The sequence below is a fragment of the Oppia nitens genome, unplaced genomic scaffold, assembly GCF_028296485.1.
Source record: "Oppia nitens isolate AA-2021 unplaced genomic scaffold, nextdenovo-longstitch-racon4-pilon3 scaffold6_pilon_pilon_pilon, whole genome shotgun sequence".
Classification (NCBI taxonomy): Eukaryota; Metazoa; Arthropoda; class Arachnida; order Sarcoptiformes; family Oppiidae; genus Oppia; species Oppia nitens.
The window spans coordinates 3,731,006-4,008,920 of record NW_026533250.1 but is presented as its reverse complement, the minus strand read 5'-3'; the positions used below and the strand labels follow the sequence as shown (position 1 = coordinate 4,008,920).

The following is a 277,915-nucleotide window of genomic DNA, read 5'->3' as shown; positions in this document are numbered from 1 at the left end:
AGTAGTAGACTTCAAAATGAAACCACATTTTTATATAAATATAAGTTAAAAACATGTAGTTGTAATTGTGCTGAAATACAGTATAAAAATAATAATAATTATTATTATTGTTATAATAAACTAATTCATCGAATATTATGTGTGAAACTGTAAAAAGTAATGAATTTCTAATGCAAACATAAAAAACAGAGTTTTGAAATTATATTTATTATTAAAAAAATATAATACAACAAAATGTCTTTTTTGAAAATATTAAAAATATTTTTTGATTGTTTGATATGAGATATTAAAAAATAATATTCAAATACTTTGTAATGTATATACTGTATAATTATTAAAAATTGTTAGTTTCACTAATGATAACTATTGTTTGCCGATTTGTTTGAATTGAAAATACTGTTAAAAACATAGTTTGTTTAGATTGAATGAATTGAATAATAATATATTAATAATATATTTATTGTAATTTCTATAAATTAAATCATAGAATATATAATTATATAACAATCAAAGTTAATTATTAAAAAAGTATAAAATATTTATTATAAAAAATGTATTATATTTAAATATTAAATCGCTTTTTATACATAAAACTTGTTGATTGAATACAATTTTAAAATATTTGAATAAAATTATTTTAAAATATAACATTATATTAATAAATTATATTTATTTCATATATTATAATAAGTACATAAAAAATAAATAAATACATTCAGTGTAGCCTTGATTATTAATTTTTAATACAAATTACTGTAAATATATAAATATATATATAAATAATACAATTGTAAATAAATTGTAAATATGATTATTATATTATTTTAGTATAGTTTGTATTACAACAACAAAAATAACATAATACAACATAAAAATGAATATTTGTTAAAATTGTGTTAAAAAATTATTTAAAGATTTTTTTCAAAAATAAAATTCAATTAAACTAAATATTATGTTTTATGGTTTATTTGGTTCATAAAAATAAATATGGTACATTAATTTAATATGCAAAATGATGTCAACAAAAAAAATAATTTCTGGTATAAAATTATATCTATAAAAATTAATTGTAGTGTAATCCGAGCTGAACTGTTTGGGACATAAAATTTTGGAAAATTTGAGATTATTTTTATCCAAAATACTTTCAAATAAGTGGTCATTATTTTTTTCACTTATATTAATAGTAGTAAAAATTGATTTTTATTTGAATAAATCTTTTTTTATGGGATTTATTGAGACATATAAAATGTACGCTTAGATCACACATATATTCAAATCTAATGCTATGGATATGTTGGCAATCATTTAGTTTTATATTTAATGTCCATTCAATGCCTTTTCCTTTTTACATGAAATTTAGTGAGGATTTAGTGTCTATGATATATCAATATTATAAAAGTAGAGCTATTTATTAGTCATACAATTTATTCAGGCAATGAATTGCTTGACTTGTTTTGCATTGAAAAAGCGTTGCAACGATAAGGCTGTAAATACTGTGTATATATCGATGACAATAGACTTTAATAATAAAAATATCGATTGTCTCTCAAAATTGATATTTAATGTCTTCATTAGACTATAAAAACTAACTTTTTTTCTTTAATATAGAACTTAACTATTAATATCTATTATTTTTTATATTTATAATATGGAATCTCTCTAATAGTAAACATATTTACATAGATTAGTATTCAAATAGAGAGTAATATTCATAGACTATTGATTCATTTAATATTAAAATTTATATACATTATATACATTATATACATTATATACATTATATACAGTATTTATATAATGAAAGCTTAATTTTCTATTTAAATTAATGATATTAAATATTGTTTGCAATTTTTAGAAATGCTAGAAAATTAAATTAATAATAATAAACATTTTAAAATAGTTTAATAGTATATATTTTGTATATTAAATAAATAGTTTACGTAAAATAAAATTAATTTTAAACTCTGCAAGTCAATTTTATTATAAGCTTATTATTATTATTAATATTATTATTTATTATTAAAATGTTTAGTAAGGATTGTTATAAATATTTAATAAAAATAAATTATGATGACATTAAATGTTTATTAAAAATGTATGTTTAAAATATTTTTCTTAAACTAGTATTAATTTAGAAGATTTTAATTGCATTAATGTTTATATAAAACATATATAAATAACAAAATAAAACTAAAATACATGATATATGCGTATAATAACAAACAAAAATGCTTTTCTGTTTATTTTATTCATATTTATATTCTTTATATATTATATATTACCCAAACAGTTGATAAAAAATAAATCAATAGTTTTATAGCCCATAGCTCTATAAGAGTTAAGTCTGATAATAAATAATAAATAAGTTAAAACCGTTATAAATAGTATTAATAAAACAATAGTTTTATTATTTGTTAAAAAAATTATATATTTATTTATCTATTTGTAAAAACCCGAGAAAATAAATATATATATATTTTTTAAAAACCAATTTACAAAAATATGTATTCAAAACAACATTAATTTAATAATCAAAAAAAATTATTATTTTTATGTGTCTTAAGAGTAAATATTGTTTTTAGTGATAAGGCATTTGAGTGAAAACGCAACATAGGATTTGTTTGGCCAAAATGGGGCCATAAATTATATAACAAATTTATGTATATTTATATACACTATATTATATATATAACGACTATTTTTTTTATTTTCAAAAGAAATTTGCATAAAATTCAAATTTAAACACCAACTTCAGCAGATATTTATTATTATTATTATTATTATTATTATTATTATTATTATTATTATTATTATTAGTAGTAGTAGTAGTAGTAGTAGTAGTAGTAGTAGTAGTAGTAGTAGTAGTAGTAGTAGTAGTAGTAGTAGTAGTAGTTGTAGTAGTAATAGTATTCCTATTGAAGATTCATAAGAAGTATATATATATATATATATATAAACAAATGAAGTTATTGTTATTCAAAAATTTTATAAAAACATATTTGAAAGTTATTGGCAGAGTTTTCACAAACAAATAACCAAAAACAAAAAATCTTTAATTTAATTCAAACCAATAGTTTGTAAAACATTGAGAAATGCATGAATTTCGTGCTCTGAATGACTTTTAAAAAATAAAACATTCAATAAATCTATATAATGTATGTATTCTATGTTTGATTTATCAATAAACAAAAAATAACTATATTTTTATAAGAAAATCATTTTTTGACAATTAATAATTTAAACAGACATTTATGTTTAAAAGTGATTTATATAAAATATACTATTTATAAATAAAACTAGATTTATTTGTAAAATTTTGAACATATTGATTATACCTTATTATTAGTTTGATTATACTTAATATTAAATTTCATTAACAAAATATACAATTTTTAATTATTATACTCCAATTGTTTATAAAAATTAAGTAAATGAAAAAAATCATATAAAGTCAAATAATCAGATAAAATATTATAGATAGCAAATTAATAATAAATTAAACTTATTTTTGTTATAATAAATATTTTTTTCAGTTACATAAAAATAATTTAATTTGACTTAAAATAATATTTAATGAAAGTGAAATAAAAGGTTAATAACTATTCAATATATATATATATATATATATATATATATATGACATAAAATTTCTAGACACTCATAAAATTCGCAAAAATTGTGCACAAAATTCATTGGTAATTGCATTAAATGTATGGAAACAATATCAGAATATATTGTGTAGTAATTTGTTTTAGAGACTAATAAGAGAGGTATTCAAATTAAAACGAAAAACAAGTCTATTATTTGAACAAAAACAAGATATCCTAACAAATGTTTCGTATAAATTAAATACTTTTATTACATTTTACAAATTATAATATAAATTGAGTTTTTAGAGCTAAAGACAAAATTTGTGTGAATTTAATCCATGTGTGTGTCTATATGTTTGTATGTATGTGTAAAATGACTAAAATTAATGAAATGTAGGGTTGAGTTGACTAACTATATATTGTGTATATATATGGTGTGATTTTTTTTGTAGACAAATCAAGGGTTAACTTAATAAACTAAACCAAACAGACTTGTAATGGAAAGTCACATTCACTTTGGATCCAATTAAGTGACACAACTCTACATCGACTAAACAAATGGTAATATAAATGATATTTGAGAGCCAATCCAAAAATGTCTGATACGAGTAAATGCTTGTGATTTATGTTTGCGCTGACAGTCCCACAGTTTTTGGTGTAAAACATAGCTTTTCTATCACACAAACCAATGGTTTCGTTAATCTTTGCATTACATCCTCCAAAATATTGTTCAACTTATGTCACAATCAATTCATTTATAATTTTGTTTTCAGTCGACGACATTATTGACATCAAAATCTATATATAATTTTTATGTTTTTTGATTATATATATTTTATTTATAAATAAAGTTAATATTTATTTTTCAAACATATTTATTTAGCTAAAATTACTGGTCAAATATAAAGCTAATTAATTGTAAACAATGTGTGGGAAATCTACAAATAGGATTTAAATATTTTTAATGGATTTCTAGTGTATTTTTTTAGTTTTGTTTTGCGAAATATGATATTTATGTGTAGTTTATTAAAATTCTAAATTAAACTAATTTTAATTATTTGTTTTTTTTAGTTTAGAAAAATACAATAGAGACCCACAAAACATGATAAATCTAATTTGTAAAACATTTGATTTTTTTTATTTATATATATATATACAGTATTTTTCTATTATTTAATTCCCAAAACAATTGTAACGTTTGACGTCTAGAATACAAATCAAAGTGTTTAGAATTCAATAGTATTTCTCACAAGATTTAGGTTTTTAAAAAAATAAAATAAAAATTCAATAAATAAATAGTTTGAATATAAATTATTTTAGTTTAAAATTTTAAATTAAATAATAATTTTTTATTTATGATGATAAATGTTTAAATATGATTTTTTGCGCTATATTTGTATATTTAAAATGTTATATTTATGATATTTTTGAAAATAAAAATTGTATTATGTATTTTTATAAATTGTATAATAAATTGTTAATATTTTTTTCATTTACAATACTATTGAATTATAATTGTAATTTTTATTATATTCTATGACAATAAATTAGTAGTACACAAAATTAACTAATAAAACATTATTAAACAAATTGATACTCATATTTATAAAATATATTATAATTAATTTAATAAATTTATTATTAAGAAAATTTAAATTGAATTTTGAGTTATGTTTATTATCCTAATTTTATTTTACTATATTAATAATACTAATGATAATTTATTAGACATCGATTTCCAATAAAAAGTTAGTATACATTTATTTTTATATATGTACAGTATTTTAATAGAAATTTTTAAAGAAAAATATTTAATTTAATTAATATATAATAAACATTGTACATATCATTTACGCTAAGTTATTATTTTAGCATATATAATAATTCATAATTATGATACTATAAAGAAAATTAATTTTGTTTAATAATTATTCATGAAAAGTTAAATATCAGATAATTTATAATAATATAAAAAATTTGTTTAAAGTATTGATTTAAAAAAACTATTTTAATAAACTATTTTTCTGTTAAACTTAGTTAATAAATTTAATGCCAAAAATATGTTAATTTACAGATAATCATTGTGCGTAAAAAAATTTGCCAGAAAAAAACGTTATAAAATATACATAATATTAAGTTGTATTAGTCGTCATATTGTATATTGCATTCATCGATAAAATGCTTGACTTGATGTTATAAATGGATAAAAATGAAAATTTTTGGAAAAAATAAAAATTTTTGGAAAACTACTTATTAATTATATAAGAAATTTTTATTAATGTAATAGTGTTTTCTATACATAAGTTTTGTTTTAATATTATTTAGATATAGGTATCTCATAGTATATTTTATATAATTTTAATGAATCAAAAATCTTATACTAATTAATATTTTTTTATAAAAGTTTATTATCAATAAACTTTCCGCAAATCTTAGAGAAAATTTTATAGAAATTCATATTTTATATATTATGCTTAATATGCATCAAAGCTATCACTTATATTCATGAATATTGATAACAATAGAGACTATAATATGAAAAGATATCGATTATATCACAAAAAGGATATTTGATATTTTTTTATTATTATATGTGATTTAATTTCCAATATTTTTTCTAAGATTAGTTATAGTAATATATATATATATATATATATATATAATCGTATTGTATTATACAGTATAAATTATACATTTAGATTATATTTATTTTTTTTACTTTATTGATGTATTTTTTAATAAATTAAAAATACTAAATAATTAATTATTTTTTATTATTTTATTTTGTATATATTTATAATACAATATATTTATGTTTATAACAACATATAATAATAATAACAATTTATAAAATTAAAATTGGTTTTTTGCAAACATAGAATTATTTATTTATTTTTGTTAGTTGTTTACAACTATGTTAGCATAAAAATCCAATTAAAGTTATATTAACCATAAACTATTACATAAAATATGCAGTGTAATTTAATTAATATAATTACTAATATTAAATTAATACAGTAATAAATTTTTATTTTTAACAATAATGAGATTTACTGCAATTTCAACTAAATTATTGTAGTACTAAAAAATAAATGATTAAAATAAAATTTTTTATGCAATTTTTTAATGTATTATTTATATACAGATATTCTCACGATTACAGTTAAACTAAGATGATATTTATATATATATATGATATATATAAAAATTGTTATTCACCCATATAAATGCTAAAATATCATATAATTGTTTTTATAAAATTTTTATCATAGTAGATTATCAACAATAGAATTTTAAATTAAATATATATACTTATATAATAAAACATTAAGTACATATATTCACAATTTGATGGTGTCTTTAAAATATATTAATGGTTTTTAAAAGCCATCAAAAAACTTTATATATATTAGTATAAATATATATATATATATATMATATTAGTTCTTCAATATTTTTTTTGAATTCATTTAGTAAATTGACTTTTTATGAGACATCACACGAGTTATTCACTGTTTTGTTGATATTATATAATATAATATATATATATATACGAGTATTAATGTAAATATCGATCGATTTCTTTATAAACATCAAGTTTTGCAAATAAATTAATTTTTCTGTTGTTTTGTTGAATGCATTTTTAAAAAATACAAAACAGATTTTCATATAAATTCAAATAATTATTTTTTTTAATTCTTTTTATATAAAAATACAGAAAATATAATAGATGTGAACTGACTATGAACTGACATCTTATTTAATATAATTAATTATATGTAGATTTATTTTCAAATTAATAAATTGTAATTTTTAGACAAACATAATATAGAAAATTTTAAATTAATTGATTTCATAGAAAATGTTAATTTACTAAAAATAATAAATGATAATAATTAATAATTAATATGTCTATGAAATAATAATAATAATATTGATTACTATTAATTATAGCATTTACTATACAGTATATATGCATTTTGAAAAATTATTTAAGTCAAATAAATTTCAAAAAATAAAAATCATGTCAATTGGGAATTAATTTTGGAAATATTATTAAGCATTCATTAAATAGATTTATAAAAAAAACTGAACGTATTCTTCAAGAATTTAAATTATTACTAAAAAGAGAAATCACTAAACACTGTAACATTGCTATTCATGTCAGTAAAATGTCATTAAAATTTAATTAAATTTTTACGACAGGGAATCACAATTGGTTTGTACTGTACTGACACATACATGCAAAATGTTGGACAAAATGACAACAATAACTATATGATAACAACACACACACACACCACATAATAGTTTACTAAATGAAATGCAATGATATATTAGTTAATGTTTTATTAACTACAGGAAGCATAGGGAATGGCGATGTAATCGGTGGATGTGCTATACAACCGCATAGGTAAAGGTATATCTGTTTTGATGGCTTAATATTAAACGATATTATTTTTATTCACATTAATCATCAAATCATCAATTAATTTATGCAACTATTTTCCATTTTAATATACTGTACTAATACTTAATATTAATAGATTATGGGCTATAATTTATGGTATAGTTAATATCATAGTAAACTTTTTAGGCTTAATGCCAAAAAAATGATATTATTATTTATTGTGAACTATATATCATAGGTATCAATAACTGTAAAATTATCGTATATTGAGATAATATTGTGGCTTTTAAAAGCCAAAAATAAAATAAAAACATAACATAACATTATCTAGAAAAAAGCAATGGTCAGTTTTATTTTTGGCAATTTATATACTAAAGTTTTATTGTTTATTTGTAACCAAAAAAATTGTCAAATTTTATCAAATACACATACAGTACAGTATATAAGTATATAAATACAGTATAATATTTATTTTTATGTTTATACACATACATAACCCATAAATTGTGATAATAGGCTTTTATCTATGTCTTGTAAATGATAAATATTAATCATCATAAATTGAACACCATTTTTAATAGGCCATAAAAAGTGATGTCTCAAAAGCTAAATGTAATGCATCGGAAAATTTGCATCACTTATAGTTAAGTAATGCAAATGTTTTTTTAAATACAAACATCGGTATCATATTTGTCCAAAACTTTACATCAATTTATTTTTTTTGTTTATTTGCTGATGTATTTGCTATTTATTTTTTTTATTGACAATTCAATCAGTCATTTATTTATTTATTTATTAGACGACACTAGAAATCAATTAATGTGTGGATTGAATGCCAAAAATATGTCATAAAAAATTTATAGAGAAAGAGAGAGATAAAACTCTACGATATCTTTCATAATGTTTGGTATTATTTCGTCAAATTTTTTTGGGTAAATATTAGTGAAGTAATGTTGTCGTTGCTTAAAGTCTATCAATTACTTGTAAGTAACGTAATGGCTATAACCTCCCAGAAAATACAAGTTTATCAGTAATCTTTTTTGCCGCACATATTTATATATATATATATATATATAGATAACCCTTAAAGATATCAATGAATTGTATTTTTATGATCGTATCGATCGACAACTAAATTCTGGGACACAATTGATTGTCAATTTGGACTTCTCTCTCTCTCTCTCTCTCTCTCTCTCTCTATATATATATATATATATATATATATATATATTTATTTATTTATTTATTTACAGTATATGGATGAGCTATAAATCATTGAAACAATATTTGTCATTTTTATATACATTTATTTTCACACTCACCCCAAACACACACACACACACACACACACACACACACATCTATGAGTATTAAAATAATCCTTAAATATGACATTTATCATTATTACATTTTTTAATAACTACACAACTGATGCACTATTTAAACATTATTTATAATCCAGTCATTAGTTATATGTTGTTTGCATTTTTCATTATATTTTATAATTAACCAAAATATTAACAACAGATTATTATTATTATTATTAACAGTATTATTATAACTGAAATTATCTCAAAAGAGTTAAAAAAAAGTCAACAGTAGTATATAGCCAACAGAAATGAAAAAAACGAAAATTTAATATAAATTTTTTTCTAACACATGAATAATTGATAGCATTTGGTGCAATAATTATTTAACATTAAATAATATAATACTTTATTAAATATTAATTTAGTGTCAGAAATACTAGCTTATAGCCAAATACAGTATATATATATATATAATATTGTGATAAAACAAAGAAAAAATTGATGAAAATATTTTTTTTATGTTTTGCTTAATATTTAGTATAAAAGTCATGAGATATTTAGTCATATATATAGTGTATAATTGAATAAAACAAAAGAAATTGTTAATTATTTAACATTAGATTAGAATAGTTAGAGTTGTTAAACATTTTATTAATTATAATACTGTATTTTTTACATCATATTGTTAAGCAAATAAAAAAATCAAATTAATTAAATTTGTTTTTTATATTCAATAATTTTTATCTTTATGTACAATATGTGTATGATTTACTGATGTAATAAAATAAAACGAAAATCCAGATTATTGTAAAGATCCCACGTTTTGCAAATAAATTAAAAATATTTATTTATTGCTATTCATAATAATGTTTTCAGGAAATTTCGATTTACTAGACAATAGGAAATCAAACAAATAATAATTTTTGTTCAATAATAATAATAATAATCGTCATATAATAGTAATATAACTATCTTTGACTTTCATTTTGGGAGTCCTCTTGAAAACATTAATTATATGCTGAGATTATAGGCATAAATGACATACCAGTCCAAAATAGTTGAATAGGATGTGTAAATTACATTAAATTTGCATAAATCGATTTGTAAAAGTGAATTGAATTCATGCCATTTATATTAAAAATATAATATATATATACATATGAATTCAATTTGGCATACAATCACTTAATAATATTATTATTATTTACTAGAAATTGTCAAAGAAATGACATTTCAAATGTCAATTTTTTTTAATAAGTCGCTTAGCATTTGATCAGAAAAATAACTATTTCTCACAAAATATAAGGGAATGAAAATTAAATTTCTAGATATACAGTATATATATATCGTATATATTGAAAATTATTATAGATTTATCATTAGGTGTTTGAATCACATCAAGAATTTGATGGAAAAAAATCTATATATAAATGTTTAATTAAATTTGTTCTTGACTTTAATATATATACTTTAATAAAAAATACAGTATTTAATGAATTTTATACTTTTGATTTTAACAAAATTATTTTTTTAATACTGTATCATAAAAACAATTTTTGTCTAACACAATGAATTATTTTTATAGTACTGTATTTATTTAAAGTAATTTTCAGTTAGCTTTTATTCATTTATCAGTTTTATTGATTTTAACAATAAGTAATCAAAACGCTTTTAATGTCATTAATTTTTTTAACAGTATTTTTTCAATATTTTTTTCATATAGTCTTTTAGTTAAAGATAAATAATTATATTATTTTGTATATTAGTATTAGACATAATTTACAATTTTATAAATATATATATATTCAATAATATCAAATAATGCTTATGTAAATGTTTTTGATTTGTATATTCAAGCAAATCTAAACAAACAGTTTGTTTGACTCACGGCTAGAAATTTACAGCAAATATATTTAACCCACAGAATTGACATTTAATATATTGATAAATATTTTGATAGATAATTAGATATCCAATGGATTATTAAATAATATTGTTTATTGAATTTATTACAATATGTTACAACACTGTGAATAGTATATAATATTCTTATTAAATATAAATAATAAAAAGATTAATGTTTGCTAACTATTAGTTTATTTTAGTTTTATTTTTATACAGCAATCAAATAGCTTTCAACATTAATTTCAATGGTTAAACATTTTTCATACATATTTATTTATATTTTGGCACATAGTTATGTAATATAAGATTTTATAATATATATAATACTAATATTATTACTAATGATAATAATATACAGTATAAATAACATAAGTAATGATTGCTTCATTTATATTGTTGCAAATCATTTATTTTGATAAACATGTTATTTAAAGATATTAATAATAATGTACTTTATTTTAATACAAACTAAGTAGAGTACTGTATATTATTTAATATAATATGCATTTTTCTAATGATGCGATATTATCGTCAAACAACTAAAAAACAATAAAATTTAATAAATTAAGGTTATTTCATATACTCTATATATAGGGCTAATTTAGTTCATAAAATGTCAGTTTATTTGTGAATATCTGACAAAATGCTTAAAAATACTTTTACAAAATCAAACAAATATTTTATTTATTTTGTGTACTCAGCTTACTATAGAGTTTATTCAGTTAACAAATAGATATTTCTTGGAAATTTTCATCATAAAAAATTAAGATATAAATATTTTTTGATATAAATTATTATTTAACAAAAAAAGGAAATAATATGTAATTTTATTAGTATGATAATATTTATTGCAATTATATAGTATAATTTTTACTATTTTTTACTAAGCAATTTCTAACAAAATAGTTATAACTTAAGATTAAAAATATTAATAATCTTAATTAAGCCTAAATATAATTACTAATAAATATAAATTTTATTTCTAATTCTAATTATTTTCATTAATGTTTATTTATCCTTTATTATTGCAATTACAGTATTATTTTTATTTAATAAATAATATACTGTATATATAGTTTACTTTTATATTGACTTACAGTAATTATTAAATAATTCTGGTTTCGTTGTCGATATATTTTTAGAAATATCTGATTGATTTTAATAAGGTTTTTGTGAATTATTTTTGCCAATAAAATTTATAAAGAAATTTTCTTATATATAAACTGTAACGTATATTACCTTTTTTAGAAAATTTCTATTTATCCAACTCTAAAACTGTGAAAAATATATTGTATATACTGTAAAGATTTTAGAAATATTGAATTATAAAATTTTATCAATAACTCAACAACAAAAACGTATAACAAAAAAAATAAGTTGTGAAAAATTATATCAGATATGAGATCGTGTTTATGATTAAAGAGAGTACTTTCTCTCTCTCTCTTTCTCTCTTTCTCTCTCTTTCTCTCATTTACTCACTCACTCACCCACTGTCTCATTCAATCCCTTATTTCTTTCAAAGAAATCACTAACAAATTTACATCAAACAGTATCTGTTTATATGAAGTGATAGTAAAAATATGAAAAACATAAGTCATGTGTTGAGTATTAGATTTTGAAAACCAATTTCACCAGAAAAGAGATGATCAAAGCGAAAGGGCTTTTATTATACTGTATAACAAATGAATGAGAAAAAAGATAACTATGTTTTTATATAAATTATTTTTCCTCATAAATCATAAATCATTTTGCTGTTGGTTTTATTAATATCATTGTCATTGTCATCATTGTTGTCAAACATGACATTATAGTTGTATCCCAAAAAGTTATGGTGCAATCAAATCTTAAGATGAAATTACATATAAAAATTTGAGATAAATCATAGACATTGCTAACAATATTATGAAAGACCATGTAATCAATGAATTTATTGACCTTATATTTCTATAAAATAATATAAATTATATTTATATTTGTTTTTTATGCTAATTTATACATAGTGTAAGAACTTCAAATAATATTTTTTAAAATCATTATTCAATGTAAGTTAATTATGTAAATATAAATTGCTTACAAATAAAATGAAATTAATATATTTTAAAATAAATATAAAATATTTTTTAATTAAATGTATTTAATATTTAAATAAATGATATTTGTTATTCAAAAAGTTCAAATAATTATATACAAGCTATTATTAAAACTAAGTATTTTAGATAGTATTGTATTTAGATATTATGATTAACTGAAATATTTAATTAAAATTTTTTTAAAAACATTTTCAAATTAAGTCTTGTGTACAGCTTTTCTTAACATTGATTTACATTAATAATAAAAATTAATTATATTATTAGTTAAAAGTAACGTGTTTTTAATATACTTTGCAAATATTATATTAATTTTATAAAATTATTAAAAATTATATTTACTTTATATCTAAATTTTAACATTAATGCAATCTTCGATATTTACACAATATGTTACTAATACTAATAATAACTATTCATTATTAATATAATTATGAATAATAAAATTAATTATGTATTTAGAATTTTAATAATAATAATAATGTTTGTTAAAAAACAAAAGTTTAATAAAATGAATGACAAATTTTAATTTTATTCATACATTTAATATAAAATTTTTAGTGTTTTCATTATAAAATTATTATATTATGCTTTGAATAACTCAATTTTATTTTAAACAATACTAAACAATGTGAAAATATTAATTGTATAAATAACAAAATATTATTTTGTCAAAATTGTTTACAAATGTTATATATAAGTTTGCTTTTAAAAACATTTTAATATTTAATATATAATTGTTATTTTAAAAATTAATGACACACTTTAAATATATTAAAAATATATTATACAGTATCGTTAGAGTGGCACTTTTTTTGTTAAATAATATAAATATAATAAATGGATTGTATTTTTAAATGAAAAATACTTTTTGTATAATATAAGTGTTTTTGTAATATTTTATATATTAAAAATTTGACAAATACTTTAACTATTTTAATATTCTAATCACATTACAAAATAAATATGACAATCAATTTTGAATAATTATTAAAGTTTAATAATGCAAATACTTGAATATTAATATTTTTATTATAAAACTATTAATAATTGAATAAATGTAATAATGTATGTCATAAAAAAACATATTGAAACACTTCTCATTTATTTTATCATTATTAATCTCTCTCTCTCTCTCTCTCTCTCTCTCTCTCTCTATTTCTCTCTCTTTTATGATTTATATCAATTACAAGCTCTAGGAAAACATATGAGACATTAGATATATTTGGTAATAATATATTGGTTACAAAAGTTATAATATAAATAATGTTTGGTATTCGCGAATCCAAATGTGTTTAGACAACGAAAACATTGCATTTGTATTGCTTTAGAGATCGGTTTTTATCTCAATTGACATCATATGTACTGTACGTCAATAATTGGTTCAAAATACCAATGATTCCCTCAATTGCCATCAGTTATAAGTTTTGGGCTCTCAATCGGACATTCAATAGCCTATTGGGTATTGGCTAATCCTAAATAACAATAAATTCAACCGTGACCTGAAATGGTATGCTATATGTGTCTCAAACTTAATATCAAATGACTATCATTGAAATAAGATTGAAAAATGAGAGAAAAGGAGAAAAAGAAATAAAAATATTATATATTTATTTTTTTGATAAATTAATTTATTGATTTTTTTTTGGAAAAACAAAAATTAAAATCACGTATTAAATTAAAAATCTGATTAATAAACAAAAAATTTAAAAATCAATTTTTTTAAAGAAAAATAATGCTAATTTATACAAAATAATTTAATATAAACTGAATAAAATATATATGTAATGAATATATTTCTAGTTTTATTTTATTTTTTAACTTATACTTAAAATTTGTTATAAAAGTGAATATTTAGAATTGCATAAAAAATAGTTTAGTAATATACTGTACTTAGTTTAATAAATATATATTTATATAAGTTATAATAATATATTATAATAATAGAAAATCAAGGACAGTTAAAATTAAAAATACAGTTAAAGTAAAGTATAAATATTTAAATAAATATTATTGAAATTTTTAACAATGAAAAAAACTACTTATATGCAAATAATTTTGTATGAATGCAATTTTAAAAATAAAATAAACTAGAATTCATAAATATTTTGAATACAAAATAAGATAAATATATATATAATATATTTATTTAATGAATGCTATAAAATTTAGATAAAATGAAAAATTAATTTTCTATTTAAATATATTCTAAACAAAATTCACGTATAATATACAGTATTTAGAATAATATATAGACTATTATGTTATGTAATATTAATATTATGAAAACAATTTTATTTTATTAAAACACTTATTGTAATAAAATGTTGATATTTTAAAAATATAATTAATATTTCTATACAACAATGTGACACATTATTTATAAATTACTTTTAAAAACTTTGTATATTTTGTTATAACTAAACTAATAAACAGAACTAAATATTCACATTTGATTATTTATATTTGAAATAAATTTATAAAACATTAATTTTTATTACCATTTATACTACATTAAATACATGTATTGTTTGATATATAAATTTTTTATTAAAATAGATATATATATATATATATATATATATAGTATTAGCAACAATTATTCTACAGTTGTATAGCTAGTAGTGTAAATTTAAAGTAAACAAATCAATTATTATTGTATTACACATTTACGAAACAAATTTTATTATAAATATTTTCAGTTTAAAAAATATATACTAAAATATTATGTGTATTGAAATCTAAAAAACTCAACATTTGTTGTCAATAATATTGAATAAGTTATATATGATATATTAGATGAGAAAAATACTTTTAATTAATTTGATGCACTCTATAGACTATAGTATGAGTTCGTGTCTCTAATGGCTAAAATATTTTCTTTATTTTTGTTTTTGTTTGGGCGCGAAATCAATGGTTAACTCAATAGATAAAATAAAATAAAAAACTTAATGTAAAGTTACATTCATTCACTTTGAATGCAATTAAATGAGACACTCATTTGAAATGAACCAATAATATTATAAAATGATGTTTAAGAGAGAGAGAGAGAGAGARAGAGAGAGAGAGAGAGAGAGAGAGAGAGAGAGAGAGAGAGAGAGAGAGAGAGAGAGAGAAACTAAAAACCCAAATGTGTTTTTTGTAGGTTTGATATTATGATATAATATATATTAGCTTTCAGAGTTTAGTAGTTGACAATAAAAGCTAAGTTTTTAAGTATAGATTTTTTTGTATTTTGGACAAAAAACTCGGTTATTTAAGTAATCTTTTTTTAGTTTAGTTTATTTCCTTATAGAGAGAAAAATATAGTTCAATTTTGATGGTACACTCAATTTAAACATTACTTATTTCCTCTAAATTGCAAAAAATTTATATCTCTATTGATATAAATTTATCCTTTACTTTAGTTTAACTTACTTTGCATCATCTTTATAGTGTATTATGACTTTAATCTTGTTTTACAACAATTTATATATGCTTATATATATATAATAAATAATATGTGATCAAATATAACAATGCATTGTCATATCATTTATTGTTTGGACTAAAATTGTCGGACAAACGCAAAACACACAAAAAAAGATAAATATTAAATGATATGAATTATTTAGTTGCAAGACTTTTATTTGAAATTTATTTATAATTTACTTAAAGTATATAAAAAATTTATCTTTATATATATATAATGAATATTTTATTTCGTGTTTTATGTTATAAATAAATTTAGTTTACTTAAAATAAAACTGAATTAAAGGCAATATATAAATATCATTCAAATACCAAAGTATCACTAGTTTAAGATAAGACAATACTATTTAATTTTTTAAAAACTTATTATTATTTTAAACAATATCATTTTTTGTTTGTTTATTATAAACTATTTTTTAAATACAATATTGTAACAGTTTTAATTGGACACTTTTAGTGAAAATTTTTCTTTAATTAATTTATAGTATATAAATAATACAGTATATATACAATTGTATTTATTTATAATATAAGTAATATGTTGTGTTTTCAGTTAATGCAACAATTGATGAGATATAGTAGTAATATATATGAGACAAATAATCTAATGGTCTGCTAACTAAAATACTTGTATGTAATTAACGTATTGGGAAATTATTTGCAAAACTATTTTATACAGAATATTAAATGTATTGTAGAGTACAGTACAAATGTTTTTAAATGATTAACAAAATTATAGTTTAGGCACATAATTTTAAGTTACCGTAAATTTAATTTTATAAATTTCAAACAATTTCAAACAATTTCAAACATGACGTCAATTAGTTTCTATAAAACGTTTCTTTGTTTTATAATTAAATCTAATTGAAAACACTTTTATATATATATATATATATATATATATATATATATATATATATATATATATATATATATATATATATATATATACAATAAAATCAATATTAAATTTCACTATAAAACACATCATACTGTATATGATATAAAGTGTATACAATAGAATATATGCTTTACTGTATTGTATTGAAATAATAATACTTTAATTTAGTGTAAAAGTAATTGATTTTTAATGTTAAATATTGAAACAATTATCTAAGTTTTTATCAAAAAAAATATATTAACCAAAATTTAATCATAATATTTTCAAATATAATTTGAAATATTGTTAGGAAATTTCCCTAGGAAATTGCCATTACTCTAAACGTGTACACAATATAATTCTGTATTGTCACGCTTGACATGAAAAATATAACAAAAATCGCTTTATATTCAAGGATTTGATCACTCAATAGATTTACTCTGATTTCAACTATCTATTGATTGATATCAGATATATATATATATTTATTTCTTTTATATGCCATTACTTTATATCTTTGTTCAACAAATCTATTTGATATTCACACAAAGTATTTTGGCTTTAAATTAAATGAAATAAAAAAATTTAATAAAAAGTGTGTAACAGTTTTTTTCTCTCTTTCATCTAATGTTGTCTATAGACTAGAAACCAGATTTACAAATGAAAGTGAATTCAAACAAAATAATTGGATAAATGCATAACTTATTTCAATATTAATTTAAATGTCATGTTTTTCTGTGTTTTATATTTAGATTATTATAATACTGTTGTTAGTCAACTATAAGTATTTATATACGAAATAATATTGTAAATATATACAGTACTGAGCATATACTGTAAAGTCAAATAAGTAGGGTTTAGAAGCCTTTTTAAAAAAATCAATTGTTTTGCTGCTGTAATAAAGTTACAAACATTTTCCATATACTATATATAAATATTATATTTAATCTTTTAATAAATGTCGCCATTTATAAGTGCAACTAAAAAAAATTATTATAATATAATATAAATCGATGTGAATTGTGTGTTAAAGCAAAAACACGAACATATTTATAAATAAATTGAATCCAATATTACAATATTTTTGTGAATTGCTTTTTAAGTTGAATTTACTTTATTTTTTTCTATTTTATTTATTTTCAAGAATAACTAAAAACATTGATTTCCTATATATTATATAAAATTGAAGATATTTTGTGTGTGTTATTGTAATATTAATATCTATTATTTAATTTCAAACATATTGTATAATAAAAAATATATAAAAATAATATTGTATTCATGTTAGTAGAGATGGACAAATAGAAATTTTCTAATAAATTTCCCTAAGAAAATTTCTAGAAAGTTTTTCAGTAATAAATTTCTATAGAATTTCACTTTATTATTATACTATGGAATCTCCATATCTATATATATATTATAATATTATATTAATGATACATAATATATACTACACTACTATATTAATGAGATCTTATTTATAAAATTAATATAATTATCTAATGTTTTTGTAAAGTTTTATTTAAAATTCAATTATATTTTGTAATTAAATGAATTATTTTCTTACTTTGAATATTAATTAAAATATTAATAATAAAATTTAGTTAATATTTATAGTTATAATAAATTGTTTCAAAATTACAAATATCGAGAAAACAAAATTAATAAAATGGGGATTCCATAAACAGAAATTTATTTTAGAAATTTTCCAGAATTTTTTTTTATTATTTTACAAATTTCTCTTTTTTGCCAACTCTCATGTTAGGCACGATATATAAATATATTTTCATTTACTATTATTATAATCCAAAATAAATGTAATGGTAATTGATTTTTAATCAATCATTTTTTTCTATGTAAGCTCTTGTATGTTTGTCGATGTTTTTTCAGGTTTTTATTTACGCTAAAGTTATCAGATATGGGTCGACACCGCATCGGCAGTCAGACTACAAGTGCCACTATATAGTTGACTCTTGAATTGATGGCAATTCTCGTGAGATATTTTTAATAACATTTATTTACATTAAATTCAGATTTTTACACCAATACTATACTATATATAAGATACAATAGGATACAAACACATTATAAAAATGCTTCAATAATCTTTATATTTAACAAATTATTGTATAAACATAGTGTATAACATATATTATCATTTTAAATAATAAATTTAATAAAATATTAGTGATTTAATAAATATTAAAAATAAAACTTTAATAACTTGATATTCTTAAATTTATTTAATAATTTTTTAAGCATAAAAATTTGATATTTTAAATATAGCTAATTTTAAAACTTTGGTGAAATATAAAACGCTTTTTTTATAAATATAAATTTGAGACGATTTGTATGATTTTAAAAGCAAAGTTAAATTACATAAAATAAAAAATGCATGACTTGTTTTGCTCAAAAGTATTACAGTTTAAAGTCTTTAATATTGACGACAACACAAACTTTTAATAAAAAAATACTGATATTTTAAATATATAAATATAAATTCAAAACTAAATATTTATTTATTTAATAATAAAATTCAGAAATTTATAGACTAATAAATTATAAATCAGAACCTCAAAATTATTTAAATAAATATTTAAAATGTGTTATTTACTTATTATGAGATTTTTAACTTAATATTGAAAAATGAAACTTTTTTTTAATTAAATTTAAATATTTTAATTATCATATTATAAATTAATTAATAATATTCTGTATATACAGTAGATTCTGAATTCTCATTAAATATACAGTAATTCTATATTTAGTTTTTTTACATTATTATTCTTACGTAAAATGATACCATACAAACAGTTCAAGATTAAAAAATTGTGTGTATATTTGGCAACATTATACTGTACAATATATATATATACAGTATAGCTACTTATATCTAATATTTATTCAACTTTTTTCAGAAAATATTAAAATCTTTTTTGTTAGTATTGTATATAAATTTAACATTTAATATCAATAGAAAGTTACAAAAATATGGAGAAAAAATTTCTGTTCATATGTTATGCTAACTCTATGATTATGTTTTACGATAACAAAAACGATTTCAATAAATTCAATACACTTTTTCTGTTATTCATATACAATATAAAGTGTATTTTACATAATATTTTTATTTTTTAAAAAAGTTATCTCTTGTATAGAAAGACTGATTGAGCGAAAAAAAATAATCAGAGAAGCATTAGTCATGTCTTGAGTAATATATTTTCACCGAAAAAGTAAGATCAGAGCAAAAAGGCTTTTATGAATAAATGAAAAATAAATGTATTTTATTTTATCATTATTTTTATTATAAATCATAAATCATTTGTCTATTTATTTGGCTTTATTAATAATTTATTTATTTATTATTATTATTATTATTATTATTATTATTGTCATCTATGTAATTATATTGTCTAATACACAACAATATTAACAACATTATAGTATTGTTCAAAAAAAAATTAACAAACATTTTTAAAAATAATTTGTTATTAAAAATTAATGTTTTTATATGTTTTTATATAGTACTGTACTGTGTATATGTATTTATTATGTAAATTAACTATGTTTGAGATTATAAATCACATTATCAATGTTAGTTATCTTTAAAAAATAATAAATTTTATATAAAATAATAAATCGAAATATGTTTTTAAAAAACTATAATAATGAATAAAATGGATTTTTATTCTAAAAAATGCAAATACATTATTGTATCTAAAAATATGTTATTAAAATGAGTTGAAAAAAAACTTTAATATTAAAAGATTTTCTATCAATTTGTTTGACTTTTAAAAAAATAATAATAAAGTTGACTATGCATTGTATTAACAGTAAATATACTTTAATATTAAAATAAAGCAAATGAATATAAAGTTAAAAATAAAAATCTACTTAAAAATTGCTATACTTTTATAGATTTAAAAGTTAAAGTAAACGATAAATGATTTTTACATTAGTTGCTAAATATATTTGAATATTTAGGTGTCATAAAACACACACAAATTCTCTAATTTTATTTTCAAAAAAAACTTGAAATGTTTTGTTTTGTTTTCTGAAATCTATACGAGCCTTATATATCAGTATAATTTTTTTAAAATGGCGGCAAAAATATAAAAAATTTTAAGAATTTTTTTTAAGTATAGATTTGAATAAAGCATCAAAAACAAGGATAAAAATATGCATTAAAATTTTGATATCTACGGGAGCAAAAAGAAAAGTATAAGCGGCAAAAGTATAATTATTTTTATGATTATTTTGTTATACTAAATCATTTGATACCACAAATGAGTAGTTATTTTGTCAAACCGAGTCATTTGATACCCTACATGACTAAAGTTAAGTTTATTTTGTCATACTGAATCATTTGATACCATACATGACAATATTTATATTATGTATATTTGACCAGTTTTTAAATTTTTATATGTTACTATATAGACGCTATAAATATACAAACTAATGGTTTTCACTTCTATTCAAGTTTTTTTTCTGAAAATGCTTTCTAGCATTCTTAACTGGTTTTATTCTAGTTTTAAAACTAAAGATAGTTTTTACTTTTAGACTATGCAAATAAAAAAGTGTTAGTGCTTAAAAAATATAAATTATTTAAATAAATATTTTTAAAGTAATAACTAAAACAATAGTTTTTAAGGAATTTTAAATTCTAATATATTTTATCCAAAATTATTTGATTAATAAAATTATTGAATATTTGACATCTTATCATTATATCAAATAAATAAATAGTTTTTTTATAGATAAGAAACATTTATTGTGATTTTATTTTTTTTAGTTTAATTTATTGTAAAGTCATTTATGATAAATGGTTAAAAAAAACTTTATAATGATAACTATAGTATAGTATTTGATAATAAAATTGTAAATACAATATAAGTTTAATAGATGTAGAAATAGTGCACATGTTTTCTATTAGGAAATCAAATTCTCAGCAAACATTGAGTCCATAAATTTGTTTGGATTTTGGATTAAATTTGATATCATATACTGAATACCAATAAGCGATTGTAATACAAGTTTTTCTAAGAAAAATACCATCACTTTTACATTTGGCTGCCAATCGGATATTCACTACACTATTGGGCATTGTGTTAGCAAATAACAATAAATTCAATGATCATCGGCTCCGGTATTGTTGTGTTGGTTTCAGTAAAACCTTTTTGGACATCAAATGACGAGATTATAATAGAGAAGTACTTGAGTGTATAACAAACCTTTTTTTTTGGTTTACAATTTGACAATTTATTGATTTTATTATAATTCATATACGAATATTTTATGTATTTATTTTTACAATTTTATATACAGTATGTGTGTGTATACTGTATATATGCATGTACTGTGTGTTATTGTATGTATGTATGCATGTACATGTATACATATATATATATATATATATATGTGTGTGTGTGTGTGTGTGTGTGTGTGTGTATGTATGTATGTATGTATGTATGTATGTATGTATGTATGTATGTATGTATGTATGTATGTATGTATGTATGTATGTATGTATGTATGCATGTATGTATGTATGTATGCATGTATGTATGTATGTATGTATGTATGTATGTATGTATGTATGTATGTATGTATGTATGTATGTATGTATGTATGTATGTATGTATGTATGTATGTATGTATGTATGTATGTATGTATGTATGTATGTATGTATGTATGTGTTTAATGTTAAGAATATGCGTTATCTTAAGTTACTATTATATGATATAACATTTGGAGTACATATTTATATGATAATTAACATTAATTAGCGCACAATTACATATTAAGGTAAATAATCAATAATAATTAGATTACAGAATTTACATGGAAAATAGCTTATTAATATTATACAATCATGAAATATACTAATATTATTTCATGATTGCACAATATATCACTAAATATGTTATTTTTTCATTTAAAGTTTCTAATCTAATAGTAAACAAGTTTACTAATAATCAATCCAAAAACTAAAATTAAGTTTTAGTAATTAAGTTAAAATTAAGCAATATTTGTATAAAAAGTTTTATATTTAACAAACATTTGAAACTAATGTGCTCGAAAAATATCAATATTGTACTGTCACTTTTATATCAAAAAAGTAATTAAAATTTTTACCAATTAAACATTTGTATGATTGTATATAAACCATAATAAAATTAATTAATTTTAAAATCAAAATTCAAAACTTTAACCCAAAGTGATCATCTAATTGTTATATTGCCTTAAGGTTTGTCACCAATTGTCACAAAAATATATTACATATTAATAAACAAATGCTGAATATATTTTTAATTTGTTGTAAAAATCACTACAAAGTATTTATAATATTTTTTTTAATCTATATAATTGATTAATAATTTGATACAAAACTATTAAATAAGTTTATCGGTTAATGTAAATGATTTGACAAACACCGACATACTGTACATACAAACAGTGCTAATGACATCTTTTGGTTTATAATACATTGATTGCCTATTAATACAGTACTCTATAATAAAACAAATTAATTTAGTGCTATTACAGTAATATATTTAATAATAATAAATATTGTATTTTTATCATAATATAATTATTGTATAATATATAAATATTTATTTATTCAATAAATTTTAATATTAATAATATAACATTTTGAGCGTAACTATCGTTTATAGTGACCATTAATGGTATGATATTTAAAAATAAATATTATTGTATTGTAAATGATGTCATCATAAGTATGACACACACTGTATATCACAAATGTTTGAATCAAATTGTACTGTAATTATTGTATAGAGAATATTCTGAACGCCAACTGACAGCTAATTTTGGATTTGCAAAATAATAGCGGATTTTGTACGACAGCCGTAATGGCGACCAGTAGTGGCCAACTATTTTATTTTTGTTTCGGCTCTAATCTCTGGTCAAAGCGTATGCATATCAATGTGAAGAGTGCCGTCAAATATGGTAACGGTTTGCTAAAAGACTGGGAGTTCACGTTTGATGGATCGTCCAAACTATGGAAAGGATCGACAGCTAATATCGTACCACAAAAAGATGTATTGAATTAATTAATTATTATCATTAAAGTTTAATAATGACTATTAATAATTTTTATTATAAAATTTCATTTATATTTGAAAACTATGTCATTAGTTTTTTTATCCAAGGTTTTTCTAATACAGTATATTAGTAGATATTAGTATCAGTAGATTACAATTTATTTATTTAATTAAAAAAAACTTCAAATAAGTACATATCACCCAATAGTTGTATTTAAAACTATTATTAATTTTTGAATTATTATTTTCAAAGCAAAATGTTTGGGGAACTGTTTGGACGATCAGTGAAACTGAATTAAACGATTTAGATAAACAAGAAGTCGGTTACCGTAGAATTGAGATACCAGTGCTGGTCAACAACGACAAGACCATCAATTGTTATACTTATATACAGAAAGGCATTTCCAGTAATGACTTTGTATCGGGAACGGGACTCAAAACGCCTAGTCTGTCCTACAAGACTGTCATATTAAACGGCGCTTATGAACAAAATCTGCCGACAGATTACATCCAATTTCTTAAGTCATTCAAAGATAACGGAGTCCTTGATTGCGGTCCACCAGATCTTCAGCTCAAACCATATACTGAATGACAATACAATTATTGCTTTTTTCACAGTAATTAGAAAAACAAAAAACAAAAATATTTTTGATACCAACTTTGATGATTTGTTTAGCTAATTAAATTTTTATTTTTATTTTTTAATAAATAAATTGCATTATTTAAAATTATTATATTATATAAACATTACATAGAATGGATTTTAGAAATTATTATTAATAAATATAATAATAATATTTATTATAAAAATAAGTTAAATTATTATTATTATTTATTATTATTAACTTTGTTATAGATATTATACTTATATGCTTTGAGTGAACTTTTCGGGCGGACTTTCCTGATATCTAGGAGTTGTCTCTTGTTTTGCTTCAATTGACTGGAATTGTCGTTCAATTTCTAGTCTTTTATAAGCAATAATTTGATAACATTTGCATGGCATCTGTCGCTTATCTACCTGTCCATGAAAAGGTAACTGTTTGGGATAGACAGTCACATTTTTATTGACTTTGCTAATATTAGCCACTCTATTAAATTTGTAACTATTATGACGACACGAGTGGACATCGGTTACCAATTGTTTAGCTATGAGAATGGCCGCTAAGTCACAGTTGTCACCGACAGCTAGACTACCATAACTACCGGTTCTGTCTTTATATTCAACGGTTGCCGTAACCAAACATTGTTGAGATTCAAATTGGCTTTCAATTTCTTTCATGACTTGATTTTGTTTGACACCCATTTTCAGGTCAATATCAGTCAAATAATAGTTGACGGCCTGAAATGGTACGCATTCCGGACCCAAATAGGGTAACAGTTCTCTTAGTTCTGACTTTTTGCACGTCTTTTCGAAACCATAATCAGCGAAATATACGCCAAACAAGAAGTTCTTTTGATGACAATTGTCTCGTATGACACCTCTCATCCATTTTTTACCGGAATAATGTTTACTGTCTTCATAGGGATAGCCATAAACGGCCACAAATTGATGGACTTTAAACACTTGATTTCGGTTTGTGTGCCGACCCTTACCGTAGTTACTCTGCAACGTGTCGTCCAATTGGCGAAATCTGTTCGCCTCTTCAGAGTCCAGCTCTTTGACCACATATCTGTTAAATAGTTTTATACCAAGAATTTGCATTTTTATTGTTTGAGGAAATGGCTTGTAATTCATGTTTCAATATTTATTTAAATGACAACAGTTTTTAATGAATAATTTAAATATTAATATTATTTAATTGATATAAATTAATTAAAAATAAATAAAATTAGATTTAATGAATTGACAATAATTATTGAATAGTCCGGTTAAGTAGTCTTTAGCACTGCATATGACACAAGTTTTTCTCAATATTTGCTTTAAATTTAAATTTGTTACTAAAATTTTACTTAAAATAAAGTGTAGAGTATTCAGTACATTATAATAAGTGGAATACAGTGTATACTTTAAAACAAAATTTAAATAATATTATAACAAAAATACAGAAATATTTTTTCTAAGAGTATATAAAACTAATCTTTTTTTTATTAAACTCTATTTCATATTTATTTAAAAATTTTTGAATCATTTTGATTATTACTTAAAAAATATTTAAATTTTAGTTGACATATAAAAATTACTTATGCAGTTATGGAAATTTTCTTATATTTATTTTATTATACACTGTATATATATATATATATATATATATATAGATTAGTGGTGTAATATATAGATTGAGCTGAGTAAGTGCAAGTCCCGTCCTGTCCTGTACATGACCAAGATCCTGTTTTACACTTTTAATAATATACTGTATATATATATAAATGATACATGTTAAAAGTTTAAAATTAGCTATGTTATAATGTCTAGGGCCATATCACGCTGAAAGCACCGGTTCTCGTTCGATCACCGAAGTTAAGCAGCGTCGAGCCCGGTTAGTACTTGGGAGGGAGACCACCTGGGAATACCGGGTGTCCTAGACTTTTTTTGTGTCAATTTTTGTACTTTATTTTGTTTTTTTTTTTTTTGTTGAATTCATATATCCATATAATTTCTATTATCAATTAGATCTAAATTATTAATAATTATAATTTTTCTAATTTAATAATTAAATACTATATGTTAAACCTTGTAATCTACAATATTTATTACATACACATATTAAACAGTATATTAAACTATTTAATTTTTTTTAACACAAGAGTGCACTACAATAATAATTGGTTACTTTTAAAAAAAACAATATTAGTCCCATTTAATATAATACATTTATATATTAGGTATTTGTACTTTAAAAAAAACAATATTAGTCCCATTTAATATAATACAATTTATATTTAGTACATCACTGTATTTGTAAAATTAAAAGGTACTAAAAAATTTTATTTATCAGTGTAGGAAAAATCTGTTGCAAACTACAGTATATTTTTTAATGCATTAAATTCAATGTCAATAATACATGTATATTACAGACTGTATTGTAATAAAACTGAGTGAAGATTATCACCAAAAATATCGACAATTAGATAGACTTTTGTGGAAAATTACTGTAAATTTTTGACATAAATTAATAGCAAACAAAAAAAAGTTGATTCAATTGATTCATACATTTGTTTCCAACAAAAATAGGTTCAACCGATCGGTTCATAAAATCAATCAGTTTTTGAATCCACAGAATATTGCAATCAATTCAACGATTATCCATAAAAATGGTCCGAAAATTCTTTGTCGGCGGAAACTGGAAGATGAATGGAGGAAAAGCACTGAACAATGAAATTATTCAGACATTAGTCAACGGACCACTTGATGACGGAACCGGTCGGTCACTGATAAAACACATGATTTATCATTTCTTGGACATCAATATATAATTTATTTTTTATTATAATTTACAATTTCAGAGGTAGTGGTATCTGTTCCCAGTATTTACTTGTCTGAAGTTAGGCGACAATTGCCCGAAAAGATTGGTGTTTCGGCTCAGAATGCATACAAAGTATCGAAGGGCGCCTTCACCGGTGAGATCAGTCCAGCAATGCTTAAAGATATCGGAATCAATTGGGTTCTATTGGGACACTCAGAGAGACGCAATGTCTTCGGCGAAACTGATGAAGTAATTCACATTTGATTGATTGATATTAATTGTTTGGTTAATATTTTGACCAATAATTTCTTATAATGATTAATGTCTACCATTTATTTATGTCTATTCATTTACCAATGAATTAGTTGATTGCCGATAAAGTTGGTCACGCATTGGATGAAGGCTTAAAAGTAATCGCATGTATCGGTGAACTGTTGGATGAAAGAGAGGCGGGAAAGACAACAGATGTCGTGTTCAGACAAACTAAGGCCATCGCTGGTATGTATAAGTGAAGCACTTATTAATTGGTTATTATATAATACAGTAAATGACTGACAAAATTATTTGTCTAAACTAATAGCCAAAGTAAAAGACTGGAATCAAGTGGTGTTGGCCTACGAGCCCGTGTGGGCCATCGGAACGGGTAAAACGGCATCACCGGCTCAGGCACAAGAAGTTCATCTACAATTGCGCGAATGGCTTAAGACTAATGTATCGCCAGCAGTGGCTGAGTCCACCCGAATCATATACGGCGGTTCGGTAACCGGTGGAAACGCTAAAGAGTTGGCCCAAGAGAAAGATGTCGACGGATTTCTTGTTGGCGGCGCTTCACTGAAGCCAGAGTTCGTCCAAATAGTCAACGCTAAAGTCTAACTATATATATATATATATATATATTTGAATTTAATCAAATCTAACTATGCTTTTCAAACAAATTGTTAATTAGATTTATATAGGATTTTATTGAAATTATTTACAAATACAATAATTTTTTTTAAGAGTAATAATTATTTTTAGGTCTGATATTTAACTTTTAATGGCAATATTATATAATAAATATATCAAAACAATTTTTATTTTATAATAATTGATTTTATTATATAATCGTTATGTTAAGTGAATGTTATGTTTTTTAAAAAATGTATTTATTGAATATATATATAGTTAACTGTTGTGTGGTTTTTAAATTTCATGTTATTGGTTGTAAGGGATAGCAATTATTATGATTTATAATAATAAAAAAAAATAATTTTTTCTTCTACTTTTGTGTACGTGTTTTACATATTTATTGAATTATTAATTTAGGAAAATACTGATTTTTTTAAAACAAAAAATTCAATTTATTTATCAAGGTCTTCATTACGATGAGAAAATTTTATATACGTATATACAGTAAATTACATACAGTATATTGAAAGCACATGTAGTTAACAAAAAAAGTGACGGTAGAAATGCCAATGTTTGTCTCGTCAGTTATTAAAAACATTTTTTTCGCAATTTTTTTTTTAATTACCAGTTAAGCGAATTACATATTAATAAGTTATAAAATATTAAATTTTTCTAGTTTTTTGATTAAAAATGTAAATAATTTATTTCGATTCCAAACCATTTGAGCGATAATTAAATACAATATTTATTTTGTTGTAACTTTTCAGACAAAATAATTATTTTTTATTTCGAGACTTTTTTTTAAAAAAAAAAGTTTATACATTTTAGATGACATAATTTGATAATTTTATAGTAAATCTGATTTTGTTTTCTGTATAATTTTGTTTTATATAAATATAATTATATTATATTGTGATTGCATAATACAAATGTAAGTAACAGTAATAATAATATATGAATAAAGAATTTCATCAGAATTTTCATTAAATATGAATAATAATAAAAACCACAGAATCTAAAGCCATATCCTTATAGAGAATGCCATTGAATGTCAAACAACACATAATAATCAGTGAATTGACTTTTATATTGAATTCAGACAACAATGTAAAAGTCAATTCACTGATGAAAATAAAACTCATCTATAAATAGCATATATTTTCAAAACTAATCGATAATCAAAATCCTAACCACAAGTGTGTTGTGTCACTGAAAAAAAATCACTTGTATTTCAATCTGTTTTTCATTTTATTACTTATAATTAGTGTATTGATTAATAATTTTTTATACTCTATTAAATAGTTGTTATAATAGTTGCTAAAAAAAGTCAAATAGTTGTTAAAATAGTTATTTAAAATGTATTAAATAGTTGTATATAGTTGCCAAAAAAGCCAAATAGTTATTGAAATAGTTATTTATTTTCTTATAAATATTTCAACTGATATATAATTCACATGTTTTCAGCATATTTACAAAAATGATCTAAAAATAAACTAATTATTTCTATTGTTAAAAAATTAATATGAGTTAATAACAGTTTACACATTTTATATAATTTATATAACTATTACTTTTTGTTTTTACATATATTTGTGCAATATTTTACAATTTAATGCTTATATTTTTCAAAATCAATAAAATAATTATTTATAAGTTTTTATAGTTTCTAACCCAACAAATAGTTATTTATAGTTATAATAAAATTTCGGAAATAGCGTCCACTGGTCAACTTCGGTGGACATACTAAGTCCCAGTTATAAGCGTTGAACCGACAAAATAATTTTTTTTTAGTTGGAAATCAAGACACTACTTATAATAAACGGGAAAATCAATGCTCACTGACTAAAACTGCTGAGACCTCTATATCTCTATATGTTATGGCATTTCCAGTGGCAAAACATATGTCAATATATAGAGTATAATACAGTAAACATTGAATATCAATGAAAACTCAAAATTTTGTTTTTATATATAATTTTTAAATTCAATACATTTATTAAAAAAAAACATTTTTAAAAATTTAATTATTTTAATTAACATCTACTGTATATTGTGTCACTAATTGTTGTTAATGTCATTAATCAATGATTTCACAACAATTTTCCATAGTTAACAAACAATGACTAAAAAAATTTTTTTTATTGGTGAATGTGCTTGCTAATATATATACTAATATATATAAAAAACATACATCATCATTTTTATCAATCATAATTTATATATACATAGGATATATAAATTTTAATACAATCAATACATGTAATATTTATTACTATTATTATTATTATCATCATCATTTATATTTATTATACATAAATGTGAGTGTTATTTATTTATTTAATTAAAAACAATTTACAATCATTATAATTAATTAACATTAAAAACAATATACGATAATTTATCATGCTAGTTTATTACATATATCATTATATCATATATTGTTTTGTTAATATATGTTTTTTAAATAAATTTATTGGTACCATTTAAATGAGTTGGCTAAAATAATAATAATAATAATAAATTAGATAAAATAGATAAGAATTWTATATATATATATATATATATATATATACCTAAAAATATAACTAAACTATGATATACTAATGTATTACATGTTATTTAGTTATCATATATTGTAATAAATTTTAATTATATTTTCTTTAATATAAATTTATTTTTAAATATTTGAACAATACTTATATATATATATATTGCTTTTAGACCCCCTACTAAATGATGCCATCCCCTCTTTTTTCTATCAAACTTTGAAATTAAATAAATGATAAACATTATAAATGTTACTATTAATAATAATAATAATAAAGTTGTTATCAAAATTTTTAGGTGAATATTCTGTATAATATAAAATTCAAAAGTTCTTCAAATATATACTCTAAAGTATATAAAAAGACTATTAATTACATACAATATACAGTTTACCGTATATACAGTAGTATATAAAACAACTTTTATGTGATATCATAATTGAGTATAATTTTTATATTAAAATAACTACCTTAGAATAATAAAAAAAAGTAATGTATATTCAAATAATAATGTTTATTGAGAGCCACTTATACAATAGTATATAAAATAATATTATATTCAAAGAGTGCATACAATATAATAATTAATGAAATTATAAAAAGAAATTGACGTTTAATTTGATGATAAAGTAAATAATAAATAAAAATTTTGTGCTTTTATTAGGCCTTTGTTGGTGACAATCATTTCTGAAGTTTCTAAAAAAGATAATTGAATGACAAATAAAAGTCGATTACATTTAATGAATGTCTGCTTTTTATATATTATAAGCTAATACAAGAAGTTGTCCATCAATTGTCTCATTGAAAGCAGTGGGCGTTTAGGCAAACCATAAGCAAAGTCACAGTCACAGCCAACCAAACCATTCACTGCTAACATAAAAAACCTGATATTATTTAATCAAATTTATTATACATTTATATTATTTGATATTATTTCAAATTAATGGCTTAACTGGCATTGGAAACGGCTTATGGATTGCAATATTTGGACACTACTCTCATCATTAACAGACAGTTTAATTCCTAACATAAGGTGAGAGTCATTTAACTCTATATAACTTTTTTCTTATATCTATTTATTCATATTTAATATATACATACAAAACATGATTTATGAATGCCATTGACTTACCATTAATTCATTACTTTATTATATATATATTATTTGTATGTCTTATTCTTTGAAACACAAATTACTTATTAAGTGACGAATGATTTACTTTTGTGACCAACTTTTTCTGTTTTTTATTCTTCCTTTTGCTTGTTTTTTGTATGACTTTTAATATAAGATCTATATTTATATTCATTACATAATAATATAGTTTTAAATTCATTCAAGACATGCAAACATAAGAGGCTTGTTTTCCATTTAATTTTCTATATTATATATATTATATTACTGTATTACGAAGTGTAACCTTAAAATTAAGTTTTCCTTTAAACTCTATCTTAAATTAGATTTATGGTAATAGTTTAAAAATCGACGTTTCCCTTGTGTGTGTGTGTGTGTGTGTGTGTGCATATGTCTGTGTGTATATGTCTGTGTGTATGTGTGTGTGTGTGTGTGTGTGTATTTGTGTCTGTGTGTGTATGTCTATGTGTGTGTATATCTGTGTGTGTATGTCTGTTTGTGTGTTGCCTCCCCTTCCTATCCCACCCTTACCTTTGCCTCCTCCATACAACTCCCGCACAAGAATTACAAATATATATACTGTATATAATTGTTTTTAGTTTTTTTTGCTAAAATGTATAAAAATTATTCAAACATTTGCTTTTGTTTTTACAACACTTATTATATTTACTACAAGTTTTACATTTGGTAAGACAATAATTGAATGCTTATAATAAATAATACCATAAAAGTCTTATGTTTTATGTAAAAAATAAAATAAAAATAACATATATATTCAACTTTTTTTGTTGTATCCCAAAACTTGTTGATTCATTTAAGGAAATTACTTATCGATGATATGTTAAATAAATTTCATAAAAATATTCTTTTTTTTTGTTCAAAAAAAACTAATCAACAAAAATAAACTTTTATTATTTTATAATTTATCAATATTTTAAAGTAATTAACGTAATATTTTTTTGTGGGTCTACTAATTAAAATTGTTTTGTAAATAAAGCACACATGACTTGTTAGTAAATATTTATATTAACATTTTTGATAAATCAAGTCCTTGTGTTTGACCCCTTTTGATCTCAACATTTCAAGTATTATCAATAACTTTGATCTCACTTTCATGCCATTAATTACCAATTATTGGTAATATATTTCATTGAAATACTCGGCACAAGTATTGAAAGCATTTCTCCGATTGTTTTTTCTGGATATTTGCCAAAATTTACTGTATATGTAGTGTTAAATTTAAGTGTTTATGAAATTTAATTAATCAAACACACAATATTGAGTATATCTACTTAAATATTAAATAACAATTTTGTTTTAAAATAAAAATATATTTAATATATTCTTGTCTTCACAATATTATCAAATATTACTGAAAACACATAATAAGTAATTTGAGTTTTTATATATACAAAAACTACTTTTATTTCCAAATAAAGCGATTCTTTAATTAATTTGCATTTAAATTATTTTATTACCGGTTAATAATAATAATTATTATTATGATGATATGACATTAATTTTTTTACGTTGATTTCAATGCTATGTACAGTATTTATAATATAACTGTTACAGTACTATCACTGTTAATAAATACAATTTTCATCAATTATTTTAGTGACAAATACCATAAATCTTGTCATTTTTAAGTTACTATTTTTGTTTTGTTTTGAAAAATTCACTTTCAAAGCATATTGTATAAGTATGGTATCATATGAATAGTTTTCAAAAATAGATGTATTACTAATTAATAATTTTATTAAAATTTTAAATATACTTTATATATATATATATTTAATTGAATGAATTAAAAAACATGTTTTTCATTTATTTTTTGTTACATTCCTCATGAATACCCAAGCGTTAAAAAAACATGAATTTAAATAATTTTTTTTATTATTTTTTATTGTAATACAATTAATAAGCATAAAATTTTCAACAACAAAAAATAAAGTTTTTTCTATTGATTCCCAATGTTATCTGTATATATAATTCAAAGGTTTCACTGATATCATACAAAAAAAAAATAATAGTTTAAAGGACATGAATATACACATAGAGTATCTGTTTTTTTTAAACTTTTAAATAATTACTACCAGTACTGTCTGATAAAATAAAATTCATTAGTATTATTGTTATTATAAAAATCATGTTTTTTTGATAACATAGAATGCAATAATAATTTTTGTTGATATGTTTATATAAAACATAACAAAAAATATTTATATATTAATGTTACTACTATTATATCATTGTTGGCGATAATCCGTTGCACACATAGATAGAAATGTGTGTTTGTTTTGATGATATGTTTATATTTTTGTAGATCATATCATATGATTCATATACATTAAATAATAAAATAGTTTATACAGTAGACAAACCAATGACAAAAATGTGTCATAAATTAGATCCACTTTAATGTAATAGACGTTTTGGCTGACTATTTCATACACATGTTGTTTGTCTAATCTTTTGTTTTTTTAAATTTATTATTGTTGAATACAATTAAATAAAGTATTATTTCAAAATATTCAGAATATTTGTATTTTGCGCCCATTTATTGCACATTAATATAATATGTTATCATAAAATGTTTGCTTTTTTTATTTCTCCCCAATTCTTGCTGTGTATGTCTGTGTCTTTAAACAAGAACTTTGATCTGATATCTGAAGGCATATATTTGTCTGTACGTATAGAGAGAGAGAGAGAGAGAGAGAGAGAGAGAGAGAGAGAGAGAGAGAGAGAGAGAGAGAGAGAGAGAGAGAGAGAAGTTACATAATATTAGCATTTGATTTAACTGCTGCTAAAAACATATAAATAAAAAAAAAGGAGAGGAAAGTATACTAAAACGTGTTGAGTAAAGAAAATAATGTATGTGTTTTAGGTACTAGACTTACCAGTATTACACTAACACATAAGCTAACAGTGCTTTAGAGGAATCGGATCTCTCCTTATTTTAAGGTCTCATGACTTTTATGTTTGAGAGAATATATAGTATATTATCATTAGATTATTGTACTGTACTATACTTCACTGTTTTTTGCATAAGTATGGTATTCAATGATTTTTACTGATTTCTTATTTCATAATTATTTTATTGATAATCCATGCGATTTGTGTACCAAAAAAAAACCGTGAGTTTTGCTTTCATTATCTAAAACTATTATTTAAGGTTTTCTGTTTTTGCAATTTTGCTTAAATACTGTATTATTATTAACAATAATATTCTTAAATTAGATATTATTTTCTTACAGCCTAAACAGTAATATGAGCAGAAAATGCTATAATTGCTATATACTGTATATATATACTGTATAATCATAAGTACAGTATATATTTAGTAATACATGCTATAAGTGTAACAATTTTTATGGCTTATGTAATATTTACAGAATTTTTGCATATTATTAGTATTATTCTGAGAAACTTATAATGTTACAGTTTAATTAAGTTTTATTATATTTTGTTGTTAATTTAATATTTGCTTTTTTTTGTTGTGTCATTTTTGCTAATTAAACCATAAATTCTTTAACTTATTAGTACTTATTTTTTTAAAAATTATTAATATTCTAATAATAAAAATCCTATTAATATGATATATAACTATTCTGACTTTAATTTTAACTTAATAAGGTAATAGATAATTATTAAATTAAGTATATTTTTTATATATACATATATATCTGGTTTTTGTATATTAATAATCTCAATATCATTCACTAATTTATTTTATTGTTTTTTTTGTTATTTCAATATAATTTCAAATTAGTTCCAATAATACATGAGTCACATGTTTGCCATGAATTTTGTGTAATCATTGTCTAGTACTGTATAATAACAACTCTTTTATAAATTTATTATATTTCATCTTTTACTTTGTTTTATATTGGATATCGTGATAGAAAAAAGATACAGGTATATGTCTAAATTAATATATATATATATATTACATTTTAGTTTAAGTTATAAAATATTATTATTGTTTAAATTTTCAATAAATTATAAAATTATTATTTTATTTTGTATCTCATCTCTAATTACAATATTTGCTTGTATTCTGTAAAAAAATACTTGTATTGTTTATGAATTAAACGGTATATTTATATTGATATTGTTAATGAGATATTTGTTTTCATAATCAAATAATAATAATAATTTAGCTAATAATTTATTTACAAGATTTATTTGACTCTGAAAATAGCTTTACTTTATTTTCCTAATTAATTTATGGCCTCAAAAACGTTATGTGGCACTAACTTACTGTAAATGCAAAACAGTTTCCATGCATTTTATTAAATATCAATTTTATGTTATGATATTATTTTTGTTTATAGTTGTATTAATATTTGATTTTTTTTTCTTGAAACAACCAATTAATTGGTAAAACTGTGTCATATATGTTGAACAAAGTAATCAGTAATTTGTTATCTATTATTATAATCATATCATATATTAAACAAGAGAGACAACAACAACAAAATACTACTACACTTTATATAGACAGTTATAATAATAATAATAATAATAATAAGAGATTTAAATTTAACATTAACTATATTTATTATATTAACAATATATACTGTATATAATTTATATAATTTATATTATAAAATATGATAATATCTTTTTTGTGAGAAAATAAATTGTTTTAGATTTTTTGGTAAACATTTTTCCTATTGTTATATATTTTATCAAATAATTAACTAATTATTATTTATTGTGTGCACTATTATTACATGGATGTCCTCTAAATTTTAATTAAATTATCCACCATATAATGCTTTTAGCACTAATTTAATTATTTATTAGCTTTAATTGTGAATTATTTTTAATTATTATTTGATATTTAAAGGCCTTTTTCTATTATTCTTCATAGAATTTTTGGTAAAATTTTTAATTATAATTAAATTTTATTTTTATTCTTTTTGTCATAAAAAAGATTAAATGATATAATATTACTTTTTTGTATAAATTTGAGTTTGTATTTAAATTTAAATTAAAAAATTATAATTTTATTTCTTATTAGGAAACGACTGAATTTTCTTATTTATTTTGTCGTATTTAATGTGTTTTTCTCTTATTTTATCATCAAATTTATGGCACAGTTTTTTATTTGTTTATTAAAGTACCAGAATTGGTATAAAATGTTGTTATCTCTATCTTTTTTTCATGAAATATATGATTGATTTGTTTGATGTCTTTCTATCTAATCAATCGATTATTTGATTTAAAAGTAACAATCAGTTTGCTATTTAGCATACATTTGTAAAAAACTATATGTATATCAATTTGTTTGTTAGTTTTCTAGGCTACCCTTTTAGCTAATATGTATTTTTATTTATTTTTTATTTATACAGTTAAATAAATTTTAATTTTTTATTAATTTAATATTAAATAATAATTATTATTTTTGTTTATCTTTTTTAATAGATATTTTTCCACAATATTTGTGTTCATTTGATATCGAAATTTAGTATTCAACGGATATTAATAATATCATTGAAGATATCACCTGATTATTGAACTCAAAATTATCTATACATTAAACTCTGGATTATTTTGCCAATTGATAGACACCATTAAATTATATATATATTTATTGAAAACACAACAAAAAAAAATCTGGTAATCGATGCCATCATTGCTTTACTTTATTAAAGCCCTATTGAGGCGAAAACACATCGAACAGAACTCTCTGACCCAAACCAGACTCGATCGATGTCTTTCCACACTTGATCTGACGGCTCTCGGTATATATATTTTAATAATTGTTTTTAATTGACACACAATTATAACATTTCAAAATTGTTTATTATTATTATTATTATTAGGCATCGGCAGTACACTAGGACTTGGCATATATGTATTGGCCGGTGAGGTGGCCTCGAGAACTGCCGGACCCGCAGTTACTCTAAGTTTCTTTGTTGGTAAGCGACTGACAGTAATGTCTGTCTAATATTAAAAAATCAATTGCTTTGACACAAATATTTGAGTTAAACCATATACCATATAAACTTATTATGAGCTGACAATTGATTTCGTCAATTAAAATAGTTATCGTATTTTTCCACATTTTTTTTATTATTTGCTTATTTAATTACTATGTAGCCTTTAATTGATAAAGTAATTTATTGTTTATATTAAAAATACACTTATATTTTGTACACATATATTGTCACATTTTATCTTAAATCACATTTACCATTGACTTCGCCAACAGAATTGATTACAACAACAAAAATATTTTGACGTTATTTGACTTATTGTTTGTTGACTTTTATAGAAATATTTTAAAAATAAAATAAGACAATTTTTTTTGATAAAATATTTGTTTAGTACAAAAACTGATTACCGGTAATTGATTTAAAAATATTTTTTTAATCAGCTGCTGTCGCTTCAGTATTTGCCGGACTATGTTATGCAGAATTTGGAGCCCGAGTACCGAAAGCCGGGTCGGCCTATGTCTACTCATATGTTACCGTTGGTATGATTACTGATAAATATATTTATATATATATTATGAACGACTGAAATTTAAAATCTAATTTATCCACAAATATAGGAGAGTTAATGGCATTTATTATTGGCTGGAATCTAGTTCTTGAATATGTTATCGGTATTTAACATACTATACTGAATGTAATGTTTTAACTGATTTAAAACTTATAGTTTTTTTCCGTTTGTATAATAATATCAGGTACGGCATCAGTTGCCCGAGGATATAGTCTTTACATCGACGCACTGGTCAATGGAACCATTCAAAAGCATTTCAGAGAATGGATGCCAATGGATGTCAACGGATTGTCTGCATATCCAGATTTTCTTGCGTTTGGTATAACTTTACTTTTGACAGGTATTATAAACAATGGATGACAATAATTGTATAAATTTTATTTTTATTTTTTGGTTAAATTATATCTTAATTTGATTTTTTTGTGTGTATATAAAAAAGTGATGCTTTCGGTCGGTGTCAAAGAGTCGACTCGTTTTAATTCAATTTTTACATTCTTGAACCTATTGGTCGTACTGTTCATTGTCATCGCCGGCTCTTTTAAGGCAAGCGTAAGCAATTGGACAATTCCCGAGAAAGACATACCAGAAGGGTTGGCATCAATTAAAAAATAAAATGTATAATATTACTAATAATGTTGTTTTACTAATTGATTTAATTAGATATAACGGAGGCTCCGGTGGTTTTCTACCGTTTGGCTTCTCAGGCATGATGGCCGGTGCCGCCACATGTTTCTATGGTATTTGTTTGTTATGAATTTGATTGAGCTTTGAGGTTGACATACCTTTATCTCGTACCGGTAATTAGGTTTTATCGGTTTTGATGTGATCGCCACCACTGGAGAGGAGGCACGAAACCCGCAGCGATCAATTCCAATAGGAATTGTGATATCACTTTTGTTTGTCTTTTTGGCCTATTTTGGTGTGTCCGCAGTCCAGACCCTAATGATGCCATATTACTTGCAAACTGAAGATCTTACCGCTGGAGCACCGCTTCCTTATGTATTTGAACATGCTGGATGGCCAGTGGCCAAATGGATTATATCGATTGGTGCATTGACCGGACTGTCCACTAGTTTACTCGGAGCTATGTTTCCATTGCCGCGAGTTCTCTATTCAATGGCCAGCGATGGTGTTATCTTCAGATGGTTGGCTACAGTTCATCCAAAATTTAAGACTCCACTTCTCGCAACTTTCCTATCGGGTCTATTGGCCGGTGGAATGGCTGCTATGTTTGATGTCAAAGAGTTGGCTGATATGATGTCCATTGGTATTAATATTTTAATTATAATATATATTAATAATGAATTTAATTTTTAAAATAATTATATCTATATATTTTTAGGAACATTATTAGCTTATACATTGGTCGCCATATCTGTACTTATATTGAGGTATAAATTATATACAATATATTTATGTGAAAGAATTATTTGTGGAAAAGATTAACAAACATTTTATGTTTATTTTAATTTCTAAACTAATTATAATTGTATTAATGTTTATATATATATATATATATATCGTCCAAACTCTGATGTCTGACAATGTTTTTTGTTTGGATTGTTGTCCAAACAGATATAGATATAATGCAAATAAAATCGGTTTGTCTGATTCAGACGATATGGCCGGTGATGTTCATGAGGTAACACCACTTAAAGACAGTGTTGATAACGAGTGAGTTGTCTTTACAATCTGTTTATTATATTTCTTTTCATTTTGTTTTACTAACAAAATATCGTTCATTTATATCGTTTAAAAAAATGTTTTATAATTTGATATTAACTTTTACTTTTATTTTGTTAATTATTTATTATTTCTATTGGTATTTATCATTATTTGCACATTAAGTTATAAATAAAAATTTTAATATTAATTATCAAATGAAAAAATTTTAGGTACAAAGAGGATCGATTACAGCCGTTCCCAACATCGCCCGGTTCTGATAATTCAGTAAACACTAACCAATTTGTCGGCAGTTCTAACGATTCCAACGACAACAGAGTTTTCAGTTATAAAGACATATTGCGACAGACCTTTAATGTCGATCGACTAACATCTCCGACACCACTCTCATCCTTGACTTCAGTTATACTTATTATCAGTTCGTGTATGTAATCGTTAAAAAATATTTAATTAAATTTATAAATCAACTAAATATGTTTCACTTTATCTACTATTATTGCAGGTATTGTTTTAATTATATTGGATTCTCTATTGGTTGCACTGGAAGACCGTTTAGCCGACAGAGAGACAACAGCTATAGTTGTTGTTTCCGTTATGTTTGCATTACTGATCGTCAACATCGCAGCCTTAGGCACTCAGCCATCGTCGGCCAAAAGGATATCATTTCAGGTATTATTTTTTGTGTTTAATTTTTGCTGAAAATGATTTATAAATTAAGTTTTAAAAATTCAAATTTATAAAATTATGTTTATTAATTTTTTAGGTCCCATTAGTTCCATGGATTCCTTTCTTGAGGTAATTAACTGTCAATTCATAAGCAAATAATTAAAATTGCTAAAAAATAAAATAAATAATTATTACGGGGTTTTCTCAATATATTTCTAGTGTGTTTGTAAACTTTTATTTGATGCTCAAATTGTCACGGATGACCTGGATCAGATTTGCTGTTTGGATGTTTATTGGTAGGCATAACATTACATATAATAATACCAGTATATATATATATGTTATTGTTTTTTGATTTTATTTTATTATACACTTTTACTATCTTTTTTCTTTTCTCGTATATTTTTTATTATCATTTTTATTTATTATTTACTTTTACAACTTTCTGTTTTCACTAAAAAATTGTTTTTTTTTGTTTGACTTAAACTATTTGGTTATAAGATTGGACTAAACTATTGGACTATACTATACTATTATATATATATCTATAACTTTCTCTATACATTTCCCAAATAGGGCTAAGCATTTATTTTCTGTACGGCCTGTGGAACAGCAATGAAAGGGAAAGGGATGAGAAAAAAAAATGTCAGCCGAATGTCAAATATGAGACTAAAGACAATACTGAGTTGTGTGCCATAAAAGACTAGTCATATATTCACTTAATTTTAATACTGTATTTGACACAAATATATAAATATATATTACTTTATATTTGTATATATATTATGTTAAATCAAACATCCGGTGATTTTTATGAACAAAATTTTATCCTTTTTCTAATGAAACGGTGCGACAAAATTATATGTAATTTAAATACATATAATTGGTGGTCATTTTATTATTTAAATAAAACACACAGACATTTGACGACATATTATCATTTTTAATTGAAAATTACAACTTTTAATGTCATCGTAATATTGAAATTCAAATTAAAATAACAGATTATGACATAAACTATGTATATATGTGTTTATATACTGTAGCATTTTTGTATTTTGTATAACATATACATATAAAGCATTTTAAATACAACAAAAATTATGAGACAAATATCAATTATTTAAAATAAAAGTTGTGATTATATTTTGTTATATCAGAAAATACACCCATTGTATTATATAAAAGTCACAATACATTTGTTAGATAAAAAAAATATATATATATATGTTATATTATTTTAACAGTCAATTGCTTTTGCTTTTATTACAATTAATTTAAGATATTTGTTGAAAATTTTATGTATATTTTATATTTAAAGTAGTTTTATTTGTTTGTTTTTGTTATATAATTGATTTTATGAGATGATCTGAAATATTATTAATATTTATAAAATATTATTAATGTGTTGTTAGAGAGAAAGAGAGATTACTTTCCAGAGATTTTTGGTTCAATAGATTATTATAATTATTATAATATTTAATGCATTGTTTGTACAAAAGCTAAATATATTATACCATAAAATATTATATTGAATGTATTTATAGTATAAAGTTTATACACAAATACATTATATATACAGTATATATTATATTATATATTATACTGTGTATATACAAATTTATGTTGTATAAAAATTATGAGATAATGTTGAATATACACTAAAGATATTACAATACTTTAATTGTATTAATTTGACTTAACATTTACATTTAAATTTAATTGATTTTTTACTAAATTTATTTGTTATTTACTTATATTTAAATATTGTATTTACAATATTGATTTTGTTGTTTAATCGATTTGTTAATTTTTTCCATTTTATTACTTTTTATACTATTTTTAATTATAAACGGCTGTCTAATTGACTATTAAATCTGTTTTTTAAACAACTAATAGATTTCCAATTTTCTTATTAATGAAGTTTTTGATGTAATGTTTTTATTTCTCATATAAACTTGTTTTAAAATAAAATAAAAATAAATAAAAATACTATTAAAATTATAAATGACTTGATTTTTGTTTTGTTTTTTTATTTGCATATTTTTATAATAGGGTTTATAATATACTTTTCTTATGGTATAAATGAAAGCACCGGCTATTTATCAGACGAGGAACGGCAACGTAGAGAAGCCAATGATGGAGAAGCTATCGATGAAAATGCTATTATTGTCACTGAAGACAATCAGACAATCAATTCAAACGAAGATGAAATTGAACCTCTTTTGACATGACTTTGAAATATTTTAGTAGTTATTTCTAATTAACGCGCTGACAACAAACGTGTGCCATCGGCACAAATCGATGTTTTCCTTTGGTGACAAAACAGTGCCATCGGCACAGAGCCAATTGACCAATCAAAATGAATCGAACAAAAAATTAAATATTATTGAATTTTAATTTTATCTATAAGTTATTAAAAATTTAAGTTATGTATGTCTTATAATAAGTGACGCTAACATATAGTGGCTTTTTATCGTCTAAAGATAAAAATAGCTGAAGATAGTGATAATTAAATTCAATTATCATCTAATGGTAAAAATAGCTGAAGATAGTGATAATTAGATCCAATAATCATCTAAGGGTAAAAATAGCTGAAGATAGTGATAATTAAATTAAATTATCATCTAATGGTAAAAATAGCTGAAGATAGTGATAATTAGCTCCAATAATCATCTAATGGTAAAAATAGCTGAAGATAGTGATAATTAGATCCAATAATCATCTAATGGTAAAAATAGCTGAACATAGTGATAATTAAATTCAATAATCATCTAAGGGTAAAAATAGCTGAAGATAGTGATAATTAAATTCAATTATCATCTAATGGTAAAAATAGCTGAAGATAGTGATAATTAGATCCAATAATCATCTAAGGGTAAAAATAGCTGAAGATAGTGATAATTAAATTAAATTATCATCTAATGGTAAAAATAGCTGAAGATAGTGATAATTAGCTCCAATAATCATCTAATGGTAAAAATAGCTGAAGATAGTGATAATTAGATCCAATAATCATCTAATGGTAAAAATAGCTGAACATAGTGATAATTAAATTCAATAATCATCTAAGGGTAAAAATAGCTGAAGATAGTGATAATTAAATTCAATTATCATCTAATGGTAAAAATAGCTGAAGATAGTGATAATTAGATCCAATAATCATCTAAGGGTAAAAATAGCTGAAGATAGTGATAATTAAATTAAATTATCATCTAATGGTAAAAATAGCTGAAGATAGTGATAATTAGCTCCAATAATCATCTAATGGTAAAAATAGCTGAAGATAGTGATAATTAGATCCAATAATCATCTAATGGTAAAAATAGCTGAAGATAGTGATAATTAAATTCAATTATCATCTAATGGTAAAAATAGCTGAAAAATAATGAAATATTTGACCTATTCCTCAATTTCTTCAGTTTTATTACCATTATATGATAATATGACCTATTCCTCAACTTCTTCAATTATTATTACCATTATATGATAATATGACCTATTCCTCAACTTCTTCAGTTATTATTACCATTATATGATAATATGACCTATTCCTCAACTTCTTTAATTATTATTACCATTATATGATAATATGACCTATTCCTCAACTTCTTCAGTTATTATTACCATTATATGATAATATGACCTATTCCTCAACTTCTTCAATTATTATTACCATTATATGATAATATGACCTAATCCTCAACTTCTTCAATTATTATTACCATTATATGATAATATGACCTATTCCTCAACTTCTTCAATTATTATTACCATTATATGATAATATGACCTAATCCTCAACTTCTTCAATTATTATTACCATTATATGATAATATGACCTATTCCTCAACTTCTTCAGTTATTATTACCATTATATGATAATATGACCTATTCCTCAACTTCTTCTATTATTATTACCATTATATGATAATATGACCTATTCCTCAACTTCTTCAGTTATTATTACCATTATATGATAATATGACCTATTCCTCAACTTCTTCAGTTATTATTACCATTATATGATAATATGACCTATTCCTCAACTTCTTCAGTTATTATTACCATTATATGATAATATGACCTATTCCTCAACTTCTTCAGTTATTATTACCATTATATGATAATATGACCTATTCCTCAACTTCTTCAGTTATTATTACCATTATATGATAATATGACCTATTCCTCAACTTCTTCAATTATTATTACCATTATATGATAATATGACCTAATCCTCAACTTCTTTTTATATGATTATCATACATTTAATAGGTTTGGCTAGTATATTTTAAAATTTTTGTAATTATTCTAAAACCGTTGAAAACTTAATAATAGATTAAATTCTGATTGGTCTAAAATTAATTTAATAACACGCGCCATAACAATCTGGTCACTTAAGGTAAAAATAGCTAAATTTGAATGACTTCAGAGCGTTAATAATTATTTATTACATTTTTTAAATTTTATATTTAAATATTTTAATAGATAGAATAATTTTTTAAATTATTATTGAATGACATTTTTATCAGAGTTTTACCATATTTTTTATCGTATAGGGACACACATTATACTTATATACAATTTTATATTAATATTATTATTATTATTAGTATTAGTATAAACATCGTAAAAAATATGATAATCCGATAAATATATTCTTAATGATATTTAAGCTTTAAATGATACCAAATATTACAATTAAATTATGACTCTAAATGCGATATTTATGATTATATAAATTTATATATTTATATTATAATCTACAAAATTATTATCTCTCTATAATCTTATATTTCATTAGTTTCTGTGGTGAAATTTACTATTTTATCAATTATTTTTTTTATAATTTTATGTATAAACGTTATCAAATATAATAATGTATATTATAATAAATTATATTTTATATATATATATTTTAATGCATTGTAGTGACTGTACTGTCAATTTTTATAACCTTCATTAAGGAATATTCTGTATGTGTTTTTCATGTATTTAATGTTAAATTTAATGTTTTATTATTGTTTTTGTTTTTCTAAAAATATTTATAATGAGAAAACATCATTTTAATGTTTATTATTATTGTTATTGCTTGTATAGTATATTTATTAAAGGTACAGTATATATATATATGTATGTGTTGTTTGATTTAAATCTAAAATATTTTTTATATTATCATTTAACTTGTTTATTACTAACAAAATTCAATAGAAATAAGGCATTAAAAAGTGTATTTTATTGCTTATAATGATTAAATGTTTCACATTTAGTCTCAGAATATTATTATTAAAAAATAATATTAACATAAATATTATTTAAAACTAAAATTATTATTATTATTGTGTAATAATAATACAATGAACAGTAAATAAGCAAATATAACAATACATTTATTATGATTAAGCACTACTACTACTACATAATATTATCGATGATTTACTCTAATATATTGACCTTTACATACATACATATACAGTACAATAAAATACAATACAATACACGCACATACCTGTGCTCTAGAGCATCGAGAAAAAAATTATTTAACATTATAATAGTGTTTTATACAAGTTTGTCGGTACATAAATACACACAYAATTTATAGTGAATATACTATATATATATATATTATATACTATATATATATATTATATACTATATATATATATTATATACGGTATATATATATATATAAGTGAAAAGTGATGGGAAAACCTTTAATTTAATAAATATATCGACAAATAGGTAACGCCTGTTGTGTTTATATGAGAAGGAGTGGCACAACCTATAAGTTTTAGTCTTTTGGTGCGACAGATCTGCTGCCAGAGCGCAGAACAGTTATGTCTAGTACTGTATAGTTAGTTACTTGTAGTAGTAGTAGTGTTTGGTTGGTATTGGTATGGTTGGTATGGTTTGTGCCCATCCATCCAATCGATAACTACAACAATATATCTGACATTTTCTCATCTTTTAGTTGCTGTTTGGCGTCATTGGCGCTAACGCTGTGGTTAAGACAGTAGTTGCAAATGATTGCTGGCTTTACTCTATACACTAACTAACTAACAGGACATACATATAAAACAGTATAATAATAGTACAGTACATACATACCAGTGCTCATACCGTTTGACTTATCAATTGATAGCCCAGAGAGCGAGACATCAAATATATATATATTATATATAAAATATATATAAACCATATATAAAGTAATAATCAAATTGTAAACAAATCGTCTCATCAAATGTTATAATGGCTTATATTATCAACACGTTATCACTGCTTATATTTGTTATCACCACTACTTCACAAGCCATCAAAAAAGGTAAGATTTTTATTATTTTTTAAAAATAAAGTATATTATTATTGTTTAGGATTTTTATTATTAAATAACCAAAATATCACACAAAAATACTGCAATATATTCGTAAAAATATCAATATATATAATCATTATATTAATAGTAATAACTATAAATTACAATTTAATTTATTTAACTATATACATATAAATTGTATAACATGTGAATAGCTTGTATATATCATATAACTATTGTAGTATTTAATCTACTATTTAAAAAAATAATGTTTGGATAACATATTGCTTAGCATTTAATATATTTAATAAGTATATATACAGTACTGTATATTATAGATATGAAAATTTGTGTGTATATATTTATATATGATTTATAAATGTTGTGTTTGACTATAAATGTATATAATTTTCTTAACGCATAATTTTTTGATTATGACTACAAAAGTGTAAATTTAATTAAGTTAATAACAAATATACAAAATTATTTTGGCTTTAATATTAATATGTTTCAATCCAAAATGTGTGTGTTATTCAAGAATATATAAAAAAATAATTATATAAAAAAAATTTGTTAATAATAATAATAATAGTTGTGTTGATTGTCAACGAAATTCTTGTTTTAATTGGATTCTCACAGCAATGTTGTGATCGATTGCACAGAATTTTGCACTTAAATTGCAATCAAACACTCGTTTTTATACAATTATTATTATTATTATTGAACACAACTATTGATGTCTGCATTTCATTGTATTTTTTCGAGAGTCTATTGAGGACTTCAACTTTTATGGTACAATATATTACACTATATTTTTGAAACTCTATGGGCTTTGTGTGGGAGAAAGGAAAGATAGTTTTATAACACCAAACACATACACAATGTTGAGCCCAATGGTCGCACCTGCTATTTGGGCACTGATGTGTTGGACATAGCCTTTAAATGTGAGGCCATTTTTTTAAAAAAAAGGAAAAACTCTTTAAGATAGAAACACACAACCAATTCTAGACTACCAGTCCATCGACACATTGCCAATATAATCGATAGACTGCTAATACAGTAATACAATGTCTAAAATATCTATTATATATACCAGTAAATTGTATGTCTAACAGCTTAACATCAATTCTCTATTACAATCATTTATATATATAGATGTTATAGATGTGCACTTCACACACAATAATAATTACAGTTTTAGCCGTAATTTTGTCTCAAATATACCACTTATGGCCCGAAGGCATATTCAGACGGCACATATACACAGATCTAAGTCTTCAGTGAAAAATGAAGGAAACGGTGAACACCTGGAAGCGACACAACAGCAGAACAGATGCTCTCCTAATGTCAGCCAATACTTGAACAGGTCTTCAGTAAAAAAAAACTCCAAAACTTTGTGTTTCACCAAATGAACCGAAATTTGTTTGCTTTCAATACTAATACAGTGCCCAATACTATCTATATTTGAAAATGTTATGATAAAAGCATTGACTAATCAATTATTTGCAAAGAAAATCTCAATTTTAACGTTTAACTATTATCTCTATTGTTTGCTACAAAAGAGAAAAACACTACAAACCTCTTATAACAAAAAAAACTATTCAATACTTATTTTTTTTATCAATGATTACCTATTTTTATTTCATATTTTTCTCGACATTACATAGCAATATAGCAAAGTACATAAAAAATATTAGATTTATTTGATTTTCATGATTGATAATTATTTCAATCACATTTTCAGATTATATATAGCTTTTCATTTTGTGTACATGTATTGTATATATATTTATATATATATATATATAGATTTTCATGTGTGTGTGTGTGTGTGTGTGTGTGTGTGTAAAAATGACAAACCACACCATTAGATAATTATCAAACAAAAACAAAATTTAATTATTAAAAAAACATTTTCTTTTCAGCCCATAATATGTCATAAGAATTCATTATATATTTTTTTAAAATACAATATTTTTTACTTTAAATATACCTGTTTTTGGGGTCTCTCTCTCTCTCTCTCTCTCTCTCTATTTTTATGTTTATATAATAATCTGTGGGCGAATAGCTTTTCAAACAAAATATATTATAATACATGAAACTAATCATTTATTTATGCCTCACATAATCTCACATCACATTTAATGTAAAGACTACCCATATTTATTTATGTTTTTAAATTTAAATTTTATATTAATAGTTATTAATAATATGCGGTATATTTTTTTGTCTTGTTTTTAATTTTATAACTTTCTTGACTCTTAATTTATTTACTGAATATATATAGTATTAATAAATCCAAAAAAATAAGAGGAAATTCTATATAATTGAATGCAAAAGGAGGTTACAAATTATGTTCAGTAATGATATTTGTATTAAATAATAAATAATTTATAAGTTTTATATATTTATATATAAATTTATATAATGATATTCAATATAATGCTGTACTGTATGTATCAGTTTATATTTAAAGGCACTAAACATAATAAGTTGCGGAATTGATATAATCATAAATTTTATGAGATTTCTTAAGAAAAAATATTACAAATTTTTTTTATATCTTTACTTCTGTAAGATTGCCATTCAATCTAACTGTTCACTACTACTACTAATACAATAGACAAACAGGAAAAATCGCAAATCAAATAACTGACCAAAAAATATATTAAGTAATAAGTACTCGACTAGACTCTCGCGGAGCTTATAAATTTGTGATGTCCTCAATAGGTCGAGCACTGGGCACTAAAATCAGACATGACTTCTAGTTATATCAATTCGTGTCTAACAATTGGATTCACACTATTATCAGATCATATAATAATAATAATAATAATAATAATACAATAGCTTAGCGTTTATATATCAAATATCAGAGTCTAAAATATTTTGTATTTTTCCACATACAGAGCACAGGCAGAAACAACAAAAACTAAATTTATTATATATTTAATATTAATATCCAATATTTGTATAAATCATTTATTTTGTTTCGGCAATCTCTCTCTCTCTCTCTCTCTCTCTCTCTCTCTCTCTCTCTCTCTCTCTCTCTATTTTTCTTGTCTTACATTTATTCTCCTTTTGTGTCAAAACTTAGTTTTGTATTCATGAGATGAGTCGAGAGAAAGACATGTCATGTGAAATGAAGTTCCCATTTTGCTTATGCATACCATAGCCATGAAAAATAGCCGTACAATTGAATTAACAGACCTATGGATCTATGGATAGACGAAACGCAAACTATTTTTTCTTTAATATTAATTTTACGGCTCTTTTGTATGAAACCGTGTAATAGAATAGAAGCAAAACTAAAGAAAGAATATATATATATATATATATATATATAAAAATTTTTTGTTGTTGATATCATTTGTGTGTTTATCGTACGGATTATTAAATCATATTCACGGCATATATAATATTTTTTGCAACCAGTGCTTCACTGATACTGTCTTATTCTCTATAGTTATAATAATAATAATAATACTGTAATAATAATAGCATATAATACCGTATATATATATACCGTATTATATAATATATATATTTTATACATATAGTAAACATTGAGAAAAATGTCATTATATTGTACAGTAGTAGTTGTAGTAGTGTTGCTCATGAAAGCATATTATCTAATAAATCGCGTCAACACGTAATGTTTGCAAATGACATTTTAGCCGACAAAAAATTTTGGTCATATAATCGCTGGTGTCGTTAAGTCAACAATAAATTTTCTAATTTATTATAAATTGTTGTCTTCTCTCTCACTTTTCTCATTCACTTCACAATTGCTATACTAAAAGTACAGTACAGTTACGACACATACATAAAGCTTGTTGTATAACACATACTATTAGCCGACACCAGCAATCTCCAGGAGATCACTAATGTTTACAATCGTATATATATTATATAATATATATATATATATATTGTTGTTGTTGTAATAGTGGTAGCCGTGGCTCCCATTTTATACGACTACAATATATGTTAAGCTGACAAATGCAAATTTTTTGATTATTAATGTACCTGTATACTATTTTATTATTATAATAATAATTTATATATTATATAAATTACATAATACTGACTTTTACGATAATTATTAAAAACTAAGTCCAGTGTTAAGCAATTCACGCAGTTTTTGTATAAAAGTAAAAGTACTCCCATAATGTATATATACAGTATATATATTGTACACTGAATGTATCAACTTTAAGTTATTCCTGTGAAGCTACTGTTAATGATATAAAATGGTAGCAAATCAAATAAATTGACTGACTTAAAGACGATTATTAGTAAATAAGATGAGATAAATGTTAAGCGATGCCTTTACATAAATTGTGTATATAAAGAATATTCTGTATGTTTGTATAAAATAAGTTTAAAAAATTAAAAATATTATATATAAATTAAAATTTAGTGATGTTTTAATAAATAATCTTTTATCACAATATTATTTTAAAATGTGTTACTAAATGATTAAAAAAATATTTTGTAATATACTATATCCTTTAATTTTAATTATAAAAAAATGTCTAGTTTATTTAAAATAAATAATTTAAGGTTATGTCATATAATGTTCATTATTGACCATCTATTATATAAGTGTAAGGATAGAGATAGAGATAATATGAGAGAGAGAGAGAGAGAGAGAGAGAAATGCAATTATTTATTGAATACTGTTATTATTAGTGTTGTTTAAGCAAACACTTAGAGACTAAATAAGTTTCAATAATTTGCCGCATACTGTGAATTATACATTATTTGAGCCCTTTGTCTCAATTCTTTTATTAATACAGAATATTCTGGTGAATACACACACATTAAGTATACAAATTTAGTGACTGAACAAATCAAATGATATATATATATATATTCATTATAATATTACAAACATATAATATAACAAAAACATATATTCTGGTATATGCCGGTAAAATACAAATGTTTCTATAATTTATGTTAGAATTATTATTATTATTGTTTTAGATTTTTATTATATAAATTTAAGCTAACGAAATTTAATATTTTTAACAAATTTTTAAACCATAAAACCACTATTCTTTGTAAAAATATTTTATACATAAATTGTTATAAACATTGAACTACATTACATATTCAAATATATTCAAAAAATATTGCACTCAATATATATATAAAGATTAGTATTAAATTGGCTTTTGTTTAATAAATTTAAAATTCAATCAGTTTTCAGTATAGAAAAGAATTGAATATTAAGTTTTGAACTGATTTTTCAAACAAACTTTTGTTGTATTGTTGACACTTAATATAATGATAAATATATATTTCTTATATTTTCTGTATATACTGTAAATTTTATATTTAACTTATAATATATATAGTATTTGTGTGTGTGTGTGTGTGTGTGTGTGTGTGTGTGTGTGTGTGTGTGTGTGTGTATCTAACAAAATGTCTAAATTTTTATCTGACATTTTTTCAACTTAATTTTTTTTACAAAAAAATGACAAAAGCTTTAAGAATTGCTGTAATTATTTTTTTTAAAAAGTCTAGTATTTTTATTTATAAAATGTTATTATATAAATATATTTACAATTACACACAATTGTGGTTTATTTTTGTTAAATATTTTGACCAATTCTCTCAATATTATATTAATAATTCAACTCAATATTCAATAATGTTATATAAGGGATAGTATTTGTGTATATTATATAAAGATTTGTCAATTAATTTAATGTACCATAATCAGTTTTATATTTACAGTACAGTATATATTATATACATTAAGGCAAACTATAATATAATCTCAAACTCGTGTCTCATAATTATATGTCAAATAAGTCAGTCATAACTGCCGGATCCCAAAGCTATTTATATAAAAGATATTTTTAAGTTTTTTCTCCGATCTATTAATGCGTTGAAAAATGTTAGCACTTTTTAATAAAAAAAAGTTTTTTACATAATATAAATATATTTTTTTTTTGGAAATATCATGCTTTCAATGATTTGAAGTCAAATAATAAAAGTCGACAAATGTTATAATGATTTTGAATGAAAAAATGTTTAAAAAATGATTTTAGAAAATATTTTTTTTATAAGAAAAATTTAAGTCTAAAGAATATGATATATATATATATATATATATATATATATATATATATATATATATATATATAATAAGAAAATATTAAGAAAGAAAAATTTTGATGCAAAAAATCTCAAGTATATGATATTTAAAAATTTTTGTAACTGAAATATATTATTGTATATATATATACCAGTAATACTGTATGAATTGATATATGAATAGCAAAAGAAAAAAATAATACTATAATATCAAGTGATTGAAAAAAATTATAATAATTGGTTACATAAATATTAAACAAACCATCTGTTGTTTAGTATGTTTTTACAATGTATTTGGACTTACAATTGGTTTTCATTACACAATTGACATTATCTTATCCAACCATCACTTGTGGTGTCAACTTCTCTTATCGCATACTTTTGATTGAAACCACACAATGAAATGCATAAATATATTTATATAAATATATCCGTACAATGACTTGGAAATTGTTTTTAAATTTTTATGTTTTTTAAAATGACAACAATAACGACAACCAAAAATTTAATAATTAATAAATTATATTTTTTTTAAATCATATGACAGACTATATTATAAATTTACTACTAATTTAACAACAAATTTAACTAATACTCAATAAAATCAATGGTTGGAGGATTCTTGAAAATTAATTTAAATGCTAATTTCAACGAAAATTGTCGGCTAGTTTTGTGTTTAATTTAATTACTTTCTAAACTTCAAACTAACTAACTTATCAATTAATCAATAGATTGAGTAAAATCTTTATTTTCTCTCTTTCTAAATATATTTACCGTATATCTACAAGTCATTCAATTTGCTATAACATTAAATTAATTTTGTGTCACTTCAATATGCTGTTTGTATCTCTCATTTGAATATCTCAGTATGTAGTGTACAGTACTATATAATATTTATCATATATTTTTTATGTATGGTATTAATTATATGCTTTTGAATATATATAGATATATTGCATAGTTTATGAGATATTTTATGAATAAAAAATATATCTTGAGTTTATATTGATCTATAATTGATTTATTAACTAGATTTTTACATTTATGTTAACTATTATTATTATTATTATTATTACTGTTATTGTATAACTGTTGTCATTATTTTTGCTATTCAATAGTACAGTAGTAGTATTCATTGATATCAACATTTTGAGTATTAAAAAAAAAATTGAAAAATATTGTCGTCTTCTCTATTGATGGACAAAACTCCTGACACGAGTTAAATGATATATTGTTTTCTTCATTTGTTTAGTCCTTTTAAAGAGTTTTAGTATTTTCTTTTGGTTGGTTTGTATTTTATTATTTATTTTTTACATCAATATATAATGTTATCAAACAAATACCCTCTCAGATGCTATCATACCGTAAATATATATATATATTTCAAAATACACTATAATATATATACGGTTTATACAATATTTACTGTTATACTTGTAAGCATTGTATGAGTATTGTGTGTTCAATACATGAAAAACTGAAAACATATTTGTGATCAATATATTTGTGCTTTCATTGCATTGTTTTTATTGATTTACTTTATTTTGTCTCTCTTTTTCTTTTATAATTAATGATACAATGACTGTATTTTTTTCTGAAAAACCAACTCAGTTATTAAAATATTATTATTATTATTATTATTATTATTATTATTATTATTATTATTATTATTATTATTATTATTATTATTATTATTATTATTATTATTTTTGCTGTAATACAATAACTATTAACTACAAAAAAGGTTATTTTCACATGAACAAATAACATAAATAGTATCATGTTAAAACTAAATTATATATATAACTATTTTTTGTTACCATAAAATGTATATACAATAGTAAAGAATATTCTAACATATATTTTCATAGAAATTTGTTAAATCTGTTTTTTATTGCTTAAAAAAGTTAATTTAAAAGTCTAATTAAAAAAACTGTGACTTTATTTTTTTATTTTGAATTACTATTATCTCTATTAGTTTGGCTACGAATAAATGTCTCATAAAAATTGAGAATTAACTGTAAATAACATTATATACCGATATAAAAGCCAAACGACAGGAAATCTAAGTTTACTATTGAAAAAATATATACAGCTTTTGTTGTATTAAAAAAAACTAATCAATAATTTGCATGAATTTTACAACAAAAAAATATATAAAGTATTAATATATTTATAAAAATTTTTATATAAAATAAAAACGTTTTTCAATCATTTACGGCATTATTTATAAGTTTGAATTATATTATTTAAATTAAAATAAAGCCTTAGCAACAATATATATATATATATATATATTAAAAATAACTATTAATCTAAACAATTATATTAAATTACACGATAATATTAAGTTACTTTTACATTGAAATACTGTATACAGTACTACTGTATTATAATAAGCAGTCATTGATAAAATTAATATTGTCTTATGTCTATACAGTATTTAAATTACTTATTGAAATTTATTATTTAGTAATATATTATATAATAAAATTAAGTTTAAATTATATTTTATTTTTCCTATTTTTTACTTTTAGAGATATCATATTTTACGATAATAAAATACGTGCATAAAAATTAAAATTAAAATATTATATAATAATTATAAAGTAAATATCATTGCTAATTATTAACATGCACCCATTAGATTAGACTAATATGTTAGTTAATGTACATTTCAGACATTAATATTAACATTTTATATGTTACTATCACTTAGCATAACATTTATAATTGATATGAAAATTTAGTGCCCAAATAAACGAGTCATTTTTAGTCATTAATTTTGTCTCAAATGTGTATTTTACGCACAATTTTAAAGTCAAAAAGTTCAAAACTTAAACTTAAAAATGTGGCAATAATTGGTGTCTGAGCTAATAATTAGGGTTAAAAATATTGTTTTTCTTTCTATTATTATTATTATTATTACCAAATCTTATTTTTATGTTATGTATTGTTAAACGAAATGCTTAGTTTTTATTTGTCATAAATTGTTTGGGATTTAAAATTTTTGCTAAAATGACACTACTTTTTATTTATTTCTAACAATAATATTAAGCCGTATACTTATTTATTTTATATTTGAATTTATCAGATAAAACAGTTTTAGTTTCGTTTTTATAATTTCTCTCTCTCTCTCTCTCACACACACACACACACACACTATGATAATACTTTAATGTATGTCAATATTTAATAGTAATGTGTTTAATACTTAAGGTATAAAGTAATGTTTAATACAGAAATTGCATAATATTCAGTATATGTAAATTGTTGAGAATGTAATATACAGTTAGTTACAGTTATTTATATTTGTCAATTGACTAATGTAATCAAACTATACTATTTGTGTTTATACACTACTAAATTAAGGCCAACTATAATATCAAACTCATGTCTCATAATTATATGTCAAATAAGTCAGTCATAACCGCCGGATCCCGAGCTTAACCTAAAGACTATTCAATATATAATATAAATAAAAAGATATTTCAAGATTTTTTTTYTCTCTTTTTTTACTCAAAGTCTATTAATAGATTTTTGTTGAAAATGTTAGCACTTTTTTAATAAAAGTTTTTACATAATATAGAGTAAAAGTGTATTTTTTCAAATATCATACATTCAATGATTTGAAGGCAAATAAAAGTCGACAAATGCTTTAATGATTTTTGATTACGAAATGTTATAAAAACGATTTTTGAGAATATATTTTACTATAAAATGTAAGGTAAGACATGTGAATATGATATATATGTTTTCATAAAATATTAAGATAAATTTTTTTTACTAAAGTATATGAAATGTAAAAATATTTTTTAAAAATCATTATATGATATATATGATGACTGAGTGTCTGAATTGAAAATTTCAATCTTTTTTAATTTTTTTTCTCTGAAAAATATAAGTAAAATAGATTTTCTATTATAAATTTTTTTTTAAAAATTATCAACGCCTGAGAAATTGTCAAATATTTTTACTTTCATATATGTATTGAATATCACGTTAGCATTATATTGACAGACATAAAAAGTGTTCAGTTATTATATACATAATGCGAATCCCAAACATAATCTGTTAAATGATAGTCATTATTGGGTCTAATGATTATTGACAGTCAACCGTCCAATTCATTGCTAAACAACATTATTGATACAATTGGGAAATATTTTCATTTCACTGATAATAAACTATTCTAACTTCACAACAGATGTTTGCTTTCACTAATTTTTTTTAATAATAATAAAAAAGCACTCAAAATTAAATTAAATTGACTGATAAACAAATATATAATTTATATATATATTATTACAAAAATTATTATTATATACATTGTCTAAATATTTGATTTAGAAATAAACAAATATATATATATATGTATTTGTATACATATTATTTATAATATTTTACGAAACTAACATACTCTATATATTTATTATTATTGTTATTTTAATATTTGATAAATGTCTAATTTAATTTGGTCAAATTTAATTTTTATAATAATTATAATTTATGTTATTAAAAACTATATATTTATTATACTAAGTATATATATATATATATATTTAATTTTAAATTTATAATTAGATCACTTTAGGGCTTTTAGTAAGCTTCAAAAATTTAATAAAATCACGACATTATTTAATAATAAATTGGATTTTTTTTGGGAAAAAATATTTAACATGAAATGCTTGAATAGCTATAATGTAATGTTTTTTATTTTATTAATATAATAATGTATAATATTATTAAATTTTGACAATTCTTTAAGTTTGCAAAATATAGCTATAAAAATATTATTACAAATAAACTTTAAAAATATAATTGTATCGATTTTTTAAAAAACTACAAACTCTGCACAATTTTCTACAATATTTTTATATATTTATAAAAAATATAATTTTAATTGCTTTTTGTTGAAACCCCAATTGCTTAAAGGCCTTTAGTGATCATAAAATTATGAAAATATTTATGAAATAAAAGCATTTGCATAAAACTATAGTTACATTTACTTATTTATGTATAGTATATACTATTTACACTGAATATCAATATACAATATATTTTCATACATATTGTAAGTATATATATATGTGTGTTTTTATATGTTAAATTGTATAAAAAATAAAATATAATTTAACTCTAAGACTGATTATAAATAATGTAATATTCTTTAAAAGTAAAATGCAATATCTTTTATAACCAACATTTATATATATATTTTAAATATAAAAAATATATGTTTATTATACACAATATCTATACGTAGTAAAAGCTCGTTTGCGTAAAGTATACATAGAAAAGCTCAAAAATTGCATTTATTTTGTCAAAAAAAGATGATAGCATTATATAAAAAAAGGAGAGATGAGTTTTACATTATATTATATACAGTATTACAGTATTATTTATAATAGTATATAAAATAACCGGTGCTTTAAGTCATTGGTGTCATTGATAAAGTGCATACTCGTGTTAAATGAGTTACACTTCATTAAAATACATACTGATATAATATTAGAAATAATATTTATTATAATATAATATACAGTATAACACAATATATATGAAATTCATATAATTTTTGTTTGTGCATAAAATTTTATTTTAAAATCATATTTGATGGCAACACTTAAATTCACACAAAACACATACACTTTTTTTTATTGAAGTGCAATAAAACAAATTTTTCTTTTATACAAAAGTGTCTGCAAATGCTATTTGTATTGTTATTATAATGTTATTATTCATGAAATTACTGGTCAGGTGTTGATAAAACTTATGGTTTTTGTACTGTCGGACCCAACTGTCTGTCCAAACGCCAACAATAGTCTGTCATGTTTTGCATCATTGGCTTTAAATATTTGCTGTTTAAAACTGTCAGTACTGTAAACGGTGTGGTGTTAAGAGCACCAACTTTTTTTGGCTAACGGTTCGCCGACTATTTGACTATACCATCAAAAATATCATGTCTTAGGTCTTGCAGCTGTCATTTAAAGTAAATGACTTTTAATATATTGTTATACTTTATGCATATATATCTAAAGTTCATATATCTATTACTTTCACAATGTTTTCAGTCTATTTTAAAATCATTTACACACTTGTCGTAGAAAAGCTGAGAGAGAGAGAGAGAGAGAGAGAGAGAATTGAAATAAATTTTAGTCCAAAAATACATTTATATACATTACACTGTATTATATCATTACAAACTACCAGTGCTCTATAAGGGACTATAGTCTATATATTTTTGTGCAAATATCTTATTATTCATCCCTAAGTTGTCTGCAAAAAAACATTGAATATCTCATTCTGTAGTTTATTTCATGCGGAAAACCAATTACTCAACGAATTTTTTTTCCTCAATTCATATATATATTTTCCAATCAAATTTGATTTGTTTTTTGAATATAAAAACTTATATATATGTAAGTTATATATATATATGTATATATATAATATTCAAACAAACAAGTATTATATCTGTTACTAATAAATCATTTTACTTGAGACGGGTCGTTAGGTCAACGCCTTTACTTTGAACTTAATATTTAAAAAATAAATCAAATTTGTTTTATTTTAATTCATGATTTGAAGATTAAAAGTGTTAAAATATGTGTTATTGTAATTTCCAATTATACCATATTTGGTAATTATAAAATTATTTAGAAAACTAATATTTTTAAAAAAAAATTAATATCGTGGAAATATTTTTTGTTTGTTTGTAAATATCTTCAATATTGTAATTAATTTTATACTGTATTTTGTTTTGAAAGATAACGAGTTTACAGTTAAAGAGAAAATATCTAATTTATTATTTATAAAGAACTTTGAAATTTAAACAAAATTTAATTGTTTATTAAGAGTATACTTGAATATAGAAAACAATAATAAATTTGAAGAGCAATTATCAAACGGTTATTTTTAATAAAAATTTAATATTTTATATTAAAATTGTTTTTCAACTTTGATTGATTATGTAAAATACGATTATATTTATATATGATTCATATGAATCTCCAGAGCAGACATTTTGTGATAACTTAGGCCAACATCTAAATAGTGAAAGTTTAGTACTTTTATACGATAGTCTACTTAATGTAAATTTTGTATAATAAAAGTGCAAAAATTGTTTGCGATTTATGACACAACTGACTCTTACTTCATATTAAAACCATCTCTAGCTTAAGGCACTGGGATTTTGAAATTCCTCTCCAACTAAACAAATCCAACAAAAAAATAAGACTTTCTATACTTATGGATAAATTATGAGTTACATAAAGTCTTAAGTCATATATTATTTGAAAAAAACTACAACAGCAACAAAAAAAGTAAAATATAAAAGACAGTCTCATTGTATCTAATTTGTTGTCTGATTTTTAAAAAAAATTATTGACCAATAAATTTTTGAGTATCAAATAATATATAGTTAGTATAAATTTTGTTGTTAACAAAAAATTTCTGACCATTAAATTTGTTATTCATGTAAAGTATTGTGTTATTATTTGAATTATATTTTTATATATTATTATTATTATTACTGAGAATTTTAAATCAATAATTTGGATATTATTATAAATTATAATTAAATGCAAATAGTATTTGCATTACGGCATTAAAGCAAACAATTTTTATTTAAAATTTTTAAATTACTTATTTAATTTATTATTTGTTAGTTTATTTTAATATTAAAAAGTTATTTTAAGTTATTTTTATCCATTTATTATGAAAAATTTAAATATTTATATTTATACTTTTAAAAATTAATTTGCTATTAGTCATAAAATTAGAGATTATTTTAAAATATTTTCCATAATATGATAACAAATTTATTCATTCAATAATAAATAATAATTATTTTTGAACATTATATAGCAGATCCTATTTTGAGGGCTAAAATATAATGATTAGTTAAATAAAGAGTTAATACAATCCTATCATTTTATCGCATCATTTGTTGCCCCAAAAGATTTATACATTCAGAGTATTATAATACAGTATATAACTATAATTTGTGCACTCATTGTGTACTAACTGACTGACTGACTGGCAATCAATTGCAATGGAAATCATTATTTGAGTTATTTATTCGTTATATATAATCAATAGTGAAAAAAGAGATTTCAACTTAATTTATATCTTTTTTTAATAAAAAAAAATAAAAGTCAAAATAATAATATAATAATAGTAATCGTAGATGTAATAAAATTAATAATAAAAATAATAATAACACAAAATTAGTTTGGATCAATAAAGGTCATACGTAATCAAGAAAATTTTTAAATCTTTTTTTATATATAGTATTGTTATGAATAAAACTTTGTTTACATTTAACTGTTGTATTTGCATTAGATTTACATGTTTTCAAAAAAGATTATTATGTTTAAAGAATTTTTGAAAAAACATTATTTGCATTTTAACAAATTGTATGATATAATAGCATATCTATGTATTTATTTATTTAAATAATTAATAAATTTTAAAATTTCTATATTATAAATCTATAGAGTGTGTAAGCATTAAACCTTGTATTTTTGTTATGTGTATAAAAATGCCATAAAATTTATAAATTATTCATCATTATTTTAACACATTATTTGGTGAGTTATTACTTAAAAAGTATATTAATATACAGTACTGTACTACTAGTTATATGTGTTTAATAAATTAGTAATTATTATTTAAATCAATAAATCACTATTATTATACAATTATTATATATCTATAATCTTATATTCCCGGCTAATCTTCTAGTTTAATACCTAAATCCGATATTAACTATAATATATATATATATATATAATAGAAATAAAGAAATCTTATTTACAAAAAAAATAAATACAAAAAATGTAGAGAAAGAAATAGAGGCTTCAATAGTCTCATTATATTTTAACTATTATGTGCTAAGTTATACTAAACAACAATATAATAATATCAATAATAATACAGTATATACTGTATAAAATGTACAATACTATTATATATATTTATTTATATATATATATAATGATTTTCATAACTATTATTCTCACAGGAAAGTTATGAAACCTATTTTTATTGTATTATTTGTATTATTTTTTATATAAATACATTGCATATTATAAAAATATAATATATAATTTGATTTATCTCTAATGTTATTCTTGTAGTCATTATTTATAATTTTAATAATATATATATATATATATATTGTGTATATGAGTTGTTTAAATGTAAGGCAAAAATAATTTAATAAAAATTATAATTTATTAACATCATCTCTAAATGATTAACTTTATAGAGTATTTCGTGGATATTTTATTATTTATTATAATCATAATTATAAGAATCCATTAATGAATAGGTGAATAAATAAATAATTTACAACAATATATATATTTTTTATATAAAGGCTAATGTCTTTAAAACAAAAATAATATATATATATATATATATATACGGTATATATTCTTTAGTCAATTTGGTTAATCAAATAATTTGATATACCCACACACACACACATACACTGTATTTACTAATTGTTATTTATTAGCTTAAACATAAAATACGATGTATTTACACTAATAAAAGATTCATTAATAATATCAATTTAATATTTGGATAAAAATACATTACTATTTGATTTGATAAACAATAAATTATTTACATTTTTATGGCATAAGTTGTTAAAGTTTATCACTATTTGATGTTTCATTTGAAGCCATTATACGGTCACTTATATACAATATATACATCATATTTACACAATATATCAAATAGTTAGATGAAATAAATAACTATGAAATTTATGATTTCTATTATATTATATATTCTAAAATATTTTTAAATTTTGAATAATATATTGATATTTTTGTTGTTGTTATTGTTGAATATATTGCTGATGCAGTCAATGGTAATGTTATTGATTTAATGTCATAATATAATATTGTATTATAATATTATAAATCCCTGTTCTCTCTTAGTATACGAATAAGACAGGAATCCCTGGGTTTAATAGGGATACCGAATCACAAGACTATCTTACCATTTATTACTATAATAATAATAATAATAATATTTAACAAAATTTATTTATGTAAGAGACAGACAATCAATAAATTATTCAATAAAATATAGAGAGAAGAAAGTGATTGTTTTACAAAACTGATTGAAACAAACTCAGTCTTATAGCATATCATTCATCAAAAGATGATTTTCTTTACATTGTTTTATAATAAATGTATTATTTTTTATTATTTTTCTAACAAACAGAGGGTATCAACAAATATCCGCCTGTGTTTCGACAGGACAGCTATACTGTGACCGTCAATGAGGGCCGGATTGTTAACCCCATTGTTCAGGTGGAGGCGTATGACCATGATCATTCATCCAAATATGGGGGTATTTGCAAATATGAAATCATTGGTGGCGACAAACGGGAGGCGCCCTTTGTTATTGACGCCAACGGCAACATTAAGAACACTCGTCCCCTTTCATACAAAGAGTCACACAATCACATCCTCGAAGTGGTTGCCTATGACTGCGGGATGAAGAGGTCTAAACCAACTCTTGTCAATATAAAAGTCAATAAAGTCTGTCAACTCGGATGGAAAGGTATGACATCTCTTTTTATACATTTTATTATTTATTTATATTATTTAATAAATGTCTTTAAGGCGTAGGTGTGTGTGTGTGTGTGTGTATGTATGTATGTATAGATGTGTGCGTATGTATGTATACTATACATATACATTGTATAGATGTGTGTGTATATGTATGTATGTATAGATGTGTGTATATGTACGTATGTATAGATGTGTGTATATGTATGTACAGTATGTATAGATGTGTGTATATGTATGTATGTATAGATGTGTGTATATGTACGTATGTATAGATGTGTGTATATGTATGTACAGTATGTATAGATGTGTGTATATGTATGTATGTATGTATGTATAGATGTGTGCGTATGTATGTATACTATACATATACATTGTATAGATGTGTGTGTATGTATAGATGTGTGTATATGTATGTATGTATAGATGTGTGTATATGTATGTATGTATAGATGTGTGTATATGTATGTATGTATAGATGTGTGTATATGTATGTATGTATAGATGTGTGTATATGTATGTATGTATAGATGTGTGTATATGTATATATATGTATAGATGTGTGTGTATGTATAGATGTGTGTATATGTATGTATGTATGTATGTATGTATAGATGTGTGTGTGTGTGTGTGTGTGTTTATATTTATTTGTTCATATATGTAACCAAATTAGTTTTCATCACAAACAACAAAAAATACTGAAATGTTGTGCATAAAAATTTTGAGACATGTTTTCAAGTAATAAAAGGATTGCAAATGTTTTTACATATATTTTTCGACTCATTTATTGTCTGAATAAAATTTGAGACAAAGAGATACATTGGCCTTACAATACAATACTCTCAGTACTTGATTTTTTTGTTGCTATTTTACTATACTATAGCCTATACTTATACATATAAGTGCTTCAAATGTAACTAATTGGCGCACAATTAACAAATAAAACTCCTCATACTTAACAGTTAATCTACTTTTTACTTTTTTGAGTCTTTGAATTAATCTATGATATTAATTAGTAGTCAAATTAGTAGCACAGAAAAAAAGTTTATTATAAAACTAATAATACTTATGATAATAATTATTGCTGTCTTTTTAATTTTATACAACTGTATGTATGTGTGACATGAATTAATTAATTCTAGACATTTATTTAGCTCAAAATAATTAATAATTTGTGCATTTTATAATTTTTTACACTGTTTTGACTTTTACTATTTGCGAAATAACATTTATATATATATAATATATTTTTTATTTAGTTATTAATTGTGTAAATAATTATTTTCCGATATTAGGTATTTCCGAGAGGATAGAGTACAGTCCGGGTTCGGGTTCACGGGTGCTGTTTCCCGACGCTGAGCTTCAATTATGCGATGTCCCGTGCAGTGCCGATAATGTATCGGTTAGGGTCTCATTGGCCACACATCATATTGGAAAGGGATGCGATCGCGACACCTATTCAGTGGAATCTCAGAGAAAATTATGCGGTAATGTTTGGAAATTGATTTGAAAAATTAAAAAAATTATGTCACCATTTATTATGAAATAATTTATAGCCATTTAGTACATACAGTATATTATATATGATTTTATAATGGTTAACATTATATTATGAATAATAATGTTTAAAAATCAATATATTATAACCAATGCATAGACTAATGTAATGCATAGTCTTTTTTATATAACATATATTATATAATGAAGTTGTTGTACAAATGGCTAGTAATTTCTTGATTGATATTTGAGAGCAAAATTACTTTCATTTGATATATAAAGTCTTACAATACATTAAACAGAGATATATTGATTAATCTCTGTGTTATAAATCACTGCAAATAATGGCTATCATTGGTCTTAATTCAATGCAATCAAACAAATAGCAAAACAGAAAAAATATTTAATTTTTCTTATATCATATAAAAATAGTGTTATGACTTATATGGTATGTTATTTGTTACATACATTTATTTCTTGATGTCATAACAAAAATATATTAGAAAATATATATTTAGTGATCAAATATATATATATATATATATATATCAAGCTTATACAGTATTTAATATAGTTATATAAATAAATTCTAAAAACACAGTTTACATCAAAACATTACAAACATTTACCTATGTATTCAACTCCACCTCAAACTAAAGTCTTCAAAAAAAATTAATGTAAATGTTATCTATAAAACTGATGATAGCAATGATGATAGCATCGACTAAATCAATTGTCCCACTCCTTAATGGTTGAAATACACGAAAGGCTCATATCGTATATAAAAACTTTGTTTTTTTTGTTATTTCAAACGACTCTCATATGAGTCGTCAAAACAATAGTTATCTAACCATTCATTTTAAATACATTTATTCATACGATTACATGACGTGTACTACGATATAACCAGAATATTCTTGATATTCTTGTTTGGCAACGCTTTAGTTTGAAATACATTATAATATTTAGATTCTATAAGAAAATCTTATATACATTTTGGAGATTTTTTTTGTTAATAATAATAACCAAATAGACAACAATAGCAAAAGACAGAGAATAGTTAAATGCATTTTTCTAAAAGTAATGGCCGTTAATATCAATATTATCGATAAAAAATGATAGCAAAAAAAAAGTTTATTGCCTTTGGTTAAAGAGTTGGCGTAATAATATACATAACTCATTGCAGTGAGACATAAGAGACAAAATAAATATAAGACAATCTTTTTTATATGACTTCCTATTTCCGTTTTACTGACATTTAGGTGCGAGTGCCGAAAGTGTAGATTTATTGCCGTCTCCATCGACTGGTGCTGAGTGGACAAGAGATCTGCCCACTGATGACGGCAGAGAATCGGATCAGATTTACGAGTTCGACGGCGCCACCAATGCTGTGGTCATACCGGAGGCGACACTTAATCACAATCTAACCAATAAGTTTACAGTCTCTTTCTGGATGAAACACGAGCCACCTCTGGATCAGAACAACAAACATATTAAAGAGCACATCATTTGCAATGCTGATGATCACAGTAAGTGTCGATCAATGTGTCTCTGTTTGTGTGGCATTGTGTGAACAATACATACACACAGACACACAAACAGCAGTCAACTGTCCTCTTCATACAAACAGACAACCATTCATGTGTTGAATTCAATTCCCTATTCTCTTATGTTATTAATATTTCAAAGACAACAAATAAATGACTTAAACTCTATTCTTATTCTTATTTTTTCTTTTCTTTTTTCTGATAATCAGAGAAGAATAGACACCATTACTCTGTGTTTGTTCGCAATTGTCGTCTAATATTACTTCTTCGGCGCGAATTTAATGAGGAAAAGCATACAGTCTTCAAACCGGCCGAATATCGTTGGAAACTATCGGAAGTGTGCGATAATGAATGGCATCACTACTCCATTGGTCTAAACTTTCCCGAAGCTATAGTCTATGTGGACGGACAAAAGTTTCGCAACACGTCAACCAATCCGGAGATTGTCGACGATTGGCCGCTACATGCCGTTAAAGGGGTCAACACGACTATGGTGGTGGGCGCCTGTTGGGAGGGCAAGAACTCAAAAATGAATTTCCATTTCCGCGGATATTTAGCCGGACTATCGGTATTGCGCGGACAGAATGAAAATCCCGACGTTCTGTCGTGTCTTCATCGTTGCAAAGAAGGACTTCAATTGCCCTCTACTGATACGTTAGAGCCTGGAACTGATGTTTCGACTAATACGGACTCGACATCAGTCATAATCGATGGTAAAGACGCCATCGATGTTGAAGACATGTTATCTCAGGTTTCATACATTAATTCGCGAGAATTTCCAACTGCTGGTCGACGAAGTCTTAGGATTTCAACAAACATTATGTAATACTTTAATACCTTGTAATTGCTTTTCTCTTTCAAATCAATTATTCATTTTAATCCTTTGTTTGTTTGTTTGAACATCAGGTGCTCTAATGGAAAATCACTTAAAATACCGCAAGTAGACACCTATATAATGGTTATGCCTACCGATCAGCCCAGCATTATATTGAATGGCACACCAAACCTGGCCCGAGAGTATGAAGCCTTCATGCAAGGCATTGAGCCATTCTCGACAGTCTCCATACTCATCAATCAGGAAGCAGACAATGATGAAGATGACGACGATAATGACGATGAAGAAGCAAAACTGGACTCAACTGACGATGACTCGACCGCCGGCAACACCAATATCGACAAACTAATGTCCGAACACAAGTTGGACACCTGTAATGTTCAGGTGTATCCACCACTGAATCCCGATCACGAGTACTTCCGATTGCCCAACAATTTTATGTCACATTTGGGAATACATCATAAAGAGACTAAGGATGGGATTGTGATATATGGTATGATAGACAGCCCACTCATTATCGCTTTAATCGCCAATTCATTATAATTTTTATGCGGAATATTTATCTTACGTTAAAATATAGTAAATTAATTGCTTTTTATAGTGTATTTGACACACGATTTATTAGAAAATGCTTAAAACACATCACACAGTCTTAGTCTTACAAAACTAATCTTAAATATCATATATTATTATATATTATTAATTGTAAGCTATATTTCTTTTATGTAATGTTCCTATACTATAGGCGCCGATTCCGTTCATAACTATCAACTAATACTAAGACAACTGGTTTACTTTAACCGAAAACCGGCCTATTATTTGAATCGTGCCTTCAAATTGACCTGTTCTGAACTGAACGGCCGGTTTTCCAGCAATGACTACATTCAGACACTTACCGTAATTCATCCCAAAGTGGATCAACAGAAACAGCAGCCGTCGATACCGTCGGCATCGCAGCAGAAGACAGTTCTGCATCCGAACGACCACATCATGATTGAGACACAACCCGTAGCGCACGCACAGGTCAACGACCATAAGGTCGAGTTCAAAGACGCCAGCATTAAGAGCGCCAACGGTTTTCTAGAGGGCGGCGGTCTTATCGAAGCTTCCGACGCTTTTGGCCGGACAACAGCCAGTAAGTGATTATAATATATATAAATGCGTTGTTACAGTGGATCAGCTTATTTAGATTGTAATACTTGTGTATAATTTCCTATTAACTATAGACCGCTTATCACCCATCGTTGTAGGTCATGCCGTCACTATCATTATTGTTGTGTGCGTCGGCTTTCTAGTATTTATGATAGTCTTGGGAGTCATACGTATCCGAGCCGCACATCAACGCTCAGGTGATGCCAGAGATGACGACCAGGAGATGGCTTGGGATGACTCCTCGTTAACCATTACAGTCAATCCATTGGATGTAAGTTTTTTTAACACTTTTTCTAATATTTTATTTTATAGTTTTGCATAAAAATGCTATTAATTTAAATGAATTTTAAATATAAAAGGCAATAACGCTTTTGCTATTAATGACAGCTTTTTAAAATTTAAAACATTAGACTTTTTAAAAATAGACTCATTGTTTGAATCGATATATAAATATATACAGTATTTTTTGTATATTTATATAAATGATTGACAATCTTTTTAGTTATTAATAATTAAATTAGCATTAAGATCTAACAGCATTACATTAACTTTATTGGACAGATATGTCATTGCCTATAGATATAATATATAGTAAACCATAAGAATATTCTGTATACTATATATATTTATAGTCTATTATATAGTATACAGAATATTCTTATGATTTCTTTATAATTTTGTGGACTTTGTATTCTAATAGCATTAAAACTATTTTTTTTATTTCGTAAATTTATATATATATGTATAACAATGTTAATTAGACAACATGTAATAAATTTCTTATTTATATATATTTAGCAATAGCTATAAAAATGTTAGTTTATAGGAGAAGATTACCAATTAAAAGGAAAATTAACTGAAAAAATATTGATATAATTTGTTAGTGACAGAGACATAGACATAGAGTAATAATTGAGCGAACAGTTTGTTATTTTCTGTTTAATGAGATGTTAATTGGAAAGTAAACTCATTTGCAACAAAACATTAAATTATTTTTCATCATTTATTAAACAAAAAGCTAACAATTTATTATTTTGTTGATATAAAAAAAATAATAAATGTTTTTTTTGTTTTAGCAAATCGAGGAACAGGAGGCACAGCATATGCAGGATGACGATGACGATAGCGACAGCTCTGATGACGGCAGCAGTTATCACGAGGACGGCGACAGTACCGATGAGGAGACACACGAAACTAAGACTAAGACCAGGAGAGAGCTCGAGTGGGACGACTCGACGCTCAACTTTTAACCAAACATTTCTATCACTCAAAACAAAACAATTGATCATTCATTTCATTCAACACAACCACAAAACGCTTTTTATTATTATTATTATTATTTAATTATCACTCGAAAATCAAGACATCAAAAAAAAAACAGATCCCGTTTCCAGACTAAGATATTGAATCCATTTGTTTGGTTGGGAGGAGGAAAACAATTACTTTTTTCTTTGTTTGTACCGACAAAATGATTGAATTTCTTAGTCATTGTATTATATGATATTATATACATTACAGTATTAGTATTATACTGTATATATACACACAGTATATATATATTTATATATTTTTGGCCAATTTTTTTTTTAAAACAACTTATTTATACCACCACACAAAATTGCATTTAATTATATTATTATTAATTTAATATGATTAATCACTCAATTTTATTTGCGCTGCTAAAAACCGACTCTGCTTTATATCAAACAAATAATACTAAAATTAATTATAACAATAGTAAATATTTAATTTGATAATAAGACCTGGCATCTATTAAAAAAAGACATACAATAACAAATTGTATTTAACAAGATTATAATCAAATATATATACAGTATATATATATTAATATATGTGTGTGTATATACAGTATATGTATAAATATTTTTTATTTATTACAGTATTTATATAATATAATATGCTTATTGTATTTTTAAAGTGATAACATTATAGTTTGTTTTGTTAATTGATCTGTGACATTTCAAATGGCCATCGCATACACAATACACTCAATTTGTATATTATATATGTATTAATTTGCTTGACTTAACAATCACTATATCATATATATATTGCTAATAATAATGTGCGCTTTCATTAATTAAAATTATTATAATTATTATTAATGAAAAACATACCAAAAACTACCAGTGCATCTAATAGGAGTGATCAGCTATAAAAGTGATCAGCAAAAATGGGAAACTATCAAATGCATTAAATGATGCTAATTTAATATTACCAAAATTATTAATATTACATACAATATATATATAAATATAATTGCTAGCAAACAAAAATGCTAGTTATTTATATTATATATACTTTATTATATGTAAAAATAATGACACAATTGTTTTAATTATTTTTCTGTGAAACTCATACAATTGTTTTTGGCATTTAGCATTTTATTATATAAAAAAAACAATTTTCATCATTATTAAGCTAATCATAATCATAGCCATCAAATGATTTATGTGCTATGCTTTACATTTTTTAAAATAAAATTTTAAGAAAAAGATAGTCAAATTGATAAAAAATAAGTAAGTTGAATAACTGTTTATAATGATAATAATAAGTAATTGTCAAATATATTGAATTGAAAAGTCACAGTTTTGTCAAACAAAACGTTTTTATCATTTTTTATTTGTTTTTTAGTAATTTGTTGCTTAATATAAGTTCCTTATAATTTTAATATTTTAATTATTGCCAATTTGCCAATTAATTTGATAGCTAGTGTTTGAATAATAACTACTAATCAATGCTTTATTATGCTTATATTAGTGCCATATATTTTATTTGTTTTTTTAATTATTATTTATATATAATTAATTTGTATACTTTTAAGTCGACAAATATTTATGTTTTACTTTTTTAAAAAAATATATATTTGTTTATTTACACAAAAAATTATATTATTGGGACATAAATCAAAGATATGACATAAAAAATCAAGTTATTTGATTTGATTGACAGATTTGTTTAAGACATATCTCTTTTTTAAAAAAGGCAAACAATTTAATACGGTAAAAAATAATAGCTTTTATTTACTTATTAAATCGACCAAAAATATATATATATATATATATATTGAGATATAATTTTGGATGACTTGAAAAAACAAGATATTATTAGGAAATATACTATTAGTAGTATAGCCTACTATTTGTACTATATTTTAAGTGAACCACCACTTTATTGATTGATTATACAACTGATTAATTGAATGATTATATTTTTTTCAATTGATTGGAGCACTTGTTGTATCGAGCATTACGAGGAAACAACTTGTTTAACAATATTGTAAAACATTTTAGTTATTATTATATATTTAAAATAAACAAAAAAAGAAAATATATATAGTTTTTAAAAAAATAATAAGAATTATCGTTTTTGTTGAAAGTCTTTAAGCAAACGTAAAATTAAAAAGTTATCTTAAATTATTTCTATAATATAAATATTATATATAATTACAGGCAAATGAAATAATTTTTGAATATTATATAATAAATGTCATTATTATTATTATTAACATTCCAAGTGATCTCTTATAACTTGTGTTTATTATTATTATTACAATTATTATATAATAATATGATTAATATTAAATTTTGTTATATAATTTTTAATTGTATATTATGAAAATTACAATTGATTTTTTTCATTTTACTACTAAATATGAAAAATACATTTAATAGGTTTATTTCAACAACAAAAAAAATTAATACACAATATAAATATATTTAGATATATGTATATTAAATTTAATGAAAATCTGATTTTCTATTGTAATTATACATTAATCTCTATATTTATTCAAAAAATATTTAATAAAAAACAACAAAATTCATGTAAAAATTTTTGCAAATCTATTGTAGTCTATATATATTGTATATCTTTTTTTTCTTGTATTAATCAATTATAAAATTTTAAAGTCGAAATGTATTTCAAAAATCAAATTATTTATAAATTCAATTTCATGTCAAAAACATAAACACACAATAAACAAAAATTGAATGTAAGTTATTGAAATTATTAAAAAAATACTTAAATCTAAAACATAAAAATAAAATATTATTAAAAAACACTGAAAACTCATATAAATATTGTTATGGTCCTAAAAATTAAAATAGATTAAGAGCTAACAATTAAAAAATCAATTGTAAAATCTGTGTAATCATAAAAAACAATTAATTTATTGTATAAAAATTGAAAAATTTAAAAAATGCAGTCTATTTGTGATTCCTCTTTTAATTTGTATTTGATGTATAACTTGCAATAAATATATTTAAAAATTTTAAAAAATTCCCAAAAAAATACTTGACTAATCATTATTTATAAGCAATTAAAATGGTAATCAAAGTAATGTGATATAAAAATATATAACTTATACAGTAGTATGATATAGTCGTATCAATTATTTGTTGTAGACTATCATCGAGGATTAATTTGTTTTAATTGAGATCAAATTGAAATAAAAATTTATCCGAAAATAATTACCACAAGTTTAGTGACATTTCCAATAAATAAATAAATATATATACAATATATATATTTATGTGTACTGTATATACACATTGAAAGAAAAGTTTAATATTGAGATTAAAAGTCAAAGCAATAGTCATTTTTCATTATCAGTAAATCATTTGGTAAAATGTCGTAATTGGTCACAAAAACTTAAACCAGAGATACATATGGTCTTTGATCTGACTTTAGCTTTATATCATGTTTTATCACTATTTATATTAAAACTGTTTATTCACTGATTAAATAAAGTCAATGTAAAAAATTTTAAGAGCAGCACATCATCAACAATATATCATATCATATATAACTCGTTAAAATGTTTTTAGTTAGTCATCAATAAAAATAAATAAATAATATTAAAGACCATAAAATGTTTAATTACTTATTGATTGAGTGATGAGAGTGTAAATAATTTTACCCCCAAAATAATGGCAATACATTTATGCAAAATAATTCAGAGACGACTTTACGACCTCTTCTCCAGTAAACAATCACTACTCTTGTGTTTTGCCTTTTTCTGTATGACATTCATAGCAACACTTCATATAATTGAGGTAATAATGGCTCTCAATATTTATTTAATTTATTTATGAGAAACTTATTGAAAGTTATTATATTTTTCTGATAATATTAATGACACCACTCTTTCAAAATGATGATCACTAAAATTTAAGGCCTAATAAAAGTTTGTTTTATAACTAAATTTTTCATACTATGTGAGAGATTTCAAGTAGTGCTTAAATGACAAGACGCTTGTCTTATATTTAATTAACTTTTATGTATCTCTCTATCTATCTATCTATATATATATATATATAAACTGTTATATTTATATACACAGAGTTATATAAAGTTTAATTAAGTTTGCTCTCAATTTTTATATCTTATATCCACTAAATGATTATTCTTTTAGATATTTCTTGTATGGAATCATAAAACAGATTCATTGATTAGGGGAACGGGCGATGAATACCATCAATCGTGTTATGACTTTCCAATCGATTTGGTCTATACGTGGGTTAATGGCAGTGATCCTAAACTGTTAGCGCAACTCTTGAAAACAAAACAACAAATTCAAAGCACATTCCTAAGACATGGTAATTGTGGTAATAATGACTGTAAAGCTAGTAATAGTACAGACATTAATTGTATTGATGGACACTGTTTGGTGACACCAATAGTATACATAAGCGCTAAACTAACTAATCCATACCATCTTTTCGGTGATAACGTGACTAAAGTTGAAATAATCAATACATTGTCCGGAACTCTACTCTACTTTGCAACACTTGATAAAGGTATACATCACTTGCCATCACATCTAAGTGATTGTAAATCATTTAATAATATATGAGTCTAAAAACCAGTGGCTATACAACTGATATCATAAGTTTAGGTTATAGCTTAACTATATATATATATAATACTGTATATAAATATACATCAAGTCATACAATATTATATAATATTATACTCTATATATTGTACAATATGTATAATATGTAGTGATGGGTCATAAAATAGATTTTCAGTGGAGTCAGCAAATAATGTCTACATTTTTATCTCATTTTTATTATTATATGATATGTTCTCTATTTATAGCTTACGAGGTAACTGAGCGCTGCTTTATATCCGATAATATGACCACTTATTCAGTGAGAAAGAGTCTTATAATTCTTGACAAGAGTATCGTCAACAATGAAACTACTGGTGCACTAAATAATGACACGAATGGCAATAAAAATAGCAGTTTTAGCTTAAAAGTCAATTCATTGATTCTGGTGTCGGGAATACCGGTGAATGCGACGACCAATCGCTCACAACTTGTCTTTTATTTATCTCCGATCGCCAGAAAACAAGTCGATGTAATCAATATTTATAAAGACAAACACATGGCTTTGTTATCCCTTAAGTCGAGTGCAACTAATGTCACGAAAGTAATAAATGCTTTGCATATGAGTTTCCGTACGGCAACTAATGGTATCGACACATCCATCAAAGTTGAACACCCCATCCATCTTCGTGTAGTCGATACTACTGATAGGTACAACATATCAAATCAAACGACTGACAAAACATTGGTTGAGTTAAATGATAACCGATTCTCTGACAATCAGGAACTCCGGTATTCATTGCGATCGGTAGAGAAATACGCCAATTGGGTGAGGAATGTCTTCATTGTGACCAATGGGCAAATACCTAATTGGATTAATCTGAATAATCCTAGGATTAAGATTATTACACATGAGGTTAGACAACGTTTAGGGATTTATAGAATAAACAGTAAATATAACATATTTTAGGAGATATTCCCAAATATAAGTCATTTGCCGTCATTTAGTTCACCGGCCATTGAAACACATTTGCATCGAATACCAGGTCTTTCAAAAAGATTTTTATATTTAAACGACGACTTTTTCTTTGGTGGACACATATATCCCGAAGATTTTTATACAAATAGTAAGGGCTTTAAGATATATCTTTCGTGGCCGGTGCCTAACTGTGTTGATGGCTGCCCTCTAAACTGGCTTAAGGATGGCTATTGTGATCAGGCATGCAATAAAAGTGAATGTCTATGGGATGGCGGCGATTGTTTAAAAGACAGCTCAACCACACAAAGATCTGATGTTTATAGTTATACCGACTCATCAATGAGTTATTCAGATGTATATTGTAGTGCTAGTTGTGTAGACAGTTGGCTAAGCGATCGATTCTGTGATCAAATATGCAATAATATTAATTGTGGCTACGATTTGGGCGATTGTGGTACAGATATGTTTGAAAATATTTTTAATTTTTATTTTAAGCCCAAACAAAATGCTTATAATTTAAGTAATGATATTAATGTATTTTATTTTAATTTAAGTGATTTTCTTTTGTTAAACAATAAAAATAGTGACAGTTTTCAAATTAATGAATTGAGTTACGAAAACAATAGTTTTGTCAGATCGGCGGCACTTAATATGATTCACAAAGTATTAACGTTTGTATTGATACCAAACCGACAAAAACATGATCTCAACATTGCTTTAAAAGGACAGAAAAATAAGTCAGAATTTGTCATCAATTTTCAGCTTTTATTGACTAATGACTCAAAACTTCAAAATACAAGTGATTTCTCAATAGACAAGAACATCAACAACAGCGGTAGTGATGATAATGAAACAGAAATGCTAGTAATGGTTACTCATCTGAATGATTCATATTTGGGTGATAGACATACAATAAGTGATATACTAAGTGATAACAACAACAAAAATAACACCACAATCATCATCAACAACAACAACGAGAACACCACTGAATTTAAATTCAAGAATCGATTACCAGAATATCCGAAAATTTTGCCATTGAATGAAATGCTATACATTAATAACATATCACTTGAATGTGATTTCAATGTCAGTGAATTGCCCGATGATATCAAAGAAAAGTTCAACGACTTTGACATTAAATTCAAGAACGGAATTCTTACGGAAAATGGATTTAAAAATTTTAGGACACAATTAATACAGTTATATGTAAAACAAATTTGCAATTATAAGACAACAATCAAATTATATGACAGAACAATGAGTTTTCTTGATTGGGAAAGACAGTCGACATTTGCTGACATCGAGACTGGTCTAAGTCTTGAAGAAAATGTTGACAAAAATCGTGTCTTACGAAGACATTTGATGGACTCGTATGCAGACTCACTAAAACATGTCAATTATCTCTATAATAAAGTGTTTGGTATTGAAATGCGTAAAGTGCCGGCACATATGGCCCACTTCATTGATGTCGATATCATGGATAGACTACAAAATACATTTAGACATCACTTTGAAATCACATCATCGCATAAAATTCGCAGCAGTGATGACATGCAGTTTGCATTTGCATACAATTATTATTTAATGAGTGAGACCAGGGATGTCAATCTTACTCAAGTGTTCAACGATTTTGATGTCGACCACTCCGGGTATACTTATCTTTAACTTTAATTTTTCATTTAAATTACTAATTAATGTCATTTTTATATAAAAATGACATCTTTTTAAGAAATTTCTTAAAACTTTATTATTATTCATTTATATTAAAATTCATTTTGTTATTAAATTTTAATGTTATATATAAATTATACTACAGTATATAATCTATATAAATTTATAAATTGACTATACTAGTGATATATATATATATGCAGTATATATTGTATAATATTGTAGTTTCTATATAACATTAACCAACAAATATACTGCTACAGTAATGTTTATAAATTTATTAGTGAAAAATATTTATCACACTTCTAGGCAATTGTATAATAATATTATGCAAAAAAACACACAGTATTTTTCAATAATTATATTCATAACATAAGAGATTATATGCTGTAAAGGCATCAAAAAAAACTATATGACATTATTTGTCAATTAAATCATACAGAAGTTGGTCTATTAGTGAAATAAGGACCGTAATCATCAATATTTATGAGTTACCATTAAAATGGGAATCTATGGACCAATTTTATAAAATGCTATTTTCGTGCTGTAATTCAAGCGACTATTTGTGTAGTGAAGTGCAAAACAATGCGAATCTTTCACAATATTATTATTATAGAGAAGAATCACCACTTCTATTGCCAGTACATGAGCTACCAAAACAAGTAATTGCACGATAAGTATTGATTTTCTCTGCTTTTAATGTTATTATGTTATATATATATATATTATATAATAAATATAATATATTAACAAAATATTTTTGATGTGTTTTTTGAGGAAATAAAAAATTCTTAGTTTTGTTTTTACTAAAAAAAACGATTATTTTGTATCACTCTTTCACTATACTTTCAACAACTAATTTACTAACAAAAAAACCGATTTTGTTTTAATAATTTTTTATTATTATTTTTGTTTATTTCAGTCAATTGTATTTCCAATGTCTTTGGTGATGGACTGCGTTAATGTAACAAATAAATTAAGAAAACTTTATGAAAAAAAGCAAAAATATAACAAATTTGAGATATTAGGCGAAGAAGACGTTACTTTCAAAATGATTAGATCTAATGCAACAATTGTTGGACAAGAATTGGATGAATTGAGAAAACATGTGAAAAAATTCATGTGTTTGAATGATAACATTGATGATCACAATAGTGATGGCAAACACAACAATATCAGTCAAATAAAGCAAATGTTAGTCGACTTTTATGAATCAATATTTCCGATGAGATCGCAATTTGAGTTACCGTTGGGTCAAACAAATCGATTTACTTGTATTCATGACTATAGTCAGTGGAAACACAAACAAAACTCCAGTTCCCAATTCATGTCTTCAAACATATGGATTATTGTAATAGTATTTGCTTTAATTCTAACCATTATATCAAAGGTATTGCATAAACATTGTGACAACTTTTCTAGGAAATTGAAATTTTTTTAATCAAAATATATATATATACCGGTATATAATAGTATTATAAAGATTATATATTTATTTAAATATACTTTTTATTGATACTAACTTTTTGATTTTATTTACAAATAATATAGAAAATTTTATGGCTGTCAAAAAAGGCAATCAATTTTTTTGGCTCAAAATATTATAGAAAAGATTTAATTTAAATTTGACATTTTTCCACATACAGTAATGATTATTGATTATGTTTTTTGTATAATAAATTAAAATATATAATAAACGCAAAATTAGATTATTTTTTAATTCATATAATAAACACTATTCTCTCTCATGTAATTTTATAATTATATGTTTTAAAACTGCTTATTAAGTTTTTTATTACATTAACATAATACTGTATTTATATAACATTTGAAAGTAAAATAATAATAATAATGAAAATTAAATTTATATTTTCATAATAATTATTAAACTCTTCTATTAGTCAATCAATAGGTTTTTGAGTATATAATCAAAACGACTAACATATCATCAATCAAAAACTCATCTATTTTTAAACTCAAAATATTGATTATAATGGAAAAAAAGGAAATCACGTTTTTGTAACATATATTTTATTACATTATTAACTCACCTATTAGTGAATTATCTCAAACATCTAAACATACTATGTATGCGACATAAAAATTACTATATAAATAATATTACATAATTCAATCATATTATTAGAAATTATATTTATTATTATTATGAATTTATATTAAATTTTATCAAAAATTGATATTATTTTTATTTTTCTTTATTTTTGAACATTAAATTTTTATTATATTTCAAATATGATTAATTGATTTATTTCGAGTAGTTTATTAAATATTGTAAATATTCTCTAATTTGGTTTAAACGTTAAAATCTTTTTTAACAAAATAATACAATATATATTTGCATAAAAATACACAAAATTTAATTATAATAATCAAAATTATAAAAATTTTCCACTTATTAAATATTTAGGCAGAAAATAAATCTAAATTGTGTGACAATTGCATGACTCATACTATATACCATATATTTCATATTATATTGAAAATACGGTACAACTTATGTCCAAAAAAAATTTCACTAAATATTAATATATAGTTAGAATGAAATACAGTGAACGATCATTAGAGACATATATTCTTTAGAATAATAATAAAGAATATTCTGTGAGTTCACTAAATATTTTAATGTCTCGCATGGGATGTAAAAAACGCTAATTAATGACAATATAATCAAAATCTTTTCACACTTTTTTTAAGTTGCCATCAAATTTGCTTAATTTATAGAAATCATAGGAGAAAATGATTTTATATCAGAAAAATTCAATTTTAACGCTACATATTGTGTTCATAACTTGTATTCACTGTACAGTATTATATAGTATAGTGAAACACTTACACAGAATATTCTAATATATATTTTTTGTAAATGTTTTTTCTCTACAGAATATGTAATCAATTGTTTCAACGCTCAGACATAACAACATAACAGTGCGATATAAACTCTTCCCGTCTATATTTGGGGCTAACATTCCCTATAGTCATGATTTTTTTTGAGACAACTTTCAACTCCATATAACTGAACAGTAAATTAATGATTAGATTAAGGGGTAGAGTATTGTGTGTCAAAAGCAAATGCCTTTAATCTCAGCAGTCATTAGATAAGTTGTGTTTGTGTTATAACAGTATATACTGTATTATAGTGTTTGTGTTGTTAATTGCAAACACATAGCCATCGAGTGTTTTATACATTTATTACATGTTTTATTATATGCATTACATAACATATACAGTATAATACATACTGTATATATAGAGAGAGAGAGAGAGAGAGACACAAAACATTATAACAGACTATCATATATAAGAGAGATATATAGACTATATTTAATGTAATCAATTGTAGTGCCATTGAAATCAATAGGAAATATATATAGTTTTTAAACTTATAGATATTTTTAGTTCAATTAATAATCGCACAGTTATTTTGTACACCAGATGACAGTCCTATTGCTGTATAAACACATAATGTCAATGAAATGCATTGAATGAATGTGTGACTTATTATTATATAAAAAAAAGTAAAGTATTAATACCTGCAAACTTCAAACACAAGTATAATACAGTAAACACTAGTTATTTGATACATAAGCGCACTGGTGTTAGTCATCATTAAATAGTCCCTGGTTAATTTTGATTAATGATTTTTTAAAAATGATACATTAGTTGAAAATATTTGATTAATAAAATTGATGAGATAAACAAAATTGACATTGCACATTTTATACATTTTACACATTTTATACATTTTATACATTTTATACATTTATGTTATGTGTAACAGCAATCGGGTGTAGAGGTGTATGAGTAGAGGTGGGCGTAAATGGCGGACCGGTATCTCTGAGAGGTTTGAATGTATGACTGACTCTATTCCTCTATTTCTATCGAATATTATTTAGTAGTACTGTATTAGCGAAGCCTAACGTTGAACAGCAATACAACAACAAAATAGCATAACATTTGTATATAAAATATATTCATAATAGCAGTCATAGAGTGTAGGACTCACTCTATTTGCAAACTATTCACTAATTTATCGATTTGTCAAACAATATATACATTCATTCATTTCATTCATTCATTGGACTCATCATTGAATGTCATTAACTGTTTGCTTGATTTGCTATCAAATTGTACGGCCATTGAGTCCATTGAATATAATTATAATACCGAAACTACCGATCATTTTATAAAACCAGTGACCACTTTGTCGTACCGATAGTAATGTAAGTTCCTATTTGTTGATGTTGTGACCAAACAACCGGACTTTAAGTTTCGGTGTTTGTGTGTCTGAATGAGTGATTGTCACCCAAACAGATCTCTCATCCAAAATGTTTTTGTTTGTGATTGCAATTGATTTTCTGTCTTATTATTTATTATTCAATAGAGATATCCCAATGAATTAGTTGACCACAATATCTTCAGATCAAACGGTGATATTATTTGTTGTTGTTTTTTAGTGACAACACATTAGAAGAAAAGGCATATATATATAAAGATTAACAGCAATTGATACAGTGATAGTCAATAGATTTAGAGGACAGGTGGGTAAACACAAGAGAGAGGACACGAATCGCAAAATGCCTGCCGTCAGAGGGGATGGCATGAGAGGGTTAGCCGTATTTATATCGGACATCAGAAACTGTAAGTGATTTCAATTTAAAGACATTTATTAAAATTTATTTATCAACTCTTCTTCTGTCACATTCATTGTCTGTCCAAACAATGCTTTGGAGAGAAAACAACAAAAGTGTCGTCAAAACAGTGTCTCTCAGATAACAACACTTGTTATCATTATTTGAATGAATGAATCAATTAATTAATTGCACTGTATTTGAGTTCACAATTTTATATCTTATTGTTTTTTACTTTATCTTATATTATTTTTCAAATCATTTTTGAAATTTAAATTATGATTTATTTTTAAATAATTTGTTTTTTAAACATTTGATCCGACAGTCAAAGGGGGTGTTAATGTCACTCACAATGAATGTGTGAATAATGATGTAAAACACTATTTAGACAGAGAGTTGTTTCTAACTAATGGTTTTAAATTGAAACATAAAAATATTAATTTCTATTTTGTTTACGATTACAATCTCTACACTAATAATAGGCAAAAGCAAAGAAGCGGAGATCAAAAGGATCAACAAAGAGTTGGCAAACATACGGAACAAATTCAAAGGCGACAAAACACTTGATGGATACCAAAAGAAGAAGTATGTTTGCAAACTATTGTTTATCTTTCTGTTGGGTCACGACATCGACTTCGGACACATGGAGGCCGTCAATCTCTTGAGTTCTAATAAATATTCGGAAAAACAAATCGTTAGTATCCATTACAACATATTATTTGTTTGTTTGTTTGTATTTGAAATCTAATCTCTTGTAAATATGTTTTTTAGGGATATTTGTTTATATCAGTACTCATGAATGCAAACAATGATTTAATGAAATTAATAATCCAATCGATCAAAAACGACTTATCTTCACGTAACCCGATTCATGTTAATCTCGCTCTTCAATGCATTGCTAATATCGGTAGTCGGGAAATGGCCGAGACTTTTGGCAATGAAATACCGAAGCTTTTGGTTTCTGGCGAAACCATCGATGTTGTGAAACAAAGCGCTGCCCTCTGTTTGCTTCGCCTCTACAGAGCTCTTCCCGATCTAACACCGAGTGGCGAATGGACTTCAAGAATCATACATTTACTTAATGATCAGCATATGGTTGGCATTAGATTTTCAATTTAGTTCAACATATTTAATATTAAATATATTTATCTATAATTTAAAGGGTGTGGTGACAGCAGCTGTTAGCGTAATTAACTCATTAGTTAATCGAAGTCCCGATGAGTACAAGGGCTGTGTATCACTAGCCGTGTCGCGACTAAGTCGTATTGTTACCGCTTCGTATACAGATCTGCAGGATTACACCTATTATTTTGTACCGGCCCCGTGGCTATCGGTCAAATTATTGCGATTACTCCAGAACTATCCGCCACCCGACGATCCAGGTGTCAGGGGTCGACTCAATGAATGTTTGGAGACTATCCTGAATAAAGCACAGGAGCCGCCAAAGTCTAAAAAAGTTCAGCACTCGAACGCTAAGAATGCCATACTATTCGAGGCTATTAGTCTTATCATACATATGGATAGTGAACCAAATTTGTTAGTACGCGCCTGTAATCAATTAGGACAGTTCTTACAGCACAGGGAGACTAATCTAAGATATTTAGCACTTGAAAGTATGTGTTTGTTGGCCACATCGGAGTTTTCGCACGACGCCGTCAAGAAACATCAGGACACTGTCATCAATGCACTTAAGGTTAAATCTAGACTTTATTTTTGCTATTTTTTGTTTTAATATTTTGTTTGTTTGTTCTGTAGACTGAAAGAGATGTTAGTGTTAGACAACGAGCTGTCGATTTATTATACGCGATGTGCGATAAATCCAACTCCGAAGAGATTGTTAGCGAAATGTTGGCCTATTTAGAGACAGCGGACTATTCCATACGTGAAGAAATGGTTTGTTGTTTTGTTGATAATGATTAATATATGATTGATTTATGAAATTAAATTGTATTTTTTACTACAGGTGCTAAAAGTAGCCATTTTGGCCGAGAAATACGCGTCGGACTACACCTGGTATGTGGACGTCATATTAAATCTGATTCGAATCGCTGGTGACTACGTTAGTGAAGAGGTCTGGTATCGAGTCATTCAAATTGTGATAAATCGTGAGGACGTACAGGGATACGCTGCCAAAACTGTGTTTGAGGTTTGATTAACAATTGTTATCTTTAAGTTCATCAATACAGTAGTTAACATGAATGTTACTTTGGGAACAGGCTCTTCAAGCACCGGCATGTCATGAAAATATGGTTAAAGTTTCGGGTTATATATTAGGAGAGTTCGGCAATTTAATAGCAGGCGACTCGCGATCGAGTCCGCTCATTCAGTTCCAATTATTACATTCAAAATACCATTTATGTTCGGCAATGACGCGGGCATTGCTTTTGACAACTTACGTGAAATTCATAAACTTGTTTCCCGAAATCAAAGGAGACATTCAGACAGTACTCAAAAACGATAGCAATATCCGGAGCGCCGACGCAGAGCTCCAGCAGCGGACAGTTGAATATCTTCAGTTGTCGCAAATCGCTACGACCGACGTGTTGGCCACAGTTCTTGAAGAGATGCCTCCATTTCCCGAACGCGAGAGCTCTATATTAGCGTCGCTTAAGAAGAAGAAACCGGGAATGACTAGTGGTGTGGCCACTACTGGCAAAGAATATAAGGGAACGATGAATAATAATACTAATAATAATAATATTGCATTAAATGACTTAACAGCTCCACTGAACAACAATTCGAACGCATCGGCAGATCTTCTAGGATTGAATAGTTCGCCGCCGGTCACCGCAACATCCAATCAGTCGAATGCAAGTCTATTGGCCGATGTTTTCGGCGATGTTTCAGGCATATCATCGAATAGTCCTTCGACTATAAATAATAACAATATCGGCGGCACTTCCAATGCTGTTGTTGTTAGCAATGATGAGGGCATTAAAAAATTAGTGTCGAAACACAACGGCATTCTCTTCGAGAATGATATTCTCCAGATTGGAGTCAAATCGGAATTTCGTCAGAATCTCGGAAGGATTTCCCTCTTTTATGGCAATAAAACTAATTCTCAGTTCCAGTTGTTTTTGCCATCGATTTCATGTAGTGAACAACTTTCCAAATGTGAGATAACTAAATAAATTTAGTTTAAATATTCTATTAAAATCATAAAAATATTTTATTGTTATTTTTTGTTGTTGGTATCTCCAGCCCTAGGCCTTCAAGTGAAACCTGTAGAGCCAGTCATTGATGCCGGTGCTCAAGTGCAGCAGCAAATCAATGTGGAGTGCATTAGTGATTTCGATGATTTTCCCACCCTTTTAGTGCAATTCAATCACAACGGCCCGCAAAGGTTTCCATTAAAATTTCCGATAACTATAAACAAATTTCTGGAACAAACACAAATGGATTCCGAAACATTTTTTAGCCGCTGGAAGAACTTAAATAAGTAATTTTTTATTTAATTATTTTTATATTTATTAAAAAAAAATCTCTGAATTTGTTTTAGTCCATCACAAGAGGCGCAAAAGATATTCAAAAACAAGTTTGGAATGGATTCCGAAGTAAACAAAACCAAATTATTGGGATTTGGTTTTCAATTATTAGAAAATGTTGACCCGAATCCCGAAAATTTTGTTTGCTCTGGAATTGTCCACTCGAAGGCTGTTCAAGTGGGTGTTCTGCTTAGACTTGAGCCCAATATGCAGGCACTGGTATGTCAATTGTTTGTTACAATATATTGTCCGAATTACTATTTAGATAATTACAGGTTGATAGGGATATATAAATAATAAATAACTTATTATTAATTTATAAAAGTTTATTCTATTATTTCTTAATCGGCTATTAGTATTACATACCTGTCCTCACTTTACTACTTTTTTTTCACTGTAATCCTATTATAATAGTTTTAATGTCTAGTAAATCCTATTAAAACAATTAAAGATATCAATATAGAGCAACAATTTTATTTTGACATTTATTACATATATTAATAATTTAATTGTTTTTTTTGTTTGTTATTATACACAGATGTATCGATTGACTATAAGGTCGAGTAAAGACACGGTTTCCCAACGTATGTGCGAACTATTGTTTGATCAGTTCTAGTATTCATAATAATACCGTTAGTTAAATAACCACATAATATATATATATACAGTATATCGTGGGATATCTTTTTAAAAAAATTGAATGTATTGGTGATGATAGTGTATATTATATCCAATTATTACATAATAGTAATAATATATATATAAAATATCCGATAATTGAAAACAAGTTGTCAAATCATTTAAAATTATTTATTTTGAAATTATTTTTTATTGATTTTAATTTAATATAAATTAATTTTTTTGGCTGTTCAATTTAATCATTGACAAAAATAAATAATTAAATAATAAACATTACCTTTAATTATTGTAACACAAGTTTAAAAGTCTAGTTTAAAAAAACTATTTGTTATTTTTAGCCATATTTCTATAAATCTATAAAAATATTGACGGTTTTATGACATTATTAAAAAGTGCTGTTAAATTAAATCATTGAATTTTCATTAAATTGTTAGATCAATAAATACAATAACTCTTTAATTATATTTTGATTGTTAAGTCATTTATTTTGATTTTTTTTATATTTATATACAAACAACACTGTAATATGAGATCTATTATAAAGATTATTGATAAATATATTTTCATTTTATGATTTCATTTTTTAAATATATATATATATATATCATATATATACAGTATATATAAATAAAATTGTCTTTTTTTGTTATTATTTGAAAAATGCCTAATTATTACAGTATTATCGAAACATTTGAAATCATTTGAAAAAACAAAATGATTATCGAAAGGTGAGCTAGGTTGTTTCTTAAATATATATATATATACAGTACATAATAAATAATAAACTTATATATCATTAAAAATCTAAAAGTATATTGTTATTGATAATCCAATTTTGCTAATAATTAAAAGTGAAAATTATTTTTTTTATATAATAAAAAGCTAGTAATATGTGGTTTGATCTCAAATTTTATCTGACATTTATTGTTACAAATTATTTGTTTGTTTGTAATGTTTTAGCGAAACGTTGTTACTGTCAGTGCCTTTAAAATACAATACAATATAATGTGTGAAATGAATCACATTTTAGTCATTCAATCGATTCTTAGCTCTCGTGAAGCAATGCTTTCCGACTTCACAGACAAATGTGTGAATAAAACTAGTGTTGTATTAATACATTCGGCGATAGTATTAAATGTAATAATAATTATTATTTTAGAAAAAATGATTATTTATTAATTAATTAAAAAATTAATTAATTGATAATAATTTATCGCAATTCAACTTTTTTTTTAATATTAAATACACATATCATATCTTTTTTATTACTTATTGGCTATATTTTTAACACTGTATTAAAAACTTAATTGCACTAAAAAATAGTAAATTCATATCTATAGTACAGTAGTAATAATAATAATTATTATTATTATTTATCAAATAATAAAAATTGCATAATTTTCAATTTATAATAAAAATCATCATCATCATACATGTACTATTTTACCCACTACAGTATTATTATTAATAATAATTACATAGCTTAATATAGTCAAACAAGTGTCCTAGTACAGTTTATAATTATTATTAATACATTGGAAGCCATGCAATGAATCATATTTGTTGAATGTGTGTAAATACAACACTAGTTTGACTGTCTATTACAATATGTATAGTACTATAAACCCAAACCCATCTCACATGTGAACCATTGAATAGCAATAATGATAACTAAATCCAACATTAATTGCAATCAAATGTTTGGTTTTGTTTTAAATTAATTGTCATTTTGTTTGAATTCAATCGTTTGATTCAATATTTATCACATTATCTGTCAATTTGTTTACAAATTGTTTTTCGATAACATTTCTTAACCAAAGAAAAGCAGATTTTTTAATAATAAATATATTTTTCGTCAACTTTTTTCTGTGCCGAAGAAGTGGCCAAACATTTTGTCATATATTTAATAACCGATTAACTTCTTGTACACCAAAACGAAATGGACAACAATAAGTTGATTGAGTTGTTTAAGGGAACAATTGATCCCAATCTGAGAGCCGACGCCGAGAAACACTTGGAACAGGTTTTTTGGATTTATCTCTGAATCTATTTATCTGATCATTGATTATGTTGTTTGTCGTCAATTAGGTCCACAAAATCATCGGATTTGTACCGTCGATACTTCAGGTTGTGATGGACAGTAACGTAGAAATGCCTGTCCGTCAGGCATCGGCCATCTATATGAAGAATCAGGTGGTAACCAATTGGGCCGATAAGCCGACGCCACCACCCGGACAACCAACCGGCCAAATGGTGTACTCCATCCATGAACAGGACAGAGGCGTTATCAGAGAACAGATAGTCGAAGCCATAGTGTTGGCTCCCGATCTCTTACGCGTTCATTTGGCCACTTGTGTCAATCATATGATTAAACATGATTTTCCCGGTCGTTGGGTTACAATTGTCGAGAAGATTGCCATCAGTTTGCAGACACCCGAACCCAACAGATGGATGGGAGCGCTGGTGGCTCTCTATCAGTTGGTCAAGAATTTTGAGTACAAGAATAATGAAGATCGGACACCATTACTGGAAGCCATGAAACTGTTGGCTCCCGTTGTTTATCAACTATTTGTTAATCTGATGCCCGATCCAAGTGAACAATCAGTACTTCTTCAGAAACAAATGTTGAAGATATTCTACGCTTTGGTTCAGTATTCTTTACCATTGAGTTTATTGACAAATGAAATCTTCACTCAATGGATGGAAATTTTTAGACAAATTGTCGACAGAGATGTTCCTCAAGATTTAAGTAATATAGACATTGATGAGCGGCCAGAGTTGGCCTGGTTTAAGGCCAAAAAATGGGCGGTTAGGATAATGACACGAGTTTTTGAACGATACGGTTCACCGGGAAATGTCCACAAAGAGTATAAGGCATTTGCCGATTGGTATATTAAAACTTTCTCACACGGAATCATTCAAGTGATGCTTAAGATCTTAGAACAATACGGTCATAAAGTCTATGTCCCGCCAAGAGTTATGCAACAGTCACTTAATTATCTGAATACAGCGTAAGTAATGAAAAAATAAGATTTAAAAATCAATTACCGGTAATTTATTTTTTAAAATTTAGTGTCAATCACGCCTTTACCTGGAAATTAATTAAAGCTCATATGACTATAATTGTTCAAAACATACTGTTCCCACTCATGTGCTATTCCGATGAAGACGAAGAACTTTGGTCGACTGATCCACAAGAATATATTCGAATCAAATTTGATGTCTTCGAAGATTATGTCAGTCCCATAGTAGCCGCTCAAACACTTTTGCACACCTGCTGTAAAAAGCGTAAAGAAATGCTTCAAAAATCGATGGGATTTGCCGTTCAAGTATTGAGTAATACTAACTCTGATCCGCGTATGAAAGACGGTGCTCTTTATATGGTTGGTGCGGTGGCAGACATTCTGCTCAAAAAAGATTTATACAAAGATCAGATGGAAAACATGATAGTGGCCTACGTGTTCCCTCAATTTCAATCACCTCACGGTTATCTAAGAGCCCGTGCCTGTTGGACACTTCACTACTTTCATGAAATACAGTTTACCAATGATGCCAACCTATACCAAGCTTTGTCTTATTTGCAAAATTGTTTGCTTACCGATAAAGACTTGCCGGTCAAAGTACAGGCAGCCATTTCGATGCAGGAAATGATATCATTTCAGGACAAATCAAAACAAATGATTGAACCAAATATAACACAAATAGCACTGGAATTGTTGAAAGTGATTCGTGACACAGAAAGCGAAGAGATGACTAATGTTATACAGAAAGTGGTTTGCATTTTCAGCGAACAATTGACACCGATTTGCGTACAAATGACTGAACACTTGGCCCACACATTAAGTCATGTGATTAATCCGAGCGCTGACGATGACGGCGAAGACAAAGCATTGACTGCAATGGGAATTCTCAACACAATTGATTCGATTCTAATTATGATGGAAGAACAGAAAGACATTATGGAAAAATTAGAACCAATTGTTATACAAATTATTGTTTCCATCTTTAATCAAGAATTAATGGAGTTATATGAAGAAGCATTCTCTTTGATTGCAACCATTACCACAAACACGATCTCTCTAAACATGTGGAAGATATTTGAGATGATGTACCAGATATTCAACAAAGACGGCTTCGATTACTTCACTGATATGATGCCATCGTTGCATAACTTTATAACCGTAGATCCCGATGCTTTCATTGGCAATTCAAATAATATATTAGCCATTTTCGAAATGAGTAAATCGATAATGAATTCAGAATCGGGCGAAGAGGCCGAATGTCACGCAGCAAAGCTCTTGGAGTGTATTATATTGCAGTTCAAGGGAAGGATAGACACTTGCATTCCTTCGTTTGTCGAATTGGCTATAACTCGGATGACTAGAAATATAGAAGCAGAAGATTTGAGGACAATTTGTCTTCAAGTGGTTATCGCCGCTCTATTTTATAACTCAGACCTAACGTTCCAGATCTTAGAGAAACTTCAAATGCCTAACTCTAATCAATCTCTAATCAATCATTTTATTAACAAATGGATTGCAGACACTCACTGTTTTGTCGGTCTTCACGACCGCAAGATGTGTGTTCTCGGTCTCTGTACTCTAATGAGTCTTGAAGTTAACAAAAGGCCACAAGCGCTCAACGATTTGGCCAATCAATTGATGCCATCATTATTACTATTGTTTGACGGTCTCAAAGAAGCGTATAAATCTAAAGCTGAAAATGAATACGAATCGGACACTGATTCTGATGCCGTTACTGATGATGACGAAGAAGGAGACGATGTGGAAGATTTAGATGACGATGAAGATAATGTCAGAGGTAATGATGGAAAAATTCGAGTACTGGTTAAACAATTCAATAAAAACTGTCCCTTTCCTGTCACATCAGCACATGTTATGGATGACGATAGAGATGAATCAGACATAGATGACGATGACGACGAAGATGATGACGACGATTTCGAATTGACTGCTTTAGAATCATATAAGACATCCATTGATTCGGATGACACACCCGATGATGAGTACATAATATTTAAAGAATTGCTCGAATCTATACAACAAAAGGATCCCAATTGGTATAGTATATTAATGTCACCACTTAATGGAAATCAACAAAAATCAATTCAAGAGATATACACTTTGGCTCTCCAGAGGAAAGCCGCTGCAGGTATAGACAGGCGTTAATTATTACTAATATATATTGTTTGATAAATACCAGTGAAGGAAATGTTTGTTTTCATTGATTATACATTTTTTGTTTTGTGTGACCAGAGTCTCGAAAGATAGAGAAGAGCGGCGGTTATATGTTTGCCAACGCCAACGTTCCGACCAGTTTTAACTTCGGTGGTACTCCCCTATCGTAACCATAGCTGACACCGATTTAGTTTTTTAATTACAATTTTTATTATTAAATTTAATTCAAAGTTATCTGCTCTTAAAAAATAAGCTATAAATTAAATACTGTATACGGAATACAGTATATATATATATAAATAATTTTGAATTGATTTTAACTCTTTAGAAATTACTGTTATTATATATATATATATTGCTTTGATAAACAATTTAATGAAATATGATTTAAAAATTAGGAAAAATATTTATATATTTTTATTTGACATTTGAATGAAATCGATAAAAGTGAAAATTGCCATTAAGTGATGATTTTAAAATAAAAAGATTAATCAATAATAATATCAGTTCATTAAAAACAATAAATTATATCTATTTAAGCAAATTATTTTGTATAATCGTATAAATTTTCACATATATTACTAATTAAGATTTTATTAACTATATTGCAAAATAATTACCGGTACCGGTAAGCCTAAATTGTGTCAAATACATAACCTATAAAATGTTAAATATTAATAAAAAATACTATTGTACTATAAGTTTTTATTTTACCAAAATGTATTTTCAACTGCAAAATCATTTGCAAGTTTAATATTCAATATTACCGGTAATAATAATAAAATATCAAATACAAAAATCATTTGAAATATAATTGTTTATTGAAGATATATAAAGAAAAAAACGTTTTATGATTTTTATATACAAATCGATGATAAATCACAAATAAAAGATATTTTCTAATATATATAAAATTAATTAAATAATTATTTCTATAATAAGCCCATCAATTTTCAACTTTTTTACTTAACTCATTCATTTAAAATATTTATTCAAAAGCTTTTGGTGTAATAATAATAAATCAATAATAATAAGACATTGATAGCTGTTATTGTCTTAAACATCTATCAAAATAAGTGTTGGCTATCTGTCCGCCGCCCATAGCTTTGCGCACATTTGACTCAAACAGTCGTCTATTAGTTTGAAGCACTTCTGCGGCCTCTTTATTCAACGGGTCTTCAGGATTGGGCTCCTATTATGTGTTAAACGTATAATTAGTACATTATTTTTTGCGTATAAGTCTATCATTAAATTATTATAGAATAAGTCGTAACTATAAATAGTCTATTAAAAAAAGATAGCTTTGTTTTAATGTGTAAGTTATTATACAATCATTTTTCAATAAAATTATTTCTATTACTATAGTATTGCGTAAATAATATGTAATAATAATAAAAAAAATGTGGAGATTATTGAAAATGTCTGTTAACTTAAATAAATACAAACATTTCAATCAACGATATATACAGTATATAAATAATGAGTTCTAAGTATTTTATGAACTTATTAATGCTTTTTTAATGTTAAAAATGATTAATTAGATTAAAATCAATATAATAAAGAAATAGAGAGAAAAATCAATACTCACTAAAAACAGATACTGTAATCCATAAACAATTGAATTAATGGTAAGAACCGGTTTCCAGTCTTCGCGTAGAATATTAAGACATACATTGCCCTCGAGATCAATGTTTGGGTGATAGACACGGGTCTCGCACTTGACTTTTGGTGGTTCGTGCGGATAGTTTTGGGACACTTTAAAACTAAATGAAAATTTTCCGCCCTTATAGAAACCCTGTCCACATAACAAATACAAATTATTTATACTACTAATCTATAAATAAGTTTTTTAAAAACTAAATTTACATTAAAATTATAGACAATTTCATATAAACTTTAATTTAATATATACAGCAATTTCAATGTCAATGTCATCAAATTAATGGCAGCATTGAATTCAATGCAATAATAAGAGATAAACTATAAAATATAAAACTATTATTAAGATTGACTTAAATCAATGACACATGAATTGCAATATCATCTTTAAATATAAAATACTGTAAATCATATATAAATTTAGTGATAATCGATGGCAAACAACATTGTAAACCAACCTCATCGGGACAGATGATGATCTTGAAGTTTAAGAGATCTCCTTCTGGATCGGGAACCATAACACAGTTCTTCGGTAATGTTAACTCATTTATATCTGTATTGAAATTAAACAAAAAATACATTACATATGGATTAGAAATATAAAATACCAATCGATTGATTGGCTTAATAGTGTTGATGGCGATTGTCGTCGTCGTCATCGGTGGTTAAAAAAAATAAAAATAACAATACCTTTAGTGATGCGAATCTGTGCGGCAGTATTGCGACGGCTTTGCGACGACTGGTTCTGTTGATTAGCCGTCTGTCCCTTCAATGAAAACAATTTAATCATCGCTTAAATCTTCGGCTAATTTTTATAATCTTCTTCTTCTTGTTGTTGTTGTTGTTCTTCGTTGTTGTTGTGATCACAACTGCAATGAACTGCAAACGGATTGTCGACTCAATTGATGTCAACAACAACTACAACACTATTTGTTTAACTATAATATAATGTCAACAAATGTGACAACAATTCAATCGATTATTATTTTGTTATTGAATTGAATTTTTTAAAAATTCAATTAAGACTTAAATTTGTCGACAATTTTTTGTATTCAATTCAATGTCTTATAATATTAAACACCAAAAAATAGAGTTCAATACTAACAGTACAGTCAATGCTGTGACACAAAGCTTAACACAATATAACTAATTATTAATACATTGAAGTCATGTATTAATTCAATGAACACACTATGAATAGTATTCAAAATATAAATTACGTCTACAAATGATAAAGTGTTTTACAATTGATTTGTCTGTAAAAGGGATGAAATTTTTAAAAACATTATTTATTTTTCCTATTTTCTATCAAACATACGATTTACAGCTGTTTATTAAAACTATTTATTTAAATGTTATAACTTTAATAAAGTTAAAAATTATTAGTTATTTAACAAATTTTGTTAATTAAAATTAATAATTTCAATCAATTTTTTAATTTTTCTAATGCAATAAAAAAAACTTATTATTATTTATGTGAATCACAAATATATTTTTAATTAATTTTTTCTATTACTATACTTTTTTGTGTCACTAATTTCAGTCATCAATAGATGTCAGCAAAACAGTGTTGAGTCAAACAGTCAAACATATAGTTAATGATTATTACAAAAGTTATGGTATTTTTTTGGTAATTAATAGTATTATTATTATTGTATTATTACTATAAACTAAACAAAAGGGTTTAGAAAATAGCTGTAAATAGAGTAACAAAATGAATGATTGAATGAATTTTGTTTAGTATTTGTTGTTTTCATTGAAAGAAATTATTTTTTATTTGATTTTTTTTCATATAATTTTTGTTTCTATACTTTTAGTTAAATATTTTTATTATAAATAATTAAAATATTAATAATAAGAGATAACTAAATGTTTTTCAAATGATAACAACCATTGAGTGTGACATCAATTGTAAGACAACTCCTCACATGTCTTGTGATGTCTGAAGTGACGACACGATCGACGGACTAATAAAACAAATGATTAATTGAAACGCCGTTTCAACAGCTGATCCATACAATTCTTCAGTTGATTTTTTTGTTTGTTTTTAATTTAATATAATTTATTTGTTTTGTTTTATTTTGTTATTTATTATAAATGTTTTGTTTTATTGATGTATTGTTTTGTTGACAATTAAATTAATATTAATAATAAAGTTATTTGAAGAAAGTGTTTGACTGATTGATGTCTCGACAAGTGGTTAACATTAACGGAACGGACGAAGAAATGGCAACAACTGAGTCAATGGTGACGAAGATGTCGCTCAACTCGGAGATGATTCGCTACGAAGAGATTGATACAGAAATGCTCGACAAATCGGGTGATGAATCGGAACCTAACACTCGTCAGTGGCCACAGACGGCACACGACTGGGAGGGCTATAAGTTTGGTCAACTTGTCTACGACGACGGCACTCAAACCTACTTCTGGTTTGTTGTCTTTTACTTGACTTTGACTTAGTATTGATTGATTGGTTAATTGGTCTTAAAATTACTGATTGTTTAACAGGAGAGCTCATACCCTAACCGTACTATTTTTCATGTCTTGCGGACTCTTTTATGTTGCCTTTTTTGAACCCGTCTCTGAAGATACCAATTATAATATCAAACGGTAAATAATGACAAACAGTTTTATGGTGTGATTGGTTGTCAACCAATTGGTGTTTGATTTTTATTTGATTATTATTTGTAAATAATTATTTTTTAGTGGTATCATCGCATTTGTCTTAGTCTTCATCCTCATGGGTGTCACACAAATACCCGACGGACCGTTCCGTCGTCCACATCCAGGTGTGAATTAATTGATTTTTTGTTTTGTTTATTTAAGAGTGAATCCATTTACAAATGATAATTAGAGTTTGTTTACTAAATTGTGTTTATTTAAACAACTAATCTATTATTTAAGATATTTATTACATTTATTTTTTTGACATACATTTTTAATTTGTAAACATTTTTATTAGAAAAGTAGTGGTAATCATGAATTAAATAAATATTACTGTATTATGGTTTGTATCAAAACTTTATGAAACAATTTGCTATATCATTAAAAATAATATTAAAAAGTGATTAAAACTAATGAATATATTCTATACTATTTAGCTCTTTGGCGATTCGTGTTCAGCGTATCAATTGTCTATGAGTTGGCACTTATTTTTATATTATTCCAGGTATTATATAAAACTTATTAAAATTAAATTATTATTAATAAATTGTTGATAAAAAAATAATTATAATATAGACTCCAAATGATGCCCGAAAACTTTTGAAACATATCGATCCTAATCTTGGAGTGCCTTTAGAAGAGAGGGATTATGGGGGTAATTGTGCGCTCTATGATCCCAATGTAACCGATGATCCATTTCACAACATTTGGGTGCGTTTGATATACATTTTAGTTTAATGTATAATAATTTTTAATGTTTATTACTTTTATCTACAATTTCTCAATGAAACAAATATTTAATTATCCAATACTTTAATTGACAAACATATGTTTAGTATTGGCTAAATTTTTTTGTTTGAAAAATAATGACAAAAGTAAAAAACATGATTAAAAATTAAATATATATTAAACAAAAGTACACTTTTTAAATAATTAAATAATTTAATAAACAATTGAATATATAGGACAAATGTGATGTCTTTATTCCGGCACATTTCTTTGGCTGGTGGGTTAAGGCTAGTTATAATGAATTTATCGATTATATTATATATTTTTAATAACATATATTTTTGTATTATTATTATTATTATTATTTAGACATTAATAGTCCGCGATTGGTGGCTCTGTACGGTAATGAGTATAATGTTTGAATTACTTGAGTACTCATTAGAGCATCAGTTGCCCAACTTTTCCGAGTGCTGGTGGGATCACGTAAGTGACAATCAGTTTAATTTCAAATAGTAATAATTTGTTAATAATAAGTTATATTTGTTTTTACAAAAAGTGGATTTTAGATGCAATTCTCTGCAATGGATTTGGCATTTTTTGCGGAATGAAGACATTGACTTATTTGCAAATGAAACCATACAATTGGCGGGGACTGTGGGATATTCCGACCTACCGGGGCAAATTGAAACGTATTGTTGCACAGTTTGGTCCACACAGTTGGATACAATTTGATTGGAGGCCGACATCCAGTTTGGATCGTTGGATATCTGTATTGCTCATCACATTTGTTGTATGTATTTGTTTGACTCATTCATTGATTAATCAAAATATCCGTAAAATTCAAATACAAAAAGCTGACTGATTTTTCAGGCTTTGGTCGCAGAGCTTAACACATTTTATCTGAAATTTGTCTTATGGTTAGAACCGCCACATTATCTCAATTCATTGCGCTTATGGCTTCTAGTCTTTGTGGGCGCCGTTTCTTTAAGAGAATCATTTCAATATTTAGACGATCCGTAAGTTAATTACCGTATTTTTTTTAGTTTAAGTTAAACAATAGTATTATTTTTATTATATTGTCTATGGATTCAGTAATTGCAAGAAGTTTGGTCGTCAATCATGGGTTATATTATCGATAATTACGACCGAATTCCTAATTATAGCCAAATTTGATTGGAATGTCATTACAAAACCACTTCCTAAGCATGTCTTCTGGTTTTGGGTCGGCGGCGCTCTTCTGCTACTTTTGTGGACAATTTGGAACTTTTTCTTGAGAAGAGTTACCAAAATTTTGTATAAAAATAGTGATTTACAAGAATCACAGCAATCGTCGAAAAATAATGTAAAACCTAATCAATCAAAAAAAGTAACGATAACTACCGGTAAACTGACCAATGGATCGGTAGCTGACAAACAAAGTAATCAATTAAATCAAAAAAAGAGAAAATAACATAAAAATGTTATATATTTTTCTTATTACACTTAACTTTGAAGACTTACTTTTATATTTTATGATAAGACTACACATTCATATCGTATGTTTCCTTACGGTAATAATTTTTATAAACATTTTTGTATAAAATAAACAGCAATGGATTATATACTGTATATTTTAATAACAGTATTAGGCATACAATTAGTGCTCAATTTTATGATTTACCGGTCGGTACCTTAAATAGACTAAAATATTAGTAAAATAATTAATTTCCTATACATTTGTGACCAACTTTTTCATCAATAGTTTAGGTTTTTATACTTTTGATAAAAACATTTCTTAACTATTTTTCATACCATTAAAATTTGTGATTTTATAAAAACACTGTGAATTTAAAGATTAAAAACACAAAGAAAATGTTAATTATTTAAATCATTTATTCGATGGAAAAAACAAATATAAATCAATAGACAATTATGCGACCAAAGCGGAAGCAGTGGACGACTCATATCTCCAGGTGGCCGGCAATACACGTTTGGTCTTATAATATCTGGCCAATCGATGGATACGGCTTTCCACAAGAATTAGCCGAAACTTTGAATCCTTGTCTTTTCTGTTTCTCTCCAAGTGTTTCCTGATAGCGACGGCTTTCTTGATGAGATGATACAAGTCTTCGGGCAATTGTGGCGCCAATCCTTTCTTCTTGAGGATTCGCAAAATCTTGTTTCCGGTAACCCATCTGACCTGAGCCACTCCGTGCCAATCTCTCAACATAACACCGATCTGTGACGGTGTCATACCCTTCTTGGCCAACTTCATCATCTGTTCCACTACATCATCGGTTGTCAATTTCAACCACTATTTCAATCATTCAATTAAATCAATCAATCAATTAGTAATCAATGCAATTGAAAATTTTGTTAACAATAATAATAATTTTCAAATGACTACTTACTCCGGGAACCGATCGTCTGTACGGCAAAGCCGACTGAGAAATACCTTTTCTGTTGATTAAAACAAACGACAAAATTGTTAAATAAAATCAAATAATAATCAAATTTATGCCACAATTTGTATGACATGTTTATCGATGACATCCAATATATTATGAATACTATTGTTTGCCACAAAAAAAACATGATATTTGGCACTAATTTTATCATATTTACAACCAATCGGTCGACAAAAATGCAATTGAATTCAATTAAATACAATAGTATTGATAATATGTGATAAAATTAGTGTCCAAAATATCGGTAAAAGTGGCCACAATTGGTCACAATAGTTGACATACCCGGGAGCGTGCATACGACCCATGATTGCAATGTGTTTCAAAAGGAAGTGAACGTCTCTAATCAATAGATGGCTCAACCATCAACTCAATCAATACTATTTCCGTTAGAGATGTGCGCCGATACCTATATTTTTTAGTAAATTTTTTTTCTACTGCAATAAACGGGTAATTATTGTATTACTTATATATACAATGTATTAAATATATTGAAATGTATATATAAACTAATATTTAATATTACAATGTTTTCTATATATTAATAATTGCCTTATATTTGATTTAAACATATAAAAAATATACAATTAATACAATTTTGTCATTTAATATCAATTAACTATATACAGTATATATATTACAATTATTGTATAAATTATAATAACTTATTTTAATATTTATACTATAGTTATATTTGACATTATAAATAATACAATAGATATTTTTTGTTTCATTTTCATACATATTTAATTGTTTGAAAAATTATTATCATTTATAATAACTGAAACAAATTATTTAGACAAAATTTTTATTAAATAGTTGGCAAAATAAATACAATAAAATTTTAATAAATAATAAATTTAATTTTATAATAAATTATTTTTATTTAATTATTTTTAAATATTATTGTAAACATTTATAACTATCAACTAATATATATATATATATATATACAGTTTAATGTTACATAATTTAAATATTATATTTGTTTTATAAGTTATTTTTTTTATTTTTAAAAAATTACTTTATATAGTAATTGTGTGATAAATTACAATTAACATCCTGGATATTTTCTAAATTACTCATATCATTGCTTAATGTTATGCATATTCATTTTTGAACATTGCCCTATATATTATTATTATATAAATTTAATAATGATTTTTTTATTTGGTTTGATTATCTAATAGTTTCAAATTAATATTTGTTGCTAAGCTTTCAATTTATTCAATATTTTTTTTCGGTTTACTAATTTTGTAAATTGATAACAAGTTTTTAATAATTAGAAAAAAAATTATTTATAATTTTATCTTATAATCATTGTTATTATCATTAATATTGTGTGTAAGTATATATAATAATATATAAATATTTCAATAATTATATTATAAAACTTACATCAAATAAACCGTTACTAAATAATAATAATAATAATAATAATTTAAATTAGCAAAAGTCAACAATCATCACAATAATTATAAATTATTTTTAGTAATTTCTACATAAAAATAGACTTGATTTAAAAAAAACTATTAAAACTATCTACTATTTAAAAATAATAAAAAATTACACATTTATAATATAAATTTTATATTATTTAGATTATATCATAAAATTATTTCAGTATAATAGTTGATATGTAACAACAATATGTAAATATAAATATTATTTTCATTAGTAATATACAAATATATAATAATAATTATTATTTTGTTTTGAAACTAATTTTAGCCAATTCTTGAAAAAATAATAATTTAAAAAATAACTGAAAATCATATTATATTAGTGAGAGAGAGGGTTGACTTGAATTTAATATTTAGTATAACATTAATATAGTGTACGAGTAGTGAATTGGTTAAGAATCTCAATAACAAAAACAAATAACGTTTTGTTTTCTACACACATATGTTGTGTACAATTGTTTGGTAACAAAACAATGCATACATTAATGTTATGATTTTGAATGACTGGCAAAACTTCCCCTCAAAACATAATTGATGTCAACGTTTGGAATAACAGTACTCTTCTATACAGTGAATATCTATTGGGCTATACTTTACATTGCATTGAATCGACTGTTACTCTCAATGTATATAATATTATATACAAGTAATGTGTAATACATATAGCAGTGAAAGTAATCAGTGATTCACAGCATTAGTATATTTGTGTTAACATTGAACTGAACTCAATGTATAAGTGAATCACTATTTGAATGAAAATATTTTTTTTATTCATTCAAATTCATTAATAAAATATTAATAATAAATGTTTTTTTATTTGCTATTTAAATGATAAATAATTTTTCAAATTTATTCACTATTCATGTGATTCATGTGTTGTATTGAAGACAAAAAAAAATAAGAAGAAAGAAGTGCTCTTCAAATACATCCAAGTCTTTCATTGATTATTATTATTATTAGTCCATCGCTAACATCACCTCATCATTGAATGATCGTTTGATCCAAACATTTAGTAAAAGAAATATAAACCGAAAGCTATGTTCAGATAGTAATTAGTTTTTAAATACTCGGAAGACATCGCCAGTCAGTCAGTCGGTCGCTATCGCAGAGCACAAGTATCCGCACAAAACAGCCGTCGAGTGGACAACAAAAGACTGGCCATATCATCGGCAGCACAGGTATGCAATTACAATGTGCTGTGCATGTGATTAATGAGTGTATAATTAAATATTAGTTGTATTATTGTATATATCTATTGCAATATATTAATTGCTTATCTATTAATTATCAGTAATTATTTTTTTTCAAAATAATGCCTTAACAACCATACCGTCTAAAGTTATACCCAATGGTATTATTATTATTAATACAGTATTACTGTATTATTATTATTAATGATAAGTCCTCTCAATATCACCTCATTATTATTTGCTACCTTTTTTCCCCCAAAAACTATGCACACCTTTATGACAATCTGTATATACATTATATTATAGTTGTATATATCATATGTGTTTTAAAACGGCAAAAGTCTTCCGGTTTTTATTTACTTGAGATTCAGATATTTGCAGTTTTTTTCAGAGAGTGAGTGCATATTGAGAGCCAAAACACTAAGAAGTGGTGTTTATTATTCTTCCGTATTTTGTGTCAATTTAAATAATGTTTTGAACGCATCCAATGCACACAGCATTTGGCATATCATATGTTTTTTTCTGGTAAGTATTACCTGTTAGTGAAAGTAGGATTTGTTTGGCCCGAGGGGTTGAAAGGCGGCACCAATTATGTTGACCCACAATGTGTTATGTAATTCCTGTTACACTCCAGAGACGACCCACTCTTACTTTCGACCAAATTATTAATGTTTTTTTGTAAGTCATATGTGTTACACATTTTAGTCTAGATTCAGATACTGGTCCACACACTCTTGCAAACTATCCATCCATCACCTCTGGCTCCCTGTCCTCTCATAGGACTGTTTATGTTTGTTTGTGTGTGTGCTCTAAATGTTACAAAAATAAAATGTGATTTTCATTATAATTAGCCTAATATTGATGTCACTCTCACTTTCACTCTCTCTCCTAATTCTCAAGAAGACTGACCTCAACTTTGAACCAAAATTTTATTATTAGTTTCTGTGGTTTTTATGTAGTGTCCCATCAAATGTAAAAGTTTTTTATTTGTGTTACTGTTTTTTATGTGTGTAATTAATATATAAATATATGTTTGAAAAAATTTGTGAAATTTTATCAAATAATATCCAATGCAATCATATTTTAAGACTTGTATGACTTTATGTCAATTAAAAAGTTGAAAATATTTTGTATTTAATTATAATTTTAAAGTTATGGTTAACTTTTATTTTTGTCAATTAATATATAATATTTAATACTTATTTATTAGTTAAAATTAATTAACTGATTAACTACTTATGATTATATATCAATTGAGTCGATGAATTCATTGCAATATATTATTAAAGGGAATTCTTGGAGGCAATCATTTAGTGGCAATAAAGCAACGGTTCCAGAGTTGATCTCATCATCAGTGATGGAGAATAATGAAAATGAGTCCCAAATCGCTAACTTCTATAAGGGTCGTAGCGTTTTCATCACCGGTGCCACTGGTTTTATGGGAAAAGTTAAGATCATTTTAATTTTGTGCTAAATTTATTTTATTTTATTAAATGTAATTGAAATTATTTTTTAAAATTTTAATGATTGTTTTGTCAATTATCCAGGTATTAGTGGAAAAGTTATTAAGATCATGCAGTGAAGTGAAAAACATATATGTATTGCTCAGAACTAAAAAAGGTCTGAACGCCCGTTCCCGTCTCGACGAACTACTTAATGCTAAAGTAATGTTTTAATAATAAAAACAGTTATTTTACACATAAACTTAAACACATCAAACCATTTGCTTATGACTTAGTTTTATTTGTTAACCTAAACTCGTTTTTATCATAACTTTTACTTTTAATTTTCTCTCTCAAAGTTCTCTCACATCATGTTTTTGTTCTCCTTTTTTTGTTAACTTTGACTTTAATGTTAAACGAAAAAATTAAACGAAAAATGTGTTTTTTAAGCATACTTTCCTTATCACTAATGATTTTTCGTGTGTATATAATTAAAATCTTAAACTTTTCCAATAGATATTTGAGAAGATTCGTGACGAAAACCCGAAGGCATTAAATAAAATTATTGCCATTCAGGGAGATATCACTCTCAATGGTTTAGGGATATCTGAATCGGATTTAGATTTATTAACAAATGATGTCTCAATAGTATTTCATTCGGCAGCCACTGTCAAGTTTGACGAACCCTTGAAGTAAGTAATCATTAATCAAAAATCATCGACCAGTGCTTCTATGGTATCCATGAATTTATAATTTATTTATTTGTTGTTTTTTTTATAATACTTTAGGACATCCGTTGAGTTCAATGTAATCGGAACCCGAAGATTAGTCGAAATATGCCATAAAATGCCTAAACTTGTGGTATGTTTTTTAAAAATTATCCTTGACTATTGGTCTTGTGATTAACATTATAAATTATAAATTAATTTTTAATGATGAAAAATTATAGTATATATTATTTGAAATATATTTATTAAAAATTATGTTTATAAAAAATGTTAATGAAATTTTATAAATAGACAAAAAAGGAAAAATATTTTAAACTTACGGTAATTTAAAATATTTATTTTTAATAACTAATTGAATGATCTATTATTAAAGGCGTTAATACATGTGTCGACCGCTTACGCCAATTGCAATCGTTCAGAGATCGATGAACTTTTATATTCACCGCCTGTATCGCCACAAAAGATTGTGGACGCCGTCGACTGGATGGACGACGACTCGATCAATGCACTGACACCTAAATTATTAGGAGACAGACCTAACACTTATACGTATACTAAGGCATTGGCCGAATCGTTGTTAGTTGACGAGTGCGGTAGCTTACCGGTTGCTATTGTCAGACCATCTATTGTGACAGCTTCCTGGAGGGAACCACTTAGAGGATGGGTTGATAACATAAACGGACCGACTGGTCTGATTCTGGCCAGTGGTAAAGGTGTATTACGAACAATGTTGTTTAACTCAAAAGCGTGCGCTGACTTAATACCAGTGGACACAGTTATTAATTTAATGATATCAGTTGCCTGGTATACGGCCACTCAACAGCCAAATAGTATTATGGTTTACAATTGCACCTCAGGTCAGCACAATAAGATTACTTGGGGTGACATCGAGAGGATTGCCTTTCCATTGCTTTTACAATATCCGAGTACTCAAATTTTTCGATACCCGGGCGGAAATTTTAAGGAAAGTCGTATAATTAATGACATTTGCTGTTTCTTTGACCACATGGTTCCCGCTTACTTCTTTGACACACTCATGGCATTGACGGGACGCAAAAAAATGTATAAATATTAAAATTTTTCGGATTTTGTTTATTTTGATATTATAATAATTGTATAAAATTTAATATTGCGATAAATAGGATGGTTAGATTATATGAAAAGCTACATCGAGCTACCAGTGCACTGGAATGGTTTACTACTCGTGAATGGAAATTTAGTGCAAACAATGTATTAATGCTTATCGACCAGCTTAAGGGAGCAGACAAGGAGGTAATTATTGATTGAAATATAATTATTATTATCTTTGAAATATAAAATATATTTGTTCAAAAAACAGACATTCCATTTCGACATCCGTGACCTCCATTGGCCCACATATTGGGAAGATTATGTGTTGGGTTCCCGTAAATATATACTTAAAGAGGACAACTCTACACTACCAAAGGCTCGAAGCAATCTTCGACGGTATATATTTGGGATTATTTAAAAAATTGGTTAAATTTAATTTGATTTTTAATTTAATTGGATTGATTAGGATGTATATAATGCACAAATTGATTGGATTCTTAGTTATTTATGGCATTTGGCATCGATTCCTGTTGCGCACACATGTGGCCCGTCGTCTCTGGCTATTCATGACCTCATTAGTGATGAGATTGTTTAATATATTGCCCGCCATTCTTAACATTTAACGCTACAAAAAAAACGATTAATAATTAGTAATTTTTTTTATAATAAGTCACATTTTTTTGTTTTGTTTTGATTAGAAGTCATTTTTTAAAAAACAAATTATAGATTTAATAATACGTTTACCGATACAAAATAATTAATTTTTAAAAGTATAGAGAAAAAAGTTTTATCATTATATATATATATATATAATTTACAATCATTACAACTATTTGTCTGCCATTTGATAACATACCACACAATAATTTGCTCCATTAATATACTTGGGAAACAATTTTAACAAATTCAACACACAATTGACTGAATTGTAAAATGAATTTTTAAATCTATGCATGTTTTACATGATATTAATAATATTATAATTATAATTATTACTATCTATTAATGTTTGTGATTTTAAGTTATCATTTATATACAGTATTATTGTACAATAATATACGGAATCATTTTATATTTTATTCAAAGAAAAACTTAAGATAACTATTTATATTGAAATTAATTGATACGTTGTAATCGTGTAATAAGTAATATATATATATATATATATATAATAGAGATTTAGTGAAATATTGCGAACAAATTGATTGATTAATGTAATCCATTGAACACAAAATACAGACATTCATGATATAACTAAACAAAAAACAAATGCTTACAAAAAAGTAAAGAATTTATAACAATTTATATGTCGAGTTAATGAACTGATAATTTTTTAGTTTTAAAACATTGTTTTTATTTAGATATTATTTATAATTATAGTTTTTACGTATGCCATGTATTATTTAAAGATGAGTTACTCATCCTTTATATGTTTGGTTACAATTTTTATTTGAGATTTTTTTTAGTTGTAATATAAGTTCAGATATTTATTTAAATATTATATCAGAGCTCATATATTATTATTAAAACTATATATTTGATTAATGCCTTCCTTCTTATTTATATCATTAAATTGATTTTTTAAAATAATATTTCATTTTCTTATTTGTTATTTAATTCAAATCTATTGTTATGTGAAATGATTTTAATTGAAATAAAAAATATATAATAAATTTTGCGTTTTAACATTATGGTAATTGTTTTTTTATTTATTTATTTAATTTGTCATTTAATTAAAAATTAAAAAATATTTATGACAAACTAGCAAACAAACAAAATGAAAATTAATTACAATTTACATAACAAAAAATATTAAAACAGATTATTAACATAAAACAAATTATAAACAAAATTAAACTATTTTTAAAAATATATTTACCAAAAAATTTTAAATACAATTATTTGTTAATTAAAATAAATTTTATAATTACCGGTATATGCATTATATTTAAATATACAATAAAATTATCAGTCATAATTTTTTTAAATAAATAAATTCATAAAAAATAGACATATAGAAAATAGTGTTTAAAATATAAAATTAAAAAATTAGATATAGATTTATAAATTATATTTAATATTCAAGAAAAATGTTTATATTGATAATAAATTAAAATAATCCTTATAAACGTAAAATCTATTTAATAAACAAAATATATTTATTAATATATTAGACATTTTTTTATTTTATCAAAAATTGTCAAACTTTCCATTGACAAAAATCAAGTGCATAATTATTTTTTTTAAACTAAATAATAATGTACAGTAATGTAAATTATATTTAACTGTTATATATATTAATTGTACTGTCAATAGTAAGATATTGATGATCAATGTCAATAAGTTTATCATAAATGAGTAGAAAATAAAACACATTTAGATAAATCATTTTTCCTGTTTAGAGTTAAACTGATTAATTTATATTCAAAAATGTAAACATTTTTAAAAAACAATTTATCAAAGAAATGTTTTGTTTGTCAATTCAATTGATTGGCCGACAAACTCAAGGATCATCTCTAACTGTTGTAAATGTATTCATAATTTTTATTTTTTCTTTATTTTGACGTCAATTGACAACTAAATCAACAAAAAATTAATGACATTAATGATAATGATAAAAAAATATTGAATTAATTTAATTTACTATAAGTTTAAAAAAAATAATTTTATTCACAAATTCTGTTAAATTTTATTTTTTTATCAACGATTCTGTGAATTGTATATCAAATGAGGCGCCAAAAGCATTGATTGGTTGGGTTTTAACACACATTTGAATTGGTTGTCACAAAACACGTGTCTATCTATTGACTGTTTTTTTTGTAAACATTGAATTTGAATCAATTGTTTGGCAAATAAAATATTTTTTAAAAAATATTTTTTGGTTAATCATTGTTTATAAAAATATAATTAAATCAATTATGTTTCGCACTGTTTATTGTCGTTTAATTGGTTCATCGCTTTTGGTTAGTTATTGTTGATAAAAATTGTTTTAAATGATTACAAAATTAAATTTTAAAATAAATAAAATTTTAATTAATAGCGAAATGTTAATATCAGTCAACATGTGATGACAAACAATATGTCAAACAATAGTCGACCACTCATTGAAAAAGGTATATAAAGTCATTAACTTTTTATTGTTTTGTTTTGTTTATTAAATTTGGATATCATTTTATTTGTCAACAATTTAGGTCTAAATCAAGTGATACTAATGGGTCGCTGCGGTAACGATGCAGTCAAGAGAGGCACTGATACTCATCCAGTTATTGTCTTCTCTTTGGCCACTCATACACACTATAAGGCACAGGGAAGCGGTTGGTGATTATCATATGATAATAATATATCCATATATTTACAATTCATTGTCATTACAGATGTTTTTAAACAGAAGACTGATTGGCACAGAATATCAGTGTTTAGACACAGACTACAGGAAAAGTCACTCAATTATGTTAAGAAAGGGTTGGTTTAGTTTTTATTGTTTTACTAATACAGTATTAGCAATGATATCAAAATTATTAAATAATTTATTTAATATATGAAATTTAAAACACGACAGAAATCGTCTCTTAGTTCAGGGAAGACTGTCTTATGGAGAGATTACTGACACTAATGGTAATACTCATCAAACAACAAACATTGTCGCCGGTAATTGTTTTTGTCATTTAAGTTTAATTATTATAGTTTTAATTATATAATCAATATTGTGGTTCATATCAGTTATATCTTTATTTTGTTTTTTTGAAATTTATTTTTGATTTTATATTTTAGATGACATAATATTCTTGTCGACATCCAACCGAATTACTGAAGAAGTCGATGAAGATATTGACGAATCTATAGAGAACTAGTTATTATAATTATGATATCAAAGTCTTAATTCAAGTCAAAACGTTTAGTTAGATATTTTGTTTTTTCTTCTTTTTTTCATATATTTATTACTAAATTTAAGTCCAAATAATCATTACATTATAAGTGCATTTTCTAATCGTATCATTTTTGATATAAATCATGTTTTAATTGTTCAACAATTATTGTCACAAAAAATGAAATATTAAGACATTGAAAATGTTCTCGTATTTCACGCTATTTTTTATTATCTTAATTACTTTATAGACCCAAACAATTATAAAAACTAATTTATGATAAAAAAACTGCTATAAATACTAAATTTATTGCAGTAATTTCAAGTTATATAACTGATATAAAATATATATTTCTATTACCATAAATGCCAATATTAAGTTTCACTGAATATTATGTAAAAAAATATACATAAATATAATGAAAAAAAAAGTTTTGCCATAACATCAATGTTTGTTTGTTTTAATAGTTTACATAAACCGTAAATGAAATTTTTGTATGTGTTTTATAGGCGACGAAAAAAAAAATCTTTGTGTTTATAATATACACAAACATAATATATCAGTAAAATTGATATGAAAACTGTTGGGTGTTTTATATACAGTATATATATAACAGAGACCAGTGTTTGGCTACAGATTCAGATGAAAGATATGTTTACTGATGTCATGTCATGAGAAAGAGGGAGAAATGATTAGAGAAGTAGTGATAATACATTAGTTTGATATTTATTAGCTGTTTGTCTGACTGTCCATCCAATAGCTCCCTCGTGTGTCAGTCCATAGCAAGTGATGTAAAAGCAATTGTTTAGATTGGTATCCATAGTAACTATACTGACAGTCAGTGTGTGTATTGACTCGGAGTCAGTCGTCATTCGTTGTATTGCAAGGAAGCGATGCCTTCAATACAATACTGATAATACAAATAATAATAATAATAATAATATTTATTTATAATAATAATAATAATCTGTTCATTGAATGAGTGAATGATAGCATCGAAAGTGTTTTGCAATTATTTTGTATGGCTTTTGACTATTGAATTGCAAACGACAACAACAAACAAACAAAAACTTGTCGTATGTTTGGCCACTGAGCCCATACATTCCCGAAACACAACCACCCGAGCACTGTTGGGACAGCCGTTTGGCCCATCAATTGGTCGACAAACTGGAGAAACTACCGGAGTATCTGAGAGACACTTACGACTGGTTTATCGGGTAATGGTTTTTGTTGTTTTGTTTTCAATTTTCTCTTAAGTTATCATTAGTTTTATATATATATTGTAATCACAATCACAACAAAGCATTTCATTGTCGTCGCCAATGTTTTTTGTCTATCATTTTATATCATATGATATATCGATGATTGCAATCATTTTAATCAATTATTTTTATTTTATTTGTTTGTTTAGTCAATAATTTAATTACACAATTGTTTAGCAAAACAAATAAAAATCAATTGATTTTTCTGTGTTTTTTTTTCTCTCTCTCTCTCTCTCTCTCTCTCTCTCTCTCTCTCAAGAAAACTAACTTAACGTCTAATTGATTGCCAATTGACTGTTCAAATGAGTGCCGCGTTTTACATAATATTTATTTTTAAATTTTACATATTATTTATTTTTATAAACATTTATTTTTGGTTGTATTTGTATTACAATATAAAATTAGAGCAACGCTTTAATAATCAAATAGCAATACATTATATCATTGAATTATTTATTGAATATTTATATCATATATTTATTAATATACTGTATTATTAAAAATATTGTCGTCATTTTATAAATTATTTTTTTCATTTATTAATAATAATAGTAATATAGCATTAATTGATCGTTAAAGTTGACTGAAAACAATATTTTTAATATTTGCTATTTTAAAAAACAATATAATAGTTTTACTAAAGAATTATAGCAAACATTGATCAAACTTATAATAATAATATTGTAATAATAATCAATAATAATTTGGATGACATAACTAATGTCTATTTATGTTTCATAATATCATATCAGAAATAGTAATATCGTTTTGCGTGTATTGAAAACAATTGGGTTTTTGTTGCAGTAGTTGTTGAGGTTTTGAAACATACATACAATGCCATTGTATTGGCAAATATGGTGTGACCAGTTGTGTGACCCGTAGTGTATAGTCTTAATACTTTATATCATATATATATAAATAAAAATGATTCAAAAACATATTAATTTGATATGAAATAAAATTGATGTGAACCAGTCTATACCAGTTTGTTTGCTTGTTATTTGACGATAAGACTTGTAAAGGGAAATATCAATTAAAAATTAATGACAATCACTGTTTTATGCCCTGATAGTGATGATCACATAGTATTTAAGATTGCTATTTAATGGGTCTAATAATAATAAAGTTTTGTTGTGATGGTCAGGCCATACACGGTGTGTATGTGTTGATAGACACAAGTTTTATTTAATCTCCTAAACAATAGCTTCAATGGGTATAGTAAAGGGCAAAGTACGGGTATTGAATAGTCGATAACTAAAAACAATTTGCTAACTGTGTTATCCATAAGTTTGATATTATTTATATAATATTAGCCGAGACACTAATTCAGATCATATAATTGATTGACAAAATATATGTCAAATAATGTCAGTAATCTATTGAAAACAGTGGCGATTTAAAAAAATATATATAAGTTTCTAAATAATGAAGATAATGGACTTTAATATATTTTGTTTATTTATTGTTTATTTGTCTTTATTTATGTTTTTAATATTTTTATGAATTTTATAACATAAATATATATATATATATATATATATGCCTTATAATATATTAAAAATTATATAAAATTCAAATGCATTTAACTTGAAGATATTTAAAAAAAACATGATAAACATTTTTATAGGCAATTTACAAAACAAAATTGTTTATAAACTAAGTAACTGATGGCCCACAAGGGCTTTAGTTGTCAATCAATTTATAATTATCTTAAAATTATATATTTCTGAAGAATATATTTTCAACAAAAGATATTAAAATAGCAAATATTTAGTCATTGATTATCTCTTTTGTTTTATTTTACTTTACTTTTTTGTTGATAAACTTTTCAATCAAAATCTATACCGATTTTTGCATTTGATTTGTTTAGCATTGAATTTATTTTTTGATAATATTTCATCCATTTTTTAAACAAAAAATCAACTGTTTTTTATGTTTGAATAAATTTTATACAAAAAAGATTTGAATATATAGTGTATATTTATTATATAAATTTATGGTATTATGAATTTTTTGTATACCTTCTGGCACTAAATCGTTATATACGATACCAGATATACTACTGTATGTATATAATAATAATACTAATAATAACGAAAATGTTTTAATGGCATCTGAAATGCAATTTCATTTAAACGCCATTCACATATTGTTAATGTTATTTGAATTATACATAAATATCTATTCATATATATATATATTTTATTTTACGGTTAAAATATAATGTTTATTTTACACTTGCTTTTTAATATTTACATAGCATTCAACTAATACATGAAATTTATGAATCAATTGCTTGACATAATTACAAATTTAATAAGAATTTCCCCAAAGAATTCATAAAAAATTGTTGCAATAGATTACAGAATATTCTTGTTGTTAGGCATTATGTTTTTCAATTGCTTTTCAATTTAATCACACGATTATTGTATTGAAAATTAAGTCATTTTTTTCTCTAAGAAATAAACATAAAATAGTTGTCTGAGAAAAAAACTTTGATAATAATGATATATTAATTAAACAGTTGTCATACGGTTTCCGTGAAAAAATGTATTTTTATTGAAAAAATGAAAAATTACTAAAATAGCAAACAAAAGCACGGAATTAATTTTTTTAAATCATTATTTTTGTGTATTTTTAGGTTTATTTTATTTTATTTTACTTTTTTTCACTTGTTATCTCTTTTGATTGATCACAATATTGTTAGGATTTAGCTGTTTAGGTATATAATAATATATACACAACAGTTAGGAAATGATATACACTCGTCGTTTCAAACATAATCTCCAAAAACCTTTATCTAAAGCTAATATAAATGCTTTTTGTGTTATATATTATATATATTTATTTATTTTTCAAGTGAAGAATTTTTAGACCAAAAATGTTGTTTTTATTTATACATTATATAAATGTTTATATACTGTATAATAAATATATATTCAATTTTATTTGAAAACAATGGACACAATGTTTGTTTGTTTATTTATATTTTATTATTTGTGAAAGTAAGTGCTTTTAAAAATTTATTTATTTTTAGCAAATTAGTGGTAGTGTTGAAAATTATGTTTCTTTTCTATAATATCTTCATATACTGTATATTGATATATATATACTGTAGTTATATCATATAACTTATATGAGTGGTTAGTCAATGTTACCATTAAAAGCATGAAAGGCTTGTATTAAAAAGCAATTTATTGATTTTATTATTGATTGTTGTTTTCAATAATCAAATTTATGGACATTTTTCTAATTCCTTTCCGTTTAAATACACACATCAAAAGCTCATTCAAATTCAATATAAATCACATTTATATCACACAACACACACAACATAAAACTACTACCCCTTTCCTATTGCTAAACAAATAAGGTTTATATCAAATAAATGTGTTTTTGTTATGTTTTTTATATAATACACTTTAATACATAACAATTCTTATGAGAATAAAAGTCGAGAATATTAGTATAGCGCTGACAGAGAGTCTGAGTATTGTTTTGCAATTTTCACATATTTTTATTGGATATATAAAGCGTAAACCATTTCTCATCACTAAAGAAGTTGTAGTTATAATAATAATAATAAAGAGAAAGATATAAATCATTCAGTCGTCAGTTGTTGTATTCATTGTCATTAATCACACGTGTTTTTTATACAACTAATTCATATGAGTCTCTATTGGATTTATAGTATATATATATATATATATATATATATATATATATATATATATATATAATATTAGACGAAAAAAATGTTAGCAATAACTACTATTGTATACTATCCGTGGCATATAGTTAAGTGCTTTAATGTTGACTTGTCATTGGAGAGACTTTTTTAGGATTGACTGCCAATTCAGGTGATAATTTCAACTGTGTTTACCATTTCATCAAACTTAAAATAAACATTATATTTAATAGAAACTAAAATATAAAACTAAAGCTAATGTATATTTTAATACTTAATTTCAAATAGGGTTATCCAATGTCTGGAATAAAGAAAGATTTTTAGGATTTTTTAATATATTTTTTGGATATTATATAACATGATTTAATAATGTCAACTTTGAATTCATTATGTTTTGCATTTTTTCCTAAGTAATACATTATAGTGTAATTTAATACTCTATATCTTAATTTTATTTGTTGAAAAAATAAAGAGTTATTATTATTATTATTAAATTATCTTAAAACTCATCTGTTGTCTAATAAAAATATTCACATGAATTTGTTTACTATAAATATATATTTTGTGTCTATAAATGTATTTCTAATTTGATTTTCTCGAAATAATACATAGAATTGTATTCACACAAAAAAAACTTTGTTAAAGTAAAACAAAGTGATACCTAAAAAATTAGATGTGTGGGAGTAATGGATTCATTAGCATTGAACTTATTTTTATTAAATATCTTTTGTGTTGTCAACCAACCAATTTCTCTCATCACTAATGAATGTATTTGTGTGAATATATTTTTACATTTGCTTACACACACACACACACACACACATCATCCTAGTGTGCCAGTAGTTTTGATATATAATATAAATGTTATATAATGACAACCTATAGTCCTCTATTACATATTATGATTTAGTGCAATCATAATATTGGCACATATTTTTGCTTGTAATGATCATTATTTTTGTTTCACTCATACAATTGGATCAAATCCAATATTAAGCCACTGAACTAATCATAAATACCAATAGATATATTCAGTATATTCAGTATATATTCACAAATGATTTAAATAAGACGACCATTGGATGATGCAATCATTTTAATTCTTAACTATATGTTTACATAATTATTGATCGATATCGTGATATATAATACTTGTTTCAAAGATAATATTATTAATTTAATAAAATAATAATAAGTTGTTTGTATTTTATATAATAAAAATTGTATCACAAATTCACATCATTGACAGCTTTGTGGCATTAAGTATACAATGCAATTGATTGACAATGCATTCAATGTAATCAATGCGTGACTTATTATTGAATTAGTTTAAGAACAGAGAGGACAGCCATAACAGACACTAACCAAAGCATACCATCTAAAGGACCCTTTTGTTTGAAGATTCAAATGTTTGACAATAAAGTATTTGAGAGGAAAGACAAAAACATTATTGATATTTAGGTCAAAGTCGACTTCTTATATAAATATATAGAGAGAAAGTCCTTATTAAATAATGTTTTCATTTGCGCCACAATTATATGACTAAAACAGTCACATATATCACTGTATATCTCATTATTTTTTATCGACAAATGTTATCTCTTATTATAATTTACTACTATTTTTCAAAACTAATTCAACATTTCATTTGTCTTTTTTTGTGCTTAAAACTCACTTCTCTTCTCATGACTTCCTTTTGTCATATATATTGTAATCTTGTTTTTTGCTTTAGTTTTTACTAAAAGTATTTTTGTTGTTTTCAGCCATTAATGGCAATGCATTTTACTTCAGTTGATATATCTTTTTAATGTACTTTGAATTTTTTTTTTTTTTTTGATATGTAATCTTATTTTTATGAATAAGATTTGAATGATTTTGATGTCTCATTAAACCACCGGTGAACCTGTTTATTCTCTCCCAAACCACCAAAGAGATGATGTATTTATAGATTTTTAAAAATATTTAACTTATGAAATATATATTTCATGCGTTTTGTTTACATTTCCGTAAATTCAATGCAAATTTTTTAAATTGTCGCAAATAAAGCTTCTCTCTCTCTCTCTCTCTCTATTTCCTTGTATTTGCCAGTTTTGACATTATTTTATAAATATCACATATTTTTAGTTAAAAGTAATATTTATATCACATTTCTACACACATGTGTGCCCTCTCACGATGACTCCCTCCTTATGCTAACTATATTTGGTTTCTCTAAAAAAAAATTTAATAAAAATAAAATTTTTAGTTTAATTACAAAGATTTTTGTTGAGTTTTGAATAGAGCAGATATTTCTATAGCTTTATTGTTAGCATTTATTTTTTTTATGGTTTCATCCTTTTATTTGTCGTTAATTTTAATAAAAATAAAATTATAAAGTAATATAAATAATTTACTGTAATTATAAAAATAATTTTGTTTACTATATAGCCAACGATATTTTTAAAAATTTAATTTTAATTATTTTCAATTGCTTATATTCAATATGCTATAAGTTTATTGTTAATCAATAATTTAGTTAATAAATAAAAAGCAATTTTTAATGTATTTATCTAAATTAAAGGTTAACGCCTGAAATGGAAAAATTTAATTATTTAATTGTTTTCGTCCCAAATGACTATAAATTTTATTTAATATCGTTTTGTTATACAATCATATATCTATATATATTTATTTTTCCTTAGAGATATAGGATTTGGCAATATATTGTTTTTGCAATTATTTTATATAAATTATTATAGCACACAATTTTTATAACTTATATCAAAATAGATTAGACTAATTATATAATATTTGTCATAAATTTATATAAAAAGCAATTTATTTAGTGTATGGCTCAGAATATATGTTATGTTCAATATTATCTGTTACTAAAAAATTTGTAATAGATTTCATATACTGTACAATGATTGAAACATTACTAATGCGATATTCACATATCTTAATAATAAAATTAATGATTTTTATGTATAACTTATAAAAATATAAATAACTTATATATACTGTATATTAATACAGTATGTCCAATATGACCAAGCTTATTCATATTGTATGAAACATTTTCAATTAATATATTGCTATTAAATGACACTATAATTTAGTGATTAATAATTTAGCCACAAATAGTGACAGTATATAGATATTATAGTTTATTTGTCGACTATAATTGTTTACTATAAATATGTGAGTTATGGCACACAATCTTTTTTCTCCCCCCTTTGATACTCAAATGTTATTTCAATGTTATAGCAATTTATTTTTTTTATTAAAAGATTTTTGTTTGATATAATATAACTTCTTTTATTAGAGACATTATTAATAGAGACTTAAATTTAATTGTGATTTTCAAGCATATGACAAACGCTTGTCTATTGTTCACAATGTAGACGTTTTTACGCATAAAATTTGTTTTTTATAAAAGCATATATTTAAATTTATACTTATTATATTTAAGATATTTAAAAGTTAAATTTATCGGCCATTTTGCTCTATAATAAACAGTATATTTTTTAAAACTTAACTAATATTACACAGCATTTTATTTGTAAATATATTTTTTTTATTAAGAATAAAAGCCAAATTTTAAAATTAAATTTAAATAAAATTAAATTTTTCAAATTATACTTTAATGAAACTAAAAGCATTTGAGAGGAAAATATCTAATATTTGAGATTTTTATATATGTCTCGAGACTCATAAATTTATTTTGATTTATACAATTGTCTCAATTTTTTGTTATATGTTGTTTTGCATCTCTTGCTTATTACCAAATGATATATATTATATATATGTACTGTAGTTGTGATTTACGACTTTTAAATTACAATATATGACACGATATTTAGCACTATTTCTTGAATGCAATGTTTTTTTACTATTCAATTAAATCTTTACATTTGAATTTTATAAGGAAATGATAATTTAGGAAAAGGGAGAAAATTATAATTTATTTGCCTTAACTATTACAATGACTAGTATTATAAAAGTTATATAAATAAATATTAATAACCTAAATCTTTATATTGACTTATCAAATGACTATTAATTTCTATAGATTAGAAAAAACACTTTTTTACCGTAACTATTACTTAATAACATAATAAAATAAAACAATTTCAAATGCATTTGTTAATTATCTCCATAAAAGTTTAATAATTATAATTTTCATATCAATTTCATTTAAATCAAACTCATTACAAACAAATTATTTAATATTTTATTTTTTTTAAATCTATTGTTTGAGTTGAGCGTAAAATAGACTGATTTCAATTTTCAAGGATTACTTTCAATTGTTTAAAATTATATTATGGAAAAAACATTTTTTTTGACATTTAAGTTATGCTAATTAATATAACAACTTTTTATATATTTGTACCAAAATCTACATTTAGATTTATATTACTATATTTTTCTTTATTTATGTATATGTTTTTTCTGTCCAATACTTTTGCTATATATTTTTATTATGCTTTATAAAAAATGTTAGATTATATATTTTAAATAATTTTATTTGTTTTTTACTTTATGTGATATGGGTTTTAGTTTTTGTTTTTTAGTACTTTTTATATATAATAATAATAATAATAATAATAATAATAATAATAATAAAACGATTTTTAACTTAAGGTCACTTGCAATTCATTTTTATAAATACTAATTTATAATATTATTTTTGTTACGAATCATAGCTTTTCTGATTGATTTTACTTTTCAAAATCAGACATTAATTTATTATTATATAATTTTATTGAATCAAAAAAAATATAATTTAAAGTTTAGACATCAAATTTGAGATATCATTAAATTTTGTAGATTTTTCAATTATATGTCTGAAATATAAAAAATTATTTTATATTATTTATTTGATATTTTAGTTATTTGATTAATCAGTTATTAATGTATTTTATATACAGTATTTTAAACGTCATCATCATATGTATGATAATTTTAATTATATTTTACATATCTTCTTATTTTTATTATACATTATTATAAAGTACTAGTCATAGTTATATTGTATTATATATAATTTTTTATTTAATGCAAATAATAGTTACGGAAATAGCAAATATTTTTATGTTTGCTATTGATTTATATAATTGAATTTAATTAATTTTTTCAGATTAACACTATTACGATATATTAAATTGATTTTTTTGCTCTTTAATAATTGAAATTATAAATATACAAAACAAGAAATATAAACCAATTGATAAATATAACTTAAAGCATAGTTTTTTACAGTATATTTATAACATTACAGTTATATACTATATTTTATTTAATCACTTAGATATTATTGTATGATTATGCCATACCATTTGAGTTATTATTTATAATAATGTTTATGTATTCTGATATGAAAATGTGATCTAAAATACAGGTTTATATACAGTATATATATATATATATATATATATAATATACAGTATATTTGTTGGTTATCTACCAAAATAGGATCTCATAGTTAGCCATATTTATGGATGACATTTGCTATTTGATTATCGATTTGTATGATAGTTGTGTTGAACTCTTGATTTTTCATAACAATTTATAGCATATAAAAAATAGTTTGAATTGAATTTATTGCTTAATTCTATTAAATAACAACAATAATAATAATAATAACTAAAATGCATAAAATGATAAATTATATGTTCATATCTTATATAATTAATATCATTCATGACTTTAATACTGATGCTTTTATTATTTTGAATATAAATGTATTTTTATTTTTATTATATAACATACATATAATGTGCCCACTTTAGTAAACTGTATATATTGTTATATTATTATTTATTATTATTATATAATTATTATTTTATATCACGAATTTTAACATAAAGTCCTAAATAAAACTCGTAAACATAAGTTACAAAAATAGAGAATCATTTTTTTTGTTGATAAATATTTAGTACTAAAATCAATATATATATATTGTTTAATTCATAATAAAAATATTTTATGTATTAATTGATATTGAATTATTTTGTCATTGAAAACAAACATTTAGCTCATAATTAACAGCATTTTAGCCAATATTAATACTTATATTCAATAAATGTTTGTTTGCTTTTCAATTATTAATTGTTTTATTTTGGTAAAAATATAATTATTTGTGAAAAATTCAAGATGTTTATTGCCATTTCCAATGATAAGTTAATTTATAATAAAAATATTTTTTATGATGACAACCATACCAATGAAATGAAAATTAATGAATAATTTTTTATTTAACAATTTGCTAGTAAATGGCATTGAAAACAATTTTTATATTTAATAATTTACTTAATAACTACAAGATAACTGCAAAAGTAAACAATTAAAACTTATGCATAATTACTACTCATCACTTAATTTAATTTTACGATAATTAAAATGTGACATTATATAATACAAGCTAAGGCTTAAATTTAATTAAATTTAAACTTAATTTTTGTGTTTTTATTTTTCTACAAAAATAATATCCATATAAATGTTTTCTTTCTTTCTTTTTATTTTTTCATTTCAAACATATGTCACATTATATTGACATAAATGTCTCCCTAAAGGAGTGTTTGTAAATTATATATAAATATATTGTTTGTTGGCTGACAAACAACATACTTATTATTAAATTTGTATTTTTTTCGATTAATAAGATTTTGGGCACAAATTTTATTGACATCTTTTTTCTCCTAAACTATAATTAATTATCTCTAATTAGTAAAAACAATAGTAAAAAATGATTATGGATTTGAACCCGCATTTAATGACAAACATGAACTCTCCTCTTCTGTCTTATATTATATTAATAATTGTAATTAAAATATAATATTATTAAATAATTTTGTTGATTCATCCATTATATTTCATAACCCTTATACTTATGTTATTTGATTTACAGAATTATATAATTAATTTTTGAGCTCCAGTTTTGTTTCAATTATCAGAAATAGAAGTCAATATAATTAATGCTGTAATAAATGAATGAATTTTTTTAATGCTATAAATTACATAACAATTCAAATGATTTTTTATATATATTTTACTTGTTTAACAAATAAAATAACAAAAATAATTTATTATTTATTATTTATATATGTGTATATTTAACAATTAGTTCTTACGTTGGATTATATAATTAATAAATAAATTAAAGCTAACGATTTGATTCATTATATAAGAAATGAGTTTATTTTATGATAATTTAATTGTTTTGATAATAATGTTAATAATGAGAAAACTGTGGAATTTGTTCACTAAGAGTTTGTTTTTGAATTTATTTGACTTTACTTTTCATCATATCATTCATACTTTATATTATATATATATATATATATTATAAGTTGAAATATGTTGGCAACTAATTGAGTGGACAGTTGGTTCTCACATTAAGACGTGATTTGAGTATTTATATCTCATCTGAAAAATGTATCAAAATGAAGATTTAGATGATATTGTATGTATGTCTGTGTGTGTGAGAGAGAGAGAGAGAGAGAGAGAGAGAGAGAGAGAGAGAGAGAATTAACGTCAACCGTGTCTTCCGGGTCTTCGTAAGACAAATGAATGGCTATGAATAGTCAATGAGTGACACAATATTAACATTTATATAAATTTATAACTTTTCTCTCTCTATAAACTATATATTAGTCTAATCTATATTTAAGATGATAATCATGATTTTCATTAGTTTATTGTTAACAATGTATACAATTATCACTTAAATATATGATAGTATTAAAGACATGTTTTGATGTGAAATGAAAACATATTAGACATTAATACTGAATGTCGTTAGCGATGATTATTAACGGATTCAGAAATATGATTCACAAAAAAATATAAAAAGAGTTTTTATGTTTGGTTGTAGTTAACGATTATCTAAAAAACATATTTAACTCCAACGCATGGATACACTGATTAGTTTTGTGGTCGACCTATGGCTTAACTCCTGATAAAAACAATTGATTTCTGTACTAACCTTTAAGTTGAATTTAAAAAAACATTTTGTACAATAATTTAAAAGGAAACTCAATTATTTTATACCAATTTTACTTTGTATTAATAAAGGTCTAAAACACAGTTCATATCATAATATGATTTATTTGTCCCCATCTATGGCTAACTATTAAACTCCACCTTAATCTCAATCACTATTATAAGTTGAGAATCTCATAATATATTTGAAAACTATAATTCATTTTCAATCTCTATCTCTAAATGTTTTTATGACCCGATTTTTTTAGTATAGTTTAGTAACAAAACTTTAGTTATCCAGTGAAATATGGTGTTCATGTATTTGCGTGCCTTTTGTTTGGAGTTTTAATAATAAAAAAAATAAAATAAATTTAATGTGTGGGCGAATCCATGCACTCTATAATCTTTACACTAAATCAGTCGATTCTCGTTTGTGTGTCAGTTGACTATTAATTGTAATTATATTGACTTATACTTAGATTTTTTTATCGAAAATTTTTTTCTGTTAAAATATTTTTCAAAAAGTCATACCTCTATTTGTACAGACAATTATTGTTTTGTCAGTTTGTTTGGGAGCCAAATAAATTGAACCAAATATTTACTGAAAAAACATAATAATGATAACAACATTATTTTATAATTAGTTTTAGTTTTTTTCAAAAAAGGTAATTATAACTGTTGTAGTGTTTTATAAACCCGGCATTGAATTAAGTCATTAAAAGTTATTAATATAATTTTAAAATTGTTAAAAATATAATTTTGTTACTTTTTCTATCATTGTTTTAAACGCTATTGTCTATGATTTTATGCTTTAATTAATTGTGTGGTTTATAGTTAGCTCTACACTTTAGTTATAATTGGTTAAGTCATTAATTTATAAATTATAAGCAAAAATCTAATTAAAACTAAAAGCTAATATTTAATGTGTTGCATAATTTTGTGAAAAATCACTTCCAGTGCTCTAATTATGCATACATTTTATGTTTCATTTGTGTCTATCCATAATATTTAATAAATCTATTTATATATAAATTGCTTGTAATTATATACAATCAGTTTCGTTCATGTATTAAATTACTTTTTTTTTAATTTAACTTTATTTGTTATGATTTTCTTATTTACTATTATATAAACATATATATAATTCATACATGAAATTAAGGTACAGTTATTTTATGGGCCATCACTTAAATTATCAATTTTTTGTACTTTAATATCCAAAGATATGATTTTTATTTTCTTTTACATTTAAGGAGTTTGTTTCCTTTAGTAGTTTTCTTTTTCATTTAAATATTTTGCATTCAATCAAATGATAGTATAAACAAATTTATCAAATTTTTAGTCAATAAAAAGTATAATAAAATAATAAATTTTGAAATGCATTAAACATTTTTGATAAAAAAATATGAAGCCATGAATGGGAAACTGTATGGGAATGGGATGTGAGTTGGATTGTGTCCATATATCCAGAGCACACCTACTCTTTTTAATAATATATTTCGCTTTCATTGCTTTTGTTCTCCTTTTTTAAAAAAAACAAAATATTGAAAGTATTTCAAAATTTTTCATATAAAGGTTTTTATTTTATTGAATATATATTTTACAATAATAATAATAATAATAAAAGCAATCAATATATTTCAATGAATAGTTGTTTGCAATTTTGTACAATAAATTATTTATTATACTTTTTGTTTTGTTTTTTTTATAAAAGACAATAAGTGACATTAACTATACAATTTAAATTTTTATGTTTATTTTTGTAATCAATTCAATAGATTTTCAAACTACACTTTTTACTTATTTAGTTAGTATTTTTGTTATTAATATTTATTTTTTTTGGTCACAAACGAGTAATTAGTGTGCAATTAGCTATTTGTCTCTTATTATTGCATTCTTTGTGGATTTTTCCTTATAATAATTATTTAGTAAAAAAATAAAATTAATTTAAAAATATTTTTTTAAATTTTGTTAAAACATATAACAAATTTGGTAAATAATTTGTGTAATTCTTATCTTTTATAATATTAATGTCAGTTGGTTTCAACTTTCAGAGAGATATAAAAAAAATATGTCTGTAATTAAATTTTAATGTTTTTAAGACCTGGAAAAGTTGGATATCATTTTCACTCGAATAAAATATTGGTCGACAAACAAAAATATGTTTTATAATATGATATCATAGAAAGTTTGAAAATGTGATCATTTTTGTTGTTGACATTTATTATGTAATATAAACTAAACCAAAGATATTTTATAATATTAGTTGTTTTTATGAAACATGAAATGGCATTGAATTGAAGACATATTTGTTGGACAATTGGTTAACAAAATATGCGATTTTTGAAATTCATATTTATTTAAGTATTGCAATACCGGTACAAATATTATATCTTTATTGTGATATCTTTTATTCAATAACAACAATGGCTCGAGAGGTCTGAGCAGTTGAGTGCTCATCACTAATGATAAGATTATTGTCAAAAACCGGATTCACTTCTTTATGGTGTTGTGTTCTTCTATTGAGAAGATATCTACTGAAACAACGAAACAAATGCTTCTGTAGTTCTTGTTTTATGACATTATCTATACTATAGATGTTTTTTGGGTCTATTGTTGAGGCAAAAGTCGATTTCAATAAAATAGTAGTCATTTTTTATGAATCCTTTGTCTGTATTTCTTTCACATAACATATAATGGAAAAAATATTTTTATGTTTTTTTCTTCGCTAAACTGTATATAAAATATTTTGTAAATGTTTTTGTATTTTTATTTATTTTTTCAAATTTAAAATGACTTTTCTGGGTCTCAGTTTTATATCTACCGCATTATTGTCACAATTTTTCAGAGATTTTAAACAAAAATATCAAACATACAATATATATATTAAGTGCCTTTTAATTACAGTCAAAAATAACAAAAAATCTATTTATACACATAATTGGAGTCTATTATTATTATGTGTACGGAACTTGATATACTGTTCAAGTGAGAGAGAGAGAGAGAGAGACTGATTAAAAACTAGTGAAAAATAAACAAAAAATTGTTATAAGAATTAATTGCATGAATTATCAATAAAAAATAATAATAAATATATTTTTTATTACATTTAATCCAAAAAACAACAGTTTTGATATCCAAGAATATAAGTCACGTTAAACACGCCTTTGTTTTAATTAGGATCACTAAAAAATACTGGATTTATAAATATAAATAAATATATACACAATATTTTTTGTATTTAGCATAAAACACTGTATATTATTAAATGCAATTCACTTTTGTTTATGCTCTCGATTATTAAAATATATACTCATTTTAGTCTCGTTTTCATATTTGTGCTCAAATACTAATAATAATTAAAAAAAACATTTTATGCATTAATTTATACAATTATATAATGTATTAAATGTTTAATTGGTTAACGAGAGTGAGTTATACGGCAAAACTCGTTCATATAATTAGCGAATTAAAAGCCGTATTGAATGCCGTTTTGTATTCATTTCTATGATATACCTGTTATTAAATTAAATTATACTCTGATTTTAAAGCTATTATGTGGACCATTGGCTGTTTAGTTGTATATATATATATACAGTATTATGTGTGCTGTGAGTTGTGTCCCATTTCCTCTTTAAAGTAGACTCATATCTTTTAAGTGGTTGTACACTATTGTCTAGAGAACAGGTGCACGAATAGCACCATTAGCTGTATTTTGTTGCCAGTGCTGGCAATCTGTTTATATTTGTATATACAGTATATATTTTTTCTGTGTAATCATTTATACGAAAAGCTTATTCATTATCAGCAAAATATCATATTTTATTGTGTCATATACAACATGGCATTACTAATACCGGTGCTTAAGCTATCACAACCCATAAGTTTTTTTGCTGTTGTTTTTGTTTAGTTAGTAATCTCTGGAGAATATTAATATTATATGTATTTTGTATATAATTTTTTTATTTGTTAGCTTTTTCTTTCAAATAATATTATTTTTGTTATATTAATTAAAAGCTATTTCGTGAGTGTTATCCAAGTAATGCTGTAATTGTAGTGATATAGACTCTCACACAGTGTCTGTTAGCCCTCACTTTCAATGTTATGGCTGATCTCCTGTGCCTCTCATATGCCAATCCCAAAACTTACTTTATTATCTTATAGATGCAAACATTTTATGCCTACAAAGTAGGTATTGCTCCACAGTTCACAACCTTTTTTTTATTTTGGGTAGAATATGATACACAACTCGTGGTTATGCCGTAAGAGTCACGAGTTAGTGGTGCCTCTTCTCATATAATTTCTTGCTATTAGTTGTGTCTATATATTTCTATCCCATTCCCAAACCCAATACTAGTAGTGTCTATAAAATACAGAGAAAACAGTTGTGTGCCCACAATATTATGAAGTTTTTTTGGCACTAATGTAATAGCAATAAGCATTCGCTTGAATGGCTTGTTTGGCCTGTTTTGACAACTACTCTACTACTGACTGTTTGTTACTCACTCTCAATCCCAGTGCTCAGTATAATACTGTACTCACACACACATATACACATACACTGTCAGTATACACACACAACTCTCTGGCAAACCAACTATCAGATCGTCTCTCACTTTCTTTTTGAAATGAATTAACATTTGTTGTTAAAGAAGAAAAATCTTTTCGTGTTTTGTATTTATCATATTATTTGTGTTTTGTATTTAACTTCATAGCAGTCACTCATTTGCTGTGCAAACAGTAGTCAAATATAAGTATATATATTTATAAATAGTATATATATATACTGTATATAGAGTGAACTCCAAAGTCAACTACAATATTGCCAGTGTTTGCCTTAAGACTTGTTTGATATATATTTTTATAACACAATATTTGAATTGAAACAGAATTAATAGTTTTTTTTTCTTAACACATGAGTTAAGTCAAACGCAAGAAAACCATTTCTGCTTATTATATATCAAATAGTATTTATCACAGCATTCCGGCAAATGTTTTTCAAATTATACTAATGCTAATAATAATGATAATATAAATGTAATATCTATGATATAATAACAATAATAATAAAAATATGACGAGAAATGTAATAAAGAGTAGTATTATCAGTGAGAGTGAATCAAACTGAAAGGTAAATCCAACAAACTGTTAGTTAGTGTTAGCATATGTGGTCGTATAGAGACACCGGTGTGTTTTGAGTGTGTGTGCAAAAAGTGGTGTCGGCTCTGAAAATCACGTTTTGACGATAAACTCGAGGTTAGGGTTCAGTCGCCAATGTGTTGCAGCCCTGAGTCTCGAGTTTTCATTTGATTATTTCATGTGAAGGCAATCCATAAGTACTATTGGTTTGTCTTTTCAGTTACACAACAATTGCAACACAACTGTTGGTACTGTCGTTCACTACAGTATTGCCTTTAAATTATAATTCAACACAAAAGTTATTTTCAAAAAAATAAATAATTTTTAAACACTTCATAAGTTTAAATGTAATTTATAAAAGAGAAAAATATATACTTATTTATATCTTAAATATAATATAATATAAAAAATATTTATATATATATTGTGTGTGTCTCTGTCGGTATATTCATCGCATCAATTCAAGTGCCGTAACATTTTTGATGAAAAAGTTATTTGATCTCAAAATAGATGAAAGACTACTATGACTTTAGATTTAACTTTTTTTCAAACACAAAGCCATTCTTGAAGAGCAAAAACGTCTTGAGGTGTTGTTGTTGTTGTGGTAGTGGTTCCTATGGTTCAATGTAATCAATTCCACCCACAAATCAAAGAACCTCCAACTGTAAAGACATTTTTATAAAAAAAAATATCATTTGCTTATTATTTATTTAGTTATTTTTTGTGTGTTGTATGCAAACAAACATTATATTACATATAATTGTATAAATAATTGAATCAAACATTTTGGAAGTCATTCTCTATACTGATATTTGGCATTCAAATGAAGTATTCATTTAACGGAATGTTTGTACTGAACTTTGTTTGGTAAGTGCATTGACTGTTGTTTTATATATATATTTATAATTTAAATGTGTCTATGATTTTAATATTGCATTTTTATTATTATTTACGTTTATTGTTTGACTTTTCATATCATTTTTATATTTCATATCATTTTTATATTTCATGCCATTTTAATTCAAATAAATATTATTATATTTTGTGACTTTACATATTATCCAATGTTTATACATTTGGCAGTCAATTCTCTCATGTCTTTCGTGTAAATTAGTCACTCATTTACAGTTAAAAATGTATTTTATTTCATATAGAGTTTCATTTTCCGTATTTTTAATGAGCAGATGCTGTCACTGATCTCAAACAACAACAACAGTGTTATTATTATTATTAACCCAAAAGCGATGTTAAATTTAACTTAAATTTTCATTTTAATCATTAATTGTTAGTAAAAGTTTTTTTTAAAATTTGAATTTCCCATAATTTTTACGACTTTTAGCTCATTTCTCTGTCTAAATTCAATTCAGTATTATTTGTTTGTCTCTAATCCAGTATTAGTATTGTGTTTGTATAGTTATTTAGCAAATAAAATGAGAGTCACTTATATATTAACTTTATAAATTGTATAGTTAGAGATAGTAAACTATGATATTTTTGTATAAAACTAATTAAATTGTGTCCCAATTTTATTTATGACACTTTACTATATCATTGTTGTTATTGTGTTGCTTATGAACCTCGAAGTCTGTAACAAAAATTTCAATTAACGACAGACACACAAACACCTAAACTATTGTCATATAAAATAAAATACAACCCATTTCTCTCTAAAATACGCTTATCTTTCCAATTAAATTAAATTATATTTAGTTTAACTATAAATTTTAAATGACAATTGACTATAAATTTCTATAGTAAATTATAAGGTTTTATTTTAATTTTTACATATCCAATACCTGTATAAATAATATTATAAAAAATTTTATTATGTTGTTTTGTTTCAAATCGATTGTACAAAAAGATTATTATAACGTTTTATAGATATCGTTTAAATGATTATATTTGTGTTTATTTGTTTTTTAAAAAATTATTATAATATTAATAACAATTAATGATTTATAATTAATTGATTTTTGCAACATTTATAATTGCATAAAAATTTATGTTTGAATATTTGAATTTCTAAAATGTATTGTTAATTAACAATAATATTATGAAATTTAATTTATCCCAACATTATCTTGAATTAAGCAAAAAATAAGATGATTTTATTATAATTTGATTGTATAATTTTGTTGTTTTTCATTTATTTACATATTGTTTTTATATTTTTTATCATAATAGCGTATTGTTTAATTAAATTAAAAAGTTTTTTTAGATAATTATAATTGAAATTTTCACACTAGAAATGAAATTTATGAAATATTTATCATTATATAATAGATAAGTTGAGTGTTAGGTCTAAACAAATTACAATTATTAAATGAAATAACGCTTGAAGGTTTGATACAGTTTAAGTTATATAATAATTATGACTAATAACTTATATATAATGATACTTCTCTACATTTAATGATTAAATTTGATCAAAACAAGTCATATAATTTATTATATTTTCATAATAATAACAGTATAACTATAGAGGAATGGCCAGTCGTAAATGTATGTCCTATTGCACTGTTATGTGTTGACTATCTTATCCTATCTTTTATTATTATGTAAATACACAATACATTAACTAACAAACCGGATAGTAATAAATTGTTTGTTAATCTATTAGGATATATCGTATATAAATATATATTAATTTGATTAGATTTTAATAAATAAAATTAGCATTAATTGAATTAATTAAAATTTATAAGAGTTGGCTAAATAAAAATTGGTTGTTTTTTTTTGGTGATATCGCTGTTTGTGTATCCCATTACCACTTTTTTGGTGTATATCGCATAATAAATATGAAGGAAATACTTTTGACAGATAGTGGTGTAAAAGGATCAGTATTTAGCAATAGTTAAAACAAAACAAAAACTCATGATATTTGTTGTTTTAATTGGCAATTGTGTTGCTTTGTGAAAGAGAGAGAGAGAGAGAGAGAGAGAGAGAGAGAGAGAGAGAGAGAGTGAAAAACCTTATTTTGTTTGGTGTGTGTGTGTGTATGGCATACAATAAACCAATTTATGTGTTGGTCTAAAAAACTACCAAAATTTGAAGGACAAAGAAGTGGTGTGTTTTTAAAGACAACCAATGAAAATACAAACTCGTTTGAAACACTCGTTTTTATAATAATAATAATAAATAAATAAATAAATATATTTACGTAAAAAATAATTTTAACTGCAATAACAAGTCATATGATTGTAACGACGATATCTCTCTTCTAAACAAACTCTCACTAATCATCATCTGATGAATATATACTGTATTTCATATATTTATTGGTGTTTCCCGTCCTTCATAACACTTCTATAGTTATTATTATTATAATTAACATTATATTCATGACATCCCTAACTCTCAGTGTCTCAACTGTTATAATCTATTGTAAACCTTGGGATTAATTGTGTAATTGAATTGTATTTTTTATTATTATTATTATTAAAAAAGAAAGTGTTAATATAATAACTATACAAAAAAACAATGCTGTTGTTGATCAAAAATTGTGTTAATCATATTTATTTATGTCATATAAAACATATTTTAATGTATGTATCCGTTTATTTGTTTTAAAAATTTTAGTTAATAATACAATTGATTTTATTATTATTATTATATAACGAAAGAGATTCAAATTGAATTTTCATGAATAGTATAGTGAGCTCAGAGAGAGAGAGAGAGAGAGAAAGAGTCGGTGAGAAGCTCATAGACCTAACTAACTAAATGAAGACAAATTCATTATATTATTTATTATTCAAATTGAATTTAAATATTTTATGGACAGTATGTTTGCCGTAGACATACAATATTTATTTGTTGGTTGTTTTTATATACCTATAATTAGATATTTCATTGAAGATGGAAAATAGTCTCCATTAGGACATTAGTGTTGGTGTTATTCAACTCCCAATTTCTTTAATTTTCTTCTACCTGTCTGTTCCCTCCATTAGCTTATTATTCCCGTACGGTATATATATATCTTATAATAAAATTAATGTTTATGCCTTTTTTACTAATAATATTAAATCTGATTACTTTCTAAAGGGAAATGTATTATATTTTAAGTTGAGTATAAGTGGTAGTAGAGTATAGTTACTCTAATTTTAATCATTCATTGCCAGAGCACAGTCCTTAACAAAAATGTTTTGCCCATCAGTTGTACTGTCCATTAGTTATATAACATAATGTATATTTGCCGTACACTCAGTGGTACTAATCAGTCTAAACGCCACTAATATTGTTAGTGATGTAAAAAGTCAACAATAAATCTCTGATAGTATTATATAACCCAATCACTTAAATAATTATAGGGACATATACTGGTAGTGTACGGACAATTGATTTTATTACTATAAATTTGGACAATACAATTAATAGTATTAATTTAATGCTATAATATTGTAATATAAACTCTAATATAAACATATTTTACACATTATAATTTTAATTATCTAACTTATTTTTTTTATAAATATATTAATTAATAAAATTAAATAACATAAACTTGTTTGGTGTATATGAAGCATTAAAAAAGATAATGAGTTGAAATATTTAATTTGAAATTGAAATGTTATTTTTATTTTATATTTATTTTTTAGTTTTAAATTTATACTGAAAATGTTGTATAAAACTTTCATTTTGCTGTACTGAATCTGATAATATTATTAGTTCATATTTTATTTTTTATTTTTATCTATACTATTAACATAATAAAACTTGAATTTTTACTTTAAACTTTTTGAAATTAATTGATTATTTGATTTAAACATTGATTTTATTACATGATTTAACCCATTGGTTTTGAGTTATAAAATTCAATATTATCATAATATCGTATTAAAAATGTTGCGTAAATAATATAATTTATGTAATGAACTGTTTTACTGTTATATTCCTTATGAGATTAATGACTGAACTTTTTTTTCAATATTATAATATAATAATTCAACATTGAATGCAAATTTTATTTTAGAGTAACGCCTCAATAATTGTTTAACTTTTTCAAATTAAACTATAGCTAACGTTAACACGATTTTAATGGTTTTTTCTGATTTTTAAAATTTTTATTTCTATTATTACTGTTATAATTTATATTTGTTTTTATTATAAAAATAATTATAATAATTATTTAATTATAATTATATTTGAAAATCGATTTTATGTTTGAATTTTCAAAATAAAAAGATTTTTGTTTTTCGATATTTGCTTAATATTTATTCACAGTATATATTAATATATCATCCACTAGACATCAATGTTAATTGATGCCAACATTTTTTTATTGAAAACATATTGAATATTTAATTAGTTTTTCCAATACAGTTAATTCATATATCATTTTAAGACATTTATTTATGACAATAATTTATTTTCAAATATAACTCAATGATAATGATAAGTGAATAAATATATTTTACAGATTTTAACAAATGTTAAACTCATTTGATTTGCTAGAATTCATTACATATATATACAATTATATACATATATATATAATATAAAACTGAGATATAACGATACGATCTCTAAAAAACAGTAAATGTTATTACAATCAGAGATAGTTTTAAGTTTAGCCCAGTTAGATCTGTGATCACCCGTTCCTCATGACTCCACTTCCTCGCCCTTCTCCTACAACTACTGTGATATCAATCAACACTATTTTGAATTTTGTGGCAAAATATTCTCACTTAGAGTTCAAAGTGTTTTTATGTTTACGATTTATATTACATATATATTATAGTCAAATATATATATATATATAAATCAGTTAATAGATTATATACTATATATTATTTATATTCTGGGCTATAGTTCAAAGACCTTTTATATATATAACCGAAAATTTTTGGCACTTATGTTATGTAAATCTACTTTTGAATTGTTTGATAGCATTGATGTTTCGATTCCTAAAATACTTTTGCACTAAAATCTTATGTAATAATGTTTGCGATTGTATTCATTGTGTATTAGGCTTTTACAAAGTTTTTCGTCAATTTTTATATTTCTTTAACTCTCAAAATGTTTGTCTTTTAGTTGTGTGTCTCATAAAAAACACTGTTTTCATAGTTTAGACTTTGTTTTGAAGCAATTTTTCTTATATTTTAGTTTTTTCAAGTGAATGGAATTTTTGTTTGATTTAAAACTCAACGAAAACTTTATTATTTAGTTTTGTTGAGATAAATAATAAAAACAGCAAATGTTTAGTAAAACAATAATAATAAGATATTATTTTACGGCTTAAAGTACGCAAACATTTATATCAGATTATAAGGTATAGGTCGACAAGTTATTATGAAACAATAATATAATTTTTTTTTAAAATTACCTAAAAAGTCTTAAATAATTTATTTTAGCAGAAAAACAACTGACACAAAATAATAATAATTGTATTATACATTATTAGGTGTGCGGCTAATACTGGAAATATATTTAACCTTCACTTTGTTGTTATATATCTAATCGATCGACAAATTTTGTTAAGAAATTTTCGTTAGTTTTTTCCCAAAAGATCTAATTATAAAAGTGCTATTTTGACAAAAAATATACCCATTTTTGGTACATTTTTTACTCCCTATTTCTCTTAAGACTTTTATATCATACATATGACTGACACACTATTGCTTTATTATTGCTTAATTTAATTTATAATCAACATTATAAGCATATTTAATAAATATTACAAAATTGACTATTTTATTTTTACTAAAATATGCCAATCATTGAGTGCTATCATAAATCATATAAAATTGAATATAAAAATAATTTTTCTGTTTCACCACTCGAGGGTCATCTTCAAAGTCACTAATTATTTGCTGATCTAATCATTTTGATACATATCTATAGATATAAATAATTTGATCAATTAATACATAATTTTCCTATAAATCTTTAATATCTTTGTTTATTTATATATTAAGTTTTTATGTTATTATTAGTTTATTATTTTTATTTTTTCGGTAAACTTATAGAAAACTCATTAAAATATTCATTATATGAAAGCCATGTGTCATAAATGTGTTAAACATTTATAATTATTCTATGCTTTAAGATATAGTGACTGCAATCAATCAAATTTTTGTAAAAATTAATTATATTAGCATTTTAGGCAAACATAACTGCATTTACTTTAGTGATAGCTATTATGTATTTGTTATGTCTTTTTTTGTTTGTTCAGTAATTTGCTGTTGAATGCCATGCGTTCAGAAATAATAATTAAAAATAAGTAATACATATATAAGATGATAGTATTTTGTATATAAGTATATATATATATTTAGTTAGACTGTGAACTGTCACACACATTGTACAGATGACAACAATCCCAACCCATTTGCCAATTGCTTAACAATACAACACTATTGTATTACTTTATGACTTAAGCCGTACGCCTGTATGCCAGACGTGCAGCCAAATCGCCGATCACTGACACATCCTTTCGCCCGACAAGACATTCATCAAAAGTGATTACATCCGCATCTGCTCTTCACAAGACATTTGCAAAACATAAACTCTATGTCTATTAAAATGACATTTCTTTGTGTTTATCCGTTTTAAATCCATTTTTAAAAGACCTTACACTCACTCTAACACATATACATACGTACTGTACTCTCAATGTTATGTTATATGAGACCTAACAGGATATCCATTCATCCCGTTTGCAAAATTTTTTTTCCTAATTCCCAAAATTGCAGCGAAAAAACTTAATTTTCAGCATATAATAAATTTTGCATATTTTTCTACACATTTTTTGAAAATAAAAGAAAAGCTTTAAAAATCCCTCTTTTTCTATAGTAAAGCATATTGACTTTAGATGAGAGTATATTCACTGTTTCACTCAATTTAAAACATTTTATTTCATCTTTAATTAACACAAAAATTTTTGTTTTCTTGTAAAATGCATATCTTTTTTATTATTAACATTGTATACAAAAGAGTGTAAACTCTTTTCAAAGAAAACAAATCACTTTATATGTATCATTACATCTCTTTGCAGTCATATTTAGTTATATTTATGTGCGATATATATATAATACATTTAAAATGTTGATGAGTTTGTCTATATTGTCTAAACAGTTGTTGCCGTTAGTGTTGAAAAGCAAGTGTTGTATAAGAGAAACGATGCTAAATGTGATTATTTAAATGTTATGTCTTTTAATACCTCATGTCTTATATCTAAACGATAACAATCAGTTACTTCCCATTCTTTTGACTATTAATATGACTTTGCTCTTTGACAGACATATAACTGTCTGATGACTTTACACTAAAGTATAACTATAGACTACTATTATTAAATTTGTGCCAATAAATCCTATTACAAACACATTATAACACTATAAGTAGAGAGAGAGAGAGAAAAAAAAATTGTTTGATTTGTAATACCAAACAAAAAAGAAATGTTTATTAGTGTTGTTGTCTAAGTTATGCCTCATTTTTTGATTTCATGTTTTTTATCGCTTCTTATCTTTTTTTCAATATATCGATTGTTTTATTGTAGTCGTATTGCAAACATCACAACACAAATAACAAAAAAATGTATATTAGTGTATACTATGATAAGTATTATTTTTTTTGGTTCCCTTAAAAAACGGTGTGTCACTACTATTGACAACAAACTTACAAAAATATTATATATATATGGATTTTCTATAGAAAAAAATAAACTTTTTAGCTAAATATTATCGCATAACAATTGACGTGAATCCGCATCCAAAGCTTCTCATTAAAAGCCCAAACATTTTATTATTTTGTCGTTTGAATTACTCATTGATTCGTTGCATTGCTAACATTGTTGGTTAGCATTGGTGTTGTTTTTTTGTTGTTAAATTACTTATATATTTTCATATACTGTATGTACAGTATTTGGTTATAAGCAAACAATACTTTTTCTAAACGAGCGAATTAGTTATAGTATATAAAAACTATTTAAAATATATATTGATTTAATTGACCCAAAATTGCTTTTCTCGTATGAAATCTCACTTTTCTATACATTTTTGTTATGAGATTTTATTCGTTCAGAATATTGTACTTTTTTTAGTGCTGTCGTCGATAGTCTATAACTAATGAGAATAATGTAATATCATATACAGTATTAATATATGATATTACAATATATTGTCAGTGATACCCAACAATATATACAGTATATAATTACTATAGTAAATGACAACTGTTACGAAACCATATGAATACATGTTTAAAGTCAGTTGCAAATCATTTGAATTAATTGTTTCACTAATTTATTGTGCGATTCAAAAAAATGTTTAGCAACACATCAAACCATAATAGCAGCCTTTAAATGAAAATTAAAATAAAACATTGTTTTAGCATATGATTTATGGTTTTCATATAATATATATATATATAAATGTTTTAATACGCGACTGCACTGATTATCACCATTTGAACAACACTTGCGCCAAACATTTGAGACCTAAAGATGTGCTCATTTAATAATTTATTACAATTGAGATTCAATTACAGTTGAATATTGTATTGAATATTATTTGCAAACCATATTAACTATTAAAAAGACGTCTATTATTATTATTATTATTTAGTTTTTAGATAATAGAGAGACTCGTGTCTTATGTCATCATTTTAATCAAAAGTTGTTATATCATCACAAATGATCACAAAATTTATTAAATATTTATATTTAGTATTTATTTTTTCTCTATTTAAATGTTATCAAAGTTAATGAATTATTGATTGATAAAAACTGTCATTTTTTTGTAATATAACATTGTATTAGTATTTTTTGATGATTTATTTGTTTGGAAATCGACTTAATATAAACATAAATTTTTGATAAACAACATTATAAATGTTTTAAAAACTAGTTTTGTTTTTTCTCTAATGCTTTTAAAGCAAGTTGTTGTTGTTGTCAACAATGAAATTGATATTAAAAGTGATTACAATTACATATTTGCCGATAGAAATCAATGCGAGAATAATAATGACTATAATATAAGTAATTGTTATTCATATCGATTTCCATTACAACAAAACTTGACTCCAATTAAAAGCAAATGTGAAGATATCACAAATGTTTTGGATGTTAAGCCAATTGTGAATAATAATAATAATAATAATAATAATAACAATATATTACATATCAGTAGTAAATGTGAACCACTAGACTCTCAAAGTAAAAGTCAATTGATTGGGTCCGGCAATTGCATCGGTTGTCCACTGGTTTGGCCTATTATCATGAGAGTCTGGTCTAATTGTACTATTAATTTTGTATCACTTATTGGGTACGAGTTTATTGATATTACAATCTTTTTTTGTGCTAATAATATCGTTTTTCTAATTAAATTAATTTTTATTTATATGGTATCATTTAATATATGGGTTCATATTATTCCTACATTAATTTATTATATATATATATAAGTTTTAACTTGTAATTTTGATTAACTAATCTTGAAATTGAATTTATTTTTATAAATATTAATATTTATTTCAATTAATATATTAATTTATTATTATTATTTAAGGTTATACTATTTGTTTTTATTAGCGTTTATTTTATTTTTAAATAATTAAAATTTACTATTCTTTGGTTTAGGCGTCAAAATAATTGATTACCAATTTATCACTTATTAATGTTCTTTTAAAACTAGATATTATTTAACGATTGAATTTACAGATATTGTTAATAACGGAATTAAACATTAGTTTAATTTTTTTATATTTGTTTTAAATGTAATTGAATGAATTTTTTTTATATATTTAACCTTCTGTTTGAATTATAATTATTATTAACGGTTATAACTTATTTGTTAGCCTTATCTTTATTGGCAATATTTTTAAAGTATTATAAATACTACTTTTTTAATTTATTAATTTTTACATTTTTGTCGCAAAATTTCAATGTCTGCACACATTTTTAGATAATTTATTATTTTTTATTCTATTTAATTGAATATATATTTATAATATATTTTTATTTGAAAAAATGCTGTGTATGATATTTTATATACTAAATTATACAGTATATGACGATTGACATTTTTTGATTAAATTTATTAATAATTATTATATTAATAGATATATTTAGAGTCAATAATAATAATAATAATAAATAAATAATTCATTTGATATATTCATTAAAATAAAAAATACAAATTACTTGATATTTTAAGTTTAAGATATGAATTGAATTGATGTTAAGGTTTGGTCCTTTAGTACTGTGTTTTAGGCTATGATAGGAGTGGACATCACGTTTGCATTTTAAATATATATTTTTTAATATTATATTTTACTTATTATTATAAATATAGCTTTAAATTTATGGCAATTTATAATAAATATTTAAGTGTATTGTTAGTTACATAATAGTACAAACAAAAAACAACACTATTATTTTGTTTATATTCTAATTTGAAAAATTAAAACATTTTATAATAAATAAAAAAAGAGGCAAATCTTGATTTTTATCAGTGATTAATAAGTATAATCAAAATATCTAAAAAACAAATTGCTTTTAAACTCTAAGTTTAGCATAAAAATGAATAACAATTTTTTTGTGTGTAAATTAGTGCAAATATCTGAAACAACTAATTTAGTTTTTCCGGGCTTTAAATTCAACACAAAAGCTATAAATTGAATTATAAATTTGTTTGCGCTTAAAAATCATTGACTCATTTATCGATTCATTAATATTAATAAACAACTGTTATATATAATTATTTTAGTGAATGAATGTCATTATAAATTAAAATGACTGATATTTATTTATTTATTGTTTGTATTTTTATTAATAGGAAAGCGCGTCGTAAGGACAAGGATGTGAGTGCCGTCAGCTCATCGCAAGAGGAGACCAAACAATATCTTCATTCAGCACTGCTTGAGTGCACTACACCTGAGGACAAATTGCGTCAAATTGTCAATTTGCCCGAAGGTGTCGATTACAATGAATGGCTGGCATCACACAGTATGACTTCCTTTACTTATATACAGTATATATATACTCTACTATATATCATATCTTACCACTTAATTATCTCATCTTTTAATAATATATACTATTATGTAATTGTTTTTTTCATAACAAATGTTTCAATTGTTTGTTCCTATTTTTTCATTCATATCAACCAAAGCGCTGGCATTTTTCGATCACATCAACCTATTGTATGGCACGATATCCGAGTTTTGCAGTATGTCTGGATGTCCTGATATGACCGGTCCCTGTAATAGGTACGACTAATATCGTAATCATTATTATTATTGTATTATTATTATTATTATTGTATAATAAATCTACTTAAATTTAATAGCAATATTGCTATTCTTATATGTATTATTTAAGCAATAATAATAATACACCTAAAAGTTCATGTACTCAAAAAAAAGTATATGAGATTTATTTGAAGCGCCCGTATTGTTCACAACATGTTTGACCACAAATTGATAAAAATCTTATGTTTCAATAGCGTCTTTAAAAATATGATTTATGAGCACTTGAAGCGTACAATAAGACACAATTGTATATACATTGTGTATATACTGTGTATATATATATTAATACATTGTATTATATAAAAAAAACAATATTAAAATATTTGGTGTATTTATGGCATTTTACAGGTCGTACTTATGGATTGACGAAAAGGGAAAGAGATGTAAAGTAGCGGCGCCTCAGTATATCGATTATGTCATGACTTTCACACAGAAGACAGTTAACGACGAATCTATATTTCCCACAAAATTTGGTGAATGAAATACCTTTTTTTATAAATATATATATATATATATATATATATCATATATAAATCATTTGATTAGCTTTTATACACTATTTTTTGTGGATATACAGTATAGTGTTTTGTTAACTATATATTGTTTGAAAATAAGATTTTTGCGATAAAACAATTGTTGTATAATTTTATTTTTTATCTTATTCTAGTTACTATGATATCAAGTTTGTAGTTTTATTTTTTAATTTTTATTTTTTTTTCTTTATAAAATTTATACATCATTAAAATGTTGTCAGATTATATAACTTATGTTTAAATTGCAATATAAATGTATATATAGAGTTACATCACAAACAGTTTTGTTATGCATGAAAGACATTAAATTTATATTAAATTTATACACAAGAATATTCTTGAATATATATACAATAATAGATTTTGAGAGCCAGGAATTTAATAAAAATATTATTATATATATAAACACATATTACAGAATATATATATATTATTTAGACAATTTTATTAAATTGAAAAATTGTTTTATCATCAAATAACATACTCTAAGTATTCTGATTTTATTTAAAATTGATTTATATATGATATGATATTATATTTTGAGTGCAATAAATCTTATTAAATAATGTATTATTTTTATTATTATTATTATTGAAATATTACAGATAAAGAATTTCCGCCAACGTTTGAGTCAATTGTCCGCAAGATTTTAAAGTTATTATATCACGTGTTATCACATATATATTATTCACACTTTAAAGAGATAGTTATGTTGAGTCTTCACTCACATCTGAACAGCATTTTTGCTCACTTTGTGCTCTTTAACGATAACTTCAAACTAATTGAGGACAAAGAGATCGAAGTGCTGCACGATTTAGCCGTTGCTCTCAAACTGTTTCCCCCGTTGGTCACCGAACAGGACGTCGATCCGATGTCCATCACTCCGACGTTGTCATCAATGGACAGCATTGGCTTAGGGTCTGAACATAGGACTCACTTTGCGATCAACAGTGCAATCATTGATAATAATAACGCCGTTATAACGACTCAGTGCCGAAGTATCAGTCCTTTAGTCGACACGACTAATACAAAATGTTTGCAATTTTTGGAGAACTCAAGAAATAGACAGAAAGCGCTTAACGATAATAATAATGACAATTGCGTTGATTTAAGTGTTATTAAAGTGCCAGAAATACGTTCAGTCATCAATCCATTGGCTGACACGACAAACACGTTGAGCGCCGACACCAAAACCAATAGTCAATCGATTGAATTTAGTAGTGATTTAAAGGATAGCCGGCGATCTATATCTGCCAGTGCTATACTATTATCATCATCCGATCCTTCCATTCCAACCACAATCAGCCGACGCTGTAATTCTGATCGAACCGCAGGAGGCAGTGGCAGAATCAGTGGTCCCAGAAGTACCATTGCTTCTATATATCATCGTTTTGATCACCGCAATAATCACCCATTAAGGGACAGATCATCAATTGTTGTGATGAATGCGACACAACCGGTGTTTGCCGCCTGTGGTTCCCATCCGTATCAGTTCCAGTAGAGTCTTATTAAGTCAAATGGTTTATAATAATAATAATAATAATATGGACACTAAATAAATGATATGATTGTCGTCGTCATTGTTTGTCTTCATCGATGCCTTCACTGCACTTGTTCTCTATATTAACTACAAAACACTGTCATTAGTCTGGATTGGACGGCATATCTCTTTCATTTGTCTGATTGATTGACCATTCAATCCATAATTATTATTAAACACACAAAGTCTTTGTAGAATTGAATTCTTCAAACTTATTGGTTATATATTTTTAGACTGAATTAGTGTAACATTTTGCTGACATTTAAATTGTGTGAACACACTATTAATGATTTTCATTTTTGTTTCTTTTTTTGGACAAAAAAAAAGTTTGTTTAGAGCACACAATAACATATAATAATAGATAATAAGTTTTTTTCTGTTATCATAATACGGGATCCAATCAAATGTCTTATTAAAAAATATTTTCTTAGTATATGAAAGAAATAAATATATATATATAAATATATTATATATAAATAAATGCCTCAAATAATGATTTTGACGAATTTTTTTTTTGAAAAATCATAGAAAAAATATAAATATTTAAAAAATTATTTAAAAAAATTCATTATAAATATTTATATTTATTAATTAAAATGCTATGTTTAGCACTATTTTATGCACTCGACTAATATTAATTTATATATATATATATAATATTAGTGAACAAAAGTTTTTCTAATTATTAAAAAATAATGATAATTATAGTTAGTTTTGTTTTTTTAGTTTAGGGAAAACAAAATGAAATTCATTTTACATATTATTTAAAAAAATAACAAATGTTTTGACTAAAAAACTAAACAAATTATGAAATTTATTTTCACTGAAATCTGTGATCTTATAAAAAACATATTTAAATTATATATAAAGTTTTATTGTAAATGAAGTGAACGCACGAACTGATTGTGTGCTAAATATATATTCAAATAAATGATTGATTGAAAAGTATCCACAAAAAAATAGAGAGATTATACCTTAAAATCAATATATCTTGCAATCTATAATAATAATTATTATTATTATTTAAATTGAAAAACTTTTATCGTTTCAAACAAATTGATGAGATAAACGATGTTCTCATATAACAAATATAGAGAGGCCTTAGATATTATTTAACAATCAGTATATAAATTAATTGAAAGATGTTTGCAAAAAATAAATAAACAAATAATTGACAATTAAACGATTGACTTAGGATTTTATATTATTTATTATTATTATTTATAAATAAAGTGTACAATAAGTTTTTTTGTTGTAGATATAATGAAAGAAAATTAATTAGTTATTAGGCTATTGTATACAAAAAAATATGATAACAAATGAAGTGATTATTATTATTATTATATTATTTTTTATTTTGCCATTAATTTCTAATTTGATTTCCATTTGTTTAAAGATTAAAACACTTTTGTCTTATTACTAAAACATCGAGTTTTTAATCTTGTTTTTTTAAATTCATTTATTGATTTTTAAAACAATAGTCTGTTTAATCTATGAATTAATTTTTATTATTATTATTTTGTTTCATTTGTAATACAATGTATGCTCTCATGAGTAAAGAGATTGTGATTTCTTAATTAAAAAGACATTTATTATAATAATAACTATATATAATGTTGATAATAACTGTTTCAGTATAGACCAAAAACAGACAAACAATATAAACCTAAATAAAATTGATAGACATATCCCATGAATTAAAAAATATATATTTATAATAAAATTAGTTTTTCTATCATTTAATTCATATTACTATAACTACTATTTCTTTTAATTCAATTTAATTAAATACAAATAATTTAAATTATTACTAAAACCTTATTATACTTTTGATCTCTAGTTATTTGTTTTTAGTTTTTTTTGTTGTTATAACAATTGTGACAATTTATGAGCTAATAATATATTTTTAAAATGAAAATATTTTTAAATTTTTCTGCACTAATATTTTTTTGTTTATATCTAAATTTAATTCTTAAAAAACTTGTCTTTTATTAAAACAATTTTTAGTTATAATTATTTTTTTGAATTAAAATTTATTTTTAAAACAATCTGTATAGACATAATTGAGAAAATTTAGCACTATTTTTTCGACAATCAAAAAAAATCTAAAACATCTTAAACAATAACAACAACAAAATTATTAACTTATATATAGTTTTTAAAAAATAAAATTGTTGAAAATTATATTAACCTCTGCTCCCAATATAAAGTGTATATAATTTATTATAAAACAACAAAACAAAACAAAAAAGACAGAGACTTATTGTTGATTTTAATGACATTTTTGTAAACAGAATATTCTGTAAAATAATTTATTCGTTAAAAAGACTTATTGTTTATATATATAGCAAAACCACTGTTACATATGATATAAGAGATAAATATTTATTAACAATTGATGATATGATAATAATTAATAAAAATAATAACAATACTGTACCTGTATAATGTATGATTGTATATTTGGGCACATTATTTGATATTTGTAATGAATGTAAGGTTTAATGTATAAAAAATGAAAATTAGTTTAAACACTAGTCATATTTACTGTATATTAAATGAATCGATAAATAAATAAATTAATTAATAATTTTAAAAATAAATAAATTTCACAATAAAATGATAAAACATGTGTTTTATTTATTTCATTCAATTCAAACAAACTATTTTTTTCCCAAAACAGACCTAAAAACCAAAATATCAAATATTTTTACAAATGTTTGCTATAGTTATTTAAAATAAAAATATTTATTAAGTTATGGACGGAATCTCAGCTAATATTTATTTAAATAATTGATTACAAATTGATAATTGACTAGATTTTAACCATTGATATTATTATTGTTAATATTTAATGTTAAGTTAGGTTTTCTAATAAATTATAAATATTAGTCAATATTTCTTATTTATCACTTTATTTTGGATGGCTTTAAAATTTATGTTTTTAAAAATCAAATAATTATGTTATATATAAATATGTAAATAATTTTTTGTTTGTGTGACATACTATATATATATATAAATAAATTTATTATTGAATAATTACTTAATAATTAATTCAATTCAAAATTTTTTAATTATTTTAGTTTTATAGCAATATATACACTAAATTATTTAAAATGCTCTAAAAACACAAAACTATATTTAAATATTATTTTTGTTCATTTGCTGACAATTGTCTATTTGGCACAAATCGTGCATTTGTTCCGTTATTTTATCAATATTTGCTGAGTATATGTAATGAATTGAAGAAATGATATGAAATGATTTGCAAATTGAAGTGAAAGTTATTTTTCGTTTACCAATACGTTTAATAACCTGTGAATTACTGAGTCTAACGTCTAAAAGTCCAAACAAGAAGTAATAATTATTTCTAAAAATAAACGGTTGAAATGTATGGATATATCGAGGATATCATGAAATTCAATGATGTTTTCAATGAATAGTTTCTTTCAAACTTCCGATTCTTCGTCCTCTTCCCTCTGTTTGACGACATTTGTCTTAAATTCCTAATTATTAATGATATGTAAATAATGTATAAATTTATTTGTGTAACCAATCAGTCAATTATCAGTTAATCATTAAATCAAACCATTATTATACGACTAATCACTCACTTCTAGCTCTTTTCTCAGCAGTTCTATCACTGTCCGCATGGATGCGATGTCCGCCTTCTGAATGGTCTCTAATTTAGTCAACTGTTCTGTCAGTGACTTATTGGTAGTTTCCAAAGCCTCCACCCTTTCTGACAATTCATTTGCCCGATCGGTGAGCTCTGAGTTCTCTGTATTCAAATTCTTGACGATCTGAACCACATCTGCCAATCGATTCTTTGCCTTTTAAATAAAAGATAACAATTTCATCAAAATTATCAAACAATACATTTATAACACAATACATAAAAATAGTCATTTATTTCTTATAATACACAGAATTGATTAATAAGTTCAATGAATGCATTCAATGAATGAATTTTTAGATTTATTTCAGTTGTAATTTGAAAAAAGTCTTCGCCTATTATAACTAATGAGACTATTAGTTGATCGCATTAATTAAGGACAACTAACAATATCAATATATGTATGTATGTATGTGTGTGTGTGTGTGTGTGTGTGTGTGTGTGTGTGTGTGTGTGTGTGTGTGTGTGTGTGTGTGTGTGTGTGCGTGACAGAGAGAGAGAGAGAGAGAGAGAGAGAGAGAGAGAGAGAGAGAGAAATCATTCATTAGTTAGTTTCATAAAATAAATGATATTTTCCTAAGAGATCATTAAATCGTATAAATCATGTGTTTCGCGAGTTTTGGACATTACTTTTGATGTATTTGTATTTGAAATATAATATTAGCCACAAAACTATAACTTACTCTAAGTTTGTTTATTGTATCAATAGTTTGACGTATCGATTACTCTAATTTTGTTGGCAATAATTTTATATTATAGTTATTAAATATATTAATATATTTTTGTTTGTAACTAATATAAAAAAGCTAAAAACTATTAAAATTAGCATATATTAAATTAACACCAGTAATATTATAATTATAAATCATACGGTTTTGTTATTATATATTATATATTATATAATATTTTATATTATATAATATAATATATAATATAGACATTTGTTTAATTTATTTAATGTCATAATTTTAAAATAAATTGCTTGTAATTTAATATTTCTGCTCAATATATCATTAACCTAAACAAACTTTTTTATTTTTTATTGTAAACATAAAGTTGTAAAATATAATTTAATGGGAAATTGTTAACTCATGTATTAAAAATGTATAAATTTGTTTAAAAATAACAAAACATAATAATTAGAGAATATTTAGTTTTTACAAAAATTAGTTTTACAATTATTAAATGTGTGGACAATATAACCAAAACAGCAAATTACTATTACTATAATCCTACCTGTCCTCCATTAGGTGTATTGCTCTGTAATATATGTTTAATGACAATATCCATATGTGAAGACCAGTTGGATTCGTGTTCGTCGACCTCCGATTTTAAGCCCTATTTAGATATCAAAAAGTGATTAAAAAAAAGTTTATAAAATTAATTTATTTTAATAATTAAAAAAACAATTTTCATAACAATTAGATAGCAATCATACATACCGTGAACTTACAGCCCAATTGTTTGAGCTTACAATTGGTTGGTTTGAGCGGACAGTTCTCCATATGTGACTTCAAGTCTTTCTGTTGTATTGTCTGTTTGTGACAGTAGTGACAACTGACCGGCTTTTCTGGACAACAACTTTCGTGTTCTTCTCGGGCGTTGAACGATATGTCTTCGTCACAGTATTTACACTGAACTATACGTCGCGGACACATTTTGGCCATATGTTCGGGTAATATCTTTATAATGATGGCCTGACCACACTTGAGGGGACAGTGAACTAAACCGTATGAACACGACTTCATATGACCCTAAAGTTTTTGAACATATTATATATACAATGAATTAGTATTCAATCGCACGATTGGTTCTCAGATTTTTTAGTAGAAAATATTTATTCATATATTTTAATATTTATAATATTATGTAAGACTTCCTGTCATGAATAAGACATACCTCTAGTTCAGAGAGTGCCATAATTTTACGACATCCGCGACCCTTATGGGAACAGTGAACTTCTTTCTCCAGTATCAGCTCTGAATTGGCCATTGAGTTGGTCTCCATTTAGCTAACAAATACATTGACATTGGATTTTTGCTTTTCAATTATTAAACTACTCATTGATTGTATATTTATCATAAAAATCATATATCAAAGCAAATTATATATATATGTCAAATACCGATACAAATATTATTACAATTATTAGATGATTATTATATAAACACTTCAATTTGTAATCGTTATAACTATATGTCTATATAACTATAGATATATTTATGAGTATTGAAAAATATGGGACAAAAGTAGCGCCCCTACCCTACCCTACCCTACCATAGACTACCATTCCTTACGACATGTATTCCCAAAAGTCTAACGTTAGCTCAGCTTTGCTTTCACTGCACATACCGTACCTGAGCTCAGGTATTCCTCTTCAGGTATATACTCAACAGTAAAAAATAATTGCGGCAATCGTTATACACATACAATACACTCTTAGGTAAGCCCAGCCCTACGCATACATTTGCAGTCAAATGAAATTCAATGTTTTTAAATGACTTTTAAATTCAAAAAATACCTTCAATTGAAACATTAATTCATTTGGCAATCAATTGGTTTCACACGACTTTCACTGAATTTATCATTCAATTCAAGCCATTTAACTGTTAGGCAAACAACTATTGTTAAGCAAATGTTATTTTACAATAAATATTTACTCATTTATTATCAATATATAGGTTAATATAAGTTTTCTTATCTGTTTTTGGCAAATATATTACAATTTACTAAAAATAAAAATCTAATATACTTTGTAATCATTAATTATTTTATACACATCTAAATATAAGTGAAACATAGTTACATACCTATTAATATTATTGTTATTATTATTATAATTTGTTTAATCAGTGTCCAAAATTATTACACATCAAATAATTGCGAATTTTATTATAAATTTTATTAAATAATATATTTTTTATTAAATTAAAAAACAAACTAAATGCCAAATAAAACCAAATATAATAAATGATAGATAAGTGTAGACACTTGTAAATAGTTTTATATATCAGGAATTAAATTATATTATATATGTTTAACAATAATATATTCTGTTTTTTATCGCACATAACATATATCGCTATAGAAACCCATTAAAAAACTTTTTTAAAGCACTTATTAATAATAATATATTTACAATATATTGCTAGTTATATATCATTTATTATATACACTTTTATTACAATTCATACTATACATCAAAACACATATCATATATCAAGTATTACTAGTTAGACATTTGAAGTCAAAATATATTTTTAAAAATTTAAGTTTAATATTAAATTAATTCAATTATTTAAACAAATAAGATTGAAAACATTTTTCTAGTGATTTTATATTATTGATTAATTAAATTAATTGCTTATATTTTTATATAAAAATATTTAATTTCAAGAAAAATGTAATTTATTATATAATAATAATAATTATTATTATTATTATTAAATGATTTTATAACAAAAATTGTGTAAAATAATATAAAATAAGTTTTTTTTTGTGAATTATATTATCAATGATTGTCTTCAATGATGACCCAAAAAGTGTGTTATAAATAATATTTTCAAAATGTTGTCGTAATTATTGAATACTTGATTTGTGTGACAAATGGTGTGAATTGTTTGATACCAACAATGGCTGAGAACTTGAAGAAGAGTTTATCGAAACTAAAAGTCATTGAATTGAAAGAAAAATTACAGGAATTGGGAAAAACACCGAAAGGTATGTCCAGTAGTAGTGATGACAATTCAAACCAATTGATGGTCATTGATGGTGACAATTGCATGACAGGACTTAAAGCCGATTTGGTTATCCAATTGGCCGAAGCTATTGACGAGCAAAACCAATTGGCCAACAATGCCGGCGCCGGACAGACACTACCGCCGCCATCGTTGCAGACGTTTCCGCCGCAGGAGTTGGTGGGCGCCGCAGGACTACAACGGGACACGAATGAGCCGCAACACTACTATCAACAACCGGTGCCGCCGTTTGCCATGAGTGGTCAACCCGTTTACGAACAGCCGACGCAATACATACAAAGTCCATACGAAACACCGTATCCGTACCAAACACATCAAGTGTTTAGTCCACCGCATGAACAACAATACCAACAAAGTCCCAATCAGTACCAAATGCCAGCACAAGTGAGTCCCGGTATTAATACACAAATTGCAGCACAACTGTCGCCGCAAATGAACAGTTCATTGCAGCAACAGTTGAGTCCGCAATTGGCTCAACAATATCGACCGCAAGAGTTTCAAAGTCCACACCGAAATTTTCCGACCAACGACTCGGAAGCCTACGTCACTGAATACAGCGGTCAAACAGCTGCCGAAGCTATTCCTCATTATGGACACCAAATACCACATCTGGATATGCACGCTATGCCTCAAACTCAACCACAGATGACATCTCCGCCACACATTCACAGACCACCAGTTATAGAGAACTATCCGCCAGAGTTGTCTCAAAGTCATAGTTTTCCGCCAAATATAACGGCATATAAACCCGAAACCGAATCTTTTATTCCAAGTCATCAAACAATTACTGAACCTCTTGTCGCCCAACAGTCACAACAACAGCATTTAGTACAGACAACTGCACCTCAAGATATGCTAGACTTTGATGACGTGACTCTTGGAGTCGATCCAACAGCTGATGTACAATATGGTCAGCAAATGGGTGCGTTTGAAGCGCACCAAAACCCAAATCAATATCAAATGAATGATAATTCAAATGAATTTCAGCACAACGTCACCGATGGACAAGCCTTTAGTCAGCAGCACTCGTTGCCGCCAGAATTGGAAGCCGAGAATACCAACGATGATACTAATGAAGCGACAAATGATGGCTCGACTGACGTAGAGACCAATGAAGAGACTAATGAAAGTTTTGTGACAAATGATATACAATCTGCAGATGATGTTAAAGAATTGGTGACAAATTTTCCCGAACATCAGGTTATTCATCACACGTCAAATATTAACGAAGATGTTGCCGTTCAAGGCCTTACTGCTGAAGAAGTGCCGATTGTTTCTTTGCCAAACAACACGTCTGTTATTATGAGTTTACATCAGTCACCACAACAACCGAAACAAATGGAGGAAAATTCAGAAGATTTGTCACAAACGGATATCGAGTCAATTAAAGTTGAGAGTCAGTACACTAACAATGAAGATATGGACACCTCATCTGATCAAATGACAGGAGACGATAACAATCTAGAGAATGAAAATGCAGACAAAGACATTGAAGACAAAGATATTGAAGACAAAGACATTGAAGACAAAGACATTGAAGACAAAGACAATGCAGACAAAGACATTGAAGACAAAGACATTGCAGACGAAGACATTGAAGACGTTGAGAGCCAAGACACTAATGAGAGTGAAAATAAAATAGAGTTTGAAAATGAGTCTAAAAGTAATGCTGAAACTGATATCCAAGATATTAAACCTGTTAACGAAGAAATTGGTATTAATAATGAAGACATCAAACCAATTGATTTGCAGAGTAATGAAATTGTTAGCCATTTAAACAATGATATCATTGTATCCATACAACGGAGCGCTCAAGAAATGCCTGTCGAATCTGATAAGTCTGATGAAAATGAAGCAAATTATATAGAAATCGAAAAAACAATAATAAAAACAACTATAACTGCAGTTAAAGATGAAGTAATTGAAAAACCTGTTAAAGAAAATGGAGATTTAGACCGAAAGAGTAGTGACAAAAAATTGACTAAAAATCAAAAGAAAAAACAGAGAAAGAAGAATAGAGCTAATAGGAGACAATTGGTGGCAGAAAAACAAACTAATAATGAAAATGAAGACAAAATGGATATTGAAGAGGATGAAGAGGAAGAGATAGAGATTGAATACGTTCCCGAAGAGATTCAAAAAGATCCGGTTTATTTCCAGTATCTCAAAGTTTTTGATAAATTCCGAACCGGAGAATCTATTAAACAGGACGATAGTGCTGTAGTGATATTTGATCCACACCGGAAGATGCTCGAACGCAAGAAACCCGTTGAATTGGAACTCAAAGATGACGACGAAATTAAAGACGGAGAACTAAAAGTATCGAAACGTAAACTCAAACAAATGACTCGAATGACTGTTGCAGATCTCAAACAAAGAGTTAGTCATCCGGAGCTCGTAGAGATGCATGACGTAACCGCTAGGGATCCACTATTGCTTCTTCATCTTAAGGTATTATTATTAGTAGAAATTTGTTGTTTTTTAATACAAAATTTAAAAATGTATTATTAATTATCTATAGGCGACCAGAAATTCAGTGCCCGTTCCACGACATTGGTGTTATAAACGTAAATATCTTCAGGGAAAGCGTGGCTTTGAGAAACCGCCGTTTAAGTTACCAGAGTTTATACGAAGAACAGGTATTATGGAGATGAGACAGGCGTTGCTCGAAAAAGAAGAATCGAAGTCACTTAAGGCGCAAATGAGAGAAAAGATTCGGCCGAAAATGGGAAAAATAGATATCGATTATCAGAAACTTCACGACGCATTCTTCAAATGGCAAACCAAACCGAAAATGACAATTCATGGCGACCTTTACTATGAAGGCAAAGAATTTGAAACACGACTTAAAGAGAAAAGACCAGGAGATCTGAGTAATGAGCTGAGGACTGCACTCGGAATGCCTACTGGACCCAACTCTTTTAAATGTCCGCCTCCGTGGCTCATAGCTATGCAGAGATACGGACCGCCGCCATCGTATCCAAACATTAAGATTCCCGGACTCAATGCTCCCATACCTGATGGCTGTTCGTTTGGATATCACGCGGGAGGTTGGGGTAAACCACCAGTCGATGAATACGGTCGACCTCTTTATGGCGACGTATTTGGTGTCACCACTACTACTGATCAAAATCTTGTTGAAGAAGAAGTCGATCGAACGCTTTGGGGAGAAATGGAAGAAGAGTCCGAAGAAGAAGAGGAAGAAGAGTCTGAGGAGGAGGAGAATGAAGAGAATGCAGGTAATGCTAAGTCTGCAACCAATGATGTCGACGAAAGTGGTTTTGTTACGCCTGCAGAAGGCTTGATGACACCGAGTGGTTTGGCATCGGTTCCAACTGGAACTGAAACGCCAGATATGATTGAGTTAAGAAAACGCAAACAAATTGAAGACGCAATGGAAAAGTATGTCATTTTTATATATATTTTATTTCTAAATTTATTACAAATTATTAATTTATTTTTAATTAAAAATTTTACGGTAATAGTCGTGAAAATCCATCACTTTATACAATCATTCCCGAAAAGTCTGAAAAGATTGGCAGAGAAATGATGGGTTCGGCGCATACCTACGACATGGGAGCCGCCACTCTCAGAAAAGGACAGGGAATTGATTTAGCTCTGGATCCGAGCGAACTCGAAACCGGAGGTATGGATCAGGCGTCGATGGTTGCCAGATATGAACAAACAGTTAGAGAGCAGTCATCGCATTTGGCTAAAGAAGACTTGTCTGATATGGTGGCCGAACACGCGGCCCGACAGAAACGAAAGAAACCTCAAGAGACGAGCAAATCAACCAAAAAATATCAATTCAAGTTTTGATTCAACATTTTTTACATACAGTATATATATATTCTTTTATTTGTTAATATTTGACATCAAATATAAAGATTTTCATAACATCTTTAATTTATATTAAAATTATTATTATCGTAGTTTTGAAACCTTTTTTCTGACACCAATTGTGTTAATTTGATTTTCGTAGTTATTATTTTATTAACCAATAAATGTCATTCAATTAATTATTAAAGCAATTGTCGGTCAAATATATAAATTTGTTAATAATTTGCTAAAAATAATAAAGCGATTACCTGTAATTGTAATTTTTTTTTTAATTATCGGTACTCGAAAAATAAAATAAAAATTTATACACTATTTGTTTCATTATAAATGCATTTTATTTATTTGGCATTTAATTATTTCAGTCAAACTTAACAGATATTATTATTATTTAAAAAAATAAATTTGTAAAACAACTTTTTTTTGAAAAAACAACAAATTATTTTAACTTATTTCGGGTCTCAATCTTATGTTTGGCTGCCGATGACTTCCAGGACATGTCGTACAGGAAAACACCGAAATAGTAAAATGATGTAATCACCAGACATGAGCTGAGCATAAAACTGGCCCGAAGTGGCCAATTCAGTTTGGTCAGTATTGGATAGACCCATACATCGGAAGTTAGTCCCATAAATAAGACCCAAACGCCGTAACCAATTATTACGGCAAATAGTAAACTAAGTTCAGTCTTCTTGGATCGTCTTGTATGACAAACCAGATAGTTGTCCAACAAAACAATCGGAAGTATTATGGTATGAGTACAATGGTTCAGCCAATTTGGGTACCATTTTTCGATACCCACCGGAAATATCAATTGACGATCGATTGCATACAATCCCCAGAAGCTGATCGACACAAATATGGCCAACGGTAGCGCCAATGAGTTGAATAGCGTGTCCCGTACGGTAATAGTAGTCGGCGGACGATTTTTATTGCGACTATTGTTGTTCGGATTGGATATAAAATCGGCGACCAATGATACGGTAAATGTTATGAATTGGATCCATAGGTTCCAATACGTCAGATACTTTAGTCGACCGTATCTTTCACTTCCCGGCGGTAGGACGTGAAGAAATTGCCAACAAATTGAATAACCGTAAGTTATCATTGATATCATATGTATTAATACACTTAACGGATAGGACTTTACACTCATTATGACTGCAATTTCTTTTAATAATTAATCGCCGATTTTTTGGCCACTTTTCCACTAATTTCCTCAATAATAATAATTAAGTAGTGATTTCTCAATAATAATAATAATTGATTAGTTATGTTATGTTATGTTATGTTAAGCAGCGATGCGTTTATAAACGTAAAGCAAAGTTCACATTAAATGTACAAAAATTTATTGAATACTAAAAACTCATTGTTTGGCACTAACTATAAGCCATAGCCTTAAGCTTTAAGACTATTATGAGTACAGTATTACTACTACAGAGTTATACTGTATTAACGCTATAATCAAATCAATTGATGTAATGATATGTTGTTTTGTATAACAAAACTGATTAGAGTGTGAGTCGACTCACTGTTTGTCTAATGTTGTGATGAAATGTCAATACGTTTACAGCTATTAATACAATGACTGACAATAATATCATTTGATGTCACAAACCATTTGATCCAATCATTTGTTGGCAAAACGTTTTTATGTCTACTCTTTTGCCATTCATTATCATTGGACACAAACACACAATTTTGATTAAGCAATTGGTGGCCACAATACATATCAATCAATTGTTGATTATTGGGTTCAATGGCCGCACTTCTCAAGAATCAAGTTCTTAAACATCTATCGAAGTAAGCATTTGATTGTTTGTTATGAATGTGTCAGTTGTGTGATGTCATCACTAATTGTGTTGTCTTCTGTAGGTTCACAAAGAACTTATCGCCCGATAAGCTGAACATAAGTGCAATAAAAGGCTGCTGTGATGTCCATAACATTGAACTCAACGAAGAGGTTCTCATGGATTTGTTGGAACTTCCCGTTTGGATGTCCTTAAGCCGAGCCTTTGTTAATCACGTCTCGCTTAAGGTTCAATGGATGAAACTAAAGACTCTTCCGATATATTTGGCATTAGATGAAGTGGTTGTTGATATCGAAACGGTTGAAGACTTCAGGAGTGAAAACACACGACTTAATACAAATCATTCTTCTTATAAGTTCGACCAACAGTTTACTAATCATTTGTCACTTTAACTAACTTTTAATATATCTTTAATTTTCTGAAAATTTTAGTGATTCGGGTAAATATGGTTTCGCTGACCGTGTTTTTGACGGAATGACTGTTTCCATCAATTCAGTTGTCGTCACTTTTCGATCCAAAGTTTTCATCGCTAATCTTCAAGTAATTGCTTTTTTAATACTAGCGATAATTGTTTTGTTGCAATAACTGACTAAAAAGATGATTATTTTATTGGATCAGTTGTCGCGATTATTGGTTGAGAGCAGAGCTCCCAACTGGAAGCGTAATAGTGACCTGAGATTGACAAGAATTAAAGATCCAAATAGAGGACAGATATTGATATTCAAACACTTGGAGTGGCAGACACTTAGATTTGAGGCCAAATCTGAGTCGAATATAGTTCAAACACCGCTGCGATTAATTGCAAACCAGGCCTCGTGTCGGATCACATTAAAGAAAAGACTGAGCGATTGTGCACTTCTTGGTGCAAGACTTATGGTTATATTTGATGATCTCCTATGGGTTTTAACTGACGCTCAACTGTTATCAGCTCTTCATTTTGCCGATTATTTGGCTCAACTAATCAAGAGAGCGCCGCGGACTAAGAATTTTGTTGATGAACTAGTCGTCAGTTCACAATCGCCAACATTTTCGTCGCTCAAAAACCTTAGCACACAATCTGCCCAAACGGCTCAGTCAGCCATCAGTAGACTCTTTAGTCAACACGATATCTTTGAAACATCGCATCATATATTTGTCAGTCGTATTGAAGTACATTTATGCGATGATTTGGATCCAACCAATGGTCGTTCACAACATCCGAGTCTTAAAGATGGCGGTGCTCTTCAAATAACTATTTCAAAACTTGTTATCGATTTATATCCATATCAGAAGGTTGTGGGCAATCGTAATCATTGGATTAGATATTCCGATCCGTCTTCAAGTCGTCACCATTGGATTAGTGAACACTTGCAGTCATTTGCAGAAAAGAGAGCAAAAACTATAGCAAATCTAAGTATAAATCATGCGAATCGACCGCAAACACGATCGGCATTGAATCAGCTCATGTCTCGAGTTATTTTGATTCGTTTAGCAGATTATTCAATAAGTTGTGTCACAACTAATACAACAACTAAACACAAACTTATCGATAAACTTATTGCCACCGATAAGTCAGCGCCACTTCCCGATGATATGATGGCATTCTATATGGAAGTCAATAGTTATTATTATATTGATTCCAACGAAACAGTTCCCGAACCGACGGCTTTTGTTCATTTGGCTCCACTGAAAATCCATTTTGATCCGCTCACAGTCCTGTGGTTAAATGCATTTCACGCTAATCTCCATAAAGCAATGGTCAAACTTCAAGAAATGATTCCCAAACAAGAAACGCAAAGATTACTAACAAGATTAGAGTGTCTGATGCCTATAATTTCAATCAAATGTCCAGAAGATTCAGAATTTTCTTATCTTGAATTAAAAAGTGCTCGAATTGTTGCCATGAATTGCGAAACCGAAAACAGTAGTTTCGCTGAAATCGACCAATTCATGGAAATGATGGGAAGTTCTCCATTCATCTATGATCGACAAGCATTTCCATGGCTTGAATCTGATCCGAAGCCTGTGTCGGAAGAATTTTTTACTAATTTAACAAAATTAAAAACAAAAGAGAATGAAACAGACGTTTGGACGGTACGAATGGAGCCGTTATGGGTTGAGTTCAGAAATAGAAAGAATAATAAATTTCAACCCCTATTAGATCCCATTCCTATTACATTGTGGGCGTTTGAATCGCCTATCAATGACAACAAAATAACAATTAATAAATCAGATCCCGATCTGAGTCTAATATTATGCATTTCATCGTTAATTAAAGTACAGCTAAATCACAGCCAATATTTATTTTTGATGAGATTTTTAGAGCAAATGAGTGAATTTGGAGCTCAAATGACTTCGGATACAATTCGTATTCAAAATAAAGACTCGAATTCATTAACGAATATATTTAAATGCATTTCATTGATTACAACGATTCCCAATATTGAATTAGTTCTTAAATTAGATGAAGAATTTCAAACCCAGAGAAGTATTGGTGTTTCACCGCAACAATCAGTTTTGGACTTTAGCTCTCCGATAATGAACGACAAATCGTTAGACGAAAATGAAATCAATAAACTAATGAATAATAATAATTCAAACGACAAATTAGTGGACACATCTTATGTGTCAAAATCGCACAGCGATTCTCTTTTAAGCGGTAGTTCCAACTTTGATATTAATAATAGTGTTAATAACACAAAATTATCAAAAAACGATTTTATGCAAAAGGATACGATAGACAGCGCACAGTCGACTTCATTGACTACAATTCCCGCACACATTAAACTTCACAATACGTCAGTAATTTCCTTCAAGAAGAATATTGCCGCCAATTTAGATACCGTTAGTTTCAAAAGTAACTCGACATTCAATGAGTCGGGTCTGGCCGACAGTTGTTCTTCACCTATCGATGACGACAATCGATCGATTAGAAGTGATTTATCGGCAGAGAGCGACCAATTCATTGTTGTCGGGTTTGAAACCATTTCTCAAGAAGAAGACGAAGACATATTCGGTATGACTCGTGTGGAAACTGCCGATGAGGTCAAAGAAGATTCTAATGTTGTTGACACTCCATCTGAAGACTCTGATGCCAATAGTGCCTCACATAATACATCACTAGACAACCCAATTAGTGTTACATTAATTAAGATAAACATATCAAACCTAAGTCTTGTTCATCAGTCAAAAGGATATCATTCAAAGATTTGTTTGCGAGCCTCTGATATACTATTATCTGAATTCATTAAAATGCCATTTAATGATTACCAGACACTTATCAATCAAAGAGTTTCCAATAAAATTAAAAACATTGCAAACCCTAAAACATCTGAAGTGTTGATTCGATTGGAATCATACGCCAAACTTAACTCTAAGGATGAATTAGTCAGTGTTGTGGCCAATGATGTTGATGTCGAGCTCCATATGGATTCAGTTATGCTTTTAAATGATTTTATTACTGATACAGATATGGTTTACGTACCACCGACTAACATATCAGTCAATAATGTTTGCGTCACTTTAGTTGATGACAAAGTAAGTACACCACCGCTGGTTCTTAATATAGAAGAACTGTTCATCGAAAGAGATAAAAGCAATCGAATGAAGATTTATCCACTTTTCAAAAGTAAGAGTCAAAAAAGTGATTTCAAGTTATTATAATTATCTAATTATTTGATTCAATTATGTTATGCTTATTATATCAGATGCCATATCAGATGTCAGCGCACATACAAAACGACTGACAGTTCCTCATTTGAAATTAAGACAACGAAACGATGAGACAATTGATTTAGATTTAGATAAACACATGATTTACAGTCACAACAATGACTGTCGAGGCGATGACAAGTCAGATGTGTTGCAACAAGTTATCAATAGAAATGAAATTTTATTACAGGAAATACAGACATTAAAACTAGAGAACAACCAATTAAGTAATAAACTCAAAGATATTACTCAAAGTCGACACTAAACTAATTGTTTGGTTTTGCTTTTTCAATGAAATTTGTTTTATTTTATTTTTCTCTAAATTTGCAAAACAGCTATTTGTTTAATAACTTATTAAATATTTATTTAAGTTTATTTACTGACAAACTTGTATGAAAACAAACCAATTTGGTAGCAATAGGTGTCAAATTATTTTTATATACATATATATATACAGTCTATTTTGTAACTTTAGTTAATTTGTCAGAAACAGTACATATAATCCAGGATTTATCCAATAATTTTTTTTAACAATCAGTTTTCAAATAATAACTTATAGCATATCAAAAAATGATTACATTTTAAGACATGCAATTGAGGGTTGATATAAATGTGAATAATAATAATAATTATATATATATATTTAATACAATATTATTAATTTGTTATTATTACTACTACTGGTAATAAATTTTAATTACATATACGTTACTCTATTGCCTAAAAAATAGTTAAATAATATAACTGTTAAACAAATAACTGTCATTTAATGAATTGCAACTAAAAATTAAATGGTATTATTTATTTATTTAAAAAAAATGTTGAAAATTATCTATAATTATGTTAATCAAGTGAATCATTTAAGCGATAATAAATGTTATCAAATTAGAAGCATAATTGAGTTAAAACATTGAATGCATTGAAAACACGTTTATTGTGTTAAAATAATAATTGCATTTTAATATTAATAACTGTTTTTTGTTGTCTATTAAATAGTTTTTCAAATTTTATATAAATTTTAATTGAATTAATTATATTTTAATGAAAGTCCTAAATAATTGTTAAACAAAATCAATAATTTTTAAAAATATTTTAGAGATATATATGGATTAATCATATAATTTTAAATGTATTTTAAACTTATTTAATAAATTATTTTTAAAAAAAAAACTTGAAATGTTTGACTTTTATTGTTTTTTTTTAATTATTATTATACGTTTAAAAAATTATATTAAAACACAAAGTTGTTATCATTACGTTTGTATAGTAATTGTATGAATTAGTGGACACACGTAAACATAGAGTATTAAATGTCATAAATAATTGCATCATTATTTTGGCGCCAAAATAGTTGCAAACATTTTGTTGTATGAAAAATAATATGGAAAACAAATACTATTAATAGTCGGTTTGGGTTTTGTTATGGTATATCATATATACTATGTATTAAATGTCATATAAATGTATTATAGAGTATAACTCCAAATCAATAGTTTGCTGATCCCTGAGAGTCACACAAATAAAACACACATTAATTTGAGTTTAATTTAAAAACTCCGGTTTACTAACCAATTATTATTACATTTTAAAACTGGTTTCGGTTTACACAATACTGTTCAATATTATTAGTATTAAACCGATAGTACTGTAGTATTCAAAAGTATAACACAGTATAACATATGATATAAGTGTATAAAATAAATACTTTAAATAAGATATTAATACATGTATTACATAATACAGTATGTAATACCCATAGCCTATGCAGTTATAGTAACTATTGATACAATACATGTACTATTTGTCTATTACTCTCTAGACTCTAGAAATAAGTGTTGTGAGCACCGGGTGTTGAGAACCGGGATGCAAGTGATTGCATAAAAATTAAATAATCAAAAAACAAACACTAATTAAATGCATAACTAGTGATACAATTTATAGAGAGTTAATGGAAATTTCCATTAGTATTGAAGCCATCATTGGATGGTTAGCTGTGATCTCACTGACAATAACTACCTGTGCTGTGACTGACTGGCAGACGACTGCCCTATCGAGACATACCTTTACATAATGTAAACCTTGAGATATAAATGTATATCTAATACAAGTATTATTAATAATAATGGGATTTGTTTAGTGATGTGAAGCAAACAAATATTAATATGTAGTAATAGTGCGAAAGCATTGATAGGTTGTGCCGTTTGGCGGTTCGCACACAAACTGGCCATTCATGCCATGGCTTCGGTAGTAAAGCGAGAGAGAGTGTGAGTGAGTGAGAGAGTTGGCGCTCAATACAGACAACTGTTGTGTTATGTGTTGTGTTTGAGCCGTAAATCAATTTGACGTAAAGTAAAGCACAGTCTGTGCTAACAATTGGCGGCATTTGATGCCAACCTATCGGTGCAGTCGTTCAGTAAAAACGACTCAACTTATAGTTACACTTATACTGTACTCAATGTTTGAGTAGTTATACTGTATTTGAATTGCATTTACTGTTGAATACAGTCATCAGTATTAGAGACCCATAGAGTCATATACTATGGATTGAATGGCAGTCGAGTCAGCCCTCACTACATGTACACTACTGAGCGGTCCGTTCTCTGATTGGTTTAAATGTTAGTCATGTGACGCCATTGTCTCGATGTAGAGGGAGTGCAGTCGTGGTATTGAATGTATTGAATGCAAGCATTGAGTTGTCTCTCATTAAGCGCTTAACTATTGCTTTGTTCGCCGGCTTTTGCATTCATTTCTAGTGATCTATTCATTCGATTTAGTCTTCAATTTGTTCCCTAAAAGTGATCGACAATATCAAGGATGCCGTCAACCAGATCTCGAAGCAGGTGTGGTGTTGTTATAATGTGTTGACAATTGTCGGCAATGATTACTTGTGACCGGTATTTGTGATCAAAAAATTGAAATGTCTTTCAAAAAGACAGTGTTTTGTCAGTGAATGGAGTCTATAGTCGAGCGGCGAAGCAATGCGTCGATCGACGACTCATTTGAATGCAATCTTCGACTCAATTATATATCGGTCTCTGTGTTTGTGACCACTTTAATGATCATCACTTAAATACCACAAAATCAATTGCCAACTAATTGTTAACACTTTTTTTGCGGATCTTATTATTAAAACAATTTCTCTTTATTTGCTTCGCAGCACTGAAGCACCTGAAGTCCCAGTCGAGGACAAGAAGATTGAAAGCAGTGAACAGAAAGAAGAAGCGGCGGTCAGTAATGATTTAATTATTATATTTTGTTGATATAGTATTCGTTGATATATTAAATGAATAAATTTTGAAACAAACAGGAAGTGAAAGAGACGACTGATAAATCAGAGACACTCCAAAAGACAGAAATCACTGGTAGTGCGAGTGAATCGGATAATAGTAACGAAAAGCCTGTCGATGATGACGAAGAAGAAGATGACGATGAGGAGGATAATAAAGTGGATCAAACTAATGATGAGACCAGTGAAGACACAAATGGAGGTTTGTTTGCATTTTTTTTATTTAGTTTTGCTTTCAAATTACTTTAGCTTTTTATATATCATTGCAAATGAATTGAAAACAAACAAAAAACAGCCACCGATAAGGTAGAGAATGGTTCGGCAAAGCGGAAATCAATCGGTGATGAGGCCGGTGATGCCCCCGACAGTACTGATGTAGTGGTCACTCCCAAGAAGGCTAAAGTGGACGCACCGGCAGAGGAGAGCAACGGTGCTAACAATGGCGGCGCCGGTGAACAAAAAGAAACTCCATTGGAAACCACAGCTTAACTGATTATTTCTTCAATTATTTTTTTCAAATTATTTTCTCATTTCAAATGTATTTCAATTCAAAGAAAAAATTTATGTATTATTTATAATTAGTTAATCGAAAATTCATTTTGTGTTGAATTTCATTGAATTTTTTTTTATTTTTTTAGTTAAAAATATGTGATTTCGGTTATTTGACAAACTGTTTATTCAGTTCATATAAATATTTTCACTTTAATAGTTTAATTATTATTTTTTTTATGTTGAACTAAATTTGTGTTAATTAGTTGGGATCACAACTTTTCATTAATGAAAATTGACTCAAAAAAAAACTAAACCAAAACTAGAATTTATAAGCAATACTTATTTATACTTTTTAATGTATTTATAATTGTTTGCGTGTCTTATTATATCAAATGCTTTGTTCCCAAAATTATAAGAGCAAACATCTGCAGGAAATGTATTATAAGCTTATTATTATCAAACAATTTATTACATATTTCTCTATTATTGCTATGTATTTATCGATAAATATGACTTATAAACAAAAATGAATTGTACAATTTTGTCACATTTTTATTATTAATTATTTAAACATTATTTTTGAAATACAATAACAAATTGTTGTCCATTTGTTTACTTACGGTAACTTTATTTTGAAATTATTTATCTATTTTTTCACTTACGTATATATAAATATTTAAAGCACAAGATTTTTTAAAATATAATTAGAGAGAGAATTTGTAACGTTTGGAAATATTATATATATATTTGTGTAATTGAGAGTCAATTTTTTCAAATAAATATCTTATTTGGTTATATGTATTCACTCTCATCACAACAAACATTGATTACATTAAGAAAAGAGAAAAAAACAATTTTTAAAACATTTGAATAGCATTCCAATAATTTAATGAAACATTTAGCTTATAATCACACACTTATAATACAAAACCATATTTGCTGTAATAAATAATTAAATAATACAAACTTTGAATACATTTAAAAATAATGATTTACATTACATGTTGTTTGTTGAATGCATTGGAAAATGGTGTGAAAGTTGTATGAATACGTGAGACAATATCAACAATATATATCACTTTTTTTGATTATATAATATTACTAGAAGTTATATACTATCGATATTTAAATAAAAAAATAGTTTTTTTTCTAAAGACGAATAAAATATTAGTATTTTTTTAAATTTTATTTCCTGATAGTAGTTCTCAATGCATAATATGAATGCCATAAAGTATTTCTCTTTCAAATACTATTGAGAAAAGTCTGGATTCAAAGACAGACAGAGGGAGCGATAATTAAAGGTAAATCTTATATAAGACTTACGATTGAATGGCTTTCATTGTATTCGGTCGATGACATCCATCTAAACCCCAACACACACGAAGAGCCGGATTGAGACAACATTTTCTTGATGTGAACTCAACTAACTATATAATATGAGAAGCCATAGAATATTTTATAAATAAGTTACACTATTGAAACCACCGGCCAAACCAATGTTTGCACTGTATATACCAATGTATATGTATCTCACAATGTGTCTCATCATATATACAGTATATATATATATATACCTCATAACTGGTATGTTATATCTCATAATCAAAACACAAAAAACTAATATCCGTCCAGTTTTTATTTTTTGCTAAATTTCTATTCATAGCACACCTGCGCTAAGTTTTTTTTTAAAAAAAGATAGAGAGATAGAGAAAGAAAATTTAATATTAATTTTAAAAATATTGTATTTTAAAGTAAAAACTTTTACGTTAAAAAACAATTTTAATGACACTTTGGATTCATATAGTAATTACATTCATACATACTTTATATAATACCTAAGCAACCGATTGCGTAAATTATAGCATATATTTAAATAATATTAATACACAACTGGTTTTTATATGCAATTTATTTTTCCGTCACTATTATATTTGTAATAATGACCTCCTTTTTTCCAATATAACGGTACTCTCAATAGTTTACCTTACTTTGCCTCTACATTTTTTGCGGCATTATTTTTATAATTATTTTTTATCATTTTTTGCCTGCAATTGAATGATAAACTTTTTTATTATTAAAAAAAACTTTGTTTTTGTTTTAATACAAAAATTTAATCAAACCTTTTATTTTGACATTTCATGAGAAAACAATATATTATATGATTAAACAATAATAATTAAATTGAAATTTTATTTTTTGATACAAAAAAATCTACATATCTATGGCTAATTAGTTTAAATTACTGTATAGGATTTTTTTATCATAAATAAATTATAAAGCAATCAATCAATATTATAATCTTATATATACAATATATTGTTGGCAATAAAAATTTGATATAATCAAATTATTAATAATTTTCCAAAATATATATTTCCAATGTTTAGCAAATAAAAATATTCTTGGTCATTGTAACATAATATCTGATAACAGTTTATAACTTTAAAAATCAGCAAATTTTAGTCTTCAATATAGAAAAAAATTGTTTTTTGTTGTCTAATTTCCAATATATTATATGTAGTAGACATAGGATATCAATTTTGATATGATTTTAAGTATATTTACAATCAGCTTATTATTACAGTAACTGTTATTCAATAGTTATGTAACTATAATACTATCACAAGTAATTTCAGTCTTTAAATTAATTTATTGTCTTTTAAATGTGTAAAACCAATTAAATTATATGTTTGTATTATTATTAATATTAACATAATTTTCAATTATCACCAAATAAATCATAAAACAGTTTAACCAATAAATAAATAAATTTATTATATTTATATTTTGAATACTAATATTATTTTTTATATATAATTAAAAACTTTTCTGTTTTCTGATTAGATAATTTTCAAACTAAGAAACTGTATATGTATTTAACTAATCAAATATGTGGTCATTAAAAAAACAAAAATCAATGATTTATGCAAAATAAGAGACGCTTAACACTACAACTATCAGTGCCTCGAGTTCTTCCACAAAGTTATCATCGGTTAGTGACAACAATTGAAATCATAATATAATATAAGATTAAGTTTTCCTTTTAATTGTTTATATTATATAAATTATATATAATAAACGCTATGCATGTGTGTGACTGATAGTTTGAAGTTAACAATCAATAAAATAATAAAATTTATTTTATTGAAATATAATAATAATATATTTTTATCCAAATATAAATATATATATATATGACATAACAATCATAGAAGTTATGTTCAAAAACCTGTATTAAAAAACAATCAATGCTTTGAGTGTGAGTGAGTGAGAGAGAGAGAGAGAGAGATTAGTAAGTCAATGATATGTTGTGTAATACATGCAAACCTGTGTTACACATACCGATCATAACTAATGAATTCAGTATTTAATTAATGGAAATATATTTTTGCAATTTTATTAAATGAAATACTAAGAAAATATTTACAATACATTATATTACAGTACTTTAATCATATACTCAGTATATTATACAGTACTGTATATCTTCTACTAAAAATCATTGATTAAATTTGTTATAATCGTGATGTGTATCTCATCTATGAATATAAGTTATTACATGTAATGTTATTGTGTATAATACTGTATAATGTGTTGGTTTTTTTAGTTAGTGATGAAAGTGAATGCACTTAAAGTGTGTCTCACATTCAGTGATGCCGTCAACTCTCGCAAACCACTGTATAATACTGTAGTAATAGTAATATACTGTAGACTATAGTTATATAACTTATAGACTACTGTAGTAATACATACATTGATATTGATATCACATCACTAGTCAGTCAATGTATTAGTGTTTTGTGTTATCCATTGATTGAATGCTTTGCCAAACAATTTATGTTTGCATTTCAGTGATTGACTTATTATATATCAATTCATATCAAATAAAATACAAACCAAATGATCAATAGATTGGTTGGAAATTTAAGAAATGACTTAACTGTCAGCTGAAGACTCCGTACATCGATGTCTGGTATTTAGAGTCAGTAATCTCGCCATTAAATCGCCAAAAAATACAAAAAGTGTGACCAAAATGAACACAAATCGTCAAAACTGTTTGATTGTATTGAGCTCTGCTAAAGAAGGTATCAATTGATTGATTGACTTATTAATCAATGCTTTTTTGTGACTAATTTGGTGATAATCTTTTCCAATGTTTCTTTAGGCAACTCTTGTCAGTCATTCATACAGTGTTTCTCACTTTTGAACACTACGTTTAACGTACAGATTGCCACTCCATCGGTAAGTTGTCAAAAAAAACTGGTCACACAATGACTATTAGGTTATGATTGATTTGTCCACAAATTTTTAGGGCCGAACTCCGGAGTTCATAAAAACGGACGAACAGAGCAGGAAATGGTTGAATGAATTCAAACACAAGTCATTCTCCGAACCAATCAGTTTGTCTTCAGTCGACCGTAAGATCTTAGTTGACAACACTTTTTATCAACTTTTTGTTTTTACTCACAATTTGATTATTGATTTGATGTAACAGCACATCGATATTCATGTCTTGTCATTCCTCACTCTCCCGGAGCTGTCATTGATTTGGTCGCAGACTCGGACTTGTCGTACGTTTTGAGACATTTCGTAAAAGAGCAAAGTATGATATAAAATGAAGAATAAAATTGATTCAAAATTTAGAGTTAAATAATGAATATCTATTTTTTTGCCAATTCAGAGGTGATATGTGCTATCGGTATGGGTGTGGTCGCACTGTTTCCCGCCTACGACGAGGGCAATGTCTGGTCATTTCGACGGTTTACACTAACAGCCATCTCGGTGTTTGAATTGGCCCGAAATCCGGACTTTGCCAGTTTGCCGATCATACCAGAGGACGTTATCAAAGATAGAGGCGCTCTCTATAGTTCAACAAATCCCGATCACTTGGATGAGGTTCATGTGGTTGTCGACAGGCATCTGATTACTGGACAGAATGAACAGTCGACTCTGACGGCTGTCCAGAATCTAATGATTCAATGCAATCAAAAACAAAACAAATCATTGAGAGAGCGCTGAACAACAAAATTATTACTTAAAATAAAACGATTGACTCTTTTAAAAAATGATAAAATTCTTAATATATAATAAAAGCATAATTTAAATGCAATTTCATTTATAAATACATTTAATATATTGGAGAACTTTATTATCAAATCTGAGATTTAATATATAACATTAATAAATCAAATTTATTAACATAATTGACTTGTTTATTGACTTATTTATTTCATATTTTGTAATAATTTTTATAGACTATAAATTATTTAATTATAGTATACTTTTTCAAATATTGTTGATTTCATCTCAAATGAAATGTTTATTTAAAAATTGTTGGCATATTTGTTGTTTTAAAAATATTACACATAAATAATTAATAAAAATCACTTTATGACAATTTTATACTATTAATAATTTTAACATTTTATTTATTTTTTATTATTATTGAGATGCATATACTGTAATATATCATGATTTAAAAATATCAAATTCAAATATTTGATTATATTAATAGAATTACTTAAATTTGCTAATTTAAAAAATAATTAAGTAAATAATCAATGGTTGCAATGGTGTGCGGGGATAGTTAGCTAATGTTTTAACAGTTTTTTTATTTATGATTAATTTCTCTATATTTATTTATTTTTACCTTTATTATTTTATTCAATTTTGTAAATATAATATTACTTTTAAAAATTAGCAAATGTGAAGGAGTATCGGTAAGTGAATATACAGTATTATCTATTGATATAACATTTACTTACCGGTAATTTCATTGGTGCTAATCTTTTGGGAAAATCAATATAAATCGGTAAATAAAATAATTATAATAAATATCAGTAAAAAATCAATATATGAAAAATTCTTGTACTCATATATACTGATTATTTTTTTGTTTACGTAATTAAATTACTGTATATGTCTTTATATATACTGTATATTTAATTTAATGTAATTATATTATAATTATTATAATTTCAATATATTACAAGATTAAGGTCGGCCCAGTATTTATAGACATTTATTAACATTATAATAAATAATATACATTTACTGTATGATTATTTTATTACCGGTTTAGTTATCAAATGAACAATTTTTAAACAAATTATATAATTATATGAACTATTGACTGATTTTTTTTATTATTAACAATTATAATTCTATAAATTTTAATATTTATAAAAAACAATAATAAATTATAATTAGATGTAACAAAAATATTAATGAAAAAAATTAATTAATAAAGTAATTAATGAAATAATCAGAAAGTATTGTGATATTTGACAAAAGCCACGGCTGCCAACTCTTTGCAGAACTCTTCGATCACAATCAATGCTTCCATTATTCGCAATGTCTTTCCATCGGTCGTATCATTGGATTCGGCTTCACATTTGTCTGACTCACCCAACAGTGACTTTCTGGTGATTTGCAGCTTATCTTTTAAGCCATTCATTCCCTGAACTAATATCTGTAACTCATCGACCAGTTTGTGAAGAATGGAAAACAGTGAACGTGTGTTACAAACTAAATGAAACAATTAAAACAAATAATAATTATTAATAAACAAAACAAATAATACACTAATTAGCAATAAATTACTACTGTATACCTAAAGGAATAGTTGGATCCAAAAGATATTCATTGAGATATTGGTGCGGAAATAGCGCTAATCTTGAAATCAAAGACGTCACCTAAAAAATTGATTTATACCAATAATACTGTATTAAAATCTAATTAAATAATAAACTGATAAATCTTTAATAATACCTGAAGATTGACTTCGTATGGTAATTGAACCATATGTTCTAAATTATCAAAAATCATTGCCATAAAAGGTCCCTCAAAGAACTGGTTTTCTGATTTCGAGTTCAATTTGTGCTCTGATTTGCCATTAATAACAATATTGTTGGTCTTCTCGTCGGCCGTCGACTGAGAATCGTCTAAAATAATGCTTTCTGTCGACCAGTTCTTCCATTTGTTACAGATATGTCCGACTTCTTTGAAATGTTTTTGCGCTTCTCTAACATAGTTCTCGTATCCCAAGTCATCATCGCTGACACAACTTTTGAGTTCATCGGGAACTAGTGAAGTAAAATATTGAAGCATTCGTTGGACATGAGATGTCGAAACATAATTAAAATTAACTGCTGATCCCTCCTCTGAACCGGAATTCGAGTACGAAGACATCAAATTACTGAATTCACTAAAGTCTGAATTGGTATCATTGGTTAAGATATATTCATCAAGAAATGATCGGTCAGATAAATACTGAACGACTAATTCGTTTAAAATACTGACGGATGGTTTTACTAATATGTCTTCAAATAATTGCATCGATGACATACATAATTGGATTCGCTTACAATCGATGGTAATACTACTCGAGTTTTGTTCATCGTTTGCTAAGTTGGTCTCAATTAGTCGACATCGATCTAATAATATGTTTTTCAATTTATTTGTTTTTTCATTATATTTTGGATTATTAATTAATTGATCAGTTTTGGTGTCAACTATTAAAAACTCGCCAATAGTTGTCGATAAGTATTCGCTGACTGTATTTCGTAAACAATTTGACACCAAAACTGTGGTCAAAAATATATGGTCCGCAGCGTCCGATTCGCTTTCATAACCCATTCCTAACAGATCCGGACAAATGCATGCCTCGAGAAAGTCTTTTTTAAAATTATCTAATAATGTCTTTCTTAAAATACTTTCTTTTGTTGATAAATGATTGACAATCATATCTATAAAGACAAACCATCGAAGAAAACATAGAAACTTGCGAACTGCCGGTGAAAATGATTCAAAATTAGTGGCACTCTCTGTGTCTACACTTTTAAAGCAACAATTGATTGCACTCTCCATTTGTTCGGCTCTTAGAGAGCGAGGAATTGCCTGATAAAGAGACACCAATTGGTCCGCTATTTTGCAACTAAATGGAGTCTCAAATGCTATTATCTCTTCGGCTCTTTCATTGACTGAATCCAAGAGCCGGAGAAGAGCGTCGCCACTCGTGGTGGAGATCACTTGGTCTGGACTCTGGAGTAAAGCTAATAAAGCAGTGATTAACGGAAAAGAGTCACTTAAGAAGCAGTTTATTAATTGCGGATTTTCATGAATTTTATCACAAATACAGGTCAAGAATTTTACTTCACTTGACTCATAGGGACCAGCTATTAGTTTACCGCAGATGACTATTATTTTTTGGACAGAACTATATACACACTTATGTGGAAGTAATTCATGACTTGAATGAGTTAAAAGTGTGGTAAAGAATTGAAGAATATGATGTGTCAGACCTAATGGTGTGTCTGTTTGTGCCAAAGAACTCATTGTATCCAATATCTTGTTTTGCATTAAGTACTCCATCGATGGTCCGATGGATGAACCATTAAGAAGTACATCTGTCGTATTGTTGTCACTCAAATCTGGCGACTGTTCGTCACATAATATATGACACATCTTCTGTAGATGAAGACTAATATTCGTGGCTTCGATCGGAACGTCACGCGACGTCTTGTCGCTGGTCTCGTAAAAGTTCATCACTTGTTTCCAGTGCCAAACAAACTGGTCTTCGGCCGCAATGGTCGGCGCCAACACTTCCATCGTATTGTTAATCGCTGAAGATATTAGTGTAAACATATTGTCCGCTAACTCAAGAGCTGCAACCGATAAAAAACTGTATACAAGAAGTGGTCGTCAATGAAATGGTTGAGTACTCGTGAATGTCTTTTCTTAAGAAGATATGTCTTCTAAAAACATGAGACAATCACATCTGTAAAATGATTTGTTGTTTATTTATGGATATAATTCAATCATTTGATCACCACTTGGAATGTGCTTTCAATTCATCCAAAAAACAACAAAATAAGTGACAAATCACTCCTCAGTTTGTTATTACTGTTATTATAATCACTATAATTATGATTATTATGAATACAACAACACATCATAAATGTATGTATTATTGAAACCCTATTTTCATATCAAATACAAAACACACGTATCGTTCATAGGATTCGCACTTTCTTTACAGTCATTTGTAAAAACTCTTAACTGTTTTAATGACATTATTGTTGAGACAATTGATAATTAAATTCATTTAAAAAGTACTGTTAATTAACTACTTATAGTTAAGATAATAAATAAGTGATTTTTATTACAATAAATCATTTATATATACAGTATTTTAATAGTCTTTTTAAACGTTTTACTTCAATTCACATATTTTTAATGTCCTATTTTTATTATAATACCTGTATTTATTTATTTAGTCTAATAATAATATTATTTAACGTAATCGCAAAAAAACAATTACCGGTAGTGTAAAAATTTTAAACATAAACAATCGTTTTGCTAATATTTTTTCTTTTATTATTATTATAGACATTGAATTTTTCTTATTGAACAATACCTGAATAACTTTAAACGTAAAAAATAATTTTACAATTAATATATCATACAATTATGTCTAATAAACTAAAGTTTTGTTTTTAATGATCAATAATTTCAAAGCATAAATATTTGTAAAAATTGTTTCATTTTATTATTATCGATATTTTAGCATAAATTTATATTTTTGTCGCACAAATAATTAATATAAACTTTTAAATTATAAATCCAAACTATAAAATAGTTAATTATTTTTTTTTAATTTATATTCTGTTAAATTTATTTATAAAACTTAAAAACAAATGAATCATTGCAAACATTAATGGCAATCATTTTTTTTAACAATATTATTGAATTAATAATAATAAGTTATAGTTTGATGTTTAATGCCTATAAAAATTTTCATAAATTATAAAATTATTGAATAATCCGTTTTTATCACATTTTCATTACAATGTCGTTATTTTTTTATCTAATAATTTGTAAAAAATATCTATAACTTTGTTCCTATAATTTATTTAACTTAACAGTTATTACTATATTAATTATTATTATTATTATTATTAACAGTATTATTATTATGATTATTGACACCATAATAGATGATCAACTGAGTGATGGGACACATCATTAGTGTCACATAAAGGAGAAGAGACTATTGGCATAAGCCATGGGTTTGACATTAGGATGCGGTACTTCTGCATATGTCGTGAACTGTGGCTTAAGATCTTTTCCGGACATTGTTATGAATGCCCCCTTATTTCCCATTGTATCGCAATAATTGGGTGCAGAAAATACTGTAATACATTTGCCTGAATGCGCCTAAAATGCATAGAAAATAAGTATAGAATCAATTGAATTATCTATTTTTTGTGTCAATTAATTACCTCTTCATATCCATCGGGTTTCACTTCATGACTACGAATGATATAATCGAGTTTATTGAGTTTGCAAAATGTTTCGGTAATATCGGGTCCAAACTGGACGCCGACGCCTCGTTTGCTGGGAGCGCGACCTTTCGGTAGCATCGGATCCGACCAGAGAATGTCGCACATAATTCCTTCGTCGGGCGGCTGTCTATTTCGGTCAGTATTGCGAATTTGGTCCAATGTAATGGAATCGTTGGCAAATAGGCCGCCGTGCATAACAAGTACCCGTTTATTGATGCAATGGGCCAGTGGTAACAAATTAAACACTTCGGCAAACAGTTCGTACATTTGTATCGTGTATTTGGCTTTGACCTCACCTTCAAAGCCGTACATTTGGTTCATTGTTTGGCTCTCGTGATTACCGCGAGACATGAAGAAGTGTTTGGGATATAAGAGCTTAAAACCGATTAAAGTAAGAATACACTCGACAGAGAAGGAACCCCTGTCCACAAAATCACCGTTGAATAAGTAGGGATTAGTCTCGGATGGCATACCATTCAGTTTAAAGATATTCAAAAGGTCGTAGTATTGGCCGTGAATGTCGCCACAAACGGTAAACTTGTTGTCGTCATCGATGTCAATGTCCACTAAAGTCGGCTCTTTTGAAAACAGTTGTCTCACATCTAAAATCATTTTATACGCGTGTTTTCGGTGAAGTTTTTGCCGGTCTCTAAAATAGTCCATCATTTGAATCATAAAATCTTGAGTAACCTTTCCGTCAACTAATTGAGGTCCGTCGTAATCATCATTAATGGACATACTTTCCAAATCGATACTATCGGCCACCGATTTCTTAACTTCTTCGACAGCGATGGCCTTTTCAAAGGCTAATCTATTGACAATTTTCTTGCATTCGTTGAACATATTCAGTCCGTCCTTATCATTCGGCTTACATTTAACCACTGTTTCCAAGTCTTTGAGGGCAAGTTTGAACTTATTCAGTGCCATATATGCGGCCGCTCTTCGGTAATAACCTTTGATATAACTTCTGTCTAATTCAAGAGCTTTGGACGCATCGGCCAATGCGTAGCCGTAGAACTCCTTCTTGAGGTAAGCAATAGATCGGTTGCCATAATATAAGGCGACCGACGAATCCGTTTCGATGGCTTTACTGTACAAATCGATGGCCGCGTCGTACTCACGGTTCTTGAAGTGTTCGTTCGCACTCTCCTTCAGCTGATCCGCACTTAAATTCATTGTCACTGAAAGAGGATTTCAATCGGTAATCAAAATACAACAAAACAAACACAAAATTATATTATATTTCAATCAATTGATGGCTAAGTTAGTGGCGATTAGTTTCACATATAATTAAATCATAGACCAGTTGTCAGATATCATATGTAAATGAAATTAATTATCAATTGTTTTAATGATAATAATAGTTATTATTATTATTATTATATTAAATGACTAAACAAATCAATTAAATCACAATTTTTATGACAAAATAAATGCAATGTTTTTAATGTATGACTTTTGAAACACCGATTTCTACAATAAATAACAACAAACTATTCATTTCACTAAATATTAATAACTATTGGATTTCTATTAATCATTGCATTCAATGTTTTTTAAGTATAAATAGTTTTAATACTAATATTAATTATAATTATTAATATATTTTATAGTTTGCGTTACAATAAAAAAAAGTCAAACCATTATAATATATTCAAAATATCAAAAACATCAAAATATACCGGTATTATAGAGTAAATTAAACATAAAAAACGGATAATAATTAACACTTATTTTTGATGTGTTTGTTAATTGCAGTTCACATTAATATATATAATATATATTTGTTTTAATTTATACAATAATTGTTATCTCGTTTTAGTCTATTTATTCTGATTTCTAGTTATATATATATATATATATATATATATATATATATATATATATATATATATATATATATATATATACTGTATAATAACCCATAAGTTTAATAAACATAAATATTTATTTGACTCAAAGTTTTAGCAACTTATATAAAAATTATTTAAAAACTTTTTTATTAATTAAAAAAATTATATAAATATTTTTTTTTATTGAACTCTCTTCTAGATATCAATTATAATATTACTGATCAGTCAATGATATCTTTAGACTTCTTTAGCCAATTCCTTAGCGAATGCAATGAAAGCAACAGTTGTTTCATCACAAGTGGGTCTTATGTGAGACTTTGGTAATGCAAATCCATTGTTTCCTTTGTCTCTTAATTCAACAGTATATGAATACTTGATGTGTGCGCTACCATAGGCCCAGTCTGTATGGATTTGATCCAATATTTATCATATAATTAGTAATAGATTTTGTAATATAATATTATGACATACCATCCGCTCCTCCCGCAGCCGCATCTGTTTAATCATTAAAAAATCACTAAAGTTTAGTATTTATTAAATTTATATCAAAATAATAGATATTATATTACAGAGAACGTTAGTCGACGTTCCCATTGTATATCGGGTACCATAAACACTGGCCAATGCATTGGTCGCCAATTTTGCCATACGATTCTTATGATACACAATATATATAAATAAATAAGTTTTATTGTTTAAAAAACAGAAACTCATACCAAATGTTTGTCATCGGGAGTCACAGAACTGGTCCATCCCTTTCAATCAATAAAAAGTTTTTTTTGTATAAAATATTTTATTTAGGTATTTAATATACAATAGACATACCCAGGGATAAAGCCAATACTGACCGTATGAGTGAACCGCTAGATATGCCTTAACTCTGTCTTTAATCTGAAGAACATAATCTGAAACGGCTTTAGTTTCTGACTCTGAGAAAGCATTCGGACCACGATATGTCTCCATACCTTAAGACCATAATATTTAGACATTTTAGACAAGTTAATCAAATTTAGTAGAGATTACTAATAATTTATACATGGATTAGACGAAGCTCCCTGTCCACCCCATTGGTAACCGAAGTTTCTGTTAGGATCGGCACCTAATTTATATTAAAGTTATGTAGAAAATATTTATCTAAATAAAAAAAATGATTTATTAAATACCGAAACACGATCCGTAAGGTTTTCTAGTTTTTCTCCACATCCTATCCCTGGTATGTGTGTACTCATATCTAATGTTTTTGGTATAATTAATTTTTTTTTAAATTGCAAACAATTATTGACAACTAAAAAACACCCTCAATATTATCGAAAAAATAAATACCCGTCCGGATTGAGAACTGGTAGGATATAGAAATCAAATTTTTGTAACAATCCTACGATATCGGCGTTTCCAGTTTTGTGTCCCTGAATCAAATTTTGTGCAAAACACTGACTGGTAGCCGGGGATATCCATTCCCGGGCGTGAATTCCCGATTCGATAAAGATTACCGGCTTAGTTTTCTTTTCGTGTCCATCACCGATACGGATCAGTTTAATAGGTCTGCGTTCGTATGAATAGCCGATAACTTCAACGGCGGCCAAATCCTTGAATTTTGAGCCAACAGTATCTAAAAATGTATGAATTGTACCAACTCTTCGATATTCATCAAAATGTCTTTCAACTATATCAGCGCGCAATGGTTGGACCACTGGTACCGCTGCCCTGTCCTCTAATAGATTACTGTAATAAAAGTTAGTTAATATATTAAATTTTTTCAACAATTTAAATACTTCTCCAAATCATTAATTAAAACACTTTTTTCGTCCAGTTCTTCGTCAAACATTTCATTGAATGTTTGGTTAAGATGTGGCGGAACCATAACATCGACCGATCGATTCAAATAAGACGGACCCTTCCAGAAGTCATACTTTACAAAACAACAAAAGCGATCAATATTTGCAAATTTATTGAACAGTTATTTTAAAAAGTTTAAACTAAAACTTACTTCTAATGAATTTTCGTGAAGATTCTGTAAAAAATTTAATTGTGATTCACTTCTGGGAATTAAACGGATAACAGAATATCCATTATAATTGCGAATACTTTCATCGCATATAATATTATTAATAATAATTGTAAATATTAGTAAAATTAATAACAATTTCATTGTTGTTTTTAATAAAATTGTAATATTTTTACTATTCAGACACAAGATTTGTTGGTCTGTCTATTAGATATTTTTGATGAAAATTTTTATTTTTCACCTATTATTATATGGCATATTATCATAGTTACTATCGAAAATATTGTTTAATCTGGTTACAAATAATTGCTAAATTATTATAATATATTTTTGTATAGGGGTTATCAAAAATAAATAAATTTAAAGGTTATTAACTTTGAAAAATTAGTCAATATGTGATTTTAAAGTTCAAGTTCACCAACATAAATTATTTGTAAATATAATTTATTATATTTAATTGATTAATTAGAATATATACCGGTAGTGCTATTATTGATGATAAATTAATAATTTATAGTAATAATATTTATTTAATTTGTTTATGAAATTTTAATAAGATTATATCACTTTTACAATAATTTATTTACCTAATTAGAAATTATTAATTGGTAAATAAATAACTAAGTTAAGTATAGAGGGGAGAAATCTGGACATTACTTTTGCAATAACAATAAATTTGTTTATTTAGTTTTTATAAATTGATATTTTACTTGAATTATAATACATTGTTTAGTCTGTTATTGTATTTTTGCTAAAAAATTTTCAACAACAAAAAAATCAAATAATGTTAAATTAAATAAGTATTTTTGTTGTTGTTGTCATTGATTAGACTTCTGTAGACAATTGTTTAGCGAAAGCAATGAATGCGTCGCTCGTTTCCTCACCGGTTGGTCTGATTTGGCTCTTAGGAAGTGTAAAGCCATAAGAGCCGGTATCTCTCAATTCAACAGTATAGGCATATTTAATACCTCCGTCTCCATATGCCCAGTCTTATTGGTTTTCAAATTTCATTAATTACAATATCATTTAGTTTATAAATCAACAAACTTACCATCGGCTCCACCGGCGGCCGCATCTAATTATAATAATTTGTCAAAAATTAAAAATATGAATTAATTAATTAATTAATAATACAACTAATTGTTAAAATAAAATATATAACTAACACAAAACATTAGTTGATGTGCCGATTGAATACTTTTTATTGTAACGTTTAGCCAATGCAGTGATGGCTATATTTCCCAAACGATTCTATTAATTGTAATAAAATGTAAAAATTAAAATTAAATAACAATTTTTTCACATTATTTACCAAATCTTTGTCATCCGGAGTTAAAGAACTGGTCCAACCCTTTAATTAGTTTTTTTTAAATAATTTCATTTAAAAATAATTATAATAATATTGAACTCATACCCACGGGTACAGCCAATATTGTCCGTATGAATGGACAGCAAAATATGCCTTAACTCTTGGTTTTAATTTCAATATATATTTGGATTCGGCTTCAGTTTCTGGTTCTGAAAAAGCTTTCGATCCCCGGTATGTGTCAGAGCCTATAATTATAAATCATAGAAAAATTTAATAAATATCTTATGATAAATAATATAAATCCTAAACTTTAATATTCAATAAATATAAATACATGGATTAGTTGAGGCTCCCTCTCCGCCCCATTTGTAGCCGAAATTTCGGTTTGGGTCAGCACCTGATTTAAAATATTTATTTAATTTTAACGATAATTAGATAGTAGTAGTAGTAGTAATAATAATAATAATACCATAACAGCTTCCATATGGTTGTCGTGTCTTTCGCCACAATCGGGATGTGGTGTGAGTGTATTCATAACTAAATTAATTAAAATTATTATTTCTCTAATTTATATTAATTTTAATGAAGAAAAAAATCAATTAATAAAAAATAAACTATTGAAATACCCGTCCGGATTAACCGATGGAAGTATATAAAAGTCAAACTTTTCGAGTAATGCTTTTATATCTTTATCTCCCGAAGCGTATCCCTGGATCAGTGTCTGAGCGAAGAACTGTACGGTTGCGGGTGATATCCATTCTCGGGCGTGGATTCCGCCTTCAAAAAAGATGACGGGTTTGTTGTTGTTTTTCTGTCCGACTCCTATACGAATTATTTTGAGATCTCTATTTTCATACGATTTGCCGATGACTTCTGTGGCACTGATATCTGGATATTGGTTTGCAATGGCGTCGAGAAATGAATGGATTTTATTGAGTCGTTGATAATCATCAAAATGATTGACAACAATATCTGCTTTTGTCTGTTTGTTTGGTTCAGCTATATATGGCTTTCTTTCTTCAACCAATACTCTAATTTTATTAAATAGACATAAATTTGTTTTTTAAAATTAAAGTGTTATTATTAAATTGTTAACAAAAATACTTTTCTAAATCATTTATCAAAACAGATTTTTTGAAAGATTTCTTATTAAACATGAAATTAAATGTATGGTTAAGATGTGGCGGAATCAATATGTCGACCGATTGGCTCACTTGCGATGGACTTTTCCAGAAGTCAAGCTATTTTGATAAAAGATTGATATTTTATAAGAATATTCAATATGTGATTATAAAAAAATAATTTTGAATTTTTTTTCTTTTAAATAAAGACTTACTTCAGTAACACTTTCCTCTAATTGTCTCAAATATATGAGCTGTGCTTTGGTTTCGGGTATTAGACGTATCAATGAATATCCGTCGTAATGACGGATACCGTGAATACCATTTGTCAAACATATGTAAAGAAGAATAACTAAAAAAGTAATCGATTTGTTAGACATTTTGAACACAAAAAAAATAATTAATTTTTTCTCAAAATGTCAAACAATATATTAACAAATCTAATGGCAAACCTAGATATAAAACTTTTATATGGTTTAGTTCTTTATATACTGTATAACAATTAGTTAAAGTTATAATGTTTTTAATATGTAATATAAATAATCATTAAAAGATGATATAAATAATAATATTTCAACATTATCATCTTTCATGTATTTTATATTTAAAGTGTTATAAAAATAATCATTATAATTTATGACAAAAATCTGATTATAAACTTTCATTAATTTATATGATATGTATAAAATAAATCACTACAAATTTTATTACTTACAATTGTTTATAATAATATTATATAATAATATATGATATTTTATTGTACGAAGTTTATATTTAATGTATATTATTAGTACAAAATTATAAAATTTAATACAATAAATAAATAGTTTGTTTCTAACGAATAATAAATATTTTTAATCTATTTTTTAAATATTAGTATTGTATAAATCTTTAGGCATATTTAGATTAACATTTAATCAAAACTTTAATATAATTTATTGTAATATCCTTACCGGTCAATCTATAATAAAATGGTTTTATGATTTTCAATTTAATTTACTACTATATTCATACGTTTTTAATGATATTTTATTGACAATTTTTATGATAAGTTAGTTTGCGATTAAATGAATAATCATTTATGTCATACTATAATATTGTTTATTATACCGATATATATATATATATACAGTATTTATTTAGTTTTAAAAGTAACATAAATTATAATTAGTAATAAACTTTTTATTACATATGTATAGTAATATCAATTTTATAAACTTTTCAGATATTTTTGTTTAGTTGTTAATAAATTGCAAATTATATTAATACTAAAATATAAATGAAAACAAAATAACCATAAAATGAATATAAAATATTGAGATTCATGAGATTATAAATAATGTAAATGATCATGGTTATATATATCGACTATTATTATTATGCAAAAATTATTGCTAAAAAATATCTATAATTAATTTTCAATAATTTTCAAACTATAAGCTATTTAAACAGTTTTTATAATTAATGGTTTATTTGACAGATTATCAAATTACAGTCCAACAGTTTATTTAGCAGTTAAGTTGTAGGCGTTTTGGTAAAAACTTAAACATTAACTTAACACTTAAATTAACTTTAAACATGAATTGCTTAAACATAAATTTGACAATTATTTATATTTATTTATATTTTAATATCTTTATTGTATGCAAATGTGATACTAAATTTTGGAAAGAAAGCATTAATTATGCAAATGTTGACAATTGGTCACAAAATAGGATTCCCTGTATTAATGATCGCATTATATTTGCTGAAAATACAGTCATTTATGTGGACCAAGAGATTACAGCTAAAGAAATTGTAATTTTTTATATTAATTTTGTTAAAATATATATATATATCTTATTGTATTATAATATTAATACAAATAAAACAGATTTTCCCGAAAAACGGTCGTTTGGTTTTTGGTGAAAATGCTACCATAAGACTCATGTCTTCGCCTAATGTCGACAATTATTGCAATGGCAAAGGTTTGTATTATAATGAATAATAATATTAATCATTATTATTATCATTATTGCATTTATTGAAATGTTGTCACCAATTATTTTGACTTTTTATTATGATATTTGAATAATACTTTTTTAAGATAATAGATATATTGTTAAACAAGACAATAATTGGTTTAATCCATACAAATGGGAACAACTTATTGAATGGGTTTCATCGAGTGAAGTGATCAGTGAAGATATATTTATTGATTTACCCGAAGAACACAATCCTATACCACATATGGAAAGGATTCCTTGTGTTTATGATAGGGTTCTCTTTGAGAGTTATACTTCATTTAAAGTAATCGTAGACTTAAAAGATAATATGACTATTAAGTCATTGAGAATATGGGATCAATACTATAGTACTCAAGATTTTAAAGACTTTACCGATAGTGATATCGGTAAACTGTTGTTCACAATTAATGGTAATATTGAAAATCTGATAATAGATAACAATATGATCTGCAAAGACAAAACCGGATGTGTTTGTGGTAATGAGGAACCGACTATAATGCAAAAAGTTTGCAATTATGTCCAAAAATATGGTTGTCCATCACTTGAATGCTCCGATCCTATTAAACCAGTTGGCCACTGTTGTCCAATATGTGCCTCAATGTTGACAATTTCGTATAAAAATGATTTTAGTATTGATTTAATAACAGGTATTACAACAGCATATCTCAATCACAAAGAATATTCAACTATCAAATCATATTTACATAAACTTAAGTCTCGAAAGTTTCAATTTATTGTCACTGATTTGGCAAATAAAGGTTTGGCCGACAAATTGGTTAATTCAATCAAACAGTACTTTAACGACGGTATAGAACTTTGTTATTATTAATGAATTAGTAGTTATTTTATAATATTAGGTTAATTACACTGTAATATAACACTAATACACAGATAGATACTTATTTAGGTCCCGGAATATATAGTATTGATTCAATTGATGTCAAATCAAGCACCGACTGGAAGTCTACCGGTGCCGGTCTATGGCTTATCTTTATATTTCTTATAATTATTTGTATTGGTATTGGCTTTGGTATCAATTATTACGTCCAAAACAGACGGTTTAACAATTTAAAAATAATAGACATCTTACTGAATGTCTAATAATATTATTTTGATAACAGTATTACAGCTCCGTTTACATTCGTCCGCTTTCGTGGATCAGATGGTGACGACAGTGTTGAACTTCAAGTGGGAACTACACCTCATGAAGCATTGGATCCGAACGATCCCATTCATCTGAGTAGTGGTTCAGTTAAATATGATGTCCAGCCCGCCGAGGAAGCGGTTACTTTCGAGAATCCAGTGTTTATAAGACACCAACTAAAAGAAAATGAAAAACAAAGTCAACAAAAGTCATCAGAAATGACTTCAATTGATAAACCATTAATTTGTATCACTGATACTGACAATTGATTACATTTAGTAATAATATTAAAACAGTATATACTTTTTGTTCAATTTATTTATTATTTATATACAAATATTTAAATTAGTTTTATCTTTTTATTTATAACTTAAAGATAAACTTAATTTGAATAAATTTCTATTAATAATACTAATATAAATATTTTTATTAACCTTAAATTAAAAATAACATATAAATTTTAATATGTCATTAAAAATAATAATTTTACATTAATAATTAATAAAATTGTGATATAAAAACACTTTGATAAATCTAAATTTGACATTAGTTTATATTAATATATTTTGATCACATAAGTTGTCATTACTAAAAAATATATTAACAAAATGTAATTTACTTTTATTATTGTAAAATTAAAATTTCTTAAAAATGAGTTATACTTTTTAAAATGAGTATAATTTAATTAATGGCACCGAAACCAGGCTTTTGTCGCTCCCATCTCGAGATTGCTGACAACGGGAAACACATAATACCGGCCAATGCTATGGCCGAACCCGACAAGTAAAATGAATAATCATATGAACCGGTTATGTCAAAGAACCAACCTTTTTATTTTTGGTCAACAGATTTTGGTTAATATTATATATCATAATATATTCTGTGTGTCTTTATATATATATACAGTGGTTATAATGGATATTATGATAATAATTACCGGCAATGGGTGAGCCTATAGTGACGGCAATTCCCTGAAACATCAATAACAGTCCGAAAGCATTTGCGAGTCGATCCAAACCTAACATTTCTGCTGTTATTACAGAACGAAGGGCTGCGAAACAGGCTTTTCACATATAAAAAGAAACAAATATTTAGTTAAACAACAAATTTATCAATAATTTTGTTTTCTTAATATATAAATATATAAATTGATATTTTGATTAATACCGATTGAAAATCCAAAAATAGCTGAATATATCATAAGAGTGACATATGTGTTGCATATGATGGGCGACAATATGGTAGCCAAACCCCCGATAGTGAGGGCCACGTTGTTGATCAATAAGGCATTGACTTGTGGTCTATCGGAAATATATCCGCAAAACACACGACCGATAGTATTAGTTATACCAATAATTGATAGTAAAAATGCACTTTTTTCTGGTGTACAACCTTTTCAATCAATCAATTGATAAGATAATCGCTTATTTTAAAGAAGTTAATGCAAAATATATTTTTTATATAAAAAATTAAAGTATAGTGATATGACATACCCAACAGTTTGGCTCGATTTGCGATATACATGAATGGTATGAAAAAGCCGGCCAAACAAAGAAATCCACTCAAAGACAGCAATAGAAAGGACGGACTTTTCAGTAAAGTTAAGTCAAAAGTTTGAGTCAAAAATTCAAAACACGCTTTGGATGACTGGTTGGCACTGTTTGACTCATTAGACGTATGAATCGATTCCTTTGATTGGGTTGACTCTTCTGGTGTCGACCTTTCCTTTGATTCCGTTACTGATTTGATTGAAGGCAACCGATTGGCACTTCTTTCCAATACGTGACTCATTACCGACGACGACCTGCTTCTCACAGCAACCAGACTTAATGAACTACTGATCACTTCGGGTCTTAGAAATTGGTTGGTATAGTCATAACTTTGAGTCCGTCTCCTGTTTTTCATTTCGGTAACCGAATTGTTTATAGACAGAGAATATTTTTTGGCCAAAGAGTTGTTGTTAGTGTTGTCGATGTTCACTATTTCCGAATAAGGCGGCGGAGCGCTGTTGTGGCTTCCCGTCGGTGAATCCTCTTCGACTTCATCCATATCTGACTCAGTCCAGAGCGCATCTCTGGCCTCTTTGATACGGAATAGTAATGGCTTTTGAGATTTGTTTTGCAAATGTTCAACGGGTCTAAACAATGAACCAAAAACAGCACAATTGAGAGTAATTCCGGCCAAAATTAGGACACATCCGCGCCAACCATAATATTCAACCAGCAATTGAGTTGCCGGTGCAAACACAAAGTTACCAATTCCTATATTAATGGCAATACTATTTTAAGAGCTTTGAAATAAATAGTTATAATAAAATAAAACTATCGTTTTCTATGCCATATGAAGGCAAATAGCAAACTACCTGAACCACAGACAGCTATTCCAGTGGCAAACGCCCGGCGCTTCTCAAAGTAAAAGCCAACCATAACTATTGCCGGCAAAAATATAAAACCAAAGCCTATACCTATAAAATGATTGATTTATAGTTTTTAAAAACTATGCTATTTATAACATAAAACAGTTTATAATACCTCCTAAGATACCAAACGTAAAGTATAATGTTTTAACATTTCCAGCAAAAAATGATAGTATAAAACCAATGGCTGCCACAAGACTACCAAAAATGGTGGTCTTACGGCACCCGTATATGTTGGCCAATGCACTCACAATTGGACCTATCAATATATTACAAAATATATTGTATTTAGTTTAAAATACATTAGTTTATAATAAAACTATAACTAAAAAAATAACCTAAAATCAGATAAAATCCCCCCTGAAGTGATCCGATCCACGCTGTGCTGGCTTTGGTCTCATGAAATTCATTGCTAATCTCTATTAGCAAAATACCAAATGAAAATATAATACCATCGACTATGAAATTACACATAAAAGAGGCCAACACTACTATCCAACCGAAACCACCTTTTGATGACATTAAGTGACAAAAAAATGTTTTTTAAATAAATTATTTACACATTAATTACTATTTAATATTATTACTAACTATTATTATTGATAACTCATTAAAAAAATAATAAACTAAACTATTTGATAAACTTGATGTTTGTCTGTTTTGTAAAATGTCAATTTGAAATAATAATAATAATAATAATACAGTATTATTTAAATTAGTGCTTTTTAAGCAATATTTTTTGAAGTTTAAGTAATTTTTAATTAATAGATTACAAAAAAAAATTAATATAAATAGTCATCAAAAAAATTATGACTTACCGTCTGGAGGGGGAACCGGTACTTCTTGTGTAACATAATCTTCGGGTTCGCTATTAATTAAAATTTGTGTACAATTATTATCTTTTGTGTCATCTTTGATATGTTGAACAACATCTTTGAGTGGAAAACTCTTTGTCTGAGAGTTCACTATTATATTATTACTGGCAGTGAGTTTTGATGATTTCATTTTTTGCTGAAAAAAGCAATTTCTTAAATAACTTAATAACTCAGATAATCAACAAAAAAAATATATGACTGCAAATAATATCTATTAATTCACAGATAATTTACGCAATTAATGATCTCTTTTATGCACAAAATGAAAAAAATTATCACAAATGTCTACATAAATACTTACTTTTAATATATAGTTTTATTTAGTAAAAAATATATATAACTAATAATATCTATTATTTGTTATTAAATTTACTTTTGAAAGTAATTGTTTAGTACAAAAAATAATATTTTTTTTAGATGAAACTTAAACGAGAAATTCATTTGTTTAACTTTTTTAGGAAATAAACTGTAATTTGAAATCACTTGTATTAAACAGATTTTGATTTATATATTATTTGTTAATATTTATTTAACATAACTTTGTTGGTTTGCTTTTTACACACATCTAATATAAAAACGATTGCTTATTAATTGATTGAATTGATCAACTGATATGTATGTAATACTTAAGAGTTGGCTTAATGTTTAAACAAATTTATTGTTGTTATCTTTCAATTTATTTTTAATTATAACAAATTATTTCAAACAACTGTATAGTTTTTTAGTTGAAACTAGAGCTTGAAATATTTGTTATACAATTAATATAATTGTATTTACTTTGTTTTAATTAAAAATATTTGTTTAATTGTTATCTTATTTTACAATATATATAAATCTCAGTTAAGACACAACAAAATTTATATTTTATAATAAATAATAATAATATATATGAAACCATTTAAATAACAATTTGATTTCAAGGCTTATAATCGAAGTTAAATATATATTTAGTTAAAGAATCCAATGAATAGCTTAATGAACACCACTTTTCCATTGATTACCAAACATATGACACACTGTATGATAAAAAATTAGGATATTATCTATTATATGACTACATAAATATATATATATATATATATATATATATATATATATTAATATATTTATGTATATATTATAGATATAATTATTAATCGTCAATTAAATTTAAATCAATTTTTATATCTCAATATTTATTTTTTCATTTTATATATAAAAATCTTTTTTTTTTGGTCTCTCATCTCACGCTCTCCCAGTTTTATGTATAGACAAAATTTGGCAAAATATTAACTTAAATTATGCAAATATATAACATATCATATTTCAAGTGACTATTAATTGAAATCTGTTTAATATATTAAATGTTATTTTGTTTTTGTTTTGTCTAAATTATCTGTTTATTATTAGAAAAAACTGTTTGTTAGTTTCAATTTGATTTTGAAAGCATTGGTGCCCTCGTATTGAACTAATCATATATTTTTCAATTTGTGATTCAAATATTTTAGAGGCCTTTAAAATGATTTTTTATATATATATTAAGTTATACGATATATAAATTAAAGTACCAGTATATAAATACTATATATATATATATATATATGAAACTAATAATCATTATATCAATCACAATACGAGGTGATGTTGAACTTGAAACTCTAATTATTAAGATAATAGACTTAAGTATTGTATATAAAAAAGTGTCAGATTTTTGTAGATATTTGTATTAATACTGTAAATGTTTGAACACTTCATTTCACTGCTAATCACAAAACATTTTTGTGATAAAATAGCGATCAAATCAATTGTTTGATACACTTTATATAATATTTATTAGAAATTATATATATATTGTAAATGTTAATAAATTATAAATATATTAATAATAAATGGTAAACACTTGTCATCAATTTTTTTTTAAAAAATTCCTTAATAAAAAATAAATGTATTTTGATTTATGTTACAAATTAGAGTCTTTTATTATTAGTAAATTAAAGTGCAATACTTTTTTCGGTATCAACTTATCTTTATATTTAATTCAATAAAAAATATTGATGTTATTATACTTATTGAATTTATATTTAAATTGCATAAAAAAAGTCTAAGTCATGTCATATCAATGTTTTTGTTTAATTGTAAATACTGTATAATACGATAAATTTCATAATCATTTACAGTCAATATTTGGCATATATTCTGGTTTAAACTGATTTAAAGCTTTCCAAAGCTCAGGTATAGTGTAATATAAAATACATGAGTAGTATGTGATATAAATTTATATATAAATTATATATTAATATATTATTTTACTATCAGATTCTTGTTGTACATTGGTTGTGCAAATGTTCAAATCAATAACAAAAATTTTTAATCAATTAATGATTAATTGTTAATTTTAAAATAAAAATATCAACACAAAGTCATATTTTTTAATTATTTATCTTAAATAATATTTAATATAAATTTCATTCAATTTGTTATGATTATGTACAAAATATAAATAATTTTTAGATAAAACATTTTTAAAATAATTTATTAGATATTTATTAATATTAAGAGATCATTCATTTTTCTAAAAATTTTTTTATTATATTCAAAATTATTATTTATTTTTTTGGAAACAATATAAGGAAATCCCAGGAAATGATTAGTCCATAGCAGAGATCATGCATTGAATATATGAGTTGTGATCATTCAACTGAAACATTAGTGAATCAATTGATTTAGCGATGATTTATGGATGTGTGAACTCGTTTTGATTTATATATTTTTTTGTAAACTATTTGTCAGAAACAAAAAATTTTAGACATCCTATAGGTATAATAGGAACAATGGGTCTCTCCTCCAATTGATCCCCAGCTCTTCATCCATAAGCCCTAACAATGACTTAACATTTTAAACTATCATTTATTATATGCCGACAGAAACGGAATTAATTTTGTATCTCTAAGTGTTTGAAACACATCCTGAATATTGTGGCCGCTATTAGTCGTCGATATATAAATCAATGCATTCAACTATAATAGCATAGAATCCTATATTTTTTTTGCTGAGAGAAAAAAAATAATATGTTAATACCAATGGATTTTACAAAGTTTACAATTTATTATCATCATTATTATTTTATAATAACTGTTTTGTCAATTATACAATTGTGTTTATCATCATCGGTAGATGACAATAATTTTGAAAGTCAATACAAAGGTTTTAAAGTGTTGAGATTATTGCCCAATACTGTGGATCAGTTGCAATACTTATCCGACATATCCACCGATCTATCATTAGTGATACCAAATAAAAAGATCGACTTTTGGACCCAACCTAAAGATGTCAATTCAAGTGTCGACGTTATGGTATCGCCAGATATTTATATAGATATTTGTAAAAAATTTTCAAAACAAAACATTAGGAATAATGTGATGATTAAGGATGTGGGAGAGTATGTCTTATAATTTATAGTATGATTTCATCTGAGTTTATAATTGAAACGATAGATTAGTTGAACAGGAAAAGAGAACAAATGATGACCAACTCATGGGCTACCGAACCAAATCATGGGCTCAAAACTCCAGTTCCTTTTTCGAGGCCTACCATTCCATTACTGAAGTAATTCGTTTGACAAATATCACCAAATGTACAAATTTTTAAATATAAAATTGTTATCAATTATGCTTTAGATTTACCAATTTCTTGAAGATCTGCATAGTATTGATACAGAATTGAGTTCAATTGAAACAATTGGTACGACAACTGAGAATAGACCGATGAAATTATTCAAAATTGGTACCAAAAGTAAAGACAACTCGCAAAAGCCTATTATATGGATAGACGCCGGTTTGCTATTAAATTATCCAAAATAATTATATCAATAAAAATAATGTTATTTTGAAGGCATTCACGCCCGAGAATGGATCGCACCGTCAACTGCTCTCTATATCGCTCATAAGGTATATACAATCAGTTGTATATATTGTACTATAAAACTAAATATAAAATTAATATTTAAACCTTTAAATGTTGAAAAAAGTTGATCACATCAAGTGATAGTGATGTCAAACATATGCTGGATGTCTATGACTATTATATAATGCCCAGTGCTAATCCTGATGGATATGAATGTAAGTAAAATACAAATAAAAAATACATTTGTTTTTAGTTTAATTCACACAAATTATTTGCATTAGACTCGAGATTATCGGACAGAATGTGGCGAAAGACGAGATCACATAATCCGTCGTTTTGGGGGTAATTGTCGTTTTATATACAATTTTTTCTATACTTAAATATACATAATTTGTTTAAATTACTAACAAATTGCTATTTTTAAAGGCTATTTTGTCGCGGAGTTGATCCAAACAGGTAATCTAACTTTTATATAGTATAGTATGAATTATATTATTATTATTATATTTGACATAATCTTGAAAAATAATGATAGAAATTATGGCTATCATTGGGGAAGTGCTGGAAGTAGTTCTTATCCGTGCTCTGAGACCTATCACGGAAAGGCTCCCTTCTCTGAACCGGAAACTAAAGCCATATCTGATTATATATTGACTAAAAAAGATAACATCAAAGTTAGTATACATTAATGAAAAAACAAATTATAGATTTATTATTGTGACTAATGTTTCCTATAATAAAACACAGATGTATATAGCAATGCATTCCTATTCCCAGTTCATATTAACACCCTGGTAAGTTTAGCATTTTTCAAAATAAATATTTATTTTATATAATATTAAATATTATATTATGAATGACTTAGGGGCTGGACATCAGAACTACCGAAACAATACAATGATATGGTTTCAATGGGACAAAAAGCTGCACAAACATTACAGCAAAGATATGGCACCCACTATAAGGTGGGCTCCAGTACTAGAATATTATATGCAGCCTCCGGTGGCGCCGATGGTATAATTTTTTCCTATATATTGTATTTCCAATTATTTAAGTGAGATTTAATTTGACACAACAATAGACTGGGCTCATGGAACTGCAAACATCAAATACAGCTATACATTTGAATTAAGAGATACTGGTGTTTATGGTTTCATACTTCCGGTCAGATATATCATACCGACCGGTGAAGAGACGTTTGACGCAATCAAAACTATGAGTTATGAAATTAAAGACGAATACAAACTAAAAGCAATTAATACATAAAATTTAATTACAATAAAACAAATTAAGAATTTATTTAATAAAAAAAACTTTGAGCACAAATCATTGATCAAGTAATTTGTAATACAATTTTTATCCTAAATATATCGTATTTATTATGTTTTTAAAAAATGTCACTCAAAAACCAATTGGAAAGACTTATTTCACTAATATATAAAACTTGTCTATAAAAACAATAAAATTAACAAATAATAAAAAAAATTACAGGTATGTTTGTTTGTATTTTAATTTATATATATATATATATATATAGTTGTGCTCAATATCACAGATCATTTCCAATAAGTACTATCAATACGACAATAATTCAACCGAAATGCCCACAATGTTTATGCGTAACCATAATATAAATTTGTGTTTTTTCCTATTAAAAACAGTTTTTTGCGATTACCAAATAAAACATATGTTGAGATCTGTCTGTATTGACTGTAAATAATTTAATCGATCCATGATTTATATCACAGCTAGATTTTTTCAATTTAAATATAACTATAAAATATTTAAAAACATTTGTTTCAAAAAATTGAAATGATTAAAAAAACCTAATGAAATTATAACAAATTAACATTTTGATAAATTAATAATTAAAAAACATATTTATCATATATATATATATATATATAAATATAAGCTTATAAACTCAATTGAGCTCTTTTTAAATTAACTATATATTAATAAAACACAGTTTATGGCATATCGACAGAGCGTATCACCAGTTCCTCGACTAGCAATCACTGCAGTTGTTTTTTAATTGTCCTGAAATTAAATGATGCAAATAAATGTTAGTTATCAAACAACAAAAAAAACCATAATATAAATAAATACATTATTAATAGTGTCGTAGTCTGGTTGGACAGACATAACAAGTGAGTGTTGGCGCACATCTTTATCCTTATCTGATTGCAATTCCTCTAAAGTTTGTTGAACTTTCAAATGAGATCTAAGTTGAGCTACAATTACATTCAAAAAAAAAAAGAAACAAAAATAAAAGTTAAAACAGATAATAAAAATGTCATATAAATAAATTGCTAACCGATTGGCCACAACGTGTTGACTATAGTTCGGGCTAAAACTAATCTAATATTTGGTACGTTATCGGCGGACAAATTGAGCAAATGGTCGAGCATTTTGTCAATAAATAATTGTACGGAAATCGACTCATTTTGAATCAATTGTTGGCAAACTAAAATATATGTCTGTCTTTGGACCCATTTGGTGGAGTCAGCAAACTGTGTGTTAAGTTCCCAAATAATGTCTAATCTATTATCGCCAGCAATGGACGAGTCGTAGAGACTCGACTCAAAGATTTGTTTCATTAAAACTGATACCAAACGTATGGCTGCTATCCTCACTTCAGATACTAATTTAAACAAACAAAGAAAAAATAAATTAATTTCAAATAATTATTCAATTAAAATTTTAAGTCAAATACCTTTATCATTGAGTAATACCAAACCAATTGGTAATAAATATTCTTTAATTTCATTGGCTGAATATATATCAGTTAAATCCATGATTTGAACGGCTAATGTACACCTAAATCTCCAGTTTCTATTATTATCCATTTTTAAAAAATCGGCTAATTTTGGAAGTATTCCCTGTTGTTGTGGTCTAAGTAATAATTTAAGAAATTGTGCTAAATTTTGAAGAATTCCGAACCGCACTTCATCTAAATCCTTCATAAAACTCAAGAAAATTGGCAACAAATCTCTTGTAGTCAATTCTGAACCTAATATTAGTGACATTTGATGCAAACTGGATGCCAAAGTCCAGCGCACTTTTACTTGCATTTCTGCGGCTAAAAGTTCATAAGTTTCTCTCAGACACAACCAATTTTTACGACCCAAAGTCAAAGCCACTGCTGGAAGACTATAAGCACAGTGATGGCACAAATCGGGATCAACTGTTTGATAATGTATTGGATTCGTCATCGATAAGTAGTGTTCCAAAAGATCGTTGGGAATGATATCTTGAGATGGCGGTGGTCTCCGGTATGGAAACATATATCCGGAACCCATCGCCATTGAGTCTTCAAATGAAAACGACATGAGCTCTGTTGGACCTTCCATTACATAATTTAATAGCGGTTCCCGGACACACATTATATCGTTTGAGGTATAATTTGGTCTATTATACTCAGTCCAGGCACTCCTGTCGTAACTATTATATAGCATATATTTGTTTTGATCTTTATTTTCAAATAGATTTGGTATAGCTTTTTGGTCATCACTTAAATTGGTTCCTATTTTTACTATTTCTTTTGAAACATCTTTCTCAACCGATTGTGCCGACAGAGTCGATGAATCGCCAATTTGTTCACTGCTTTCTGTCGACAACTCATCCCTACACTCTATGCTATCCAATGATTGAACTTCGAGTTCAGGAAATGTTGAAATAGGAGTTTTCCAGTAAAATAAATCATTAAACTCTGGATTTTCACTCTGCTTATTGTCAACCGGTATCAATAAGTTGCTCATCTCATCGCAAATAGTCTCCTCAACATCTTCTACATCAATATCTGTGGGCGAGTTAGCAGTCGATCCATTACTACCTAAACCACTATCATTGCTTGTATGATCTTCAATGACTACAATACCATTATCTGAATAATAGAGACCGGTTTTTGTTGGATCGGCAAATGTAGAGATAAATGGACCCAACGATTGAAAGGCAGATGTCTTTACCCAACGGGACTGATCGTTGAGTAAATTGACAAACAATGGTGATAATATATCTTTTCGTGTCTTATTTGATACAGTGATGGCAACGGGAACAAAGAAATCGGCGCAACTCTTCCTGACGCCCCAAATGCTGTCCTGACATAGACTCCGAAATCGAGGCAACTGTTATAACATTGAAACAATTATGTGTCAATTATTATTACCGGTAAATAAAAAAATATTAAAATTAAAATTAATTACCAGAATCTCTTCGGTTACAATCTGGCCAACAATAGAGCAAATTTCACCAAAATTTGAGGCACATATGCGGCGCACGTGGAAACTGGCGTCCAAACACAAACGGGTAAATGTTTGCAGTAATAACTTTTCAGTTGAATCTTTGCCTAAAAATCTAACCATTTTGCCCATCATCTGTAAATATACATTATAAATAATCATTTAATTATAATAATAGTCAACAGTACTAATTTAATTTTATAATTAAACTGTTCTCAAAATAACTGATAATTTATTAGCACTAACAATAATAAGTACTAAAAATCGGTTTCTAAATATAATTATTTTAATAAATATCGATAAATTGTCAAAATCTACTAAATATAGCTAATAAGTCGTTAAATTTATAATAAATAAAATCAACTATAAATCAATCACTCGGACACTTCCACTGATCAAAGCGGCTGTGATATGAATTTTGTGTATTGAGTGAAACAGATCACTACCTCTTTGACGGGTGGATTTGTTGGGGGACTTAATAGTTAACTATATTAATCGGTCAACAATTTTATAAGGTATTTATAATTGTTATATTTATAGATTAGTTATCATATAAATCGATGGTGTCTTCTCTAATGCGATTATGAGGAATAGTATGGTATAACTGAACTCATCAAAGCTGGCTGTGATATGACTACAAGTTTGTTACGACACATCACAACCACTTCGTGAGGTGAGTTACCCAAAGATAGGAGCGATGAAGAGTGAGAAAGAGAGAGGACAGACACACATCTAAACAAATGGGATATCAATTGTTTAATAATAATATTATTGTTGTTATTAATGTATGTTATGTCGTGTCAAGTAGGCTGTGATATGATTCAATGGTAACAGATCACCGCCAACTTGCACGACATATACACACATAAACACATTGAAAGCACATGTAGTTGTTGTTGAATGATATGATGAATACAAATACAAAAAACTCTTGAAGAGTACATGTCATGTGCACTCTCGGAGATCATCAAAGGTGGCTGTGATATGACTTATAGGCTTTACATTTCATCAGCCGCTTTGATGTCTACGCAAATGCACGTAAAAGGACTCAATTATTAATACAAATTGAAAATGAATAATCACTTTCTTGTAATTTCATGGCATTTGGCGCCAAATTATCTTTTCGTTTAAGTCATTCACAAAACCATTATATTATGAATGTCTTATTCATTGAAATTATAAATACATAAAAATAGTTTGTAAACAAATTACAGGAAGAGAGTGCTTATGAAGAGAGAAGAGATGACAACTATTTTTAGAGATTAGCCATCGCTATGAAAATCATGTGATAAAAGTGAATAACAAAAAAATGCAATGATTTGTCATCCGATACCAAATGATAGTAAAACAATAATAACAAACAAACACATGGTTTGTGTGGGCACAACACAAAAAACAATGCCGTTTTCTGGACGTGTCGTCAAAGACAAGGTAGTGAGATGACTGTCATTGTAATACATCTCACTACCCATGTCTTTCACTAACACATTCAGATATTTGTCGCACCCATTCACCACAATTACAACTATATATATATATATATATATAACTAAATATAATTATATTTATAAAAAATATCTGACATTACATCGAGAAATATGTATTACTATGATATCAACATTACTATATAATCATAATATACCTAATATTTCAGGTAAATGCTTAACTATACGTAAATATATTATATAAATAATTAATATAATAAATTTCAGTAAAATAGTAGTTTCATTGAGTTAACGCCTATTTGTTATAATATATTAGCAAATAAATTAAACAATAAATGACTTACACCGACGGCTTCCATGCGGTAGTCATCCATATTTGAAAAATCAGTCAATTGTACCAATAGTGGACAAATATGCTCTTCAATAAAACCTTAAAAATATATATATATTAAAAACATTAGATATAATAATTTTAACACCACTTTTTTCATTTACATATTTCAATAATATTTTGCTCCAATAGCATCACAAACGCGCTTTGTGTCATTTTTCTAACCTATAAAATATATCAATTAAATATCAATTAAAAAATCAAGTTATGCTATAATTACATGACTATTAGTGTCGGTGAGAAGCCGTTGCATAATTGGCAATATATTAATGGCCACAGAGTTTGTTATATTATGCGATTGACTGCAAAGATATATACATATTTGAGGCAATTGTTCCACCATTTCAGCTCTAATGCTGGGCTCTAATTTAAATAGTTAATTATGTATTAAATTAAGACTACCATTGCTTATGTATATAAATATAAACAAACCTGTATCAACGGCTAACCGGGAGATGACACCCATAACTCTTGTAATATCATTAGTGTCGATATCATTGAGAGTTTCAATGATACTTCTGGCCACCACTTGTCTGTTAATACAATAAACATTTACACTATTATTAACAACATATACTTGTATTGTCACTTAAAAATAACAGATATAACTCGTATGTTAGTAATGTTTAACAAATGTAAATATAGTGTAATAACAATAACTATAATAATAATAAAGTTGGCGACAAATTTAATAAAATGTCAAAATTGAAATACAAGTACTTATTAGCTAACTTGTAGTTTGACACAAATATTTAATAAATCAATAATAAAAATCAGTGTTTAATTTACAATAGAAATGCGGACAAACTATGAAAACATGTCTATAATGGCGGGACAGTCATGCAGTTAAGGCAGATGTGCAACAGCCTTATGGTGTGTTCCCGCCAGTGATGATGGATGCTTCCGGTTCAATGGCTCAATGCCTCCCAGTGCTCTATACACACACACACATACATACTGTATATTATACATACACACACATATATGCTGCTATAACTTGTGTCTTACTTCAACTACATTTAAATAATTTGTTGCATCCAATTTGATAATCATAAAAAATAGATTATATATTCATCTAAATAAATATAAATATATCTCAATTGAAAATGTTTGAAAACTGATAAAAATAGATACCAATTGAATAATAAAAATAAATGTATATATGTTTGAAAATTTAATGCAAAATTTGAGAATAAGTTATATATATATATACATATAAATATATGAATAGTACCAATAGATTAATGTAAATAACGTAAAACAAATAGTCAAATATATGTATGGATCCGTTTTATGGCAATGTGTGGTAATGTTGGATGTGTTGGATTGGCTCCAAAAGAGTAAAGACTGGTTAAGCATTAGTGTGTAGTGTGTCGTAGGGATAGAGGAGTCAAATGACAGACTTGTGATGAGATGCCTGTATTCTTATGCTTCTCTTGTGTTAAGTTATGGCTCATCAATGCCTACACTCTATCACATTATGAGTGCTTACATTAGACTTTGGATAAAAGCTATAAGTCAGTCAAGAGTAAGTGTATGGCAATGGTTTGGTATAGTATGGGATGGTTTGAAATGGTTGGCCACATATCACAACAGCAGGTTTCCACTGTTTTTAGTGGTGTTTAAAGCTTGCAATTTCAAGATTTCCTCTTTTCATAGGAATGTGCCGAATATACTGCCCTTAAGGCTATTGAAACGAACCAACACTTTGGGCTAAATTCAAGTCAAACTTATGTCGGCATTACTTCTCTAAACTTGTCCTTAAAATCACTTCACATGAAATCGTTTACTAAACTCAACATCTTTTTCAATAAAACATTTCTAGACTATCAATATATTTATATTCAATAGTATATTAACAATTAAATTTATTCAATAATACTAATTATATATTCATCATATCTAATACTTTATTATGAATATTATTTATTACATTGTGATATGATATACAATATGTGTGTGTGTGTGGTTAGGCATTGGACTTAAAACATTGGTATTACTGTAAATGATAGCATTGAAAATGTATTTCTCTAACATTAACTTTAGAGATCATTAACCGAATAAAGTTGAGCTCAAGTATGTGTATGTATATGTGCTGTCAACTAGATAACAGTGCCATTAGAAGCAAACAATTATCAAATAAATTCAAAATATAACTAAAATATTACTAAATTGTAGTCAACTAAATGAGCGCAATATAAAAACATATCATTTTGTTTATAACATGACATCTTGTGACTTATGGTTGGTTTGATGAGAAATAAGCAATTGTTGGCTAAAACTCATTAATTATACACTACTATATACAACACACTTGTCATCTCAAATGTTATCTTTAAATCTTCAAAACAATGCTATGAATGTCTGACACAATTGTATGTAAAGTATTGGTTGCAACAAAATAGGCATTGCTTTTCGCGCCATTAGTTTAATACTTGAAATACTAGATATATAATAGTTTTACTAATATTTTTATATTATAAATATATACTTTCATTATATAATTTCTAATATAAATTTTTTTTAAGAAGTGGGCGTTTAAGTAGTCGACCATCAAATCAACTAATATTACACACTATTCAAGCATTCATTCATTCAATTCATTGATGAGAAAAAAGTCAAAACAAAAAATACTAAACTTTTATCTAATATCTCAATGTAAACACAAATATTATAACAGTGACTATCATCACAATCACAAACATGAGACCATCTCAAGACAAAACAGATTCAATCGACTGTTTATTTTATGAAAGTATAGTTAGAGATGCCATGTCTCAAGTGTTTTTCATATAAATCGTATATATTTAGACATTTTAATGGTAACAATAAGTGACATAATAGTGACAAACCTGTGAAATATGATGTCAGACATGCAGTACTTTTCCAATCTATCGATGGGTTGGAGCGCATCGTCCGGATTAGTCAACTGGTCTTCAAAGTGATTGACATTGATATTAATGGTAGCATTACTTGGATTTGTGTCGTTGTTATCGTTGATACACTTATTTGTATTTGTACTCCAGTTTCCAGAATTGGTCACAATATTATTGTCACTGGTGTTGGACTGTCCCGACTCTTGATTCATATTTGGCGTATCGTTTGACGTGTTTTCACAAACAGTCATGTCTTCAGTCATTTGTGTGGTGTTTCTGATAAGACAATGAAATATAAGCAAAACAATGCCTAATGGGTTGCCATTTGGCGCGCATAGTGTCCAATGGTGTGGCCATTGGTGAGTATTGAGGGCAAAGGCATGAAAGGCATGTGTCGTATGTAATGACCGCTCAAATGTTTGAAACAGTGTTGTGTTGAGAGTCAATACAAAGTATGGACTGCTTTTTGGCAACAAAACTAATGCCTCAATGTTGGGAACAGTAGTGCGCCTTCACTTCCACTGAATGCCAACACTCCTACAGCACTGGCAGTGGAAGGGCTGCTGTACTACCAGTGCTCTCTCACATCACTATTGCTGTGACTCTGCCATTGCTTTCGGTCCACTCATCTAAACCACACTATGGCTGAGACTATGAGAGACGAGTCTAATGTACACAACAGTCAGCACAGGGAGAGGGAGAAAGAGATAGATATAGTGTATGGAGTGTTGGCTGAAACACACAAATACTGAAAAAGAGAGACTGTTTGCCAAAACAGAGCTCTAAATGAGATAAATAATTGGCATTACTTTGCTGTACACATAGCTATAGGAAAGGCCTCTTTTCAAGGACTCACACAATTACAAGACTATCGCCTATCACTTGCTATGAATGCCATCAATTCAACAAAATGGAGACCACAGGCAGGTCCTTATCACTCAAGCCATACCAATCCATACCATCACCGCATAAACCGATAGAAACAGTACTAAACTAATTGTCATTCACTTGTATTGCAATTGTTTTGATAATTAAAGGCTTTCCCTCTCTTAGTCCTAACAATTCATGTGTTTGTCATATGATATCAAAACAATAGTCCGAAAATGTCTACAAATTAATGATAAGCAACACATTGTTCATCAATGCTGTCATCAATTGTTTGCAATAACAGTCGTAACACTATATCGAGTGAATGCCATTGAAGGCCAGTAACCCTAACAGTGCTTATTATACAGACATTACTAAATGCATGCCTAATCACTATGACTATCAATAAATGGTCACACATTACATGACAACACTATGCCATTTGGTTAGACATCTCCAAGACATCACCACTTGAAATGGTTAAATCATAACTTATCAGTGGATGTGTTCATGTGATGGTGTGATTGGCGCCACACAACACACACATACATATCAAGCACTGTATAAGCAAATCATTTTACTGTATATCATATATACTGTGTTTAAAATGTGTAAATGTTATGTATATTTTGCTAATATTTACTTACATTTAGGATATAATAAAATAGTCGATTCAAATGTATTCATATAAATCACAAAACAGTTATATATTAATAAAATGAGGCAATTGTTTGGACACTGATTGCTGTAATGAAAACAATCGACACATTAATGATGTTATAAACGATATGATAGACTGATATCACACGTTATGTACGATCACTCAAAAAACACAGAGAGATATATATATACTGTATATTTGATTACAATTTATTAATACAAACGCTTATTGTATATCAAATCAATGGTCACACAAACGGTGATACACTTTACGAGAGAGAGAAAACACAAACAACATAACAGTTAATAATAATAACTAGAAAACCATTTGTATAAAACATATACCATTATATACATCACAACTACTGTATTATTATTATTATTATTATATTATAGCCTATTATACGTTCAATACGTTTATATATGTTTTAGAGTTTATTAGTGGAGTAGTGGCGACAAACTCACAGTCAAACCAAACACACATACAATTGAAAGCATAGGAGAAAAGCACTGAAAAAATATCACTAATAAATGCGTCAGAGAGTCACTAATGTACTAATACTATACACTAATGCCTAATGCGCGCCATTTTCTATATATTATTCAAAGTTATTATAGTTGTAATAGTAATCTATAGTCAAAATATAGTAAAGTATAGTAAAATATATACAACACATACAACACATACACTCACTCACACACCAAACATACAATAATTACGACTAACAACACACCCACCCAAACATTTTCTATCATTTGAATTTATTTTTTGAAATTGTTATTCAATTTAATTATAATATAGTTATTTATTTATATGATAAACTGTCCATGATAAATTAGCAAATTATAAATTTTCTAATATTTGATAAAAATTTGATTTTTTTTCGTTTTTTTCAAAAATTCATTTGTTTATAGGTTTGGTTACAAATAATTCAAATATTAAGGTCACATGTCTAGAGAAATATAGTCCAAATTGTTCACTGTTTGCACAGTTTATTGTTCGCCTGAATCGCCTCTCTCTATGTGTTTGTCGTTTACATTAGAAGTTTATTTTTTCGTTATTATTATTATTATTATTATTACCGATCCATTCATTTACACACCCAGTCTATATAAATACACTATTTTTTCAAACATTAATTCTGTTTTAAAGTTTTTTTTAATTGCTATAATAATAATAATAGTATAAAACATAATTAATATATTTGTATAAAATTTATATTTAATTTTTTATTCTGTAACTAAATAGATATGTTTAGCAATGACTTTAGTTTAGAATAGAAATTGTTATTTTTGTTATTAATTTTATCTAAAATAAATAAATAGCATAATTTAGTTTAATAAATATTTTGTTAAATAAAATTTAAAGTCATATGATTTATGCGGTCAATTCAAAATCAAATGTTGTTTACCAGTTATTTAATTGAATACCCGACAAAACGGGACTCGTATAGTACACAGGGATCGGGACTATAAAACGGTCGTCTAATTTAATGTATGTCTCAAAATCATGTGATGTCTCTCTGATGTGACCTCTGGTGGCAAACACTTTGTGGTCAATGCGTTCATTGCATCAAAACTTTTTGCAAACTTTTTTTTCTTTTTCTTTTTGTTGCGATCCATAAAAAGCAACTTTTTTTAACCACAATTTATGACTCTCTATAAAAATATAGCATTATATATACATTTGTTTTTTATAGTTTTGAATGTTGTTTTTTGGTGAACATTTATTTGTGAGAAAATAGGATTTAATTTTTTAGAAAATAAATTCAATGATCATTCACTTGATAGGCCATCAATTTAATGGGATTCTCAATAATTATTTATATAAATTATTTTCTCGTTTATATATATACTGTATATATACTGTGTGTGTAAATAAATATAAGTTATAACTAAATACATTTTACATTAAAAAAAATTGTTAGTTTTTGACATTATTTTTTTCTAATTTTATTATTTAATTTTTTTGTCATAAAAAGTATGACTGATTACCTAAAAAATGAACAATTTTATGATAAGCATAACTTTTTTTGTTTTGTTTACAACAAAAATATAACTATTATATTATACAGTATTTCTATAATACTTAAATACAATATACTTGCAACTTGCAGAGTTGCAATTACTTAATTAATTGCGATAAAAATTTCTAATTTAATAGTATTTTACAAATTTTAATTAAAATCATTACTATCACAAAATGTAAACAATTTTTTTGTACTAACAAAACAGTGTATTATTATTATTATCACTGGTATATAAAAAAAATGAAATATAAAAAATAAATACAGTATATTATTACTTTATAATTGATAGTGTTATATGGGTTTTATGAAAACATGAATAATTGATATATGAGTTGATTATCTCATCATATGATTAATAATAGTTATTACGTGAACTGACATACAGTTTTATGCACTTTCAGTATTATATCTGTATATAACATGTTGTATAACAAGTATATCATTAAATTGATGTCATATATTGAATGTGTAACGAATAATTCACAGAATAATTGTTGTATTTTTGTTATATTAAAATTATTTTATTTATATTTACAATAAACTAATTACTGTATTTGTATTAATTGTATATTAGTTGTACTGTACATTGTATATAGCATATAACATTAATGATACTAAATATATTTAATAATTTTAATAACTAATTTATATAATTTTTATTTGATTTAATTTACTGCTAAAATTTTTAATAGTATTATTATTAATAATGCTCACAGTATGCTGTAATGACTTTCAAAATAAGTTAGTCGTAAAGTTTTAAGTAATTTATTAAAAACTAAATTATATAAGTTGTGAATTATATTAAATAAAAATCGGCAATCGATTTGAAAATTAGGTTTAAAGAATAATAAAAGAAAATAAATAATTACTTTTTTACCGTTTATTAATTTTACAGTTAATAAAATTAAATAAAGATATAATTTACTTAAATAATTTTACCGTATTAATAATTAATTATTTTAATTTATGTTAGGTACTAGAAATGTTAAAAAATATTAATAGTTAATTTTATTTTTATTACTAGTATTTTTTATTAAAAAAAGTTAAATATTTTTTAATCTACGATAATTTTTACCTCAACTAAATAATAAGCGGATTACGAAAATTAAAGTTATCCTTTACTTCTCTTTCTTACACAACCACACACATACACATTAGAGCTAGGCGTTTGGAGGCAATAAACATATAAATACTTAATTAAATAAATACTGATAAATGGATTAATATATATACAAATATTTTATATAAAATAACACACAAAATAAATTTTTAATTAATATCATTTTATGTTTGAACTTATAATTAATATCATGTTATGTTTGAACTTATAATTAATATCATTTAATAATTACTATTACTATTACTATTACTATTACTATTACTATTACTATTACTATTACTATTACTATTACTATTACTATTACTATTACTATTACTATTACTATTACTATTACTATTACTATTACTATTACTATTACTATTACTATTACTATTACTATTACTATTACTATTACTATTACTATTACTATTACTATTACTATTACTATTACTATTACTATTACTATTACTATTACTATTACTATTACTATTACTATTACTATTACTATTACTATTACTATTACTATTACTATTACTATTACTATTACTATTACTATTACTATTACTATTACTATTACTATTACTATTACTATTACTATTACTATTACTATTACTATTACTATTACTATTACTATTACTATTACTATTACTATTACTATTACTATTACTATTACTATTACTATTACTATTACTATTACTATTACTATTACTATTACTATTACTATTACTATTACTATTACTATTACTATTACTATTACTATTACTATTATACTGCATTTTAAATGATATTAATTATAAGTTCAAACATATTAATTAAAAATTTATTTTGTATTTTGTACATTTTATATAAAATGTTTGTATATATATTAATCCATTTATCTGTATTTATTTAATTAAGTATTTATATGTTAATCGCCTCAAACGCCTAGCTCTAATACACATACACTATATAAGTGTCAAAATTTACAACAAAATAAAATATTTGTTTCAAATTAAGTAAATAATTTTTTTTTCTTTTTTCAATAGTTATAAAAGTTAACTTTAATTAGATTCAAATGCCATTTTAGTAAATAAATTATGGCAAACATATTGTTGGTAATGCTTTCAAATGTGTTTTCAGTCAATGTCCTCATTCATAGCATTTATACAGTATATAATTTACAGTATATATTATAATATATACCGTATATATTGCTTAACAAGTTTTTTTTTTAAAGTAAAGATCAAAAGCAATACATTTCATGAATGACTTGAAAGCTAAGTCACAAATTCCTATGAAATTCTCATAACTATATACTGTAGTTAGGAATACCTCGAAAAATACCATAACTTGTTATATCAAGTTATCGTTATATTAAGTGCTAAATTAGCCAAATATTTACAATTTACTTAAATCATCAAAACATTTATGTACTATAGATAATTGTCGATATCATATTAATCATAACGTATAAATATATACTGTATATATATACGGTATATACCGGTATAGTTTCTAAAAACTGATAAAATTTATTTTCAAACGTACTAATTATTAAGTACAGTTTAACTGTACTATAAATTAGTATAATATACAAAAAAAACTAATCAGTAATTTTATATGCAAATTAGATTATTGCTTTCAAATTATTTTAAACTTAGTTTATTAATTAAAAATACACAAGAAAAACAAGTTATTTAGTGTAGTAATAACTTATATATATGTTTTTTATATATGTTTTTTATGTTATGATATATTAATTAGTTGTTAGACACAATTAACAATTAAAAGTTACTAAATATAATAAAAAATATTTTAATTAAATAACAATTGGAATAAATTTAAATGCTAAAATAATTAACATAACAACAATTTTAATTGCCGGTACTATTATATTAAATCTAGAATATATTTAAATAAATGCGAGTTATTTATTAATAATATTTTCAACAAATTTATTTATTAATTTATATGGATTAATGCGTTTTTGTTTCACATTTAAAAAAATATAACAATATTTTATAGAAACAAAAAAATCATAATTGTTTATACATATATTTAAATATATACATCTGGAAAAATAATTAATTTAAATAAAATATATATAAATAGATAATATAATTTTTGTTTAATTTAAAAAATCATGATAAAAATAAGTGTAAATACAAACATTAAATTAATAATTAATATAAATTATTAAATACTAATATAAGCGCTAAAATAATCAAATGCTTATCAAAGGCGTTAATTTAATGATATCTTCATTTAGTTTATGGAAACCCTTTCTTTGATGTCTGACCGACAAAATGGACAGATATCCAACTGTAAGGCACAGGTATTACAAATTTTCTGTAATTTACAAATATATTTATTAATTTTTATATTTAATGCAATGTAATACATCTTTATGTGAATGTAAGCAATATTTGAAATAAATAAACTATTGTTATATAAAACTTACAGAATGTAAACATGGAATCAATTGTATTGTAGCCGTTCCATCAAAACATAGAGTACAACTGTCCTCACGAGTTGACGACAAGTGCAACAGTTTTAGTTTTATATGTCTATACAAACATATATTTAAAGAGATAATTTTTAAAAAATAAAATAAATATATGATAACAAGTAATCAACTCTTTTTTAAAAAATAATTTGAATACTTTGGTAAAATTATTTTATCGCTATCTGTCAGAAAGCCTTTTGCATTAAACGTTTCAAATGCTAGATCGGGTGGATATTTAAATGGTGTGCCACCAAAATTGAACAAACATTGCTGGTATGACATGAAACTGGCCGCTGCAAAATAACCATTTCTAGTAATTCAAACAATCAATCACAATAATTAATTAATTAATCACAGTTTTGATTACAAAAAAAAACATTTTAAATATTAACATTAAATACTAAACTTACTTTGCATTTTTAAACACATAATTACATGGCTCTAATGGAATGCCATTCAAATAAAAGATAAATTGTTCTAGTTCCAAGTCAATAAGACAACCTAGTACATCACCTAATTTAAATATACCGGTAATTATGGAAATTAAATTAAAAATAACAATTTATCGTATTTGTAAATAAAAACCAAACCTGGTTTCCAACACTTATGCTTATGAGGAAAACTGGAAGCATTGTACCAAATTAGTTGTCGACAACCATCGTAAGCAATTGAGTATTCATCGTCACCGATACCATAGCCTTCATGGTTAAGAAATTTACTGTCTTTGGTCGCCCAACCGATTTGCATAACACCTGCCGTTATGACTATTGCTTCATAATAGAAGACACCATCCATTATCTGATAAGTACAGCGAACGCTTTCAAATGATGAGGCATCGCATCGAGCCTTTGGAAAAAAGTGGTCAACAAAATCAAGAATTCAATTTATTTGATATATCATTAACAATAATAATTACCATCAATCCATTGGCTGATATCTTTAAGTACTCACTGGCATCACTTGAATTCAAAATAGCATTCAAATTGCTTCTATCGACATCTTCGTATGTCAATTGTCGACCCTCTTTGAGGAACAGATTGTCGAGAGACCATTGAGCACAAAAGCCAACTTGTTTTTTAAGATAATCCTTGTCATCGATGAGCGCTTCCAATTCAAACAATGCATTCTTATTTGTTTCCTCTAATCTCTTAGCAATTGTCAACTTGTTTTCCGCTAAAAATAATAATAATAAATATTATTATTATTAAAATCGTTAAAAAATAAATAGTACCGCAAATCAAATAAAAAAATAACTACTAACTTGTTTGTGCAAACTTTTCAAGTGCTATTAACGTAAATAAAACAATTGAATAATCAATTTTAAGACTCAGATTATTAATTAGATAGTTGAGGATTGCCGGCGTCAACAGTGTCATACTGTTAGTTCCGGCCAGCTTTTCGGCCAAACAGCCGATAACAGAACACGTGTTCCGATGTTTTGCTATAGATTGTCGTGAAATATGTTTGCTATTAATATTAGACAAATTCAAAATGTGCGTCAATTTCGTTATTGATTCCTAGGTTTGAATATAATAACAAAATTATTAAATAATTGTTAGAAAAAATAAATAAAATAATTATCACATACTTTGGTTGGAAGAGGACAGTCATCGAGTAGTAAAAGAATTACTGCCGGACCTAATGGGTCATCGATGGGAATAACATTAATCATTGAGTTGACAACTGTTAGCCATCCTTTCTCTTTATCGGCTATTATATGCAACTTCAACATAGATGATGGCGGGTCTAAATCGCTGTAATTAATGGATAATAAATGGTAAGACATGATAACCACTTTAAATGTGACAGTTTTTTTACTCACTTGTCGACGAGTGTCCTAATTAGTGACAGTGTCTCGAGTATAAGTCTGTCAACCATTGACGACAATTTTGTCGACGGATGGTCCGATGCGGCCATAAGTGTACTATTAATGGCCATACATTGTTCGTTGTCGTCATTATCTTCTAGCATGTGTTGGCCAACCATATGATTATTGGTGTTTGCGCGCGAAGAAGTGGTTGCCGATTGATGGCTTCGTTTATTGCGCTCTTTGCAGAGGCAAAGACCCATTGATTAGTTGACAATCACTATAATTAGTCATAAATTGGATGATCTGATCCACTTGATTGCGGTAATCAATTCATCCGACGATTGTCTTCTTATTTATGTTGTTGTTGTTGTCCAGCAATCATATAAATGAGTGTAAATGACAGCAAAAAACGTGTTTATTATATTAACATTTACTAAACCAATGATGGCATCAATTGAGTCACTAATTAATGTAATCAAATGATACGATTTTGTTAGTAATTAATTATTTTTGAAGTGATTTCAAGTGTTGTTATGCTTTAGTGTTGACACTCTCTCTCTCTCTCTCTCTCTCTCTCTAAACAACAACACAACACAAAACATAAGTCACATAATAATAATCGAGTGATGAATGAATGCGAGCATTGATTGGACGCACACTTGCACTCAATATACTGTATAATACACTATAATATCTTATATGTCTATTGTATGGCAAACACACTGTTATTATTACTTTTATTATAGCAGTAATTGTATCGCAAAACTAACATTCATTGTAAACACAATACGAGTGCGCATTCATTCATTCAACACTTGGTTTATGATTTCAATTCATTTCAATTATTTTTTTCATTTATACCGTAAAATATTGAATACTTTGAATATTTATATCATATGTCTATATACTGTATGAAATAAAATGATAATTAAAATAAAGTTTTCTGTCGAAAAAAAATATCTTAAAACAACTCATAAATCCCTTAAATATTGTTTATTATTATTAGTAATAGTATTTAAACATTAATCAATTTAAAAATATTTTTATTAAGATATACATAAGTTTTTATTAACTTAAATAAACAAAGTTTTTTTTCGGTCGAAACATATTTGAAAAAACACTACACTTTTTGTTTGGGATATTAAAAGACAGTAAATTATTTCTCATAAGTTTTTCTGGGAATTGATTTTTAAAAAGCATTAATTGTTTACACGTATTGACTATAATTTTTGTCATAATAATGATAGAAATCACTTAATTGCTAATTTCATTTGTAGTGATAACGTATTTAGTTTAATTTTTTTATATAAAAAAAATAATTTCCTAAATAAGATTGTCATCGTATATATATATATATATATATATATATATATTGTATATGATATTTAATATTATTTAAACCAGTTATTTAAATATACCTGATATATATATAATAATTTTATATAATATATATCATATACCTGTTCGACAGTTAGCATATTAATTGATTTGTTTAATCTGTTTAAGTAAAATGAAATAACTTTCTAAATAAAATTAATTTAATATGACTTAACAAGTTTATACCTTTAATTTGAAATAATATATATAAAAATTTATTTATTTATTTAATAAAATTAATTAATAACTAGTTTTAAAATACAGCTGTAAGTATATTTTTAATCTATAATATTTTTTTGGGGCATATTTATACTAAAAAATATTACAGTTGTAAAAACACTTTTGTTTATTTAATTTATAAGATAATGTTATTTGATATTTTAAGTTATAGTTGTTTTTAAAAATTGATATTATAATTTACAAGTAAAAAAGAAATATGATATTGTTAAAATTGTATTATTAGTGATCATAATATATATATATAAGTTATTACGATTCTGTTAATGTTAAAAAGATAAAAATTTATTACTATTTTATAAATAAATGTTGTAACAATAATTATACTAAAATGTTAATTATAATAAATAACATATTACTGCATTATATATGCAATGAATTTTTATCATTAAATACAGTAAATAATGTTTATATACGGTAAAAAATGCGATAATAATTAGTATTTTTAAACATGCAATAGTATTTTTATATATGTATCGTATAGTAGACTACATTGTAGACTCTACAATGTAGAGTATATTTTGATAATAAAAAATTATTGATATTTTATATCATAGACCACATAATATTAAAATAATTTACTACTACACTTAAAAATTACTACACAACAAATTATTACTACTACATTTGAGTATTAATTTTTAACAGTGAATTGATTTTGAAAACCTATTTTTACTAATAAGTCTATTATTATTATTTTAAGTTTTAAATAACAATAAATTTTATTATAAGCAAATTATATCCATAGTTGTTTTGATTTTATAAATATTTGCCAATAAGTTATACTGTATTTATACTATTTTTTAAAAAAAATATTATACAATTACATACATGTATTACTGTTTATACAAGTTTTGTATGTAATAAAAAATCTAATTTTATTTTAAACAAATAAATTTGAATAAATATTTTACATATGTTTGAAAATACAAATCAAACAAATACTCAACACAAAAATATTTGCCATATAATTGAGAGTTTAAGTTGACATATGCTATAATGTTATGTTAAATATTTGTCGTTACTATAAATAAAATATGTGCTAAAATAAATAAAATACTTCAATATTTTTCTTGTTGTTATTGCTAATCTCATAATGAAAATAATGTGTTAAATTAAGTTAAAAACTTTTAAAAACTGTCTTTTACTATGAAATTGTATGATTGAATTGAAATCCCAACCACACCCTAATCTATTCTAAGGCAATGATGCCATAGGAAAGCCTAACCAAAAACAGAACAGTTAGTTGCAGTAGTTGTGGTAAAGTCGGTGGCAAAGAGCAAACTCCGAGAGAAAGAGAGAAACATAGAGAGAGATAGAGACTATGGTTGTGGTCTAAAAAAAGTCGCACTATTTTTATGTAAAACCAACTAAAATAGGACTCTTATGTGACTCTCTATAGTTGTAATTGGATTACATAATCAACTAATTGTTTTTTTCACAGTCTGTCAGTTATATCTTTCATTTGAAATCAGTTATCAATTGTATTATTGTTGTATTAGTTGTTTCTTTTAAATCTAACCATTATTATTATTATTATTATTATTATCTTTCTATTTGTCTCTCTATCAACTATTTTCTTTAATCTAACAAACAGTTGTTTACCAATCATTTGACAGCTGATAATTGATTAGTTCAGCCACTATGCCCGCAACAGCGACAGTTCAGGTCAGACAAACCACAACAACGACCACTTCAAGAGCCTCTGTCTTAGTGATCAACTCGGGATATGTGACCTCAAAACTAGGATTACTTAAACTCATACTTTTGGTGAGACTTTTAGCTTAAATTCAATATTTTTATTTGTCTGGTTATATAATATTTCAACAATTTTTTTAGTTTTACTAATTTTTGTTTACTTTAATTTATTCTTTTATAAATATATTTTAGTTGTAAATTATTTAATATTATTTTTTTATTAAGATTTTTATTGTTATTTCAAAGCTATTTTAGTTTAGATTAAGTATGTTAATCACTAATATATTTAGTAAGTTATTTAGTATTATAATCTTAAAAAGTAGTTTATAAATTGTTAATACAATATTTTTATGAATTACAAGCAATTAATTTATGAATTACAAACATTTTTTGTAGAACTTGACATAATATATGTTATATACTGTACAAAAAATTGTATAATACAAAAAAAATCATTATAATAATAATAAAATAAATTTTGAAATAAAATAATAAAACTATTTCGAAAAGTTAAAAAAATGTTGTATATAGTATAGTATAGTAATAGTATGAATAAAATTTTGAGAAAAATACAAAAAATAAATAAATAAAATTTGCATTATAATCAAAAAATATTTAAATAAATAAATATCTTTGTAGTACTTACAGTAATTTCCTATATACAGTATATAATATGATAATAACACCTCTGTATTATATGATATCAATTTAGCGTTTTATAATATATAATTATCAATTATTTTTGCAGATCTTGTCATTGATATGTTTCATATTGTTATTATTGGAGGCGTCCCACTCTTATGATCGTTATTGGTATCATGGCTATTATTATCCACCATCGGATCAATTTCTGATTTTGGTCTGTTTTGCCAATTGGTATACCATAACATTAATGTTAATTGCGGCTTTACTATCACTGGGAACTGCTAGTATATTACCTAAAACAAGTTTTGTAAGATATCTTTTTTTTATATTTTATTTTATTTTTAAATTTTATTTATTTATATGTCAAATATAACACACATATACCATATATATATAACTAAATGATCTAATTATTGACTCCCAAAACAACTCCTACCACACAATCACAAGGATTTTATATTTCACTTCATTGGATGTGTACTCTTCCTTATCGGTGGACTTTGGGTGGCTGTGGGTGCCTTCAAACATGACAACCGCAGCGTTAAGATACAGACCGCTTGTGTATGTTATTTATTTATTTGTTTGTTTATTTTAATGAGTTTACAATTTTAACTAATTTTGGTTTTTTTTTAATATTTTTTATGTCAGATAATTGCACTCATTTGCGGAATCATTCATTTAGTTCACGGAGTTTTCTCCTACAGACTGTGTATTACAAACTGATAAAAATTAATTAAACAGTACTTTCAACACACTATTATTTAAGCATTTTTATTAGTAATTATTAATATAGTTTTGGTGAATATTTATTGTTTTTTTTTGGTGAAAAAATATTCAATTTTTAAATAATACAATATTTTGATATTATTATTATTATTACGTTAGTATTAATTAAAAATTGAATATTTTATAATACTTGTTAAAAAAAGTATCTTTAAAAAGAGTGTTAATGTTTTGATCATATGGTTTATAATTTTTTAATATATTTATTTTAAATATAGTGAGAATGAGAATTCAATTTTTGGATGAATTTCTGAGTTAAAAAAAATCGAGAGATTCTTCAATAAGTGATGGCTTTATAAATATTATATTATTTAATACTCTTTTTTATATAAATAAAAATATAAAGATTATTTAGAAAATTAAACAAAAACATTATGATAGTTTTATTTAAAGAAATAAATATTTTTTAATAAGCATAAAAAATATACTAAATATTAAATATTGTGTTGCAATTTTGTTATTTAAATATAAATATTATTGTAGATTAAGTTATAATGTTTTTTCAATTGATTTTTGTGTGTATATATACGTATATTATAATACCTTTAAAATATAATATTAATTACTTTGTTATTATTTATTTTGTTGTTAATATTATTTTTAAAACATAAACACTGCAGACCTATAATATCTTAATGTTGTTTGTATTAAATTGTTCATAAGTTATGATTCATAACTACAATAATTTCACTATTTATATATTAAATAATAATCTCATTTTTTTTATTAAAAACAATAATAATGTACCTTAAAGTCAAAGTCAGTTAAGCTATAACTTAAAATGAAAATAATGTAAACTTTTATAAATTATTTATAAATAAGCATTGTTTAAATATTTATGATATTATATAAAATTAGTTATTGAAATAATAATGTTTGATATGCTATTGTAAAAGAAACAAAATATAATGAGCTTAAACCCTATTGTAATTACTAAATAAATTATATAATTAAAACAAACAAATTGTATTCAATAGATATTATAATAATACAAGAATAAAATCTATTTAAAAAAACAATTCAAGAATCACGAGTCAAACATAAAAATATTATACAATTTTTTGTTTATTAATTCATTGAAAAATCACAGAATCGTTATGTCATTTATGAATGTTTGGTAATACATGTGTTGACTGTGTGTTCAACACATGTAAAGGTATTATAAATATTTACAAAATATTTTTTATTAACACTTTTTGTGATACTTTACGACAACTTATATCAGATGTGATAATAAAATCAGTGTTTTGTTTAAAAATTTATTGAATTAATTGTCTAAAAAATGTCTGAAAAGAGAGGCGTTTTGTTTGTGTGTTTGGGAAACATCTGTCGGTCGCCGATAGCAGAGGCAGTCTTCGCACACGTCGTCAAACAAAGAGATCTCACCGATCAATGGTTTACCGACAGCGCGGCCACCGGTTTGTAGACATTTGTTTGTTGACTTATTTTTGGACACATGTATTGACATTATTGATGGTCAGGTTCGTGGCACACCGGGTCACTACCCGACTCACGGGCCAGAACTGTATTACGAAGACACGACATCGAAACTGATCACAGAGCCAGACAATTATGCAAACAAGACTTTGACAAATATGACTATATCTTCGGTATGGATGACAATAATATTGATGACATCAATGGTGTAAAACCCAAGAATAGTAAAGCTGTTGTCGAACTGTTGGGTAAATACGATCCGCAAAAGCAAACCATTATTGAAGATCCGTATTATCAAAGAGGAGACAAAGGATTTGAGACCAACTATGAACAGTGTCTTCGCTCGTGTAATGCTTTTTTGGATCAGTTTCACAAATGACTTATTTTTGTTTTTTATTTTTTAAGAGTTGATCACTTTTTCTGTTATATATTTTAAAATTATTTAAATATTTACTGATACTTAAAAAACAAAGTTAATATTATGTTATTAAACAAACTGTTTATAATTCAAATAAAATATTTATACCCTATATCTCTATATTTTTGTTTTATTCAAAAGTTAATAATACATTTGATACTCTAATACAATGTTGTAATTAATATCTGATTAAACAACAATTAAAAAAATATATTACCGGTATATACAAAAATCAGTAAAATGTATGTAAATTTAATAACTAATATGTAGCAGTATTTAAAGGTTTACATTTTTAAAAACTATTAAAATCAAATTTACGGTAAACTATTTTTATTTTTTAACAATTTGTTATAACATCATCACAGCAACCATTATAATGTATTATTTAATAATTAATTTAATTAAAAAATAATTATAATTTTTGTTAAAAATTATAAATATTAAGTTATTATGAGTTTAAGCTCGTATATTACATATTCCTAATATAGTATTATAAGTAATTTAAATAAATTTATATGTTTATGGATATATATATATACACTAATTTAAATAAATAATTGAAATATTAAATATTTCAAACAAATATTTAAACACTAATATATTATTAAAAACATAAACTTAACATTTTGTTAATTATTTGATAAATTGTCAAAAATGACTGAAAAAATGCGTTTTGTTTGTGTGTTTTGAAAACATCTGTCCGTCACCGATGGCAGAGGCCGTCTTCGCACACGTACTCAAACAAAGAGATCTAATTATCAATGGCTTACTAACAGCGCGACCACCGGTTTGTATAATTTTTAGTCTTTTTTCTGACAAATGTATTGATAATATCAATGACCAGATTTGCGTTTTACCGGTTCGCTACCCGACTCGCGGGCCATAACCGTATTGCTGAGACACGTCATCGAAACTGAACACAAAGCCAGACAATTATGTCGACAAGACTTTGATAAATACGACTATATCTTCTGTATGGATAACAATAATATTGAGGACATCAATGATATTAAGCCCGAGAATAGCAAAGCAATTGTCGAGATGTTGGGTAAATACGATACGCAAAAGCAAACCATTATTGAAAGTCTGAATAAACAAAAAAGAGACAAAGGATTTGAGACCAACTATGAACTATGTCTTCGCTGTTGTAATGCTTTTTTGGATCAGTTCCACAAATGACTTATTATTTCTTAAGAGTTGTTTTTTGTTTTGTTATAATAGCTTTAGTATGTTTTAAATAAATTTAATAATTTAAGTTAATAAACAAACTTACAAATATGTCTTTAAGTATATTTGCTTATAATTCAAATGACATAATTATATATTTATATAACAAAAATGGGTAGTAAATAATAATAAATCTAACTAATTAAATTAAATTAAGTAATCAATTAAATTAAAATAATTAATCAATTAAATTAAAATAATTAATCAATTAAATTAAATTAATTAATCAATTAAATTAATTTAAATTATAATTAAAATTGAATATAAAATAAATATATCACATGTAAGTAAAATTCCAAACAATTATATAGTTTAAAAATATGCAAAATAAAGCACTTTATATAACACTATTAGTAACAAACAAAGGTTATTAAATGGCTAAATATATATAATTGTAATATTAAATCAGTTTAAAAATGACATTTTAAATGTTAATTAAACACGAATTATTACATATAGTTAAATATAATCAATAGTCAATTTTTACATTCATTTAATATCACAAGAAAACAATACTATCTATTAAAATTGTAAGATAATAATCGATTTTTAATTGCAATTTCATGTAAAATAATAGTACATATCATAGAAATTAAAATTATGTAATATATAAATATATATTTTACATTTTCTAATTTTATTTTTATTATTTTGTTTGGATAAATATATTTATTATTTTGATATACTAAAAATAAAATATATACAGTATATATATGCATATATATATATAATATATATACAATATAAAATGCTTTTAAAATTTATATACTATATATATATATATTATATATTGTTAAATTTATAAATTTTTTTTTTGTTAAATTTTGAAATATATAGAAAACATGTTGAGAATATAACTGTATAACTGTTTCGCACTTTAATAAATTTGAACCCAAAAAAATCATTCTCTTAGCACATGTTCGTCACAATTATGCTGTCTATCATATTAATTATTTTTTTATATAATTTTTATAAATATTTAGTATTATATATATTATCAATTGTATTATGCAATTTCAAAATGGGATGATCACTAACCGGACCTATCGGTTGACTATATAATAGAGATAATATAAGGGTGTGTCAGGTATGAAGTGCATCGAAAGACATACCAAATAACAGTTCAAATGATATAGTGATGTATAGATATATTCAATTGATATTTCAATGCGAGTTTAAGATTATGTTAACATTAATTTTAACTAATTTTATGATAACAATTGTGTGATAATAATTAATTGAGACATAAATAGAAAAAATAATGTTTTTTAAAATAATAAATTTTAGTAAAATCAGATAACATACTGTATATTAGCAAGAATTCTAGAATTTTTTGTTGTTAATTATTACCTTAAAAAATGATTATTAAAATATAATAACTAAAAAATAATAAAATAATGGTAAACAATTTATTTATTAAATTTATAATGTAATTACCGGTAATTATACAGAAAAACTAAACATACAATATGTGCAATACTGCTACTAAAATATGTTACACAATAATTATACTGTAAATGTTTAGTATAATGATTCTGTAAATTATAAATTACAGTACAGTATATACCGGTATAATTTATTTATATTATGAATATACACATGTATAAGGTATAAAATAAATTAGAAATCTCAATGACTTTTATTTAACGGTTTGATTCAGTTTAACTGTAAAAACCGAAATTGAAAACAATTTTGTTTTTAGTTTATCGTTTTGTCATATTTTTAAAATATTAGTTTCACAAAAATTTTCGGTTTTTAAAATACAGTTTTTAGATTACTGTCTGAGAGCTAATATTTTTAGAATGTAATTAGTATTTTTAAAAAACATTTTAATATAAATCAAACTGCATTTTAATATAAATTTTTTAAATATATTAATTATATTTCAAATTAGAGATACAATGATTAAGTTATACTGAAATGATGTATTATTTAGATTATTCTTTATAAAAAAAATCATTGGTAATTAATGAATTAATTGATTGTTTAAATGTTATTTGTGATCATCAAAAGTAACAAAACATTTATATTGTGCAATATATAGTTAATATAGTTTGTATAAAATATTAATAAATAAATTTTAAGAGTAATGTCTAAAAAAATTGTTTGATTTGAAGTCAGTTTGTTTTTTTCGATAACAGTGCGGTTCGGTTCCTTAAAAACAATTCGATTCTCTTCTCTAGTTTATTATATATTAGTCATTATATTAATTTTGTGCAAAATTTTTATATTTTATTCACATAGAAATAGATATCATTTTAACAACTGTTTAGTATTCATATGCCCTTTGATCGCGAACTTGAAGAGTGTATATAAGAATTGAATTTTTTTGTTAATTCAATAGTTGTTGTTATTTGATATCCGGACTATTAATTGAATATTTTTTTTAAAATGTCAAAAACAAGTAATAAATACGAAAATTTTCAAGAATTTCTCGATGAAGTTCAGTACTCAAAAAGCGGAGTCAAACGCTACGAATGGATCTTCGGTGAGGGATATCTGTCGACTGGTGGTCTCGAGACTACCAAAGAAATTATACCAATTCTTGAGCTAAAAAAGAATCAAAGAGTGCTCGACGTTGGATGTGGTTTAGGAGGACATGACTTCTATATGGCTGAAAACTATGGAGCAGTCATTGATGCCATTGATTTGTCAAAGAATATGATGTCCGTAGCTTTAAGACATTTCAATCGTAAGCCTCATATTGCAAATAATATCAATTTCCGTATCTGTGATGTAATGACCACACCGTTTGACGACAACTATTACGATGTTATCTACAGTCGAGACGCGTTGCTTCACATCAAAGAAAAGCCTCAATTGTTTCAATCGTTTTATCGATGGCTTAAACCCGGCGGTAGACTAGTCTTTACAGACTACTGTCGTGGAGATACTGATAATCAATCGGATGAGTTTGAAAGCTATATTAAACAAAGAGATTATACACTCTATAAGATCAAAGAATATGACCAACTAATGAAAAATTGTGGATTTGTTGATGTATTGGCACAGGATATCAATGACAAGTTTGTCGACTCTCTTAATAGAGAGCTCAAGAAGTTGTACTCCGAAAGAAAAGAGTTTCTCCAAGAGTTTAATGTTGAAGATTTCAATGACTTGGAAGAGGGTTGGGTGGCAAAGATCAAGAGAGCTAAAGATGGTCACCAAACTTGGGGTCTTTTCAAAGCTTTTAAACCACTTTAACAACAAAATTGTCGCTAAATATCATTATAATTAAAAACAATTAATAAATAATATTTAAATATAAATATTTTATTTTTTTAAATTTTTATTTAGTGATTTCTTAAACGATAATAAAAATAGTTTTAATGATAAATTAAATGTATGTGTATTTCTATTTTTATGTATTTCCTAAATGTTATTAATAATTTATAAGTAAAATCTGAAATATATTATCTTTTAAACATTACTTTAGACATTGAAATCAAACATTGATTTAATTAAGTATTACGAATAAAGTTTAATAAGTTGTCTAATGATTGGCAGATTTGTTGCCATAACTATTGATTTTTTTAGATTTTGATAACTACTGTAACTTACAATTAATTAATTAAGTTAATTAAAATATAAACATTTTTTAGATATCGTTGAAATTATTTCATATAATAAGTCAACAAACCATAAGTTCGATAAAATTATTTATATAATAAATATTTAAATAAATTTAAATTATCTGTAAATTCTTTTGTGATAATGAAACTAAAACTAATTAAAATTAAAATAAAAATATGATATTAAATAATAATTATTTGAAAATTTATTACTAAATCTAATTAAAACTGTCATTGTAAAATGATCAAGTTAATTTTTTTATTTAAATTTTATTCCATCAAATAATAAGATTATAAAGCATAAACTTAAATTGTACTTAAATATCATTGAAAGTAATATTTAAATAATATTAAATAAATTTGTCAAACATTTAAACAGTCTATTACTACAGTAGTTTTATCATTTCATTTAATATTAGACACTTTATATTTAATATATTAATACATAATATACTAATTATTACAATTTTAATGTTAGTCATATGAATAAATTAATGTAAATTTATATTATAAACAATACTTTAATGACAATGTAATAGTAGTAAAACTATTTTCTATTTAATTTGATATTAAAAACATTTGATAACCCTATAAAGTAATATAATCTTTGATCAATTATCAATTTAGTAATAATAATAATAATAATTTTATTAAGCAAATAATATAAAAAATAATTTAATTAGTTAAATTATACAGTAAATTATATATAATAATAATTGTATAATTAAAATTCACGATTTAACTACTTTTTATTGTACAAATTAAACAAATTTATACACTTATTAAAAATTGTAACAAATAATACAATCAAATTTATGGTTTAATATTTCGTTATATTGTTTACTTGTTAATTGAAATTATTACATAATTTTTATTATTTAGTGTAATATTTTTTTAGTATAATAATATTAATTATTAAAAAATAATAATATTTTATTACATTAAAAACATGTGATCAAATTAGCTATCAATGTTAATATATAAATTTATATAATACTAGCATTTAAATAATATTATACTGTATACAGTATGCAGGTGTAATTTTTTTGCTATATTTAAAAAAAGTCTAATCAATCTTCTAAACAGATATTTTTAGATACTATACCCGTATGTGTGTAACTTAACTATGGATGCATTAGATGACTAATAAAATATATTTAACAGTAAACTAGAGAAACTAAAAGTCAATAAAATAAGTTTTTATCCCCTAATAGTTGTAAGGATTTGTCATTGAGTGTAATGAACTTAACAAAAGTCATACATAAATCTAAAATAATAGTTAAGATGTTTATGAATAATATTATAGAGTTTTGAGCGATAAAAATCAATTATAATGACAAATATAAAGACAATTAATTCGTTTATTTCAAATAAAGCGTTTAATTTATTTTAATTGATGACGAGCTGACACATTAACACAATATTGTAATTTCCTATCAATTTATATCATCACTCATTTTTAACGATTAAAGTAAATAAAAGTTTTGGAGTCTTTCCTACAATTTATATATTAATATTATTTATATAAAAACTTAAACGATAGTAATATTTACTCTAATAATAATAATAATAATAATAACATAAAGATATATATAATATATTTTTTCTTTAAGTAGTTTTAATAGAGCATCAAATTTAAGTTGATATCAAATCTATAAAAGTCACTAATTTTGTTTCGTTTGTTAACTTAAGATTTCAATAAGTTTTTTTTCTGAAAGTAAGTTTTGTTTAGCTTAAGGCATAATTTAAGTATATTTTATTATTTTGATTTACTAATAATTGATTAATTAGTTATTGATATTATATTGATACGAACAGTTTATACAATGTTGAAAATAATTTAATATAAATTTTGATAGCAATATATGTGTAGTTCAGTGATATAAAAAATTTACCAAAAAAAAAATATTTATTTAATAATATTTTAATAAATTGGATAAATGAGTGTTTTAACAATTTCTTAATCCTTAATAAATAGAAGTTATTTACAGTGAATAATAAGTCAAAATGTTTCTAATGAAGTGATTCGTACACATTATTGATGTGAAAGTTATAAAAGTTTCTGAAAGTTATTTCCAATCGATGAGAAAAGTTAAATAACTTTAATTGGATGCTCTAATAATTAAACAAAGATAAATTATATACAGTAAATAATAAACAATATTAAATAAACACTATTTATATATGCATTTATCAATTGCTATAAATTTTAATAAATTAGCAATTAAGATTAAATCGTTTGAAAAAAAAAATAATTTAAATATGATTTTTTAAAGCAAAATAAAATATTTGTTATTTTAAGAAATTTAGAATAATTATGTTAATAAAATAATATAAATATGATTTTTTGTTGAATATTTTCACTATATTATAAATGTTGCTAGAATAATTATTAATTTAAAAAATACTACTGCTATTTACAATATATTATAACTATGAATACAGTATTATGGCTAATATAGTCAATTAATTCAATAATAATATCTTAATATAATTAAACATTTATTAAATTAATTTCTGCTTAATGTATAACAATAGCAGTCATTTTAGTTAATAATTATTATATTTTCATTCAATAGTCACATGATATGAATCACTAGAAAAAATCATGGCTTATGTCAAATATAAATTTCATTTAAAGTATATATTATAAAAAGCATGACTTGATTTAATAAAACACTCGATATCATTGTTAATTGATTGACTAAATATTGTATTTCAATCAGTAAATTATATATGAGATGTATTACTTGACAAAAATATTTTTAGCTACATATCAAAAAAGGCTATAAATATTTGGTTAATGGGCGCCAAACACTCGTTTAACTTTTAGACTATAAGTTATAAATTTTAAAAATATATATATTATCTTTTAAAATGATTATTTAATGATAAAAGAGGTATAGTAAAACATTTATAGACTGATTAAAAATAAGTTTAATTAAACTTTTAATTAAATTTTATTTTTTTAAAAAGTACTGTTCAATAGTGATAACTTTGATCTTTAAGAAAATCAAATATAAAAATTTTTAAATTGTATACATAAGAAAAATACCAAAACTTTGTGCCAATCATAAGTTTACTGATAAAACAACAAATTTTAATAATAATAATAATAGTATACTTTGTATTATAATTATTATTAGATTTATTTTTGTGAAACAGACTCATTAAACATTTTTAAAAGTTATGTTTGAGACACGAGAGTTAGTTATCGATAGTTATCAATAGTTACTACAATACTTATCGCAAAAATGGACAAATAAAATGAATTTACAGATATTATTAAGGAGTCATTTAATATTAAATATTCATTTTTTGTTTAGACTTGAATTAAGTTAGAAATTAGACATGAAATATATTTTTTCATAATAAAATATTTTCATAGTTTGTGATATTTAATTTAATTTATTTAACTTAAATACAACAACAAAAAAGTTTGTTATTAATAAATTAATGGAAAAAATAAAAGTGATATCAATTAATTGATGCTAAATTGTGATCTCTTTTTTTGTTGTTGATTGTGATAAATTGTTTTCAATTTTGTTTTTTTTATTAACCCAATTAAAAAAAAGGTTTGAATAGAAGGAAAATATTTATTATTGATTTAATACAGACATTTAATTTGACTAATGTTTTATTTTTCGCGCATTGAATGAAACGGTAGTTTTTTTTTAACAAATTATAGAAATACATAACACATAACAGTTATGACGATAGATACAGTTCAAGGGCGAAGACAGCCCTCAACCATCCACAGCAAGACTCACGTTGGGATTGGGAACGGCTTCAGTCGACAGCACAACACAACTGAGTCGAGTCGATTCATACAGAATAGTTACGGACATAAAGACTATCAGAGTATTAGTACACTCACTGTGAGCACTGGGATGTCTGCCAAGTTAGACAAGTCAGTCTCCGGCAGCACAGAGTCAACCAATAATGCTAATGGAGTTCAACTTAAGAAAGAGTTGGGTCTACTCAACGGTGTTTCTATTATTGTTGGCATTATTGTCGGCAGCGGTATCTTTGTGTCGCCCAGAGGTGTACTACAAGAGGCCGGTTCTGTAGGTTTGGCGCTAATCGTATGGGTTTCATGTGGTGTATTGTCGGGTATCGGTGCTCTATGTTATGCCGAATTGGGAACCTCTATACCTAAATCTGGTGGTGACTACGCGTATATTCACGAAGCGTTTGGACCATTGCCTGCATTTCTGTAAACTAAATACTATATATTTATTTTCAACTAAAAAAAACTTATACAAACTTTTTTGACAGTTTCCTATGGGTAGCCCTGCTTATCATAATGCCATGTGGCAACGCTATCGCTGCACTCACTTTCGCTAATTATATACTCCAACCGATATTTCCGACGTGTGAGCCACCGGCCAATGCTGTCCGACTGATTGCAGCCGCCGTTATTTGTAAGTAAATGAACTAAAAAAATAAATGGTTACACCATTTAGCTATACAGTAGTAGTCATAAAAACTCCTTAAAAGGCTTTTTTCCATAAAAATGATAATGCAAAATATGTTATGCAATGAATAATTATTATATACTGTACTATATGTGTGTAGGTTTACTAACATTTGTTAACTGTTATAACGTCAAGTGGGCGACAAAAGTGCAAAATGTGTTCACATTTGCTAAAATAGCAGCACTTCTTATAATAATAATCACTGGATTTTATTATCTAATAATCGGAAGGACTGAAACATTGAGTTATCCCAAATCATTTGACGGCACCTCCACATCACCCGGACATATATCACTTGCTTTCTATTCCGGCCTATTTTCCTATGCGGGATGGTAGGTTCAATTCATTTATTTGATTATATATATATATATATATATATAATATCGTAATACAATACAATAAAAATATTAGATTCATTTTGTTCAAAAAACTTATAGCTAAATATCAAATTAGATATTATATATAAAATATTATATATATAATTTATTACATTAGCCTTTTATTATAGAAAATTTGTTTATGTAATATAATAGACAAAAAACTGCATTATAATAATTTATAACAAAAATTTATTTTCAGTGTCTCTCTCCTTGTTTTTTTTGTAGTCCTTTTAATACTAATTATATTATTTATTAACAATATTTACTGTAATTTTTTTGCTGAGTTCATTCAACCATTTAATAGTATTAACTTATTTTTTCTATGACTTCTCAATAACTTATATAATATATTTTTATATATAATACTGTATTTATGTTATATAATACAGGAATTATTTGAATTTTGTAACGGAGGAATTGAAGGAACCGTATAAAAATTTGCCCAGGGCTATTTATATATCACTACCATTAGTAACAATTGTCTACTTGTTGGCTAATATCGCCTATTTTGCTGTATTAACTGCCGATCAAGTGTTGACATCCAATGCCGTTGCCGTGACTTTCGGTGAAGAAGTGTTGGGCATATTTCAATGGATAATGCCTTTATCGGTGGCTCTTTCGACGTTTGGCGGCCTAAACGGCGGTATATTTGCCTCGTCTCGACTATTTTTTGTGGGCGCCCGTAACGGACATCTCCCCGGAAGTATAGCAATGATTAATGTGAAATATTTCACTCCAATGCCAAGTCTTGTATTTTTAGTAAGCATTTGTTTTATCAATAAATTATCATTTTATTTGATAACAACATTATGTTTTAGTTAAATTTCAGTAATGCCTAACAAAACATGTGTTATTTTTTTTGAATGAAATTTTATTTTTAGGGCATTCTATCGCTTCTGTATCTGACAACCACAGAGGTCTATGCGCTAATCAACTACACGGCATTCATTGAATCACTTGCCGTCACATTTTCAGTGGCAGCTCTTCTATGGTTACGCTATAAACAGCCAAACTTGAAGCGACCGATTCGTGTGAATCTCATACTTCCCCTCATATTTTTCATTACCTGTACATTCCTCGTACTCTTACCATTCTATGTCAGTCCGTTTGAAACAGGTATCGGAGCCGCCATTACATTATCCGGTATTCCTGTTTATTTGGCTACCATATCGTGGCGTAAAAAACCACTTATTTATAAGCGGTTTATCAGTAAGTGATTCATTCATTCATTCAAAAAAATTGTTTACATATAATTGAAATCAATTAATATAAAATACAAAAAAAATAATATGTTATTAAATCAAATATTTTTTTTAATTTCAATATTAGGTGCTTTTACACGAACCGTACAAAAGGTATTGTTTAGTTCAAAGGAATACGACAAACATCTTAATGAATAAAAATCTATTTATAAATTAATATTTCAATATATATATATTGTGTACACATAAGACACTGTAGATATCATAATATAAGTTATAAAACTTCAAACAAATTACACATAAAAAGACATGTTTTTCTACTAAATAATAATAATATTGTCAACAATTGATGTTTTCTTAAAAGATAATTAAGTTTTAATACAAATGATTAAACCAAACAAAATTGTTGACTAAAGTGATGAAAAAGAGCTGTTAGGAGTTTGACGTTATTATATGATATGTTATTTAATGATAATTGTTTGCAATTGTTTATTATTATATTTTTAATAAATGTTTTTTAACATATACTTATTTAATATATTTTTAATTTGTTACATCTATCTATATATATATATAAATATTGTAACTTTGAAAAAAATTTAATTTTGATAAAATTCTATTTAAATGACATTATTTTTATATTATTTGTTAAAATTATATAAATTTGTAATGTTTAAAAATGATTATTTAATTTTAACTACATTATATTATTAAATATACAGTATATATTTTATAAAATAATAAATATAAAGTTTTTATTTTATATACCGGTATACTCCTATCATAAATCTTCATTTTTTAATCGTTATTTTTTTATAAAAATTAATCTAAAGATATAAATAAATAGTTAAAATATTTGAAATAAATTAATCATGTGATTCGTTATTTGAATGATAAATTGATGAAATTTAAATCTCAATGTTTTTTAGGTATTTTCAAACATTTGAAACAGATATGCATTAGTCTTAACACTATATTTTGTTAAAATCATTTAAAACACAAAAAAACTTCATTATAAAGCTTCGTAAATATAAAGGGATGTACGGCTCATATAAGGCCCTGAAATTTAGAGGACTTGAAGGTCTTTCAAACTATAAGTTAGTTTTTTATGGGATTCCGTGAACAAGAAATTGTTATCAATTTATTGAGTGAACATAAAAATATATTAACACAAAACACGAGGTTAAAGATTGTATTCAATTGTAACTTAATATTTATATAACACTTGTCAGTGCTCTCTAAGGATGTAAATGATTGTAAAATTAATTATTTGTAAATATAGTACTGAATATTCATATAATTCTATTGAATATTCATTACTATCAAAATTGATTACAGTATTTATTTTGATTTAAATTATTTATTTAGATTTAAATTATTTATTTAAATTGCATAATCATAATTCATAGCTTATTTAGTTTGATCTAAATTTTAAAAATATTTTATATTAATAACTTATAGGTAAAAATTATATTTATTCCAATAATTTTATTTTGTTATCATATATATTTTTAGTGCATCTATGTAAACAATATGTTTAAGTAGATTAATTAATAAATATATGTTTTGTTAAAAATATATTATTTGCTTAATAATATTCTAATATTGAAAATAAAATTTTAGATTTTATTTAATTTTAACAATTATTGAATAAAATAAATTTGATTTACTTCAACAATTTTAGATATTATTTCTACTTATTTTTATTGTTAGTGTTAACTTTAAATCAAACTTATAATAGTAAAATGAATACCAATTTTGTTACTATTAATATCTTAACTATAGAATTTAAAAGAATTATTTTCAATATATTATTTTTAAAACTTTTAATTAATTAATTATATTAAAATAAATTTAACTCAATTTTACATCACTAATACTTTGTAAGTATTAAATCCAATATAATATCATATGCTATAAGCGGTAATTTAATACTTAGTGTTATATAACTATTAGTATTGAAATCCTAATTTATAGCACTTTTATTTATTATACAAATGAATTATCTTTTTTTTAATTAAAACAAAAAATATTAATTATAATTTATAATATGATAAAACGCTATAAAATTTACAGTATCTAAGTTACATCTATTGATAATTAATATTTTTTTTATTTGCATAACTTGTTAAAAGAATATTATCATATTTTTGTATCAATAGTATACAAAGTTAAGTGTAAATATTGAATTTGGGTCATAGTGTGCCTCTAAATAAAATAAATAAATGCTAAATGAATTGCAATAATTATTAAATAACAGCATTACTAACACATTTTTATTACAAAATTAGTTAATTAAAACTTATATATTTACCAAAAAACAATACTATTAGTAAAGTTATTATTGTTTTATTATAATTTTTTTTAAATTTGCATTTTCATTATATACTGTATTCAAATTGTATGCAATATAATTGAAAATATGTACTGTAGACAGTTATAGAAATAAATAATTGTTATTTTAGTAACTAATTTAAAACAATATATATATATATATACCAATAAAAAACATTTTGGGATCAACTAAAGTGATGTTTAATGATAACAAAAGTAGAAAAACAAAAAAGTATCAAAAGTTTTGATGAAATCGCTGATCGATTGTATTGATAATCGTTTAGTGAATTGCAGTGAAGTTTACATTATTTTTTTAGAGTCGAGTCGAGTGACAAATAAAGCGCTAAAAAAATACATGAGTTTTGCAATCAATTAATGGCTAAACCATTGATGATCTCTGAGATTATCATCACTTCATTATTGAGTGCCATTCAAGACATTCATCGAGATGTCTGAGTTTGACATTCACAACGATGTCAATCAATTGATGAAACTTCTCGAGTAAGAAGACATTATTGCATTTGTTTTTGTTTTGACCATTCATTTGATTTGTCATTTGTTTTGATTTGATTTTGATTTGACAACAGAATTGAGGAGAATATAGCCGAAGGAGTGACAGCCGATGAGTTGACCGATGTATTGGCAAAGAGTGTGGAACAACGGTCTAAAACAAGAGGTGCCAAAGATACCTTCTTGAGGACATTGGAAATCAAAAGTGATCCAGACTTCAGAAACAAATACGAAGATTTAAAGATTCACAAGTATTTTGGACACCAATTACCCGTCATTTTTGTGATTGTGATCATTGTTTTATAACCACTATTTTATTTGTTTCGTAAATAGTGTTCTTGAATTGGATCCATTGGTCCATTTATTGGCCCGAATTAACGACGATAAAAAAGTAGATGTCATTTGTTTATATTAGATATTATATGTTTTTTACCATAAATTTGAATTTAAAAAAAATATAATTTATTAATTTCAGATCAAATATCTACTGAATATGCAAAACAAGATATCAACGAAAAAGCAGAACAATCGACAACCCGTGGATCAATTGGATGGCATTTCACCGTTGAGTAACAGAGTGACTACGACGGCGTCCGCGTCGTCGACTATTGACAGACATTCGTTTCATTCGGCGGCCACTCATAGACTAAGCACAACCGATATTAATTGTACGCCAAATATTGACGAAGATTTTATGGACAGACGATCGGTTTATACAAAATCACCAAAAGACATGTCGGCCAAGAAAAAGGGTAACCGAAACAAAATGCATGACTGGAAGTTCCTGACGTTTGACTATCAATTTAATGATTGGTCTCAAGAAGACCCGATTAGGCCTTTAAACAGTTTATCAGTGGCCGAACAAGAAAGTGCTCTTATAGAAGATCTTCTATTTGTTCTCATTGTATGTCTTAAAATCACTTAAAATGCCTAAAATAATAATAATAATAATATGTCTATAATACTGTAAATTTTTTTTATTCAACAAAACTAGGGTATCGAAGGCCGATACATACGATTACAACAACTTAGGGATAAACCTAATAAACATGATATTGTGGTCGACAAGGGTGGCGATGAACTACTCTACACATTAGCCCAAAGGATAATTGCTTTGTGTCCATACTTTTCGCAAATCAATCATTTTATCGATACAATTGACAACGGTTTAGTAAATCAGGCTCTCGTGGCTGCCATGAGAGCACAGATTAAAGATTTTTTTACATTGATTAGTCAACTCGAGACACAACACAGAAAGTCTGATTTGACTCTACAAAAGATGTGGTATTATCTTCAGCCAAGTTTTACCAATTTAGCGATACTTAAGGATATCGCCAGTAAAGTTGTAAAGGTATTGATTTTTTGTAGTAATTAATTTGATTATGAATTTTGATAATATTTTTTAGAGCAATTCAATTGGTGGAGCCGTTCTTAGTATTCTTCATGAGAAGACAATATCAATGACAGGTAACACAAAAGCACAGGAGTTCTGTTTGTTACTAACAAGAAAAGCAAGCGAACCCTACTTTGAAATACTCGACACTTGGATTTATGAAGGAATTATTGACGATCCGTACAAAGAGTTCTTAGTCGAGGACAGAGCCAATGAAAGCGATGATATCATTCTTGACGAGTATGTTATTCAGACGGTTCCCTTCGCTTTATGATTCATTCAACTGATTTCATTGAATTTTTTGTTTAATTTTTATATTTTAGTCTCTTTTGGGAGAGTCGTTATGAAGTAATTAGATCACGTATTCCAGTATTTTTTGAAAGACATACGGATATGATTATGAAAACCGGAAAGTATTTAAGTGTTATTCGCAATTGTGGCCGAAAGATATCGCGACCGCAACCACCAGAACATCTTTGTTATACAACAGAAGAACGAATTTATATCGAAAGTATTGAATCCGCCTATAAGTTTGCTTCAAAAGAATTACTTCATCTATTGGTCGACGAATCGGATCTAATGGGAAGATTAAAGTCAATAAAACATTATTTCTTTATGGATTTTGGAGACTTTATCGTACAGTTTATGGATTTGGCCGGCGATGAACTAGAAAAAGATGTCAACGATATAGCACTGAATAGGTTGCACTCATTGCTTGAGTTGGCTTTGCGGACAAGTTTGATGAACTCGGATCCGTATAAGGATGACGTCCGCATTGAATTATTGTCCGATTCATTGCACACACAAATGTCGGAAATTTTAAATATCGGTACAAATTCGCCAAACTTTGAGATAACAGAGCCGTACACACTGAAAGGTGCCGAAGCACTGACATTGGACTTCCAGGTGTCCTGGCCACTTTCACTTATCATAAGCCGCAAAAACATTACGTGCTATCAAATGCTTTTCCGACATCTTTTCTATTGTAAATATGTTGAGCGACAACTTGAAGAGGTCTGGAAAAACAATAAAATAGCCAAACGTTTTACATTCAATGCTGTCATCGGTTATGGAAAGGCATTTTGTTTGAGACAAAAAATGTTGAATTTTGTCCAAAATCTTGAATACTATATAATGTTGGAAGTAATTGAACCAACATTTCATCAATTCTTGGAATACGTTCAGACAAAGGTATCGAGTGTTGACGATATGATGAAATCACACGAAGATTACATACAAAAGTGTTTGCGCGACGCTATGTTGACATCTGGAGAACTATTAAAAGCAATCGTTCAACTATTAAGACTTTGTATTGTTTTCTCCAATTTTATGAAAGTAATTACAGATATTATTAGTTTATTATTTTTTGTGAATACAATATCAATGATGTTTTAAAAAATTATTTATTTTACTCGTAGGACTCGCAAAGCCATTCAACACAATACGAGTTATTGGATTCAAGTCAAGTATTAGACAAAGAGTTTAAGCGAATCAATGAAGAAGACGAGAACGTTAGCGACACTAAATCACTTCAGAACAGCTTTGAAGATCACATCTCTTTAATGCAATCAGAATTCGATGCAGTTCTCCATCAATTACTTCAGGCAATTAAACTTAAAACTCAAGAAAGTTATACAATGATTCCAGTGTTGAATAGGTTTGTATTAGAAACTGATAAAAATCATATTATATCCAATTTATTGATTGTTTTTTAATAATTTTTTTCAGACTTGATTTCAATGGCTTTTATCAATCATTAGAAGCTCGAAACGATTTGTAAAAAGAAATCATATCATTATTTTTTTGCCAAATTTCATAAATAATACCAAAATTACAATAAAAAAATAATAATATTGTATTACTGGTAATACAGGTATATAATAGCAATAGATCTGAATGATTGTAAAATTAAAAAATATATCAGTATTTCTTGTATATAGATATTTATTATTGATAAGTATATATACAGTATATATATATATAAATATATATTATAGTAATATATATGTCTAGTCTATGGCCATATATTATTTTAATTAATTTTTTAAATAATAATTTAATTTAAATAATAATAAATTAAATATTTAAATAACTACTACACAACTAACACAAAAAAAAATAATATGAGTATAATATGTAATTTTTTCTATCAGATGAGTAACTATTTTTTTAATACTTATATCAAAACTATAATCTGATTAATTGTTTTTTTAAAACTAATCAATTGAATTAAAATGAATTTATAAATTAAATTTTATAATATTAAAAATATTAATAACGTTTAGTAAATAAGTGTTACGTTTTAAGTGAATAGTGACGTCACGTGACCGTCAATGTTAACCAATGAGAGTCGAGCGCATTGTTTGATTGGTTGACAGTTTTTGAGCGACCGTTTGATTGAATACATTGAATGAAATGTTGTTTTGTTTAAAAATATAAATAGAATTGAATTTAAATGTAAACACAAAAAGTTTATAACAAATAATTATTTATTAATTGTTTGAATCAATTGAATGATTGAATGAATTATTAGGTTTTGAATTAATTGATTGATTGATTGCAATGACAGCCAAACCATTGAAGTCAATACTATCGGAACCGACGATTGATTTGTTTGAAGACATTGATAACAACAGACCGATAATCAACAAACCAGTGACCAATCGGGCGGAACAGCTGTTTGACAATCTGTTCGGCAAATGTAACAAAAAAGTGGACACTTATGCCAACAGATATCGCAAACCGTTTACCAAAATCAATGCCAATGTGTTGGCCACTGACCGTACAATTGATGTGTACGACGACACCGACGATGAAGAAGATGGTAATGAAAATGATAAAGACTTTGAGCCATCGATAAAGACATCAAAGTCTAAGACAAAGGCCAAAGCAAAAGGTGTGAAGTTTGCCGTTGATTGCGATCAAAGGGAACGAAAGAAACCGTTGAATAATAAGAAGAATACGAAGAAAAAGAAAGACTATCCCGACTGTACTAAAGATGCTTTGCTTCGGGCTTTTGAATCGGCAGGACTTCCAGACTTTGAAGAGATTTCTAAATTTGAATTACATGTCACTAATGTCAAAGATGTCGTCAGAGCTGATCCGCCGACACCTCCAATGCAAGACATTCTTAGGCCATTCGAAGACCTAATTGATTGGCGAAAACAAGAAGATTATAACATGAATTTGATAACAACTAAACCATCTAAATCTCAAAACAATGATAAAAGGAGTTCTAGTGATTGGGAAACAGCTGACTATCAAAACGATTCAATTGAAAACGATAATGTCTTCATTGATTCAGATGCTAATAATAGTACACAAAAGTCATCGGTTATCTCAAACAAACAAACAAATAAAAGAAATCAAACGAAGAGATTAACGAATAGTCGAAATCGAAGTAAAATAAATGCATCGATAAAATCTTCTGATAAAAGACGAGAGTCGGTAATAATAACCGCTGGTTTGGGCGCCTCTCGAAAAGCCAGTACTCCAGTTAGACGTAAACATAACGTTACCATAAAAAATTTGTCACCAATTCTGTCAATTGATACACCAGATGATTCAGATTCGAAGAAAGCGAAAGTTATCGAAAATGAGACCACTTTTGTGGCACCATTTCCTCCACGACCAGCTAAGACTGTTAATAAAAAGTCATATAAAGTTCCTAAAGTATCGTCGATACCAAACACTAAACTAGAGATTGTGAAGCCATTGCTGTCAGATGTGGAATCAATCACAGGACAGAACCGTTCGAAATCGATCTCAAGAACTTTGATTGATTTGACTGAACCAACTTTTATTCGATTAGATTCTGAAGAATCGGGAACTCTGGTTAATATCACTGCTATTAACAAGAACTCTAACAGTAATGAAAATGTGTGTCCAATGATTTCATCGGTTTCAACGAAAAGTGGAACAAACTATAACTTAAGAAACACAACAACTAATGAGTTGTCCAGTATTTTTGCACCAAATGTCAAAAGTACTCCATTAGTGACATCAAAAGTAACAAATTTATCGAAAAAGTATGAATTGATTGTCGACAGATCTCTAATGGATAGGACTCTATCAAAGATGTGTCACTCTAACAGTACATCCAAACTGATTACAAAACCTAAGACGACAACTATAGTTGCAGTGTTGGACAATACAGTTGACAGTACAACCAGAGCTAAAAAGCTAAGTCAACACAACGCCAGTGTCTATCATATGTACCGAAAGAGTATCGCTTCCGTTCAGTCGTCGTACCAAAAAATGTCACAATTTTGTCGAACTATAGTTAAAACTGATTCCTCAATTTGTTCGCATACTTTGGATGACTTGAATCAAACCGTTAGAACTGATATTTCAAATGCTGAAGATCTCAAACAATTTATAAATATATCGTTGAGTCAGACAATGTTCTCGACTTCCAAACTGATAACTAATGGAAAGCAAACTGTTTTGAGTGCAAAACAAAAAGTGCTTCTTCTTTGTGAACCTAATGATGTCATTGAGTTTAATGATGTTTTTGATCGAAATATTCTCAAAAATTGTCGAAAAATAGGCGAAGGCTCTTATGGTGAAGTGTTTGCTTCTAAAGACAATGGATTAGATATTGTGATTAAAATCATACCACTTGTTAACAGTGGAAAAAACCAGAGTGAAGAAGAACTTTTTGCACAAATATTGCCTGAATTAGTCATCTCTAAAGAGTTTAATCGGTTAAAGAGTGATATATCAACAAACTGTGCGCCAAATTTTATTGATATGTTACGTGTGAACACTACTCGTGGACTTTTCCCGACAAAATTGATTAAAGAGTGGGACATATTTGACGCCGAAAAGTTCAGTGAAAATGAAGACCCGCGAACTTACGATACAAATCAATTGTATATCGTCTTGCAGTTGGCAAACGGCGGCACCGACTTAGAGGCCTATAAATTCAGCTCATCTGTCGAAGCCATCAGTCTATTCGCACAATTGTGTCTTGCATTGGCCGCAGCAGAAGTCGAGTACGAGTTCGAGCACCGGGACATGCATTGGGGTAATGTTTTGATTGCCAAAACAGATGAAACTCAACTCAAATACACCGTCAATGAGATGGACTATTGTGTCAAATCTAATGGAGTTCTTGCGTCTCTAATTGACTTTTCACTATCGCGTATGAAAAGCGATGGTTTCATAATATATGACGATTTAGCCAAATATAATGATCTGTTTGAAGGCAACGGTGACTATCAGTTTGATATTTATCGTAAAATGCGTGATAATAACCAAAATGATTGGCAAACATTTAAACCAAAATCTAATATTTTTTGGTTGCACTATATATTAGACAAAGTGATCAAATCTAAGAAGTATAGCTCCAACAGAACTAAAGTCCATAAGACAGGCATTCAGTTATTGAAAAGCATTTTCGATGCAATACTTAAATACGATTCGGCCTTTCATTTGGTCCGAAGCCATCACTTCAAGCAGTTCTGTGTCGACTCTGGTCTCATGTAATCCACTTTTTTTTGTTGAATATTTTTTTTTGTGTATATAAAATAGTCTTTAAATTCTAGTATTTAATTCACACACTATTATTGTATATATCATTAATTTCATAAAACTTTTAATCTAATTATTATCTAATTTAGTCTTTTTTTTATAAATAAAGTTTTTACTATTTATTTATTACTAATTTTTATTTATTTATATAAATATAGTCACATCTAATCTAAAATATATGGTTACTATGGTATCTATTGTTTGGTTCAAAACAATATTTAAACAATAGTTATGATAATCAGTATTATTATTAATATTTATACATAAGATTTATTAACATATCTTATAAATAAATAAATAAATTAATTAATTAATTCCTAAAACAATGTCAAACCGATTGATAACATTAATTCAATATATGTTTATAACGGTTGATATACTATGCAATGCATTCAGTGATTATTTTTCCGATCATCTCATAAGACAACTGTCCATATTTGTGATGCAAGACCTGTGTCTCGTCCTATCGCTTATTATACTATTGCTCTACTATTTCAATGTCGATGCCTTAAGAACCGGTACTCTGGCACTCATTTTTCGCAGATATTGGTCATCACTGGTATTGACCATCGTATACATTCTACTAACCATTACACTACAGTTGCTATTAGTGAAACTTAATTGGAGTCAATACAAGGGTAGAGGAGAAGGAGGTGGTGGAAGAAGTGGTCGACACTCGTGGAAGAGTCAGTCATCTATAGTCTCGCTGTTTGTCATTCAACGAGTTTTCTCAGCTTTTTATTACTTTTCATTTGCTTTTACTTTAAGAAAACTTCAGAGCAAACGACTTATTGAAAAATTGACTCCAAAATCATAGGAAAAGTATTTATAAATACTTTACAAAAAATACTATTCAGTACTTGGCTTACAATTAGCAACAGATAAAAAACAACAATTAGTTTGATTTGAAAATCTAAACTAATATAATAAAAAATATATTAATTGAAGTACGGATTCAAATTCAATGTGATGTCAATGTTATTGCAGTTCATTAATGTATTAATGCATTGTTTTTTTGTTGTTTGCATTGAAGATATTGATTGGAAATCAGATTATTTACCAACTGATCAAAACATATGTTACTTCAATACAGTCACTGCTATAGTAAAACAATAACAATTATTAATCAATATATTCGAAAAAATATCGAAATATTTGTAATAATTTATTATTTTTATTTAACTTTAAAATAATACATTAAATCATAATTTGAATCATTAAAACATTTGTTACATTAATGAATTGAAATACAGTATACAAAATATTCGAAAATATTAATGAAATTTAAAAATAATGATTTTTCAAGGATTGACGACAATTCGCGGTGCGATTTGCATTGACATGAGTTCCTGAAACAATAGTTTACAGGCATAGGGCACCCGAACCTGTGATATCTGTGTCTTATTGCGACAGTTTTTACATTCAAACGTATTGTTTCTCAAATTGGCAATACATATGAGTCCACATAAGTTACAAATATGAACGCGATAGGGATCGGATACTTCAAATAGTCGTTCCCTTAGAAACTGTGCGGCGCCGTGCGATATCTGACAGTCTCTTTCCATTTCACCGAAACGTAGTCCACCATCACGTGCTCGACCTTCCATGGGTTGTCTGACCAGTATCTGTACGGGTCCTCTCGCTCGCGAATGGATCTTGTCGTCGACCATATGTTTGAGTCTCTGGTAATAAGTGGGACCAATAAATATCTGAGCGCTTACTTTACGACCGGTGTGGGCGTTGTACATCACTTCATAGCCACGCAATTGATAATTATATTCCTAATATTACGATAATTACAAATTATATTTTGTAATTATAATTTACATATAATTTATTTAATGGTTAAATAAATAAAATTTCAATAATCGATACTTACGTGAAGCAAATCTGAGATCTTTTGCACGTTTACGGTATCATTGAAAGGAGTGGCGTCACCGATCTCTCCCTTATTTGCCGATACCTTTCCCTGAAGACATTCAATTAAATGTCCGATTGTCATACGAGATGGAATAGCGTGCGGATTGATTATAATGTCGGGTGTAATGCCTTCACATGTAAATGGCATGTCTTCTTGTCTATAAAATTAAAAGTTAGTTTAATATAAAAAACATATTTCGATGTATATTATAATACGTACCGATATGTGATACCACAAGTACCCTTCTGTCCGTGTCTTGAGGCAAATTTGTCGCCAATTTGCGGTATTCGAACCGAACGGACACGTATTTTACAGAATTTATAGCCTTCGTTATTGATGGTAATCATCACCTGATCAACAATTCCGGTCTCACTGTTCCTCAAGAAAGTACTGGCATCTCGTTTGGTATATCTCTTGACTTGACCCTCGAGTTCATCTTCATTTTCTGGCAACAAAGCCGTCTTACCAATGATAACATCATCGCCTGAAACTCGAGTTCCCGGCGCAATGATGCCGTCGTCTTCAAGTTTGTCATATATGGCATTCCTCATACTCTGACATGTGTCACGTGTGGGTCTCTCAAACTGTTCCTCATTATCACCCATTCGTTTCTGTTCGGAATCTTTATAGGATCTGTAAAATACAGATCTAAAAAATCCGCGATCAATGGCCGATGCATTCAGAATAACAGAGTCCTCCTGATTATAGCCAGTATATGACATAATAGCAACAATGGAGTTGATTCCCGCCGGAAGTTCCCTAAAGCGCAAGTATTCCATAGATCGGGTGGTGACCAAAGGTTTTTGTGGATAATAGAGCACATGAGCTAATGTGTCCATTCGTACGTGAAAATTGGTGATATAGACACCCATAGCTTGTTTACCCATAGCAGACTGGTATGTATTACGGGGCGATTGGTTGTGATCAGGGAAGGGGATGATAGATGCACAGACACCTAATATCATTGATGGATGAATTTCACAGTGTGTATATGTGGAACAATAGGCCAGTTCGCTATCCTGAAGATCGTCAGGAGTCATAGCAATCATAACAGTTTCTTCTTCAAGTGTGTCGATATATTCGACAACACCAGAGGCTACCAAATCGTGCCAACTGTAGCTGTTGTACTCCCTTTCCTTAAGCATCTCTATGTGACGCTTCTTTAACAATAGTTTTTGGTTTTCTACAATAAGAAGTGGTCGACATATTCTTCCGGCATCCGTATAGATCCTGATTTCACGATCTCTAATATCGCGAACCATTGATACCTCAGAGACAATGATATCCATCTGACGCCTCAATTTTCGCAATGTGTTCATCAAGAGATCAGGTTCACGATGTATTCCAACCCAACAGCCGTTGACAAAAATCTTGGTGGCCTCTGATATAGCCGACGGAGCAATCTCTTCGAGATTTTCCATTGACCATTCTTCTAAAAATTCAAGAATTGGTGACGGCTGGGAACCGACAGATATATATGCCATAAGTGCTAAATTTTTGACGAGTCCGACGGCATGACCTTCTGGTGTCTCTGCGGGACAAATCATACCCCACAAAGTGTTATGCAATTGTCGAGGTTTGGCCAACTTTCCGTCTCTTCCAATCGGCGAATTGACGCGTCGTAAATGTGAAAGAGTGGACGCATATGTTAGACGATTCAATACTTGCGAGACACCGGCTCTGGCCTGATGTGCCTTTTTCTGATCGCCCCAATTGCCTGTCGCTAATGAATAGCGAAGACCATCGGATATAATACGCGTTTTGATGGCTAACTCTAACTGGAAATCTTTTCCTCTGTCGATGAACTTCTGTGCATACATTTTGACTTCTTTAGTGAGATTTCTGAATAATCCTCTAAACAAAAAGGCCAACAGAGGTCCGGCCAAATCTAGTCGTTTGTTTCCGTAGTGATCGCGATCGTCGAGCTCTCGTCTACCGAGTGCTGCCAACAATAGCCTGTGAACCATATATCCTAAATAATAAGCTTTTTTCGTTTCACAGAAGTCACTGACGCCGACGTGTGGAAGCATTTCCTTTTGAAGGATTTCTCGCGCATATTTGATACGCTTTTCTTTGGTAACACCGGGTCGAGCGCCCCGAACACCAATGAAATTAAGAGCAACGTTCTGCTCTTGTACTACAAATGCTTCGTCAAGCGATGGCTTAACCATTTCCATCATCTCTGGGTCTTCGAAATCGTAAATAATATGTTCGAGAATATCTCGATCGGCCACAAAACCCAGTGCTCTGAAGACAATCATAATCGGAATCTCTTGTTTAATATAAGGAATAATAGCGATAATTCTTTGGCCAATCGCCGTCTTTTTAGATCCTTGTGTACCGCGAGACAACATATTGACCCATAGAGTACTCGTGGGTCGGGAGGAGTGCTCAATACACGACCGACACTCAGCCTTATACACAAATTTAGAGTCTTTCAAAGAGAAGACATACACAGTATTGGTGGCCATCTTTTCTTGAGCTATAAGAACTTTTTCGGAACCATTGACAATGAAATAGCCGCCCGGATCTAATGGACACTCATTCAATTCTGTCAAATCTCGATCAGTGAGACCACTTAACAGACAATAAGTTGATCGCAACATAATCGGTATTTTGCCGATAAATGTCTTTTGGTGTTGCGTTTCGATGGGATCATCGCCTTCTTTGATGATAGTTTTGGTTATATCGACATAGAGTGGCGCCGAATACGTCAGATTTCTAAGTCGGGCCTCATTTGGCATCATAGGTGTGGGGGCGCCGTCTTTCTCCCAATGGGTTGGTTTAGACAAATAGATTTGTTCAAACTTGAGGACATATCGCGGAGGATTCTCCACCTCACCCGATGCGTGCTGAGCCTCGGCCTAACCGGTGTCACCAAAACATATTAACTCTTCTAAACAGACAATGTATTACTAGTCAACTAACCTGTAATTCAATGGCCGACGAGTCTTCGACAATCCTTTGGACAGACATCTGAATGAATTCATCGAAAGAGTCGAGTTGTTGTCTGACGAGACCTTTTTCATCGAAATAAGAGCTGATGACAATCCAACATGCTTCTTGCCATACATCTGATGTTATCTCCAGTGACTCTTCTTCGGCTAACTGGTCCTCATCATCGTCTCTGCCGTACATCTCTTCAATTGGACATCAATTCAATTGACAATCAATTAATCAATAAATCGATTCATTATTAATAGGAATTGCAATCAAAAAACGTTTCGTTTGTTTGTTTGTTGAAACAAATGCCGCAAACAATGCAAACATATTATTGTGAACATCAATGACGTCTTCAAACAATTATTGAAATTTTTCATAAGTTATCAAATGGTTTATACAAATCAATTGAAACTATTATTAATTGCTATAATAATTATTATCTTATAATTTGTTTTTAATTATTATTTCATTTAAATGACTGATTTTTTTTAAAGATGAGATTTCATTATTACATATTTGTTTTCAATTATATATTAAATATAATTTACAATAGATTATGATTATACAATTATACAATTTAAATTTAATTATATATTATATTTATATAATTTATATATATATATATATATTATAATTTAATACAAATTTAAATTAGAGACTAAAATAATGAGTTTTTTATACTGTAGCAAAAATTATTTGTTAAAAAAACAAATCAAATTTTTAAAAATCAAACATAAAATTATGGCTTTAAGTCAAATATCATGCCATCATATACTTCATCTCCATATTGTGCTAATGAACTATCATTTGATTCATCAGAAGACTTGTTTTTATTATTAAGTAATACAGTTTTGAGAGCCATTGACGCCAATACCCCAAACACTAGTGCATTGCCATCGGGGGACAGTCGACAGCAACTTATTTGACTTTCTGGTGTGTAAACCATTAAACATGAGCCTAAATAATAATAAGTTTATGGAAAATAATTAAATTTATTAAACATTTTAGACCATTATATAGATATATAGATATATATATATACCTGAGTCGAGTTCCCAAATTCGTATATTAGGATCGGTACCACTCGAGTCATATGATAAAAAGTAGTTGACTTTTTCAGTAGCTTGCAGTACATCGGGTGCTGATGTATGTCCAGTTAAACTGTGTCTGTATGGAGATAAACAAAAATTTTGATGATTATAATATAATTTTTTTGTTGTTGAAAATAACAAACAATAATTTTGATGCCATCACTTACTTTTTGGTACCGGTAGTTAAGTCCCAAACTAGAACTTCTCCCGATTCGATGCCATTGAGTACACAACCAGTTTGTGTTGAAATGGCTAAACTAACTGAATTGCATTCTGGTTTCCACTTCTTAAATAATGTTCCGCTTTGAAGATCGTAAACAATTATTGAATTGGGAGAAGTCGTGTTTAACTCCTTTAAATAAATAATTCATATTAAACATCAAATATTGATATTTATTTCAAGACATATATTATCATAATTACTGACTTTACAAACGCTGACCACATAATGTCCGTCATTACTAATTGCTGCTAATTTTGTGATGAACTCGTGATGAGGTATTCTCAGATCATATAATAATTTACGATTTGTTAGATCCCATACCAATAGGGGAAAAGGTTTTTGAGTTTCATCTCCACAAACACATATCTTTCCATTGGCACTGACCAACAAACTATTAAGAAACCTATCCTCTCCTACTTTAAAAGTTGTTTCTAAATCCTAAATTATTAATTTTTTAAATTTAAAATACTAATAATATACAGTACTTCTAATATACGGTAATTTAAATTATATGTTTTTTTTAATCAAACAAACAAAAATATGTTACCCCAGTAGTGGTGTTAATCATATTAACATACATCCTGTTACGGGATAGTGCCACCACATACTTGTCTTCATGTATGCCATAAAATGGCATTTTTTGATTCATAACTCCTTTTAATTTGACTTCAAAAGTGCCTGAATTAAGATTATAAAGTTTAAGTTCGCGATCGCACAACACTATAGCCCGATATTTATCAACCATTTTGACGTCTCGCGGCTGACTAATGCCTTGAAGAGTACGAACTACTTTCTCCTCATAAATATCCCAAACAATCAACTCATTTGAATGCAATGATATTGCAATTAAATGCCTGTTATCGTCTTTAATTGAAAATAATTGAGTATAACATCTATTGGCATAACTTTCTGGCGATGTATTGCCAGACGCCGATTCTGGTCGTGAACTGGCAGCTGATAGAGTATCGGGACTTCTAGCTGGAGGTGGAGGTGACAAAGCATCGGGAAAGGCAACGTTGGATGTGTGAGTGTTGACAGCGTTTGAATCATTGATTATAGCAATCTTGATCTCTGGTTGCAAGTACTCCGTACTACTGGCCTCCTCTGCGGTCTTCTCCGGCACCGACTGTAGCTCTGATGCAGTCGACTGTTCCCTTCCATAAGGAATACTATCGGCTGAACCTTTCCTCTTGTTATCATTTTGTCTGTTCATTGCATTTCAAATATATATATATATTGCAATTATTTACATATAATCTTGGTTTAAATTAATTCTCATTATAAATATTAATAATAAAATATATTCACCCAAAAATAATATTACAAAAATATATTCATAGTTTTTATTAGTATTACTATCTTTGATGAAAATCCTAATTTATTTGCAAAAATCATTGTTTAATAAATTTTTATATAACAGATAAAGTAAAACAAAATGACAATACAATAACAAAATATCTCTAATACAGAATAACGTCTAATAAATAATGATAATAAATATTTTTATTATCGTGAATAAGATAAATTTCAGCAATGCTTTATACAACCTATATTAACAATGATGAGTTCATTATTACAATCAAACACAAGCAATAAATAAAATGTTAATGAAAATAATATTAAAATATTCACTTAATTATATACTAATATCTTTATATCGTAACTAAGATACTGTATTATTACTATACAATCAATGAATATTTACTATTATATGATATTTATTAATATCCGGTTATAAATTTCCGACTATCTATAAGTATTTTTAAAAAATAACTTAAATCTAAATTAAGTGTATATTTTTGGGGCAAATGCCAAATGATGGGATAAATAGTTTAAAACATATGGTTTGAAAAAATATGCAAAAAAAAGTTTATATATATCAGTCAGTAAATAAATTGAGGATAACTTGAATACTCTTAAATAAAATAATAATTATTAGTTTGTGTTATATGTGTATAATATATTGAAAATAAAATATCAAATGTGAAGAATAGGTAAACTTGACGTCAATAATACACTGGAGACTTATAATGAAATATTAAATGCATTTTATATATACTATATTTTACACAAACTTATTATTTATATTATATATTTAAAAAAATATAAATAAAATTCATTTCATAAATCTAATCAATATTTCTTTCAAATTAAATATGTAAAAAAAATCTTTATTTAATGTTAAAATATAATATAATATTCAATCTTATTATTTACTAAAAAAACTAAATAAATAAATATTAAATAAAAGTACATTAAAAAAATCTCTTTTAAATTCAATTTATTTAAATACTTTAAGCTTTTTTATATATGGTTTCACAATATTTTATTAAAATATTTTTATACTATTAAATGCAAACCAAAACTACTGGTAAACAAATCAACATTTGAATTATATTTCATTATAAGAAAAATAAATTATAGGTAATAAAAAAATAATTTAATTTAATTATTAAATATTAAATATTATTACTAAAATAAAAATTATTTTTTAAAATTATTAACTAAATACACTGTATTTAACTAATAATCTGATTTAAACATAATATTAGTAAATATAAAAATATTTAGTTAAAAAACTGATTAAATTAAAATCCTTATGATTTTTAGTAAAAAATTAAAATATAGCTAAAAATCCCAATTATTTAAATATTTTATGAACATATTTATTCGTATACATTATTAGTAATTTTTTGATAAAATTTTTTTAACAAAAAATATAAATTGTATGAAATGTTTAGTATGCCTACCGGTCGTGATCCCTGTCCTCGTCCTCCTTGTCCTTATCGTTCACCACTTTATCTTTTTTGCCATTTTTTCCTAATGAGGAACAGTTGGATCCCATTGTTGAGACAATTTATCAAATGATTAATAGTTTTGATGAGTTTCAGTGATTTTTATTTTAATTATTAAATGTGTTGAATATGTGTCCAAATAAGTGACAACAAGTGATAATTACATCACATTTTTTTCGATGAAAACCCAAAGCAAACATATTATCAATTGTCTAATGAAATCATGGTTTCAATGATTTTTTTATAATTTAAATAATAATAAATACATTGATTTGTTGATCACATCACATGTTTATATAAACAGTTTAGATGTCATCGACTAAAGTGAAGAGTCGGATGACTGTCATCACAAAGATATGGATTACCGCACAAGTGGTCTAATGTGGTGATGATATGGTAGATGAATGACCACTCTTTAGATACATAACTCATCAAAATAATTGTGACCACAAAATGTCAGACAATTATGATATATATTATAAACAAATGACTGTATATTTGACAGTCAAATGTATACAACAAATGATTGATTCAAATCAAAACATTTCAATTGAAACATACATTCAAAACATTGATTCATTCAAATCGATTGCTTCACTCAAATGCTTACCTGTAATGCAATCGCTGTTTGAGGCGAAACACCATTTGGTTTAAAGCATTCATTCAATGCTTAATACAATAATGTTATCAACAAAAACACAACTATTTATATGTTTCGCCAATTTATGTGTCAATCAAATCAACTAAAAAACTATTGGAAATAATCATTTGAGTCAATCGATTATATGCTCTCAAAAATGTTCATCATTTTCATCAAAACCCATCTCTAACTATACAATATTCTCACACACTCTCCCTCTCTATACATAACTATAGCTCTCTCTCTCTCTCTCTCTCTCTCTCTCTCTCTCTCTCTCTCTCTCTCTCTCTCTCTCTCTCTCTCACTCACACACACTCTCCCTCTCGTCTCATCTCAATCTCAATGCTCTAAACATTATTATTATTATTATTACAGAGAAATACTACAGTAATATACAGAGTGTCTACACATAGACTACACATACTGTATATTAATAGAGAGTCTCTATTAATATGAAAAAACATTGGACTCTAAATCACAGTCACAACACATGAATGACGTTCACTAATAGTGAATCTCATTGTGATTTACGTCAGATTTACATACAGTATATTATTCTGCAATCAAATGTAATTTCATAACTAATAAACTTTTTAATTAATTAAAAAAAACAAATCTATCATATTTTACTAATTTGTTGTAATATATTAATTATATCGATATATAAAATATTTATTTTTTAAAAATAATTAATCAATTTGTTCTATATTTTTTATATTAAAATTTTAGTCAAAAATATTTTTTTAAAGTGTCAAACTTGTAAATATTTTTTAATGTTGTGTTATTTTGACAATTGTTTTGTTTTTGTAAATTTGAAAATTTTAAACTTTGGATAACAAATGATTATTCAGTATAATTTTATGATTAAAGTAATGCTCATATTTTTAAAAAATCACTTAATTTTTGTTATTTGATAATTTAGGTATTGTTAAACTAATAAAAAAAATTAAGTAATTTTATAATTTTCAAACAAAATTCACAAAATATCGATATTAATTAAATTAGTTAAAATTTTAATATTATTTCTATTTAAACAATAATTCATTTAAATTTATTCAATTTGAAGAATTTAAAAAAAAATTAAAACTAGTACAATTTAATTAAACTTTACTAAAATTACGATATAATAAAGTACAGTTATACCTGAACAATTTACAGTATATATATGTAAAAAATTAAATAATAAAATAAATTATATAAAAATTTAGAAAATTAAACAAAAGTTAGTGACGTATTGCTATTTAACAGCTGCTTATAATAAACGTCTATAAGTAAAATAAAAACAAATATAAATAGCAAACTTGGTTATCGTTATACTATTACTACTACTACTACTACTACTACTACTACTACTACTACTACTAATTATTATTATTATTTAATTAATTAATTAAAAAATATTTCACAAAAATTATCCTTATCAATTTAAAAAATTATTTTTTAAAAAAAACTGTACAACTGTACAATTTTTTTGTTAGTCTAACAAATTAAATACTTTATAAATAGCATTGTATCTTATATTGAAAAATTGGTCCTTTTTTTATTTGTATAACTCAATGGACTTCAATAGTCTAAAAAAGTCTTACATTTGTTATATATAAATAATTTATTTATTTGTCGATCACATGATTGCTATTGGATTGCATTTTTTGTTTTGTTGTCAAATTGATTGCAATAATAATTGTTAAATAAATGTTTTTTTTGTCAATTGATTTACAATTATAATAAACAAAATATTTTTTGTTTGTTTGTTAAATAATAATATATGAATTAACATTTAATTTAATATATAATTTAATTTAAGTCAAACGTATCGTTGATTTAATATAATGGCACAAAACGGACAAATGGTCTACAAATCCATGAATTTGTAAATACTTTAGATTTTTTGACATTTGATTTGTATTTTAGTTATAATAAAATCATTGATTTACTAATTGATTGTATTTTTATTAGGTTTGTCTCACCGGAAAAGTTTTATTTAAGACCCAATGATAATGAAAACGAGTTATTGATTATTGATAGACAAACATTTCATATATCACTTGAAGGTGACTATTGATTGAATGATTGATTGTCTTATAATTTAATACAATTTAATCGGATTATGATATATCTATAGTCAATCGCAATCAGATCCCAAGTATAGCCACATCTAAGCTTATTCATGGCATCTTCGGTATCGTCAGATTGATAGCCGGTATCTTATTATATCATATATTATTTACAATTTTTTTTTATTAAAATGTACTTAAATTTTATTTAAGATATTTATTTATTACATAATTTTCAATCACTATTTTTAGGACCTCATCTCATAGTAATTACCAAAGTTTCAAAAATTGGCGAAATCTATGGCCAATCAGTGATAAAGATCGATGAAACAGAAATAATACCATTTAGTCGGACAACACTTCACTTGACTGAGGATCAGATTGTCTACAATAAGAGTTATCTAAATATGATTAAATTGGTGTTGGATTCGCCGTATTTCTATCTTTCATATTCTTATGATTTGACACATACACTACAAAGTCTTTATAACTGTGGACCAGATTTTATGTCTAAATCGCTTTTTGAAAGAGTATGACTTAATAACTATCTTTTTAAGTTAACAAATGATTGAAAAAATTTCTAATGTTATTAAATATTTTTGCTAAAAAAGGCCGACAAACGATTTGTTTGGAACCTCTCTTTATTAGCCGATTTGTATACCAAACCCGAATTGAGCGCCTATTGCATCCCAATAATGCACGGATGTATGTATTGATTCATATGATGTCAAATTGTTGTCAAACAAATCCAGTGATTTATTATAATACTTAATGTAAATTTATGTTGTTATCAACAATAATAGTTATCACTATAAACGCCGTCACAATTAACAGAAAATTGTTTATATGGACACTAATATCTCGACGGTGTATCAATCGGGCCGGTACTCGACTTTTTATGCGTGGCATCGATGCTGATGGAAATCCGGCCAACTATGTGGAAACCGAACAGATTGTAGAATATGACTCATCTCAGAGTTCTTTTGTTCAGTTGAGAGGATCGATACCACTTCACTGGACACAACTTCCTGATCTTCGTTATAAACCTCCACCACAATTGATTCAATACGCAAATCATATGCAGAGTTATACTAAACATATTGATCATCTAATTAATAATTATGGAAGAGTTTGTTTGATTAATCTGATCAATCATACGGGACAGGAACAGCCATTAGAAAAGGCATTCAAAGAGATTGTCACCCAATCTAACAATCAATTTGTACGTTTCGAGTCATTTGATTTTCATCACGAATGCCGCAAAATGCGTTGGTATCGGTTGTCAGTTTTGATGGACAGAATCGATACCGAACTTAAAGAGTTTGGTTACTTTCTCATGTCTGCCGATCGGACAGCTCTCTGTCTACAAGACGGCATCTTTAGAACCAATTGTATCGATAGCTTAGACCGAACTAATGTTGTTCAGGGATTAATTGCAAAACATTGTTTAGAGAATATATTGAAGCGCTTCCAGATTATCTCTGGTTCTGATAAATTAGATGATTACGATGTATTTAATAATCTTTATCGGAATGGTATTTATTTTTAAAATAATATTTATTAAAAATTTGATTACACATCTAATTGATTGATACGATAGGTTGGGCCGATAATGCAGACATTTGTAGCATTCAATACGCTGGAACAGGAGCTTTGAAAACTGATTATACACGCACTGGTAAAAGATTACCAATTGGTGTCGTCAAAGATGGCGTCAATTCATTGATTCGCTACTATAAGAATAACTTCACCGATGGCTTCAGACAAGATGCCATCGATTTGTTTTTAGGATATTATAAAGTGGATGAAAATGAAGGAAAAGTTGTGAAATGTCCGCTTAAAGATAGACAAGAGTGGAAGTACTTGACGGTATGGATATTTTTTTATTTGTAATTATTTATCTAAATTAATAAAAAATAAGTGTTTTATTAATACTGATAATTTCAGTTTTGCAATTTACTAATACATGATATTTTAATTTTTAATAACTTATAATCTATTGTATTAGATATTTGATAACTAATTATACATTTATCATCTGTTAGTTGAAGTGTGATCTCATATTGAAATTGTAAACATTAATTGATAAAAGTTAATTTTAAGTACTTATTTGTTGTACTTATACTAATTTAATTATCAATTTAATAGCTATTACCGTAAATGATTTAAATGCCACAAATATTTTTGAAACCACAATTATTATTATATCCGTAATTATATAATTAATGATTTTGTTTTTTTGTTGTCAAACAGTTACCAATATTTTTCTTGGCCTCCATTGCTATGTTCTTCTTTAGTCTACTCATTCCAACCGGTAAATCATTTATCAAATATTTTTTTGGCTAAATATTTTATTTTTAATAATAATAATAATAATAAAGTGTTAAAACCAAATTCAATGTTAAAAATGTTTTTGCAGAGCATTCCACGGAAACGCTATTATATTTGTTATTTTGGTTGGCAATGGTCTCCACAACACTTATCGGTATCTTTTATTACGGCTCCGAATTGGCTGACTATCCAAAGCTGAGGGATGTGAAACCCAAACGACAATCAGATTAATTTATCAAAAATGGTTTAATTAGTTTTTACTGACTTTATATTATTATTTAATGTGTTACCTTATCAAATACATTACTTATTATTATTATTTTTTAAAACATTTAGATTATTTTTTCAAGTTTGTTTGTAATGTTAAATAAATAAAATATTGTTTTAGAGAAGTTTTATTTTTAATTAATGTAATATTTCAAAAAAATAAATAATTTATGATTAATTTATTATAAAATTAAAACAACAAAAATGTTAATATAATAAAGATATATTAGTTAATATATATGATATATTGTTACAAATAATTATTTAAACAATTTATAGTAATTATAATTATTATAGTTTATTATCGAAAAGATATTTAGACTATTTTGTAATAAAAATTAATAACATTTTTATCTATTATGAAATTTTATTTTTGTCAAACAATTATCATAATAACCATAAAGAAAGGAGTTTTTCAATATATGATTACTTTATCGGATGCTTTTAAATACATGTTATGTATAATTACGGTATTATTATTATTATTATTATTATTATTAGTGCTTATTTTTCAGAAATAATTATTTGTTATTAACCTAAAAAAAATGTTTATTTTTTAAATGGTAATTACAGTGAAAGAGATCCACTCATTAGACACTTGAGTTGATCTGAAATATATATACTGTATATTAAAAAATAAAATAATAATTTCTAGTGAACCTCTTGGCAATTAAGTTTAACTACGATATAATACAAGTAGAGATTTATTGTGTGTTTTTAATAAACACAATTATCTGACAATAAAAATAAGGGGAAAAATCAAAACTACAGGTATTTTGTTGTTGTTGTGTGTGATAACAACTTTTCATTTCAAATCAAACATAACTTTTACAATGAAATGTATTGAAAATACTCAGGAGTTTTATGTGGAGTTTTAACGTAAATCCGTTTTATTAAACGGTATTATAAATATTTATTGTTTGATTTGACTTTAAAAAAAAAAATGTTTTTCTTTTCTCTTTGACAACAATTGATGGCTTAGACAACAAACTCTTGTGTTTTCTTTATAAATATACATAAATGAATGTCTAATCAAAATTCATTCAACTCATCAAACAAACAAAAAGCCGTTCAACATATCGATTGTCTCCCAAATTGATCTAATAATATGTACTGACGATTACAATATAAATTTATATACAATGTATTATATATATATTGATATAATAGCAACAGGTATTTGAAATCTCATGTATTTTTTAATTTTTTGAATATAATATGATATATGATATATGACTACAATTATATAATCATAGTTTTGAAAAGCATTAGATTTAAGGCTTTATTTTTTTTGTCAAAAATTTTGTTAGGATTCATATGAGAGATATATACCGGTATTTGTGGCGTTACTGTATGTAAGCAGTGATAATAGCCGTGCGTTTGTTTGTTTCAATGTATTTATGTATGAGTTGTGTCACAAACACAGCCCACACCTACAAAATATACACGATTTAAATATATGTAATATTAATACAGTAATAGACTGTAAGGGGTTTCATGAATGGCAAAAACATGTTGAGTATAGTAGTACTGTATGTACAGTATGTATACACTGTATATGATATAAACTGGTATTACTGTAGTATTATTATAGCAAATGTTTTTTGGTGTGAAACGCCTTTTCCTCTCATTTCTCAATCTTATGTCTCACTCAATGAAGTTTAGTGTTGTGTTTGTGTGATGTGTTTGTGTGCTCTCTATTGCCATTCAATGCATTCAATTTGCAGCACATTTTCCCGACTCTCCAATCCTATGATATTATTATTATTATTGCATTCAATAATATAAGCATTGATTGACTCATTTCATTCATTTATTCATTTATTTCAATCCATTATTATTTTTTAGTGATTTAGCGCTTACTTTGTTTTTGTTTGTTTGTTTGTTGGACACCATTTCATACAATTGTTTTACAATTAAATCAACAAACAATTAGCAACTAATCAAAAAAAGTGTCGTCAAATCAAATGTCAATTGAAAGCCACAAAACAATCGGCTGTTTGTTGTTATTGTTGTTGTGATGTGTTTGCAGTGTTTGTAGTGTTTGTAACACAAAAACAATGTTTAAATCAAACGTTTGTTTTGATTGTTCACTTCATATGACAAATGTTTAACACATATATCATATTATATTAATAAATATATGATATTTTGTTTTTAATATTTTTTATTCATAAAATATTTTGTATCCCTATTTACAAAACCAAATATTATTTAATTGTCAAAACATCTCATTAATCAAGTGTTTGATTGAATTGTGTGAAACCATTGTCTCTGTCTCTGCAATGATATGTCCGCCTAAACCTAATGTCATAACAATTGATGAGTCTATTGACGATTAAATATAATAATAATAATAATAATTGTTTATTAAATATTATTAAATGCAAAGTTATTTTTTTATAAATATATGATAATAACTAACATAATTAATGTACAAAAAATCAAATCCTAACACAAAAAGTAGTGGTTTTTATTGAAATATTAATTACAACAACAAAAAAGTGTTATTTATTTAAAAGTCATATGTATTTGCATTCCGTCCCTTTAAAATGTGGTTAAATTGTTGTTAAATTATTGTTACATTTTTAGAAATATATATATAATTATATGTGTTTTGCTGTTTTATTTTATTTTTATTTGATCTCAACATTATTTAACTGTGTTTTTTCTCTCAAATTATTTCAAAATTAAATATTTTATTTGCTCAACACTTGAAAAAGCTAATTTTTACACATAATTATATTTAACAAATAATAATATTATATCAAAGATTAAAAAAATTATGTTTAAATAATTGATTTTATCATTTAATGAATGCATTCCCTAATCACTGTATTAATCAATTGATTATATTTATTCACTCATTTACAACCAAATCTAATTGATTTGATTTTCAATGTGTTGTTAAACATTAATGAATTTTATTGATATTATTAATAATAATAAAAGTAGTTATAAATTGGTTTAATAAATGATAAGACAAACTGTGGTAACACTATATTGTGTGCGTTGATTGTCACCAATAAAGTCCGTCCCATGTATTTGAATGGCAATTGATATACAAGTATATTATTAGCACAAATGTCCCAAACATTTGAGTCCATTATTTGACGACAATTGAATTAGCCGTTAATTAAATGCCATTTATATTATATATAATTATTTTATTTAGTTTTTTTTCCAAAATCTATGCACTAGTTTTGGTGACTGAAATGATAACATATTTAATGCTAAATGTTATATAGTTTTTAGATATTAAAAAAATAATTAGTGCTATAATTGTTGCTACATTTTAGTGAAACTAATATTATTAATAAGTGATAAAAGACAATAATAATTGAAAAAAAGACACAAACAATGGCCGAACACTCGGAACTGGTATCCGAGATGCCGGTCCTTGAAAAGCTAAGTACTCAGGAGAGGCTTAAGTTGGCCCGAAAGAGACGGACACAACAATTGAAGAAATGGTCACAAAGAGAGAAGGAGTTGAACAGCAAAAGACGCAAATCTGATGCCAAACCCGGGAATAACAAGAAAACCGAATACAAAGTCCATTTTGTGTCATCTGTTATGCTCTTAGAGGCCGCGGCTCGTAATGATGTCGATGAAGGTATTATACAATTAATATATCATTTAAAAATATTTTTATTACAAATTAATATAAATTTATTATCGGTATTTGTTTTATTACTTTTATAGTAATAGTGATTCATAAATTTTATTATTAGTTTTACGATGCTTTTAATTGTTATTTTTTGTATTAAGATATTGTAATTTGATATGATATTAGTGATTTAATTTAACATTTATATGAAAATTTTAATACATTTTTTCTCTAATTTTAATTAGTGAGACGGTTATTGATGTTAGGTGTGAGCTCTGATTCTACCAATGAGGACGGATTAACTGCTTTACATCAGGTATGGCACCTATTATTACATTTTTCTTTTGAATATTTAAAGAGTTTTTTTTTTGTTAATTAAGACAACCGTTTGATTTAAACAATGATATTTAGTTTGTGTCAAAACAAATATAGTCTCATTGTTTGCCACAATCTCTCACTTGAGGCATCACTTAATCTTTAGTGCAAACATCAGTGGTTTTTAGACCTGTTTCTGATGAGTTGACTTAAAAAATGTTTTACTAAATTAATAATTTTAACGATAAATATATATACAGTAGTTTCACTGATAAACTGACAATAATTTTATTGCTTTCGGCTTATGAGACAAAGTTCGTTACATTTTATAATGAGTTATGATTTTGATGTCAAAAAATGTTTTGATTAACATATCTATTCGCTAATGATTTTGTGAATATTTTAAATTATTTAAATATAATAATAATAAATATAATATATTATTATTTTTAGATATATTTCTAAAAAATTGCATATAAAATTAATAATTAATGTATTATTATAGTTTTTAATAATTTATTATATTTAGAGAAATTTTCAAAATGTTTTTATAAGCAACTATTATGCAAACATAATTAGGTTGTATTTTTAAAGTTGTAATAATTATGTTTATAATTTAGTTTATTCATGTTTTTGTGTTAACTGTTTTACTTACTATTAACTCTTATAGCATAAATAGATATGAATTTGAAAAAAGCATCAAATTTTGTAAAAAATATTTAAACGACTGACTGAATGATCGATTTATGAAACTATCAAATCATATATATTTCATTAAAATAGTTAAAATGAATTTCTATTAGTTTAGAGACCTATTTATATAACTATGTTAACTGTTAGTATATTTGTATACTTTTTTGTTGCTTAAAGGCTATGATATATTGTGCCCCAAGAGGTCATAATATAAGAAAGACATTGCATTTTATTCAACTACTAAACGATACCTTTAAGAGTAGTTTAAGTCTAAAACATTTCTTTAAGAGTTCATTACTTCCTATTGTTAATTGAAATTCATAATTATTTGAATGTCATTAACTAAATAAATTAAATGAATTATTTAAACAAACTATTTTTATTGATCACCAATAAATTAAATTTATCTAAAATTGATTTTTTTATATTTAATTTGAAGTGTTGAGAACAAACGGTTATTGTTATTATCATTACTCTCGTTAATAATTATTATATCATATATATAATAATAATATTATTATTATTTTAGTGTATTTATTACTTTAGCATACTATTAGATTACTTATTATTATTATGTTATTTTATAATATAATATATAAATAATAATATGGTTTTTGTTTTATAATGTATTATACTGTATATACAGTATATATAACACACCACACATTTATATACTGCATATAATTTTATGCAAATCAAATTTTATATAATTATAGCAAACGAATCTCTAAATTAAGCATAAAATCAAATGCCCTGTTATTACTAGCCGTATGCAAGGGGTCTCATGTTTAGAGACACAAACACATGCATAACTAAATTGCCATAACTTTCTCATAGATTGTTAGACTATTTTTTATGTGTTGTTGTCTTTCCCAATCACCCCATGAGTCCTATGAGAAGGTGTACTTCATTGAAATTCTCTGTATAATTGTATTAAATAAAAAAGGAGGAAACAGTTTGCGCCCAACCATCACAACAACAATAACAACAGCACATCCCATGTCTTATCTTTATAACTATTACTTGAATTGTATGTAAATTACAAAAATATTTTTTTACGAAATGTTTTTGTAAAATTCAAACTATGAAACAATTCATTAGTTTAGCGAAATAAACTTTAAATAATAGTTATGATAACATGTAATTTAAATGATAAAATTTAAATTAAATTAGACTTAAAAAGTAATCTTGTTATCTGAAAATTTTTAAGTTTATATTTGAAGCGTAAATTTATATATATTTAAAAATAAATTGAAATATTTATTATGTTCATCAATGTTCAGTCATATGAATTCAGGATTATAAATAAATAAATAGTGAATTAAATTAAATTGATTAGAGTTTAGTTAAAGTTATGTTCAATTTTTTTGTCATTACTTTATTATATTGATTTAATTTTGTTTTAGTTTTTTCTTTAAATTAAATACTGATATCAGGATATTATATAAATTTTTTATTAAAAAATTGTTTTTAACTACAATATTCAATACTTATAGGAATAGAGAGAAAGAGAGAGATTTAAAAAGATAATTTTTTTTAATTAGTAAAATAATTTATTGTAAATGATTTATGTAGCATCTATTAGAAGATATATATTGTCAATATTTTTGAAAGTTATTTTTATATTTAAATCTTCGCAAAATTGTCAAAAATTTTAAATGCATAATAATTGTATTTTTAGTACTGTATCTATCATTCATACGGCACACATATAAATAAACTCTAGTGTTGGTGAATACTATTAGTAATTTTTAAAATTAGTTTTTGAAAAATATTTGTGAAATAAACACTACATTTATCTTTTAAAATTATATTTAATTTACTCAATTTTATGTTTAAATTATATCTATAGTTATAATAAGTTTTATATAATACTAAACTAAGGCATTTAAATAACATAAATATGAAATAATTTTTTTATATCATAAAAGTTGTCAAAAACAAAAATAAAATTTTAACATAATCAAGATTTGAATTGATTAGTTTATAATTTTGGGACAACAATAGCTCTAAATTATAAATATTATTATTATTATTATAAATTTAGATTTCCGGCCCAATGTTTTCTTTACTAATTAAGTGTTACTATTTATGTAACATGTAATTGATGTTTATTTAAATTTTTATTTTTATTAAAAATCATCTGATTTTAAAAACTAGATCTCATATAACTTGATGATAGAGTGGTTCTCCGGTTACCTTTTTTTTTATTAATTTTTGTTTGAATGTTTACATCAAATATTTGAATAACAACTTTAATAATAGTATAAATTCAAATACAGGTAAACATAGGAAATTAATTTTTTTAATTAAATTTATATAAAATATAAATAAGATCTTGTAAATCAAAAGTATTAAAAGAAATATTAATCAACTTAATTATTCAATAATAAAACATTAGTTTTAGTATCTATTTTAAAGTTTTAAAATTATCAATTTGGAAAATGTTTAATTTGATAATATTGATAAATGGTTTTTTATCAAGTTTATGACCAAACAGGTATTAGTAATATATAAAAAGTGTAAACTGTTTATATGTTTTTCTAAAATAAATTATAATTTGATAATCATTTATTTTTTAAAAAAATTTGCAGTGTATATTGAATGATAAATTAAAACTAACATTGAATTTATCTGAAAAATAATCAATTTAAATTTTTCATATATTTGTCGACATAATATATATTCAAAAATAAAGTACAAAATTTTCAAAGTTGGCCTTCAATTGGATTTACAGCAAATTTATCATCGGTTGCTTTGCTTCTCATAAATTGAATAAATCATTTCAAATACAGTAGTAAACCTTATTAACCGAAAATATAACTGAAAAATTAGCGAAATTATAGTCAAAATATAAGATATAATTGTTAGTAATTTATTATTTTTAGTAGACCTGTAGACCAAACAATTATAAATTATTAGTGAAGATAATTGTCATTGATTTTAATCTTAGAGGTGAGTCTATAGACTTAATTAATCAAATGTTATGGCAAAATGCTTGACTCTTCATATAATAAATTTGATTTTAAACGACCAAATGCTTTGATGACTTCAAATGTTAATAATTTGCGTCAAAAAAGTAATCACTTCACTTGATTATGATTTCAAATTAATAAAAAACAGTAAAACTAGTCTTATATATATTATAACTAATAATTTACAGTATAAGTAAATTAAATTATAAAATACTAAATTATATTATATATTATAATTATGTTGTATATGTTATGCAATTTAAATGAATTTTATAGTTACATATGTAATTGTATTTATTTATATAAATGGTATTATAAAGTTAATTATAATATAAACATCACAATAGTTTGACACATTTTAATACTTTCACTATACATGTATAGTCTTATAAATTTAATGAATTTACTAATGATATAACAAATGCAATATTTATTATCACTTTTAGGATTTATTTTAAGCTCTAATTTATTGTGGTTTTTATATACAAACTGATACTTTATTTGACGTTTTTAAGCTCTAACTCTTATAATTATTTGTGTATAAAAAGTATTATAAACTCGAAGCCTATTTTAATTACAAGTTTTATTTGGCCATAAAATAAACATTTATTAGATTAAGATCTATAAATAGACTTTTCAAAAGCATATACACCGGGAGTGATAAATGAGAAATTTTAATGCCAAACAACTATTGATTTAAAGATTAAATTGTTAATCACTATTAATAATCAATAAATAAATTTTACTTTCTTTCACTTTTATTAGTGCTGTATTGATGATAGCGAGGATATGATGAAACTATTACTAGATTTTGGCGCAAATGTCAACGCAAAAGATAGTGAACAGTGGACACCATTGCACGCGGCGGCCACTTGTGGTCACTTACATCTCGTTAGATACCTGATCAGCAAGTAATACATTGTTAATACAAATTAGTTGACAATATTTTTAAACTGTTTTTTCTAAATACCTATTCAAAGGGGTGCCGATCTCCTAGCAGTTAATGCCGACGGAAATATGCCTTACGATATCTGTGAGGATGAGCTGACACTTGACTTTATTGAGTCAGAAATGGCTAAAAGAGGTATCACTCAAGATATGATAGACCAAACACGTGCTACCAATGAACGAAAAATGTTAGAAGATCTCAGAAAGTTGGCCGCTTCAGGTCATGACCTCGAATATAGGGATAGTCAGGGCGCCACTCCGGTAGGCGTTACTATTAACTATATATTGTTGCCGATTATATAAATATATTTAATAAATTGATTTGTTTTTTCACCAATAGTTGCACATCGCCGCTGCCAATGGATATATAACTGTTGTTGAGTTTTTATTAGACAATCACGTGTCAACTGATGAATGTGATAACGATCAGTGGCAGGCCATACATGCGGCAGCCTGTTGGGGACACGTATGTCATTATATATATATATATATATATATGACTTTTTCAATGGTTAACTGTCTTTTTATTTCATTTAAATAGCTCGACGTCTTAGAGCTTTTAGTACAAAATGGCTCCGATGTCAACGCCAAGACTAAAAATGGAGAGACACCTTATGATATCTGTGAAGATCCCGAACTTAAAGAACGCATAATACAATTGAAGAATGAATTGGAGACTAAAAAGGCTACGCATCCAAATCGACTGAAGAGGTCGCTCAGTCAGAACACTAGAAGTCATTCAGTCCGCAGGACTAGTATTAGAGAAAAGTCGCAAATTGCCAAAAGAGAGGCTCGAGAAGAGGCTCGTATTCGTCACCAAAAAGAGAGTGAAGTCGACGACGACGACACGCAACAGACATCCGATGCCAAAGATGGTGACACCAGTGACTCATCACCGGCGCCGTCAATTGAACACACTTTGCCAATACATACCAATGGATACGATCCGAACAATGTTATCGATTTGAATAACATTGAGCTTAGAATCGATTCTCACAAGAAGTCTATTGATTCCGATTCAGACGCTTCTTCACAAAACAACATACAGTCGACTCAGTTTGTAAATAATGTCAACAATAAGGAGGCGATTGTTATTAAGAATACGGGTTATACGGATCAGGACAACAAAACAGAGTTAAACATTTTGACCAACTCTACAGAAAGCCAGTCATCACAGTTGGAATCGACCCGAGGGTCTCTATCTGGAGAGTCACTTAAAGTTGAGATTCACGTAACAGTCAACACGTCCAACAACAGCAACAACAACAACATAACGTCATACAATTCGGGCACTTTAGCCGATCTTAAAGAGAAGCGCCGGGAAAAACACCGCAACAGTCTATCTCAGTCTTCATCGTCTGATTCGACGGTCAACCGCATGATTGAACCAAATCGTAGTAATTCAGTGACAACTGTTCCACAAATTAATAATTCATTCAACAATGGCTCGCAATTGAATCATAAATTTGGTTACGAGAGCCCACCATCACCAACGACTAACATAAGGAAATTTAAGGGAAATGCCAGCGATATTGTCGGCGAAACACAAAAGAAAGGATGTTTCGGATGTACTATCGTTTGATGTCATTTTGAAGACACCTTTCACTTCCAACACTACTAAGCATTACATTATATTTCCTCATTTTGTTGGATCACTTCATGTTTATAAAATTTACTAACATTCCTAATGGACTATTACTAAAGATATTTTTTATTCAGTATACCACTTGTGATAGTTATTATTATTATACAGTAATATAAAAAATGTGTAAATATTTAGTTATTATTATTATTATTATTATTACTAATGTTATTATGATGAAACTATAAGTTTTATGATATTTAGGAAATTATATCTAAAAAATTACTATCTAGTAAAACAAAATGTTAATTTTTAATTAAATACTGTAAATTAAATGCACTAGTTTATATAACAATTATATATACAGTATATATATATATGTTTTATGCAAATTTCTAATGGAAAAGTCCTAATATATAAATTAACTAATTCTAAAAATTTATTAATTTTATATAATGATATATTTTGTTAATTTGTAATTTAATTAATAGGACTTTTGCCTCATTAATATAATAATATGTAATTTAATTTTCCAAAAAGCACAGTGTTATTTATGTATAAATAAATAAAAACAATGGTTTACTTATTTAATTAAATAATTAGTAAAATAAAATTTGGTATTATTTATCTGAAATAATTTAATTGACTTCAGATTTTCCTAAATAGAAAAATCGTTTCAATTTTTCTTTGTGTGTTATATTTCAAAACTAATTGCATAAAAGTTTGTTTGTATTAGTTGAATGTGAAGATCCATTAATAATAATTATAATTTTAATTTATTTTGTATTTTTGTGTAATCAGCAACTTAGCTAATACAATTTGAATTATTTATTTATTTTTTTAAGTAATTTATTTATTACAGATTTTTTTTTATAAATCAATAAAATCTATTATACATTTTGTGATAAGTATTGATAATATTATTTAACAACATTTATTTTTAATTCCTTTATTTAATTTCGACTATTTTCACACAAATTATTTTTTTTAATAATATTTAAATATAATTTAAAATTATTATTTATTGTGTGTGTGTGTTAATAGACGAATAACATACAACTCTTCAATAATCTATACAATTAGTTGTTAAAATAATTGTATGCATAGTAATTAATACAGTAATTAATAATTTTTTTTAAACATGTATTACAGTCATGATTACAGGGTTAAGCAGATTTGTCAATAAATTATAAATTTATTTTACAATTAATATATTATTTACACAATAATTAAAAACAATGATATTATTTATTTGATTACAAATATATCGTTGTTTTCTGTCTTTTTTTTTTGTAGATCAGACATCATCGCTGGGCTCTTCGTCTTTCATATTGAAGAAGAATCGTTCAAAAGGCGTCACTTTTCTGGGAATGATTTTATGAAACTTTCTGAGTTCTTCTGCCGGAAACCAAGACGCCTCCTCATCGGGCAATACATGCACTCCAAGTACACGAAGTATTGCGATTCCCGGTATCCATAATACCGACATCAGTATCAATACAAATATGAGTACTGTAGCCCACGGCGGCCACTCCTTATGCTCTGTCATTGCCTTTATTGGTGAATAAAATATATATATATTATTGTTAATTTAGGAAATCATAATGTATTAAACATTTTGTCAGAAATTTTATTGAGAGTATTTCAATTAGTTTTCCCCATAATTACCGGTAAATATTATTAAATAACTATATCTTAATAGTAATATTTATAGTTTTCAAAAACGAAATGCATTAATGATTTAATATAATTTATTGAATATAATATTAACGTTTTATGGACTGTTTTTTATTATTATTAAAAGGTTTTTTGAGTTTTAGTATACTTTTTAAAATTTATCAAAATTTTATATCATATACAATATCAATTTATATATTATATCATATAGTATTATCTTTTATATATATTATGATATACTAAAAATATGAATTATAGATGAGTAATAAACAGTATATTTTTGAGATCAATGTTATGATTTTAGACACTATTTTCTTTCACTTATAGACTTATAGAATTAATATCAACTTTTTTTTTAACAATTGATTAAATTTCTGAAAATAAATTCAATATAAATGTGTCAAATACAGCATATATTTTTGGATACACATTTAAAACATAAATTAGCATAAAATTTAAATTACTAAATAATCCAGGTCAGTTATATCATATATATACATATTATACATTATTTTGGTCAATAAGTAAAGTAAAATATATTACTATAATATATGCTGCTATATATAATAAACATTTAAATAAACATGACTTTACTATTTATTTTGCATTTTAATATACATATTTATATATATATATATATATATATATATATATATATATATATAGAAAGTAAGTTTTAATAAAAAATAAATTACTAGATATTTTAGTAAAACATTTAGTCTTAGTATATGTTATATGTAAAAAATAAAAATTATACACTTTATAATTGATGTATAAATTATTATTATTAAAATTTTATTTATTTATTAACATACAATTTCTCTAAACTCTTCCTTATTTTTGTATTTTTAATATTTTATATATAATTCCATTAAAATAGACGTATTTTCAGTGATATAACTAATCAAAATTATAATTTTATATTTTTATATTACATTAAAAAAGTTTAGTATTACAAAACATGCAGTTATGGCAACAAAAATATTATTGAGAAAACTCTAAGTATTGAGAATTTATTAAAACAAACATTTTATGATATAATTTAACAAATCAATTGAGGCATTAATTTTTTTGGTGAAATCTAATCACTAACAATATTTGTTAGTCGACTCATATATCAATCAATAAATTAACAAAAATATTTCATATTATAATAATAAATGTTTGATAATTTAAGAATCTTTATCTAAGAGTTTTTATCTGAGAATCGATATCACAAATATTAGTATATTAATCAATAATAACAATTAATATATATTTTAGTTTTTTATTCAATATTATTAAAATAAAGTTATATATATATATATAATGTATAAAATATATTGTGAAATATTTTGTATAATTTAGATTGGATTGTGATTTGGATAATTCTGATCTCAAAATTAATTATTATTCAGTTTTAAATTATAACATAAACTTATAGCAATCTATTCTATACTATAAAGTATCTATATATTGTATAAATATATTTTTGATCAATTATTTATAAAATATGATATCAAATATTAAAAATTATATTTAAAAAATCATTTACCGTAAGTGGATTCCAGGCATCATAACCACTACCTTTCGATAGCTTTATGAAACTGGCGATCAATATTGTGGCCATTACTAGTGGCGATAAATATCGCCAACTTTAAGAAAACAGATAACAATTAAAAAATGAAATTAATTTTAATTATATACTACATATGCACAAAACAATTTAGTTTTAATAATATATTATTTATAATAAAACAATACGACTGCAAATTTACAACAACTAATTTATATCCTGCACATATGGTATAAAATTTTTTGGACATAATTTTTAAATACATCGTAAATTTAAAATAAATTTGACAAAAATGATGACAAGCAATAAGCAAAACTATACTTAAATAATAAATAAAAATTATAATAAATAAGTGAATACTTACCAAAATAAGTACCAATGACTGACTCGACGGCCGGTCATTAACTCAATTTCATCACTAAATCTTTATAATAAAAAATTGAAAGAGAAAATCATTTTAAATGGCAAACAATATTAATAAAAATAGTTTTATTATATCCCAAAAACAACAAAACAATGGTTTTTGTTTATACTTTTTAAGTCCATAAACATAGGAGACGGCAATACATTCGCAGAAAGCGACGATAAGTAACGGGAAATTGCCGGCAAAGTCATCGAAAAGTGTGAAAATATAATTTCCAGAGCCGTTACAAAAAATAAGTGAAATAAAAAATGATATCTAAAATAGTAGTTTAATAGAGAGAGAGAGAGAAAAAAAACAATAGCACTTGAAGTCAATCAACTCAAAGATTGAAACCATTTATATATATATTTATATATACCAAACATATGGCACCTATTATTGAAAAAAGAAGAATAAAATAGAAATATTTATATATAAGTCAAAGATTTAAACAAATATTTGATGAAATAATAATAATAATAATAATATTTCACACACTTATAAAGTTTATATATTATATAACAATATATTATTAAAATAAAAGTGTGCGTCAAATGACACAAACAAACAGATGACAGACCTGTGAGGATCTCCTTTCGCAGGTTTGGGAAGAGTTTGAGATCGACTATGGATGTGACCGCTCCCTCCAATGTACCGAATTGGGAGTCAATTCCTATCAATCATTTTCAAAAACAAGCCATTCATTTATCACTTTTAAAATACTATTAGTTGTTAGGATTTTTTGACAACAAAACAGAAAAATCATTAAACACTAGTTTTTTTTATAGAAGAAACTAATAGCGAAAATCTCGTTTCACTAAACATTAAATTTAATAAAATCACAAAATAAATATATCGTATATACTGTATATATAGTGTATATAAAACTTTTAAAAAAATTAAAATGTTTGCTTCAATTAAAAAATGTTTATATTAAAAATCTATTTAAGACTGTATATAAATTTTCTAACTCTATTAGTAATTTTTTTTATTAAAAAAAACTTATAAATTAAAATATCCCTTTCGGTGTAATCTTAATATTTGTTGAAAAGCACTAAACCATTGGTATTTTATATAAAAAGGTTTTGTATAAATTGATAAAAAAGTTTTTTTTCTTCAAATTTCTCACCTAATGTGAAAAGCATTGAAAAGAAGAGAAGCGACCAAAAGGCAGAAATACCAGGAAATTGATTGATAGCGTCAGTGAATACTATAAACGCCAGACCTGTGCCCGAGGCTCCCTATATGTTGATAACACGGTTAGTCTATACAAACTTATTGATATAAATGATAAAATATCAGTTTTATTTGATAGATATATTGCATGCAATTGTATTACATAAATAAATTATGAATTTGAAAATATAATTAATTAATTAGCACATTATATACTACATTATTACATTAATGTTGCAATATTACACTTATATAATATAAATATTAATGATGAATGAAAATTAATACTAAATATCTGCCAGAATTATATATTGCCAAATATATTGATTGAGTGTTTAAGTAATCTGAGAAAATGATATTATAATAATACTGTAGTATAGATACATACATTCACACACTAACACACACACACACACACATAGTCTAAGTTATATTAAGAAACTATATATAATATATATATATATGTTAGACATGCCTTATCCAATTCCTTTTGTAAATCGCATTCAGGAATAATGGGTTGAAGTGTTGTCACATTATATAATGAATTCACAGATAAATCATTTGCCATTATTAGTCTATCTCTTTCTTCTAAACATTGTTTGTGAATATGATTAGCTTTGAATCCTGTATTAAAACAAACTTAAAAAGTTAATATTTTATCACTAAATTGTTTAAGACATTTATAGTAGTGAAATGGGAGAACCTACCCATCACTGAGAAGACAACGATTCCGGCGAACATAGAGGTACCACAATTAGTAAGCGCCACAAATATGGCGTCACGATAGCAGTTGTTGTGAACCGGATTATAGGAGGCAAACGCTATTAGACCGCCGAAGCCCAGTCCCAGCGAGAAAAAGATTTGAGTTCCCGCTTCCAACCAGACAACCGGATCAGATAGCTTTGACCACTATTTGCAACAACAAAAAAAACAAAATAAAAATAGTATTACGTAATAACACAGTATACTGTTATAATTAAAAATAAGTTTTTTTATTTATAGACATTAAGCTTACGTCAGGAGTAAATAGATGTTTAATACCGTCTCCCATACCATCGAGAGTAATGCCGCGGAAGAAAAAGATAATGAGAACCAAATAAGGAAAGGTGGCAGTGATGTACACGACCTGTTCATCCATTACAACAATATTAGACAAACCCTTCAACACTATAACATTATTATCGCCATTAATGGCTTAAATCACTTATAAAAATGTAATTATTTGTATTTAAGTAAAGTATGTTTTTATTATCAATTTATGTTTTATATTTTTTTTTTAATTTGTTCTTACTTTCAGAAATATATAAAAATAATTATTAAAGATATATAAATTGTGGGCAAAACATAACAAAGTATACTGAAAATAGTTTTTATATAAAATTTTGACTAAAATCGCATTTATTATCTAAATATTCTCCTATTATTTTTCCCTATTTTTATTGCATTCAATATTAATATTAATAATAATAAATAAGATATAATAACAAATTATTGTTGCTTTTATTTCTGGTTCACCGCATGTTTGGCAAATAAAATTATAATTTATGTCACTTTTAGTAAATAGCCTATTGATTTGTATTTAGTTTTTATAATCAATGATCTGATATCAAATTCATGGCATGCAATGCCATTGCAGTGGTTAAGGCATAAAAGCGCCCATTTGTCGGCCCATATATATTGTCATAAAATACAAAAATGTGAGGTAAACGATAACTGTTATATGAAAAATGTTTGAACGGATCAATATTTAATGATAACATAAGCACAGACAGTATTATGGCTTGAGATAAATGTTGATATCATCGATAAATAGTTACATCAAAAGCGATAAATTTTTTTCTTAAAATGTTTGAAATATTATAGATATTCTGTATTTCGGTTTTTATTATGCTTTATATGAATTGATTTTATTAAAAGCAAAGTTTGATTTTTTAAAAGCTCAACAATTTTATAATAGTTGTGTATATTTAACAAAATTATAACAAATATTGATAGAAATGCTTGTCATGAAAAAATAGTATTCATATTAAGTAAATAAATAGATATTTTACTATAAATAAAATAGTCATTAAATTAGGAATTTATAAGAATTGTAAGGAATATATGTATATATATATTAAAAGTAGATCTCATTATTTTAAAGCATAAACATAATGACTACACACATAGTGTTTTAAATTGTTTTTTGATTTTGTTTTTATTGTCTGTAAATAAACTATAAAATAAAGTTTTATGTAATATATATATATAAATATAATTAATATTTATTAGAGCAGATTGGTTTGGCATACTTTTCCAGATGAGGCGATCCCTTTAATCATACAACAGTAACATAAGCACCAGGAGATCATTAGGCAGATAGCGATACTTATGTTGAAACTTTCCGGTTCGTTAATGTCCGATGAGATGTCCAAAGTTGTCCGGTACCAGAAATATTGAGTCGGACTGCTTTTCTAATGGGTTTTCATAAAACAAAAAAACAAAAACAATATATAAATATTAATTAAATAATCATTTGTTTTTTGTTTACTGATATTTGCTAATCAAACTCTTAAAGTAAGTATAACTAAATGACTAAAACACAAAAACAATGATATTTTGTATTAGTTTGTAGACATAACAATTGAATTTAGCAAATGTCAATTGGATCGTTAAACTTGTAATATATTAAACTAAATTTTTTTTCAGTGGTCTAAATAATATTTAAAATATTATTATTATTACTTCAATACTATAACAATGTTGATGAAGTGATATTCAGAATATTCATTGTATACAAGTAAACCTTATATTATCTAAAGTATATAACTTTATATAATTTGTTATATAAATTGCATTTAGATTTAACAAAAAAATAGTATTGTAATCATAATTGAGATTAAAACTTGACATAAAAATAATTACTATATTTTTATAATACAATTCTTTTATTTTGCTTTAATTTACTATTATGTTAACTAATTTTAATTTGTAATTAATCTTTAGAAAGTAATTATATATTATTTCATATTTTTTTTTGTGAAAATCAAATTAATGCATTATTTGGTATTAACTAACTCATAGTGTTTGTGATTAATTATTTTTGTCTTGTTTTTTATATATTAATGTAGTCTTAAAAAATAAAATATTTGTTGTAATATTTACACAAAAATTAAATTAATGTAATAATTTTATATGAATCAAACATTTTCATAAGTAATTTAGTTATATTTTTGGTTATATTTTGCAATCGATTAACATTTACTATAACATACATTATAAGAATAAAACCATTTTTATAACATTTATCAAACTTTGGTTAAGTCTCACCCAATGTCAGACCGTATATATTATATAAGATATATATAAAAGTAATATTTAATCTGATTTTTAGACCTTAAAACAATATTTCAAACACAAAATACATAAAATACTAAAAAACAATGTTTTCAATATTTTATTTTTTGACATATATGTGATAATACTTGTATTTTAAAAAATCAAATTATAGTATTATCTTTGAATGTAAACTAACATTGTTTGTCATATTTATCTTTTTTGTTTCTATATATAATTATTGTGTATCACTTTGAGTTGACTTTATTTTAGACTTTATTTTAGAGATTCAGTGAAATCAATAATCCGCATAATTATGACATCTTTAATAAAAAAAATATAAATGATTTACAATTAAGTTTGTATTCAAATTTTAAAAATTTATTTTTCTATATTAAAAATTGTCTGAAAACTGCTAATCATTTAATACAAAAAAGTATTTTATTTAGAATTGCACTAAACTATTAAATAATTTTTAAAAAACTTAAATCTTGAGATAAAAATTATAATTTATAATTTATTTAATAAATATTTTTAAAAAATACAAACTTTATGTGTTTATCACTAATTATATTAAGTAGTTTTATTCAATTTGTAAGATAATTCAATATATCATAGTTGTCGACCACTTACAGTTAGAGATAGGCAAATAGAAATTTCTAATAAATTTCTCTAAGAAAATTTCTAGAAAGTTTCTTAGAAACAAATTTCTATAGAAATTTTACTTTATCATTATATACTATGGGATCCTCATATCTATAGCTATTGTAATACTGTACTAATGAAACATAATATATACCACACACTAGTACTGTATATTAATGGGATTCTTATTTATAAAATTATTTACTTTTTTTGTAAAATTATATTTATAATTGAATTTATTTTAATGTAATTAAGTGAATTAGTTTTTTACTTTGAATATTAATTAAAATAATAATAATAATAATTTGTTAATATTTATAGTTATAATGAAGTGTTTTAAAATAACAAATATCGAGACAATGAAATTAATAATATTGTGATCCTATAGACACAAATTTCTCTAATATTTTAGAAATTTCTCTTTTATTTTGTCAACTCTACTTATAGTATATACTGTACTATACTCTATAGATTACAGTACAATATAGATAAAGGCGTGTAAAAGGGATAAAAGCTTTTCACTTAATAATAAAAAGCACTATTATTTGCACTCATACTATAGTTTCTTGTGATTTGTTAACTATATTAGTTAACTATAACTTATATATAAATTGTAAATTATATATAAATAAAACTAGAATATTCATATTAACAAAAAACTTGACTAATTGAATTGAATTTGAATTAATGATTTTTAATATATACCTATATATTATATATACCATTACTATTGAGCTTAATTTAACTATGATATTAAAGTATAGTATGTTTTCTCTAGAGTATAATACTGTATACAGTATACTAAAGTAAATGTAATATAAATAAAATGGATTTTAAACGAAAAGTTTTTTAGATGACAACATTTTTATTATTTCAAAAAAAATTTGCTTCAAGACTTAAAATAGAATAAACTATATATTCATAAAATTTATTTTTAATTTGACTTTTTTTTAAAAAGGAATGTAAATATAGTGTCACTAATATTATATAGTATTTATTTAACTTAAATTTGTCACAAATTGTATAATGAAACAGATGACGGATTTAACAATTAACTTCATTTGAATGAATACTACTGTATAAACATATACAACAAAAGATATTAGTTATGAATAGTTATTTATCTTTAATATTATAATTCAAGTATTAAAACATTTGCATTAAAATTAATTTTATAATTTTAATTAGTTTTAATTTGATTAATATTTAATTCTACAGTAATTGAGAAAAAGATATATTAGCACAAAAAAATAGAAAATTCTGAGAAACTCTGAGAAATTTTCTAAAATTAAATTGTTATTTAATAGTATTTCACTTAATTTTAGATTAGTTAGATTAGATATATCCCTTATGTATAATTTGTCAAATTTTAGTTTTTGTCAAATAATCTTATTTTTGTTGTGTGTAATAGAAAATCTTTTATTGTATCAAAAGTTGACGAAATCAATAAATGCCACATTTTTGTCAAAACAACTATATATATATATATAATATGTTTCGTTTTTTCAACATTTAATAAATAATTATTTGTATCAATTGGAGTTGTAAGTCAAATGATAACTAATAAAATTTTTTAGAAACTTAATTTAAAAATTTACTTATTGTAAGCTTATTAGAATTTTCAATATATATATATATTCTTTTATATATAAATTATTTATGTAAATTATTAGTTGATATTATTAACAAAACAATTTATATTAATAATAAACAAAATTAGTGTTTTAAAAATACATGAAATTGTTCAATTAATGATCAGAGATCTGCTATTTTGTGATAATAAAGATAAATTTTATGTTAGATTTGCACTATAATACTGTATATTAATATACAATAATAATTAATTGAGATTAATTTACCAATAAATAAAATAATAATAGCTATAATCTTTATACAGTAGTATCGGATATTTATAAGTTATTTAAATTATTAATAATAAAAATTATTGTATTAACATCTTAAGTATTTTAAAAATAAGTTTATTAAATACAATTTAAAGCGTCTTTTATTAAAATTTAATATTATGTTTAGAGAAATGAATTATATGAATAAATAAATATGAATAAAATAAATTTAACAATTTAATTCATTGATAATTTCTTTAAAAAACATTGAAAAAAATGTTTTATAATTTTTAAATTTATAATATTTGTTTTGTTTTTATTATATATTAATTCTCCATATTATATTCATTATATGAACTAAAAATAATTTTTAAAAATATAATGTATCACTTATTTAATTAAATACTTATTATTTAATTATATTTACAAAATCTAATATATTTTTAATATATTTAAATATTTTTTTTTATTAATATGAAAATAAATATTTAATTTAAGTATTAAATAATTAAATAGTATTAATGTTTAGAATTAAGTAATATTATAATTAATATTAATGTTAATACTCCACTATTTATATGATAATTTACATTAGCATATGTACTGTATTTAAATAAAAATATATCATAATTTTGAAATGTCAACAAAACTATTAAGTCATATAAAATTATACACTAAATCATAATTAAATGTGATCTAATAAATTAATTTAATAATCAATAAATAATGATTATTATTATTATATAATTTTAAAGGTTAAATGTTGAATTTTATAAAAATTTACATTAATTTGTATAATGGTTTATACATGTTTATACCGTTTATAATTTTTATGATCAAATTATAGGTAAAACAATGATATAATACTATACATTAGCGCAAACACACGTACAGTATATTAAATGACTATAAAATAAAAGGATAACTAACTTCACATTCTGGTTGCTTTACAAATGAGTCGTTGTTTAATTTGAGTGGTGGACAGTCAGTCCACGGTAACGGCATTTTGAAGCTGTGGTAAAAATAAAATATACACCAAGCGATGATTGTGTTGTAATATAGGGCCACATTGAATGAGACGACAGCACTGGCCAGACCTATGCCGCCCGCATAGACTGATATCAAATTCCAGGCACCGATAGCACCCTTACGTAATCTCTGGCCAATGGCTAACTCCAAGTAAAATACGGGAATTCCTTCTACGGCTAGCATTATAAAGTATGGTATGAGGAATGCACCTAATAATTGATTAGAAAATTTTTATCTTTATATCATTTACTGTATTATTAGCCATAATATTGTCGTAAAAATTAATTGATAAACAGTTCAGACAAATACCTCCGCCATTCTTTTGGGCCAAATATGGGAATCGCCAGACCTGTAGTCACAATATTTATCAAATATTATGTTATTATTATTATTATATCTAAAAACTTTTAGTATAAATTTATAACTAGTATACAATATATTATAAAATTGTGTCAAAAAAAATACTAAATATTTTTCTCACACATAAACCTATTTATGCAAATATAATGTAATTTACTGTATTTTTTCTCTAAGATAATATACAGTATATATATATATATATATTATAAATATAATGCAACTTTACTTTTATATAAAAAATATATATATCACTCAATTTATGATATGAGATGAGCTCTGAATAATTAATCTCAAGATCTTTCTCGCTATCGATCGATAACTGATATTTGATATCTGTTTTTTAAGTCAACTGTTTCAACAATTTCATACATTGTTGCAGACAGATAAACACAAACACACACACATACACACATACACATACACACATACACACATACACACATACACACATACACACATACACACATACACACATACACACATACACACATACACACATACACACATACACACATACACACATACACACATACACACATACACACATACACACATACACACATACACACATACACACATACACACATACACACATACACACATACACACATACACACATACACACATACACACATACACACACATACACAAACACACATAGACACACACACACACACACACACACACACACACACACACACACACACACATACATACATACACACACATACACACACACACTTATATTGATAATAATAATGCGATTATATCATTAATGCACTACAGGATTGGTGACACAATTGTCTTAACAGTGAATTCCTTTAGTTTCTATGATATCTATCCTTTTATATGAGTTATAACTTCTAATAAATATAATTTCTTTAAGATTATTAACTCATTGAAGTGAAACTAAGATGAAAACACTTTTATTGAATTGTCTAATCTGATAGTCATTTACACCATAAATAAAATGAATGCCATTGTTATCTCTAACTAATAGATTCTAACATTATTATTATTATCAACTTTCTCTCTATTTATTTAATTACATAATATATTAATGTTTTATAACAATAAATTATATAATTCTTTATCATGTATTGTTAAAAACATATTGTCTATTAGTATATATATACTGTATATATATATATATATATTAATACAGTATCAGTATATTAAATGACTTTTTTTGATGAAAAACTCACTAATTTGTAAACAACAACTGTTTTAATATATTGTTTTTCCTTTAAACTAAAAATCATTATTTACTTATAAACAACACAAAAATGTTTCATTAAATTCTGGATTATTTTTTTGCTACATTTGTAAGTCAAGTCAATCGATTAAATGTTGTGTTTCTTCGTAAACTATATACAATAGTTAGAGTATATATAAAATTTTATATAACTTTTTTTGCAAACTATTTTTCATTGAGAGTTATGCTCTTTTTAGTAGTAAAATGTGAAATGAAAGGGAAAGTTATGAGTATTTGAGAGAAAAAAATATAAGCAAAATATTAGAAGAAAAAATAGAAAGAAATAACATTTAATTTGGATTAATGTCTTAGTGTCAGAAAATCCAAGATTTTCTTCATTGAAAATAAAATATTGATAAAAAATTTTACTAAAAATTATTATTAGTTTTTTATATGTTATATACAAATATAAATTTCAATAAAAAAAAGTTTCCTCATTTTGCTACACTTCAAATAACATAATATCTTTCAATTATACATTTTCAAAAAATAATACATTTAAGTGACTATAAAATCTCAATCATTAAATGTTAATCACAATAAAGATAACAATAATTGTTTCGTAAAATAACAAAAAAAAACATAATTAAGTTTTTTGTTATTTTAAAATGTCTTTTTATTGAATAGTTTTTTTCAGTAAAAGTTATGTTATAAAAAATGAGCGATTAAATGAAAAATACAAATAAAATATTTTTTGATCAATAATTTTGTTCAACAAATAACAAAAAGTCACCAGAAATTTACATTTCCGAGTCCGACCGCGTATCCGATGGTGGCCAACATAAACTGCAGTTTGCTGTCCCACGACTCCCGGCCGTCTTCAGGATCGGCCAAGAAGTGTCCCTTATCGTCGGCCACTGCCATATCTGCAGTCATTATTTTTGAAGGCTTTTTTTATTTGGTGTAAAAAATAAATATAATGAATGAATAGATAGAAGATTTTCAGTTCAAAAAAGTCAATGAATCACAATAACAACAATAAGACTTTTGGTGTGAAAGCAGAAAAAAGTAGAGAAAACAGAAAAAGAAAGAAAGAAAGAGAGAGAGAGAGAGAGAGAGAGAGAGAGAGAGAGAGAGACCATAAAAGTGATTACATAAAGACATTATAAGACTTACAGTTATATTGCTGTCAATGCTAGTGCTATCGTCATCGTCTTCAAAGGCGACATTAGTGGTGCCATAACTCATAGGTCTGCCGTTTTCCATAACCAACCGCCCCTTCAGTTCCCTTAACTCCAATTTTTCGCCGATTGGGAGTTCACTACGCGATTGTTGTCTCCGCACAATATTATGCATTGTGTTAATCAATTGATTTATTTATTTGTTACTCAAATAAAAGCTTAATTATAGTGTATTTAGCGTTTTTCTCTCTCTCTTTTTCTTAAACTTTTCTCAATATATTTATTTCATTGTTTATTCAAAAATTAATTATCACTTATTATTTTTTAAAGATAATTATCATTAATATATTTTTTTGAATAAAAGCTAATAATTAGTTTTACAACAAATAATTGTTCTCATTTCTACATATTATTACTATATAAAGATATATATATTGAGATATAATATAATATTAATAAAATTGATCGAAGTCTTATTACTATTGAAAATAACAACAATGTTTATACAAATTTATATATTTATATATTGAAAACACACATTAATCCAAAAATCTATACATCAATCAATATTTGCTACACAACTAATATCTTTATTATTAGATCATATATAAACTGATTGAATATTTATTTAGATATATTAGTATTCACTAAATTTATATACACACTATATAATAGTTCTATAAAATCCAATAATTTTTTTTTGTATCATTTAATGCCAAACCATCACGTAATCAATCTATAAAAGAGTGGGAGTATAAATAGTTTATATTAATTAAGTTAAAAAGTTTTTTCCAAAAAAATATAGCCAAAAATTATTATTATTATTTTTATTAAGTGATGCAAAACTAATCAAATAATCAAAGCGTTTAGAAAGTGGACTCACTTATTAAAGTGTCAACATATCAGACATTACCACCAAAAAAAAAAACAATTATTTTATTGTGTGTATTGAATAGTGTTTTGATTGAGAAAAAACAAAATCATGACTACAAATAAAGATATAAATAAAAGGCAGCAAAAAAGTCTATTAGATATCCAATATATGAGTGATCACTAAATTGTGATTTTGGCGTCTCTCAAGAGATTGTATGTGTAGTTGTGTGTGTGTGTGTGTGTGTGTGTGTGTGTGTGTGTGTGTGTGTGTGTGTGTGTGTGTGTGTGTGTGTGTGTGTGTGTGTGTGTGTGTGTGTAAGTGTGAGGGAGAGTTACCTCTATTGATATCTTCAAACAAAAAATAAAAATTATAAACAGAAAAATAACAAAAACAAACGTTAAATATATATATATATATATATATATATATATATATATATATATATATATATAGTAAAAACATGAAATATAAAAAAATAATGCACTTTTATAATGAAAGCTTACAATTGAACATTAGATGTAGTGATGGATGACATTGTGATCACATCTATCACATCCCATGCAATACTCATACGGCACCAGAACTTTATGTCAGTACTGTTTTTTCCATTCACTGTCCAAATATAACTAAAAATTTTTATTATTTATTTTTATTTATGTCTTCACACAACTTTTTATGTTAGTATCAAAATATAAAAAACAACTCAATATATTGCATACATGAAAATATATCAAACAAAAAATTTTATTTTCAATGATTTCACTATTTTATATATATATTATATTTTTTGTGAGTTTATAATATAAGATCATTTTTTTCTCCACTTAAATACTTCATGTTTTTAAAACTATAGTCCAAACTCACTCATAATTCAAGCGTGACTTTTATTGACTTTCTATTAATAATATGACATACTTTTATTATTATTATTAATATAATATATAGAAATTTATATTATTGTATATACAATAATTGAATTCTGTATTCAATTTGGTTCATCTCAGCTAAAAATTACTGACAAATATAATATTGGTTTTTGTATTTAGTTGTCATATTATATCATATGATTCATATAATATAATGTATAATATTTACAATAATACAATATAAACAAACAAAAATAACTTTATATATATTATTCTATATATTCTTGCAGTGAATCGAAAACTATATTTTATGTGAATTTATATGATATATGTATAAAAATTTTTTAAAAATATCAAAAAATAGATACTGTTTAATATTGTTTATGAAAAAATTGCACAAAACTTATAGTTTTTGGATATTAAAAACAATTTTTTTTGTGAATAAATCGATGATTTCATGATGTAAACAATTGATGTGACTGTTATTATGTTTATATAAAAGATACTGTATTTGCAAAATTGACAATTTTGTTTGATATCAAATATTTGTCTCAAATATTTTTCCAATAGCTTTTTTTCTGACACACCATTACACTTAATATTATAAATTTACCATAAAATCTAATTAATTTAATTAATTTACCAAACATACTATATTTATTATATAAATAATTAAAATTGTTATTTTTCTAACATTTATCATATATCAACAAAATTAAATAAATTGAAATTTTTAATTTGACAATTTTTTTCATAAATAGATAAATTTCGATACAATTATTTCATTAAAACATAAAAAAATAAATTACTATATAAATTATCAGTGAGTATGACATAAATTTAAAATAATTGATAGTTTAATATTTAATATTATTTTAATATAATTGTATCCATAAAATAATAATTTTTTAATGAAATATATTGCAATAAAATATAATGTTAAAATGAAATTTTTTGTTAAATGGTGTATAGAGTAATAGTATTAAACAATTTTATATTTTAGACATTTGTTTAGTACATTTAATAATTGCATAGTATTTCATTTTTGAATTTATTTACACTGAATATACTAAAAAAAATATTTTTATAATATTTTTCTTATTATTATAAAAGTCATATTAAATAATTGAACAATAACATTAAAACATTTGTCACAATATATTTTCATACAAAATTATTAAAATAAATGTATTATATATAATATTCTGATTTATATTTATATCATTTTCAAATAATATAATTTAAAAAAGTTTTATCAAATAAAACAATATTTTTAAATAAAATGTTTAACATTGATTTTTTGTCCATTTTTTTGATTAAATTAAATTAAGACTTCTGTATTTGATATATTAAACAAAATATAATGAATAAAAATTGAAAGTTTAACTGTCATTTTATGTAATATATTTAGATATTTGTATAACAAATAGTTGATATAGTAATACCGTATGTCATATTGTTTAAGTCACCCATTTATGTTAAATTTGATGCATACTGTATACTGTATAAAGTAGTAATGTTTAGATAATAGTAAAAATGCACCAAAATTGACATAAAATGTATATTAAAAAACATATTATGACAAACATTAGCGACAACTTTAAAACCCAAGAAAAAATTGAGTGTTTTTGAAATATATTATTCATTTGACTGTTTTATAAAAATAAAAATATAATTAAACTGATATAACAGTTAAAATTATTTGCAAACTGTCTGTTAAATAATGAGATCAACTTTATTCTAAAATTTATTATATATTTTTTAATAAATCAGTTTATTATTATTATTATTATACAATAGTTAAAATTTTCTATACGTTTTATTGCAAATGTAATGTTAAAAAATTTTTATTAGATTTGACTGAAAAAATTCTGAATCACTATTCATACAATAATTTTATGAAATATCTCTTTTGAAATCATTTTATTTAAAGATTTACTTATATGTTAGCGATATTGATATTCTTGTATAATATTTTATACTCTATAAACTATTTTATAAAATAATGTATCAAAAACTTTTTTTAATAAATTTTAATTGATTTGTTTACTCAGTTTATTATAATTTAATTGTTATATTTAATACATCAAATTTCATTGCATTAAAAATAATTTTCTATCATTGATTAATTATAACTAACATTATGAGATAAAATTTAATTTTTAACTTTTGTCATAAAAATCAAATTTAATTAATAAGTTAAAATTTTTGTTGATTAAATGAGTTATTGATAAATTTAAAATTAAATTAGATTTTATATAAATTATTGAAAATTTATTGAAAATATTATTTTATAATTAAAAAGTCATTAATAATATTAATATTTGTATTTATTCTCTAATAATACTGTATTATTACATTAATGAATTAACATTTATCTGATACTGTATTATATAAAAAATCTATTTAATTATTTATTCTTCAATAATATTACTTATTTTAGTTATTTTTAATAATAACTACTTATAAGATTATATATTTTTAAATTTTCCATTTTTTCACAATATTTGCAATACATTAAAAAATCAATAACAATGAATTTACAAACAACAATAATTTTATCAAAATTCTTTTTTAATTAAATATTTATAATTTTAGTAAAATACAATGTATATAAATATTATAATGCTATAAAACTATATCTTTAAATAATACTGTAATATTAAAAAAAAATATGAACAGTAATTTATTAACAATAATGTACAATACGATCTGAATTATAAACTATTTTATACATTATCTGCATTATATGAAAAATACTTTATCATATTTACAGAATATTAATATTATGCAATATTATTAACAAAATATTTTCATGCATTATATCACTATAAATATGAGATAATCTGTTTTAGTTTCTAATAATATTATAATATAATTATTTAAGTTATAATAAATATAACACAAATTCTCTGATATCAGCAAATTCTTTAATAGACATAAATTTAATTTTTGCTAATTTTATGCAATGAAATAAATACTATATACTATTTAATGAGTATTTTCAAAAATGTAATATAATATTTTTAGACATTATTTAGTTATTT

At 25.4% G+C, this 277,915-nt stretch overlaps 40 protein-coding genes and 1 non-coding gene across 58 annotated transcripts; 28 read left to right on the top strand and 13 right to left on the bottom strand.

Annotated features, from left to right (window-relative positions):
* Positions 1 to 24,293: 24,293 nt before the first annotated feature.
* On the top strand, positions 24,294 to 25,379 carry LOC128962556 (gamma-glutamylcyclotransferase-like). Its single transcript, XM_054308939.1, has 3 exons — positions 24,294 to 24,347; positions 24,460 to 24,722; positions 24,979 to 25,379. The coding sequence occupies exons 2-3, from the start codon at positions 24,534 to 24,536 to the stop codon at positions 25,315 to 25,317; spliced, it is 528 nt and encodes a 175-aa protein (XP_054164914.1). The 5' UTR covers positions 24,294 to 24,347; positions 24,460 to 24,533; the 3' UTR covers positions 25,318 to 25,379.
* A 1,753-nt stretch (positions 25,380 to 27,132) lies between these two features.
* LOC128963027 (5S ribosomal RNA) lies at positions 27,133 to 27,251 on the top strand. Its single transcript, XR_008484649.1, has one exon. It is a non-coding gene; the product is annotated as a 5S ribosomal RNA (ribosomal RNA).
* Positions 27,252 to 27,694: 443 nt separating this feature from the next.
* On the top strand, positions 27,695 to 29,053 carry LOC128962554 (triosephosphate isomerase-like). 2 transcript variants are annotated; one of them, XM_054308935.1, is made up of 5 exons: positions 27,695 to 27,817; positions 27,898 to 28,086; positions 28,170 to 28,378; positions 28,495 to 28,627; positions 28,710 to 29,053. In XM_054308935.1, exons 2-5 carry the CDS (start codon positions 27,978 to 27,980, stop codon positions 29,000 to 29,002), a joined length of 744 nt encoding a protein of 247 aa, XP_054164910.1. In that variant the 5' UTR covers positions 27,695 to 27,817; positions 27,898 to 27,977; the 3' UTR covers positions 29,003 to 29,053. The 2 variants fall into 2 exon arrangements, with proteins under 2 accessions (XP_054164910.1, XP_054164911.1); XM_054308936.1 differs by having other exon boundaries at positions 27,695 to 28,086.
* A 3,207-nt stretch (positions 29,054 to 32,260) lies between these two features.
* LOC128962550 (high affinity cationic amino acid transporter 1-like) lies at positions 32,261 to 43,916 on the top strand. Of its 2 annotated transcripts, none has more exons than XM_054308929.1 (16): positions 32,261 to 32,596; positions 38,129 to 38,448; positions 38,530 to 38,625; positions 39,084 to 39,182; positions 39,261 to 39,314; positions 39,396 to 39,551; positions 39,651 to 39,801; positions 39,872 to 39,948; positions 40,017 to 40,478; positions 40,554 to 40,602; positions 40,787 to 40,885; positions 41,107 to 41,318; positions 41,397 to 41,563; positions 41,658 to 41,689; positions 41,780 to 41,856; positions 43,616 to 43,916. In XM_054308929.1, exons 2-16 carry the CDS (start codon positions 38,331 to 38,333, stop codon positions 43,792 to 43,794), a joined length of 2,028 nt encoding a protein of 675 aa, XP_054164904.1. In that variant the 5' UTR covers positions 32,261 to 32,596; positions 38,129 to 38,330; the 3' UTR covers positions 43,795 to 43,916. The 2 variants fall into 2 exon arrangements, with proteins under 2 accessions (XP_054164904.1, XP_054164905.1); XM_054308930.1 differs by lacking the exon at positions 43,616 to 43,916 and adding an exon at positions 42,137 to 42,355 and having other exon boundaries at positions 32,263 to 32,596.
* Positions 43,917 to 47,375: 3,459 nt separating this feature from the next.
* Positions 47,376 to 71,188, top strand: LOC128962549 (calsyntenin-1-like). Of its 2 annotated transcripts, XM_054308927.1 has the most exons (10): positions 47,378 to 47,462; positions 47,535 to 47,885; positions 64,233 to 64,574; positions 65,878 to 66,069; positions 67,342 to 67,608; positions 67,836 to 68,448; positions 68,533 to 68,954; positions 69,207 to 69,596; positions 69,688 to 69,884; positions 70,690 to 71,188. In XM_054308927.1, the coding sequence occupies exons 2-10, from the start codon at positions 47,813 to 47,815 to the stop codon at positions 70,861 to 70,863; spliced, it is 2,670 nt and encodes an 889-aa protein (XP_054164902.1). In that variant the 5' UTR covers positions 47,378 to 47,462; positions 47,535 to 47,812; the 3' UTR covers positions 70,864 to 71,188. The 2 variants fall into 2 exon arrangements, with proteins under 2 accessions (XP_054164903.1, XP_054164902.1); XM_054308928.1 differs by having other exon boundaries at positions 47,376 to 47,885; positions 69,712 to 69,884.
* Positions 71,189 to 74,495: 3,307 nt separating this feature from the next.
* LOC128962708 (N-acetylglucosamine-1-phosphotransferase subunits alpha/beta-like) lies at positions 74,496 to 80,146 on the top strand. The gene is made up of 7 exons (XM_054309110.1): positions 74,496 to 74,691; positions 75,051 to 75,435; positions 75,740 to 76,386; positions 76,441 to 78,101; positions 78,566 to 78,785; positions 79,046 to 79,513; positions 80,129 to 80,146. The coding sequence occupies exons 1-7, from the start codon at positions 74,566 to 74,568 to the stop codon at positions 80,144 to 80,146; spliced, it is 3,525 nt and encodes a 1,174-aa protein (XP_054165085.1). The 5' UTR covers positions 74,496 to 74,565.
* A 1,861-nt stretch (positions 80,147 to 82,007) lies between these two features.
* Positions 82,008 to 86,988, top strand: LOC128962548 (AP-2 complex subunit alpha-like). Of its 2 annotated transcripts, none has more exons than XM_054308926.1 (11): positions 82,008 to 82,364; positions 82,599 to 82,782; positions 83,255 to 83,466; positions 83,544 to 83,867; positions 83,935 to 84,465; positions 84,528 to 84,665; positions 84,736 to 84,918; positions 84,989 to 85,886; positions 85,974 to 86,211; positions 86,272 to 86,476; positions 86,796 to 86,988. In XM_054308926.1, the coding sequence occupies exons 2-11, from the start codon at positions 82,719 to 82,721 to the stop codon at positions 86,871 to 86,873; spliced, it is 2,871 nt and encodes a 956-aa protein (XP_054164901.1). In that variant the 5' UTR covers positions 82,008 to 82,364; positions 82,599 to 82,718; the 3' UTR covers positions 86,874 to 86,988. The 2 variants fall into 2 exon arrangements, with proteins under 2 accessions (XP_054164901.1, XP_054164900.1); XM_054308925.1 differs by having other exon boundaries at positions 82,526 to 82,782.
* A 1,453-nt stretch (positions 86,989 to 88,441) lies between these two features.
* Positions 88,442 to 92,368, top strand: LOC128962547 (importin-7-like). 2 transcript variants are annotated; one of them, XM_054308923.1, is made up of 5 exons: positions 88,443 to 88,919; positions 88,985 to 89,907; positions 89,970 to 91,717; positions 91,787 to 92,068; positions 92,173 to 92,368. In XM_054308923.1, exons 1-5 carry the CDS (start codon positions 88,836 to 88,838, stop codon positions 92,262 to 92,264), a joined length of 3,129 nt encoding a protein of 1,042 aa, XP_054164898.1. In that variant the 5' UTR covers positions 88,443 to 88,835; the 3' UTR covers positions 92,265 to 92,368. The 2 variants fall into 2 exon arrangements, with proteins under 2 accessions (XP_054164897.1, XP_054164898.1); XM_054308922.1 differs by having other exon boundaries at positions 88,442 to 88,919; positions 89,970 to 92,068.
* Positions 92,369 to 93,040: 672 nt separating this feature from the next.
* LOC128962555 (NEDD8-conjugating enzyme Ubc12-like) lies at positions 93,041 to 94,908 on the bottom strand. The gene is made up of 4 exons (XM_054308938.1): positions 94,444 to 94,908; positions 94,212 to 94,306; positions 93,683 to 93,889; positions 93,041 to 93,286 (listed from the first exon to the last, which is right to left on the bottom strand). Exons 1-4 carry the CDS (start codon positions 94,541 to 94,543, stop codon positions 93,143 to 93,145), a joined length of 546 nt encoding a protein of 181 aa, XP_054164913.1. The 5' UTR covers positions 94,544 to 94,908; the 3' UTR covers positions 93,041 to 93,142.
* Positions 94,909 to 95,637: 729 nt separating this feature from the next.
* Positions 95,638 to 98,895, top strand: LOC128962552 (phosphatidylserine synthase 2-like). Of its 2 annotated transcripts, XM_054308934.1 has the most exons (11): positions 95,638 to 95,792; positions 95,920 to 96,182; positions 96,262 to 96,363; positions 96,460 to 96,542; positions 96,855 to 96,922; positions 96,994 to 97,128; positions 97,383 to 97,433; positions 97,516 to 97,629; positions 97,703 to 97,936; positions 98,017 to 98,162; positions 98,239 to 98,895. In XM_054308934.1, exons 2-11 carry the CDS (start codon positions 95,938 to 95,940, stop codon positions 98,594 to 98,596), a joined length of 1,536 nt encoding a protein of 511 aa, XP_054164909.1. In that variant the 5' UTR covers positions 95,638 to 95,792; positions 95,920 to 95,937; the 3' UTR covers positions 98,597 to 98,895. The 2 variants fall into 2 exon arrangements, with proteins under 2 accessions (XP_054164909.1, XP_054164908.1); XM_054308933.1 differs by having other exon boundaries at positions 95,638 to 96,182.
* A 111-nt stretch (positions 98,896 to 99,006) lies between these two features.
* LOC128962558 (40S ribosomal protein S13) lies at positions 99,007 to 99,957 on the bottom strand. Its single transcript, XM_054308941.1, has 3 exons — positions 99,876 to 99,957; positions 99,537 to 99,585; positions 99,007 to 99,439 (listed from the first exon to the last, which is right to left on the bottom strand). The coding sequence occupies exons 1-3, from the start codon at positions 99,896 to 99,898 to the stop codon at positions 99,056 to 99,058; spliced, it is 456 nt and encodes a 151-aa protein (XP_054164916.1). The 5' UTR covers positions 99,899 to 99,957; the 3' UTR covers positions 99,007 to 99,055.
* A 2,172-nt stretch (positions 99,958 to 102,129) lies between these two features.
* Positions 102,130 to 106,293, top strand: LOC128962551 (putative fatty acyl-CoA reductase CG5065). Of its 2 annotated transcripts, none has more exons than XM_054308932.1 (9): positions 102,130 to 102,231; positions 103,533 to 103,690; positions 103,791 to 103,907; positions 104,202 to 104,377; positions 104,474 to 104,546; positions 104,787 to 105,475; positions 105,556 to 105,685; positions 105,753 to 105,880; positions 105,951 to 106,292. In XM_054308932.1, the coding sequence occupies exons 2-9, from the start codon at positions 103,601 to 103,603 to the stop codon at positions 106,105 to 106,107; spliced, it is 1,560 nt and encodes a 519-aa protein (XP_054164907.1). In that variant the 5' UTR covers positions 102,130 to 102,231; positions 103,533 to 103,600; the 3' UTR covers positions 106,108 to 106,292. The 2 variants fall into 2 exon arrangements, with proteins under 2 accessions (XP_054164907.1, XP_054164906.1); XM_054308931.1 differs by lacking the exon at positions 102,130 to 102,231 and adding an exon at positions 102,619 to 102,768 and having other exon boundaries at positions 105,951 to 106,293.
* A 2,040-nt stretch (positions 106,294 to 108,333) lies between these two features.
* On the top strand, positions 108,334 to 109,453 carry LOC128962557 (single-stranded DNA-binding protein, mitochondrial-like). The gene is made up of 6 exons (XM_054308940.1): positions 108,334 to 108,447; positions 108,525 to 108,597; positions 108,676 to 108,798; positions 108,859 to 108,946; positions 109,044 to 109,132; positions 109,256 to 109,453. The coding sequence occupies exons 1-6, from the start codon at positions 108,403 to 108,405 to the stop codon at positions 109,333 to 109,335; spliced, it is 498 nt and encodes a 165-aa protein (XP_054164915.1). The 5' UTR covers positions 108,334 to 108,402; the 3' UTR covers positions 109,336 to 109,453.
* Positions 109,454 to 110,382: 929 nt separating this feature from the next.
* LOC128962707 (uncharacterized) lies at positions 110,383 to 142,186 on the top strand (the record flags this gene model as incomplete). The annotated part of the gene is made up of 5 exons (XM_054309109.1): positions 110,383 to 110,567; positions 139,176 to 139,345; positions 139,512 to 139,608; positions 139,999 to 140,123; positions 140,789 to 142,186. Coding segments are annotated over 5 exons (1,473 nt in total), but the record flags the coding sequence as incomplete, so codon positions are not given.
* A 2,745-nt stretch (positions 142,187 to 144,931) lies between these two features.
* Positions 144,932 to 148,046, bottom strand: LOC128962281 (TNF receptor-associated factor 4-like). 3 transcript variants are annotated; one of them, XM_054308647.1, is made up of 7 exons: positions 147,924 to 148,046; positions 147,760 to 147,857; positions 147,302 to 147,413; positions 146,845 to 147,156; positions 146,639 to 146,740; positions 145,341 to 145,559; positions 144,932 to 145,232 (listed from the first exon to the last, which is right to left on the bottom strand). In XM_054308647.1, exons 3-7 carry the CDS (start codon positions 147,407 to 147,409, stop codon positions 145,176 to 145,178), a joined length of 798 nt encoding a protein of 265 aa, XP_054164622.1. In that variant the 5' UTR covers positions 147,410 to 147,413; positions 147,760 to 147,857; positions 147,924 to 148,046; the 3' UTR covers positions 144,932 to 145,175. The 3 variants fall into 3 exon arrangements, with proteins under 3 accessions (XP_054164622.1, XP_054164621.1, XP_054164623.1); XM_054308646.1 differs by having other exon boundaries at positions 147,760 to 148,046; XM_054308648.1 differs by lacking the exon at positions 147,760 to 147,857.
* An 892-nt stretch (positions 148,047 to 148,938) lies between these two features.
* Positions 148,939 to 153,099, top strand: LOC128962224 (uncharacterized). Its single transcript, XM_054308584.1, has 4 exons — positions 148,939 to 149,122; positions 149,192 to 151,611; positions 151,682 to 152,562; positions 152,646 to 153,099. The coding sequence occupies exons 1-4, from the start codon at positions 149,035 to 149,037 to the stop codon at positions 152,977 to 152,979; spliced, it is 3,723 nt and encodes a 1,240-aa protein (XP_054164559.1). The 5' UTR covers positions 148,939 to 149,034; the 3' UTR covers positions 152,980 to 153,099.
* Positions 153,100 to 153,322: 223 nt separating this feature from the next.
* Positions 153,323 to 154,409, bottom strand: LOC128962218 (androgen-dependent TFPI-regulating protein-like). Its single transcript, XM_054308576.1, has one exon. The coding sequence runs from the start codon at positions 154,151 to 154,153 to the stop codon at positions 153,437 to 153,439; it is 717 nt and encodes a 238-aa protein (XP_054164551.1). The 5' UTR covers positions 154,154 to 154,409; the 3' UTR covers positions 153,323 to 153,436.
* Positions 154,410 to 154,516: 107 nt separating this feature from the next.
* On the top strand, positions 154,517 to 159,127 carry LOC128962905 (bridge-like lipid transfer protein family member 3B). Its single transcript, XM_054309311.1, has 5 exons — positions 154,517 to 154,800; positions 154,873 to 155,163; positions 155,240 to 155,348; positions 155,427 to 158,415; positions 158,495 to 159,127. The coding sequence occupies exons 1-5, from the start codon at positions 154,757 to 154,759 to the stop codon at positions 158,761 to 158,763; spliced, it is 3,702 nt and encodes a 1,233-aa protein (XP_054165286.1). The 5' UTR covers positions 154,517 to 154,756; the 3' UTR covers positions 158,764 to 159,127.
* Positions 159,128 to 161,122: 1,995 nt separating this feature from the next.
* Positions 161,123 to 162,997, top strand: LOC128962058 (glutamic acid-rich protein-like). Its single transcript, XM_054308385.1, has 4 exons — positions 161,123 to 161,338; positions 161,656 to 161,725; positions 161,806 to 161,986; positions 162,080 to 162,997. Exons 1-4 carry the CDS (start codon positions 161,313 to 161,315, stop codon positions 162,271 to 162,273), a joined length of 471 nt encoding a protein of 156 aa, XP_054164360.1. The 5' UTR covers positions 161,123 to 161,312; the 3' UTR covers positions 162,274 to 162,997.
* A 2,770-nt stretch (positions 162,998 to 165,767) lies between these two features.
* On the top strand, positions 165,768 to 167,324 carry LOC128962275 (glutamine amidotransferase-like class 1 domain-containing protein 1). The gene is made up of 5 exons (XM_054308639.1): positions 165,768 to 166,361; positions 166,442 to 166,518; positions 166,589 to 166,694; positions 166,772 to 166,879; positions 166,958 to 167,324. The coding sequence occupies exons 1-5, from the start codon at positions 166,310 to 166,312 to the stop codon at positions 167,293 to 167,295; spliced, it is 681 nt and encodes a 226-aa protein (XP_054164614.1). The 5' UTR covers positions 165,768 to 166,309; the 3' UTR covers positions 167,296 to 167,324.
* A 1,180-nt stretch (positions 167,325 to 168,504) lies between these two features.
* On the bottom strand, positions 168,505 to 171,233 carry LOC128962186 (FHF complex subunit HOOK interacting protein 2A-like). Its single transcript, XM_054308538.1, has 3 exons — positions 169,048 to 171,233; positions 168,890 to 168,971; positions 168,505 to 168,804 (listed from the first exon to the last, which is right to left on the bottom strand). The coding sequence occupies exons 1-3, from the start codon at positions 170,920 to 170,922 to the stop codon at positions 168,542 to 168,544; spliced, it is 2,220 nt and encodes a 739-aa protein (XP_054164513.1). The 5' UTR covers positions 170,923 to 171,233; the 3' UTR covers positions 168,505 to 168,541.
* Positions 171,234 to 172,217: 984 nt separating this feature from the next.
* On the bottom strand, positions 172,218 to 173,948 carry LOC128962603 (serine/threonine-protein phosphatase 5-like). Its single transcript, XM_054308986.1, has 2 exons — positions 172,560 to 173,948; positions 172,218 to 172,494 (listed from the first exon to the last, which is right to left on the bottom strand). The coding sequence occupies exons 1-2, from the start codon at positions 173,796 to 173,798 to the stop codon at positions 172,309 to 172,311; spliced, it is 1,425 nt and encodes a 474-aa protein (XP_054164961.1). The 5' UTR covers positions 173,799 to 173,948; the 3' UTR covers positions 172,218 to 172,308.
* Positions 173,949 to 174,712: 764 nt separating this feature from the next.
* Positions 174,713 to 179,365, bottom strand: LOC128962706 (zinc carboxypeptidase A 1-like). The gene is made up of 20 exons (XM_054309108.1): positions 179,126 to 179,365; positions 178,894 to 179,030; positions 178,416 to 178,820; positions 178,259 to 178,326; positions 178,124 to 178,186; positions 177,895 to 178,034; positions 177,793 to 177,831; positions 177,647 to 177,731; positions 177,532 to 177,555; positions 177,312 to 177,469; positions 176,463 to 176,486; positions 176,248 to 176,384; positions 175,799 to 176,197; positions 175,639 to 175,706; positions 175,512 to 175,574; positions 175,301 to 175,440; positions 175,192 to 175,230; positions 175,045 to 175,129; positions 174,947 to 174,970; positions 174,713 to 174,876 (listed from the first exon to the last, which is right to left on the bottom strand). The coding sequence occupies exons 1-20, from the start codon at positions 179,288 to 179,290 to the stop codon at positions 174,713 to 174,715; spliced, it is 2,427 nt and encodes an 808-aa protein (XP_054165083.1). The 5' UTR covers positions 179,291 to 179,365.
* A 1,472-nt stretch (positions 179,366 to 180,837) lies between these two features.
* Positions 180,838 to 181,745, top strand: LOC128962705 (protein amnionless-like). Its single transcript, XM_054309107.1, has 2 exons — positions 180,838 to 180,877; positions 180,997 to 181,745. Exons 1-2 carry the CDS (start codon positions 180,838 to 180,840, stop codon positions 181,743 to 181,745), a joined length of 789 nt encoding a protein of 262 aa, XP_054165082.1.
* Positions 181,746 to 182,741: 996 nt separating this feature from the next.
* On the bottom strand, positions 182,742 to 185,483 carry LOC128962704 (monocarboxylate transporter 14-like). Its single transcript, XM_054309106.1, has 8 exons — positions 185,295 to 185,483; positions 184,815 to 184,985; positions 184,592 to 184,735; positions 184,423 to 184,524; positions 183,554 to 184,321; positions 183,228 to 183,452; positions 182,998 to 183,123; positions 182,742 to 182,887 (listed from the first exon to the last, which is right to left on the bottom strand). Exons 1-8 carry the CDS (start codon positions 185,479 to 185,481, stop codon positions 182,742 to 182,744), a joined length of 1,869 nt encoding a protein of 622 aa, XP_054165081.1. The 5' UTR covers positions 185,482 to 185,483.
* A 2,678-nt stretch (positions 185,484 to 188,161) lies between these two features.
* LOC128962703 (carboxypeptidase B-like) lies at positions 188,162 to 190,499 on the top strand. The gene is made up of 12 exons (XM_054309104.1): positions 188,162 to 188,165; positions 188,505 to 188,711; positions 188,830 to 188,936; positions 189,008 to 189,164; positions 189,222 to 189,277; positions 189,358 to 189,448; positions 189,515 to 189,575; positions 189,660 to 189,689; positions 189,769 to 189,907; positions 189,981 to 190,027; positions 190,099 to 190,247; positions 190,315 to 190,499. Exons 1-12 carry the CDS (start codon positions 188,162 to 188,164, stop codon positions 190,497 to 190,499), a joined length of 1,233 nt encoding a protein of 410 aa, XP_054165079.1.
* A 633-nt stretch (positions 190,500 to 191,132) lies between these two features.
* Positions 191,133 to 200,173, bottom strand: LOC128962668 (serine/threonine-protein phosphatase 4 regulatory subunit 1-like). Its single transcript, XM_054309064.1, has 11 exons — positions 199,701 to 200,173; positions 198,163 to 198,462; positions 195,743 to 195,843; positions 195,531 to 195,673; positions 195,415 to 195,475; positions 195,264 to 195,349; positions 193,439 to 193,609; positions 191,950 to 193,360; positions 191,551 to 191,877; positions 191,343 to 191,467; positions 191,133 to 191,273 (listed from the first exon to the last, which is right to left on the bottom strand). The coding sequence occupies exons 2-11, from the start codon at positions 198,447 to 198,449 to the stop codon at positions 191,265 to 191,267; spliced, it is 2,721 nt and encodes a 906-aa protein (XP_054165039.1). The 5' UTR covers positions 198,450 to 198,462; positions 199,701 to 200,173; the 3' UTR covers positions 191,133 to 191,264.
* A 4,866-nt stretch (positions 200,174 to 205,039) lies between these two features.
* LOC128962916 (RING finger and SPRY domain-containing protein 1-like) lies at positions 205,040 to 211,127 on the bottom strand. Of its 2 annotated transcripts, XM_054309326.1 has the most exons (10): positions 211,096 to 211,127; positions 207,150 to 207,599; positions 206,916 to 207,081; positions 206,589 to 206,844; positions 206,244 to 206,500; positions 205,918 to 206,173; positions 205,738 to 205,840; positions 205,485 to 205,637; positions 205,283 to 205,388; positions 205,040 to 205,170 (listed from the first exon to the last, which is right to left on the bottom strand). In XM_054309326.1, the coding sequence occupies exons 2-10, from the start codon at positions 207,395 to 207,397 to the stop codon at positions 205,087 to 205,089; spliced, it is 1,629 nt and encodes a 542-aa protein (XP_054165301.1). In that variant the 5' UTR covers positions 207,398 to 207,599; positions 211,096 to 211,127; the 3' UTR covers positions 205,040 to 205,086. The 2 variants fall into 2 exon arrangements, with proteins under 2 accessions (XP_054165301.1, XP_054165300.1); XM_054309325.1 differs by lacking the exon at positions 211,096 to 211,127 and having other exon boundaries at positions 207,150 to 207,851.
* Positions 207,087 to 211,881, top strand: LOC128962917 (uncharacterized). 5 transcript variants are annotated; one of them, XM_054309332.1, is made up of 5 exons: positions 207,087 to 207,104; positions 210,349 to 210,521; positions 211,198 to 211,401; positions 211,545 to 211,655; positions 211,743 to 211,881. In XM_054309332.1, the coding sequence occupies exons 2-5, from the start codon at positions 210,396 to 210,398 to the stop codon at positions 211,815 to 211,817; spliced, it is 516 nt and encodes a 171-aa protein (XP_054165307.1). In that variant the 5' UTR covers positions 207,087 to 207,104; positions 210,349 to 210,395; the 3' UTR covers positions 211,818 to 211,881. The 5 variants fall into 5 exon arrangements, with proteins under 5 accessions (XP_054165307.1, XP_054165306.1, XP_054165308.1 ...); XM_054309331.1 differs by lacking the exon at positions 207,087 to 207,104 and adding an exon at positions 209,866 to 210,194; XM_054309333.1 differs by lacking the exon at positions 207,087 to 207,104 and adding an exon at positions 209,866 to 210,198 and having other exon boundaries at positions 210,371 to 210,521.
* A 1,133-nt stretch (positions 211,882 to 213,014) lies between these two features.
* LOC128962266 (low molecular weight phosphotyrosine protein phosphatase-like) lies at positions 213,015 to 213,742 on the top strand. Its single transcript, XM_054308632.1, has 2 exons — positions 213,015 to 213,295; positions 213,359 to 213,742. The coding sequence occupies exons 1-2, from the start codon at positions 213,160 to 213,162 to the stop codon at positions 213,691 to 213,693; spliced, it is 471 nt and encodes a 156-aa protein (XP_054164607.1). The 5' UTR covers positions 213,015 to 213,159; the 3' UTR covers positions 213,694 to 213,742.
* Positions 213,743 to 214,441: 699 nt separating this feature from the next.
* On the top strand, positions 214,442 to 214,911 carry LOC128962702 (low molecular weight phosphotyrosine protein phosphatase-like). Its single transcript, XM_054309103.1, has 2 exons — positions 214,442 to 214,523; positions 214,577 to 214,911. The coding sequence occupies exons 1-2, from the start codon at positions 214,442 to 214,444 to the stop codon at positions 214,909 to 214,911; spliced, it is 417 nt and encodes a 138-aa protein (XP_054165078.1).
* Positions 214,912 to 217,236: 2,325 nt separating this feature from the next.
* Positions 217,237 to 218,200, top strand: LOC128962285 (uncharacterized). The gene has a single exon (XM_054308651.1). The coding sequence runs from the start codon at positions 217,351 to 217,353 to the stop codon at positions 218,161 to 218,163; it is 813 nt and encodes a 270-aa protein (XP_054164626.1). The 5' UTR covers positions 217,237 to 217,350; the 3' UTR covers positions 218,164 to 218,200.
* A 3,871-nt stretch (positions 218,201 to 222,071) lies between these two features.
* LOC128962914 (Y+L amino acid transporter 2-like) lies at positions 222,072 to 224,841 on the top strand. Its single transcript, XM_054309323.1, has 7 exons — positions 222,072 to 222,106; positions 222,199 to 222,747; positions 222,810 to 222,955; positions 223,110 to 223,341; positions 223,779 to 224,148; positions 224,271 to 224,598; positions 224,719 to 224,841. Exons 2-7 carry the CDS (start codon positions 222,242 to 222,244, stop codon positions 224,787 to 224,789), a joined length of 1,653 nt encoding a protein of 550 aa, XP_054165298.1. The 5' UTR covers positions 222,072 to 222,106; positions 222,199 to 222,241; the 3' UTR covers positions 224,790 to 224,841.
* A 2,394-nt stretch (positions 224,842 to 227,235) lies between these two features.
* Positions 227,236 to 230,681, top strand: LOC128962117 (gamma-tubulin complex component 2-like). 3 transcript variants are annotated; one of them, XM_054308460.1, is made up of 10 exons: positions 227,236 to 227,426; positions 227,513 to 227,686; positions 227,769 to 227,826; positions 227,911 to 228,187; positions 228,260 to 228,339; positions 228,430 to 228,786; positions 228,842 to 229,068; positions 229,152 to 230,163; positions 230,247 to 230,485; positions 230,557 to 230,681. In XM_054308460.1, exons 1-10 carry the CDS (start codon positions 227,374 to 227,376, stop codon positions 230,606 to 230,608), a joined length of 2,529 nt encoding a protein of 842 aa, XP_054164435.1. In that variant the 5' UTR covers positions 227,236 to 227,373; the 3' UTR covers positions 230,609 to 230,681. The 3 variants fall into 3 exon arrangements, with proteins under 3 accessions (XP_054164435.1, XP_054164433.1, XP_054164432.1); XM_054308458.1 differs by having other exon boundaries at positions 228,257 to 228,339; XM_054308457.1 differs by having other exon boundaries at positions 227,911 to 228,339.
* A 611-nt stretch (positions 230,682 to 231,292) lies between these two features.
* On the top strand, positions 231,293 to 234,318 carry LOC128962116 (uncharacterized). Its single transcript, XM_054308456.1, has one exon. It carries the CDS (start codon positions 231,391 to 231,393, stop codon positions 234,316 to 234,318), a length of 2,928 nt encoding a protein of 975 aa, XP_054164431.1. The 5' UTR covers positions 231,293 to 231,390.
* A 370-nt stretch (positions 234,319 to 234,688) lies between these two features.
* LOC128962701 (uncharacterized) lies at positions 234,689 to 235,180 on the top strand. Its single transcript, XM_054309102.1, has one exon. It carries the CDS (start codon positions 234,689 to 234,691, stop codon positions 235,178 to 235,180), a length of 492 nt encoding a protein of 163 aa, XP_054165077.1.
* A 484-nt stretch (positions 235,181 to 235,664) lies between these two features.
* LOC128962409 (DNA-directed RNA polymerase II subunit RPB2) lies at positions 235,665 to 239,586 on the bottom strand. The gene is made up of 4 exons (XM_054308781.1): positions 239,213 to 239,586; positions 236,504 to 239,148; positions 236,243 to 236,441; positions 235,665 to 236,144 (listed from the first exon to the last, which is right to left on the bottom strand). The coding sequence occupies exons 1-4, from the start codon at positions 239,420 to 239,422 to the stop codon at positions 235,665 to 235,667; spliced, it is 3,534 nt and encodes a 1,177-aa protein (XP_054164756.1). The 5' UTR covers positions 239,423 to 239,586.
* Positions 239,587 to 239,919: 333 nt separating this feature from the next.
* Positions 239,920 to 244,248, bottom strand: LOC128962411 (uncharacterized WD repeat-containing protein alr2800-like). Of its 2 annotated transcripts, XM_054308785.1 has the most exons (7): positions 243,947 to 244,248; positions 243,292 to 243,749; positions 241,089 to 241,746; positions 240,746 to 240,979; positions 240,486 to 240,670; positions 240,270 to 240,394; positions 239,920 to 240,184 (listed from the first exon to the last, which is right to left on the bottom strand). In XM_054308785.1, the coding sequence occupies exons 2-7, from the start codon at positions 243,384 to 243,386 to the stop codon at positions 239,967 to 239,969; spliced, it is 1,515 nt and encodes a 504-aa protein (XP_054164760.1). In that variant the 5' UTR covers positions 243,387 to 243,749; positions 243,947 to 244,248; the 3' UTR covers positions 239,920 to 239,966. The 2 variants fall into 2 exon arrangements, with proteins under 2 accessions (XP_054164760.1, XP_054164759.1); XM_054308784.1 differs by lacking the exon at positions 243,947 to 244,248 and having other exon boundaries at positions 243,292 to 243,812.
* A 1,531-nt stretch (positions 244,249 to 245,779) lies between these two features.
* Positions 245,780 to 248,638, top strand: LOC128962410 (phosphatidylinositol-3-phosphatase SAC1-like). Its single transcript, XM_054308782.1, has 9 exons — positions 245,780 to 245,846; positions 245,933 to 246,027; positions 246,099 to 246,176; positions 246,283 to 246,560; positions 246,642 to 246,735; positions 246,834 to 247,565; positions 247,631 to 247,899; positions 248,284 to 248,344; positions 248,450 to 248,638. Exons 1-9 carry the CDS (start codon positions 245,806 to 245,808, stop codon positions 248,590 to 248,592), a joined length of 1,791 nt encoding a protein of 596 aa, XP_054164757.1. The 5' UTR covers positions 245,780 to 245,805; the 3' UTR covers positions 248,593 to 248,638.
* Positions 248,639 to 251,913: 3,275 nt separating this feature from the next.
* LOC128963025 (protein phosphatase 1 regulatory subunit 16A-like) lies at positions 251,914 to 258,922 on the top strand. The gene is made up of 6 exons (XM_054309490.1): positions 251,914 to 252,241; positions 252,481 to 252,551; positions 256,984 to 257,129; positions 257,199 to 257,427; positions 257,507 to 257,632; positions 257,708 to 258,922. The coding sequence occupies exons 1-6, from the start codon at positions 251,989 to 251,991 to the stop codon at positions 258,746 to 258,748; spliced, it is 1,866 nt and encodes a 621-aa protein (XP_054165465.1). The 5' UTR covers positions 251,914 to 251,988; the 3' UTR covers positions 258,749 to 258,922.
* Positions 258,923 to 260,035: 1,113 nt separating this feature from the next.
* On the bottom strand, positions 260,036 to 273,383 carry LOC128962699 (sodium-dependent neutral amino acid transporter B(0)AT3-like). The gene is made up of 15 exons (XM_054309101.1): positions 273,124 to 273,383; positions 272,752 to 272,895; positions 270,702 to 270,741; positions 270,294 to 270,601; positions 265,851 to 266,012; positions 264,575 to 264,685; positions 264,267 to 264,468; positions 264,035 to 264,183; positions 263,513 to 263,624; positions 262,964 to 263,056; positions 262,763 to 262,776; positions 262,514 to 262,659; positions 262,345 to 262,404; positions 261,960 to 262,059; positions 260,036 to 260,300 (listed from the first exon to the last, which is right to left on the bottom strand). Exons 1-15 carry the CDS (start codon positions 273,301 to 273,303, stop codon positions 260,046 to 260,048), a joined length of 2,076 nt encoding a protein of 691 aa, XP_054165076.1. The 5' UTR covers positions 273,304 to 273,383; the 3' UTR covers positions 260,036 to 260,045.
* Between the last annotated feature and the right edge of the window lie 4,532 nt (positions 273,384 to 277,915).

What these genes read in the sequence shown, in the direction of transcription:
- LOC128962556 (XM_054308939.1), top strand. Translation starts at nt 24,534, where the DNA reads ATGGCGACCAGTAGTGGCCAACTATTTTATTTTTGTTTCGGCTCTAAT. An exon ending in ATATCGTACCACAAAAAGAT is followed by an intron (nt 24,723 to 24,978) that starts GTATTGAATTAA and finishes TTATTTTCAAAG; the next exon opens with CAAAATGTTTGGGGAACTGT.
- LOC128962554 (XM_054308935.1), top strand. Translation starts at nt 27,978, where the DNA reads ATGGTCCGAAAATTCTTTGTCGGCGGAAACTGGAAGATGAATGGAGGA. An exon ending in TCTTCGGCGAAACTGATGAA is followed by an intron (nt 28,379 to 28,494) that starts GTAATTCACATT and finishes CCAATGAATTAG; the next exon opens with TTGATTGCCGATAAAGTTGG. An exon ending in ACAAACTAAGGCCATCGCTG is followed by an intron (nt 28,628 to 28,709) that starts GTATGTATAAGT and finishes CTAAACTAATAG; the next exon opens with CCAAAGTAAAAGACTGGAAT.
- LOC128962550 (XM_054308929.1), top strand. Translation starts at nt 38,331, where the DNA reads ATGCCATCATTGCTTTACTTTATTAAAGCCCTATTGAGGCGAAAACAC. An exon ending in TATACTTATTATCAGTTCGT is followed by an intron (nt 41,319 to 41,396) that starts GTATGTAATCGT and finishes CTATTATTGCAG; the next exon opens with GTATTGTTTTAATTATATTG. An exon ending in CCATGGATTCCTTTCTTGAG is followed by an intron (nt 41,690 to 41,779) that starts GTAATTAACTGT and finishes ATATATTTCTAG; the next exon opens with TGTGTTTGTAAACTTTTATT.
- LOC128962549 (XM_054308927.1), top strand. Translation starts at nt 47,813, where the DNA reads ATGGCTTATATTATCAACACGTTATCACTGCTTATATTTGTTATCACC. An exon ending in CTGTCAACTCGGATGGAAAG is followed by an intron (nt 64,575 to 65,877) that starts GTATGACATCTC and finishes TTCCGATATTAG; the next exon opens with GTATTTCCGAGAGGATAGAG. An exon ending in TTGCAATGCTGATGATCACA is followed by an intron (nt 67,609 to 67,835) that starts GTAAGTGTCGAT and finishes TCTGATAATCAG; the next exon opens with AGAAGAATAGACACCATTAC.
- LOC128962708 (XM_054309110.1), top strand. Translation starts at nt 74,566, where the DNA reads ATGGCAATACATTTATGCAAAATAATTCAGAGACGACTTTACGACCTC. An exon ending in CAACACTTCATATAATTGAG is followed by an intron (nt 74,692 to 75,050) that starts GTAATAATGGCT and finishes TTATTCTTTTAG; the next exon opens with ATATTTCTTGTATGGAATCA. An exon ending in TTAAGATTATTACACATGAG is followed by an intron (nt 76,387 to 76,440) that starts GTTAGACAACGT and finishes AACATATTTTAG; the next exon opens with GAGATATTCCCAAATATAAG.
- LOC128962548 (XM_054308926.1), top strand. Translation starts at nt 82,719, where the DNA reads ATGCCTGCCGTCAGAGGGGATGGCATGAGAGGGTTAGCCGTATTTATA. An exon ending in TATATCGGACATCAGAAACT is followed by an intron (nt 82,783 to 83,254) that starts GTAAGTGATTTC and finishes CACTAATAATAG; the next exon opens with GCAAAAGCAAAGAAGCGGAG. An exon ending in AGCCCAATATGCAGGCACTG is followed by an intron (nt 86,477 to 86,795) that starts GTATGTCAATTG and finishes TATTATACACAG; the next exon opens with ATGTATCGATTGACTATAAG.
- LOC128962547 (XM_054308922.1), top strand. Translation starts at nt 88,836, where the DNA reads ATGGACAACAATAAGTTGATTGAGTTGTTTAAGGGAACAATTGATCCC. An exon ending in CTTAATTATCTGAATACAGC is followed by an intron (nt 89,908 to 89,969) that starts GTAAGTAATGAA and finishes TTTAAAATTTAG; the next exon opens with TGTCAATCACGCCTTTACCT. An exon ending in CCAGAGGAAAGCCGCTGCAG is followed by an intron (nt 92,069 to 92,172) that starts GTATAGACAGGC and finishes TTGTGTGACCAG; the next exon opens with AGTCTCGAAAGATAGAGAAG.
- LOC128962555 (XM_054308938.1), bottom strand. Translation starts at nt 94,543, where the DNA reads ATGATTAAATTGTTTTCATTGAAGGGACAGACGGCTAATCAACAGAAC. An exon ending in ACAGATTCGCATCACTAAAG is followed by an intron (nt 94,307 to 94,443) that starts GTATTGTTATTT and finishes ATTTCAATACAG; the next exon opens with ATATAAATGAGTTAACATTA. An exon ending in GATTACAGTATCTGTTTTTA is followed by an intron (nt 93,287 to 93,682) that starts GTGAGTATTGAT and finishes AACACATAATAG; the next exon opens with GAGCCCAATCCTGAAGACCC.
- LOC128962552 (XM_054308934.1), top strand. Translation starts at nt 95,938, where the DNA reads ATGTCTCGACAAGTGGTTAACATTAACGGAACGGACGAAGAAATGGCA. An exon ending in GTTCCGTCGTCCACATCCAG is followed by an intron (nt 96,543 to 96,854) that starts GTGTGAATTAAT and finishes TATACTATTTAG; the next exon opens with CTCTTTGGCGATTCGTGTTC. An exon ending in TTATTTTTATATTATTCCAG is followed by an intron (nt 96,923 to 96,993) that starts GTATTATATAAA and finishes ATTATAATATAG; the next exon opens with ACTCCAAATGATGCCCGAAA.
- LOC128962558 (XM_054308941.1), bottom strand. Translation starts at nt 99,898, where the DNA reads ATGGGTCGTATGCACGCTCCCGG. An exon ending in GGTCGTATGCACGCTCCCGG is followed by an intron (nt 99,586 to 99,875) that starts GTATGTCAACTA and finishes TTTAATCAACAG; the next exon opens with AAAAGGTATTTCTCAGTCGG. An exon ending in ACAGACGATCGGTTCCCGGA is followed by an intron (nt 99,440 to 99,536) that starts GTAAGTAGTCAT and finishes TGATTGAAATAG; the next exon opens with TGGTTGAAATTGACAACCGA.
- LOC128962551 (XM_054308931.1), top strand. An exon ending in CCACTGGTTTTATGGGAAAA is followed by an intron (nt 103,691 to 103,790) that starts GTTAAGATCATT and finishes TCAATTATCCAG; the next exon opens with GTATTAGTGGAAAAGTTATT. An exon ending in AAGTTTGACGAACCCTTGAA is followed by an intron (nt 104,378 to 104,473) that starts GTAAGTAATCAT and finishes ATAATACTTTAG; the next exon opens with GACATCCGTTGAGTTCAATG.
- LOC128962557 (XM_054308940.1), top strand. Translation starts at nt 108,403, where the DNA reads ATGTTTCGCACTGTTTATTGTCGTTTAATTGGTTCATCGCTTTTG. An exon ending in TCGACCACTCATTGAAAAAG is followed by an intron (nt 108,598 to 108,675) that starts GTATATAAAGTC and finishes TCAACAATTTAG; the next exon opens with GTCTAAATCAAGTGATACTA. An exon ending in CTCAATTATGTTAAGAAAGG is followed by an intron (nt 108,947 to 109,043) that starts GTTGGTTTAGTT and finishes AAAACACGACAG; the next exon opens with AAATCGTCTCTTAGTTCAGG.
- LOC128962281 (XM_054308646.1), bottom strand. Translation starts at nt 147,409, where the DNA reads ATGGAGACCAACTCAATGGCCAATTCAGAGCTGATACTGGAGAAAGAA. An exon ending in AATTGGGCTGTAAGTTCACG is followed by an intron (nt 146,741 to 146,844) that starts GTATGTATGATT and finishes ATATCTAAATAG; the next exon opens with GGCTTAAAATCGGAGGTCGA. An exon ending in ATACACCTAATGGAGGACAG is followed by an intron (nt 145,560 to 146,638) that starts GTAGGATTATAG and finishes TTTATTTAAAAG; the next exon opens with GCAAAGAATCGATTGGCAGA.
- LOC128962224 (XM_054308584.1), top strand. Translation starts at nt 149,035, where the DNA reads ATGGCTGAGAACTTGAAGAAGAGTTTATCGAAACTAAAAGTCATTGAA. An exon ending in ATTGGGAAAAACACCGAAAG is followed by an intron (nt 149,123 to 149,191) that starts GTATGTCCAGTA and finishes ATTGCATGACAG; the next exon opens with GACTTAAAGCCGATTTGGTT. An exon ending in ATTGAAGACGCAATGGAAAA is followed by an intron (nt 152,563 to 152,645) that starts GTATGTCATTTT and finishes TTACGGTAATAG; the next exon opens with TCGTGAAAATCCATCACTTT.
- LOC128962218 (XM_054308576.1), bottom strand. Translation starts at nt 154,153, where the DNA reads ATGAGTGTAAAGTCCTATCCGTTAAGTGTATTAATACATATGATATCA.
- LOC128962905 (XM_054309311.1), top strand. Translation starts at nt 154,757, where the DNA reads ATGGCCGCACTTCTCAAGAATCAAGTTCTTAAACATCTATCGAA. An exon ending in ACAAATCATTCTTCTTATAA is followed by an intron (nt 155,164 to 155,239) that starts GTTCGACCAACA and finishes TGAAAATTTTAG; the next exon opens with TGATTCGGGTAAATATGGTT. An exon ending in GATTTATCCACTTTTCAAAA is followed by an intron (nt 158,416 to 158,494) that starts GTAAGAGTCAAA and finishes TTATTATATCAG; the next exon opens with ATGCCATATCAGATGTCAGC.
- LOC128962058 (XM_054308385.1), top strand. Translation starts at nt 161,313, where the DNA reads ATGCCGTCAACCAGATCTCGAAGCAG. An exon ending in AACAGAAAGAAGAAGCGGCG is followed by an intron (nt 161,726 to 161,805) that starts GTCAGTAATGAT and finishes TGAAACAAACAG; the next exon opens with GAAGTGAAAGAGACGACTGA. An exon ending in CAGTGAAGACACAAATGGAG is followed by an intron (nt 161,987 to 162,079) that starts GTTTGTTTGCAT and finishes AACAAAAAACAG; the next exon opens with CCACCGATAAGGTAGAGAAT.
- LOC128962275 (XM_054308639.1), top strand. Translation starts at nt 166,310, where the DNA reads ATGAACACAAATCGTCAAAACTGTTTGATTGTATTGAGCTCTGCTAAA. An exon ending in ATTGAGCTCTGCTAAAGAAG is followed by an intron (nt 166,362 to 166,441) that starts GTATCAATTGAT and finishes ATGTTTCTTTAG; the next exon opens with GCAACTCTTGTCAGTCATTC. An exon ending in ACATTTCGTAAAAGAGCAAA is followed by an intron (nt 166,880 to 166,957) that starts GTATGATATAAA and finishes TTGCCAATTCAG; the next exon opens with AGGTGATATGTGCTATCGGT.
- LOC128962186 (XM_054308538.1), bottom strand. Translation starts at nt 170,922, where the DNA reads ATGTTTACACTAATATCTTCAGCGATTAACAATACGATGGAAGTGTTG. An exon ending in CATACGAAGTCAATCTTCAG is followed by an intron (nt 168,972 to 169,047) that starts GTATTATTAAAG and finishes TCAATTTTTTAG; the next exon opens with GTGACGTCTTTGATTTCAAG. An exon ending in GGATCCAACTATTCCTTTAG is followed by an intron (nt 168,805 to 168,889) that starts GTATACAGTAGT and finishes TGTTTCATTTAG; the next exon opens with TTTGTAACACACGTTCACTG.
- LOC128962603 (XM_054308986.1), bottom strand. Translation starts at nt 173,798, where the DNA reads ATGAATTTAAGTGCGGATCAGCTGAAGGAGAGTGCGAACGAACACTTC. An exon ending in AACCCGATGGATATGAAGAG is followed by an intron (nt 172,495 to 172,559) that starts GTAATTAATTGA and finishes TATGCATTTTAG; the next exon opens with GCGCATTCAGGCAAATGTAT.
- LOC128962706 (XM_054309108.1), bottom strand. Translation starts at nt 179,290, where the DNA reads ATGTCTAACAAATCGATTACTTTTTTAGTTATTCTTCTTTACATATGT. An exon ending in AGTATTGGCTTTATCCCTGG is followed by an intron (nt 175,231 to 175,300) that starts GTATGTCTATTG and finishes ATTGATTGAAAG; the next exon opens with GGATGGACCAGTTCTGTGAC. An exon ending in CTCCCGATGACAAACATTTG is followed by an intron (nt 175,130 to 175,191) that starts GTATGAGTTTCT and finishes GTGTATCATAAG; the next exon opens with AATCGTATGGCAAAATTGGC.
- LOC128962705 (XM_054309107.1), top strand. Translation starts at nt 180,838, where the DNA reads ATGTCTTCGCCTAATGTCGACAATTATTGCAATGGCAAAG. An exon ending in CAATTATTGCAATGGCAAAG is followed by an intron (nt 180,878 to 180,996) that starts GTTTGTATTATA and finishes TACTTTTTTAAG; the next exon opens with ATAATAGATATATTGTTAAA.
- LOC128962704 (XM_054309106.1), bottom strand. Translation starts at nt 185,481, where the DNA reads ATGAAATCATCAAAACTCACTGCCAGTAATAATATAATAGTGAACTCT. An exon ending in GGGATTTTATCTGATTTTAG is followed by an intron (nt 184,736 to 184,814) that starts GTTATTTTTTTA and finishes ATATATTGATAG; the next exon opens with GTCCAATTGTGAGTGCATTG. An exon ending in TATAGGCTCACCCATTGCCG is followed by an intron (nt 182,888 to 182,997) that starts GTAATTATTATC and finishes AAAAATAAAAAG; the next exon opens with GTTGGTTCTTTGACATAACC.
- LOC128962703 (XM_054309104.1), top strand. An exon ending in AGATATTTATATAGATATTT is followed by an intron (nt 188,712 to 188,829) that starts GTAAAAAATTTT and finishes ACGATAGATTAG; the next exon opens with TTGAACAGGAAAAGAGAACA. An exon ending in AGCCTCCGGTGGCGCCGATG is followed by an intron (nt 190,248 to 190,314) that starts GTATAATTTTTT and finishes ACACAACAATAG; the next exon opens with ACTGGGCTCATGGAACTGCA.
- LOC128962668 (XM_054309064.1), bottom strand. Translation starts at nt 198,449, where the DNA reads ATGACTGAAGACATGACTGTTTGTGAAAACACGTCAAACGATACGCCA. An exon ending in CCGGTTAGCCGTTGATACAG is followed by an intron (nt 195,674 to 195,742) that starts GTTTGTTTATAT and finishes TATTTAAATTAG; the next exon opens with AGCCCAGCATTAGAGCTGAA. An exon ending in GCAAAATATTATTGAAATAT is followed by an intron (nt 195,350 to 195,414) that starts GTAAATGAAAAA and finishes TATATTTTTAAG; the next exon opens with GTTTTATTGAAGAGCATATT.
- LOC128962916 (XM_054309326.1), bottom strand. Translation starts at nt 207,397, where the DNA reads ATGGGTCTTTGCCTCTGCAAAGAGCGCAATAAACGAAGCCATCAATCG. An exon ending in GATAAAATAATTTTACCAAA is followed by an intron (nt 205,389 to 205,484) that starts GTATTCAAATTA and finishes ATGTTTGTATAG; the next exon opens with ACATATAAAACTAAAACTGT. An exon ending in TGATTCCATGTTTACATTCT is followed by an intron (nt 205,171 to 205,282) that starts GTAAGTTTTATA and finishes TGTAAATTACAG; the next exon opens with AAAATTTGTAATACCTGTGC.
- LOC128962917 (XM_054309332.1), top strand. Translation starts at nt 210,396, where the DNA reads ATGCCCGCAACAGCGACAGTTCAGGTCAGACAAACCACAACAACGACC. An exon ending in TATTACCTAAAACAAGTTTT is followed by an intron (nt 211,402 to 211,544) that starts GTAAGATATCTT and finishes CACAATCACAAG; the next exon opens with GATTTTATATTTCACTTCAT. An exon ending in TTAAGATACAGACCGCTTGT is followed by an intron (nt 211,656 to 211,742) that starts GTATGTTATTTA and finishes TTTTTATGTCAG; the next exon opens with ATAATTGCACTCATTTGCGG.
- LOC128962266 (XM_054308632.1), top strand. Translation starts at nt 213,160, where the DNA reads ATGTCTGAAAAGAGAGGCGTTTTGTTTGTGTGTTTGGGAAACATCTGT. An exon ending in TACCGACAGCGCGGCCACCG is followed by an intron (nt 213,296 to 213,358) that starts GTTTGTAGACAT and finishes ATTGATGGTCAG; the next exon opens with GTTCGTGGCACACCGGGTCA.
- LOC128962702 (XM_054309103.1), top strand. Translation starts at nt 214,442, where the DNA reads ATGGCAGAGGCCGTCTTCGCACACGTACTCAAACAAAGAGATCTAATT. An exon ending in AACAGCGCGACCACCGGTTT is followed by an intron (nt 214,524 to 214,576) that starts GTATAATTTTTA and finishes ATCAATGACCAG; the next exon opens with ATTTGCGTTTTACCGGTTCG.
- LOC128962285 (XM_054308651.1), top strand. Translation starts at nt 217,351, where the DNA reads ATGTCAAAAACAAGTAATAAATACGAAAATTTTCAAGAATTTCTCGAT.
- LOC128962914 (XM_054309323.1), top strand. Translation starts at nt 222,242, where the DNA reads ATGACGATAGATACAGTTCAAGGGCGAAGACAGCCCTCAACCATCCAC. An exon ending in CTATTTTCCTATGCGGGATG is followed by an intron (nt 223,342 to 223,778) that starts GTAGGTTCAATT and finishes TATATAATACAG; the next exon opens with GAATTATTTGAATTTTGTAA. An exon ending in TATTTATAAGCGGTTTATCA is followed by an intron (nt 224,599 to 224,718) that starts GTAAGTGATTCA and finishes TTTCAATATTAG; the next exon opens with GTGCTTTTACACGAACCGTA.
- LOC128962117 (XM_054308457.1), top strand. Translation starts at nt 227,374, where the DNA reads ATGTCTGAGTTTGACATTCACAACGATGTCAATCAATTGATGAAACTT. An exon ending in GAATTAACGACGATAAAAAA is followed by an intron (nt 227,827 to 227,910) that starts GTAGATGTCATT and finishes TATTAATTTCAG; the next exon opens with ATCAAATATCTACTGAATAT. An exon ending in GATGATATCATTCTTGACGA is followed by an intron (nt 229,069 to 229,151) that starts GTATGTTATTCA and finishes TTTATATTTTAG; the next exon opens with TCTCTTTTGGGAGAGTCGTT.
- LOC128962116 (XM_054308456.1), top strand. Translation starts at nt 231,391, where the DNA reads ATGACAGCCAAACCATTGAAGTCAATACTATCGGAACCGACGATTGAT.
- LOC128962701 (XM_054309102.1), top strand. Translation starts at nt 234,689, where the DNA reads ATGTCAAACCGATTGATAACATTAATTCAATATATGTTTATAACGGTT.
- LOC128962409 (XM_054308781.1), bottom strand. Translation starts at nt 239,422, where the DNA reads ATGTACGGCAGAGACGATGATGAGGACCAGTTAGCCGAAGAAGAGTCA. An exon ending in CGTCGGCCATTGAATTACAG is followed by an intron (nt 239,149 to 239,212) that starts GTTAGTTGACTA and finishes GACACCGGTTAG; the next exon opens with GCCGAGGCTCAGCACGCATC. An exon ending in AGATCTCAGATTTGCTTCAC is followed by an intron (nt 236,145 to 236,242) that starts GTAAGTATCGAT and finishes TCGTAATATTAG; the next exon opens with GAATATAATTATCAATTGCG.
- LOC128962411 (XM_054308785.1), bottom strand. Translation starts at nt 243,386, where the DNA reads ATGGGATCCAACTGTTCCTCATTAGGAAAAAATGGCAAAAAAGATAAA. An exon ending in TGATTAACACCACTACTGGG is followed by an intron (nt 240,980 to 241,088) that starts GTAACATATTTT and finishes TTAATAATTTAG; the next exon opens with GATTTAGAAACAACTTTTAA. An exon ending in ATGTGGTCAGCGTTTGTAAA is followed by an intron (nt 240,671 to 240,745) that starts GTCAGTAATTAT and finishes ATTTATTTAAAG; the next exon opens with GAGTTAAACACGACTTCTCC.
- LOC128962410 (XM_054308782.1), top strand. Translation starts at nt 245,806, where the DNA reads ATGGCACAAAACGGACAAATGGTCTACAAATCCATGAATTT. An exon ending in CATCCCAATAATGCACGGAT is followed by an intron (nt 246,736 to 246,833) that starts GTATGTATTGAT and finishes CAACAATAATAG; the next exon opens with TTATCACTATAAACGCCGTC. An exon ending in TAATAATCTTTATCGGAATG is followed by an intron (nt 247,566 to 247,630) that starts GTATTTATTTTT and finishes TTGATACGATAG; the next exon opens with GTTGGGCCGATAATGCAGAC.
- LOC128963025 (XM_054309490.1), top strand. Translation starts at nt 251,989, where the DNA reads ATGGCCGAACACTCGGAACTGGTATCCGAGATGCCGGTCCTTGAAAAG. An exon ending in GATTAACTGCTTTACATCAG is followed by an intron (nt 252,552 to 256,983) that starts GTATGGCACCTA and finishes CACTTTTATTAG; the next exon opens with TGCTGTATTGATGATAGCGA. An exon ending in CGGCAGCCTGTTGGGGACAC is followed by an intron (nt 257,633 to 257,707) that starts GTATGTCATTAT and finishes TCATTTAAATAG; the next exon opens with CTCGACGTCTTAGAGCTTTT.
- LOC128962699 (XM_054309101.1), bottom strand. Translation starts at nt 273,303, where the DNA reads ATGCATAATATTGTGCGGAGACAACAATCGCGTAGTGAACTCCCAATC. An exon ending in TAAAGCAACCAGAATGTGAA is followed by an intron (nt 266,013 to 270,293) that starts GTTAGTTATCCT and finishes AAAACCCATTAG; the next exon opens with AAAAGCAGTCCGACTCAATA. An exon ending in TACAAAAGGAATTGGATAAG is followed by an intron (nt 263,625 to 264,034) that starts GCATGTCTAACA and finishes ATCAACATATAG; the next exon opens with GGAGCCTCGGGCACAGGTCT.